This window comes from Perognathus longimembris, chromosome 4 (assembly GCF_023159225.1).
Source record: "Perognathus longimembris pacificus isolate PPM17 chromosome 4, ASM2315922v1, whole genome shotgun sequence".
In the NCBI taxonomy this organism is placed as follows: Eukaryota; Metazoa; Chordata; class Mammalia; order Rodentia; family Heteromyidae; genus Perognathus; species Perognathus longimembris.
The window spans coordinates 2,031,895-2,288,785 of record NC_063164.1 but is presented as its reverse complement, the minus strand read 5'-3'; the positions used below and the strand labels follow the sequence as shown (position 1 = coordinate 2,288,785).

The window sequence follows — 256,891 nt, the reverse complement described above, 5'->3', positions numbered from 1 at the left end:
CTCCCTCATTTTTCTCCCACTTTCCCTCCCCACAATACACCCCCAAGTTGTACAGTTAATTTCAAACATACCGAATTGTGAATTTCACTATTGCATTGCTTCACCCTTTGACTTTGTCTCACCATTTTGATTCTTCCCTAATTCAGATAAACATATATACAATATTCAGGGTACTAAAATTAAATACAGGGGATAAACTATAGGAAAGAAAAACAAAGGAAATAATTTTACTTGGCACATTAAAAATAACAACAACAATGAAAAACCTCCTTTTTTCATATCTTGGAGTTCATTTCACTTAGGATCATCTTATATGATCATATATACATAGCTATTGAGCTATTGTAATCCTCTGTTGGGACTATCCTAGACATGTACTAATTATTACTAATGAGGTAAACCATAGTGTTAGGTTTTATATTTTTTTCCATTTTGGAACTCCAGAAATGTATTATCTGTCATATGTTTATAATTCAATTTGAATTTTGCTCTAGGATTTCCAGGAATTAAAAGCATCTGATGTACTAGACTTAAAGAAGCATCCTGAAAGGTAGGCCAAATAATATAGAGGCTTACAGATGAATATGGGAAAATCTCAAAGTAGAAATTCTCCTTAGTGTAGCCTGCTTAGCCATGTAAAATTACAGATAAAAAGGACTTTTAAGAAATTGCCTGGGGGGCTGAGGATATGGCCTAGTGGCAAGAGTGCTTGCCTTGTATACATGAGGCCCTGGGTTCGATTCCCCAGCACCACATATACAGAAAATGGGCAGAAGTGGTGCTGTGGCTCAAGTGGCAGAGTGCTAGCCTTGAGCAAGAATAAGCCAGGGACAGTGCTCAGGCCCTGAGTCCAAGCCCCAAGACTGGCCAAAAAAAAAAAAAGAAATTGCCTGGGCTGGGGATATGGCCTAGTGGCAAGAGTGCTTGTCTCATATACATGAAGCCCTGGGTTCAGTTCCCCAGCACCCCATATACAGAAAACCACCAGAAGTGGCACTGTGGCTCGAGTGGCAGAGTGCTAGCCTTGAGCAAAAAGAAGCCAGGGACAGTGCTCAGGCCCTGAGTCCAAGCTCCAGGACTGCCCCCCCGCCAAAAGAAAGAAATGGTCTGCTTTATTCACTTGCCTTCTAACATAAATCAAAACAGTATATAGGCCTTACTGAGATGTTAGTCTCAATTTCTTCATACGCATGTCATCTTTTATTTATTGCAACCAAACCTACACTGATTTAATTGTCCATTTCCTTTCAAGTCACCTACAGCTCAGAACAAAAGAGCACCTATGGGCAAATGTTATATGCTTGAAGAAGTAAATAGGCACATTCCCTGAAGCACTTTAATCTTAGTTACAATGCGTTGTTTTATGTACTTTGCATCTGCTGCTAATAATTAAAGAATAGTGGAGACCCAAGAAGTGAGAGGAGAAAAAAAAAAACTAAATTAGTTACTAGCTCTGTAATCTTTTTTTTCCCCTTGATTCCCTTGATTTTATTTTTTTCCCTTGATTTTTCCAATTATTTCATCTGGTATCTCAATAGTTAAATAGAAAATTGGATTTTCCAAAATAGCTGAAAGTAGCAACTATGTGAACAAGGAAAATCTTCCAGAACTGTTAACCCTCAAGAAAATGTAATAACTTGGGCTTTTGAAACATTACCACAGGGGCTGGGGATATGGCCTAGTGGCAAGAGTGCTTGCCTCGAATACATGAGGCCCTGGGTTCAATTCCCCAGCACCACATATACAGAAAATGGCCAGAAGCGGCGCTGTGGCTCAAGTGGCAGAGTGCTAGCCTTGAGCAAAAAGAAGCCAGGGACAGTGCTCAGGCCCTGAGTCCAAGCCCCAGGACTGGCCAAAAAAAAAAAGAAACATTACCACAAAATATTTGCTTATATTAATGAATCTTAATTACTAAGAATATGTAACTTATGTCTTTCTTTTAAAGTCGTACATTTTAGAACAATTTCAACCTTAAAAATGCTTATAACTGTAAAAAGGTCTTGCTGGAAGTGTAATTCAACTGGTAGAACACCTGTAGTAAGTATAAGGCCTTGAATACTGCCCCCAAAATGAGTTTTATCAAGCACAATTGGCTCACATCAATAACCTTAGCTACTTGAGAGGCTGAGATCAAGAGGCTTGATCTCAGATCAAGACCAACCTGGCAAAAAGTTCACAGGACCCCATCTCAGCCAGTAAAAAACTGGATAAGGTGTTAGCTACACGGGAATCATAAATAGGATCTAAATGACAGAATTATGGTCCAGCCAACCTGGCAGAAGATAAAATCCTATTCAAAATTTAAAAAGCAAAAAGGTTTGGGGGTGTAGCTCAAATGGTAGGGCACCTGCCTAACAAGCACAAGGCTCTGAGTTCAAACCCTTAGTACTATTGCGGGGGGGGGAATTTGACGGCACATGCATTTAAAAATTGCAGACAAGGGAACATCTTGTTCATTGACTAGATAGTTCATTTATTCTCAGGATAAATGAAAGCAGTTCCTTTGGGTTGAATTCTTTTTCAGTAAAAAAAAAAGTATGAATTGTCAAATTACTTACTTGATTCTTAAAATATATTTTAGCTGATTCTTGATGTCCTTGTTTTCTGAAACAGATGTGCCTGTATTCTCTCTCTTTAGTAAGAATCCACTTGAACTTGACAAGAGAAATGAAAGAAACTTAAAATCGTTCTACAGTCATGTCAGTATCATTGGAAAATGCTTGGAACCTTACTAGTCCTATTTTTTATTTTAAAGGGAATTTCAACTTTGTAAAGAGATTGAGAAGAATTTGCCATCCAGATGCTGTCAGAAAATAATGCAGAGAGCTATAAAGGCTGAGATGCACCTTTTAAATGTTCACTATGAGATATGCCATCGCCACTGTTGTGATATCTACAAACTTGTAATGGAAAATAGGCCAGGAGTATATAGGTGTTTATTAACTGTGTAATTTGTCGCTAACTTAAAGTTCAGTGTAGAAAATTTTTAATTTCCATTTTTTCAGAGCAAAATAAGGGATGGGTTATAAGTGGAAGACTTGTTAGCTGTCTTAAGGGGAATAGACTTTAACAAGTAACATTTCTGACTTTCAGAGAGAGGCAGAAGTGTATGGTTGGAAAGCTGTTCAGTGAGAAAATAGCTATGTGGTTTCTTTATAATGTCCAAGTAAGCATAGCCAGCAAGAGGCTCTTGCATGGTTATTCTACCACATTCTCTGTGGCTTATCTGTTGAGGGTTGCTTGTACTGTGACAAGGAAACATCTACCATGGGTTTGTTGTGTGTTTTTTTAACTTTGATAGAATTAGAACTAAGTAAATAATATACTATTATTAAATGGGTGACTTGGACCCAAATAACTAAGTTTTAACTTTGAACAGGAACTTATCAAGTCATTCTGCTAAGAAGGAATTAGGATCAGCACTACTTTCAGTTTGGGGAGATTTAAAAGTTAAATACATGAATTTGAAAGAAAAAATCCACCAGGGCATACAACTGGAAGAGCTGCCCCCACTGTCAGTAGAGTCGAAATTGTTGTCTACCTTCTCTACTTTTGCTTACAGGGTATGTATATGTTCTAACAATCGAATGTTTGCTTCATTTAGACAGAAAGCATTTTAAACATGTTTTTCCCCCTTTTTTCTGTTTCCAGCTAATGAAAGAAGACTCACATAAGTAAGTTATATATTCATCTAATTTAAAACTTCTTTCATCTAAAAATACGACTGAAGTCAATTAGCATTAAGTCTTGGTTCATTCGGAATACTGATAAATCTAATGAAATGTCTTCTGTTCAGCTTTTCAGGAGCGGATTCTGAACTAGATAACCAAAACCCACTTGACAGTGACATGTTTCCAGGTCTAAAAAAGGCACACACAGAAGTGAGGTGTTGTTTTTTTTAATTTCATCAGTATAAGTGTATAACTTTATGGCTTTTTAGGAAATGATTAACTTTCAGTAATCCTCACTTCCTCCATTTCATTCAAGTGGCTTTTGTTGTATAGCACTCTCAAAGGATATAAGAGAGTAGGGAACATGATGATATATTCAGATTCCATCCCATTCAAACAGTTGTCAACAATACGTGGGTGAGGTTTTGTGGCCATATAATTTATTATCAAGCCAGGAGACTTCTGAGAGTGCACAGAAGTAGTACAGTTTAATAATTGCTTCACTATGATAGTAGATTAAAAACTTATACTGCCCCAGGCAAACACTGATCTACTATTACCATCTTGTTGAGTCAGAATGGTTCAGACTACTATTTTGTTCCTTCATCTCATGAGGTAAAATAACACTTCATTCATTTTGGACACAAATGTTTCATTTCCCCATTACAAAATTTTTTCTTATTTCTCTTAGTTTCCTAAGGAAATATTTGTTGGTAACTGAGAAAGATGGTTTAACTGGTGTAAGAACACACTGCAAATTGTGAAGTGACAAAGAAACATAAGTTATAATCCAGGGGCTGGGAATATGGCCTAGTGGCAAGAGTGCTTGCCTCCTACACATGAGGCTCTCGGTTCGATTCCCCAGCACCACATATATGGAAAACGGCCAGAAGGGGCGCTGTGGCTCAGGTGGCAGAGTGCTAGCCTTGAGCGGGAAGAAGCCAGGGATGGTGCTCAGTCCCGGAGTTCAAGGCCCAGGACTGGCCAAAAAAAAAAAAAAAAGTTATAATCCAGTACGGAAGGAGGAAGCAGGGGCGCCTGGGATAGGAACACTAGAGTTTGCATACCCTTTTCTAAAGTAGCCCTCAGATGAGTTCCAAAGCCAAAGTGAAATGCTTCATGGAAGTAGATTTCTTTCTCCTAAGAGAAAGCACATGGTCAAATCATTTCATTGTCGGGCTGGGAATGTGGCTTAGTGGTAGAGTGCTTGCTAGCATGCATGAAGCCCTGGGTTCAATTCCTCAGCACCACATAATCAGGAAAGGCCAGAAGTGGACTGTGGTGCAAGTGGTAGAGTGCTAGCCTTGAGCAAAAAGAAGCCAGGGACAGTGCTCAGACTCTGAGTTCAAGCACCAGGACAGCAAAAAAAATTATTCCAGGGAGGGAGGACAGTTCTTCATAAAGACTTAACTGGACCAAAACCTGATTTTTCTTTAAAGTGCTTACCTAGCATGCACAAGGCCCTACGTCCTATCTCAGTGCCAAAATCAAACAAAAAATAAGAGTACAACATACAGATGTATACTATTTATAATCTTCGTTTTCGTTTGATTTCGTTCGATACTTTTAATATCTATCTCATTAAACTAACTGGTCATTAGTGAAAGCTGCCACAGTGTAGTATTTCCAAATTTCTGTTGTTGATGTACCATCTCTTCACAGTTTACCATAGCCATGTATAACCTGTGCTGTTACTTTTTTTCTTTAAATTACTCGTTTTTCTTTCATTGTTCCAGTATGTCACACGTGGTAGATAAGCACTCTACCATAAACTACAACTCCACCCCATAAACTGCTCTCTATTTAAAATAAATGTATACACAAAGAACAACTTAATATTATATTCAGAAAAGGGATTTTACTTTTAATGGATAAAAGATATACACTAAATAAAATATATAAGAAAATAATAAAATATTTTATATAAACTTCAGAAATTCTCTTAAACCCTTACAGTGTATGTATGCCACAACTTGTCAAATAATAGTACTATTTGCACATTGTTCCTGCAGACAGACTAAGTTCAAATACTAACTCTCATTAACTGAGACTCAGTATTGTCTCATGTAAAGCCAGCTTGGTATGATTTTGTTCATAATCTTCATTACTGGGATGGCTAAATAAGGCCAGTGAAAAGTTTTTATACTAGGAATGCATTAATTCTTAATCCTTATTATTTTTTGTTTTATTATTATATTTATTCTCAGATGTCTTTATTGCCTGATAATAGTCACCCTAAACAAGATATATCACCTAAGAAAGATAGTTTGGAGAATGATGGTATAAATGTAGACTTTAGTCAACTGAAACTTGATGATGATAAAGGTCAGTATAAAATATTTTGTTTTATATCGTTGCCAGAAAACATAGTAATATATTCCTAGTATTCATTATTTTTTTATCTACAAGGTTATGATCATTGAAAGTGGAGCTGTGGCTCATAGTAGTAGAGCTCTAGCCCTGAGCGAAAGAGCTAGGGTCCATGCCAGGCCCTGAGTTCAAGCTCCACAACCAACAAAATAAATAAAATTAAATTTTTATTTATTTATTTATTTTGCCAGTCCTGGAGCTTGGACTCAGGGCCTGAGCACTGTCCCTGGTTTCTTTTTGCTCAAGGCTAGCTACTCTGCCACTTGAGCCACTTCTGGCCATTTTCTCTATACGTGGTGCTGAGGATTCAAACCCAGGGCTTCATGTTTATGAGGCAAGCACTCTTGCCACTAGGCCATATTCCCAGCCCCAATAAATTTAAATTTTTTAAAGATTATGATCATTCCAAAAAGATCATTCCATAAAAGATCATTACTTTTAATGAAATAGAATACAATACTGTTTAATCCCTTCAAAATGTTCTATTGCTGTTGTTCTATTGCAGAAAGACAAGTCTTTCTACCAATAAAGGACAACTCAGAATAATAAGGCTTTACAAGCTTGCAATGAGTGTTAAGTAAAACTAGGAAGCAGATCACTCAGACTAAAAAGAACTTGATGTGCATGACTACCAAATCCCTTCTCATAAAATCTGTAGTCTTGGTTCTCTTATTGTACATTTATATGTAAAACTCTAGCAGTCATGTTTTCAGCCAGGTACCAATGACTTACCCTTCTAATCTTAGCAGCTCAGCACACTGGATCTTAGTTCAAAGCTAGCCCAGGCAGAAAAGTCCTCCAGACTCCCTATTTTCAAAAATAACCACCAGCTAGGGCCTGGAGCATGGCTCAAACTTTAGAGTGCCAGCCAGGAAAGCATGAGTTCCCAAAAATGGCAATTAAAATGCTTTCGGGGGGTTAAATATTATACATAACTCAGCTACCTTGTATATGGCTCTTTTTTTCCTCATAGAGTACAGAAATTACCATGAAAGAAGTGAAGACTGGTTTGATGCTACAGAAAACCTAACAGGAGTAAACTTCTCGGGAATACAAGAAAATCAGATCGAAAATGACAAAGAGAATCTGAAGTTTCCATTAGGTTGGTCCTTAAGAATTTATTGAAGAATTCTAGGGGGCTGGGATGTGGCCTAGTGGCAAGAGTGCTTGCCTCTTATACATGAGGCCCTGGGTTCAATTCCCCAGCACTACATATACAGAAAATGGCCAGAAGTGGCGCTGTGGCTCAAGTGGCAGAGTGCTAGCCTTGAGCAAAAAGAAGCCAGGGACAGTGCTCAGGCCCTGAGTCCAAGCCCCAGGACTGGCCAAAAAAAAAAAAAAAGCTAAGCAAGAGTGTCATGTCCCTACTTCAGGCCCCAGTACTCACACTTGGACACATGGGGACACACACACACACACGAAGGAAGGAAGGAAGGAAAGAATTAAGGAAGGCTGGAAGAAAGGTTCCTAAAGTTGAAATGGAGATTTAGTTGGCAGATAGATGCTGCCATTCTGCCCCTCCTAGCAGGGGTCAGCACAATACTCCTTCAGGACATCCTTTGCTCCCGGAGTTCAACAAGCATTTTCCAGGGTTAAGGCTCTTAAAAAGCAAGCCACTGTCCTGTTTCCAACAGGTGGCCAGTGTTCACTTAGCAGATTAGTGATAAGACTTTAAAACCATTTGCTATCCTTGCTTTAAGAATGTTATATATACCCTCATGTTTAAGGAATTTTTTGTTCTTAATTTTTGTTTTGTTTTTTTTCAGGGTACTAGGTTTGAACTCAGCCTTCATGCTTGTTAAGCAGGCACTCTACCATTCAAACTATGAACCTAACCTTTTTTTCTTCCAGCTATTTTTGGTATAGGGTTAGACAAAAGCCTTGGACTGGTGGCCTTGGACAGTAATCCTTCCACCTATGACTCCCATGTAGCTGGTATTAGGCAAGAACTACCATATACAGTTTGTTGGTTGAGATGGGCTCTTAATAACTTTTTTGCCCTAGCTGGCCTCAAATGTGGATCCTCTTAATCACCACTTACTAATTAGTTAAGATTATAGGTATGTACCACCATGCCCAGCCTTAACTGCTTTTAATAAAATTCTCTTTAGGTATCTATGATTAGTATTAGTAATTGGTAATGGTATTTATGTTATCTTTTATTTTTCCTATCTGGTGGGTTTTTCTTTTGTTTTCTATGGTAAGTAAAATAATAAAATGTATTTTACATTGTATTTTTCCTGCTTGTAGAAACAAATGCTTATAAAGATCTTAAAAATACAAAAGTGTAAGAAAATTGAAATTACTTGAAGTTGTACAACATAATAACCATTGACTAGTGACTATTTTATGGATATGTTTAATGCATATGTGCAATCATATTATCTAGTTTTATTGTAACCACTTTTTCTTTGTTTGTATTATTTTCTCCATGACACTAACCCACACCATGTATTGCACTTAACTTCCTTCCTGCACTCAAGTTTGTGTGCTCAGCCAGAAGAGGGATTTCTGTGGTTTGTTGGCTGCCTACGCATGTCCACGGCCAGGCTCAGCGTGAAGGGCACGGGCTCCTCACTAGGTGGAGGGAGAGATGGAAAGTTCTGAATCTTCACTGTTCTTTTTTTTGCTACACTGTCACTCTTTCCTCCTTCCTTTTTCCAACTGTAAAGAAAATAGTTTCATAGTTTCCTTTTTTTAAAAACAGACCTGATTCACGTTGTTATTCTTGTATAAAAATCATATGTTGGCTGGGAATGTGGCTTAGTGGTAGAGTGCTTGCTAGCATGCATGAAGCCCTGGGTTCAGTTCTTCAGCACCACATAAACAGAAAAAGCCAGAAGTGGCGCTGTTGCTCAAGAGGTAGAGTGGTAGCCTTGAGCAAAAGGAAGCCAGAGACAGTGCTCAGGCCCTGAGTCCAAGCCCGAAGACTGGCCAAAAAAAAAAAAAAAAAAAAAAAAATCCTATGTTGTAGCCACAGCCAGAGCCTGGGTCATCTGCACAGAGACTATGCTGTGGGTTTTCACAAGATGGCCAGTGAATTCCTGATAAGGAGATTTGGTGAGCATGGTCTTCCAGAGGTCAGGGATCAAATAACTGTAGGTCTTCGAGATGACATCAAATGTGGCCTTGGTAGCAGTACTTTTTAGGATACATTGTTAACTAAGTTCTTGCAGTGGGGCCTGAGCCAAGGGGCCTGCCTGAGGCCACCTGGCCACATACAGCTTTGTGACCTCTGCAGACTCATCTTGAAACAAAATGATGGAAATCAATACAGGCAGTTGTTGGGAGAAGGGTGTACATAGCAGGTGACTAGGTAATTATCTAGAACATAGGAAGTGTGCAATAAAGGCTAAACTGCTGTCATTTATATTTAATGAATGAAGTTTACAAACCTCCCATTCCATGTAAATTAACAAAACAAAGCTAAAAATCCATTATGTATTTGTTGTACCCTCTGTGCCAGATAGAGGATTTAATGGCAACCTCAGTATGAATTCAGTGAATCTTTTTTACTACAGAGTTCTCTTTCATTACCAAGTTCTCTTTATAGTAGAGAACACAAAAATACAATTGATGAATTTCAAGTATTATTGTCAAATGGATGAACTGTCTATAATCCTAGTTATGTGATATCTGAACTCATGGAAACTTAGTATCTCTCCATTTTCCTATATGTCCTTCAAGTATCACAAGCTGACACCTTCTGATTGCATGTGTAAATTTATCTTGGGCTGGGAATGTGGCTTAGTGGTAGAGTGCTTGCCTAGCATGCATGAAGCCTTGGGTTCCATTCCTCACAGAAAGATCCAGAAGTGGCGCTGTGGCTCAAGTGGCAGAGCACTAGCCTTGAGCACAAAGAAGCTCAGAGAGATAATATCCCAGCCCTGAGTTCAGGCCCCAGGACTGGCCAAAAGAAAAAGGGTTTTTCTTGTTATGCTGTGGCCCAGCAAAGGACTGGATGTGAAGAGTTGTTTCAGATCACTGGCTCTTGTCGTCAGCCTTGGCTCTAGGGAATTACAGCAAGTCTGAGTCAGAGGAGAGTGTCATTGTTTCTTAGCCACCATGGCATTAATGCATCTTAAGCTCTAGGGGGTGTACTAATAACTAAGCCTCCTCCTTTTTAAGATGATGATTTGAGCCCAGAAGTCTAAAGCCATACTCCAGGCTGTTGTCTTCAGTCTAGTGCTGATATTTGCTGGTAACTTTTAAATGAACTTTGTAATTAGAAAATATCACATGCTTTATTAAAAATTATCAATGATGGATATTTGTGGTTATGTTTTTTTGTAAGCAGAAATGAAGAATACTGAACTACTACAAAGAGATAAAGGTTTTTTAATCCATGTTGGTGGTCTCTGCTCTTCGGTATCTGAGGTATGATAGAATTAAGGGGTTTCTTTTCAAACTTATTAAAAATTCATGTTGCAATTATTTAAAGGCTTTTTTTCCTTATCATTCACAAACTTTTCTTTTCTTTCAGGCTGATTTAAGGTCTCATTTCCAGAAATACCAAGTTTCTGAAATTTCAATTTATGATTCTACAAATTACAGGTTTGTTTCCCAAATTCAATAAGTGCACATTCCTATCTGTGCACTGTACGTTGATCTCTGCCCTATTCACTAGCCCCGGTAGCAACACCCCATGTCCAGCCCTGCAGGGATTCCCAAGTGAAGAGAGGGAGACAAAGAACTAAAAGTATTCATTGGTGCTCTTCTGTATAGATGGGTTTTGGGGTTTTTCCCATTTTTGAAGACAGGATTCTAGACTGGAGGACATGGCTCAGTGGTAAGCAACCAGCCTAGCAAGCATCAAGCACTATTTTTAAACCTAAGTTTAAAAAAAAAAAGAAAGAAAATGAGATAGAATCTATAGAGCCCAGGTTGGACAAGAGCTTGAAATCTTCCTTCTTTAGTACTGAGGTTATCGGTGTGAGCTACATCTGGCTTGAGGTTATGGGTGTGAGCTACACCTAACTTGTTTATGGCATTTGTGTGTGTAGCATATTTTTTATGTGTACTTCATCTTATTCCATTTCATGCATTAGCTACAAAAGCTCTAGAAATAGTTGGCTTAGATTCAGCTTTGGTTCCATTGGTGACTTCATGAATTGGTTTGGACAAGTTACCTAACCTCAGCTTCTCTGTAAAGTGAAGTTAGAGAATATGGCATTGATATGAAGCTGTTGAGTTAAACTATGTAGAATGCCAGGAGAAAACCATGCAGTAGGTGCTCAAAAACAGTATTTAATTTTATTCATTCTGATTTTATTTACTTTTTAGTTGATATTTTTAAATTTTTTAGAAGATGGATGTTTCCTGTATAGATGGTTACATCGTATATGTGTGTTTCTACTCTCTGTGGCAGAGTGTCAAATAACAGTAATGATGGCATAATGAAAATACTTTTCATTATTTTGTCACAAAAATGATGACAGTTTGGATAGGAAAACATCAATTAAAGAACTGTTGTTGCTAGAGTTGAAATTTGTTGAAAAAAAAAGTATCTAAAATGGGATCATTTGAGATGTTTTTGTTTGACCTGTTTTATAATGCTATTTATACATTTCATTATGTCATAATCCTTATGAGTGTTACTTGGTATCATTCTTTTGTGTGTATTTAAAAAAGAAGAAAAGAGTGGGCTACCAGTGGTTCACACCTGCAGCCCTAGCTAGTCAAGAGGCAGAAATCTAGAAGATTATGATTCGGAGCCAGCCAGGGCAGAAAAGTCCTCAAGATTCCATCTCTAAGTGTAACCAGCAAAAAGCAAGGCTAGAGGTATGGCTCAAGTGATAGAGATCAGCCAGGAAAGCAAGCTTGAGGCCCTACGTTCAAACCCTAGTACCAGCAGTGGGGAGAAAAACTTTGTGGGTATTTTTTTCTTATTTGAAGTATTATAGATCGTATTGAGATTCAGAAAACATAATTACATAGCACAGTACAGGGAATCCCATAATTCGAGAATAACTACTCTTTAGTTCCACATACATTGTCTAGGGGCTGTTCCTTTAATAAGAACGAGCATTTGCCCAACGTTCTCAAGTTATGTAATTAAACTTCTGATCTTAACTCCTAACTCTGTCTATTCTCTTAGTACAGGTTATGACATTTTCTTCTATATTCTGCTAAATGTTTTTAACTTTGCCTTTTACATTTAAGCCTTCAAGCCAAGTGGAGTTTGTGTTTATATGTAAAAATTAACCTTGCAAGGTGCTGGTAGCCCATGTTTGTAATAATCCTAACTACTGAGGAGGCTGAGATCCGAGGATCATGATTCAAAGCCAGCCCAGGTAGGAAAGTCTGTGAGACTCATATCTCCAACTAACCACTAGAATACTGGCAGTGGCACTGTGGCTCAAAGTAGTAGAGTGCTAGCCTTGGATCAGAAGAGCTCAGGGACAGTATCCAGACCCTGAGTTCAAGCCCTATGACCAATTGGAAAAAAAAAATGAACCTTAATTTTTTTAATGGATAACCACTGTCCCCAGACCACACATATGTATATACTACCAAATATTAGTTTGCCACTTTTAAAATATTAAATATTGCCAGGTTTTGGTAGCTCACACCTGTAATCCTAGCTATTCAAGAGAATGAGATCTGAGGGTTGTGGTTCAAAGCCAGCCCGGGTAGGAAAGTCCATGAGACTCTTATCTACAATAAACTACCAGAAAACTGGAAGTGGCACTGTGGCCCAAAGTGGTAGAACACTCACTAGCCTTGAGCAAAAGAGCTCAGGGACGGTGTCCTGAGATCAAGTCCATGACAAAAAAGAAAAGAAAGAAATGTTAATATAAAATTGATAAGTGATAGTTCATTAACTATTTTATTTCTCATTTTAATCATTTGTTTTATATTTAGTTATCCTAAACAAATACCTTTTTTATTCCAAAGTAAGTTAAGGTCCACCCTCGGAAGGGCTCCATGCAGATACCCCCCACCTGTTCGTCTGCGCCCAGTACCTGCGATACCTATGTAACTGGCTCACCTGGAGGCGGTTATCTCCTACTTCTCTGAGGTCACATCCAGTCCACCTGGCCACACCTTCCACTTTTTCCTAAACAATCTGGTTCAACACAGTCCCCGCTCTCTTTCCTTTTCTCTCTTCCTCTCTCTTGCTCTTTTCTCTCCTTTTCCCTTCTTCCTCCCCCTCTGTGTCCCCATGCCTCCATCTTGTGTGGTCTGGCAGTTTGCTTTCCCCCCAATAAACTCCTGAACCATGTGGTGGCTTTCCTTTCTGGCGAACCTTACAGTAACCCCTTTATTGTTAAAAGTAGTTAGGCTTGTGAAAGATGCATTTCAACAAAATTAAATTTGAGCTAATTTAAAGTCATTAACAAGAGCCTTTTCATCTTCTGCTTTTGTCTTTTAGATATGCATCCCTTGCTTTCAAAAAACACACTGATGCAAAGATGGCTGTAAAAGAAATGAATGGGATAGAAATAAATGGCAAATCAGCAAATGTGCGGCTTGTTAAAACTCCTGGGGAGTACATGTCGCCACTAATCCCCAAAAGTGGGAGTAGAGTTAGTTCCAACCATGTGGAGAAAAACACCAGCAAAGAGGTCAGTCCAACCTCCTCTGTTTGTAGATGTCCCAAAGCTAGACTGAGGCAGCTGGGATCTGAGCAAGACAGTGAGTTCTCCGCTCTGGACCAGAAGGTTAGTTTTTCTTAGTTGATCCCGTAAGTAGTTTTCTAATGCCGTACTGCTGGAAGTGCCTGCCTTGGAGAGTGCGTGACTCCAGTGCCTCCCATCTCCACCCTAATCTCATCTTGTACAATTCTAGTTGCTCTTAGGAAAGAAATCTCCCTCTTGCTTTCTTTAACTGGATTTTTTTCAGTATCCCTTTCTCTTTATTCCTGGACCCTCTAAGTAACTAATAATACTGTCATCATTGTTGTGTTTTGTTTTCCCCAGAGTTGCCTTACAAGGTTTTTGGTGGGGATGGGGAACAGCAATATTAGGGTTTGAACTGGGCTTCTCTCCAAGAAACTTAACATCAGCCCTTTTGCTTTAGGTTATTTTTCTACTAGGGTTGGGCCTTGCTTTTCTTAGAGCCAGTGGACCATGATTCTCCTGCCTATTTCCCCAGTAACTGGGATAACAGGTGTGTGTCACCATATCCAGCTAGTAAGTTGAAATGAGGTCTTGCTGACTTTCTGTCCCAGGCTGGCTTCCAACCATGATCCTCCTTTGAGCTCCACTTCCTAGGTTTCTGGAGCTAAAGGCATAAACCATCTCACTCCGCTTTAACTCATAATTCTTAAAACCATAACATGTAGTTATTTTATTTCAGTGTTCTCATCTTTTTCTCACTGAGGTCTTAAATACCACTTTGAAACAGTGGCAGACTTTGCCTTGTACATTCATCCCCCTCTACTGCTCAAAATGCCTGTGTCTCATTGTCATTCCCAAGATTCTTCTTTTACCTAAAGTAAATTAACTTTCAATAAGTGTGTGTGGGCAAGTATCCACTCCTGAAATCAAAATAAAGAACAGTTCCAGCATTCCAGAAGAATTTCATGGTACTCTGATCCATTCCTTCTGTTTGTGTCTTTATCTGTTTCTTTCCTACTTCCTAGTTATGCCATTCTTTTTCTCAGCCATTAGTGACTCCTCTTCCACACAGACCTTCCTTTCTCTGCTCACAGTCTTCTGTAGCCTTTGCTCATGCTGATAGGATTGCCCTTGACTTTGTCTTCCTTTGCATTTTTTTTTTTTTTTGCCAGTCCTGGGCCTTGGACTCAGGGCCTGAGCACTGTCCCTGGCTTCTTCCCGCTCAAGGCTAGCACTCTGCCACTTGAGCTACAGCGCCGCTTCTGGCCGTTTTCTGTATATGTGGTGCTGGGGAATCGAACCTAGGGCCTCGTGTATCCGAGGCAGGCACTCTTGCCACTAGGCCATATCCCCAGCCCCCTTCTTTTGCATTTTTTATTTTTTCTGTGTCTTCATTGCCAGACTTCTCAGTGAGGTAAATATCCAGTCTCTGATTGCTTCTCTCCTTTTGTCCTAATATTCTGACTTAGTCTCTAAAAATTTTACTTCAGCTGTTCTATCCACTGTCACTAGAGGCCTTTTTAATTGGTTTTGGACCTTTTGATATTGACTATCCCTTTTCAAAGCTGGTTTCCTTTCATTTCACTAGCTCTTCATATTTTGAGTGATTTCACTTGGACATAAGTTTGAATTCACTGCACAGAAAAAGGAAATACAGTATGGGCTGGAGGTTTTCCAGCATGGCGCCTCTGACCTTTAATGCGTGCACACAACTGTTTCACCTACCCTCTGTGCTTCTGCTTCTCTGCAGGCCGCTTCTCTCTGCTCCTGAATGCTCCCCACTCTGGCTTCTTGACTTAATTCTGTTGCCACAGTATTTTCAGTACAGGCCCTGGGATCCTTTGGCTAATTCCTTTGTCCCCTGTGCCAGTTCCCCAGTGACAGGAAGTCTAGTTGCTCCCCCCTGTGGTTCTGGTGCTCAGTTTAGGAAACAACATTCTTATTCCATCCAGCCATGGCTGTGGGCCATGAAGTTAGCTTAGAGGAAGTATCCAATGGCCTTGGAGCCTCTGAGCCTCTGGGTGGCATTGCATCCATAGAGAAACAGTCCTTCTCCCTTTTGTCTTTTTCTTATATTCTCAACACTTACTCCTTCATTTAGGGTATCAAGAAGAATTGTAAACAGATTGAGTCTGCTCACTTACTATCTGAGACACCTGTTCATTTCATACCTCCAAATACACTGAACCTTCGTAGCTTCACCAAGATCATGAAGAGACTGACTGAGCTGCATCCAGAAGTCAGCAGGTCATAACTAAAGTTGTATTGAAACTAATTTTCAACTTATTGTAGTTTTTTTCAGCACTGGGGTTTGAACTCAGGGCCTTACACATGCTGGTTTGGTACTCTATTATTAGAGTCATGCCCTTAGTATCTAATTTTAAACCACTAATATATAATTATAGATTAGTATAGCCAGGTACCAGTGGCTCATGCCTATATAATCCTAGCTACTCAGGAGGCTAGGATTTCTGAGGACTGTGGTTCAAAGCCAACCTAGGCAGGAAAGTCTGTGAGATCATACCTCTAATTAACCACCAAAAAAGCCAGAAATGGAGCTGTAGCTCAAGTGGAAGAGTGCTAGCCTTGAGCAAGAAGGCTCTGGACAGCATCTAGGCCCTGATTTTAAGCCCCTTTACTAGCACAAAGATGATGGATGGATGCATGCATGCATGGATGCATGGATAGTTGGATAGGATAGGATAGGATAGGATAGGGTAAATAGATGGAATAGATAGATAGGATAGATAACTCAGCCATGTCAGAACCTGTTACTGTGGAAAGAGAAAATATTTATATATTTTTTTTCCTTTTACACAGAGACCATATTATTGATGCACTTCAGGAGGTGAGAATGAATCATAAAGGTTTTCTCAATGGCTTATCTATTAATACTATTGTGGAAATGACATCATCGATTCTGAAAAACTCTGCTTCTAGTTAGGATAAGTGAAACAATAAAGAGGTAAAGTGATCATATGCTTTTTATTTAAATGTTATTTAAATATTGAAGCTGTTGACTTTATTTTTGCATGAAGAATAATTTTAAATTTAAGTGGTGCTATAACAAAATTTCCAAACATACTGTAGTAATTAACTATAAATGCAAAGCCAGTTACTCCCAGATTGGCATAAACAACATTTATCGTTTCACAGTGTGTAGATCAGGATTCAAAAGTGGTTTTAGCTCAGGATCTGAGGATGTTGCAGCCAAGATACTGGCCAGACTGTGGTAATGTGGGAGCCTGTCTGAAACCACAGGTGCTGCTTCTAAATCATGCTCATCCTCTTGGCTGTAACAAGAAGACTCAGTTCCTTGCCACATGGGTCTTTCTTTCAGTAAGGCTCCTGGGTATCTTTATATTATGGCAACTGCCTTCCTATGATTAAGAGAGAGCAAGATAGAAGCTGCACTGTCTTTATGACTCACCTCCTACAATGACATCTCACATCTTCCAAACCATTAGATGAGAGTTACTATACTCAAACCCCCACACAGGTTTGGAGGAGGGGGACTGTGAGCTCCACTTCCCAAAGAAAAGTTTAGTAAACAACTTTTTATATGTGTAAAAAGTGAGCAGGGTGGGGCTGGGGATATAGCCTAGTGGCAAGAGTGCCTGCCTCAGTATACCCGAGGCCCTAGGTTCGATTCCCCAGCACCACATATACAGAAAACGGCCAGAAGCGGCGCTGTGGCTCAAGTGGCAGAGTGCTAGCCTTGAGCGGGAAGAAGCCAGGGACAGTGCTTAGGCCCTGAGTCCAAGGCCCAGGACTGGCCAAAAAAAAAAAAAAAAAAAAAGTGAGCAGGGTACTGATGGCTCATTTTCCTAGCTACTCGGGATTAACTAATCCTAGCTATTCAAGAGGCTGAAATCTAAGGATCATGATTCAAAGCCAGCCTGGACAGGAAAGTCCATGAGACTCTTATCTCCAATAAGCTACTCCGAAAAAGCCAGAAGCAGCCCACAGCTTAAGTGGTAGAGTACTAGCCTTTAAGCTCAGGTACAGTGCCCAGGCTCTGAGTTCTAGCAGGACTGGCACCAAAGACAAAGAATAGTTATGTGGAATATGTCAATACTGACCCTGTGAGACAAGTATAATGGTCTTCTGAGAGCTGATAGTTTGGAATGAGGGTAAAATATCCTTGGGGGATTACCAAGACTACCTCTTAGCTCGGTGTTTTACTAGAAAGACTCACCTGACTTAGTATAAATGGTACTCATGGGTATGACTTACTTCAACAGTGAAACAGAAGTCAGCAAGGGCAAAAGGCATGTGGGGTGTCATGTGTAAGACAGCAGTGACCTCCAGTGCACTCTCCCCACCGTTAAAGTGATGAGCTGGGGCCCCTTCTTTGTAATGTCTTCCATCCAGGAAGCTCAACAGAAGCTCAGTACCTAAGGTTTTCTTGGGTTCCAGTGTAATTTGGTTTTCCTGTTAAAATCTGAAACGTTCCCTGTGTGTATAATATCAATGTAATACATTCTACTATACTGTAATTACTGCAATTACTACTATTACTGCAATATAGCTTAGTGATATGATTAATGGAGAAAGTTCAATTGTAAATTAGTACGTATGATATTTATGTATTTATGAATGAGTTATAAAATGGTTTAGTAGTAAATATGGTAACTAGTTATATACCTTTTTGGAATATTGGATTTAGCATAATTCGTGTTTTCTTATTATTGACTTTCTCCCTTCTGTTCTCAATCCTATAGAACATCCTTGGAAAGCCATTGAGTGCTCTTCAGCAGAGAACATTTTAGAGGATGTGGGAACAAGCAAGATTGATATGATTAGATAGCCTAGATCTAACTGTTTAACGTGCTACTTTATAGCCTCCCTTAAAATGTAAAAACAGTTGCCTGTAATATTAAGATTGTCTATGTAAAATTAAAATACAGCTTTAACTTGTTTATCACTTGATTCCAAACTTGTTACTTCGAGACTTCACATTGTATATTTTGGATCAGAAGAAAAAATGGGCATTTAAAAAACTTTTGTTAAGTCAACTTTAAAAAATACTGACCAGGGCTGGGGATATGGCCTAGTGGCAAGAGAGCTTGCCTTGTATACATGAGGCTCTGGGTTCGATTCCCCAGCACCACATATACAGAAAAGGGCCAGAAGTGGCGCTGTGGCTCAAGTGGCAGAGTGCTAGCCTTGAGCGGGAAGAAGCCAGGGACAGTGCTCAGGCCCTGAGTCCAAGGCCCAGGACTGGCCAAAAAAAACAAAACAAAACAGAAAATACTGACCAGGGCTGGGGATATGGCCTAGTGGCAAGAGTGCTTGCCTTTTATACATGAGGCCCTGGGTTCAATTCCCCAGCACCACATATACAGAGAATGGCCAGAAGTGGCGCTGTGGCTCAAGGGGCAGAGTGCTAGCCTTGAGCAAAAAGAAGCCAGGGACAGTGCTCAGGCCCTGAGTCCAAGCCCCAGGACTGGCCAAAAAATAAATAAATAAATAAATAAAATAAAAAATACTGACCAACAGAATCTATGTTGGTCATTTCAGTTTTCATTTCAGATTCCACACATTAAAAAATGGAAATCCAAAGCTTACATGTTACTTCCAGTTTTTATTTGTTTAAGGCTCTTACACTGAGTGGTAAACCCCACGATATGTTGGAATATGAGCTTTTTTTTTTTTTTTTGCCAGTCCTGGGCCTTGGACTCGGGGCCTGAGCACTGTCCCTGGCTTCTTCCCGCTCAAGGCTAGCACTCTGCCACTTGAGCCACAGCACCGCTTCTGGCCGTTTTCTGTATATGTGGTGCTGGGGAATCGAACCGAGAGCCTCATGTGTAGGAGGCAAGCACTCTTGCCACTAGGCCATATCCCCAGCCCAGGAATATGAGCATTTTAAGTTTCAAAGTTAAGTCAGTTACTGCCATGATACAGTTAATGCATTTTGTGACCTACACAACATTCACACATATTTTTCCCAGGAGAGAATCCATGTGTGCTCTGGTAGAGTATTGAAAGTTAAATGGTGACCATAGTTCTTGCTTTGGTTTTGTGATAAGTTCTATTCTGTTAGGTTATATAGTGTTAGTTGGAGCAGTTTCCAAAGGGCAATTGTTACCTTTTGTGAAATTAGTATAGAATATAGAAACTTCTCTAATTCTCACATTTTTATACTACTTAAAGTTGTGCTTTTACTAATAATAAGATTAACATTTAAGTATGCTTTTTTTTTTTTTTTTTTTTTTTTTTTGGCCAGTCCTGGGGCCTTGGACTCAGGGCCTGAGCACTGTCCCTGGCTTCTTCTTGCTCAAGGCTAGCACTCTGCCACTTGAGCCACAGCGCCACTTCTGGCCATTTTCTGTGTATGTGGTGCTGGGGAATCGAACCCAGGGCCTCATGTATATGAGGCAAGCTCTCTCGCCACTAGGCCATATCCCCAGCTCCTAAGTATGCTTTTTAAAAATGTTTACACTAGGCGCTGTGGCTCAAGTGGCGGAGTGCTAGCCTTGAGCGGGAAGAAGCCAGGGACAGTGCTCAGGCCCTGAGTCCAAGGCCCAGGACTGGCCAAAAAAAAAAAAAAATGTTTACACTGTTTTGTGTATCCAGTATTTAATTGATGTCATTTGCTTAATATGTACCCATTTAGCATTTATTTTTAATGAACTTATATTTAATAAAGACAACAATCTGAACTTCCAGGTTATACAAGGACAAGGAGATTTTTCTAAGTGAAACTAACCTACAATATTTATGTAGAATACATAAGAGTAATAATGCCATATAGAAAACTACTGAATTTCTAAGTTTTGCAGATATATAAATATATGTATATATGTATATTCAAAAGGACCATAGTAAAATAAAATGAGAATAATTAGGGTTTTTTCTAAACATCAAATTAGTTAAATCTAAGAATTACAAGATTTTTTTAATATGGCTGAGTTCAGTAGCTCACACCTATAATCCTAGCTACTCAGGGAACTGAGATCTGAGGTTCATGATTTGAAGCCCGTCCAGGCAGTAAAGTCCCTGAGACTCTTATCTTCAGTAAAGCACCAGAAAACTGGAAGTAGAGCTGTGGCCTAAAGTTGTAAAATGCTAGCCTAGAGTAGGAAAAGATCAGGAACAGTGCCCTGGTCCCTGAGTTCAAGCACCATGAACAACAGAAAGAAAAAAAGATCATTATATGTTACCTTAAACAACTAGGTCCAGAGTTCTGAATAATGTTGCAATATGAAATAGATATTTTCAATATAATAGGAGAAATAAGAAGCATACTTTTAATCACTTATTTCTAGAAGGCATGATAATTTTTCTAGAATACAAAAACAAAATTTCTAATTTGATTTTGGGGAAAATGAACAAAAGGTTATTTACATTTTTTCAGGGTATTTAAAATAAACAAGTCCTCTCCAGTAACTGACAGACCAAACAACTTATGTAAACCAAAGAACTTTTCATTGTGTCTAATAAATAACTTACAGTATTTCGCAAGATAAATTTAGAAATCCATATTATCATTTATAAATATTTTGGAACTTCAAGTTAAAAAACCCTGTTGACTTTCCCTCTAAAGTTTCTGCTTGATACTCTATAATTACTTAACATTTTGTCAAATATTAAAATACTGGTCAGATTGTCCAGGTTTTCAAATACCTTCAGGAACAAAATTTCAGACAATTTTTAGGTGTTACTCATAACTTTTTTTTTTTTTTGGTCGGTCCTAGGTGCTGTCCCTGAACTCTTAAGCTCAAGGCTGGCGCTCTACCACTTGAACCAACTGCCACTTCTGGTTTTCTTGGTAGTCAATTGGAAATAAGACTCTCACAACTTTCTTGCCCAGGCTGGCCTTGAACTTCAGTCCTCAAGATCTCAGGTTCCTGAGTGTAAGGTTCACCAGAAAGGAAACCCACCATATGGTTCAGGCAGAAAGGAGTTTATTGGTGGGATAACAAACTGCCAGCCCATACAAGATGGAGGCGTGGGGAGACAGAGGGGAAGGAGGAAGGGAAAAGAGAGAAAAGAGCAAGAGAGAGTAAGTGAAAAAAGGAAAGAGAGCGGGGACTCATGCTGAGCCGGACTATGTAGGGAAAGGGGAGATATGGCCAGGTGGATTGGATGTGACCTCAGAGAAGGGGGAGGTAACTGCTTCCAGGTGTGCCAGTTACACAGCTACTGGACACAGGCTTAAACAGGTGCAGGGAGCCCTCCCAGGGGTGGACCTTAACACTGAGTGGATAGGATTACAGACGTGAGCCACCAGTGCCTGGTTTTCATAACTTATTTTATTTTTATTTTTCTGCCAGTCCTGGGGCTTGAACTCGGCTGGAGTACTGTCCCTGAGCTGCTTTTTTTCACAAGGCTCTCTACCGCTTGAGCCACAGTGCCACTTCTGGCCTTTTCTGTTTATGTGGTGCTGAGGAATTGAACCCAGGGGCTTCATGCATGCTAGGCAAGCACTCTACCACTAAGCCACATTCCCTGCCTTTAACCTTTTTTTTTATACCATAGTATTAGAATACCAAAAAGCACTTGCTACATCAATTAAAATGAATAGATAAGCCCAGCAGCAATGGCTTTTGCCTATAATTCTAGGAGGCTAAGATCTGAGGGTTCTGGTCAGAAAAGCCAGCCTCAGCAAGACTCTTATCTCCATAGGACTTACCTCTGTGAGACTCTTATCTCCAATTAATCACAAAATAAAAACCAACAAGTGGCAGTGGAGCTGTGGCTCAAGTGGTAGAGCGATGGCCTTGAGTATGAGTTCAGAGACAGCACCCAGGCAGGCCCTGAGTCCTAGCTCCAGGACTAGCACAAAGTAAATAAAAACTCACATTTTATTTGTAATGGTAAAAGTGTTAAAAATGCCATATCAAGACTATATTACGACGTGTAATAAAATTATTTTTGCCTACAATACACTATTAACATGCTAATAATTTCCATTAGCATGAAGAGTTTAAGTGGGTACAGTTTTGATTGTCCAGACAAAAAAACACTGAGAACCTGCTTTTCTGCAATGGCTCTCATAGCACTAACTTTTCTCCTGTGTCTTTATGGTGGTGTGGTAGGATTCTGTTTCCATTTCTAGAGTGTTAGGACATAGCCTCTGGTTTAAGTGACTGTCTCTCTGATACCAGTTTTTCTTAATCTACTCTTACTATCCACTCAGCCTTTAGCTGGCTGATGGTAGGGTAAAAGTCTGAGGCTGTGGTGACCTAAGGTTTAGTGGGGGTTTCCTCATTTATCCAGTTCTAAAAGTCTCCCAAGCAGTATGGAACAAATGATTTCTCTGTCACATTTATTTTCACTTCTTAGGATTTTTGTTTTCATTCAGGGAGTAATACGATATAATCCGCTGGCTGTCTCCTCGGCCGCTTGTCAGTCCTCAGTGTTTGGGGTTTACAAGCAGACTTCTGGGAGGTTTGGAAAGCTGGTGCTTGATGAAACAGTGTCCCCAAGATACTGCTGTTTTGTTAGTGTTCGACAGTCTACTGCCTAAAAACCTCACAGGACTTAGTTGTTACTACTTATAAGCATGCTGTCTCTGGAATCAGGAGTGAGGTCTCCAGCCAGTCTCCCCTTCTGCACTAGCACATGATTGGAGAACTGCCTTGTTCCTGCTGTCATGAAAGTAATCCATTCTTGCTGGTTTGTGTTGTTTTCTAGGGCGCCCCCGTCTCCCTCCTCTGTGTTCTGTACATACGTCTTTTTCCTCTGGCTGCTGTTAAGGTTTTCTCATCTTTACCCATGTTAAGAAATGCATTGGGATAGGCCTTCGTGCATTTTTATTCTTGACTCTCAAGGGTTTGTTGATACTTTTGGATCTGTAGGTGTGTTGAAAATGTTCTGCAGAATAGTTCATATAATTCCCACTCCCCTCTTCCTCCAAGACTTATTACACATAATAGGTGACTTAAAGTGGGCTTGTAGGGGTTTTTTTGGTGTTTCATTCTATCTCGTCTGTTTGATCTTGCAAAACTAGACGTTGAATCCTAGGCCTCACCTAGGACAGGCAACTGCTTTACCACTGAGCCACCTCTCCACCCTTTTCTTTTTTTAGGTCTATTCTGGGATGCTCTTGTGCTCTGTCCAGTTTGTCGGCTGGCTTCACGTTAGCCTTTATGCTCTTTCCCAGTTACTGAGGCACTGTTCTTACTGTCCCTCCCGCATTCTGCGTGGTTGTAGGCTTCCCCACCAGCCAGGGCTGGGTGCGAGCACTTGGAGGTTCTTTGCCTCGACTCGGGTAATGTTTAGTGTGCTGACTCGAGAGGACTCTGGGTCTCCCAGGCTTTCTTTCCTTTGCCTAGTCCATTCTTGTGGCCCATCTTCCCTAGACTGACCTTCTCCCTACCACGGTACAAAAACGAGGCTGTGTGCAGTCGGATTCCCCGCCCTCGGGGCTCCTCCGCGATCCGTGGTCCAGTGTAATCATTGTTCATAGACGGGGCAAAGTCCTGCCTCTATCCACTGACCTTTCAGTGGTGTTGGCCGTGTCCTGTTGACCTGCGGTGCCATGTGCACACTTTAGTTCGCGTCCCTCCAGAAGGCAGGGCCCTAGGAGGAAGGCGGCGGCCTGCTTTCTGCCCATCAGCAGGGTCTGTCGGTGAAGCTGGTCACATGCGGCCGGGCCTGCAGGACCCGCTGGGGAACGGCCGTCACGGCAGGTGTGGAAGGAACGGCTCTTGGTAAATGTAGGTTCACTCGGTGGGGGAGGAAATCCCCCCGGGGCCTCACCACCGAAGGGCGGGGCCGGGTGAGCGGGCCTTCTGCCCTGGGGCTCCGGGGACGCGCGCCCGGCCCGTGCGGAGGCGGCGGCCGGCAGGTGGCAGCAGCCTCCCGAGGGCCACCTCGCGCGCCCTGGGGTGTCCTCCCCCTCTCCTGAGGGGACGCTCCCTGCGGGGAGCACGGCGGGGCCGGCACGCGCGCTCGACACCCAGCCGCCGGGGGAACGCCCAAGGTGTGGCCGGGGGAGCCCGCCGCCCCCGCGCCCCGCAGGGCCACCCGGGAGCCCGCCGGCTGCCCTCGAGGCGGGCGGCCTGCCCGGCCCCGGGCCCCGGGCCCCGAGCCCCGTGCGGTCACCTGGCCGGGCCCCGGACATGGGGCCGGGGAGGCGGCGGGAGGGAGCCGCGGAGCCGGCCGCCCACCGGGCGTGGCAGGTGCGCGCCGCAGCCCCAGCCGCATTGCGGCACGCCGCCCGCCCGAGCGCGCGCGCCCTCCTCGCCCCCCCTCCCTCCTCTCTCCCTCCCTCCTCCCTCCCTCCGTCCTCGCTCGCTCCCTCCCTCCCTCCCTCGCGAGCTCCCAGGCGGCGCCGTGCGTTCTCTTCCGCAGCGGCACCATGGCCGGGGACCTGCGCGGGCTCCTGCGCCGGGGCCTCTGGCTGCTGCTCCTGGGTGAGTCGGGGGCGGACGCCCGCCCTGCCGCCCCGCGGGGGACCGCGCAGGGCGGCGGCGGCGGGAGGGTGGTGTTCGGGGAGGGACAGCCAGGTGCAGGGGGTCCCCGGACGCACGCTTGGCCGGCGCTCCGAGGCAGGGGCCCGAGGTGTGCACCCGCAGCCCCGGGGCAGCCCCGTCCCCGCGCTGCCCGCCAGAACCGGGCAGGTGATGGTGCCCGGCCCGGAGGCGGCCGCCGCTCCGCCCAGGGCGCTCCCTCCCTCCCTCCCTCCCTCCCGGCATTCGCCGAGCCTCCTGGGCCTCCCGCTGGCAGAGAGGATGCGGCCCGAGCCCAGCCAGATATCCCCCGTTCACTTCCCTTGCCCCTCGTGACCTCCTGCGCGTGCCAGGGTCCAGCCTGCCCGGCCTTCTTTGTGTGCTGGGGTGGGGGCGCCAGCCACGGTGCCATCTTGTTCTCGCCGTCTTCCCAGATCGGGGCTGTTGGCGGGTCAGAGGCGCCTGTTGCGCGGGCCCTGCCGGGACTGTAGAGGTATCCACCGATGCTGGTGTTGTAGCCAAGAAAGCAGCTCAGGACAGTGTGGCCCGTCCGTCCCTAGAGGGCAGGGGCACGGGGCACAGGAAGGACCGGGGTCCTCGGAGGAGTCCCGTGGCTCCCATCCCCGTGTGCCAGCCTCCCGAAGCCTCAGACCCCTACAGCACCCCAAGCCTGCCTCCCTGTCGCCACACGCCTTGAAGATGCGAAGGGATTTTGGCGAGTGATGAAAAGAAAAAGCTAACAATATTGTTCTCTTGTGTTAGGATCTGTTAGGCTTGACATGGAAATTGAGTTTTATTTTCGTAAGAAACAAATATTTCTCTGTTAAGAGAGTTGGGTTTTGTAAAAAAAAAAAATTTTAACCTAAATAAGCTTATAAATAAATGTCCCTCTGTGTGTTGCTACCCAGAAGCTGCACTCTAAAAAGCCCGCCTAAATAAAACACAAGAGTCACGGAACACACAAAGATCTTCCTTGTTTACCAAGATTCACCCTCTGCTGAGAGTCTCAAGTCCTGGAATCTTCCCGTTATTCTCAGTGGTCTGGCTAATGTTATATCTTGGAAGAACAAACACAACTTGATGAGGTTATCGGTGAATTAACGTTCCCAGAGCCCAGCTGGGAAGGACAGTCACTGAGCACACGCTCTTTTTTTCCCAGACAGAGCCCTAGCCAGATCTCCTTGGTGATGACGAGTTTGCTACCCAGAATGGCAACGCGGAAGGGTTTTGTCTTTACGGCAGTATTGGGGTTTGATCTTAGCGCCTCTCACGTGCTAGGCAGACACTCTGCCACTGGAACCAGTCTGCCAGCCCCTTTTGCATTTGTTATCTGTGTGCGTGCTCACACACATGCAAACACATGTACACACACTCCCCAGTACGGGGGTTCAACTAGGGGCCTGGGCCCTGTCCCTGCGCGTTGTTGCATTATTAATTAGAGATAAGAGTCTCACAGACATTCCTGCCCGCGCTGGCTTTGAACCTTGATCCTCAGATCTGTCTACTGAATTGCTAAGTTAACAGACATAAGCCACTAGCACCCAGCGCTACTGGTTATTTTTAAGTCTTGCTTTTTTTTTTTTTTTTTTATGCTCCCGTTGGCCTGGACTACATCCTCCTATTTGTGTTTTCCCACATACCCAGCATGACCGATGTGTGCAATCACACTCAGCCTCTGGGTTTCTTTTTTTTTTGGCCAGTCCTGGAGCTTGGACTCAGGGCCTGAGCACTGTCCCTGGCTTCTTTTTACTCAAGGCTAGCACTCTGCCACTTGAGCCACAGCGCCACTTCTGGCTTTTTCTGTGTATGTGGTGCTGGGGACTTCATGCATGCTAGGTGAGCACTCTACCACTAAGCCACATTCCCAGCCCCTCTGTAATCATTTTACAGTCAAGCTATTTTACTTATTCACTTATTACCTGCTGGTTTTGCATTGGCAGTTATTAAAATCTCACTACTCATTGCTGAGTTCCCTCTATTCTGTTTCAGAAGGCTCTCATAAATAGCTGTGCAATTAAAAATGTCATGTAGAGCCAGGCACCAGTGGCTCATGCTTATAATCCTAGCTACTCAGGAGGCTACATCTGAGGGTCCGAGTTCAAAGCTAGCCCAGCCAGGGATGTCCATGAGACTCTTATCTCTAATTAACCAGCAAAAAGTCAGAAATAAAGCTAGGGCTCAAGTGGTAGAGCTCTAGCCTTGAGTAAAAAAGCTAAGGGACAGCACCTAGGTGTTAAGTTCAAGCCCAGTACCAGCGCACACACACAAACTGTCATAGAGCCACCAGGAAGTTTTTCATTAGCGAGAAATGAAGGAAATTTCCCGATAAGTCAAGGTTGTTGGGACAGCCTCTATCATTGCAGGCTTTCCTTGGCTGCCATTCTGAGGGCCCAGACGTTTTTATTTTGTGAGCGACCGCATTGTTTAGTGTCATGAGCGAGGTTCCATAGCTACGAGTAGGATTGGAAGCACACTATACGCGAGAAGGCTGTTTTGAGTCAGGGCATGATTCCAATCCGGAGTCCTGATCCGAAGGGCTCCCTTGCTCGCGTCCTCGGTGTGCTCCCTGGCGGTTCCCATGCTCAGCCGCAGGGAGAGGTCTGCGTTCCTGTCCTCTCTTCCTGGGGCATGCCAGTCCGCGCGTGTACTTGCCAGTTCAGGCCGAAGCAGGGAGAAGCATTTCCTCCCGCCGCGGAGCCGTGGCCTGCAGCAACATGGGGAAACGGTTTAGCTGGAATCCTTAGCTAAGGCAAAGAGCATGTCGGAAACATCTCCTCTGCTTCTTTTCCCCCAGAATGAACCAATTTCCTAGCTTCTGATCAGTGAAAACTGGCATCTGGCGGACCGACTCGGGTGCCTCACGCATGCGGCCTGCATTCCAGTGGAAAGTCTGACAGGAGAGGCTCCCGGGGGCTCGCTCCAGCGCCCCTCCCGCAGCCCGGGCCTGAGGCGGGGGCACGCTCCCCGGCGGGACGGGAAGCCCCGGGCCTGGGCTGCCGGGGTGCAGCTCTTGTGTCCATGAGACCGACGGACAGTGCTGCTGACCCCAGGAGTCCGCCCCTGGGCTGGGACACTTCCTGGGTGTGGCAAGGCTCGGGACACTCTAGCCAGGGTGTACTGAGGGGTGGGGGAGCCCAGCCAGGATCCTCACACCCTGCTGGGGACCCAGAGTGACCCCCTGAAAGAGGACAGGTAGAAGGGAAGTAGAGGAGGGGAGACCTGGCCCCGGGCCACTGACCTTGGCCATGAGGAAGGTCACGTGGACCCATTGCAGCAGGCGGCCCCAGCCCTGAAGAGACGGCGCCCGGTTCCCTTGGTGCTGCCCTTGGGATTGTTTCCGGGCCTTGTGCAGCGTTAGGGCGTCGCCCTCCGGGTGGGCGGGGTGCAGGTGCCGCACCCAGCGAAGCGTTCCTCTCTGCCGTGTCCCCCGGCCCCGGCTCTGGATTTGGACTCTGGAGTTTCTTTTTTTTTTTTTTTTTGGCCAGTCCTGGGCCTTGGACTCAGGGCCTGAGCACCGTCCCTGGCTTCTTCCAGCTCAAGGCTAGCACTCTGCCACTTGAGCCACAGCGCCGCTTCTGGCCGTTTTCTGTATATGTGGTGCTGGGGAATCGAACCTAGGGCCTCGTGTATCCGAGGCAGGCACTCTTGCCACTAGGCCACATCCCCAGCCCTGGACTCTGGAGTTTCTTGTTCCTCTCTAGTAGACAGTCCGTTTTTAGTTAACTTTTTATTTTGTTTTATGACCTTAAAAAACACATTTCCTGGCTTATGGAGTTCAGAAATGACGCCTGGAATGGCGCGTGCATACCTGTAACCCGGGAAGGCCGCAGTTCCAGGCTAGCCTGGACTCTACAGAATGCTATCTAAGAAGCCACCACAAAACCAGCACACGAGGGGCTGGGGATATAGCCTAGTGGCAAGAGTGCCTGCCTCGGATACACGAGGCCCTAGGTTCGATTCCCCAGCACCACATATACAGAAAACGGCCAGAAGCGGCGCTGTGGCTCAAGTGGCAGAGTGCTAGCCTTGAGCGGGAAGAAGCCAGGGACAGTGCTCAGGCCCTGAGTCCAAGGCCCAGGACTGGCCAAAAAACAAACAAACAAACAAAAAAAAAAAACCAGCACACGAAACGCTGGTGCGCGTGCAGTGCGTGGCAGCTGGAGGGGCCGCGGGTAGACTCGCTGAGCGGCCGTAAGGGGCAGGACCGAGGCTGGGACGCCGTGAAGACGCGGCCGGTGCTCTTCCGGCAGGAGTGAACGGACAAGGACACATGAAATGCTCGAGGAGCTATTCCCAGAGCCCCCAGAACAGCACAGAGCGGGCACCTCAGGGGAGAGGGAAAGCGGCGTCGCTGGGAGCAAGCCGCGGGCCAGAGGGCCGGGAGCTGGCGGGCCTGCCGTCCGCAGTCTGGCCAGGAGGATCACGCCGCATGGCGGGGAGAGGATCTCCTTGCGTGGCCTCGGGCGGTCCCTCCTCCCTCCGCTGCCCTCACCAGGCTGCCGGGAGGAGGACACAGTTGCCGCATCATGGACGGTTCTTGCTGGGGGACAGAGAGCCTCCTATCCTATGCCGGGAGCAGTTGCTAGAGCTTGCTTTGTCGTTTTGTTTATTGATGCCGGTCCTGGGGCTTGAACTCAAGACCACCGCCTGGGCGCTGTCCCTGAGCTTTTCTGCGCAAGGCTAGCGCTCTGCCACTTGAGCCACAGCTCCACTTCCAGCTTTTTGGTAGTTCATTGGAGAACTACCAAAGTTAGTCTCAGGGACTTTCCTTCCATGGCTGGCTTTGAACAGGGATCCTCAGATCTCAGCCGCCTGAGTGGCTAGGATTATAGGCTTGAGCCAGCAGCCCTCAATTCTATTTTATTTTATTTTATTTAGCCAGCCCTGGGGACTGAACTCAGGGCCTGTGCACTGTCCCTGGCTTCTTTTTGCTCAAGGCTAGCACTCTGCCACTTGAGCCACAGCGCCACTTCTGGCTTTTTATATATGCGGTGCTGAGGAATTGAACCTGGGGCTTCGTGAATGCAAAGCAAGCCCTCTACCACTAGGCCATATTCCCAACCCTCAGTTTTGTTTTGTTTTTAACTACAATATTGCCTTTCCCTTCAATGAAAAATGAGTAAGTTGGGCCCCATTAAGAAAGCAGTGGGGTTGCCTGGGGCTCAGATCTCAGCCTCCTGAGTGGCTTGGATTGTACACTGAGCTACTAGGCCATCATTTCATTGTTTCTTAAAACTACAGTGTTGCTTTTCCCTTCAGTGAAAAATGAGTAAATTAGGCCCCATTAAGAAAGATGTGAGCGGCTGGGAATATGCCCTAGTGGTAAAGTGTTCGCCTCGTATACATGAAGCCCTGGGTTCGATTCCTCAGCACCACATATATAGAAAAGGCCAGAAGTGGCGTTGTGGCTCAAGTGGCAGAGTGCTAGCCTTGAGCAAAAAGAAGCCAGGGACAGTGCTCGGGCTCTGAGTCCAAGGCCCAGGACTGGCAGAAAAAAAGAAAAAGAAAGATGTGAGGCAGGATTCTAGACCCTCACAGTGAGACCAAAAGAGGATCGTCTTAGGAGAAAATCCCAAGCGTGTCTTCATGTGTCTATAAAATAATACACATGCTGAAGCAAGCTTCAAAGATATGGAAACAAGGGGCCTTTTCATTTGTTTCCTTGTTTTCTGGTGACTAATATTCTTTGCCTCATCTATGGTGTATTCACTTGCGCATCTGAGGGAAGGTGGGGGAGGGCACGGAATCAGTGGAAATGGGTGCAGAAGTGGAGCCTGCTGGCTGCACTAGGTGTTGATGAACGTGAACCATGCAACCTGTGGGCAGAGGGGAGAGGGGGAGAATGTGAGAAAACGAGGGAACGGATGAACTCTGCAAAAGGAAGGAAATGTACTTATTACCTGATGTATAGAAAGGTAACCTTACTGTATATCACCTCTAAAACAGCAATAAAGCTAAAGACAAAAACAAACAAACAAAAAACCAGGATATGAAGACCAAGTGCCGGAGGCTCACATCTATAATCCTAGCTACTCAGAAGGCTGAGATCTGAGGATCACGGTTCAAAGCCAGCCTCGGCAGAAAAGTTGCCCTGAGACTCTTAACCTCCAATTAACCACTCGAAAATCAAAATTGGTGGTGCTGGGGCTCAAAGTGGTAGAGTGGTAACCTTGAGCAAAAAAGCTCAAGGATAGCAGCGCCCAGGCCCTGAGTTCAAGCCCCACCACCAACAGCAAAAGAAAGCGGTGACGTTCCCTGGTGCTCAGATGCCAGCCTCCTGAGTCGCTAGGATTCTAGGCTTGAGCCACCTGCCCCAAATTTCATTGCTTTTTAGAACTGCTTTCCCTCCAGGGAAACAATGAGCAAATCGGGCGTCATTAAGAAAGATGGGAGTTTGCCCGGTGCCAGTGGCTTAAACCTAGAATCCTAGCTGCTCAGGAGACTGAGATCCGGATCACAGTTCCAAGCCAGCCCGGGCAGAAAAGACAGAAACGTCTACGAGACTCCTATCTCTAATAAACTACTTAGAAAAAGCCAGAGGGGGCATCCTGACTCGAGTAGTCGAGTGCTCGCCTTGAGCACAAAGAAGCCCTGAGTTCGAGCCTCGGGACTGGCAAAAAAGAAGGAAGGGAAAAACGTGAGGGCTGGAGATGGGACTCAAAGTAGCAGAGCCATCCGCCTAGCGGGCATGAAGCTCCGAGTTCAAAACCCGGTGATGCCAAAAGGAGAAGGGGGGTGGGGGGAACAGCATCCAGTGCTGTTTGCCAGCCTGGTGTGAGGAGTGGGTGTCCCCACACGCAAGTGCTCGGGGACCCCAGAGATGGGCGGCGCCCCGCAGCCCCCCCCCCCCCCGTGCCGGCCCTCCCTCCCCCAGGGAACCACCCGGTGGCACGGGGCACCGGTGCCCAGACGGCCACACACCTGAGTCTGGCCCCAGCTCGCTTTTCCCGCCGCCTGGGTTTCCCCGCGTGTAAGGTGGAGGCGCTGGGCGTGAGGCTGTGTCCCCTCGAACTCGGGACGCGCCGCGCTTGAGGGCCGCAGGCTGGGCCTTTGAAGGTCAGGGGGCAGCCTAGGAGGGATGGAGCCGAGGACGCCTGCCCTCGGGGGGCCGGGCCAGGCTGGGGGAGCTTTGGGGACCCGGGGCCGGGGAAGGCTTTGGGGAGGTGACATCCTGACGCCCTCTGTTGCAGCCCCCCACCTCCTCCTGGCCAGCGCCTCCCAGGAGACTGACTATGGCACCCTCATCCATCAGCAGTGCCTGAGCCGCTTCAAGGAGAACATGGAGGCTGTCGGGAGGACTCTGTGGTGTGACTGGGGGAAGACCATCGGGTGAGTCCAGGGAGGGGCGTGCATGGGCGGCGGGCGTGCATGGGCGGTGGGCGGGCGTACACGGGTAACGTTACGCTGGCGGACCTGTGGCCCACCCGGGTCTCCGGCAGGTGGGGCACCTGAGCCAGTTCAGTGGCAGGTAGGAGCCGGCGGCGGCGTGCGTCTCCCCAGGAGCCGGGCTGGGCCTCTGCTCGGGCCCCGCGGTCCTGCCACCCGCCCGTCCCGCCCGATCGAGCGCCACGCCAGCCGATCGAGCTCCAGAGCCCCGGGGACACCCCCTCCCCAGCAGGCTTGAGGTCCTGCTCAGCCAGGCCGGGCACCCCCGCAGGAGCAGGCCTGAGGACGCAGAGTGTCCACGACCCGTGGCCACGGCTTGGCTTCTGCTGCAGTGCGCGCGCTCTGGGGGCTGCAGGGCAGGGGCGGGTGTCGGGGGATCTGCTGTCCCGGCGCCAAGAGCTGACCACCGGGAAAGGCCCCAAGCCGTGGCCAGGGCCTGGTGAAGGGATCTTCCTCCACAGACGGGGGTCTGTGCGACACGGACAGGAGCGGCCGCCCAGGAGGATGCCGGGCCCGGTGTTTCCCGGTGGGATCCCCTAGGGGTGAGCAGCCTCCGTCGCTCTTCCTCCTCTCCTGCTCCGCTGTCTCCGGTCCCGGTGGCTGCTCGGGTGGTCAGCCCTGCAGGGAGAGCAAACCGAGGAGGAGTAGGCCGAGGCACCCTGGCATTGTGGCTCGGGACAAAGCGTTTCCCCAGGGATCCACACCTCTGCGTGCAGTCTCCCAACTCTGGAGACTGTTTGGGCAGAGGGTCCCGGGGTCCTGGAAGAGGGGACCCATCCGGCAAGGGCGGTGTCTGCAGCAAAGCCAGTAGGGAACCCGGAGCCTGTTGCCTGACTGTGTGTCTCCCAAACTGAGTTCCCTTTTAAGTCAGCTCAGAGCCGCTTTGCGTTTGCCGGTAGCAGCGTGGCGAGGGGCCTGCGTGCTATTCTGACCCCTGGGTGGACTCCGGGGCCTCCGGGGGGCCCTTCGTGCCACGAGGTTTCCCTGGACACTCAAGTCATGATGTGCAGCGCACCGTAGGCGTGCAGTCCCGGTCCACACCCAGAACAGAGGTCTTGCCTCCCACGCCTGAGGCCTGAGCAAGAAGACAGAGAGCCTGGGGGCTGGTAGGTGGAGGACAAGGAGGGGAGGCCCTGGGGAGGCCCCCCCCCAGAGGAAAGAGCCGCTGTCATTCATAGTGTCTCCTTTTGAGGGTCCCTGGCACACCCGGGCTCCTGCTGGGAGCTGGGCCACCCCTGCGGGACTCAACTCCCAGCCCCTCCTTGTGGGGTAAGGCTAGCCTGCCCCAGTCTTGAGGTGGGGGCCAGGTTGCCCCTCTGAGCCCTGGTTCAGGCCTCTCCCCAGCTACAGAGCTCACTTTGCCCACCCGGAGCTCAAGTGCCCCCCCCCCCCCGCTTGAGTGGCAGTTGCCCCGCTCTGTCTCACTGGGTCAAGGCCATGGCCAGCCATCTGGCCCTCCCCTCCCGTCAGCCTCCGCTCTGCGGGATTCAGCGCACCGGCCGCGCAGAGCCGGAAGTGAAGCCCAGCTGGGATTTGAGGCTGCAGATCACGGTCCACACTCTGCAAGCCCCAGGTGGACAGCTGCCCCGCGCGGCCCGGGGCGTGGCGCCCCACGCGGCTCTGCGGGGCGTGGCCGGGTAACCCCAGCCAGATCCGCGGCGCTTCTCGTCCCGTTTGCTGAGCTGAGGAATGGATCCGGAGCTGGAAAGGGAGAAAGGAGACACGGTGACCAGTGACCGGCAGCCTGTTCTCCGGGCTGGCTGGCCTTCTGCCTCCGCTGAGCAGTTTGCATTTTAAATGAGAGTTGCATTTATTAGGCCCCGCGGACAGTGCTGCCGGGAAGCGTGAGCGGCTGACGCTGCCCAGCCACCCCTGACTTGTGCAGATTGCTGGCAGGCGGAGGCAGGTGGAGGCGGGCCGGGCTGGGGCGGGGCGGGCAGTGCCCCGGTGTTCTGGCCGTGGCTGCCTTTCCTGTCCACCTGGAGTCCCGCGTGCTGCTTTCCAGGGGGGAGTGCGAACGGGGAGGATTCCCGCGCAGGCCAAAGAGAGCTCACTGGCTTTGGAGCCCTGTAGGGCTGGACTAGAAGGGGGGGTTGCTAGGAAATTTCTTCTCTACAGGCTGGGTTTGTGGCCCAAGTGGCATAGCACCCGCATAGTAAGCATCAGGTCCTGAGTTCAAACCCCAGCACAGCTTATGCATGGGGACGAGCCAGCCCGGGTGAGCCGGGCCTCGGGAGAATCCCACAGTGGGGAGCCAGCTAGGCAGCGTGCTACGGCATGGTGGAGTTAGGCTAACTAATGGCGCTGTCACCAAGACTTACCGGGGGAGGTAAGAGCCCTCGCCAAGCCCTGTGCCACTTTCTGAAAAGTAACTGAACTTTCCGGAACTCTGCCACTAGACTCGCCCGCCTCTAGCTCATGTCGCAGCCCCTGGCCACCAGCCTGCGCGCACCCCCGGCCTCCAGCCCCCCATAACCGCGCCCCCACCCTAACTTGTGTGAGGTCAGTGTCTTCTCGCCCACGTGGGGCCATGCGGAACGGGTGCCTTGGTGACTGAGGTGCTTCAGCCTCACGTGCGACCCGGTTCTGTCCACGCTGTCCAAGGTGACACAAAGTAGACCTTGAAACACTATTTGCCTCCTGATTGGCGAAGCCGGGCGCTGCGCGCCTGTCATCCTTAGCTGCTCAGGAGGCTGAGATCTGAGAATTGAGGTTTGAAACCAGCCCAGCACCAAAGTCCCCATGAGACTCTTACCTCCGATTTGCCACTTCAAAGCCAGAAGTGGATCTGTGGCTCAAGTGGCAGAGCACTAGCTTTGAGCAAAACACAGGAGCAGTGCTCAAGCCCTGAGTTCAAGCCCCAGACTGTCACCTGACAAAAAAATATGTATTGGCGGCAAGAGGTATCGCTCAGTGGCAGAGCCGCTGGCTTGCGGTGAACGGGCCCCAGGTTCAATTCCCATCACTGAAGGAAAGAACATGTCATTTTAAATTTCCTTCTTTACAGCGTTACCCGCAACACCTTCCCGTATACATTAGAATTTATTTTGGGGTTTTCTCTCCCTAGTATTTTGGGACTGTGTCACACCATTTTTTCCAGTTTAGAAGGCTATGGCACGTGCAACTTTTGTATTATGTCCTACTATTGTGGGCGATTTTCCTGCCTGTTTTTCTAAAAGAACCATCACTTTGCCAGTTTTCTGTAAAACGCCACTGAGATTCTAACCGGGACGGCCAGTCACCGCTCACCAGCTGGGGGTGCACAGGCTTCCTGGAGCTCTTCACCGGAAGCCGGGGAGCCCCGTCTATCCTGAGGGTGGAGGCGGGCCTCAACCAACCTTTAGGCTGAGCAGTCTCTGAAAGACAAGGTTGATTGAGGCCTTGGCAGATGCCGCTGGTATCTGCCAGGAAAGGTGGGTTTGGAGACAGGTTCCCCACCCCCAGCTTCTGGCCTGGCCACTCTTGAACCGTGAACCTCCCATCCTGCGTCCCCAATAGCTAGGATTACAGGCTAAGTTTCTAAACTAGTTCATTAGCATCCATTGTTTACACAGGGGGCTCGGGGCTAGAGTGTATCTTAACTAGCCTGACTCCTCCATCTCTCCCTCATCCCTTCCCCGCTTCCTAAAACAGTCTCCACGGGTCTCAGCGTTCCGCTTTCACACGTGAGTGTAAATGCTTCTTCCACCTTCACCCATGCTTGTCATTCAGCATCTTCCTGTTTAAAATGGAGAAAAAAAAAATCTGTTCTGATTTTCTCTTTTGCAAGCAGCTTTTTGCCAGATTTTATTTGTTCCACCAGACAATGACAAGCTGTTTAACAGTGGAGTAATGTCTTACTTGATTTTGCGTTGAATCCATAGGCACTCTGGCTTTTGTCTTTCTGATTTTTATCTTTTTTATGCTATATTTTCATTCTTTTACTTTGCTCCCTGTTATCTTTGAAGTGTGACTGAAATATTAGCAAGTTCTTTGTCATCCGATTAGCAATGCAGGGTGAAACAAATGTATTCTTCCACCTGGGTTTATGTTCTTGCCAAACCACACACTTTGGCCCCTTTCTATGAGAAAGCTGGAGGCTCTGGGCACCGGACAACTCCTCCTCCTCCTTTCCGCACTCTCTCTCATCCTCATCTTCCTTCCCTTCTGTCACTCTGTGTGCGCATCTGCATCTGTCTCTTTCCCTCTCCTCCTGCTGCTCTTGCTCTTGCTCTTGCTTTCTCTCTCTCTTCCTCTCCCTCCCCCTCTGCCTCTCCTCCCTCTCCTTCTCCTTGTCTCTCCCTCTGTCTCACTCCCTGTTCCTCTCCCTCTCCCTCTCTGCCTCCCCTCCCCCTCTCTCCCCCTCCCCCCCTCCTCCTACCCCCTCCCTGTTCCTCTCCCCCCCTCCCTCTTCCTCTCTGGCTCTACCAGGGCCTTCCTGTACTGTTCTTCACGAATAGCTTGTTAATTCCAGTGAGTCTTCTTCTTTTCCACACCCTCTTTCTCTCTCGCACGTATGTATCTTCCCAGTTCAGACCATTACCCGACAGTAAGCCATGGGGTGAGTTGAAATTCTCTAAGGAGCTTCTGCTGCCTTTGTGTGAGTGACAGCTTCACACACACACACACACACACGCACACACGCACACACACACACACACACACACGGCGTAGCGCTGGCATCCTCTCTGGGTTTCCTGCCAGCAAAGCTTGAGAGGTGATTTTAATGAGTGTGTATTTCCCTCCTTTCTGGCGCGGTGGCTTGCCGCATGGCTCCTAGCTGATGAGACCTCGCCGGGACAGAGAGAAGCGGGGGAAGGGGAGAGACGGGGAGATACGGCTCTGTGGCCCCCCCCAGGCGTGGTCCTCCACGGTGACCGAGCCTTGGCCAGTGCAGGGCGTGGCTCTGGACGGCCGTGAGGCCCCAAGGGCAGCTGGGAGCGCCTCGCTGGGACGCCGTGGCTCCTGTGGTGCACACGTGTCGGGACACCGAGTGGGCAGCCACGCTTCCACGCACAGAGCCAGGCCGGCTTGGCGGGGGGAGGGGAGGCGCCGCCGGGCAGGCGGGGGGCCATTCCCTCCGGGTGCCGCGGGTCCCCCAACAGGTCAGGCCAGGGCCTCCGGTCCTCCTCCAGGACACAGCCACCCGCTGGGAGGGAGGGCAGCCCCGGAGGGCGCTCCGAAGGAGGCCGCGCGGGCGCAGGGTGGCACGGGGCCCCCCCGGCGGGGTGAGGCGGGGTGGGCCGGGCTGGGGGGCGCAGCGGCGCGTGTTCCCGCCCCGCGAAGCGTCCCCGGGAGCCTGCCGTCTCTGGAGACAGGGTTTCCGGAGCATGGGAGGGGACAGTCAAGCGTGGGGACATCTGTCCTGGTGCTGGGTGGCGCTGAGGGCGGACAGGAAGCAGGCCCAGCCCTTGGAGCTGCCGGGCTTGCCTCACGCGGACTGTGTCCCCAAAGGGCCCCGTCCAAATATAGCAGCCCGGCTGTCTCTCCTAACCCAGGGCCACCACGGGTCACACCGTGTCCCAGGAGTGTGGGGGCGTCGGGGCCACCCCACCGGGCGACACCGCTGGGCTCCGAGGCCAGCTGCTCCTCCCCACGCCAGGGAACCGCACGGGGGGGGGGGGTTCTCCCGGGGCCCCCGGGAGTCACGCATGCCTGGTTGTGCGTGTCACCAGCCTGCGCCCCCCCGGGACAGCGTGCGGCTTCACGCGCGCACCTCCCGCTCACAGCCCGGGCGCCGGGGGCCCGCCGGGGCCTGTCCCCGGGACTGGCATGGTGCCCACCTTCCGGGGGGCCCTCCGGGGGGAGCCAGCCCAGCAGCTCCGGCCGCGTCTGGGCCCGAGCGGGGCGCGCGGAGCCTGCGATGGGTTGAGAAGCCAGAGGCAGAGATGGGGCTGGCGCTGGCCCGGGGCCTGGGGGCCGGCGTGACGCCTGGGGGGGGGGGGGGGCGGCAGAGAGCCAGGGGCAGTTGCCGAGGGCTGGGATGCCCCTGCTGTCTGAAGGAGGGTGTCCCCTCCCCATTCCACGCCCACACCCCGCAGGCCCCGCCTCTGAGGTCTCCAGTCTGCTCCTGCCCTGTGGGGTGGAGGGGCGGGGGTGGGGGCAGCAGGGAGCTGGCATAGGTCTGGGCCTTACTCGGGAAAGGCGCCTGTGTTGGGGAGCTCAGGGCTCCCCACTGCAGCCCTGAGGTCCACATAGAAGCCTCAGCCGTCCCCAGGGTCTTGTGTCCGGGGCACCTTCCCCTCCCCCTCAAACACTCAGCTTGGGAGCAGGCCCCGAAGGGCGCCCTCTGGTGGACGCTGGTGGCGCAAGGTCCCGCTGCCCGCGGTGAGCATGTGAGGGTGGAGATGGGCGGAGCAGCCGGGTCGGGCCCGGGAGCCGCAGGGAGGGCGGGGAGGGCGGCTCCTGTGTGCAGGCCTGTCCGGGCGGGTTCTCTCAGCTGGAGAGCAGCCAGGCCAGGCTCCCAAGAGCCGGGGACTGGGGACTGGGAGGCCCGAAGGAGAGGCGGCACTGAGCCGGTGGCTCACACCTATGGTCCGGGTAGCTACTCAGGAGGCTGCGATCTAGAGCATCTCGGAGGCTGGGATCTAGAGCATCTCGGAGGCTGGGATCTAGAGCATCTCGGAGGCTGCGATCTAGAGCATCTCGGAGGCTGGGATCTAGAGCATCTCGGAGGCTGGGATCTAGAGGATCTCGGAGGCTGGGATCTAGAGCATCTCGGAGGCTGCGATCTAGAGGATCTCAGTGTCTCCAAAAGAGGGAACAAGAAGCAAGCATGGCGCGCGGCTGGGGTGGCTCTGCTGGCATGCACGCCAGACGTGCGTGCTCTACAACGGGAGCTGACTGACGGCCAGGAACCCCGGCCGCTTGCTGTGCGCATGTGCGTGCCGCCTGCGGCTTTCCGCAAACGGGAAGTGGGCAGAAAGGCCCGCGGCGACGATCTTTGCCATCTTGGGTGCGGCCCTGACATCAAAGACAGAAACTGCCAGCGAGGAGTCAGGCACGAGGGCCTGGGCCACAGCCGCCACCAGCACTCACGCCGGCCCGGGCCCGCCGGCCAGGAAACCCTGTGCTTTGCACACCTGGCGGCTTTTAAAGCAGAAAGAAATGCTCGATTCCTTCCAGTCTTTCTCCTGTGATAGGCCGGCGTGTGACTTTCTGGAACGAGCCAGAAGCATTCCTGAAAGAAGCCATCTTTACCCTGTTCTCTGTAGCTAGGGGGAGTCTGGTGGCATTGAAGCTTGAAGTCCTTTTCTGTGATCTTAAAAACTTGTAGGCCAGGCATGGTAGCCCATGCCTGTAGTCCCTACAGCTACTCAGGAGGCAGATATCACCAGGAGGATCGGAGTTCAAGGCCAGCCTGGCTGAAAAGTTTAAAAGACCCCCATTTCAACAAACAAGCTGGCAGTGGTGCCTGTCAGTAAACCAGCTGTGCGGGAGGCCAGCTGTGCGGGAGGCGTAGGTTGGAGGACTGCCAGCCAGCTGTGCGGGAGGCCAGCTGTGCGGGAGGCGTAGGTTGGAGGGTTGCAGACTGAGAGCAGCCCCCGGGGAGAAAAGTACCTAAAGCGCAAAAGGACGGGGTGCGGCTCGGGTGGGGGGCGCCGGCCCCCTCCTCGCAGGATTCGGCTGCATGGCGTGCTTTCCTCTGCTTCTTTAAAGAAATGCATCCGTTTCGTGGTTCTGTTTTTCTTGAGAACCATCTATTGAATGTATTCATCTTATTTCCTTTTAAATATCTCAGTACATACTAGTTTTTTTAATGTTTATAATAGATTTGAATTACTTGCCCTTTTGAGAGGTTCATTATTCTATATGCTTGTAAAAAGTCTTCAGTTGGATACTTACTTTCATCCCTGTGTTTCACCATCTTAAGATCATTTATAGCGAGCTTTTTCAGAATTCAGTTCGGGGCTTGTTCTGTGAGTTTTACAAGCAGTGCTGCTTTTCTTGTTTCCAATTGCCTATCATTGACATTTTGAACCCTTGGGTGACGTGAAGACCATACGCGAGCTTTTATTTCTAGGGGTTGGGCTCCTGTTGTTTTAGTCTGACGTCTTGTCGTGGAGGCGTGCTCCTGACCCGCGCTTGTGCTCTGGGAAATCCTCGGCTCTGCGGCTTCTCTGCGGTTCCTTTTCCTGTCACGTCCCACTTACTCCACCGTCCCGGCGCTCAAGTCCCAGAGGCAGCTCCGTCTGTCCGTCCGTCTGTCTGTCCTGGGCGGCCCTCACCCATGGGGTCACCGGGCCCCATGGTTCCCAGCTGCCTCTGGGATCTTCTCCCTCTCCCGGCATCCAAGGCCCCCCGGCATGCGGGGGGAGGGGGCGAGGTGGACCTGACCCTCCCCCTCACTGCTCCCCCTGACCCCCGTTCCCCCTGACCCCCCCTGCTCCCCATGACCCCCCCACTCCCCCTGCCCCTGCCCCGGCTGTTCCCCCTCCCTGTGGTGGGCCCTCAGGCTCTGTCCAGTCAGGACTTGGGCTCCAAGTGGAAAAAGCCACAGGCCGATGGCGCAGGCCGGCCCCGTGGTGAGGAGGAAAGGAACCCGTGACCCCAGCAAGCACGCGGCGGGCCCAGCGCTGTTGTTGAAAACCAAAGTCACCTCTAAGCCAGTGCTGGTCACCGCGGGCAGATTCTGACCACCCGGAGAATGGCTGCCTTCTCCCCCTCACCCCCCCACCCCCGCCCCTGACCACACAGTGAATGGCTGCCTTCTCCCACCCCACCCCCCCACCCCCCACCCCCCCACCCCTGACCACACGGGGAATGGCTGCCTTCTCCCCCCCACCCCCCCACCCCTCGCCCCTGACCACCCGGGGAATGGCTGCCTTCTCCCCCCCCACCCCCGCCCCCCGCCCTCCCCCCTCGCCTCCTGGGAGCTTTGGGCACAGAGGATCCAGCGGTCCCGTCTTCCCCCTGAGCGGCACAGGCGCCCGGGACATCTGGGGCAGGAAGGGCCGCCCCGGGCTGGCTGCCCACAGACCAAGGGCCCCCGGGCCGCAGACTATTCCGGGCCCAGCCTCTCCTCCACGCCTCCCTGCGCATGGAGGCCACCCTCCGCTAAAAATACCCCAGAATGCCCCGCGTGGGGACAGCCGCCGGCTGCACCCTGTGCATTCCTACAGAAATGACAGCTGAGCGCCTCGGAAACTCCAGGAGACCCAGGAGACCCAGGACGCCCTGGGGAGGGAGGGGAGGGGGAGGGGAAGAGGGGGAGGGAGGGCAGGAAGGGGGGGCGGAAGGGGGAGCCGAAGAGGAAGAGAAGGGGGGATGAAAGAAGGGGAGAGAGGCAGGGAGAAAGAAGGGGAGGGAGGGAGGGAGGGAGGGAGGGAGGGAGGGAGGGAGGGAGGGAGCGTGCATTCCTGTGCTGCAGAAGGCAGGCACTCGCTGAAGGGCCCAAAATAGCCCTGCGGGGCCGCGCTCTGGCTCCAGCCCTCTGGCGCTCAGTTCTCAGGGAGCATGGAAGATCGCCCCTTTGGGGCGTCAGCTTTCTATTCTGGGCGGAGGCGGGGCGGCGCCGGGAGGACGCCTCTCGCTCCTCCCCGCGGGGTCCACGCTCCCGTCCTGTGGCAAGCCTGGGTGCCCGCGGGGAGCCCCAGGCTCCGGGGACGGCCAGGGTGCGGCTGGCCCCCCATCACACCGTACCAGCCCTGCTGCGAAGGGCCTGGCCCCTGGCCCCCACCCCCTGGCTCTAAGCCCAAGTCCTGCTTCCTACCCTGCGTGCCCCTGGAGCCGCAGCTCACCGGCTCCTGCCCTAGGCTCCTCCCCTTAAAGGGCAAGGGGCAGAATGAATGCGGGGTGGGGAGGCCTGGCCAGGTGGGGGCCCAGTAGCCCGGTGTGATACCCTTGCCTGTCACCGCCCCCCCCCCCTTCCTGGACAGCTGGTTGGAGCTTCCCAACGTGCTCACCTCATCCTGGAAACTGCGGACAAGGCTGGCCAGGCTCCGAGCCTGAACCCACACCAGACCTCGAAGAAGCAGCCGCGGGGTCGAGCTCACCACCCCTGGCCGGGCGGTGGCCAGCCTGGTCATCCCAGTTCCCGGCGGCTCCCAGTACCGAGGCCGGGGAGGGGCACTGCCTGGCACCCCGCCAGTCAGCCCCGGGGGTGGGGGACCAGGTCCAAATGGCCCACCGAGGCGGCATGAGGCGTGTGGCTAGCCGCTCCCGCACGCGGGATGACGGCTGACCGCTGAGCCCCGCAATGGGGAGATGAGAGCGGCGCTGGGTGCGCAGCCGGGGAGCGCCAGACCCCACCGCGGGGAGAGCAGCCCCGTGCCGGAGTAGCCTGGGGTTGACCCACGGGCTCCCTTCCTGAGAACCGCTCTCGGTGACAAATGACAGAGGATTCAGGGGCTGGGGATAATATGGCCTAATGGCTAGAGAGCTTGCCTCGTATTCATGAGGCCCTGGGTTCGATTCCCCAGCACCACATACACAGAAAACGGCCAAAGTGGTGCTGTGGCTCAAGTGGCAGAGTGCTAGCCTTGAGCAAAAAAGAAGCCAGGGACAGTGCTCAGGCCCTGAGTCCAAGGCCCAGGACTGGCCAAAAAAAGAAAGACAGACAGAGGATACAGAGGCGTTCTTCCCGTGCGTGAAAAGCAGTGGGGCTCCAGGATGCAGCTACAGAGACGGTACGTTGCAAGAATCTCAAGATGGCGCCCGTGACAGCTGTTCAACGGCCTCTGGTGTCCTGGGTCTCGGCGCAGGCCAGGCGCACCGAGGGCCCTGTGGCCGGGGCTCTGCCCGCCGGCCTCCGCAAGCTTCCTATCGAAGTGCTCGAGTGTGCATCACTTCTCATTTGTGTGTGCACGCCTCCAGTGCCCGAGTGTTGGTCATTTCCATAGTTCTACAGAAAGCCTGCTTTGGGGGAAGCGCCACCGCAGGCCCGGCGCCCGAGGGCTGAGGTCACGGCGTCTGCCCAGCTCTGGGGAGTCGCAGACACTCATCGGTCCCATCCCTGCTTCCCAGAGACCCCCAAGGCAGCCTCCTGTGTGGAGTGGGGTCTCCCACTCCTCTCAGCGCCCCAGGGGAAAGGCTAGGCCCTCCCCAGGGACTGCCCTCCTCCCCCTCCCCCCCAGGAGAGGTGGGCACGCACACTGTGCAGGCTGCTGGTCCGGCTGGCTCCGAGGGGCAGCGGTGACTCCCGCCCCAGCCGGGCCTTGGCCCTGTCCACTTGGGGTCCAGGCGCTGAAAGCCTGACCTTGTGTTTCCTGCCTCTTCTCTCTGGTCCCCGCCCCCCCGGGGCGCCTCTGCCCTGCGCCCAGCAGGAGGCAGAAGCAGAGCTTACCCCGGGCTTGGCTGTGCGGGGCAGGTCTGGGCAGGTGCGCGCCGCACTGCCCACGGGGACGGCAGGGAGCCCGAGCCGCCTGCTCTCTCAGCTCACTCTCTCCCGCCCGTGCTCCGCCGTCTAGAGCTTGGTGGCTCACTCGAGATGAGCGTGTCACAGACTTTTCTGCCCCACTGGCTTCTCCCCGTGATCCTCAGATCCCAGCGTCTGAGCAGCTGCATTGCAGCCGGGAGCCACCGCCGCCCGCCGCCCGCTGCCCGCTGATGTGTTTGGGGGCCGAAGAGCACGCTTCACGTTTCTTGCCAGCACGGGGCTACTGGCGAGGAACTACCCTGGGGAGCTGCCCCGTCCCTGCCCCGTCCCCTCTCCCGTTCCTGAGCGCTGTGTGCTGGGTACGGGCAGGACTGCGGCCGCCCAGGGCGCACCTGTCCCGCGAGGATCCGGTGACGGCCCGTGTGGCTGTCCCTCCCCGTGGCTCTTTTCCTCTCTGAACGGTTTCAAGGTCACCGTCTTTAGCCTTCAGGGCTGAGCTGTGTGTGTTGCCGCCGCGGCTCTGGTTCGGGCCCGTAAAGGGCTTTCTCGGCTTCCTGGACGTGTCCTTTCGCGTCTCGTTATCGGGGGGAACCTCTGCGGCTCCCTCCCCCGGCCCCGTCTGGGGGGCACCAGTTGGCGTTGAGATGGTTCGCGGTGGCGTCGCCCCTCTTCTGTGCCGACCGGGGCCACTCCTTCCTCGCCCAGCCCCCGGCACGGCTGCTTTTCCTGCAGACGAGGCGGGCTTCCGCGTGACCCCCGAAGGGCCGCCTGCCAGGGGCCGCCCCGCCTCGTGGCCCCCCCCCCCCCCGTGGCGGCCGTGCAGAGGTGAAGGACCCCTGGTCCTGGAGCCTTGAGGGACCGGGCGGAGGACAGGTGCCGGACGTGGCGTTGGATGCGGACGAGGAGGTGTCCAGGCTGTGCTGCTGGGATTCCTGAAGCCAGATGGGGACCAGGAGGCGGAGGGGCCTGCGGCCGCCTGTTCCTCTCCCACCCAGCACCCCAGCACCCCTCCCTGCCATCATACCACCTGACACCACACCATGTGACATCCTACCAGGTGACATCAGAACACCTGACGCCACGCGTGTGACATCAGAACACCTGACGCCACGCGTGTGACATCAGAACACCTGATGCCACGCGTGTGACATCAGAAACACCTGACGCCACGCCACGTGACATCATCGCGCCCAAAGTAGCCGGCACCGACAGCGGGGTCGTGCGCACACGCACACTGGCCTTCCCCGCGGGCTGGCGGGGCCGTGCGTGGGCACAGGCATGGTGGCCGTGGCTCTGGAGTCACACACGGCCACGTAGGATCACACACAGACAATGATGCTCACACACCACACGTGCGGGGACACGGGGTCCCATGGGGAATAATGCCGTCTCACACGGTCACACGGGGTCACACACACCGGGTCGCAGACAGGTGCACATGGAGAAGAAACAGTCTCACTCACAGGCGCAGGCTTATACGCAGGAGAACGCTTTCACACGCTCGCAGACAGCCCTGGAAGCGCAGCCTTGGCCTCGCCCGGGCCAGTGTCCCGGGGACTCCCCTGGGCCCGAGCCTCTGCCCCTCTGCGGGTCCTCTCTGGAGCCCTGGCACGCCTGGGCGCAGCCCGGCCCCCTGGCCGCCCGTGGTTTTGCTCCGATCTGGGCTCCTGGCCTTCCACGTTCCCACGGTGACTCTCTGGGGACCTGGTAGGGACAGCCAGCTCACGGTTCCCCTCGGCAGGCGGGCGAGCAGCCCGGAGGACCCTGGGCGCGGTGGGGGGCCCTCCCGGCAGAGCTCCGGGCTCCCCGCCCACTGAGGGTAGCCGTCATCGCTGGGGACGGGACTCTGGGAAAGCCCACAGGAGCCGTCAAGACCTCCACCTCTAGTTGGGGCCCAGCGCCTCGGGGCCTGGCCTTCAGGGGGCTGAGGAGCCCAGCCGGCCTTGTGACCGTCTCCCTTTGCGCCCGCAGGAGCTACGGGGACCTCACCGACTGCACCAGGACCGTGGCGGACAAACTGGGGCGCTTCTGGCCCAACGCAGAAGTGGACAAGTTTTTCATCGCCATCCACCAGCGCTACTTCAGCAGCTGTCCCGTCTCGGGCAGGATCGTCCGGGACCCCCCCAACACCGTCCTCTGCCCCTTCATCGTGGTCCCCGTCACCGTGACCCTGCTCATGACCATGATCGTGGTCTGGAGGAGCAAGCGCACCGAGAGCATGGTGTAGGTGGCCCGGGCAGGCGCCAGCCTGGGCCACCCGGGGGGGGGGGGCGGGGGGAGGCCGGAGGGCTGTGGACCCCAGATGGCAGACCAGGCACGAACTCGGACGCGCCCTGGCCGGAGGGATAGCAGAGCCCTGACTCGCCTCCCTCCAGGGGTGTGCTCCGCTCTGGGTCTTCGGTGTGCTTGTAACCGCCATGGGTGTTCTGACCTCCAGCCCCGGCTACTTACCCACTAGAAGTGTTTGTGAATCGTAGGTTGTGATTAAAACGTTGTGCTTGAACTTGGGATATGTTCTTCTCTGGGGGGAGAAATAATCCGTCACTGGGAGAATGGGAAAAATACCCCCCTACACACACACACACACACACACACACACCCATCTCCTCTGGTGGAAGGTGTCCCGGCAGAAACCTCTGCCTTGGGCTGTGTCATTGAGGTCTCTGGTGACAGCGAGGGTCCCTGTGTACATTGAAATGTTCAGGCCTGATTGCTCTCCCCTACCACACTGGCCCTGTTTGTTTGTTTGTTTGTCTGTTGTGCCAGTCCTTGGCCTGGACGCTGTCCTGCAGCTCTTTCCCGCTCAAGGCTAGCTAGCACTCCATCACTTGAGCCATAGCACCACTTCCGGTCTCCCAATTAGCCGCTTCCGGTGGAGATTGGAGGCAAGAATCTCACAGACGTTCCTGCCTGGCTGGCTTCAAACCACAGTCTTCAGATCTCAGCCTCAGAAGTAGCTAGGCTTGCAGGCGTGAGCTGCCGGTGCCCAGCCGTCCCTGCTTTTGACACCTGGAAATGATAGTTAAATATAAGAATTGCAGAGGTGTTTGCCATGATCCAGCCCTGCATCAAATCACGTTAGTAAGAGGCAGAGTCCCCTACACAAGCACGCCACCGGCTCCATCTTACAGAAGAAGAGGAGTTTCCTAAGCCATCCTCTGGTCAAGCACAATTCCTCCCGATCAGCCAGACAGAGGAGGGCCGTAAGGGTCTCAAAGAGAGGAGGGGTGTCTGGTCCCGGGTCCTCCACCCTACCCCCCATAAAACCAGAAGCTAGGCAAAGCAATGATAAAGGTTATTTGAGGGGGGAAAAAAAAAGAAGACTGAGCTTATTATTTGTGTCCTAAATTGAAGACACGGCCTCTTTTCCAGCGCTTTGTCATGGAAATCTCAGGGGGGGGGGGAGAGGTTATGAAAGAATCCCAAACAGCAAAAGAATGAGGGAGTTTGGCTTGGCCCATGGGTCAGCCATCGCCGAGTATGCTGTTATTCCCAAGTTGCTCCCATTAAAGAGTTCCCTGGACGACACTGCTCTGAGACAAGGGTTCCCGGGAGCCAAGAATCTGCTCTGGATGGAGCTCGTCTTCAAAGCCAGGCTGATCCCTGGCCGCAGCCTGGGGACGGGGCTGGCCAGGGGCCGAGCCAGGCGGTTTCCTTCCTCTGGGGAAGCAGCCCTGGCTCCCCAGATGTGGCGTCCGCCTCTTCTTTCCCCCAAAAGATGCCTCGCTGGAGGACAGGGCAGACGCCGTCTCCTTCCCTTCTGGGGATCTGTCCCGCGGGGGCAGAGGTGCAGGGGCCCGGGGTCTGCTCTGCGCACAGGGCAGAGGCAAGAAGGTGCCGCGCGGCCCCCGCCCGACGGCTCCCGCAGGCTACGCCAGGGGACGCACGACATTTCCGGAAAGGAACAAGTCGTGGCGTCCGCAGAGGGCAAGGGTGACTTCTAGTCCAGGTCCCCGGGAGAGGCAGATTTGGGATCGGGAAGGGGGGACGATCAGACGTCACTGGGTGCCAGCCCGGGTCCCCAGCGACGTCACCGCGTGACGCGGGGGACGTCTCATGACCCCTCCTCCTCCTCCTCGGGGTAGCGCGTGCCCCGTGTGCAGCCAGCAGCCACGTTCCAGCGGCCGGCGGCAGGTCCTGGTGGCACGGTCAGCATCCCTGTGCTCCCGGCGTGGCCTGGGACCCCTGCCTCGTCCCCGGCCCGGCCCGACGACCTCGAGCACCTCCTTCGTCGCTGGTGACTGTGACAGAGCCGGGGCTGCACGGTCCGCCCTGCCCCAGGGATGGGGTGTGTGTGTGTGTGTGTGTGCGTGTGCGAGCACGCGCGCCACACTGAGGCTTGAACTCAGGGCCTGGGTGCTGTCCCTTATTCGCTCAAAGCTAGCGCGCTATCTCCGGCCTCTTGCACTGTGGTCCTCGGGGCCCAGCCTCCCGTGTGGCTGGGGTTACAGGTGTGAGCCACTGGCGCCCGGGGCCCCTGGGACTCTCGTAAAGGACAGTGGTCACAGTGGCCCAGGCCGCCCGTGAGCTCCCCTCCCCTCCTCAGGAGCCCCCCTCCCAGCGGCCTTCTGAGGTCCCAGGGCTCAGGGGCTCTCGGTGCAGGCGCAGCAAGAGCCCACCTCCCCCGCCCCCGGCTCCCTCCCCGCCCAGCCCGAGCTCGGGAGCCCAGCGTGGCCACTCCTGAGACCCGGGGGGACCAGGCCTCGGCTGGAAGCTCCGGAGATGTCGTGACACCGGGAGCCTGCTTCTCACCAGAGCCTCCCATGTCCACTCGTGTTCCTGCTGCCTCCGGTGGGGGCGGGGGCGGTGGGCAGTGGCATTCCCGCTGGGGGCAGCTGGCTCTGGTGGGAGGGGGGCAGCTGGCTTCGGTGAGAGGGGGGGCAGCTGGCTCCGGGGGGCGGGGAGGCAGGTGGCTCTGGTGGGAGGGGGGGCAGCTGGCTCCGGGGGGCGGGGGGGCAGCTGGCTCAGGTGGGAGGGGGGACAGGTGACTCCGGTGGGAAGGGGGGCAGCTGGCTCCGGGGGACGGGGGGGCAGCTGGCTCCGGTGGGAGGGGGGGCAGCTGGCTCCGGTGGGAAGGGGGGCAGCTGGCTCCAGGGGGAGGGGGGACAGGTGGCCCCGGTGGGAGGGGGGCAGCTGGTTCCAGGGGGAGGGGGGACAGGTGACTCCGGTGGGAGGGGGGCAGCTGGCTCCGGGGGGAGGGGGGGCAGCTGGCTCTGGTGGGGGGGCGGTGGGCAGTCTCGGGGATGTGTCAGGCCTCCCAGAATTCCAGAGCCTGGGCTCCTGCGTTCATCTCGTGTGGTTTTCAGGGAAAGCACGCAGCTCTCCTCTCCCAGTGCCCCCCCCCCCTCTCTCTCTCTCTCTCTCTCTCTCTCTCTCTCTCTCTCTCGGGAACGGTATTTCTTCACGCACACCCCTGCCCCCACATGGGTTTAGAAAAGGGAAAGAGAAATGACTGAGTGAAGAAGTGGACCTTTCTAGAGTGAATCGCATCAGCCCTCAGGGGGAACCGGAAGAAAGGAAGAACGTTCAGGAGCAGAAGCGAGGGCTGCAGAGAGAGCCAGTAGTGAGCGGTGGCCGCGGCGGCAGGAGGGGAAGGCAGGCTCGGGTCCCACCTGCTCCCCACACGGAGCTGCCCACAGCCAGCCACCCACGGCAGGCCGGCGGGGGGGAGGGGGAGCCACCCATGGCAGGCCGGCGGGGGGGGGGAGGGGGAGCCACCCACGGCAGGCCGGCGGGGAGGGGGGGGCGGGGGAGGGAGTGAGAGCCACCCGTAGCAGGCATGGGGGAGGGGGAGGAGGGAGGGGGGAGGCGGGAAGGGGGAGAGGCACCCACAGGGCAGAGGATCCGCAGCCACCACAAGGAGCTGGTACACCTCACCTACCCCCGCCCCCCCCCCAGCCCTGCCGACCGGGCTGTCCTGTCTGCTTTGCAGGTGGGGAGACTGGGGCATGGAGAGGTGACAGCATGCCCCAGGTGTCCCCAAGCAGGGGTGCTGGACGCAGAACTCGAATCGAGGTCTCTCCTGCATCCGTGCTGTCTCCTGTGAAACGGGACGGCGGAAAGCCATCCGGAATTGCGGGTTTCCGAACACGGTGCCGGCAGAACCAGGGATGCTTGATGGAAGGTGTGGGGAGCGCGCCTACCTCACGCTTTCCTTGTCGTCTTCAGCGGCGACGCCTGCTCTCCGGCGGGGCGGCCAGTCCCGCGTCCCATGAGAATGACAATGACTCTCCCGGTCCGGGGCCACGGGGGCCCCCCCGCTGCCCCGTTGCATTGTGGGACACCGGGCTGCAGAGGCGGCTCAGAGACCCAGGAGCTCAAGCTGGCTCAGTAGGGAACCTCGGGGCCCAGCATGCGAGGACACTGCAGTGAGTGGAGGAGGAGGACACCGTGCAGGACACGCGCTGTCCTCTAGGGGCGCTGGGGAGTCAGCATGCGAGGACACTGCAGTGAGTGGAGGAGGAGGACACCGTGCAGGACACGCGCTGTCCTCTAGGGGCGCTGGGGAGTCAGCATGTCAGAACACTGCAGTGAATGGAGGAGGAGGACACCGTGCAGGACACGCGCTGTCCTCTAGGGGCGCTGGGGAGTCAGCATGCGAGGACACTGCAGTGAGTGGAGGAGGAGGACACCGTGCAGGACACGCGCTGTCCTCTAGGGGCGCTGGGGAGTCAGCATGCGAGGACACTGCAGTGAGTGGAGGAGGAGGACACCGTGCAGGACACGCGCTGTCCAATAGGGGCGCTGGGGAGTCAGCATGTCAGAACACTGCAGTGAGTGGAGGAGGAGGACACCGTGCAGGACACGCGCTGTCCTCTAGGGGCGCTGGGGAGTCAGCATGCGAGGACACTGCAGTGAGTGGAGGAGGACACCATGCAGGACACGCGCTGTCCTCTAGGGGCGCTGGGGAGTCAGCATGCGAGGACACTGCAGTGAGTGGAGGAGGAGGACACCGTGCAGGACACGTGCTGTCCTCTAGGGGCGCTGGGGAGTCAGCATGTCAGAACACTTCAGTGAGTGGAGGAGGAGGACACCGTGCAGGACACGCGCTGTCCTCTAGGGGCGCTGGGGAGTCAGCATGTCAGGACACTGCAGTGAATGGAGGAGGACACCGTGCAGGACACACGCTGTCCTCTAGGGGCGCTGGGGAGTCAGCATGCGAGGACACTGCAGTGAGTGGAGGAGGAGGACACCGTGCAGGACACGCGCTGTCCTCTAGGGGCGCTGGGGAGTCAGCATGTCAGAACACTGCAGTGAGTGGAGGAGGAGGACACCGTGCAGGACACGCGCTGTCCTCTAGGGGCGCTGGGGAGTCAGCATGCGAGGACACTGCAGTGAGTGGAGGAGGACACCATGCAGGACACGCGCTGTCCTCTAGGGGCGCTGGGGAGTCAGCATGCGAGGACACTGCAGTGAGTGGAGGAGGAGGACACCGTGCAGGACACACGCTGTCCTCTAGGGGCGCTGGGGAGTCAGCATGTCAGAACACTGCAGTGAGTGGAGGAGGAGGACACCGTGCAGGACACGCGCTGTCCTCTAGGGGCGCTGGGGAGTCAGCATGTCAGGACACTGCAGTGAATGGAGGAGGACACCGTGCAGGACACGCGCTGTCCTCTAGGGGCGCTGGGGAGTCAGCATGTCAGAACACTGCAGTGAGTGGAGGAGGACACCATGCAGGACACACGCTGTCCTCTAGGGGCGCTGGGGAGTCGGGAGGCCGCCAGATCCCAGGCCCACTGTGGCCCGGCCGGCACAGTCTGACTTCCTCTTGTCTTTTCTTTCTCCTCTTTCCTTTTTCTCCTTTCTTCCCCCTTTCTCACTGAGGCCATGTCCCCACGGGCCACACGGATGACCCAAGCTGCGCCCAGTGCTGGAAACCCAGAGGTACCGAGCGGGTCCTCGTTCACGGCAATTCGCCATGCGCAACTCACCACTTGACCGGCAACTCCTCCGTGGCTAAGCAGTTAACTGCTTTTGATCCCTTTGGGTACTGGGTTTGAACTCAGGGCCTCATGCATGCTAGGCAGGTGCTTTACTGCCAAACCAGCCCTCCAGCCCCCCTGTGCCGTAGTTATTTTTTGAGTTGGGGTCTTGTTTCCTGCTCTGGGCATGCCGGGGCCTCGGCTCCCCGACACCGCTGGGGTGAAGCCGTGTGCCGCCTTGCCTGGCCATGGGTTTGAGGGACTCTCCCCCATTCTTCTGCCTGGGCTGGCCTGGAGCCACAGCCTCCCCTTCTCAGCTTCCCAAGCAGCTGAGATGACACCACATCTGGCCACCACATCGGGCCCGGACGTTGCTCTTCCAGGAAGAAGCCTAACCTACATAAATGATTGTGAAGTCTGGGTGTGCAGCTCAAGTGGTAGAGCGCTCGTCTAGCAAGCACCAGGCCCCGAGTTCAAACCCCAGGGCCACAGTAAGAAAAACAGGCACACGGCGGTGAAAAATCAGTCCCGCGGTGTTCATCTATAGCATGGATGGGAAGGGAAGAAAATCTGGAAGTAACCCAGAATTGCATCTGTTTCTTCTTTCAAGTTGTCCTGTAACAACCTACTTAAAAACAACTGCTGTTACTCTAGAAATATCTTGTAGCAAAAACACAGGTTGAAAATGCCTTAATTCCTACTACTCAGATAATTTTGAACACCCGTTTTGCCACATTGTCTTCCAGACTTTAATTTGCATTTTGGTCCATGGACAGTAGGTAGGTAGACAGGCACATGGGTCCATGAAAGAGAAAAGTGGCTTGTGTTGGTGGTAAATGATTGCTTCAATGAAAACTGTGGTCATTTTGCAAAAAAAATAACCACAGTTTTTTATAAGCTCCGGAGAGAAGGGGTTGCCTGTTTTGCTTATCATAACTTATAAACAACACTGCTGGAGGGGACAGGGCACGACCTGACTTTCTGTCTTAAAACAAATATTTACAAATGCAATTCTGGATCAAGGGCCCCTTCAGCTTTGTATAAATAGCTCCAGATCTGTTACACGTGTTTGTGTCATCCCACTACCAACAACAGTGTCAATAAACATTTCCACTTACACCCTTGCCAAAATGGAGTATCATTTCTCCTCTGAAAACAAAATTCATTCATTTAATTAAAATTAAAGCTAAATTAAGCTGGACACTGGGGGCTCACGCCTGGCATCCTAGCCACTCAGGAGGCTGAGATCTGAGGATCGAAGTTCAAAGACAGCCCAGGCAGGAAAGTCTGTGAGACTCTTATCTCCAATGAACCAGCCAAAAGCCAGAAGGGGAGCTGTGGCTCAGGTGGTAGAGCGCTAGCCATGAGCAAAAAAGCCCAGGGCCAGCGCCCAGGCCTTGGGTTTAAACGTCAGTACTAGTAGAACAAACAAACCAAAAGCAGTTGGAGAAAAACAGATGCTCTTCGTGGCTGATCTCCGTGGCTGTTTGCCATGGCAGTTCTTTGTGGTGGTTCTCCGTGGCGGTTCTCCGTGGCCCGTGATGCTGAGGGGCCAGCCCTTCTCTCAGGGACATTGCTATAGGAAGCCCGTGAGCCAATCACAGCCCACATTCTTCATCCATTCGTAGATGGTTACACTCTTCAGCTTCAGACCGCACTGGGCTCATACAGATCGACTGTGTACCTTTTACACACAAAATGCCGATTCTATTGCTCATCCGTGTGCACCAGCAGTGAGTCTGTTGTGTGGGTGGAAGGGTCTCTTTTTATCAAGATTTTTCGAGGTATCTGGTTGGTGTCGTTTAGTAAAATGAGTTAGAAAGTTTCCACCTGTGTCCTGGACTAGCTATGGGGCATAAGCAAGAAAAGTGGACGTGTGAAAATATGGCCTGCCCCCCCCCAGGGGCCTAGGAGTGCCAACCACAACAATGAGACGTCATTTGCACGTGTGCTTGTGTGTATCGGGTGAGAGTATGCACGTGCATGTGAGCACTGGAACTAGGGCTCATGCTCTGGCACAGCCTCTGCCACTTGAGCCACAGCTCTACTTTCGGCTTTTTGTTGGTTAATTGGAGATAAAAGTCTCACAGACTTTCTGTCTGGGCTGGCTTTAAATCTGCTTTTTAGTTCGTTCATTTTTCCTTCTTTTCTTGTTCTTTTTTTTTTCCGTCCACGTTTCCTTCTTCCTTACTCTCTCTTCATAGTTGCAACTACAATAATTTTGTATTCTTAATTTGAAAATTATGAGCTGCATCTAGCAACGATCACTACAAGGCTAAACTTTAAAAAAAAATATTACCCACGTTTTCTTTTTAATGATCTTTTTCCCAGCCAAGTCAATGTTGTCTCGATCACGGTTTCTATTTTAGCAATCTGCAGCCCACAGATAGACATCATCCTGTCCAAGTGGCTCCCCTGCAGCCCTGAGCTAGCCTGGTTGTTTACAAAGGGATAAAGCAAGCGAGGGAGGCGGCTCAGGCTCGTAATCCCGTAATCCCGGCTACAGGATGCTGAGCTCTGCAGGGGCCTCATTGTTCTCTAGGTCATGTTAGTAAATTTCTTGTTTTGTGCCAGTTCTTGGTCTTGAACTCTGGGCCTCACGTTTTCACTGGGCCTTTTCCTCAAGGCGGGTGCTCTGCCACTTGAACCGCACCTTCAGGTGTGGCTCAGGTGTGGCTGTGTGCTGGTTCATTGGAGACAGCGGCGGTGTCTTGGTGTGTCGGCCTGGGACGGCAGCCCATCCTCAGAGCTCCTCACAGAAACAAAACAAAGTTGGAAAACAGGAGGAAGAGGGAAATTCCCTCTCATCCCGCTGCCCAGGCACTAAAGACGACTCCCTTCCAGGCCCTGCTCGTGTGTGTGTCTTGCTCGGAGCTGCGGTCACGAAGCCGGCGCTGCCGGTGGTGCGCGTGTAGTTGGCACGTTTAACTGTGCCAACTCGGGAGACGGCATGCTGCGGGCGCTTCCTGCCGTCGGACGGGGGGGGGGGGGGAGGCGGGGAGAAGGTTCTTGAGACTTTCATTGCTTTCTGGATGTGGTTAGGATCTGAAATGCCTGCCCCCCCCCGCCCCCCAAAGCTTGAAGGATTGGCCCTCAATCTATCCAGCAGTGGGGCTCGGGAGGTGATTAGGCCACGAGGGCTCTGTCCTCACCATCTGATGAACCCACGGGTGGATTCCTAGACTCATGGGCTACCGGGAAGGAGTGGGAACTTCAGGAGACGAGGCTGAGTTAAAGTGTGGGGGGGGGGAGAGCAGGGTACTCTTGAAGCTCGCCCTTGTGTCCTTGCCCCTGCCCCCCCACCCCCGCGTTGCTTCCTGGCTGCTCCGGGGAGCACAGCGCCACCTAGTGATGCCCACGTGCCCCTCTGCCTGACCACCAGCCAGAGCCGGGGGCCCAAGTGACAGGCCTGAAAGCTCCAAGGCCCAGAGCCAAGCGAAACCCCTTTGCTCTCCAGTATTTCTCTCAGCCCTGGGGAGCTGATGGGTGCCAACATGGTTCCTGCTCTTTGCACACAGCACCGTTACCACTTCAAGACCCTGCCTCAAAGTCACACTTAAGAACTAGGGTTAGGCCTGTGATCCCCAGCTACTCGGGAGACTGAGATCTGAGGACCAGGGTTTGAAGCCCACCAGGCAGGAAAGTCTGTGAGATTCTTTTCCCTGATGAACCACCAGAAAGCCAGGAGTGGAGTGGCGGCTCAAGCCTTGAGGAGAAAAGCTCAGGACGGTGCCCAGACCCCGAGCGCCAGGGCTAGTACCAGCACAGAGAACTAGCACTGAGAACTGGGAGTCAAAGGGAGCCGGGGCCGAGCTCCCGCTGAGGCCTGGGGGGGCCGGGGGGGCTGGGGGGTGATACCCTCGGCCCTTCTCAGCTTCTAGAGGAGACCTGCGTTCAACAGCGCACATCCCGCCCGTGCCTCCTCCTCGTCTCCCGGGGCGCGCCGACCCCGCCGCCTGCCTTTCTCTGGGCCGTGGAGAATGCTGCCCCCACCTGGACGGTCCAGGAGGACTCCATCGCAAAAGCCTTCGCGTGCTCGCGCCGGCGAGGCTGCCGTGTCTGCCCAAGTAAACGAGGACGGCGCCTTCGTCCTGGGTCAGCCCCGCCCTCCCCACCTTTCTCCTGCGGGAAAGCAAGTAAGTGTTTTCCGTGCTGGCTGGGGCGGGGGGGGGGGTGTGGAGGGCTTATCTCGGGGCCTGACAGGACAGGCGGAGCTCACTATCTTAAACACCCTGTGGCGCCGGGCCTTCTCCAAGCAAGCCACGGCAGCCCGCTTGGCTATTCTGTGAAAGAACACACGGAAGGGGCGGCGGGGTGGCCAGAGGTGGATTACAGCGCTACGTCATCGGAAGCGACGCTCGCTGGAGTCTGACAGCCGCTGTCTGGGCAGCCCCCCCCCCCACCCACACCTAAGGACCACGAGGATGACAATTTGAGCCCATCCGGTCCAAGCGCAGGAGGAAGCCCACCTCCCACCTCAGTGGGCAAACGGGGTCCCAACAGTGAGTCTTGGGTCACCATTTCGTTCCTGTCCCTGCCCCCCCAAGAACTCACAGTCCCTGTTACCTAATGATCTTCCCCTCCCTGGGAGGTTAGGCCTTGGGACGCTGCATTCTTGGCTTTTAGCAACGGCGGGCGCCAGTGCAACGCTTGTGCTGTTGTGAAGACCAGGCCGTGCATGTGGTCTAGGATCCTCCTGCGTGCTGGGACTATAGGCGTTTACCACCACTCCTGGCTGGAAACTTAGATTTCTGACCCTTGTTTGTAGCCTTCCCAGTTGGATCCTAAGGTGAAGATGTGGTTAGCATCTCTGCACAGGACAAGGCCTGCTCTGCAGAGTCCTGAGCCCCACTTCACAGGAACGTTGTGCCAGGCTAATGGGCAGGTGTAAGTCTTAGAACAATCCTGAACAACCCAGATTGTTCCTTCCCACATTGACTTCACATCCAGCCTTCTGGGCTGTTCCTAGGCCATGAAATAAGGGTTGCTTTAGGAATAATGCTACGGTCCTGTTGGGAGGGGAGGTAGCAGCGGACCTCATGTCCAGAAGGAAAAGCCCAGCAGGTCCGGTGGGCCTGGCTTGCTGCCAGTGCCCTTAGATTGCAGGTTCCACAGCCTGAAGCAGAGCCCTGGGCATACAGGCACTGGCTTCCCAACTGAGGACCCAGCACTACAGCCCTGCCCAGTCTACAGCGAGCTGGGGAGGCGGGGGAGGGAGGCTGGGCATGCAGGTCCCTCATGGCTTTCCATAGGTAAGTAGTAGTCACACCCAGAACCAAGAATAATGGAAGAACATATTTCACTTGCCTAAAGGACTTATTGCTTTGTTTACCAGAGTCTAAGGAATTATAATTGCTGTTTGTAATCACCGACTGCCAATTCTGCTTCTGTACCTCTGCTTGCTTTGTCTAACTTGCCTGACTAGCTTCTTGCTGTATGTGGCCACCTGCATGAGGTACATGTGATTTATACCTTTAAAACCCCAGCCCTACTGAGGCCCAGCTGTGTACAGCTAAATAAAGACTCCTACTCCTAGCCGGGCTGACTGAGCGCTGGTCACTTTATTGGGGGCGAGGCGTTTCGAGGCCCACCTGTGTGTCTGGTATACACCAGCGAAGTGGGGTTGGGAGAGGACTGAAACGAGAGCTGTAGCTCCAGTGGTAGACTGCTAGCCTTGAGTAAAATGGCAGAGACAGTAGTCAGACCCTGAGTTCAAGGCCCGGTATGGCGAGTAGCACGTGGACATGTGCTCAGAACATCCCAGGCCTTAGTCAGGGAAACAGGCAATAACAACCTAGCATCAGGAGAGGGAACCACCGGGCCCACAGGGCCCAAGGGAGGCATGGGAGATGCCAGGGCCCCCCCCGCTCACCTCCTGGCTTTTGAGGCCCCTCTGAGAACAGTGTCTGTGCTTAGTAAACTTAGGCATCAAAGGGGACAGAAATGATCCCAAAGAGAAGGAATAAAAGGAGTTGTGACTTGTGAGGCCCATCCTGGGAGGGTGCCATGCAGATGCCCCCCCCCCCACACCTGGTTAAATCTCCACCCAGTTACCTGGGTGACCCGCACACTCCGGATCCACCTGGCCCTAGATAAGGCGGGGCCCGATAGGAGCTGCCCCTTCTCTGCAGCCAGGCGCAATTGGGTAATACACTTTCTCTCCTGTCTGAATACTGTAATGGGGACCCCCAAGGGAGGGGCCCACAATGTAACGGGGTCCGAGGGTGGGGGAAATCCCCCATCCCTCCAAGAGTCCACCACTCAGAGACAGTCTCAAGTAAAAAGATGGATTTATTGGGTTAGTAAAAAGTATACTGACCGGCCAGGGCCGCGGCCCAGACTCCGGGAGCTGGTGGCCACACTCAGGGTGGGGTTATAAAGGCAAACACCACACGGTCAAGCCTGCCACACTCAGGTGGCCAATGAGGTTACAACACTCACAGAGCATGCCAGGTGTGTGACCAATGGAGTTACAGTCTGTCTCAGTATCTATTTGAACCAGCCTATCATTCTAGTTAGAGTTGGCACATGGATTTGGCGGGGCTCACATGATGCAGGTGGATTGCCTACTCAAGGGAGGGCACAGGTTTAACCTTGAACTTTCCACACCTCAGGTGGTCAAGCAGTTTACACAATCTCATCACGGCGAAGGGGAGCTTCCCTGGATAGGGTGGGGGAGAGCTTAGTGAAGATGGAGTTGGCTTCTGCTCTAATCTGACCCGGAGTCAATCCGCCGCCCCTCCACAGTTAATGATGGCGCTGGCCAGATCTGACCTCCCTATTACAAATACCAGTTACCTACTTTAAGAACCTGACATCACCAAGGGTTCTCCCGGCTCTTCTGGGCCGGGCCCACTCTTGGCCAGCTCACCCATTGGTTTGAAAGCCTAGGATCTGGAGACAGCACGCGGCTCGGTGGTGGTTAGCCCGGGCTTTGCAGGGGCAAGGTCTGGGTTCGACCGCCCGGCACCCTCAACGTCAACATCGACAACCACGAGGGCGAGCTGGGCGGCCTCGCTCCCAGTGGAGGTCTCCCAGAGCGCTGGGGGCGCGGCGGCCACGTGGGAGCACCAGCCCGGCAAGCCCCGGGCCCCGAGGGCCCGCCCGCCGCCCACCGCGCCGGGTGGCGGGGCCCTGCGCGGCTGCGGCTCGTCCGGGCGCCCCGCCCCGCGCCCCGCCCTCCCAGGTGGCCCGTACGGCGACACCGGGCTGGGCTCACGGGGCGCCCCACCCACGGCCACGAGGGGGCCAGGCCCGCGCCCGGAGACCCCCGCCCACCCCCGCCCGGCGCGCGGCCCCGACTGCGCGCCGAGCTCCCGTGCCCCAGCGCGCCGGCTCCGCAGCCCGCGGGAGGCCCCGCCCCGCCCGGCTCCGGCCAATCCCCGAGGGCGCCGCGTCCGGCCCGCCCCCGGGCCGCGCCCCGAGCCAATGGGCGAGGGCGAGGGGCGGAGCCGCGCCGGGCCCCGCCCCCTCCGCCGCACGCCGCTGTCCGCACGTCCGGACGCGAATAAAGTTCTCGGCGGCTTTGAATGTGGTGTTTTTTTTTTTCCTTTAAAGCGCCCGCCGTCTTCGCGGCCGCCGCGGGCGGGAGCGGCGGAGTCTCCGCCCCGCCACTTCCGGTCCCGCCGCCGGGAGCCGGTGCGGCTGTTAGGCCCGCGTCTCCCGCCGCCGCCGGCCGGGCATGGTGTTGGGCGCCGGCCCGCCTCGCCTGTCTCGGGGTGCCCAGGTGAGGACTCCGCGCGCCCGGGGGGGAGGGGGGGCGTCCGGGGGGAGGGGGCCGCGCGCGGGGCGTCGCGGCGGGGGCCCCGGCCCGCCCCGCCTAGGCCGCCGGCTCCTCCGCCCGACGCGGGCCCGGGGCTCCCGCGGCCGCCGAGGGCCGGGCCGGGGCGCCGGGCAAGGTCACCGCGCCGACGGCCCCGGGGCGGCGGGCGGCGGGCGGGGGAGGGCGGGCGGCTCGGGCCCCGGGCCCCGCCGGGCGGCCGGCGATCGCGGGTGGCTGCCCCCTCCCCGGACTCGGTTTCCCCGCGCTCCCGCCGGCGGGGGCGCCGAGGAGGGGACGCGGGACCCCGCTCGCCGCCGCGGGGAAGGGGAAGGGGCCGGGGCCGGGGCCGGGCCTGCCCGTCCGATGGCTCCGGAGCTCCCGTCGTGGAGCCGGGAGGGAGGGAGGCCGGCGAGGCCGCGCCGGCCCGGGGCACCGCGGAGAGATCCACCGCCGGGCCCGGAGGCCCGGGGTCCGCGTGGGGCCGGGCCGGGGGTGCGGGGGAGCTGGCGGAGGCAGAAAAGACAGCCCCCCCCCCGAAGGCGGCGGGCGGGCTGGGGTTCCCGGAGCCCGGGAGCGGGGGTGCGGGCCCTGTGTCCCGACCTGGGCCCCCTTGGGCTGGGGGAGGCGAAGCCGCCCCCGTGACCCACCGTGCCACGTTTCCCGTGGAGACAGCGGGGGGGGGCGACCCCCCCCCCGGCTCCCGCACAGGTGACACGCCGCCGGATTCCGCCACCCCACCCAGGAATGCTGAGTAAACATCCCTCCCCCCAGAACCCTCTTCCTGCCGGGTCCGGGCCCCGGGCGGGAGGAAGTTAACCGGGCCCATGGCAACTTGTAGAATTTAGAGACGGGGCGTGCAGTTCGGAAGAGCTGATCTGCCCCCCCCCCCCCAATACTGCCTTGCCCAGAGTGTCATTTCTGAGAAAGGGGAAGTTTGGTTCCAGACCAGATTTCGAAGTGGTGCAACGTCTGGAAGAAGGATGAGAATACTGAAGCAGCTGCTCACTCAGCCCACCATCCCGAGAGTTTCGGGCATTTATCTCGGTTGAAATCCTTGTGTACAGCTTTATTTTTCCAGTCCGACCCTGGTTTGTCCCTAAAGGGACGGGTGACAGACAATTCAGGTGACAGAGTAGCAGGTGACCGCTCTGGTTTTCAGTTCGAATATTAGGAAATGGAGGTTGGTATTTTTCATAGAAGGCAAAGCACCAGTGTTTTCTTTCTTATTTTATTTTTTTTTAATATATACCTTGGCAGCCATAGCCGATGTGTTTAGTAAGGAGCACAGATCTACTGGAGCCAGCCAGGGATCCGCCATCCGCAGCACTGAGTTTGGCTTCATTGAGTAGGGGCATCGCCGCCCTGCCCAAGGTCAGACCGTGGCAGGCAAGCGCTGCACAAGAGTCTTTGTCGGCGGTGCCCCTTTTTCTAAGCAGGTCCCCTCCCCCCCATGCAGGACTTCCGAAGCTGGATGTGCCACAGCAGTGGCTTAGCATCAAAATGCAAGTTCTCTGTGTGACATGCGATCATCTCGTTTTAGATCATTTCCTCCTGAAAAATGATCAGAGTGGTATCGAGAGGAAATGACATTGGGGAGTGAAGGTTCCCAAGATAAAAGGCTCCTACGAAAAGGATGATACGAAAATAAGAAAGGAATTGCCTTATGCAAGGATTGAGCTAGTGTGGTGAAGTGTGGTCAAGTCAGAGTATCCAGTCTGCAGTTTATGTCCAAACTCAGGTTAGAACTGGCTACATGCTAATAATAAAGTGTCTCCTGGTTTCTAGGTGACAACATTGTGTACACTTAGGTTGCTCAGGGGGAATAAATGACCCCTCTGATGGGAGGGGGGTGCTGGGAATGAGACAGGGGCAGAGCGGCCCAGGCAGCTCTGAAGTCTTTAACAAAGGGTCAGTGGCAATTTTTTGTCTCTTCTTGTGGGTAGTTGGGTTATCTCCTGTGTTTGGCCTTTGCCTTTCTTCCAGGGGAGTTTTTAGTGAGAACTTGAGTCACACAAGCCGGAAACAGCCTGTGGAGAGAATTTAGCTAGGGACATTAATTATATTCTACTCATTATTGTTGCTGTTGCACAAAATGTAAGTAACAACTGGACTCTGATGGTTCCTGCCTTCATCCTAGCTAATCAGGAGGCTGAGATCTGAGTATCACTGTTTGAAGCCACTCCGGGCAGGAAAGTCCATGAAAATCTCATCTCCATAAAACTGTAAAAACAAAAGTCCAAAGTGGTGCTGTGGCTCAAGTGGTAGAGTGCTAGCCCTGCCTGAGCAAAAAAAAACAACAACTTAGGGACAGTGCCCAGGCCCTGAGTTCAAGCCCAAGACTGGCACCAGAAAAAGTGGTGTAACTAAGTACAGCATAGACAAATGCAAAAAGGTTCTTTGAAGGCTCTGTGGGCCTCTGTTAAGGACAGAAGGAAAGCCAGGAATCGCCATGTCTTCCTGCCCAAGAGGCTGCCTCTGTGTCTTCCTCCTGAGTGGGGCTCCCAGGTCGCGGCTGGGTCCCCTTCATGGTCCAGTTGTAGCCTGGCCCCCTAGACCACACGCTCCACAAAACCCCGGGCAGGACACCCAGTGGGTGTGCAGTGAGCATTAGGCTCATGCCTCTCCCTTTTCAAATCCCTACTTAGGTTAGAGAGCTTGCCCAAATGTGTGCACGCTTTTCTATAACCATTGATTCTACCAATGAACCAATGATTTTGGAGAATTCAGAACTAACGCTCGCCCTGCCCTTGCCCCTGTCTTCCAGAGTAAAGGCAGCAGTAATGCTAACGTTGGCAAGCAAACTAAAGCGAGATGATGGTCTCAAAGGGCCCCGGACAGCTGCTGCTGCGTCTGACTCCACGAGGAGAGTTTCCGTGAGAGACAAGTTACTTGTTAAAGGTAACCCTCCCTTCAGTGCCTCAAGGCTCTTTGGGGTACAGAGCAGCTCCTCCCTGAATGGAAACCTTTACGTGAAGTCACCTGCAGTGGAGGAACTTGTGCTGTACAGCCAGGTGGGGGCGCTGTTGGGAACTGCTGAGGTGCCTTTGGGAAGCCAGTAGTGGCCTCCCCGAGGCTGGTCGGCCTGGTTATCTTCCTTCGCCTCCCTCTCCTTCAGGAAGCAGGTCAGCACCGTCTGGACAGGAGGGTGTGGGGTTGGGCCTGTCTTTCCTTGTGCCTTCCTGTTGCGTTCAGGACGCAGCCCCGGAGGCCCTATCACAGAATTAGGAAGTGACTTCCCGGGCTGCAGTCCATCCTCTGGCTGTGCTGGTCATCTCTGGGAAAGGTGGCCGAATGAGTGTGTATGTGTGTGTGCAAGACATGCGCTCACGCGAGTGTTCTCCCTGAGCAAACCTGTGTAGATGCAGAGCCACTTCTCTTAGGGCTTTGAGAACTACACAAATGAAGCGGCAGTGCTCCCTTTGCGGAGCTCGTAATTTGTAGCATTTAAAAATGTTTTGGCGGGCTGGGAATATGGCCTAGTGGCAAGAGAGCTTGCCTCGTATACATGAGGCCCTGGGTTCGATTCCCCAGCACCACATATACAGAAAACAGCCAGAAGTGGCGCTGTGGCTCAAGTGGCAGAGTGCTAGCCTTGAGCAAAAAGAAGCCAGGGACAGTGCTCAGGCCCTAAGTCCAAACCCAGGACTGGCAAAAAAAAAAAAAAAATTTTTTTTGGCGTGTTACTTTTTTGTGGGGCACTGGGGCTTGAACTCAGGGCCTCATATTCTTTTATTTTTTATTTTTATTTTTTTTTTTTGGCCAGTCCTGGGCCTTGAACTCAGGGCCTGAGCACTGTCCCTGGCTTCTTTTTGCTCAAGGCTAGCACTCTGCCACTTGAGCCACAGCGCCACTTCTGGCTGTTTTCTGTATATGTGGTGCTGGGGAATCGAACCCAGGGCCTCATGTATACGAGGCAAGCACTCTTGCCACTAGGCCATATCCCCAGCCCCAGGGCCTCATATTCTTGTGTGGCTTTTTCACTCAGGATTAAAACTGTCACTTAAGCTACAACTCCACTTGTGGCTTTTTGCTCCTTAATTGGAAATTAAGAGTCTCATGGACTTTTCTGTCTCAGCTGGCTTCAAACCTCGGTCCTCAGATCTCGGACTCCTGAGTAGCTGGGATTGCAGGCACGAGTCACCAGTGCCTAGGTGTTTTTTTGAAGTAGGGTCTTGCTATATAGCCAAGGCTGACCTCTAGCTCACGCTCCTATCTCAACTTCCCATATGCACGTATTACTATTTGCTTTTTTTGCATGTATACTTATTAGTTAGGCTGCAAAGAAGGGTTGAGTAGTGCAAGCATTGCCTGATTCCTGCTGTACGTCATTCAGGCTGATGGTGATTGACAGGAGAATAAAGATAGTGGTTTGAAGCCAATCTGGGCAGAAAAGTCCCCGTGAGATTCTTAGCTCTACTTAACCACTCAAAAACCAGAAGTGGAGCTGTCACTCAAAGTGGTAGAGTAATAGCCTTCAACAAAAAGTGCTCAAGGACAGCTCCCAGGCCCTGAGTTCAAGCCTCACAAATCACAGTTCCTATCTGGTCCTTAACCTGCCAAGTCGATGGTGTCGAGAGTCCATGACAGTGGGAGGGGCCTGCAGGGGGGGTCAGGGAGCGGGGCCTGGGCTGGAGCACCTTGCTTGCGTGTGCTTGAGGACTTGAGGCTCTTTCTCCGATCCTGGCCTTTGGCTCCATTTGCAGAGGAAGCCAGCAGGCCGCTAGCCTGGCATAGGGGTCCAGGGAGGTTGTCTCAGTAGCTGGAGTACGGGGTGCTTTAGCGCAGGACGCAGGCCCTGGGTGTCAGCTGGGGAGGAGGTGGCCCGTCCTCCCACCGCGGTCTCCATGGTTAGTAGGTTAGTAAGTAGCTCTGGATCATTGAGCACTGAGTGCCCGGCCATTTGTGCTACTGTAACAAAGAACGCCGGCAGGGTGATGTATAAACCACGTTTCTCACGATTCTGGAGTCTGGAAAGTCCAAGATTAAGGCACTGGGATTGCTTGTGGTGGGGCCCGCTTCTGTTTCTAAGATGCTCATTTGCTGTATCCTTCCAAGGGGAGGAGTGCTGTGTTCTTCTTGGTGGCAGAAGAAGGAAAGGAAGGAGAATTAGGGCTAGCTTCCTCTGTTCTTTTTTGGGCACTAATTCATGAGGTGCTCAGGACTTACATAAATCCCCTACCTAAGGTCTCCTGTTAATACCCCTAGAATGGGGATTGAGTTTCAGCATGAATTTTGGGCACCTTCTGAACATAGCCAGCACTTGAGGGGTGATTCTCATTTGACTTCTGCTGAGCCCTGCTAGGTCTGTGCTCACGCTAAAGCTGAAGAACTCAACCTTGCTTGTGACTGTGTTGTGTCATGACCCATTCTGGGATGGGAGCTGAGTCTTGAGGGGCAGGCTCAGGTAGCAGAAGCATGAGTTTACAGACGAGGGTGGGTGACCCCTGCTCTTCCCCGGGACTCACCTGGGACTTTTTTCTTTTCTTTTCTTTTCTTTTTTGTACCATCCGGGGGTTTGAACTCATGGTCTGGGCACTGTCTCTAGCACTCTGCTACTTGAGCCACAGCGCCACTTCTGGCTTTTTCTATATATGTGGTGCTGAGGAATCGAACCTAGGGCTTCCCACATGCTAGGCAAGCACTGTAGCCAGCCCCTGGCTTTTGGATCGTTTGTTGGACATAAGAATCTCGCAGACTTTTCTGCTCAGGCTGGCTTTGAACTGGGATCCTCAGGTCTCAGCTTCTTGCATAGCTAGGATGACAGGTGTGAGCCGCCAGTGCCCAGTTAACCTGGGACCTTTTAAAGGGCTCCAGGACCGTGCAGAGCCCAGGGAACCCACTGAGTCCTAGTGCCGAACTCCCGGGGTCTCTGGAGCAAATGCCTTTGACCCTGCTGGAGTCGTTTGCCCTCCCGTGACCCGCCGAGGGGTGCGGAGCCTCTGTCTGCCTCTTCCTGGGTACTGATGCGCTCTCAATAGCACGCCGGAGCTCCGCCCATCCGCCTGAGGCCACGCCCATCCGCCTGGGGCCACGCCCATCCGCCCGAGGCCACGCCCATCCTCCACGGCAGATCTCTGGACACCCTTGGTCCGCCCCAGCGTGGCTGGCCGCAGTCTCTGCCGCCCGGGCGGGCCCCAGCCAGGCGCTGGCAGCAGCCGCCGTTCCTGGAGAGGGGTCTCCCCCAGTCCCGCCTGGTTGCTGGGAGCTGGGTCGCCGGAAGAGCATCGCCTCGGCGTGTCAGCTCCTGCCTGGGCCAGTCCTAGCTGCCTGGCTGCTTTCTGGTCATCACACTTGGGACGAGCTGGCTCCCTCGTCCCCAGGAAGATCTAGCTGCTTCCTCTCGGTGTGAAGTTGTCGTGTGACAGCTGGATGTCTGTCCGCCTGTTCTTAGTCTTACCCAACAGACAGTGACCCCAGAAGACCCCAGGAAGTGCAGGCGGGCTGGCGGGAGCCCTAGAGGTGTGGAATGGAGCTCAAGCACCGTGAGGGCCAGGGAGAAGGCAGCTAGGGATGGGGCGAGCGGGCGGGCCCTGCCTCTGTCCCTGGCAGCCTGGGTCGGCTGGTGGGGGTGTGGTGGTTGGCAGTGCTCACTGTGAGCTCACTCGCAGCCTCCTGGGTCGCCCCAGAGCCTGGTGCCGGGCACCGCACCCCCCTCACCTTCTGCGAGGTCTGCCATGCACTGCCATTCCAGTGAGGCTTCTAGAAGGGGAGAGGGCATGTCAGCCCTCACTCCAGCCAACCCCTGCTCCCCGCCTCCAGGGTGAATTGGTTTGGCTGGCCCCATTGTCACATTGTTGCAGCATTTTGGCAACAGGTGAAGCATGCTGTGCTATTCATTTTGCAGAGTGAAACCGCGGCCCTGGGGAAGGAAGGGGATGTGGCATTAAGGACGCTCGCCACAAGGCCAGGCCGTGCACACCCTCCCGCTCTAGGGGGTGCCCAAGGGCCAGTGCCTAGTGAGGAGCCCCTCCGCTTATAGAATAGATGATTGCCTCTGTGTTGTGTCGTACAGCGTTAAGGTGGGGGGGGTCGGTATCTGGTCCTCTCCCTTCCCCCCCTACTTCCCCCTCCCTCCCAGTCCAGGGGCTGTCACTCAGATCCTGGCACTGTCCATGAGCTTTTGTGCTCAAGGCTGGCACTCTCCCAGTTGAGCCCCAGCTACATTTCCGGTGTTTTTTGAGATAAACAGAGATAAGGGTGTCATGGATTTCCCTACCTAGGCTGGCTTTGAACCTCAATCCTTAGATCTCAGTCTCCTCAGTAGCTAGGATGACAGGCATGAGCCACCAGTGCCTGGCTTTCCTTTTCTCTTAAGGACACGAGTCCCATCATGGAGGCTCTACCCTGGTGACCTCATCTCAGCCTAGTCACCTCTGAAGGCCCCCCCCCCCAAAGCCTGTCCCCCTGGGGTGAAGGAGGCCCTGCCCTCGGCATGCTTCCAGTGAGGGGACAACAGGCTCCGGGCTCCTCCTGCCCTCACAGCAGGCCCTTGGCCCCCATGCAGTGTGTCCCCGGTTCCTGTGTAACCCAGTGCCGGGAGCTGGGCTGGGGGCAGGGCACGCTGTAGACTCCCTCCAGGAAGACGGCAGGAGGGGTGTGAGGTGAGGGCTGGGGCGGGGGTCATCATCCGCTATCGAGGTGCAGGCTGCTTCAAGTGGGTGTGGTGGTTTGATCATTAGTGAGAAGGAAAAGGAGTCTTGATTTCTCAGAAGGAAACTGTGTAGCCACCAAATCGTGCAAGGTGCGGGTGCCTCTCAGGAGTGTTGGGGGCGCTGAGCGGATTGGAGGCTGAGCAGCAGGTGTGTCGGTGAGTTGGCACGGAGGCTGAGCAGCAGGTGTGTCGGTGAGTTGGCACGGAGGCTGAGCAGCAGGTGTGTCGGTGAGTTGGAAAGGAGGCTGAGCAGCAGGTGTGTCGGTGAGTTGGCACGGAGGCTGAGCAGCAGGTGTGTCGGTGAGTTGGCACGGAGGCTGAGCAGCAGGTGTGTCGGTGAGCTGGCACGGAGGCTGAGCAGCAGGTGTGTCGGTGAGTTGGCACGGAGGCTGAGCAGCAGGTATGTCGGTGAGTTGGCACGGAGGCTGAGCAGCAGGTGTGTCGGTGAGTTGGCACGGAGGCTGAGCAGCAGGTGTGTCGGTGAGCTGGCACGGAGGCTGAGCAGCAGAGGCATCAGTGCATGGGAATGGTGGAGATCTGGACCAGCTGGAAGTGTGGCCGCTCCGGGGGGCCTGGGGGGGGAGGTCCCTTGGGTGGCGGGTTGTGCTGTGCAGGGACGGGCCGGCTCCGGCCTTGCAAGGAGACCTCCAGGCTTCAGAAGCAGTCGTCTGGCTTGCTTCTTTGGCCTGGTCCCCTTTGTGTTGCCCTAAGGTGATCATGATTGGTTGTTTGCCACCATTTGAAGCCTGAAGACTTGTCATTTGTGACAGCTCCCAGACAGGAGTGTGCCAGCTTGGTGTGTATTCTGCTACGGGCCTGGCTAAAATGCCCGGCCTTGTTATTGAAGTCCCAAGTCCTTGCCTGCATTGGCTCTTGGGCCGGAAGCCTGCCAGGGCCCTGGCTGGCACGAGTCACCCACCAGTAGGCTGGGCCTACGGCTTTCCTCAGCGCTGTCCTGCTCCGCGAGTTTCCATTAGTGACTAGAGTGTGAAGTTATTCTCTATTCCATAGAGAAGCGCTTACGTGCCTTTATGTCGTATAATGCTACTTGAACATACTTCTGCATGGCAAAATGTGTTCCATCTGAGGCTGTGGTCCAAAATTTGTAGGTTGGAACCTGATCAGCAGTGGAGGATGTCAGGAGGCCGGGCACTTGGAAAGAGAAAGTTCCAGCAGGTGGAGTTCTCATGGGTGGGAGTAGGGCCCTGTATGAGTGCACAGGAAGAAGTCCCTGTCTGTGAGCGTCCCAGACCTTCACTGGACACAGAACCTGCCACTGCCTTGATCTGGGGTGTGTAGGGTTTGTCTGCCTCTAGAATTGTGAGTGAGAAGGGTATGTTAGATATTTTCATTATAAAAGGCTACACAGACTGAGAAAGCTGAGGAGAATAAGGTAACTTAGAGGCCTAGAGCATTCCTAGACACATGGATCCCGTTTAGGGGTGACAGGACAGCGGGACTTTTATACCACTGGATTGTTGTGATAGGTACACACCCCAACATTCACAAGGAACCACTGATTTTATTTTTGTTTAAAGTGGCTCCATTTCATAGTGTTGGATTATTCCTTACAAAGCTGTTGAGCAAAATCTAACCAGCAAGGTACTCCCAAGTGAAGGCGCGGCCAGCCGGGTCTCGATCTGCATACTCTCACTGGACCTCCACACCTGAAATTTTTTGCTCACGACCTAGTGCTCTACCACTTGAACCATAGCTGCCTTTTTGGGTGGTTGATTGGAAATAAGACTTTCCTGCCTGGACTTTGAACCTTGGTCCTCAGAGTTCATTCAGCCTCTTGAGTAGCTAGGATTATGGGAATGAGCCACTGGTGCCCAGCTTACTTTTTGTTGTTGTTGTTATTCAGGTCCTGGGGCTTAAACTCAGGGCCTTGGGTGCTGTCTTTGAGATTTTTTTTTTCCCCCTCAAGGTTAGTGCTCTACCACTTGAGCCACAGCTCCACTTCCAGCTTCTTGGGGGTTTAATTGGATATGAGTCTCACGGACTTTTCTTGCCTGGACTGGCATCAGACCACAGTCCTTAGATCTCAGCCTCCTGAGTAGCTAGGATTACTGTCAGGTGGCCAGCTTACTGTTTCTTTTTTGAACAAATGGTTGTTTTTTTCGTCAGTCCTGGGGCTTGGGACTCAGGGCCTGAGCACTGTGCCTGGCTTCTTTTTGCTCAGCGCGTGGCTTCTTTTTGCTCAACGCTAGCACTCTACCTCTTGAGCCACAGCGCCACTTCTGGCTTTTTCTGTGTATGTGGTGCTGAGGAATTGAACCTAGGGCTTCATGTCTATGCTAGGCAAGCACTCTACCACTAAGCCACATTCCCAGCCCTAAATAAATGGTTCTTTATATATTGGTTTTGTGTGCTGCAACTTTACTGAATTTATTAGTTCTGGCGGTTGTGGGTTGTTTTCATTGTGTGTGTGTGTGTCAGTCAGTCCTGGGGCTTGACCTTCTGGCTTTGTCTTCGCTTTTTTGCTTAAGGTTGCCATTCTAGCACTTGAGCTGCTCTCCTTCCATGTTGTTTTGTTTTTTGGGGTCTTCAGGTCATCCACGGGATCTTGTCTGCAGATGAAGGTTATTTCCCTCCTCTCTTGATTGGAGCCCGCTTGTTCTTGCTCCTCCTCCTGCCGCTGCTTTGAATGCCGGTGGAGAGGGTGTCCGCCGGGCCATATTGGGAAGGTGCTGCAGCTCTTTCTTGCCAAAGGGTTCTGGGGTTCAATACCTGACAAATGATGGATAACAGAAGAACTGGGTGCTTTGAGGCCTAAAACAGAGGACTCTGGTCAAGGAATGTAACTTGAGGCCGTGTCTGGGAAAAGACGTAGATGCTTGGTATCTGTAAATCACGGTGTGTGTGTGTGTGTGTGTGTGTGTGTGTGTGTGTGTGTGTTGCATTTAATGGACATCAGAGAGAATATTAATTTTATTGACTGTAGCTAATCTCCTTCATCTTTATTGTAAATCAGATTTTAGAGTAGTCCTCTACTTCTGATTGTTCCCATGGATAATTTCTGTTAATTTAAAATGATTATGAAAGGCAGGTTTCAAGAATCTTTGGCTACATTTGGCTAAATGGTTTAAAATCTAGATTAGATTTCAGTTCATCTAGTTTATTATTTTCTTCTATATTCCAGAGGAAATTGCTAATTTACAGCTAGCAACATTATGAAGACCTAAAAATACTAACCATACTCTCTTTGTTTCTACAGAGGTTGCAGAACTTGAAGCTAATTTACCTTGTAAGTATAGCTTCCTCAGTCAAATTAGTGCTTTGAATGAATTGCATGAGAAAAGCATTTATGTATTAGTGACCTATTTTTTCATGTATGTTGGGAGTGAATTTTGGTTTTGTGCAGAAAGGTGAATTTTTCTTTTTTTTTTTTAGAGGATCTGAGATCCTGTAGTCTTTCTAAGTGGAGCATAACGTGGTGGGGTCTGGTGAGGGCTGGGACCTCCTCCCGCCTTCCGTCCATGTTCTCAGCGCGTGGAGAGACACATAGCAATACCAGACAGACAGCACTGTTCCTGTTAGTGGTCATGTCCACTGCCATGTAACGTGGGAAACAGTGACGGGCGCAGCCTGGAGTAGTTTTGAAATTAGTTGGTAACGGTAAGCGTAAGTTGTTTTTTTTTTTTTTTTTTTTTTTTTTTTTTGGCCAGTCCTGGGCCTTGGACTCAGGGCCTGAGCACTGTCCCTGGCTTCTTCCCGCTCAAGGCTAGCACTCTGCCGCTTGAGCCACAGCGCCGCTTCTGGCCGTTTTCTGTATATGTGGTGCTGGGGAATCGAACCTAGGGCCTCGTGTATCCGAGGCAGGCACTCTTGCCACTAGGCTATATCCCCAGCCCCCCGTAAGTTGTTTTTTGAAATTTATATTTATTTTATTTATTTTGCCAGTCCCGGGGCTTGGACTCAGGGTCTGAGCACTGTCCCTGGCTTCCTTTTGCTCAAGGCTAGCACTCTGCCACTTGAGCCACAGCGCCACTTCTGGCCGTTTTCTGTATATGTGGTGCTGAGGAATCGAACCCAGGGCTTCATGCATGCTAAGGCAAGCACTCCACCACTAGGCCATTTTCCCCGCCCCTGAAATTTATTTATTTATTTATTTTGCCAGTTATGGGCCTTGGACTCAGGGCCTGAGCACTGTCCCTGGCTTCTGTTTGCTCAAGGCTAGCACTCTGCCACTTGAGCCACAGCGCCACTTCTGGCCATTTTCTATATATGTGGTGCTGGGCAATTGAACCCCAGGGCTTCATGTATGCAAGGCAAGCACTCTTGCCCCTAGCCATATCCCCGCCCCTGAAATTTATTTTTGATGTATAATGTTTATTTGTAGGAAGACTAGATTGTTATGAACTGTATTCTTAGTCAAAATGTCTTCAGAATTCCTGGATTGACTATCAGACCTTTAAAGAAGAGCTAACACACACAGGTATGGTGGTTCATGACTGTAATGCATGAACAGGACATAACAAAAAAAGAAAAACTATAGAGCAATTTTCTTGATATAGAACATTTCTTCTTTTTTGGGGGGTGGGGGTGGAGTAGGGGGAAATGGATAAGAACTCAAAAAATTAAACACCAAAAGAACAAATAGCCCTATCAGTGGATAAGAAAATGAATTGAACAGTTCTCAAGAGACATATAAATGGCCAATAAAACATGTGGGAAAAAAAGACATTCAATTCCTTAGCCATAAAGGAAATGCAGGTCAGAGCTGCTTTGAAGTTCCGGTCACTCCCGGCAGAATGGCCGTCATCTAGGAAACAGGAACACGAGCGCTGGCGAGGAGACAGGAGAGAGCCCTCCCCCACTCGATGGGCGTAGGAATCAGTGCCGCCAGCGCGGCGGTCCCGCAGCTACAAGTGGAACCGTTGTACGACCTGAGAGTGCACTGAATGCATAGATTGAATTATCATTAACTCTAAACAGAAACCCATCTGGAGTCCCGTCGTCGTGGGACTGAATGTAGCACTTTACAAAGCACAGTCCGCGTCAGCCACGCCTGCCCCGCCCCCCCTTGAGATGGGGCCTGGCTGCCTTTCCCCAGTGGCAGGGCGCGCTCCCCCAGGAGACTCCGTGCCCTGATCCGGGCCACTTCCGGCTGGGGGCGAGGCGACCCGAGCACGCCACCTGAGTTGCCCTCATTCCTCCAGCAAAGCATGGGGCGTTCGTTGCCCGTGAGGCCGCGGAGACTTGGGGCGCCTCGGGCACCAGCCACGTGCCAGCATCTGTGGTCTCTTCGCGGAGTGTAGACTGATCTTTCCCCGTTAAGTTGCCTCTACCAATGTATATTTGTTGCCCTGAGGTTTGCTTTCTTCCTTCCCAAGTAAACAACATAATTCGTGAAATGAATGAAAAGGCCCATTTTTAGTGACCATTAGATGGTTGAAAGCAAATATCTGCATCTGGAATTATAAATTACAAGTGTAAGGTTCACCAGAAAGGAAGCCCGCCACATGGATCAGGCAGAAAGGAGTTTATTGGGGGGAAAGCTAACTGCCGGTCCACACAAGATGGAGGCGTGGGGAGACGGGAAGGAAGAAGGCAGAAAGAGAAAGGAAAGGGGATCGTGCTGAGCCGGATTATATAGGGAAAGGGGAGGTATGGCCAGGTGGATTGGATGTGACCGCAGAGGAGGAGGAGGTAGCCACCTCCAGGTGAGCCAGTTACCTAGGTAACGCAGGTGCTGGGCGCAGACTGAAACAGGTGGGGGCATCTGCATGGAGCCCTCCCACGGGTGGACCTTACAGTAAGGAGAAAACCAAATGGGAAAGCCTGGTTTGCCCTTTGAGCCTTATTGGTGTGATCAGTCACAAGCACTGTGTGTGTGGTGCGGGTGTAAGCCCTCTCTGAGGGCGTCAGCGTGGTCCGGCTGAGCTTGCCCGCCTGCCCACCGAGGTGCGGCCGCTCTGCCCGCCACCCCTTCCTGAGTGCCTTTTTCTTTGCAGGTACCTGCAGAGTGCACTTTCCTGATCCAAACAAGCTTCACTGCTTTCAGCTGACTGTAATCCCAGGTAATAAATCCCCTCGCGTATGTGTCCGCGTGATTTCCAAGCAGCCAGTCCTCTCATTTATTCTGTAGCTTCGTCGTTCAGAGGAGTTTGTTGTGATATTTCCATGCATGCATTTACTATACTTGGACCAAATTGACCCCCTCGTGACTCTTTCTTAGCTTCTCTCCCTCTTCCCCTTTGGTGGGTCTCCTTATGTTAGTCATATATGTGGTATAGCTTGGTTATGCCCATCCCTGGCTCCCTCTACACCCCCTGACCCCCTGGCGCCCCCCCCCCCCCCTGCTAGTTTCCCCTTTCACGGTCCTGCCCTTATTTCTTTTGGTGGCAGGGCTTGAACCCGGCCTGGGAACTACCTCTGGTCTTTTGTGCTCAAGGCTAGTACTCTATCACTTGAGTCACGGAAAGCTTCACTTTCTGCTTTTTTTTGGTAGTTAACCGGAGATAAGAATCTCAGGGGCCTTTCTGCCTGAGCTGGCTTCTGACCACAATCCTCAGGTCTCAGCCTTCTGAGTAGCTCGTATTACAGGCCTGAGCCACGGGCAACTGGCTTCGTGTCATTGTTTCAAACAACGAATTTTGAGGTCTGCTCAGATCTATCTTCTCTGCCTTGATTTGCCCTCTGACCCTCGTAGTAACATTCCGCGTGGAGTGGCTGCGTACCTCGTAGGAAGTCGGCTTGCGGCATTCCGTGCTCGCTGCAGTCTCTGCGCGATGGCACCCGTGCACGTACAACACGGTGGAGACTGGGCTCCAAGGAGCAGTGGGTCCAGTCACCCCTGCTTGGGGCGGCGCGGCCTTGAGAGTTGCCGAGGAGCTCGGCCAGCCCCCTCTTAGAGCAAACTGAAGGGGCCCCGACTCCCAGGACAGCTGTGGGCTGAGTGGACGGTGCGGCTGGGCACTGGCGCCTGGCGCCGGCCGTGCTCGGAGGCCCCGCCCACTTCTAGGCGGCCCTGGGGGGCACCCGTCGGGAGGATGTGGCCTTTCAAGGGGAGACACAGTTCTGGGCGTGGTGGGCTCCTTCCTTCCTGGCAGGTGCAGATGGAGGGGAGAGGGAATTAGCCAGAGGGCGTCTCAGAATTCCAAGCTCTAAATTCTTAGAGTTCCCGAAGGGAATTCTTAGGATGCTCTGAGGAAAGCCTGTAAAGAGGCCCCAGAGAGGGAGAGTCACTAGCCTGGGTCCGCTTTCATTCACATTTTCTGTTCAAAACCTGGAGTGTTAAGACATCCACAGGAGATGATTTAAGTAAATAATGCCTGTCGGTGTCTTTCCAAATGTGAAAAATACTCAGAGGATTATGATAGAGAAGGGAAGGGGTGTTGCGGCTTGAACCGGTTCTAACAGGTGCCAAGGTTAGGCCCCCAGCGCCTATTTTAGAGGCTGTGAGTCCCCAGATGTTTCTGCTATCGGTTGACAGATGTAAAGGTCAGGTTGCTACTTAGAGCTGACAGAGGCAGAAAAGGACAATAGGAAGGAAGGACTCACTGCAGTGGAATGTAGGTGGGCACGAAGGGCGTGACAGACTGGGAGTGGGGAGTCACCACCTAATTACAAAGTGGAGGAGATAGAGATTGCTTTAAGGTGATAATGAGCCATGAATAAACTATGGCCTCTTTTCCCCATAGGTAGGATGGGTTAATTTTTGTGGGAAATATTTAATAATAAGATCTCAATTTCAGAATGTGCTTGATGACTTGATGATTCCAATTTGTCAGCCAGGCATGGTAATACCTGTAGTCCTGGCTGGGGCTGGGGCTGGGAGGCTGGGAGGCTGGGGCAGCAGGATCTGGAGCTCCAAGCCAAGTGCATCTGTCTCAAAACCAGCAAACAAAACTTCATGCAGAGGGGCTGGGAACGTGGCCTAGCGGTGGAGTGCTCACCTAGCATGCGTGAAGCCCTGGGTTCGATTCCTCAGCACCACATAAACAGGAAAGGCCGGAAGTGGCGCTGTGGCTCGAGTGGCAGAGTGCTAGCCTTGAGCAAAAAGAAGCCAGGGACAGTGCTCAGGCCCTGAGTCCAAGCCCCAGGACTGGCAAAAAACCACAAAACAGTGTGCAAAGGCCCTAAGACATTTAACACGTATAAACCTGGCCTGGCAGCAGCGGCTTGGAGCTGAGGGGCGCGCCTGGCTGTGGTTGAGGCCAGGCCCCTCCTTAGCAGGGATCCATCCCGGGCCCGGACACGAGAAGTGGGAGGCGGTAAAGCTGTGTCCTCTGCCGCTTCCCGAGCCACACCCTCTCTTCCGGGTTCCACAGGAGCTTTGTGCACACGCACGTTCTCGGTGACTTGCTCGCTAGGGAGCATGCTCACCGTGCTGTTAGGTAATGTAGGGTATTCTCAGAAATTGGTGTCGTAGTTAAAATTACCTCACTTCCTAAGTGACCTTAGACTCGTGTGTGTCTAGCAGGTGTTCTCTGTCTCCCAGAGCACGCTCCGCCTGCCGGCGTCCTGCCGCGGCCCAGGCCTGGGGGTCTGCTGGCCGCTGGGCTCTCGTGGACACATGGTGGCTTTTCCAGGCTCGCTCCTGTCGTGTGCTTGGATTTCTGTCCAGTGTCACCTCTCAGGAAGTGGTTCTTCCCTTCTCGCTGTACCGGGGTCCCATGAGTGTTGTAATGTTGAGATCATATATACAACAGCACCGTGGATGTTCTTAGAGTTGATCTCGAGAATGGAGCATGGTCGTTTCTTTCTGGTTTGGTACTTCCCATTCCATCAGGTAAGAATGCCCGGTAAAGCCAGGTGCCGTGGCTACGCAGAAGGCAGAGATCTGAGGACGGTGGTCAGAGCCAGCCTGAGCACGAAAATCCACCAGACTCCCACCCCCGATTAACCACCCAAAAAGCTGGGAGTGGGGTTGTAGCTCCAGTGGTCGAGTGCAAGCATTGAGAAAAAAAAAACTGAATGTGCCCAGCCCCTGAGTTCAAGCCCCAAGAATGGCAGCCCCACCTACAAAAAGCCTGGTGAACACTGACCCCGCAGCACCGAGCCTGGGGGCAAGCCCCTGGGGACATTTGTCCCGTGTGCTCAGCACGCACAGGCGTTAGCCGGGAATCGGAGAGTCGAGGTGCAGGAGCCCTTGGTTGTGAAGGCCGCTTGTGGCAGAGATCCGTCTGCTCTAACCATTTGCCAAAGGTCATGGTGTGTAAACGGACTTTTTGAAGTCACACTAATAGTGAAACAAGTGATCAGCATGGCGCCTGAGCAGTGCAGAGCAGACGGCCCGAGCCTGGGTACCGTGCAGGGCAGAGGCTGCAGGTAGAGGCAAGGACTGGGCTGTAGGGGGCCGAAGGTGTTAGGGAGGTGGTGGTGGAGGTGTTACGGCTGGCTCCGGCCCGCACCTGCCTGCACCTTCGCTTCTGGAACGTTCTCTAATGTTTGGAAGTAAATGTGCACTCTCCAGATTAAAGGCAGCTGGGGGATGGAGGAAGACAGACCTAGCATTCAGGGAGGGAAATGTTTCCCTGTGAGCGCACAAAACAAGAGAGAACACTAGTAAGCGTGCCAGTGGAACGAGATGACACAAACCAGAGTCTGCCCTTAATGCCCCCGGGACCCCTGCCAGCCCCCCCGCGGACGGGGCCCCCAACCAGGGACTTTACCAGTGACACCTGGCTTTTGAAACCAGCAGCTTACTGAAGGGTCTACCTGCCCACCAGCTGCATGGCCTCGCCGCCCTTCCCCTGAGCTGCCCCTCCACCCCCAGAACAACTTCCCCACGTTCTTACCCCGGGCGGGCGCTGTGTGTGGACCGCCACCGGCGTTCTCGCACAAGCTTGTGCTTTGCTTCCTTCCCAGCGCCCCCGGCTCTGCGCCGATTTCCACACTGAGGCCGCTCGTTTTTAGTCTCGGCAGTGGGGGTCCTCCCCCCACATGCTTGTGGCCTTTGCTGCTGTTGTCTTCTTGCTGATGACCATTCTGACTGGAGTGAGATGGAATCTCGGTGGTATTTTGACTCGCGTTTCCTTTATGGCATTTCTTCGTGTATTTGTACTACTTCTTGTTTTGCTTTTTGCCAGTCCCAGGCCTTGAACTCGGGGCCTGAGCACTGTCCCTGGCTTCCTTTTGCTCAAGGCTAGCACTCTGCCACTTGAGCCACAGCGCCACCTCTGGCTGTTTTCTATATATGTGGTGCTGGGGAATTGAACCCTGGGCTTCATGTATACGAGGCGAGCACTCTTGCCTCTAGGCCATACCCCAGCCCCTTTGTACTATTTCTTTAGAAAAGTGTCCGCTCAGTTCATCTTCCCATTTATTAACTGGGCTGCCAGTTGTTTGGATTCTGTATGTATAAATTCCTTGGATATCCTGGTTATTACTCCTAGTCAGGGCCATAGCTGCCAGAGATTTTCTCCCATTCCAGGTTGTCTTTTCAGCCTAGTGGGGACGTCTTCTGTAAGGCAGAAGCCCTTTAGCTCGCTGTAATCTCATTCATCATTCCTCACTCCTACTTGCTGAGCTACCGGAGTTCATTTTAGGAAGTTATTGTCTGTGCCAGTAAGTTCTAGTGTTTTCCCCATTCTTTCCTGTAATAATGTCACAGTTTCGGGCTTTGCATGAAGATCTTTGATCTGCTTCGAGTTGGCCTTAGTACAGGGAGGGGGAGGGGGTCCAGCTCAGTCTTGTGCCTGTGGACAGCCACTTTCCCAGCACCATTAGTTTAGAGACGTGTGTGTGTGTTTGTGAACACACACGTGCTTGCGCGCCAGTCCTGGCGCTTGAGCTCAGGGCCTGGGTTCTGTCTCTGAGCTTTCTGTGCTCGAGGCTATTGCTCTACCTCTTGTAGCCGCAGCCTCACTTCGGGCCTTTTGGTGGTGAATGAGAGGCAAGGGGCTCCTGTACCTTCCTGTGGGGGCTAACAGTCCTCAGATCTCAGCCGCCTGGGTAGCCATTGAGCAGGTTTTGCCTGTTACCCTGGCTTGAAGCCAGCCTAGGGGAAAGAGTGAGCAAGGACCTGTCTCAACATCTGTAATGTGGGGTCTGAGGCTCGCCCCGGGCGAAAATGCAAAACCCTGATCAAGAAATGCCTAGATGGGGCTGGGGATATAGCCTAGTGGCAAGAGTGCCTGCCTCGGATACACGAGGCCCTAGGTTCGATTCCCCATTCCCCAGCACCACATATGCAGAAAACGGCCAGAAGCGGTGCTGTGGCTCAAGTGGCAGAGTGCTAGCCTTGAGCAAAAAGAAGCCAGGGACAGTGCTCAGGCCCTGAGTCCAAGGCCCAGGACTGGCAAAAAAAAAAAAAGAAAGAAATGCCTGGAGTAGCCGGTTGCCGGCGGCCCAGTCCTGTAATCCCGGCGGCTCAAGAAGCTGAAACCTAAGGGTCTTCTTCTGAAGCCAGTCCAGACAGGAAAGTCCTAGAGACTCTTGCCTCAAATAACCACCAAAACCCAAAACACTCCAGAAAACAAAAGTCACAAGTGAAGCCACGGCTCAAGTGATAGATACACACACACACACACACACACACACACACGCAAAATAAGTGCTAGGGACACAGCTAAAGTGGCACAGCATCCACCTACGGAGCGCAAGGCCCTGATTTCAAACCCAAGTGTAGCCAAAAAGAAAATGATTTTTTTCAGATTTTTCAGTCCTTTGTTGGCTCTGTGAGATGTGGCTGTTTGTTCCTGTTCCTTAAGTTTTCTGCTCATTTTTTTAATGTTACCTTTTCTTGAGGTTTTAATTTTACTGAAGTACAATTTATCAAACATTTAAGTGGTTTATGCTTTTTTGTGTCCTGTCCCAAGACATTTCTGCTTACTCCAGGGTTGCAAATGTATTGTTTTCCTGAAACAAGCTATTTAGAAAACCAAGCCTGCTCCTCTGCCCGCCCCAATGGTTCTCCCTCTCTACTCTACCACGCGAGCCACTAACTCCACCAGCAGTTAATCAGCAGGAGTCATAAAGCACCCCAGCAAAGACCTGCGCGCTGGGGCCCGGGCCGCGGGTGATTCACAGCTTTAAGGATAAGGCCTCACCTGGAAGCAGCACAAAGATTTCCCAGGTTGGGGTGAACGGGGCAGCAGGCCTCCCGGCTGCCAGGCATGCCCCTCGGCACGCGCACAGAATCAACACGGGCAAAGCAGCCACGTAAAGAAATAATTCATCTCAATCAGCAGTGCTTTTTAAAACACTTGAAAAAAAAACAACGCCGACACTGGTGGTTCACACCTGTAATTCTAGCTACTCAGGAGGCTAAGATCTAAAGATCAAGATTCAAAGCCAACCTGGATAGGGAAGACCATGAGACTCTTCAATTAACTGCCAAAAAAAGCTCCAAGTGAGGCTGTGGCTCAAGGATAGAGCACTAGCCTTGAACAAAAAAAGCTTAGGACAACCAGCACCCAGGCCCTGAGTTCAAGCCCCAGGACTAACCCCCCCCCCAAAAAAAAAAAATAAATCAGGCTACATAGTGTGGTACGCACATGTAATTTTGGCTGCTTGGGAGACAGGTCAGGAAGACTGGTTCAGAACTAGCCCAGGTAAAAAGTTAATGAGGCCCCTTTCTCCACTAATGAGAAGCTGGGAGGGGGCCGTGCACTTGGCCATACCAGCCGTGCACACAAAGTGTAAATAGGAGGATAGCTGTCCAGACCAGGCATAAACGCTAGACCCTGTCTCAAAATGAACTAAAGCAAAGAGGATGGGAGGTGTGACTCAAGTAAGTGGTAGGACACCGACCTGGCAAAGTATAAGGCTCTGAATTCCAACGCTAGTACCACCAAAATAAAACAAAAACAACCAAAAAGTTATGGCCATACTTTTTCCCCTTCTACTTGTTTGAATCTGCTGTTTCCTCAAACCTTGTCTCCAATCCCTAATGCGCTTTCTTCTACTTGATCTGGTCTGTTGGAGATGCTTAGTGTTGGTCTTTCATTTCTAGATGTCCCTTGTGTTTTTCTCTGGAGCTCAGTGTCCCTGCTGAATTCCTTATCCATGTTATTGACTTGAGTATCCAGAACTGGAATTGACTTCTTCGTCTGCTCCGAGTCCTCTTTGGGTCATTGATCATTGATGAACTTTTGAATTCTTTGTCATTTCGGTATTGAGGGATTGTGAGCTTTTGAAGGAGGCGTAGTGTCACTTTTCTGTATTTCTTGTTTTCCACATTGAGGTTTGCACACCACACAGAGTTCAGGGCAGACACTGCAGCTTCCTCTGTTCAGCAATCCCCGTTCTCACAGGCTCCTCCCCTCCTCCTGCCTCGCCCTCCCACCCCCCCCCCCCTTCTCCTCACCCAGCCGTCCTGTCTGGAAGGCTCTGGAAGGCTCTTCACCCCGGAACCTCCTCCCAGGGCCTGCTCTCTCCCATGACTCTGTAAAATGCAACCACTCTGCCTCCCTACTCCTGTGCCATTAGCCTGCTGGTCTGTCGTTTCCCACTGGAGTGGACGCCACCCAAGGCAGGACTGTCTCTTGTGCTGTGTCCACACTGGCACGACGCTCGTCCAGGACGTGCCGACCACGTGGCGAGTTTAGGCAGCAGGGTGTAAGCTTTGATACGGTAGCGTTTCCTCTGCAGTGTGTGTCTGAGAATGATGGTACTTACTATTGCCGTTTTCCCTTACGGAAGATGGTACTTGTGAGTGATTATCACTTTATGCCAGGAAAAAAGTGTTCAGTGCTAACACTCAGAACTGTTGTTCACAGAAACGAGTTGGCTGGCAGGAAAGTGTTTTGTTACAGGTATGTCTTTTGTCTTGAGATTTGAAATCACCAGTGAGAGAACGTTTTCGTGGTTTTTCAGCCGATTGCCGGACAGGGCGTCCTCTGGCGCCTGTGTCCACGGGGAGGCGTGTGGCTCCCGGGGGCCGTGCTCCCTCGGGGGGGCTCCCTCGAGGGGGGCGGCCCCTCAGCCAGCGCCGGCCCACATCCCCGCAGGAGCCCGCAGCCGGCCCTGCCACTCTTCCTCCCGGAGGTCCTGCCTTATCCTAGGAACGCAGAGTCGAGGAAACTACACGATTAACCAATACTGAAGACAGTCCTAGCGCTTGCTTTCCAGTTTCACCCAGAGGCTGGAACTGCAGGTTCATCACACTCCGTCGATGAGAAAGCACCAGCACGCGGGCTCATTGTCACGGTTGTTGGGGTTCTGGACACCCCCTTTCTCCCCCCCACGGGGAGAATGGTAACCACAAACTCTATGAAAGAGCACTCAGCCTGGCCCTCCGCCAGCGGAAGGCCAAAGGCGTGCTCACATGGGCAAACGCTAAGTTGAGGACGGGTTGCTGAAGCTTCCCCTCCCCCCAGTCCCCCCACGTTACCGAGGGCGGAGGCGAAAAGGAAGGCATCAGGGACACGCTGCGGTGGTGGAATGCGTCTCAAAGACTTTAATATGGAAGGGCACTTATATAGAAGTAATGGCGGGAAAGAAAGGGGGCTGGCCAAAGGGTCAGTCATAGGCTAGGGGTCACGTTCATCAAGTGACATCACGAAACTTCCCTTTGTGGGCGGGACAACCCCATCATGGTGGCACGCACGTGTTCACCTCCCAAGGGGTGGAGGCCAGGTGGGAGGGACTTCTATTGTCCCAAGGCTGGTGGAAGGGCAGTCTTTCCCAGGCCATAATGATCCCCAACAACGGTGGCCAGCCACGTGCGGGCTCGTTGTCACGGTGGCCAGCCACGTGCTGCGTTTCAAAGTCCTGCTTCCATGTGTCTGAGGCCAGCCCTCTTGCCCCGAGGTGGGGCGTTGGCATGGAGCCCGGCCCCGGCAGAAGGAGCCATTGCGGTTGTTCCTGGCACCCTCTGCTTGCTTCTCGGGGGTGTGAGGCGTTCTTCCACAGAGGTCTAGAGATCAGAGGTCATAAAGGAGTTCCCCAGGCCCCCCTGCTGCGGAAGCGCGGTGTCTGAGCTCAAGGCCTTCCTAGGTGAGGTGCGTCTTGTAGGCACGGTGCCCTGCGCTGCCTTCCTCCCACAGGGTGAGGCAGGGAAAGCACCGGGGCCTGGGCGGTGAGCGGTGAGCGGCTCAGGTCCTGTGCCTTCTGGAGAAGTTCCGCACCTAGAGGCAGGGCGGCCTCTGTTTAAACGTGGGAGAAAGGCCGGGGTGCTGGGTGGGGAGACCAGTAGGCCCCAAGCGCATGCTGGCAGGCTGTTCCCGCATGGAGGGTGCCGTGTAGAAATGGGTCCTGCCCAGCGGTCATGTGCACATGCCCCTTGAAGGTTTTGCTCTTACACCTGGTCCCCCTGGCACCGAGTCCTAGCTGGCCGGGAAGCCAGGTGGGCCTCGCCCGGCAGCCTCGGCCGGGAACCTGGCCCGGGTGCTGGGAGCGGTGTGGGCCTCTGCTCCCCGCTGCGCCATGGCTTCCACGGTGAGGTTTCTGGGTAGATTCAGCATTGCGTAGGCAACCCAGGTCAGGTCAGCTCTGCGGCTTCAAGGAGAGATGCGCTGACTGAGAAGCAAGCGGAATTCCCAGAGAGGTGGTCGCGTGAAAGAAGAAAAAGAGAAGTGAAGAGACTCCTCTGTTGTCAAAGAAGAGTTAAGAGACGTCATTCTAAACAAATGCCGGTGGTACTCAGTGGATGCTTTGTTGAAAAGGAACTGTCCAGCTTGTGGGTGGGGATGGGAGACACTGGGCGAGAGCAAGGAAGGGGTGACGCTGTCCAAAAAGACGTGTGCCCGTTCACCTACCTCTATAGCCGTGACCCCTCTGTACATCACCTTTATAGTATGAAAAAAAGATGTGATCCTAAGGATCAGATGATGGCATGAGGGGCAGAGTGAACAGACCAGATTGCTGCCGTCTCCATTCACCTTTATGTTCCTCACTGTGTTAGTGCGCGCGCGGCCAGAACTTACCAGGATTTGCTGTATATCACATGGGGGGGAAATCTATGGATACTGCAAAAGTAAGACTTTACAGACACAGTTCCGACTGAGTGACAGCAGAGAGAACGGTCTGGCATCTTTGGAACTAGTAGGCAGCAGAATTGGAACTTACTTCTAGAGTAAAATGGAAAGCAACCAGAGAGGAATCCAAGGAGGAAGGATGGAAGGTTCTGGAGCAGAGCAGCCCTATAATAGATAGGCCAGTGTCTTCTGTGGGCAGCAGTCCTTCCTGGAAGGACAGAGCCTGGGCCTGGCGATGGACTGTGGTGTCTGACAGGGAAGACGGTCTCCCCTGGGGAGGAGCGCAGAGCAGGCCCGGCCGTGGCCCCCGCCGCGGTGGTGGCCGTTCAGAGGGGACTTCATGGTCAGCAACATTACGAAGCCTCATGGTGACTTTCTGTGCCTCAGCGTCCAAGTCAGCTTGAGGAGACCGCCCCACAGCCACGCCACGCGCTCTGGGTTGCTCATCTGCCTTTGTCAGCTGTCTCTGGTGTGGAAAAGCTTTTATATTTGAAGCTAAATAAATATTTTCCCAGAATCTTTCCCAAAGACTGTCAGTCACCAATCCAGGTGCATTTGTAAAAGGTAGATGTGATGGTGTTCGGAACTCCGTGGGGTAGGGGAGATTCACTCTGCGCATGGCTGGAGGCTTCAGTGTGGGGGGGGCTGGGGGGGCGTGGGGGAGCCGCTCCCCTCATGGCAGACAGGAAGGGCCCGGGGCAAGGTCCAGCCCAGGACACACCCCATTGCCCAGCCCCCCCCCCCTCCCAGGGCTGCCCCAGGTGCAGCCAGGGAGGGCTGGGCCCTGCTCCGAATTAATTCCCTTTGTTTGCCAAACCCTAACTTAGTGTTTTCCTTCTGTCGTGTTCTTGTCTATTTATTTAAAGGCTTTTTTGTTTTGTGTTTTTAATAGATGAGGGTTACTACCAGGGTGGAAAATTTCAGTTTGAAACTGAAGTTCCTGACGCGTACAACATGGTGGTGAGTAGCCTGCGTCTGAGCCTTGTCTCCCCCAGCCCAGGTGGGGTCCCCGCCCCGGGGCCGGGCTCCCTCGGGGACCGGGCGCGGAGTCCCCGGCGCTCCTCCTCAGCAGCTGGGGCTTCCGCACAGAACGTCGCTTGCCCAGCAAGTCCCCACGGGTGCTCTGTGCCACGTGGGTCTGCCCCCCCCCCCCCCCCCGCACGCAGCCGCCTTCGCTAAGGACGGGGGCCCTCGGTGCCAGGGTGTCACGTCTCACGGGATAGTGCCCGACGTTTAGAGCGCCACAGCGTGTGTGCGGTGGAACTTGAGAGCACAAGGACACGTGTCGAGCGGCAGGGCTCCGTGTTCGCGCGGTGCCGTCGAGGCGGGCGAGGGGAGGGTGGAGGAGCGGGCTGGCAGACGGCCCGAAGCTAGCGGACTCCTGGGGTCACGTTTGGAAAGACGTCAAGACCAGTCCAGCTTTCGAGGAGAAGTCGCACCGGCTCCCACCCTGGGCCGAGGGTAGTGCTCGAGGTGACCCAGGCTGTGTGGAGCCGTGGTCACGGGCGTGGGACTTGCCACCCGTGGAGGACAGAGGATGGGGCGTGGGAAAGGCCGCTCAGGTCTGTGGGTTCTGTTACGCATGTCCGACCTGGTCCTGAGCGTCCGCCGCCGGCGGCTTGCAGCACCGTGCTCCCCCGCGCCGTGGCCGCACGTGGGCCCTGGTTCTCACTGGGGTGTGTATTCCGTGAGGGGGGTGTGTGAGGGTGTGCGAGGGACAGAGCCAGGCTCCTGGTGTTTCCTCACCCGCCCAGCCTGCCAAGTACAACCGGGAGAAAGCATAGGGCCTGAGGACGCCCTGCGGCCCAGGTCTCGCCCCCACGCCCCCCACGCCCGGTGCGGCCCAGTCACCGCAGCGCTTGTTGTTTTTTGTTTGTTTCTGTTTGGGGTTTGTTGTTGTTTTTTTTTTTTTGCCAGTCCTGGGGCTTGAACTCGGGGCCTGAGCACTGTCCCTGAGCTTCTTTTGCTCAAGGCTAGCACTCTGCCACTTAAGCCATGACACCACTTCCAGCTTTTCCTGTATATGTGGTGCTGGGGGATCAAACCCAGGGCTTCCTGCATGAGAGGGGAGCACTCTACCACCAGGCCACATTCCCAGCCCCACAAGTCTTTAAAGCCAGATCTCTCCCTCTCTCCCTCACACCTTCTCTCTCTCTCTTTTTGTGTCTCTCTTTCTCCCCTCTCTCCTCTCTCTCCTCTTCCCCTCTCTCTCCCCTTCTCTTTCCCCCTCTCTCTCCCCTTCTCTCTCCCCCCTCCCCCCCTCCCCCCCCTCCCCTCTCTCCCCCTCTCTCCCCTCCCTCCCCCTCTCTCCCCTCTCTCTCTGGTAGTACTGGGGTTTGGATTCCAGGCCTTCCACTTGCAAGGCAGGCGCTTGACCACTAACCCACGCCTCCACCTTTTCACGGTGGTGGTTTTGAGATGTGCTCTGGCCTTTTGCCAGGCCCCGTGCCTGACTGCGGTCTGCCACCTGTTGTGGGCTTCCTGCTGTGACCCCCGCAGCTAGCTTCTTCTCCTTGAGAGGGAGTCTTGAGGACTTCTTTTGCCTGGGCTTGCTTGCCTGCAGCCATGATCTCACGCTCCTACTCCCGGTGACAGGCTCCTGCCACGGTCCCCAGCTGTAGGTGGAAGAGGGCTGGCCCTGAACTCCAATCCTCAGAACTCCCAAGTAGCCGAGGTCACAGGTTTGAGACACCAGTGCCCAGCCTAAGCCAAATCTTGAGCTATGGAATTGATTGTTATTGGGCTACCATACGAAAAGTTCTTTTCAGAGGTGAGGAATTGTTGACGATGCAAGGAGAAGGAAAGAATGGTTTCAATAAAGACAAGAAAGTACACACCTCAGGTGTCTGTCCAGCCAGCTGGCCACTTAACCCTGAGACTTTACATCCTCCCCAGATGGCAAGCCAAGACGCCGCATAGAGGCAGCTGGAAAGGTTGGTTTAAGGTTCAGATGAAGAACTGGGGGGCAGAATGGGGTTGTTTTGGTTTCTGGAAGCCACTAGGCAAGTTCCAGGCTAGCTGAGTATCTGAGCGTGCGCACCCTTGTGCATCGTGCTGAAGGCGGCAGGGGCAGGGAAACTTCTCTGCCCAGGGCCATTTGGCCATTTTAACATCGTTTATGGAGCGTACAAAATTACCAGATGGCCTGGGGCTGCTGAGGCAAAGCAGCAGGAAGTGGCGCCCGCCGAGCCGTGCGCGCCCGTACCCTGAAGCATGCTGAGCTTGTGACGGTCCCTTCGGTAGCCTGGGGTGGAGCGGAGCGCGGGCCGATGGCATCTCCCCGAGGCGTGGGGATCTCGGGGCCTGTGGGCTGCTGCACGCAGCCGTGCCATGGCCGTTCCGAAGGCCACCTGCACCGTCAGCCAGGGTCTCCGGCCACCCTTGTCTTTGGGGGCCTGCCTCCGGCGATGGGGGGCGGGCGCATGGCCGTGGCAGGGTGTGGAGGAGACGTGGGGCAGCCTGGGTGTTGGAGCGTGGAGTCTGTGGAGCCGTCTGAGATGATGAGCGTGTACACACAGCACACACACACACACACACACCCCCGCAAGGGCCGGCCCTGCCTAGGAGAGAGCACACGGCAGGTCAGCCGGCCGTCGGGGCACGTCTGCATGGATTGGGATGGCATGCTGTGTCCAGATGCTTACGGGGACAGCAAAGACTCATTTCTGTGTGTGCCTATGTATGTTACCTGCAGCTATGCATCGTTATGAAGTTACACTATTCCCTGTTGTTTTATATAATTATAAATAAGTGTATTTTCTTTCACTCTTGTTGCCTCCCTAAAAGAGTATGGATTACTAATCTTTTTTATTTTGAGAAGTATCGGGTTGAACTCAGCCTAGCCTTTCCTTTATCATGTTAACTTTATAATAGGATCTGTAGTCAGGTGTCTGCTTTCTGTGTGCGAGCCGAGCCGGGCAGGGCCAGCTCTGAACACCGCAGCAGAAGTGTGTCAGCCAGGGAGGGGACAGGCTCTGTCCTACATCCCCAGTGCGGCCTTTCACGCTCCCCTCCCGAGCAGCGCGTGCGGAGACGCTAGTGGTCAGCGAGGTGCAGTGGCTCTTGATGCAAAGCTGTCTGGTTGGAGTTGGTGGCTGGGGGCCTCTTAGGAGGCCTTGCTGGCTCCCCCTCCTCCTCCCAGCCTGTGGCCGGGCCCCGTCCGTGTCCCTGTCACTCGCGGACGCAGCTTCGCGGTGGTGCAGTTACCATGTGTGTACAGGTGTGGTGTGCACGTGCTCTGCACAGGTGGTGACCAGCTGGGAGATGGAGAGTCGTGCGCGTGCGTGCGTGTGCGTGCGTGTGCGCGTTCGTAGTGTGGAGGCCCCGCCTCGCAGGCACTCTGTGCCCTATCCTCATCCCGACCTCTCTCTGTTGCAGCCTCCCAAGGTGAAATGTCTGACCAAGATCTGGCACCCTAACATCACAGAGACGGGGGAAATATGTCTAAGGTGAGTGTCCCTCCCTCCCTCCCTCCCTCCGGTGCTCGTGAGCACCGTGGGTGGGCGTGGCCACCGCGGGGAACTGTCTGGGCTAAGCTAGGTGGTCTAGAACTCTGCTTCTCCTGGAGTCGCAGCTTCTGGGCTCTGCCTGCGGAGCCGGAGCCGCACCCGCCGCTCCCAAGCTGTGCGTTCATCTGCGTACCTTTGCCCTTTTGGGGTTTTCCCCCTCTCCCCTCTTTTTTTTTTTTTTCTCCACTAGGACTCTTAGCTTTGGGGCCCCTGGCTCTAGTTGAGCCATACCTCCGCTTGTGGCTTTTTTTGCTGGTTAATGGAGCAAATCTCTCAGATTTGTCTGCCTGGGTCTTGAACCGTGATCCTCAGATCTCCGCCTTGTGAGCAGCTGGGACCCTAGGCGGGAGCCACCAGGTCCCCAGCTCCTCTTGAGTTGTTTCATTTTGGTAACTATTATTTTACATGACCAGAGGCGTGGGGGCATGGCAGCCTCGTGCTCCTCCCCTTTGTCTTGAGTCTGAGAAACCAGGCGTTGAAATGAACAAGGAGCTGTCACAAACCCTGTCAGCCATGGCTCAGGAGGCTCCCGGTGAGCGTCTGAGGTGTGCGCACGCCAGGCTTCCTCCCTCCCCACTTCTCTGTGACCCTGGGCAGTGGCGGCACCGCCTTTGGGGCTTTCTGTGGGCATCAAGTGAGTGTCACGAGCGGCACAGCCCCAGGACAAGCCTGACGTGCGTGGCAAGCTCCAAGCCCCAACCGTGCTCTTGTCATTTCCGCTGCTGCCATCATTTCCCGAGGCCTGACTTGACGGCACGCTTGTCCCCTGCTTAAAATGCCCACCTCCCAATGAAGGGGCCCTGCACAACCGACAGACAGAACAACGCAAGCCATCCCCCAGGCAGGGAACCGTGGAGATGGGGAAGGCCGCCTTCAAGCAGACAGGAAACCAACACCAAAGCAAAGTCCCCTCAGAACTGCGTAGCAGCAAAGCCCACGGAGCCCCCTGCAGGGGCTCGCGTGCGCCCGGTGCACACTGGCCGCGGCAGCGCCGACCCCTGCGCTCTGTGTCTGTTTCAGTTTGCTGAGAGAGCATTCTATCGATGGCACCGGCTGGGCCCCCACCAGAACGTTGAAGGTAAGCGGCACCTCCCGTACCGCGTCCTCCCCTGCCCAGGCGAGCCGACGGGGAGGGCAGCGTGCCACGAACCAGGCGGCCACGCACACGCGCGCACTCGCACGCAGCCCCTTTGCCCTCCCCAGCACCTGGGGCCGCTCAGCTGAGCTAGACACCGTTCAGCGCGTCGGGCTGGGGCGGGACTCCCCGTGGGAAGGACCGGTCGCTGAGCCGGCGCCTGGCATGTCGGGAGAGCCGAGCCGGAAGCCTTGGGGCTTCCTGTGTCCAGGATCCGAGGATGCGCTGGCCTCGGGAAGACCTCCCTCTGAGCGCGGCCCCTCCCCAGCCCTCCTCCAGCTCTCCGGCATCCACAGTAATGGCTGCGGCCATCTGCCGACCCCTCCGGCAAGCTGAGCCCGGTGGATGGACGGACAGACGGACACTGGCAGTGGGGCGGGAGGACCGGCCGCAGCTGGACAGGGCAGGAAGGGGTCCGCGGCTGAGGCGCAGCCTGCGAGTCTGTAGATGGAGTGGCATGCTCTGCTTTATTTTACCGACGTTTCCAGACCTGGAAATGGTGGCATGCCTTGATTTTTGAGGTATCTAGAGCAAAATTAGAAGATGCAGGGTGGGGGGAAGCTAGCTTATCTACAGCCCCCCAAATGCAGTTTGACATTAAAAACCCAGCAAGTTTGGGGTTGTTGTTTTTAATTTTTTGTACCCACCCTGGGGCTTGAGCTTACGTTTCTGAGCTTTTGCTCAAGGCTAGCACCCAGCTTGAGCCACACAGCTCTGGCTTTTTAGTTTTTTGTTTTCTTTTTTGATAGATAATTAGAAATAAGAGTCTTGTGTTCTGGACTGTTCTGCCTGGGGCTGGTTTTGAACCGCAGTCCTGGGTCTCAGCCTGTTGAGTGGCTGGGACACGGACGTGAACAGTCAGCGCCAGCCGGCGGGTTCTGTTTGCAAGGTGCTTGTCCTCCCTGGTGGGGGGGGGGGCTTGCAGTGCCGGCCCCTCCCCCGCAGGACCGGAGGGCTCGCCCAGGGTCTCCCATCTGTTGGAGTTTCCCGGTTGTGGTCCCTGAAGGACAGCTCTTCCCGTTTCCTGCACGCTGAGGACGAGTCTGAAGCTGGGAGATGTCCAGATTTTGGTCATGGACTTGGTCCACAGGAAGCTGAAAATTGTTTTCTTTCTTATTTCAGGATGTTGTTTGGGGATTAAACTCTTTATTTACTGTAAGTATATTGACTAAAATCCCAAGGTTTTCTCGATTTTCCTTGGCTCATGGTTTGAATATCGTCTTCGGTATCAAAAGGGGCTAAGCCGTCTTTACAGTCAGAGCACCGTGCATGGGGACTCGGATGATGGGGGGGCGGTATTGGGAAGGAGGGGCCCAGAGCCCCACTTGTGCCCTGCCAGCTGGCTGCCGGGGCTCCCTGGCCTGTGGGGCGACCCCCCACCCCCCGCCAGGCGTCCTTCTGAATGGAGGGGGGACATCTCCAGCCAGGAAGGCTTTTCAGGAACCCACAGCCTCAGAATTGGGCAGGAAAGGGCTAGAAGGACAGAGAGCTAAAGCTGTTACTTTGGTGGGAAGTTTGGTGGTGTTTGTTTTGTTTTTGGGTTTTGGTTTGAGCGATTTTGGGTGCTGATTTGAGCCACAGCTCTTCTTCTGGCTTTATGGTGGTTCCTGGGAAATGAGGCTCACCGGCTTGGCTGCCTGGGCTGACTTGAAACCACGAGCCTCCTGTCTCAGCCCGTTGAGCAGCTAGGGTGACAGGTGCGAGCCACTGGCCCCAGCTAAGAGTTGTTTAAGAATTCAGCTTTGGGGGGGGGGGGGCTGTCTGAATAGGAAAGCCTTCCTTGTGGTGGAGCTTACGGCCTTCAGGAGCACATCTCAGCCAGTCTGCCAAGGCGCCCCGGGGGTCACTGGAGGCCCCGTGGTTACTCCGAGGAACACACCTCAAGGCAGTCTGCTTTGGACTCTCTGAATCTCCCTCCCCGCCCCCCCCCCCCCCCCCCCCCGCTTGGGGCTGGACCTGGTTGGTGTGGCCTGGCCTCTGCCACCCAGGCAAAGCGTGGAGGGTTTTTTTTGGTTTGTTGTGGGCCTGGGCTGCAGTGACGCTTTCGTCTGGATTCTCAAAGGCAGAGCCTCATTTGAAGTCTGCGGGCAGCTGGGCTGCTCTGCCCGGCCAAGCCCGTGTGGCTTCAGTTTGTCCGTGAGAGCCAGCTGGCCTCCGCCATGGCGGGGCCCTCCCGAGCCCGGCCCGCGTGCCCAGCTTCCTCCATAGCCAGGCGTGGGCTTCGACCGTGCCCTGCTGTCGTGAGCTACTGGGAGCCGCGACGCGGGCCGCTTGGGTTTGGTTTCATTTGGGGATGTCTGGCGCAGCTTACCACTCCCCAAGGGCACGTCAGAAGCTCAAATCTGTAATGGTTATTGCAATCCATGTGTTCATTTTAGGACAGGCATATGGTAAAGAAAATAAGGAGTGTAGAGTCGTGTTTACTCTGCTAGGTATTGCACTTAGTATGATGCGTATGTATTGAGAAGAGTGCTGGTACTGGGACTAGAACGCAGGGCTTGTCAGCCTCTGGTCAGGGCTGGCGCTCTACCACATGAGCCACACCTCCAGTCCAGCATTTTGTTGGTTGATGGGAGGGTCTTGAAACGAATGGCGTGGTCCTCCGGGTCTCAGCCTGCTGGTGCCTGGGCTACAGGTGTGAGCTGTAGAGCGGTGCTCGCGGTGGTTGCCGCTTTCTGAGTGGGACCGTGAGCTGTGTGGTGGGTCCTGGCAGTGTGTGTGACGGCCGTCCCACCTGTGCGTCCCCCAGCGTCTGTGCTTCCTGCAGAGGAGCCTGCGGTCACAAGCAGCGGGCGGGCAGGCGGCCTCCCCGGCGGCTCTCGGGAGGAGAACCCGGGCCGGGCCCGTGGTGGGGTCTGCGCACCTCCCGAGGCTCCGGAGGCCGGCCCTGCGGCGCTGCCCCGGGTCTGGTCAGACCCAGACGGGTCCCCTGCGAGCGATGTCTGTGAAGGGGAGTCGGGAGGTAGCGACGCCAGGCAGGATCGGACGAGACAGCAGGTGCCCAGCAGCAAAGCTGTGGAGTAGTAACGAGAGAGAAAGGGGAAAGCTCTTTAAAATGAGACTTGGATTTGAAAGTACTCTTAGTGGAGTGGGTCCTCCTTCTGCAAGTGTCAACGGTGGCATCAAATCAGGGTCAGTACCATTTTGTCCATCTCTACAGAATTGTGATAGGGACTTGTAAAACATTCCCGGCTTTTCCTAGTCATCGCTCTCCAGCCCCAGCCGCCATTGGTGCTCTTGCTTATGCCAAAGGAACTTAAGTTCCGAGAGGAACTACAGTTTCTGTGGCTGCCCGTTGCACAGTGAAGACGTAGCGGGATGTGGCGTTCCTCCCGTGCTTACCCGGGTTTCTCTTCTTAAAGGATCTCTTGAACTTTGACGACCCACTGAACATCGAAGCTGCAGAGCACCACCTGCGAGACAAGGTGAGCTGGCAGCGCCCCTACAGGGGAGGCTGTGCGTGGCGAAGCCCGGGCTTGCCTGAGAGAGACAGGTGTGGCGGGATACGCCGCCCGGAACCCCGCCGTGCGGGATCGTGTGTGATCTGAACAAAGTCACAGTCAGAGAGCCGCTTCTCACCGCGAGTAATCAAAGCCAGGCAGTTAGTTACCCCATCGCCTCCTAAGCCGTAGCAGAGGGCTGGCCGCGCAGCTCAAGGCTACGGCGCTCCCTCCCCAGGCGCTCCCTCCCCAGGCGCTCCCTCCCCAGCCGTGCCCCCCACAGCCAGCCCCCCACAGCGAGGGGAAGTGTAGATCCCGCTCCGGCCTCTCAGTCCTCCGTTCCTTTTCTTCAGTACTATCACTGACTTTCCTCCAGAGTCAGTGCGCGAGCGGTTCCCTACCCATAAGCCCCTCTCTTGTTGGTGAGCAGGTTTTCTCAGAGGACGACTTCCAGCTACAAAGAGTAATTGAGCAAATTAATACCTCTTGTGTCCTGGTGCATTTGTTCTCAAGCGCCCCACCCCCCACCCCGGTCAGAGAGGAGGGGAGCTGCTTTGAGTAGCTTTGGCGGGTGTTTTCTCTGGAGGGCCCTCCCCGGGACAGAAACCAGTGCTCTGCTTTGGGAATCGCTGCAAAGACTGTGGGCCGTTATTCAGGTCCGCATTAGCTGTCTGTAACTCTCGGTTCCTTGCTCTTTAATTTTCGAGCCATTCTCATATTGGAGCGCTTGGATTTTATGTGAATACTGAGAGTGTGTTAAGGGTATGGACCTTTGCACGCGCTGGGGGGGAGAGGCAGAGCTCTGTCCTGCTAACTTCAGTGAGCGGGAGGGATCTCCAGTTCTTCATGTTTGAAGAAGACAAACAGGTGCCAATGGCTCCTCCCTGGAATGCTAACTACTCAGGAAGCTGAGATCTAGAAGATGGAGGTTTGAAACCAACCCAGGCAGAAAAGTCCACAGGACTACATCTCTAAAAAATCAGCAAAAAGCAGAGCAGGCAGCATGGCTCAAGTGGTAGAGTGCCAGTGAAACAAGCGTGCCACACAAACCCAAGGCCCTAATTCAAATACCAACACTGGCAAAATAAGACAAACAGTAGCCAGGTACCATTGGTTCACACCGGTAATGCTAGCTACTCGGGTGGCTGAGACGTGAAGGACCATTGTTCAAGACCAGCCTGGACAAAGAAGTCTGAGACTGCATCCCCAACATAGCCAGCACAAAGAGCAGCTGGAAGCACGGCTTACCTGGTAGAGTGCCAGCCTCGCAAGCACAAGGCCCTGGGTTCAAACACCAGTGCCAACAACGCGGGAGAAAAAGACGAGGAGAAGGAAAACGATGGAGGAGCCGTGTGGCCCTGGCGGAGCGTGGGGCAGGGGCGGGGGGGCCCGGAGCGCGCGTGGCCCGTGGCCCCCGAGTGGGCTGAGCACAGAGGGGGGCAGCGCCGCGCAGGCGACCTCTCCTGGCCTCCAGGCTCTCCAGACCTGCGCCTCGCGCTCTGAGTGGCCGTGGTCGCTGAGGGTGACAGCGCTGCCCGACGGGAGGGTGTGGGGTCACCTGGGGGACGTTTTTGCTGTATGTAGGCCAGTCAGGTTCCCTCAAGCCCTTCCCCTGTCCAGCGCACGCGCGCGCAGGTGAGCAGCTTGTGTGGGAGCGGGGAAGGTGGGCAGCTGCAGATGGGCGGGGTGCGGGCAGGGCCCGGGGGAGCCATTCCGGGAAGAGGCAGCAGCCTGCCTCACGCCCACCGTGGTCACGCTCACCCTGTCGCAGGGGTTCCTTTGCACATGCCGCACGCGGAAGGAGATGTGGTGCTGAAGGGGCCTCCGCTCCGGCCACACGCCGTGGGGATGTGACACGGGACCCAGATGCCTCCATGGGGAGGCACCAGTCCCCCCCCCCCCCCGCCAGCCCTCACTCCCTCTCCCCCCACAGGAGGACTTCCGGAGCAAAGTGGACGACTACATCAAGCGATACGCCAGATGATAGGAGGAGCGGACGGCGGGCCCGTGGACCGCGGACCAGCACGGGGCGGCCCCGCTCCCCGGCCTCACACCCCCTCGGCCCGCGGGATCGCCCCCGGCCCGTGACTGACCGCGCCACCCTGAAGAAGACCGTCCTCCTGACCGCCCGCTGTCGCTGGCGGACGACCACAGTGTCGGGGCCTCCGAAGAGCTGTCTGCTGCCCTTGCCACGGTCGCTCCTGAGACTGTGCCGTCTAGGCCGCCCACGAGGCTTCCCCGCAGTGGTCCTGAGCTCACCCCCAGGCTCGCGCTTGCTCCCCCCCCAGCCGAATCGGTGTCCCGCACACGTGATGTAATGATGCGTTCAGTGTAACTCGCAGATTGGCAATAAGAAACCCACTGCAAACTGAGATCGGATGCGCGTTCTCTTAGCTTCTTCCGTGAATGTCAGCCCTGCCCAGATGTGAAGCTTCCCAGAATGCATTGCCACTCACTGTAGATCCCACTGAAATGCGTATTTTACTTAATGTAAGTATATTTTGGAACAGATTTGTAATTTGTACAATTGAATGCTTTAATTATTTTTTTCTAACCTCATTTAGTTTGTATTTTCATTGAATAGAGCAGACACAAAGATGTCGGGTCAAGCAACTCTTGAAGAGAGACACAAAGAAACTGAAAGACACGTTAGCCAGTCTCTCAGAGCGCAGCGGAAGGCAGCGCCCTAAACGGCTGCTGCTCTCGTGTCCAGATGTGGCGAGGATGTTCTGGAGCCCTTCGAAGCCAGATCTGGATGATAAAAATAAGCAGAAAGCCGGGGCTTGGGCTCAGACCAGCCAGGGTTGGTGGGCCTGGGCCTGCGGCCCCGTGTCAGCCCAGCCTGGGAGGGAAGGTGGGGGGGGGGGGGAGCCACCCAGTGTCCTGTGCCGCCGAGACTGCCGTGGCCATCTTCTCAGCTGGCTGGGTGTCAGGCCCTGGCGGGGGCGAGCCCCTCCGTCCCCCACCCCCAAGCCATGAGGGCCCGGCGCCAGCGTAGGCCGCGCACGGCCAGGTTCATGCACTTCGGTAGGAGAGCCTTGAAGAGAGCAAGCGGATCATTCTGGCATTTATAGACATTTGAGCCAGTGAAATCAAATGCAAAATAAACGTCTGGTTTCATCCGCTGCCTGCCTAACTCAGACGTCACTGCCAGTTTCCCTGCAGCGCTGCGGTCTCCCGCGTCTGCCTGCCACCGCGTCTGCCTTGCTTTTTTTCTCGGTTCACAGTCTCTGGCTCCGGGCTGTGAGACTGACCCGATCTGGGGACTCGGCAGGTAAGGAGGGCAGACCGTGCCTTCCCAGTTGGCACGAGGGATCGTGTGCATTGGACTTGAGGGTGACCCGCCGACAGGCCGAGCACCTGGGCTCTCGGGGTGGCGTCTCCGTCGGCATGTGTCTTCCCGCCCCTCGTTGGTGTCATTTAGAACTCACCAGCCAGGCTCCTGGGCGGCCTTCGCTAGGTAGCCGGGAGCCTGCGGCTGCGCCGGCGCGGGCCCTGCCTAGCCGCCGGGCTGCGAGCTGGGTGTGGATGGACAGGCAGAGGGTCCCGCGCGCCGCCCCAGCCGCAGTGTGCGAGGACCCCAGCCACGGCCTGCGCCGCGGGAAGACCTTGTCAGAGACTGCGCCCTCCTGTACACGTGACGTTCCCGAGAGAGCCTCCCACCCTGCGCGTGCAGACCTTCAGAGCGCGCCCAGCCCGCGGCCCCGCGGGCGGGATCTTCAGGCCTCTCGGCGGGGTTGCCGGTGCCTCCCCACCCACCCTCGGGCCTCGGGCCTGCATGATCTCAGAAATGCAGCTTGGACTCACGGCCCGTTTCTGTTTGCTTTGCCGCTGGTACTAGGCATGAACGTGGGCCTTGGGTGCCATCCCTGAGGTTTTTTGCTCAGGGCTGGCGCTCTACCACTTGATCCACAGCTCCACTTGTGGCTTTTGGTGGTTAGTTGGAGATGAGAGTTGGCCCGTGGGCTGGGGATATGGCTTAGTGGCAAGAGTGCTTGCCTCCTATACATGAGGCCCTGGGTTCAATTCCCCAGCACCACATATATACAGAAAATGGCCAGAAGGGGCGCTGTGGCTCAAGTGGCAGAGTGCTAGCCTTGAGCAAAAAGAAGCCAGGGACAGTGCTCAGGCCCTGAGTTCAAGACCCAGGACTGGCCAAAAAAAAAAAAAAAGAACTTTAAAAAAGGGCTGGGGATATGGCCTAGTGGCAAGAGTGCTTGCCTCCAACACATGAAGCTCTCGGTTCAATTCCCCAGCACCACATATATAGAAAATGGCCAGAGGGGGCGCTGTGGCTCAGGTGGCAGAGTGCTAGCCTTGAGCGGGAAGAAGCCAGGGACAGTGCTCAGGCCCTGAGTCCCAGCCCCAGGACTGGCAAAAAAAAGAAAAAATGAAAGAGTTGACCCGCGGTCCTCACATGTCAGCCTCCCGAGCAGCTGGAGTTACAGGCGCGAACCCTCGGCAGCCCGGTGGGCGCACGGATCTGCCATCGGGCTCGCTCAGCCAGAGTCCCCCCAGCGAGCCCCCTGGTTTTTAGCCTGTATCGGGGCTGCTGCAGCCTGGGGGAGACCCAGGGCCTCGTGTGGCCCGTGGGGCTGTGCGCGCGCCGCCTTGGCCCCTCGGGGCTGTGGGTGGCGTCAGGTGAGGCCTTTCCTGGCCTCGTCCCCACGTATGACGTCGACAGATCGCTGGCTGTCACGCCAGCCGTTTCTATTGTCACACGTCTCACACGGTCCCGGGCCTCGCGGAGTGCCTGTCCCCATTGCCCAGGGGTGGGGGGCACTTGAAGGGGGAACACGGGCAGGGCCCCGTGACTCGAACGCGCTGCTCTGGCCGTGTGCTCTGCAGGACTGAGCCGCGGCCTGTGGCGGGGCTGCCGCAGAGGAGGACGAGTCCCCCGCACACGAGCAGTCAAGGCGCGGGAGAAGCCCACATATCCGTCATCAGCGGGTTGCTGCTGTTCGGCAGTACTGGGGTTTGAACCCGGGGTCTATCACTGTTCTGCCCCTATTCTAACAGGTGCTGTGTAGTAATGCCCAGGCCCACCTGCACCATGGCCTCTTACGTGCCCTGTGTGGCCGGAGTGACAGGCATGCACTACTAGCCCAGCTTTGATTGCCCAACTTGGGTTTGCATGAACTTTTTGCACCGATTGACCTTAAACTTTGGCCTTCCTGATCTTTCCCTCCCGGGTAACGAGGATTGCGGGCAGGAGCCACTGTGCCTAGCCATTTTTTTCCCCATGGGTATCAAGATAGGCAAGGGAAACAAATGTCTTTTCAGCAGATGTTGCTGGGATGTCCTGAATTTGGACTCCTGATTCACGCAGTGTCCAAAACTTAAGTCAGACTGCCGGTCATCCTAGCTATTCAGGAGGCTGAGATCGGAGGATCATGGTTCAGAGCCATCCCGGACAGGAAAGTCTGTGGGACTCATCCAATTAACCACCAGAAAACCAGAAGTGGTGCTGTGGCTCAAGTGGCAGAGTGCTGGCCTTGAGCTGAAGAGCCCAGGACAGTGGCACCCAGGCCCAGAGTTCAAGCCCTGAAACCGACCAAAAAAAAAGAAAAAGTCAGCTTAGTAAAGACCTATGTGTAGTAGCAGCAAGTACAAAACTGAGGAAACCATAGGAACCAAGTCTCTGGTCATGGGTTAGGTAAAATACTTTTAGATATGATAGCACAATGCAGACAAAGCATTAACAAATCCTGGACTACAACAAAATTTGCAATTATGTGCTTTAGAGGATACCAGCAAGAAGGTGAAAAGACAACAGGGACACCATGCACATTACATCTGATGCGGGTCCAGTGAGTGCCCAGGGCACATAAAATGTTATTAGAGGGGCTGGGAGTGTGGCCTAGTTAGTGGCAAGAGTGCTTGCTTGCCTTGTATACTACATGAACCCTGGGTTCAATTCCTCAGCACCACATATCTAGGAAAGGCCAGGAGTGGCGCTGTGGCTCAAGTTGGCAGAGTGCTAGCCTTGAGCAGAAAGAAGCCAGGGACAGTGATCAGGCCCTGAGTCCAAGCCCCAGGACTGGCAGACAAACATGTTCTTATAACCAGGTGCTGGTGGCTCACACCTGTAATCCTAGCTGCTCAGGAGGCTAAGATCTGATTATCATAGTCCAAAGTTAGCCAACACAGGACAGTTCATGGGATTCTTACCTCCAATTAAATACCAGAAAAGCCATAAGTAGAAATGTGGCTCCAGTGGTAGAGTGCCAGCTTTGAGCAAAACATGGGAACACCACCCAAGCCTTGTGTGCAAGGCTGGCACCAAAATAAGGTTCTTATATCAATTAAAGACAATGAACTAGATATGTTTGCCGTAGTGCCTGGGCCAGACCCCAGGGGCCTCAGCTGCTAGGCAGAAGCTCTGTCACTGAGCCACCTGCAGCCCAGATAATCTAGTTTCTAAATGGTTTCTTTTTGAGTTGGAGTCTCCCTGTGTTGCCCAGACAAGCCTCAAAGTCCTGGCCGCAGGTGAGCCTCCCAGAGGTTGGGCCTGTAGCCACATATCACTGCATTCAGCCAGCACAAAGTCTGCACAGACGCTCCTGCAATGAAGAACGGTAAATGGCCAATCTGTACGCGTCAGGATGTTCCGTATGATGGGGAATATACCTCAAGGCACTCGCACCCACTAGGATGGCTATCAGGGGTCCTTAAAAGATATTAACAAGCGGGGCTGGGGATATGGCCTAGTGGCAAGAGCGCTTGCCTCATATACATGAAGCCCTCGGTTCGATTCCCCAGCACCACATATACAGAAAACGGCCAGAAGTGGCGCTGTGGCTCAGGTGGCAGAGTAAAAAAAGGAAGCCAGGGACAGTGCTCAGACCCTGAGTCCAAGGCCCAGGACTGGCAAAAAAAAAAAAAAAAAAAAAAAAAAAAATTAACAAGCATCACCAGGTTAGCATTGGAATATAAAATGTTGCAGTCATTTGAAAACCTATTGGAAGTTCCCTCACAAACACAGCAGCATATTAGTGAGGACTTAGTCCTAGGAACTGCTCAACGGACCTGGGGGCAGCGGAGGGGGCCGGGGGACTGGTGTTCATACACGGAAGCGAGAGAGACAGACCAGCCTGGGTGAGCCTTGCAAACACTCTTATCAATAACTGCACAGCCTTGTGGATATATTACAATCCATTGAATTGTATGCTCAAAGTGAATTTTATGTCAGTTTTTGAAGGTGGTACACAGAAACCAAGATAGAGTTGTTCAAGTAAAGCTAAAAACTGTTCAGGCAACCCACGGGAAGGCAAGCAAAGAGCGTTCCTGTCTCAAAAGAACAAAATGAAGTCCTTAATATCAAATGAGCTAAGTATACCAAAGTGAAACCTGTCAGCATTAAAAGGCATAATGACATGCTGCCTAGATGGGGACCTCCAAGCCCAAGGACATTCGTAGATGGGAACATGGAGAAGAAATTTGTGCACACTTGTCGAAAAACCAACTCAGTGACCAATGACATCGGATCATTTAGTCTTCTGAACAGAGCAAACTCGAGACAGAAGGATATTACATAACAAGAGGTTGTACCAAGAAAGCAGTCTTAAATGTGCATGCACCGAACTACAGACTTCAACGCAGGGAGCAAAAACTGACAGAACTGGGAGGAGAGACAGACAGCAGAGCCACAGTCAGGCTGAGGTATCCATTCCTAGCCACTTGTCCCAGAGAACCCAAAATTTGGTTCGCCTTTCACCAGTGTTCGTGACAGCCTTATTCCTCACGGCTGTAGACAAGGCAGCCTGCTGCCCTGCAGTTTGTGTATTGTTAGTGTAACTGTACTGCAATGCAGCTGTGCCTGTTAAGGATCTTTAAAAATACCGGCTTTATAAATTGACTTTTGGTTCATGTCAAAGTTTTGCTTTGTTTTTTGCCAGTCCTGGGGCTTGAGCTCAGGGCCTGAGCACTGCCCCTTCCTTCTAAAAAGAAGTGCTTGAGGCTAGCACTCTACCACTTGAGCCACAGCACCACTTCCAGCTTTTTCTATATGTGTGGTGCTGAGCAATCAAACCCAGGGCTTTGTGTACATGAGGCAAGCACTCTACCACCAGGCCACAGTCCCAGCCCCATCAGCCAAGTTGTGTAGTTAACTGTGTACTTACCTGCATACATGGACTAGCCCCTCACTGTTACATCTGCAGTGCGACATGGCTGAGCCCACCCGGAGTTGTCACTTCGTCTACCTGGACACACCGCGTGGGTGCGGAACACGTGAGGCGACTTGCTCAGCTGCCCTTGAGCTCCATGGAGGACAGTGGAGCTGCCCCACCCAATGACCCCCGCTTTGTCTCCAGGACGGGGGAGGGGTGTCTCCTTTCTTGTCCCCCATTTCCTTGTAAAAGTGCTTCAGACAACACACACTGCCAACCCTGGTCCCCGCATCTTGCACACCTTGCTGGCTTCTTGGCCCTGTCAGAACTGGTTGCATCCTCCATTCTCTGCCATGTGTGCACATGCCAGGACTGGGGTTCGAACCCCGGACCCGGCCACTGCCCCTCAGCTCTTCTGCTCAAGGCTAGCACTTGACTACGTGAGCCACACAAAAAGGCCAGGAGTGGCTTTTTATTCTCAGTAACCACTGAGAACAAGAGCCTCACAGACGTCCCTGCTCGGCTGGCTTCGGGCTTGGCATCTTGAGTAGCTAGGATTACAAGCGTGGGCACCGGCCCCCCAGTCCCTCAGCCTCTGCTGGGCCCTCCCTTCCCCGGGGCTCCCAGTGGGGCTCCTCTGCCTTCCTTAGGGGTCCCAGTCTTCCTTGGACCATGGTCTTCTGTGCCCTTTCTTAGACATTGCTGGGCCTTCCGCTGGATTTGACTAAGGGACTGGCTTTACGGGTGAAATGGAAATGAGTCCGGACCACCAAGGCTCGCCACACCGGGGAAGCGAGCAGGGTAAACTGCTGTAGCTGCTGGAATATGAAACTGAAAAGCCCCGGGGAAATCCAGCCTCCTAGCTGGATGCCGGGGCTTCCCACCTGCCATCCCAGCTACGCAGCAAGCCCGAGTCTGGAGATCTCAGTTCAAGGCCAGCCCGGGCAGCAAAGCCCCCGAGATTCATGTCCCCCCGCCCCCCCAAGTGGGAAGGCCAGGGGCAGCACCCAGGCCCTGGGTTCAAGGCGCTTAGCCCCGGGGCCAGAAGCACTCCGGAACTCAGATCCCGATTCCGCTCCTCCCTAGGCGGCGTGGGCCGGTTCCCTCCGCGGCCCCACGGCTCGGGACGGGGGGGACGGGGACGGGGACGGCGGGCCCCGCCGGGCCGGACGGCTGCCACGCGGTCCGTGCGCGGGTGACGGCGCGGGCTGCGCCCCGCCGGGCTCGGGAGGAGCCGGGCGCCTGGCCTGGCGCTGGGGCTTCCCGGAGCCCTCGCCACCCCGCGGCGCCCCGCGCCTCCCGCCGGACCCCACGGCCCGAACCCGCTCCCGGAGGGAGGAGGCCCCCGCGGGCGGGAGGGCGCGGCCGCCGCCCGGCGCCACCTGACCCCGCGCGGCCAATCGCGTCCCGGGGCGCGCACGGCAGCCAATCGCGGCGCGCTGCGGCCCCGCGGCCCCGCCCCGTGTCCGCCCCGCCCCCTGTCCGCACGGCCGCTCTCCGGAGCTGGCGGATTGGCCGGGGCGCGCACGGCAGCCAATCGCGACGCGCTGCGGCCCCGCGGCCCCGCCCCGCCCCCTGTCCGCACGGCCGCTCTCCGGAGCTGGCGGATTGGCCGGGGCGCTCACGGCAGCCAATCGCGACGCGCTGCGGCCCCGCCCCTCCCCTTGTCCGCCCCGCCCCCTGTCCGCCCCGCCCCCTGTCGGCACGGCAGCTCTGCGGAGCTGGCGGATTGGCCGGGGCGCGCACGGCAGCCAATCGCGACGCGCTGCGGCCCCGCGGCCCCGCCCCGCCCCGGTCCGCCCCGCCCCGTGTCCGCGGGGCCCGGCGGGTACGGCGGCGTCGGTCTCCAGGATCCCGCCCGGGTCCGGCGCGGGGCCGGGATGGACGGGGCGGCGGCGCCGCCGAGGAGCCCGCCGGAGAGGTGCGCCGGGCGGGCGGGCGGGCGGGCGGGCGGGCGGCCTCCTCCGGGAAGCCCTCGGGGCGTTCCGGGGCGGAGGCCGGGGGGGGACCCCGCAGCCCGGGACCGCGGGCAGCTGCGGTGCGCGCTCCGAGCCGCGCTCCCGGCGGAGCCTCGCGCCGGCCTGTGGCCCCCGCGGTGACCGCTCCGGAGGGGGCGCGGGGCGGGGCGGGGGCGCGGGCGGCTCGGCCACGCTGCCCGCCGGCCCGCCCTCCCGGCGCTGAGCCCTGGGCGGAGGCCCCGCGGTGACCCCCGGCCTGGGTAGAGCAGCACCGCGGATGGAAACGCAGACGCGCCGGGCCGGGGCTCTGGGGGACCGTTACCGCGCCCGGGACGGGCCCCGCGGCTTCGGGATCGCCCGGGGACCCCGGCACCGCCCCAGGCTGAGCCCCAGGCCCCAGGCTGTTGCCCGGCGTCCCCGCGGGGTTGTCGGACACTCGTGCGCCAGTAATCGGGCAGGGTCACCGGTGGCATACACTTCCGGAAGTTCTTCACTGCTTTTTAATTTCCAGTCCTGGGCCTTGGACTCAGGGCCTGAGCACTGTCCCTGGCTTCTCTTTGCTCAAGGCTAGCACTCTGCCACTTGAGCCACAGCGCCACTTCTGGCTTTTTTTTATGTATGTGGCACTGGAGAATCGAACCCAGGGCCTCATGTATGCGAGGCAAGCACTCTTGCCACTAGGCCGTATTCCCAGCCCTGATGCTGTTTTTTTTGTTTGTTTGTTTGTTTTTAAGGACAGGTAGACACACTGCACTTAGCAGAAGCTTGCCTGGGGATCCTTAGTTTCTGTGGCAGATGCTCTGCCGTCTCATAAACTGGGCCCCAGCAGCATAGCACCTATTATCACTGGGATTGGCGGTGGAGCAGGACAGACAACGTTTACAGCTTCCAGAGCTGCTCTTGTACTACGGCTCTGTGGAGGGAGAAAGGGAAGGGGAAAGAATGGAAAGGAAAAGGAGAGGAAATCATGTTTTGAGGGTAGGTTGGGGCTGCAGAGGACAAGGAGGAGCAAAAACCAAAAAAAAAAAAATTAAGATGGGGGGGCAGGACTGTTCTAAGCAAATGCGAATAGTAGCCTATGCTTTTAATTCAGCACTGGGGAGTTGGAGCAGAAGGATTCTGAGTTCCAGGCTGGCCTGCGCTACAACGGTCAGGGCTGAAATCCTCCTCCGGGAGGGAGGAGAGCAGAAAATGCACCGGCCTCTCCTGGAGCCATCCTGGAAACCAGGAAAGGCGCCCAAGGGGTTAAGACCCGTGTGACCGGCCGTCCTGCAGGAACACGGGGCTCGGGGAGGCCCTGCCTGCAGACCCCTCCCTCAGAGGGGGAGCGGCAGCAGGCCACACCACAGGAGTTGTGTAACCCAGGCCCTCCAACCTTTGCCCCTCCTGGGCGGGAGTCCAGGGTGGCCAGATGGCAAGAGGAGAGAGAAACGGCTGAGCCCCTGGCTGCAGGACCGGTGTCAGTTCTGGGAAGTGGCGGCGAGGGCTTCGCGGAGGGCGGGGCGGGCCTGGTGGCGGTGCGTGGCCCCGCCCGCCTGGCGCGGGCCTCTTGTGAGGTGTGCCCGTCCCGGCCGCCCTTCCTTCCCCAGCGCTTCTCCTCCTCTCCCCCAGGAAGGTTTACATGGACTGCAACGCCACCACCCCCCTGGAGCCCGAGGTCATCCAGGCTGTGACGGAGGCCATGCGGGAGGCCTGGGGCAACCCCAGCAGCCCCTACACCGCCGGTACGCCCACGGGGAGACGCGGCCGTGGCCCTGGGGCACAGGCCCCGGGAAAGCCCAGGCGTAGCTTTCTCTGGGGAGTTCTTGGGCCACGATCCTGTGTCGCTATAATCTCTACCCTGTAATTAAAGCCAAATCTTCAACCAGCTGTCATACTTCCCTTCCCCAACTGAGAAAAGTCACTCCTTAGGAATTGTGGGTAGCCCAGGGCCTGTAGCTCCCGCCTGTCATCCTTGCTACTCAGGAGGCTGAGATCTGAGGATCACTGTTTGAAGCCAGCCGGGGCGGGAAAGTCTGTGCGACTCTTATCTCCAATTAACAACCAGAAAACCGGAAGTGACTCTGTGGCTCAAAGTGGTAGAGCACCAGCCTTGAGTGAAAAAGCTCAGAACAGCACGGGGGGGGGGGGGGGGGGCGGTGGTGGCGGGGGGGGGGGGGGAGGGAGAGGGGGGAAGTCATTTGTGAATCCAGGACCTCTTTAAGTCTTTACAGAGCTGGAAGAATTGATCTTCACAAATAGGTCTTTGTGTCACTAGCATTACTGGTGGAATGCTGGCCTCCTGACACGGAAGGAAGGGAAAGGGGAAGGAGAAGTTACTTTTAGATTTATTAGTTATAACTACCAGTGTCCTTAGTACTTTTTGGCTTATCCTGGTAGTATAGAGCTTTAAATTGGAGATTTGGGAAAACAAATCAGGTCAGTAGTTAGGCGTTTATGTTACACTGTTATTTAATGGTCGTTAGGAATAACTAGGTTAACTGTTGCTTACGGTAACCTAAAATATCTTCCAGACCGAGTATTGGCCAGCTCTATGGCGTACGTGGGCGCGGCCTGACAGGCTTTCACGTTTTGTGGCTGGCCCGGGGGGTTCTGGGGTTTTCCTGCCACCACCACTCCCTGCCAGCACCCATGGCAGGAGGGGAAGGCGCGGAGCTCCTCCCCGACGCCGCGGCTGGTGATGGGGCCAGCCGGGCCCGGGGCCGCGCCTGGGGGGGCGGGGGGAGGCTGGGGGAAGCCCCCAGCACTGCCAGCCGTCCTCCCCTCCGGAGTGCCTCGCTCTGTGCACGCACGCAAAGCATCCTGGGAACTGGTTACCGCTGTCTCAGCTTTCCACAGCTCTGTCTTAGGATGTTCTACAATACATTTTTTTTTTTTTAAACAAGATCGGACAGTTAAAGAACTTCCGAGGCTACTCGCCTCTTTGTCTAAGAACGGCCAGTGACGTTTCTTTCTGTGCCCCGGGGGGCCTGGCTCTGCCTCCCCCCCAATCCGTGGTGTTCTGAGAGGGACTGCGATGGAGGGCCGCGCTGGCCCTGTGTGCGGGTGCGGGGACCGTGGTGGCTACAGTGCCATTCTGCACATCCCCCACTTCCTGTCCGGAAGCCTCCCTTCCCCCCACCCCCCAGCGCCCGGGAGAGGAAAGCCCGTCCCAGGGGCCCTTGGGGATGTGTTTCTGGCGCACACTGAGTTCCTGGCTAGCTAATGTCCCACTGCTGCCCCTCTGCCAAGGCGCGTGCGGGGTGGATTTCACGTGCTCCCGGGGTGGGGCCGGGCACCCTGCCCTTCGCCCTGGCATGGGGCGTGTGCCAGTTCTGTGTCGCTGGACTCCGGGGAGCAGTGCTAATGAGCCTCTTTGGTCTCTCAAGGAAAGAAAGCCAAGGACATCATAAATGGGGCACGGGAGGCCCTGGCCAGAATGATTGGAGGCAAATCCCAGGACCTCATCTTCACCTCCGGGGGCACCGAGGTACAGAGCTCTTGGTATCGGAATTTCTTTTAAAGAAAGAACAGTGCTTGGTTTTACTATACTGCAAATTATTACCCTGATATAATTAGTACTTAGCCTGTGAGAAGATTTTCGTAGCATAGGTGTACCACCCTGCATAAAGTCACTTGCTTTGCTGGGCTGTGGTAGGAAAAAGAATTCCCACTTCATATTCCCCGAGAATCGCTCCTTGAATTCAGACCAAGGGGCTCTCCCGCATCCGCCTGGGGTGGGCTCCGGAAGCCTCCGGTCAGTACCACTGGCCATCACGCTTCCCCACAAGCATTCAAAGCCTGGGACATCCACGGCTTGCTACAGCTCCTTACAGCTTGTTGCAGTTTACTACAGTTTGTTAGTGCTTTCTATAGTTTGCTACAGTTTATTAGGGCTTTCTACAGTTTGCTACAGTTGTTGGAGCTTGCTACAGTTTGTTAAAGCTTGCTACAGTTTGCTACAGTTTGTTAAAGCTTGCTACAGTTTGTTAAAGCTTGCTACAGTTTGCTACAGTTTGTTAAAGTTTGCCACAGTTTGAGAGCTTGCTACAGTTTGCTAGTTTGTTAGAGCTTGCTACACTTTGTTACAGCTTATAGCAAAGCTAAATTTTGTAGCAGTACTGGATTTTTGACAAGCATGTACCACCACCTATTGGTTGAGATGGTCTCATAAACTGTTCTTCTCCGGGCTGGCCCTGAATATCGACCCTCCTGATCCCCACCTCCCAAGGAGCTAGAATAATAAAGCTGCCAGTAACTGGAATCCTTACTGTCTGGTTGTAGCAAAGCTGTAGATAGAAAAAAAAATGACAAGCTAGTAACAGACAGTATTAAACAGATTATCAAAGATGCCAAGTGCTTAGGAGGTAAAGCTAGTAAAAGAAAGACTGTAAGACCTCCCAGAAGGAAAGTTGGACATACCCCAGAGAGCCCTCGGGGCAGCGCCGGGCCCTGGACCGCCTCCGGCTCCACGCCGGAAGGCTGGGTTCCGTGAACACTGCATTCCCTCCACACTCACCTGCCAGTGCAGTGCCGCCTCTCCACAAAGGCCGTACGCTAGACTTCTGAAAGGGCACGGCGAGCGGCCGGGCTGCACGGAGGTCAAGTCTGTAAAAGCTCATGGCGGAGGCGGGTGGTTTCCTGGCAGGGACTCGGTCGATCAGAAACCGCATGTGTTGGGGGCATTGGCTGCCCTCGGGGGTGAGCCGGTGTCCCGCTGTCCCTGGCACAAGGCAGCGGTGCCCTGTTGCTCTTGACTTGTGTGGTAAGGTCTGTGGCTGTTTCATATGATGGAGGGAAGAAGGCAGCAGCAGGACAGGAAGGACGTCTGACCTGTTCGGAACACGGGGTCCACACACCACAGACGCGCGTGGGGAAGCTCATCAGTCCTCTGCTCCCCGGAGGCCAGGTGCCACAGGAGCAGAGTGCGGGAAGGAGCATGCTTCTCATAGACGTATAACTGTCTAAGTGCAAGCCTGCTCCCGTCCTGGCGGGCTGGAGAGTGACGGATTGCTCAGTCAGTCACGCTAAGAACATCTTCAAGGGAAAACATTCTCCCGGGGCTGGAGTGGGCAGAGTGTGGATCTGAGGCCGGCCAGGCCGAGGGAGGCCCGGGAGAAGACGCTGCGCTCTTTCATGTGCTCACTGGGGCACACCTGGGCGACAGTGGGCCGGTGTCTGCTACCCAAGCTGCCCGAGGGCACAGGCAGCTCACTGGCAGTGGGCCAGGCCAGGCGCCAGGCGCCAGGGGCCCACGCCCGGCATCCTAGCCACTCAGAAGGCAGAGAGCTGAGGGTCGCTTTTTGAAGCCAGTCCTGGCGGTGTGCAAGACCCGTACCTCCAATTCACCAGCAGAAAGCTCCAGGCAGAGGTGAGGCTCAAGTTGTGGAGCACCAGCCTTGGGTGAAAAATATAAAAGTATGGGCTGGGGATACGGCCTAGTGGTAGAGTGCTTGCCTTGTATACATGAAGCCCTGGGTTCAATTCCCCACCACCACATACATAGAAAATGGCCAGAAGTGGTGCTGTGGCTCAAGTGGCAGAGTGCTAGCCTTGAGCAAAAAGAAGCCAGGGACAGTGCTCAGGCCCTGAGCCCAAGGCCCGGGACTGGCAAGAATTAAATAAATAAAAATAAATAAAATAGAAGTGTGAGACCCTAAGTTTGAGCCCCATTACCATCACAAAGAAAAAGAAAAAATGGTCCAGAAACTTGAAAACACCTTGTCAGCAGCATGGCGCTGCCCCGTGGCTCTGGGGCTTGAGCTCCTGGGCGGCTTTGCTCCCTGGGGGGACCTCAGAGGGAGGAGAGCAGGGAGCTTGTCCCCGCGTCCTCTCGGACACCCGTAAGCCTCTCTCCGCTGTGTCCCTGCAGTCCAATAACTTAGTGATCCAGTCCGTGGTGAGACACTTCCGTGAAAGCCAGCCCTCCGCGGGGACCCTGCCGGAGCAGCCCGGCCCCGCCCAGGGCGCCCAGCCCCACGTCGTCACGTGCACCGTGGAACACGACTCCATCCGCCTGCCCCTGGAGCACCTGGCGGACAGGCAAGAGGCCGGTAAGCTAGCGCAGACCCGCGGCCAGGCCCGTGGCAGGGCCGCCCGCTCCCGCCGGCTTGTGGCTGGACCGCATGGTACCAACCCACGCTTCATTGGACGGACCTCAGGCTGCCTCCGTCCAGGCTGTTGTGAACACTGCTCCACTCGGGGCATACTGTCACGAGTACCATTGTGTACAAGTTTGTACACGGACGTTTCGTTTCTCTTGGGCTTGTTCCTGGAAACGGCATTGCTGCCCATACACCGTGCCTGGCACATTCTGAGCTACTCGGGAGCCTGAGATAGGAGGATTGTGATTCTAAGCCAGCTTGGGCCAGAAAGTCCATGAGAGTCCATTAATTTTTTCCAATTAACCACCCCCAAATCAGAAGTGAAGCTGTGGTTCCAGTGGGGGAGCACTGGCCCTGAGCAGAAGAGCTCAGGGACAGTGTCAAGGCCCTGAGTTCAAGCACCAGGACTATCAACAAAAAAGACTTGCTTGTCTTGCCCGTGCCTGGGAGGCATCTGACCGCGCGGCTCCGTTTGCGGCTTTGAGCTGAGGCGGCCGGGCGGGCGGGAGGGTGCCGGGCACGACTGGCCCTGTTCCTGTGCCAGGTGCCCACCTGCCTCCGGCCACTGCACTAGCGCCACTGACTGGGGGCCCGTTGCTTCGGTCCGGGTTTTGTTATTTTTCTTTTTTGGTTTTGGTGTGTGGTTTTTAGTGTTGGTGGTGATGGGATTTGAACTCATGTTTCCTGGGCAGGCACGTTACCCCTGGAGTGTCCCTCCCGCCCTTGTTTGTTGGGTTGGACAATGCCGTCGGGCTAGCTTGTTCCACGGTACCATCCGCTTGGATCTGGGGGGTCTCTGCGGTGTTTCTTTGTGGAAGCGTTTGCATCTGTTCTGGCCCGGGGGCGGTGCCCTGGGTTTTGCCCGTCTCCCGGGGGGTGGGGGTCCCCCAGCCTGCTTGCGGGGGGCACCCAGGCCACTGCTGTTTTGAGAGCAACCCCGGGCCACAGCGGCCCCACAGCGGCCGGTGCCTTGGGCCTTCTTCCTTCTGCCCGGACCTCTGGCAGTGCGTGGCTGGTGTAACTGCGGGCACCTGCGTGTGGAGCCAGTGTCTGTGCGTGGCCTTAACACGCGTGTCTGTGTCCCAGAGGTGACCTTTGTCCCCGTGTCCACCGTGAGCGGCCAGGTGGAGGCTGAGGACGTCCTCGCGGCCGTCCGCCCCACCACGTGCCTCGTGACCGTCATGCTGGCCAATAACGAGACGGGCGTCATCATGGTGCGTCAGCCGCTTCCGTGACATCCCCGGGGCTCGTGGGAAGGAGACGCTGGGCGACGGGGCACCCTCACTCCATCTTTACCCCGGCCAAGCGACCGAGCAAGCTCTCTCTCTTCTCCACTCCAGCCTGTCCCTGAGATCAGCCAGCGCGTCAGAGCGCTGAACCAGAGGCGGGCAGCCTGCGGTCTGCCTCGGGTGCTCGTGCACACGGACGCCGCACAGGCGTTGGGGAAAAGGCGCGTGGACGTGGAGGACCTGGGCGTGGACTTCCTCACCATCGTGGGCCACAAGGTACGTCTGCAGAGGCCGCCCGGCCCTCGGCACCGCCGGCAGGTGCGGCTCAGCCAGCCGGCGCCAGGGCCTGGGGACCCGCTGGCCACGCGTGGGCTGCGTCCTCGGGAGCTTCGAGGTGGAGGGTCACTGTCCCGATGGAGACCACAGGACCCCCGCCCCGCCCTGTCCCCCCAGAGCAGCGGCGGAGCCTGGGGCTCTGCGCGGCTGTGAGAGTTGCCTGCAGGGATCACAACAGCCCACAGGGGCCCCGAAAGTCGCTGCTGACTCCAACAGTTAAGATGCGCTTCTCAGGGCGACCTCCAGTTCAGCAGCTCTCATCCCCGCACGCACCGGCCAGGGCTCTGGTCTTTCTCACCGCTGAGCAGCTGCTGAAACGCTAAGCTCTCTGCTTCGGCAGTCCTGGGGATGGAACTCGTGGTTTTGCACGCGTTAGGCAAGTGCCGGCTTGCCTGCGCCAGGCCCCAGGGCCCTGGTGAGTGGAGTGGGATCCCCTGACCCCCCGCCGGCTCCCGCAGCACCGCCCTGGGCTCCAGGAAGCAGCCGTGGCACGCTCTTGTTCTGGCTTGCACAACGTGTCCTTTCACACGTTCCCTGCCCCCACGCGGGAGAATGAGCACCCAGCACCCGCCCCGCAGGCTCTGGGACCCCCCGCCCCTCAGAAGCCGGGTGGACACGCAGCGGAGGCCAAGCCAGCATGAGGACTGTGCACACAACACCTCCGAGTGCTAGCTCAGCAGTAAGTCGGTCCCCACCGTTGACAGTGAATAAATGGCTGACTTTCCCTTCCAGTTCTATGGCCCCAGGATTGGCGCGCTCTATGTTCGAGGGCTCGGTAAACTCACCCCCCTGCACCCCATGCTGTTTGGAGGTGGACAAGAGCGGAATTTCAGGCCAGGGTAAGGTAGGAAGTTAACCACGCCTCTGACCGACGGGGCCCGCGGCTGCCGTAGAGCAGTGCGGTCCACTGGGGTCTGTCTGTCTCTGGGAAGCCCGGGCCACACCGGTTCCTCATCCGAACGGGACGGCCGCACCTGGCACCCCAGCACAGGAAGAAAGCTCTCGTAACCGCTTCAAGCCATTCGGACTTCTTGTTGTTTTGACCCAGCCACTCCCGAGGTGCCGCTGGGCCCCGCGTGGCTGAGGGGGGCTTCCGCTCTCTTCACCACAGGGTCCAGCGGCTGCAAAGCACCCTCTCCGGCTGTGGCCAGGTGTGTCAGAGATGGCCCAGGAGGGAGCTGAACCCTCCAGCCACGAACCCTCCACACTCACACACACACACGCACACACACACACTCGCACATCGAGGGCCAGGGCTGCCGACAATGCCAGCACAGGCAGGCGAAGGCCCCGGGCCCGAACCCACGGCCTCCTGGCAACGGTGAGATGCCACGCCTCTCCTCCCAGCAAAAACAAGCACCAAACAAAACCGGACTCGCGTGACCTAAGGCGAAAGTGGAAATCGTTCATCACGCCACAGAAGCTCTCAGAGGGGATGGGAAGGACGATGGACAGATGCCGGTACGAGACGACAAGGGCGTCAAGGTCATCTACCGATCTACAGCAGACACGATAGAGATGCTTCCGCGAGGAATAATGCACGAGCCAGCCCGGGATCGTGAAGTGCAAAGAAAAACCAAACGGAAATTTTAGAACTAAAACCACGATAACCCAAATAGAAAAGTCAGTGAACGGGAGAGGGATTACCTGCCTGAAAGACAGAATAACAGAAATAAAAACATCCAAGAGGAAATGGGGGCTGGGAATATGGCCTATAGTGGTAGAGTGCTTGCCTCGTATACATGAAGCCCTGGGTTCGATTCCTCAGCACCACATATATAGAAAAAAGCCGGAAGTGGCACTGTGGCTCAAGAGGCAGAGTGCTAGCCTTGAGCAAAAAGAAGCTAGGGACAGTGCTCAGGCCTTGAGTCCACGCCCCAGGACTGGAAACAAAAACAAAACAAAACAAAAGGGCTGGGGATATGGCCTAGTGGCAAGAGTGCTTGTCTCGTATACATGAGGCCCTGGGTTCAATTCCCCAGCACCACATATACAGAAAACGGCCAGAAGTGGCGCTGTGGCTCAGGTGGCAGAGTGCTAGCCTTGAGCAAAAGGAAGCCAGGGACAGTGCTCAGGCCCGGAGTCCAAGGCCGAGGACTGGCCAAAAAAAAAAACACAAAAAAAAAACCAAGAGGAAATGGACTGTGAGAAAAAACTTGCAGACATGTAAGTTTGCAGCAAATGGTGCGGTGTCTACTTCACTGACGTCCACCAGGGTCTGAGGAGAGGCCGCAGGGCTGGGAAAGCCTTGGGAAGAAATAATGACTGCCTCCCCCCCTTCCTTCCCCCCCTGCCAGGGAGACTTGGTCTGCGGGCACCACCATGATGGAGCGCTGGTATGTTTCCTCCCTTTGTGTTACTATTGCAACCAAGAAAGGCTGTCCACAGAAGGAAGGAAGGAAGGAAGGAGAGAGAGAGAGAGAGACCCTTCTCCAGTTCATCAGCGTGATGATTGGGTTCTCACGCACGTGCTTGCGTGACATGTGCCTCCCTCCAAACCTTGTTACAACGGGCACATTAGTCATCCGACGTGAAAAGGAAAACAACAAAAAAAAGAATGACTGACTGGCTTCTACATTTAGCAGGAGACAACCATGGATTCAGGAAACAGGAAGAGTAGGATAAGACAAAGATATTCGTGCTAAGCATATAATGGAACTTCTAAATATGAAAGTCAGAGAAAATCAGCTTGAGAGCAATCAGAGAAATGTGCACTTTGTTGATTGACAGTGAGCTTCTTCTCATCAGAAGCCGTGGAGACCGGAAGAAAATTGCATAAAACTTTTAAGATGCTCAAAGAAAACCCAGTGCAGAATCCCGTTCTTGGTATTGTACCCTTCCTCCATGAAGGGAAAATGGAAACGTTGTCAGATAAAGAAAAACAAAGAGAAGTTGTCACTAAATACAAGAGTCAGTCTTTCTCCTTTTGAATTTTCTAAATTCTGTTTGCTGGCAAAAGCAAAAGTTGTAACAATTTTGGATGTGGTTGTAAATATATTTATGAAAATATTTAAGATGATTATATGAGGACTGAAGTAAAGCTTCAGAAAGGTAAATAACAATTCTCCACTTCATTTGAAGCAGAGAATACAATTAAAGCAATGGACTATTGAAAGCTTTAATATTAGATCAAAGAGCTGAAAACATTACAAAGATATATACCTAAAATCTTCATATATAAGTCAAATTCTGAAAAATGTTCAGTATCCCCCAGAAAGACAATAAAAAGAAACTAAATTAAAGGAATGAATGGGAAGGGAATGGGCAGGTGGCTGAATGGTTCTGTGCTTAGCAGCATAAGGCCAGACAGCCTGTCAATCAATCAATATAAATTAATTAAATACAATGGTGGGCCTAAGCTCTCCATTTCAGTAATTATGTATGTTTAGGTAGACTCTCTACCACTGGAGACTCACCCCAATCCTGTGAACATTTAGATACACCAATTCAAAGAAATGTCAAAGAATAGAGGCAGACTGAAATTAAAGGCTGCAAACCAAGACTTTATAAAAAGAAAAACTGGCAAGTGCTCAGTTGCAGTTGGACACTTTATCACCCCTCTCTCAACAGTGGTTTGATTAGCTAGACAGAAAACCAAGGACCTGATCAAACATCTAGCACTCCACCCAGCAGTAGCAACATGCCATCCAGTATCTGCTGTCATCATGCCCTGTACCACCAAAACAACTCAATAACTTCAGAGTAATTGAAATTATATAGCTTTCGCTCTCTAATGGCAGTGGAATCAAACTCAGGAGGAGATAATGGATAATAGGAAAATTTGTAAGCAGTTGGAAGCAAACAACATTTCTAAACTATGAGTTAAAGATGATGTCTTTGTTTTGTTTTTTGTTTTTTTTTTTGGCCAGTCCTGGGCCTTGGACTCGGGGCCTGAGCACTGTCCCTGGCTTCTTCCCGCTCAAGGCTAGCACTCTGCCACCTGAGCCACAGCGCCCCTTCTGGCCGTTTTCCATATATGTGGTGCTGGGGAATTGAACCGAGAGCTTCATGTGTAGGAGGCAAGCACTCTTGCCACTAGGCCATATTCCCAGCCCCTAAAGATGATGTCTTAAAGAAAATTAAATATATCGAACTAAATGAAAATACAACCTTTCAAAACTATGGGATGCAGCTAAACCAGTGCTAAGAGGGAAATTTATAGCACTAAAAATGAATATTTTAAAAAGGAAAAGACTCAAAATAATAGGCTCTCACCTGGAAAACTAGAAAAGGAACAGAATAAACCCACTGCAAATAGGCAACAGGAAATACAAGTAAGAGCAGAAGTTAGTGAAATCAAAGTCATAAAGACAAGAAAACAAATCATTGAGAAAGAAACAGGAGCTGACCCTCTAGAAAATAAATAAATAAATAAATAAATAATAAATGCAACTGACAAACTTGTAGAACACCTGATAAATAAAAGAAGAAATTACCATGTCGGGAATGACATAGGGTCAGCACAGCTAACCCTGTAGTCATCAGAAAGATAATAAAAAGTACTACAAACCGCATTTATTTGAAAATCTCTGTAACTATTTGGAAGTTGACTTGGCAGCTTTAAAACTCCCCCAAAAGAAATCTCCCGAAATTGAATGTGGTAACACAGGCACATAGTCAAGCACCCAGGAGGCGAGGGCAAACAGCATCACGAGTTGAAGGTCTCCGCGGTCCAGAGAGCACATTTCAGCTGCACAACGAGACCCTGTCTCAAATCAAACCCATTTCCAAGCCCAAGTGGTTTCTCCAGGGGCTTCTACCACTGCTTAAAAAGAACGCCATTTCTACTCATGGTTTCCCAGAAAGTAAGACGAAGGGACAGTGGTAGCAATTTTTTTTTGGTCAGCACTGGGTTTTGAACCCAGGGCTCTGGGCGGTCTAGGCCAGCACTCTCCCCCTGAGCCGCTCCAGTTCATTTTATGAAGCTAACACGACCCTGACAACACAATCAGAGACTGAAGGTGCAAACCACCGGACGATGTCCTCTGTGAACCGAGATGCAGCCACCCATCTTTAAGCAAGGGTCCGCACACAGAATTCAGCGGTGCGTAAGGAGCAGCCCGCGTCACGCTGAGAGCTGATGCGCGCGTGCGGGGGGCGCGTGCGGGGGGCGCATGCGGGGCCCCGTGCCTGGAAGCGGCCAGCGGCCCCGCAGGCCACCTGGCTGCCTGGAGACCCCACGGCGGGTGCTGGAGGACTCTCAGGACTCACAGTGACTATAGCGAGGTCACAGGACTCGCAACGAGTATGTCGAAGTTGTTGTATTTCAGCGTCCAGATAGACCGCCACGTTTGACACATAATGCACAATGAAAGCGCTCCGCTGTATATGTAACTGCTCTCACACCGACCTTCTCCCTTCCCACGTTGCACCGGGGCTGGGGGGGCCCCGGTCTGGGCCGGGGACCCCAGAGGCACGCGGGAGGAAGCGCGGCTGGGTCTGTGGCCAGGTCCACGGCGGCCGTGTGCTCTGGGGGGGGCCGTGCGCGCTCTGAGGGGGGCCATGCGCACTCTGGGGGGGGCCGTGTGCTCTGAGGGGGGCCGTGTGCTCTGGGGGGGGGCCGTGTGTGCTCTGAGGGGGGCCGTGTGCTCTGGGGGGGGGCCGTGTGTGCTCTGAGGGGGGGCCGTGTGTGCTCTGAGGGGGGCCGTGCGCGCTCTGAGGGGGGCCGTGCGCGCTCTGGGGGGGGCCGTGCGCGCTCTGAGGGGGGGGCCGTGTGCTCTGAGGGGGGCTGTGTGCTCTGAGGGGTCTGTGCACGCTCTGGGGGGGGCCGTGTGTGCTCTGGGGGGGGCCGTGTGCTCTGAGGGGGGCCGTGTGTGCTCTGGGGGGGGGCCGTGTGCTCTGAGGGGGGCCGTGTGTGCTCTGAGGGGGGGCCGTGTGTTCTGAGGGGGGCCGTGTGCTCTGAGGGGGGCTGTGCGCGCTCTGGGGGGGGCCGTGGGCACGGTGGCCGGGCCCGGGGCACCCGGGCAGCTCCGGGTGGCGGCCGTGGAGTGTCGCGAGGCGCGTGTGTGTGTGTGTGTGTGTGTGTGTGTGTGTGTGTGGACGCCGACTTCCGCGGGGCTTCCTCCTGCACGCCGGTTCACGCCGCGTGGCCCCCTGTCTCCTGCAGGACGGAGAACACCCCCATGATCGCCGGCCTCGGGAAGGTAAGCGGGGCGGCCTCCGTCAGCGGGCGGTGCGAGGAGGGGGTCGCATTGCAGGGGTGACGGCTGCCGAGAAGCCCAGGACGCCCCCGACGGGCCTGAGAGCCGCCCGCGGACAGCTGCCGAGAGTTAAAGCGGAAAGGCTCTGTGCACTCCTTGCGCACGCGCGCGTGCCAGCCAGTCCTAAGCGGGAGCGGGAGCTCAGGCACGGCCCCTGAGCCTCCGTGCGCCAGGCCCGCGCTCCGACCCGGGAGCCGCAGCTCCACGGCGGGCTTTGCGGTGGTTCACGGGGGATGAGAGCCTCACGGACGGGGCTGCCTGGGCTGGCCTTGAACCGCCGTCGTAAGCAGCTGGGGTCACACGTGTGAGCCACCGGGCCTGACCTGCTTTCCAACCAGAGAGGTCGACGTGACACCCGCGGGGCCCTCAGGCGCCCCCACGGCCCGCACGTCTGGCCCAGTCCCGGGGGCCCTGCTTCCCCGGGGGCCCGGGCTCCTCGGGGGTTTGTGGCGGGAAAGAGGGGCGCCGGCCACACCGGCAACTGCCGTCTCGGGGCTGCTTGCTCCCCCTCCGCCTGCCCTCCCTGCCTCAGTGTCCCGGGAGGGAAGCAGCCGGGAGGAAGCGGGAACGCATGTTCTTTTCTCTGCGCTCCTGGGGATCGAACCCGGGGCCCCAGCGGGCCAGGACGGCGCGGTCCATGGGGCTGCAGGCCCGGCCCCGCCTTAGCTCTCTCTCCACCAAAGCGCCCCGCCTCCCATCGCGAGCAGGCCCGAGGCCCACGGGCTCCGTGCCCTGGGTGGGGGGCTGTGCCCGCTCCGCGCCCTGGGGTCACACCACTGCAAGACGAGGAGTGCGGGGGGGGGCAGCACCCAAGGATAAGCCCTGGTGCTGCCCTCGGGAGTGGGTGCTCCTTGGGGCCCGGGGACCCCCGGGGCTCGTGTGCTGGGGTGTCCTGTGCGCGGTGCCCTCGGGCGGGGCTGGGGACCCCGCGGCACACGGAAGGCGGCCAGGGCGGCCCTGCGGCGGGAGAGGAGCCCGCGGGCTGAGGGGCCACCCTGCCCGCCCCCCCCCCCCGCCCTGCCCGCCGCCCTGCCCGCCCCCCCCCCCGCCCTGCCCGCTCCCCCCACCCCCCGGCCCGGCCGCAGCCGTCTCTCCCGCGTCCCAGGCCGCCGAGCTGGTGAGCGAGCACGGGGAGGCCTACGAGGCGCACATGAGGGAGGTCCGCGACTACCTGGAGGACAGGCTGCAGGTGAGCCGCCCCGCCCCCCGCGGAGGGGGTGCCGGGCGGGGGGGGGGGGAGCGGGCCCGGAACCCACAGGGCGCCCTGGACCAGGCCGGCCGTCTGCTCCCGCACGTGAGCAAACCTGCCAACGCCGAGGCAGTGCGCGCGCGTGCCAGAGTGCGTGCGGCACGCCGGCTCTTCCACGCCTTCCCTCGCGGCCTCGGCGGGCACGCGCTGCGGATCGGGGGACACTGTCACAGGGACGTGGCTTCCCCGGGATCGGCGCCGTCTAGCGCGCAGCTGCTGGACCCGGGCGGTGTCTTTGAAGCTCTCGTGACATCGTTGTTTGTTTTCAGGCGGAATTTGGCAAGAGAATCCATCTGAACAGCCGGTTTCCGGGGACGGAGCGGCTGCCCAACACCTGTAACTTCTCCATCCGGGGACCCCAGCTTCAAGGTAGCCGCCCGCCTCCCCCGCGCTGCCCCTGTGGCGTGGGCTCCGGGGCACGGTTCCGTGTCTGGGCCGGCAGCTGTCCAGAGCACAGCACTGCGCATGTTCTTAGCCAGGTGGGGGGGGGCGGGGGCTCAGCGTGCTCGCTGTCTTCGCAGGCTGCATGGTGCTTGCCCAGTGCCGGACGCTGCTGGCCAGCGTCGGGGCCTCGTGCCACTCAGACCAAGGGGACCAGTGAGTACTCGGGGCCCGGCCGGCTCCGGGGCATCAGAGCGTCAGGCCCGCCGTGGGGTGGGGTGCCGTCGGGGGGGGGGGGCGTGGATCCAGAACAACTGACGGGACTCCAGGGAGAGCCAGGGGCCGCCGAGGTCCAGATCGGGGAGGGCCGCCCGGGCCAGGGGCCCAGCACGCGGTCGCCGCGGCCCCCCGGGAGCAGGAAAGCCCAGGCCAGCCGGCATGGGGGGGGAGCGGGGGCGAGGGGTGCGGCAGTCACCAAGGGAGAGCGGAGGGAGCACTCACCGAGACCCCCCACGGGCAGACCCGTTTCTCAGACGGGGAGACTGAGGCGGGCGCGGGGCCCGGGGCTCTGCCCTCTGGTGGCTCCCGGGTCCTCCTGTCACAGGAGGGACAGCGACGGGGGGCGGCGCACCGGGCGCACCCCGCCCCACGGGCAGCCCCCCCCCGGCAGCGGCTGACCGTGTCCCCCCCGCCCCCCCCCCGGCAGCGGCTGATCGTGTCCCCCCCGTCCCCCCCCCCCCCGCAGGCCGTCCCCCGTGCTGCTGAGCTGCGGCATCCCCTTCGACGTGGCCAGGAACGCGCTCCGGCTCAGCGTGGGCCGCGCCACCACCAAGGCCGAGGTGGACCTGGTCGTGCAGGACCTGAAGCAGGCCGTGGCCCGGCTGGAGGGCCAGGCCTAGGCCGCGCGGGGCGGGGCGGGGGCGGGGCCGCGCGCTGTGGGGAGCCTCCGGGTCTCCATCCTGCCCTGGCGGCTGCGGGGGGGGGGGGCACCTGTGCGCCGTGTCCCCCCCCCAGACGGCGCTCTGCCCGCCACGCAGACCCTGCGCTCCCGCGGGCCCGGCGCCGGCGCCCACCCACGAGCCGGCCCCGGGCCTCGCGGGAGCGGGAGCAGGTGCTGGGCCGCCTCTCCCCGGGAGATGAAATCCAGATCTTCAGAACTCATCGCCATGAACTCGCTGCTGTCGCGACATAGGAAGCCGCGTCTGCGTGGCGCAGAGGCCCCGGTGCACAGCCGTCTCCCCGGGGCCCATCTGAACCCGTCTCCCCTCCCCGGGGCAGCGACGCCTCCGCCTGCTTCCCAGCTGCTGCCCCCCCCCCCCCCCGGCCTCCCGATGATCCCCCTCAGCCCGCCTGCCCGCCCTCGGTGCCCCGGCCCGGCCCCCGCCCCACCCCCGCCTCCATCTCCCTGCAATGGGACGGCACATGGATACGCTGCTGATGCGCACACAGGAAGGACTGTCGGGGAATAACGCGCTCAACGTGCTCTTTAAGGTACAGGAAGTAAGAGCACAATGGCGCTGAGGAAAACAAATAATTGCCAGAAATCAAGTAAACCAGTTACAGATTTCCACACCTGCTTGGATGTCTTGGCTTTTCCCCGGCGGCTGCGGCAGGCCCTCCAGGCTGGTGTGCGCCTGTGTGTGTGTGCACGTGTGCGTGCGTGTGTGTGCGTGTGCGCGTGTCTGTGTGTCACATCTGAGCCTGCGTGGGGGCGGGGGCTGTAACACTGAGAGGGCCCTGTGTGTGCGTGCGTGTGTGTGTGCATGTGTGTGTGAGTCACCTGAGCCTGCGTGGGGGCGGGGGCTGTAGCACTGAGAGAGCCCTGCGTGTGTGTGTGTGTGCATGTGTGTGTGTGCGTGTGTGAGACACCTGAGCCTGCGTGGGGGCGGGGGCTGTAGCACTGAGAGCCCTGGGCAGCAGAACAGATGCCGCGCACTGTGGAGGCACAGGGGGCGCCAGAGAGCAGGCCCAGGGCGACTTCCTCCACCAAAACCCACGCGGGACCTGGGAAGGGGGGTTGTGAGGAGAGGGAGGGCGGCGGAGGGGTGCAGGGGGGCGTGAGGAGAGGGAGGGCGGCGGAGGGGTGCAGGGGGGCGTGAGGAGAGGGAGGGCGGCAGAGGGGTGCAGGGGGTTGTGAGGAGAGGGAGGGCGGCGGAGGAGTGCAGGGGGGCATGAGGAGAGGGAGAGGGACGGAGGGGTGCAGGGGGGCGTGAGGAGAGGGAGGGCGGCAGAGGGGTGTGCAGGGGGGCGTGAGGAGAGGGAGAGGGACGGAGGGGTGCAGGGGGGCGTGAGGAGAGGGAGGGCGGCGGAGGGGTGTGCAGGGGGGCGTGAGGAGAGGGAGAGGGACGGAGGGGTGCAGGGGGGCGTGAGGAGAGGGAGGGCGGCGGAGGGGTGACGGTGACGGTAAAGGCAGTGCAGTGGATGAAAAACAAACACGTCAGCCAATTAAGGCTAAAAAGAACCTGTAACGGACAGTGACGAGAACAATCTAGAAAGAGATTCTGCGGCCAGCACGAGGGGCCATGCCGGATAACCTCGGGCTCACTTTGGAGGCCCCCTGTCCAGCAACCCCTGGACCTGCCCAGTGTTGGGTTCAAGAGCAGCCAAGAGCCAAGATCCAGATGTCTAGACTCCAGGGAGCAGGAGGCCTCCCGTGGGTGATGTCCCCAGGGGCAGGAGGCCCCCCGTGGGTGATGTCCCCAGGGGCAGGAGGCCCCCCGTGGGAGATGTCCCCAGGGGCAGGAGGCCCCCCGTGGGTGATGTCCCCAGGGGCAGGAGGCCCCCCGTGGGAGATGTCCCCAGGGGCAGGAGGCCCCCCGTGGGTGATGTCCCCAGGGGCAGGAGGCCCCCCGTGGGAGATGCCAGCTGACGTTTGGACCCTAACAGTACCAGCTCTCGCAGTCACAGTCACGCCGCGAGTGAACCCCTTCTTTGGTGAGAGCTGAGAAGACTTCCGGTGCCCTTGGGGCTGTGCCCACCCGGCGCGGGGCATGCGGGCTCAGGACGGTAGTCGCGGCACAGACCCTGCCCCGGCCAAGAGCATGGTGCTGCGTGCTGCTGCCCTGTGCTGCTGCCCCGCTCTGCGCTGACAGGGACGCGGCCGGAAGAGGCGTTTCCGGCTCCGGCGGCCTGGGCGGCCACGCTGGCTCCCGTCTGCCGGCCTAACCGTGGTCCTTTCCCAGCACCTGCCCATTCCGTGCTCTACAGCCCGGGCGCCCAGCCCCCCAGGAGTGGCTTGGGCAGGGCCGGTCCCCAGGGCCTGTCCCCCCCCGCCCGGTGACTGCCTCCCATCTGCCCTGCGCACTGTTATCAGGTAACCAGAGATGGCTGCCGCGTCCACGCCTGAAACAGGAAGCCCTGCGGGGCTCCGCACGGCCGCGCGCCAGGAGCCGGCGCCGGGATGGAGGGGCGGCAGGCGCTGGCGGCCTGCGAGGACGGGGACCTGGCCGCCTTGGAGCGGCTGCTGGAGGCCGGGGCCCTGGGCCCGGGCACCGCCGACGCCCTGGGGGCCGGCCTGGTGCACCACGCCGCCCGCGCCGGGCGCCTGGACTGCGTCAAGTTCCTGGTAGAGCGGGCCAAGCTGCCGGGCAACCGGCGGGCCCACAACGGGGCCACGCCGGCCCACGACGCGGCCGCCACGGGCCACCTGGCCGAGCTGGGCTGGCTGGTCCGCCACGGGGGCTGCGGGCTGCAGGTGAGCGGAGCGGGGGGCCCTGCGGGCGGGCTGGGGTGCAACGGGGGACGGCGAGCCCGGGTCTGGCCCTGGGCCCGTGGCTCCGGGCTGTTTTCCTCAGCAGTAGCTCTGCCTCCCACCCTCCCCTGCACCCACACAGGGCCCCACGGCCGGCATGGATGCCCAGGGGCTCGGGGCGGGGGGAGAGGCCCGAGAGGGTGGATGCCCAAGGCCCGGCCCTGGCCCAGCCCCCCTCTTCTCTAGCATGGTACCCCAGGCGCACCCCGGAGAGCAGCTTGGGCAGCTGGTTCTGGCCACACCGCCGGCTGGGCTGGGTCCAGGCGGCCACCAGCTCCCCGCCCCGCCCCTCCCGTGCAGGACCAAGATGTCTCGGGAGTGTCCCCACTGCACCTGGCCGCCCGCTTCGGGCACCCCGCGGTGGTGGAGTGGCTGCTGCGGGAGGGCCACGCGGCCGCCCTGGAGACCCGGGAGGGGGCCCTGCCGCTGCACCACGCCGCCGTCAGCGGGGACCTGACGTGCCTGAAGCTCCTGGTGGCGGCGCACGGCAGGTGAGAGCACCGGCCCGGGGAGGGTAGGCCACGGAGGCACGGGCCACGGGGCCACGGAGGCACGGGCCACGGAGCCCAGGGGCGTGGCCGGAGGCAGCCCTGCGAGTCTGGAGCTGGAGGGTGATAAGCAAGCAGGGGTGAGGGGAGGCGGGTGGGGGGGCGCGGCGTGGGGGAGGGAGCGAGGGCAGGGGGGCGTCGAGGCGAGGCAGGTAGGTGGGACTGGCTTGATCGTGGCGGAGCCGGCGTGCGCGCGTGTACAGGGACAGAGCTGGGACACGCGTCATGGGGAAAGCCCCCGGGCCCGGGTGCACGCCGGCTTCCTCTGTGGATGGTCAAGTGGACCTCGGTGGGCTTGCGGGCCGGCCCCAGGCAGGTCGGCCCGGATCCCCGGTCCTCACCCCACCCCCTACCCCCGCCCCGGTGTTCCTTGGACTGGGAACCCTCGCTGGGGTGAGCTGCTCCGTCTCCAGCCCCGCGCCATCCCCGGCCCGGCGGGGGGTGAGCCAGAGCCAGGCCTGGGCCGCGGGGTTCGGCGTCTCCCCGCCCCAGCTCCACCCCTCGCCCCCCACGAGGCTCGCCCTGCTGGGAGCAGAGGATAAAAGCCGACCGACAGACTGTGGAGACCGGAAATCCAAACCCTGGCCCCCAGGGCAACTCGTTCCGCTCTCGGCCTCTGCTCTCCCGGCTTCCCGCCGCCCAGACTCCCTGCCCCCCTCAGGGCACAGTGGAGGTGTCCCCCGTCTCCGGGGCAGGTCCCCGCTGGCGCACACTCCTTCGTGGAGGCGGGGAGGGGGTCCTGGGCCTCTCGCGAGAGCTTGCCGTGACTCGCCAGCCCCCTCGTGAGCGGCGCTCAGCTCCAGGCCCAGCGGCGGAGGGTGTGGGCCCAGCCGGGGGCTCGGGCCGCCCCTGAGCCCAAGGACGCCCAGCCTGGAGCGCTGCGCCCTCGGGGCTCCTCCCCTCCCGGAGCTTTGCGAGCCCGGCACCTCGCGGGGCAGCAGAGGCACCCGGAGACCGCGGGGACCCCGAGGGAGGGTCAGCGCTGCGGCTCCAGGGGGACGCGATGGTGGCCCTCCCTAGTGACCTACGTGGGTAACCTGAGCCCAGCAAAGGAAAGGAGCCCCCGTGGGGGGCCCCCAGCCCTGGACAGCAGCTGGAAGGAGTTGGGAAAGTCGGGGTGTGATGGCCAGAGGTCAGGGGTCACACCCAGAAGGTGAGGTCGGCCGTGGGGAGGGGACTGCCCTCCCCGCAGCTGGCCACAGGGGTCTCGGGGCACACGGGGCCGGCAGCCGCTCACCCGCCCCCCCCCCCCCGGCTGGCACGACCCTGGGCCCCGGCCCCCCGACCCTGTTCCCCTGCAGCGGCGTGAACCGGCGGACCCGCAGCGGCGCGAGCCCCCTCTACCTGGCCTGCCAGGAGGGCCACCTGCACCTGGCGCAGTTCCTGGTGAAGGACTGCGGCGCGGACGTGGGCCTGCGCGCCCTGGACGGCATGAGCGCGCTGCACGCCGCCGCCGCCCGCGGCCACTACTCGCTGGTCGTCTGGCTGGTGAGGGTCGCGGGGGTCGGGTCAACGCAGCGGGTCAAAGCCCTGCCGGGAGCGGCCCGGGGCTCCGCCGGGAGCCAGGTCCCTCGGGGGCGGGGGGCGGGGGGCGGGGGTCGTCGGGAGTCCCCAGGGTCCTCTGGGGTGGGTGAGGGGAGCGCTTAGGAGGGTCGGGGGGTCACTGCGGACCCCAAAGCCCCAGGGCCGCGCGGGGCCGGTTTCCAGTGGTTTAACGTTTGGAACTGCGCCGTCTCCGCGCTGCTCCTCCCGGCTACGGGGCACCGGGGAGCAACCTGCTGGGGCCCCCGGCTCCTAGGGAGGGTGCCCCCGCCCTGAAGACGCCCCCCGCCGTGCCCGGGTCCCCCGGGCTCCTCCCCGGGCGAGGGCAGCCTGCGCACACGGGCCGTCTCCTCTTTCCAGGCCACGTTCACCGACGTCAGCCTGGCGGCCCGGGATCACGAGGGGGCCACAGCCCTGCACTTCGCAGCCCGGGGGGGCCACACGCCCATTCTGGACCGGCTACTGCTGCTGGGTGCTCCCGTCATGAGAGACTCGTGGGGTGGGACCCCCCTCCACGATGCAGCGGAAAACGGACAGTTGGAGGTACGCCGGCTGGGGGTTGCTGGGCCGGGCCACCGAGAGCCGTCGCGAGACTCGCCCGGGCCGAGCCTTCGAGGCAGCCCTCTCAAAGAGACGTTACTTCTGCCCTGTCGTACGCGGGTAAACTGAGGCACAGGGCCGGGGAGACCCCGACTCGGTGCATGTCGGCGGCCAGAGCCTCTGTCTCCCCCCCGACGCCAGTCCCCGCCCCCAGCCTCCTCCCTCCCTCCTGTCATTCTCCAGCTCCACACAGGAAGTGCGCTGGGGTCTTCGTCACAGGCAAGGTCGGAGAGGGAGGCTTCTGGGTACTCTCCATCCCGTGTCCTCGGGAATCCTCTCTGTCCTGCCAGGGGGAGGGAGGGGAAGGGGGAGGTGCAGGGGGCGAGGATGCTCCTGCCTGACTCAGGTATGGCCCCAACGGGCAGCTGGTGGCAAGAGGGTCCCGCAGCTGCTCCTGAGAAGGTGGCCTAGGCACAAAGTTGTCCCCAAGCAGCCGGATCCTTACCCAAGTGAGGCCCCTCGGGAGGGGTCCCCAGCTCCTCTGAGTGAAGAGGACCCCGGTAGCCCCCGCCCCAGGGCAGCCCCGCCACGCCCAAGTCCCCCACCCCCCACTGACAGAGCAAATCAAGGCTGGGCTAGCTCAGGGGTAGAGAGAGAGCCTGCCTGGCGTGCAAAAATCCTGGCTTCATCCCCAACAACCGGCAACCCCCTCGCCCCCCCCCCAAAAAAAAGAATCCGTTTATCTGAGGGAAATCAGAGACCTCACAGTATCTGATCTATAAATATTTTAGCAAACATCTTACAGAGGTGCACACACTTCTTTAAAGTCACACCTCAAGCCGTGATCACACCTACACAATAACCCACAATAATTCCTTAGGATTATCTGGTATTCAGTCTGACATCTGACGGCGGTAAGGTTCTCGCGTGGACTCATCCGGCAAATTTCCATCCACTCCTCCCCTCCCCTCCCCTCCCCTCCCCTCCCCTCCCCTCCCCTCTTCAGCATTGCAGGAAGTTGAGAGTGCAGTGCACTGCCCAGGACCTCCATCCAGCTATTACTAACACTGACACCATGTTACACACAGCCTGTGCTTGTCTGCCTGCCTGTCTGTCTGTCTGTCTGTCGTCTGTCCAGGCGCCCAGCCAAGGCAGGGCACAGCCTCCAGGTCCGCTCGGGCTCCTCTTGGTGCCTACAGCTGTTTCCTCATTTTAAAAACAAAACGCCAGCCCGGCGTGGCAGTGCCCACCTATAACCCCAGCACTCAGGGGGCTGAGCAATCTCACTTTCCAAGCCAACCCGGGCCACATGGCGAGACCTTGCCTCAAAGAACCAAAACAGAAAACGAGCACAGAGCTGGCGCTCCCTTAGGCTCGGAAGGAGCTGGAATGACCTCCGTGCTTCACTGTACCACCTTTGGTACCAGTACCTCAATACCTGTGTAAGCATCTTAATTGTCGCTTAAGCACATAACGCTTGCCAGCTCCTTACACGAGCCCCTGAGCCGGGTGAGGGCGTCCACGTTGCTGTGCGGCTGATCCGTGCTCTCACACAGCCGCCACTCCCCGGTCTCCCTGCCCAGCCCCTGGCGACCCGGGCTCTGGGTAGCCCACACAGGATGGAGGGCACCGTCCTTGTCCTTCCACTCAGCCCAGCCTCCCTCCTCCAGGCTCCCCCCTGTGTTAGTATAGGTGCAGGTTCAAGACCAGGCAGTATTTCACTGTCTGGCTATTTTCCTCTTCATCATGCATCTCTGAGTGGACACCTCGTGCTCTCACCCTGTGGCCGGTGTCAGCGGTTCTGCTCGGCACCCTGGATGTACAGCCAGGTTCCAATTGCTGGACCTGCACTGATCACTTAGTGTGAAACCAACCTTGCATTCTTGGAATAAATGCAACTTGATCCTGGTAGTTTTTTTTTGTTTTGTTTTGTTTTGTTTTTGCCAGTCCTGAGCCTTCGACTCAGGGCCTGAGCACTGTCCCTGGCTTCTCTTTGCTCAAGGCTAGCACTCTGTCACTTGAGCCACAGCGCCACTTCTGGCCTTTTCTATATATGTGGTGCTGGGGAATCGAACCCAGAGCTTCATGTATACGAGGCAAGCACTCTTGACACTAGGCCATATTCCCAGCCCTCCTGGTAGCTTTTTATATGCAGTTAAGTTGTTAACATTTTGTCTAGTATTTGGGCTCCATATTTGTGTGTGTGTGTGTGTGTGTGTGCGTGCGCTTTATGTGTGTGCACATCAGTCCTGAGGCTTGAACTCAGGGTCTGGGTGCTGTCCCTAAACTCAAGGCTGACGCTCCAGCACTTGAACTACAGCTCCACTTCTGGCTTCTTGCTGGTTAATTGGAAATGTGAATCTCATGGACTTTCCTTCATGGGCTGGCTTTGGACTGTGACCCTTGGATCACAGCCTCTTGAGTAGCTAGGATTATAGACATAAGCTCCTAGCATAAAGCATTTGTTGAGTTTTTTTTGGGTTTTTTTTTTTTTTTTTTGGCCAGTCCTGGGGCTTGGACTCAGGGCCTGAGCACTGTCCCTGGCTTCTTTTTGCTCAAGGCTAGCACTCTGCCACTTGAGCCACAGTGCCACTTCTGGCCATTTTCTGTATATGTAGTGCTGGGGAATTGAACCCAGGGCCTCATGTATAAGAGGCAAGCACTCTTGCCACTAGGCCATATCCCCAGCCCATTTGTTGAGTTTTTGAGAGGGGTGTTTCCCCATTCATTTCTGGCCTGTTTCCTTTTCCTTCTGTTGCTAAGCTGTGTCCTAGAGTTTTGTAATTCATCAGCTAAAACAGTTTCTAGTTTCTGTTTTTTATTCTTCCTTGCCCCTGGACTTACTTGAAAATGCTTATTAATTTTTAAACATGATGGTTCAGAAATTAAGTCTACTATTGATTTCTCTTGGCTTGCTCTGTAGTCAGAAAATACTCTGATAATTTCAACTATTTGATCTCTGTTATTAGCTACTTTGTAAGTGTGCATATGGATGATTTTTGTAAATAGTGTATATAAGAAGACAAGTTATTTTCTATGTGTTGGTTGTATGTGTTTGTCAATGGTATTGTTCATACTTATGTGCATACAGAGTTTTGTGTTTTATCTCAGACTGCTTGAGTCAGTCAGTGTGCTGACGTCTCAGACCGCTGCGTCAGGGCGCTGATGTTTGTCTGTGACGGGGTTGCTTGTGTGTCCCTGTGATCCCGCACTGTTGTATCTGTCCTAAATCCCATCCTAGTCTCTACCTGAATGAAGTGTTACTGTAGATCTGTATTTCTATAAACCTACAGTACCATAAACCTGTAGTACCATACATCTATAGTACTGTAGTGCCATAGACCTGTCGTACTGCAGACATGTGGTTCTGTACACCTATAGTACCATAGATTTGTAGTACTATAGAACCTGTGGTTCTGTCGACCTGCAGTACTGTAGATATATAGTACTTCACACCTGTGGTTCTGTAGACCTGTGGTCCTGTAGACATTTGATTCTGTAGACCTGTGGTTGTGCAGACCTGTGTTGCTATGGACCTGTAGTACAGCAGACCTGTAGTTCTGTAGACCTGTGATTCTATAGACCTGTGGTTCTGTAGACCTGTGATTCTATAGACCTGTGGTTCTGTAGACCTATAGTACTGTAGACCTGTGGTTCAGTAGACCTGTGGCTCTGTAGACCTGTGGTTCTGTAGACCTGTGGTTCTGTAGACTTGTAGTTCTGTAGACCTGTGGTTCTGTAGACCTGTGGTTCTGTAGACCTGTGGCTCTGTAGACCTGTGGTTCTGTAGACCTGTGGTTCTGTAGACCTGTGGTTCTATAGACCTGTGGTTCTGTAGACCTGTGGTTCAGTAGACCTGTGGCTCTGTAGACCTGTGGTTCTGTAGACCTGTGGTTCTGTAGACCTGTGGTTCTATAGACCTGTAGTGCTGCAGATCTTTCCCATTACTTATTGGCATTGTAGATCTTGTTCCATCTTTTACTTCCTGAAATCTGAACCCTTATATTTTCTTTTTTTAAATGTTTAATATCTACATCTCTGCTAGTTACAAGCAGTCAGATCAAATATTTTCATTGTTCTGGCATCTTTCTATTGGTTCATTTGGTCTACTAATAGCTGGTGCACTTACTTATATTTAGGTGCTTCTTTTGTCCTTCCTTTCTAAGCCTTTCATCCATCATTTCTAACGTATGTTGCTTGCCTCTCTCTTCCTATCTCCTGGCAGACATTTGTAATAGTACAGGGAATGTTTTGTGGCAGTTTTGTTTGTAGGTAATAGAAGTGTGGTCTCAGCCTTTTGTCCACCTATTAAGATCTTTTGTGTGTGTATGCCAGTCCTGGGGCTTGAACATAAGGCCTGAGTGCTGTCCCTAAGCTTTTTGTTCAAGGCTAGCACTCTACCACTTGAGCCACGGCTCAATTTCTGGCTTTTTGGTGGTTAATTGGAGATAAGAGTCTCCAGACTTACCTGCTTGGGCTGGCATTTGCAATCCTCATATCTCAGCCTTCTGAGTAGCTAGGATTACAGGCATGAGTCACCAGCACCCTGCTGGATGTTCTAACTCAACAGCAGCTCTCTGCTTCTCTAATTCAAAGAGGAACCATGTGTTGTTTTTTTATGTACCATGGTGTATATTGAGAGAAAATAGTATTTTGTTTCATTTACCTCTTTGAAAACAACTAAGCCAATGTTTGAGCCTTCAGTTCTGGTTGTTGAATCTGCAGTGATTCTCATACAGTATTTGAGGGGGTCATTGCTAAAGCCACTGGTAATCATGACTCAACTACAGGTGAGCTGTGGCAAAGATTGCTCTTAAACTCATCAATTAATGAGGAGCTAGTAATCCGAAGTGGCTCTGTCTTGCACAGATAAGGAATGCTGACTTCACAGCTGGGCACAGAGATGCGGGTCATTGGTCACAGCCACCTCGGCCCTCCAGGCCTACTCTCTTGCCTTCCTGTGACACGAGCCCTGCACAGATAAGGTTTCACGTGCCTGCAACTCAATGGTGGTAGACAGAGCCCAGCAGAACACGGGGGTCTGTTTGCCTGCTTCTCTGCCTCCCTCTGCGGTTCCCTGCCCAGCCACGTGACCTGTAATTGCCCACGAGGATGTGCCTGGGCAGTGTTGCCACCCACCTAGGCCCTGTTAGAATGGTACTGGGGTCTTCCTAACACGGAGCCATCCTCAGGGATCCCAAGACCCCCTTGTGCAGTGTGCCATGGAGGGCCCGGCCTCCAGGAGCCGTGGGTGTGGGCCGAGCTGGGCTGCTTCCTCACTCTGACTTCTGGGAGCATACACGTGCTTCCTGGTGCTCACCTCCTGGTTCATTCACCTGTGCAGTGTTGACTTCCTGAGAGTCCATCTGCACCGCAGCCTGGCGACAGCAAGGCTCAGGAAGGTCTCATGGAGATCCCAGTCAGACACGCTCCAGGCCTGGGGACACAGTGGTCCCGCAGCCCCCCTGGGGCTTTGCCTTTTCCACACAGAGCCACAGGTGGGCAAGGTGGAGGTGGGTGGCATAGGGCCTGGGCTAGGCTGTCTTCCATTAGTTGTTTGTGAATAAAAGGCTTTGATTTAGCCACAAAGGAACCACTGTCCTCTTCCTCCCTCCTTCTTGGAGCTCAGGCTTTCCAAGTGGCTCACTTTCCCAAGACTCATGCAGAGGCTGCCGGGAAGGTGCTGCTTCTGTTCTGTTGGCTCTCCGTGCCCTCATTCTGTCTTCAGTGCTGAAGAACGTTTGTGCTGGGAATAGAATGTAGCCTGGGCATTTCCAATCACTCTTTCAGTGCTTGGGAAATAATGTTCAGGCCAGGTACCTGTGGCCCACGCCTGTAATCCTAGTTACTCAGAAGTCTAAGAGCTGAGGATTGCAATTCAAAGTCAGCACAAGCAGAAAAGTTTGTGAGACTCTTATCTCCAGCTAACCACCAAAAATCCAGAAGCAGAAGTGTAGCTCAAATGGTAGAACACCAACCCTGAGTGAAAAGCTCAGGGATAGTGCCCAGGCCCAGAGTTCAAGCCCCAGGACCCCCCTCACCCCCCATCCCACACACACAGAAGAGTTTTTCATTGCCTCTGGCCTCTGCTGGCTGCTAGTGTCTTGTATTCTGTCTTTCACTGAGAGACCCAGAGGTGGTGCTCTGTGTGTATCCTACACGGGGCTCGTTGGAATTCTTGGGTTTGTGCTCTGGTGTTTGCTGGTTGCTTTTGGAAGATTCTCAGCCATAGTCTCTGAGCTCCTCTCTGCTCCCTCTCTGTCTTCCCTCTTCTGAGATTCATACGTAGCGCGTGTACCTCAGACCTCCCTGTGCCACGCCCTCAGCCCCCCTCCACTGCGGTGACGCACACATGAGCTTGTCGCAGCTTGCAGGGAGGAAAGGTTTGCTTTCATTCCTCTTCTGAGCTTGTCCGTGGTGGTTTGGTCCTGTGGCTTTGGGCTTGGCCACACGGCACATGGTGGCGGAGCACATGGTGCTGAGCTCTGTCTCCCTCCGTGTCCCTCAGCTCCCTTCCCCTCATGGTACCTGGGAGGCAGCAGAGGCAGGGGCCAGGGTCCCGCGGCATCCGCTCTATGGGCCCGCCCTGTGACCGCCCTTCCTCCCACCAGGCCCACCTCCAGCCCACCACAGGAATCGCCCACTTTCCTGACTCCATCGTCTGCTTGGCTCTTTCTGCTGTATCTGGGTTGCTTCTTCTGACCAGTTTTCTGTGTACTAATTATCAGCAAAAGCTGTGGTTTGTTTTTATCCTATGGTGGGGTTTGTCAGAACTTCAAATTTGCTAGACAAGCAAGCACTCTACCATGGAGCCATGCCTTCAAGCCCTTTTTTGTACTATTTTTGAAATATGCTTCAAAATCTCACTCGTTTATGCCCGGATGCGCACCTGCCCATCTGCCTATGTTAGACTTCCCATCGCTGCGGGAAGGCAAGCCCTTCCCACCATGCCAAGCATGTTCTGCTGAGGTAGAGACTTGGATTTCTCTGCCTGGCCTGGCCCCCAAATCCTTCCAATCTCAGCTCCCGAGTGGCTAGGAGGACAGATGTGAGGCTCTGTGAGCGGCCAGTACCACTTTTTATAGTCTGTGATTTCATGCCTACAACTTCAAGTCTGGATTTCATTTCTTTGAATGTCATAAGCACAGTGGCTTCACGGTCTGTCATTTCTTGTTTTTGTGGAGTAAGTCTATTTCTCAGTGTTTTATTTCCTCGTGTCCTAGATTTTTATTGATTAGATGCCAAGCATTTTAACTGAAAACGGCCTGTAGGTGAGGTTGGAGGCTTGCGTGATTTCTGACTTGTTCGGCCGAGCTCATGTGGGAGACACAGTCACGGGCATCTGCCAGGCTGGGGACAGGCCGAATCCTGCCGCCACGCGGACTGAAAAGTAGTTCTCACGTTGTGATGTACTTCTTTCCTCTCCGGGTATACGTGGGTGGGGGCACACGCGTGTGTGCGTGCACACGTGCCTGTGTGGCGGTGGTGATAGTAATGGTGGTAGGTTTGTGTTTTCCTTTGTGTGTCGCTGTGTAGCCCAGGCCAGCCTTGAACTCTGGTTTCTTCCGGGCGATACTGGGGTTTGACCCAAGGGTCTGTGCTTGCTACCACGCGAGCCAGGCCTCCCGCCCCCTCACCTGGACGTCTAAGTCCTCATGCCTCAGCCTCCCGCGTGCTTTGGCTACAGACGCCCACCATCCTGCCTGGCTTTGTGCTCTCATCTTTACACAGCTGGAGAAGGAACAAAGACGAGCCACCTGGTTACCATCTCTGTCTCAGCCGGCACAGCAGTGCTCAGGCTTCCGTATCCAGCCAGGCTGCTCCTGCCCCGGGCTTCGCCCTCAGCCTCATCGGGTGCCCAGAGAGCCCCAGGACCCCCACCTGGAGGAGCTGTGGCCCGGGGCTGGGGTGGGGCCGCAGGGAGAGCTGGACCCTGAGGGAGGCCCCTCCCTTAGCCGCAAGGCTCAGTCTGGTCCCACGCAGGGGCTGCCGAGGGGCTAAGTGCACTCCACACCCAGGGAGACCGCACAGATGAAACCCAGGCTGCACGCCACCCACGGAGCTCCCAGCCGTGCGGGCCCTGGTGGGGTTCCAGCTGCACCGCCTGCTGCCCCCTTCCCAGGGGGCCTGGCACCCGCACACCCCCGACGCCCCTCCCCCCGGCCAGGGCCCTCTGTGCCCTCTGTGGCCTACGTCGTAGCCTTGGTTCCCTCGTGGGTCAGGGCAGCGGTGGGATGAGACTTGGGGGCTCCAGGCAGGTCTTCCGAGTCCCATGGCCCAGATTCCAGCCCCTCCCCTATGCCAGGCAGCCTCAGTTTCCCCCCCCCCGTGCCGCGGAGCCGGGAAAGCTCCCTGCGTCGGCCCTCTGGGCCGCTGGGGTGACCGTGGCCCCCTCCTCCCCCACAGTGCTGCCAGACGCTGCTGTCCCACCGCGTGGACCCCTCCCTGCGGGACGACGATGGCTACACCGCGGCTGACCTGGCGGAGTACCACGGACACCAGGAGTGCGCCCGGTACCTGCGGGACAGGGCTCGGCCGGTAAGGCCTCGGGGGCGCCGTCGTTCCGGGGCGGGCTTGGGCGCGGCCAGCACGCCGCGGCGGCAGCAGGGTTAGTTGGGGCGTTTGCGGCGCCCGTCTCTCACACCGAGCGCCGTCGGGCAAGAGCCTGGGTCCACGCAGCGTCCTACTGGCCAGGGCGCGCCGGGGCCGCGCGGAGGGACCCTGCTGTCAGGGGCTGGGAGGGCGGCCGTCCCTGGACCTGGGAGGAAACCTGGCCCAGTCGGGGTGCTGCGTGGGGTGGGCCACAGAGGAAGCCAGGCCTGTGACTCGGGTGGGGATAGGCCCGGTGCCTGCTGCAGTGGGCTCTGAGGACCCCAGGGCGGCCTGCCGCAGCGGGGAGACCAAGTGCCGCCCAGCCCGATCCGCAGGGCCGGGGTTCTCGGCCGTCCTGCCCCCCCCCCCCCCCCCGCCCGGCCCATGGCACGGCTTAGCGGCTATGAAGGAGCGAGGGCAGCGACGAGTGAACTCCCAGAGGAGCGGATGGGTGGGTGAGGCGGACAGCGGGGTGGAGGGCAGAGATGAGGGAGGCCGAGGAGAGGAGGGCAGAGGGGCAGTGGAAGGTGCTACCCCAGCTCTTCCCCGGCCCCCTGCTGGCCCCCGCCCATCCTGTCCAGCCCAAGGCAGGGACGCCATACAGCCAGCCTGGACTGGCAGCTTTGCCTCTTTTCTCCAATGCTGTCTCTGCACTGAGACCCACGAGCGACGGTCCCCGGCCCCAGATGCGTCTATGCCTCTTCCCTCTCAAGGCATCCCCTCAGAGCCTCTGGGACCAACTGAGGCAGAGTCCTTCCCGTCCCCCACCGGGCCTGCCGCAGGGTCCGCACGCAGCCATAGCCGAGTCCCACGGCCTAACCCTGCGCCAGGCCCCCGGCGGCTCAGCTGGCCCACGGGGCTCCGGGACGGGGGCCCTGCCGGGGCCCTGAGCGCCATCCCTGCTCGTCTTTCCGTGACTGGGGTTGCTGTCTGGTGCGGGGTCTTGCTTTCTGGACGGGGCTGCCTGTCCGAGGCCCAGCGACGCGGAGCCACGGGCTGCCCGACGCCTGCGTCCTCCCCGCCCCGCCCCGCCCCGCCCCGGGTGGAGGTGGGGATGGGGACGCAGGGCCCCTCCACAGCGCCGGCTGCTGGCGAGCAGGGCGGGCCTGGGCTCCTGGGGCCCCTGCCTCGTCCCCCACGCAGGCCTGGCCCGCTGTCACAGGAGGTCCGGCCACCCAGTCCCATCCGGCTCTGGCCAGCCCGGCCCAGCCAGGCCTTGCCCTTCCTCCTAGGCTTCCTGGGGTTCTCCTGGGTGTCACCACGATTCGCGGGGTGTCCCGCACGCCACCCTGACCTCCGGGGCTGCCGCTTGCTGCCCTCAGCAGCCCTTCCTGCGGAACCCCGCGAGCCCGAGCCCTTGGCCTCGGCACGGGCCTGGCTGGGAGCCATCCGGGCCTCCGCGTCAGGGCTGCACCGCGGCGCCGTTCTCCCCCAGACCTGCGCCGCAGCCACCAGGGGCACCGGGCTCTGCCCCCGCCTGGGGCTGCCCCCCCACCCCGCCCTGCCTCTGCTCACGGGGGGTGGGGGTGGGGAGCGGGGTGCGGGCTGGCAGCTGCAGGCCGGCAGGACAGCGCGCAGAGCTGTGCCTGCTGCAATATTGATGGAAACGCGATACACACAGGTCGCCCGCACCCGTCCCCGTCCCAAAGCAGAGCCTGCTCCCATCTCCTCCCTTCAGTCGGCCGACGGCCATTCTGCCCGGCAGGCAGCCCTGGACATCCATGGCATTCCATGCCTGTGGAACAGGGGCCCCGCACCCCAGCTTGTACTTACTCCCACAGGGATGGAGCCTGCTGGGCCCGTGGGCTCCGCTCGGCGGCTCTGAGCCTCCGCCCCTCATGGGTGGCACGGGACTGAAGCTTGTCCCCGGCAAGCTGGGCAGCGGAGGCCTGGGCACAGGCTTGTCACCTCCCTCCCTGCCCCAGGGGGGAAGGAGCCCAGGCCTCTGCTCTGGACAGATGGGGCACACGGGGCCCAGAGAAAGCAAGGGGCTCCCCCGGGCAGTGTCCGGCTCCGGGGAGCCGTGGGGCCGGGCTGCTCAGCAGTAATCCAATCTCAGCCGTGGTGACGGCGTCCAGACCCGGCTTCGGGTCATGATTTTCTTGGCCCGGGTGGCGTTACAGGCTGTAACCCGGCTCGCCACAGCCGCCCTCCATGTATAATGCATGGCGGCCGGCCACGCTCAGATCTCACCAAAAACAAGCGGCGAGGAGGCAGACCTGGGGGGCCCGGGCTGGGAGGCGGGCGGCTCAGTGTCCCCCGTGAGGAGTCAAAGATGGACTGATACGGGTCCTCCTTCCGGTCCTGAGGACTCAACGTCCCGGACCCCAAGAGTGGCCTGAGGCGCCCAGGCCACGGGGACCGCGCTGAGAGTCCATTTCCCCTGCCCAGGCCGCCCTCCTGCCTCCGCTGTCCTGCCAGCCTGCGGCGGGCACCGCCGGCCCAGCCGAGCCCCTTGTTCTCCTGCAGGTAAGGCAAGGAGGGGGCGTCCTGTCCCTTCCTGCGCAGCGGCCCCGACGGGGGCGAGAGAGGGGACCGAGACCCCAGGCGGGCTCCTCCTCCTCCTCCTCCTCCTCCCAGCCCCGGGCAATTCAAGCTGCGTCCGAGGGGCTGCTGGGCCCCGCAGCCCAGGAGCAGCAGTCGGCGGGCCTGCTCCTGTCTCGTGGCCCGCCCTGCAGACGTCCCTGGGGAGGGCCCGGGGCGGCGGCCGGGCTGGGCACTCGAGGTGGGCACGCACAGCCCCCCGGCGCCCTCTCTTCCACACTGGTGTCCCCGGATGACGGACCCCACTGGGGGCCTTGGTCCTGCCAAAGCAAAGGCTGCTGGGCGCAGCAGAGCCCCGGCCCAGCTCTGCCTCCCCAGCGCAGGCCTGTGCAGAAGCCGTGCACCCCTCCCGAGCCTCACTGTCCCCGCCCCAGGGCTTGCTGGGTGGCTCGCAGAGGGTCCGCCGGCCCTGGGCGCCCCGGGTGGGGGGGAGGGCTAAGGTGCTGTGGTAAGGGATCGCGTAGGCAGCCCCAGCCCGCCTTGCCACCCGACACCTCAGCCTTCAAATATTAATGGACACCTCCTCTCCTGGGGGCCACAGCCCGGACGCCCCGGCATGGCCACGGCTCCCGCGCTCCGCGGCCCAGAGCCCGCGTCCGCCGGTCTCCTGGGGTGGGCGGGACAGAGGCCCCGGCCCGGGCCCCGGGCTGCTGCCGGTCCCTGGAAGGAGGTGCGTGGGCCCGGGCAGGTGGGGGCCAGGCCGCACCCCCGCCCCTGGTGGGCTGGGGGCTGTGGGGGGCGTGTGATGGGGCGGCGCTGGGGTGCCTCGCCGGGGCGGCTGAGTCACTGGGTCGGAGCTTTCCTCTGAGTCCCCGGCTCAGGATTGGGCCCGCGGCCCCCGCCCCGCGTCTGGAATCGGTGTCCGCTCGAGCCGGGTCCGGGGCTGTTCCCAGCGCCACACCTGGAACCCTGATTTCCAAGTCCCACTGTCTTCTGGGGTGCCCCGGGCTAGGGGGTCCCGTCCGACGGTTGGAGGACGCCGAGGGGGAGCGGGGCAGGGCAGGGCAGGCATGGCAGGGCAGGGCAGGGCAGGGCAGGGCAGGGCAGGGCAGGGCAGGGCAGGGCAGGGCAGGCATGGCAGGGCAGGGCAGGGCAGGCATGGCAGGGCAGGGCAGGGCAGGGCAGGCAGGGCAGGCAGGGGAGCAGGCTGGCGCTCCATGGAGATGGCCGGGCGGCTCCTCCCTCGCCTGTGAGGACCGGGTGGGGAGGCGGGGCAGGCTCGGCGGCCGCCGGACCACCGGGGACAGGAGCCTTAGCGCCTCTCGGTCAGGTGACAGGGCTGCGCAGGTGGCACCTTGAGTCGAGGGCTCTGTCAATGTGGGGGGACGGCAGAGCCCGCCGCAAGCCCCCCGGCCGGCCCCGCAGCTCCAGGCTCCCCGGGCTGGCCCGGGTGGCCCTGCTTGCAGGCGGGTGGGGAGAGGCCCCCCCCTCCCGGGGCCCAGGCTCGGTCTCTGTCCGGCGGGCGTGGAGGGGCAGCGGGGCACGGGAGAGGCCGTGCATGGCAGAGGCGGGCGAGGCCCTTCCACCAGAGTCTGGGCACTTTGGGGGGCGGGGGGTGGGGAGACAGGACAGCCCAACTCCTAGGCTGGGCTCCTGAGAAAGCAGCGAGGCCTCGGACGAGCGCGGGGGGTGGCGGGCAGGCCCCCTCGCTTGCATGGGGTTGGCCAGGATCCCGTGGCACCCCAGCCGTCACGGAGGCTCCACCCTGGACCACCGGCAGGCCCACATCACGGGGGGGGGCGGCAGGGCCTGAGCCCCCCCGGAGGGCACCTGTCCCAGGCTACCGGGGCCTCTGCCCACCAGACCTGTGCCCCCAGGTGCCGGTCCCGATGACACCCCCGCCGCCGCCCTTCCCGCCCCCGCCACTGTGCACAGCAAGACTCCCCGTGGAGGAGGGCAGAGGAGGGGGCACACAGCCCAGGAGCCCCCCGGGTGAGTGCTCCGCCTTGCGCAGGACTGGGGGGCCCCTCGGCCTCCCTCTGGGGACCCCCTGTGCGGCTCCGCCACTCCCTACCCCTTCCAGCCTTCTATCATCGTGGCTATTTTTTTTAATTATTATGATTTTTCTTGCCAGTCCTGGGCCTTGGACTCAGGGCCTGAGCACTGTCCCTGGCTTCTTCTTGCTCAAGGCTAGCACTCTGCCACTTGAGCCACAGCGCCCCTTCTGGCCGTTTTCTGTATATGTGGTGCTGAGGAATCGAACCCAGGGCTTCGTGCGTGGTAGGCGAGCACTCTTGCCACTAGGCCACATTCCCAGCCCTGGGTTTTTGTTTTTGTTGTTGTTGTTGTTTCTTAGATTTTTAGTTTTTTGGGTTTTTTTGTTCTGGTCCTGGGTCTTGAAATCAGGGGCTCTGCCCTTGAGCTTTTGAGTTCAGGGTTAGAGCCACAGCTCCACTTCCAGGATGTGTGTGTGTGTGTGTGTGTGTGTGTTTAAATGGAGATAAGAGTCCCACAGACTTTCCGGCCGGGCATGGCTTCAAACCATGGTCCTCAGACTCGGCCTCCCGGGCAGCTTTTGAGGTGGGAGCCCCCGCTGTCCAGCTTGGTTGCTTTTTAAAGCACCGCCCCAGGGTGACTTGTGTGGAAGGGGATCCAGCAGGCTGAGCTGGCCTCGGGGTGCTCCGAGATCCTAGCGGGGTCAGCAGGGTGTGGGAAGCGCCGGCCCCCTGTGGGTCACCGCCCGCCACAGACCAGTGACCGGCACTTACCGGAATGAATCAGGGTGGCCAGACAAGTGGCAGGTGCTACATGCAGGGCGGTTTGCCCCCGTCCACGGGCACGTGGCAGCCACGTGATCACACGGGGGTGCCTTGCCTGCGCGTGTCTGTGGGCTTGTGTCGGTACGTGTGTGTGGTCTGTGTATGCCTACACACGTGTTTCTCTGTGTGTCTCTGGTCCGTTGGCGCGTGCGTCCGTGTGTCTCTGTATGTTCTGTATGTTTGTGTGTCTGCATGCCTGGGCTGTGTGCCTCCTTGTGTGTCTAGATGCGGCGTGCGTGTCTTGGTGCGCATGCGTGTGCCCAGGCGTGGTGTACACGTGCTTCTCTCGGGCTGTAGCCCTGCTGTGTGTGTCGCTGTGGCCCCAGCATCGAGGGCGGTGCTAGGATCGCGCTGGGGTCTGACACGGCCGCCGCAGGTCCCTCGGCCTCCGGGCCTCACGACCTTCCCGGCTGCAGGACGCGTGGGGGGCAGGGAGTCAGGGGGTCAACTGCAGCAGCCGTATGGCCAGGCCCGGGCCAGGCCCTGTGACGCCCCGGCAGGAAGCTGAGGAAGGTGGGGCGTACAGAGCCCCGGCTTGGGGGGCCCCCAGGGGCTCGGCAAGGTGTCAGGTCTGAGGCTGGGCGTCTCTGCCCCCCCCCCAAGGCCTCTAAGGCTGGGCCTCTGTGCCGCCCCAGGCCCTGCCCTTCCCTTGCCCCCCCACCCCCCCCCCCAACTCCAGCTCCCCTTCTTGCCAGCAGCCGTGACTCTCAGCCCAGCCTGGCCTGGCCAGCCTGTCCCGAGGGAGCCACTGGACTGCACAGACCCCCCGAGGGTCACCACCAGCGCCCCTGCTGCCGCCGAGGTGCGTCTCCCGCCCCCCCCCGCCCCCCAGCCAATCCCAAAGCCCAGGCCCCTCCTCCCCGACGGACTCCAGCTCTCACGGGGGCAGCGGTGGCCGGCTCTGGACGCCTCCGGTTCTGGGCGGATGGCATTCAGGAGCCATCGCAAAAAAACATGTGGCCCTTCTCCATCCCCCCGAGAGTCCCATGCCGGGCACCTCACCCCGATCCCGAGCCCAGGGGCTCTCGGTGCCCTCCTCAGGAGCTATCCGCAGGCAGGCCGGCCCGCGCCCACTGCCTCCTGGCTCCCAACCGGTCTGCTCCCCTCTCCCGCCCCGCTCCTCCGGCTCACCAAATGGGTCTTACGGGAGCTTGAGAAGTGCCACGTGGTGCTGGCCTCAGAGAGGAGCCACGGTGGCTTAAAGGTTCTGACAAGCCCCGCGGTACCGACCAGTGGCCAGAGCGTGGCCTGTCCCTGCGGCCGTATCCAGACGGCGTCTGCCCTTCCCCACGACATACTCTTCCGGGCCACGGAGGAGAGGCTGCTTCCTCCCGCACCCATCTGGGCCCCCCACGGACGGGTCCCTGTCCCCAGGGGTCTTACCCTGGGGGGGGGGTGGGGGACGAGGAGCAGGGGGTCGTGCTGCCTGCAGCCCCTCCCCCTCCGGCCCAAGGATGTCCCGTGCTTGCTCACCAGCGGCCGACCCCGCCGGGTCTGTCGTGCGCAGGGGACGGAGATGGCAGCGGGGGACGCCCCGGAGGGCCTGGCGGCCCTGCAGCTGGACGGGCTGCCCGCGGGGGACCTGGACGGGCTGGTGCCCACCCAGGATGAGCACGGCCGGCCCATCCCCGAGTGGAAGCGGCAGGTGATGGTGCGGAAGCTGCAGGCCCGCCTGGGCGCAGGCCCGGTTCCCGAGGCCCAGGTGCGGTGGGCGGGGCGGAGGGGGGGAGGGGGGAGGGCGGGGGGGAGGCGGCTCCAGGAGGCACACGTGTGCCCCGGGGTAGTGCCCCGGAACAGGCCTGGAGCCCCACACCCAGGGGGGTGCCCCCTCCCCGTCGTCCGGGGCCCCGGCGGGGCGGTCGGCCGGGCCAGCGCTGTGCCAGGCGGTGGCCCTGGGTAGGGGGGAGGCCAGCGGTGGAGGGAGTGAGTGAGGAGGGTGTGGGGACTTGCCCCGGGCTCCTCCCGGCAGAGGGCACCGCAGAGGCGCAGTGGCCGTGACCCGCTCCGCGAGGGGACCGGAAGGAGCCGTCCGCGGCCCGAGCGAGGCGTCCAGGAGATGGCGCCACGCCAGGGCCGGGGGGGGGGGGGCTCAGGGAGCCCGTGGGACCCGAGCGGGGAAGAGGCTGTGACCCGACCTGGGCTCTCACGGGCCCCCAGCTGCCGTGCGTGAGGCCGCGTTCTAGAATCTTCCGCTAGAGGCCTGTGGTTGGCGCAGCGATCCCAGTGCCAGCGGCTAAGGTGGTGAAAACGCAGTCACGCTAACGACGGGGCTCTCCTCCGCCCCCGCCACACCCACTTCCACACGGAGGCCACCGACGGCACCGTGACACAGCCACGTGCCTGCCCCAGCCGCGGGCGGGGGCGGGGGCCCCGGGCCAGGGTCGGGGGGGGCCCCTTTGAGCCCATCGACCTATAAGGATGCTGAGAGCTCGGGGACACGGAGGGCGGGCGGGCGGGCAGCTCTGGGTGGCCGGCTGAGCCCGCAGCAGAACGACGGGCGCCCAGCGGAGCCTCGGGCTTCCAGCCAGACAGAGCTGCAGGGTCCTCGGGGGTCTGACGGACCGAGCAGAGGCGCCTCCGCCTCTCCTGAGGGGGAGCACGCACCCCCTCCACGCTCAGATCCTAACTGTCCAGGCGCACATTCACAGCGCAGCCTGAGATCAAAAGAACACGTCGCCCAGACGAGCTGGAGGCCTCTAGGCTAAGCTTCTAGAACCGTGGCCGCAGCAGCCGGCGTGGCCCTGTGAGACCCCGGGTCGGATCCGTGGCCCTGGTCTACCTTCGGGGCGCAGGGCAGGGCCCGCCGGCGTCCGGCAGGCCGGGGTCCCCACGGAGCCGGCGTCGGGCAGGACCTCGCTTCCTCCTGCCTCACGCGCCCCCCTCCCCCTCCCTGTGCCCAGGACGCCGGCGGGGAGCCGGGCCCCGGGGGGCGGGCCGCCTGGCGGTACTCGCAGACCCACCGGGCCATCCTGGGCCCCTTCGGGGAGCTGCTGACGGAGGACGACCTGGTGTACCTGGAGAAGCAGATCGCAGACCTGCAGCTGCGGCGCCGCTGCCAGGAGTACGAGAGCGAGCTGGGCCGGCTGGCGGCCGAGCTGCAGGCGCTGCTGCCCGAGCCCCTGGTCCGGATCACCGTCCGCGGCCACTTCCTGCCGCGGCCGCCCGGCCCGGAGGACGAGGAGGCCCCGGGCCCGGCCGCGGAGCCGGAGGGCGCGGCGGGCGCCGAGCCCCGGCCGGGCGGGCAGCCCCTGCCGTTCTGGTGCGGCCACATCGCCCGCCTGGTGCGCAGCCTGTCCCTGCTGCTGAGCGGGGTGAACGGGCTGGCGCGGGGCGAGGCGGGGGCGGCGGCCCCGGGGCCCCCGGACGCCGGCAGGGGGGCCCCGGCCGCGCCCCCGCCCAGCGAGGCCCAGCAGGAGATCCAGGGGTGCGGCGTGTCGGTGCGGACGCTCCGCGGCAACTTCGAGTCGGGCTCCGGCCTGCCCCGCGCGCCGGCGCCCCAGCCCCGGCCGTGCCCGGGGGGCTGCGGCGGCCCGGCCGGAGGGGAGCCCGGGGGGCCGGGCGACGCCGGGGAAGCCGGCATGAGCGGCGAGGAGGCCCCGTCGGAGGCGGGCGCCGACCCGGGCAGCCTGCGCAAGGAGCGCATCGTCACGCTCTTCCTCCGCCACTGGAAGAAGTCGGCCTACACGCCCGCCCCGGGCCCGGCCGCCCGCCCCCGCACCCGCCCCGGGGGCCCGCCCCCGCCCCCGCCCCCGCCCCCGGCCCCGCCCGGCCAGGGCCCCCGGCTCGGCCACCTGTGGCAGCAGCGGGGCCTCATCGCCCACCTGCTGGGCAACTGGAAGGCCATCCTGGCGCACGTGCCGGCCCGGCAGCTGCGGCGGCTGGGCCGGCGCCCCCGGGGCCCCCTGTCCCCCGAGCAGTTCCTGCCCCACGTGGACGGGGCCCCCGTGCCCTACGACAGCCTCTCGCTGGACCTCTTCATGCTGGGCTACTTCCAGCTGCTGGAGTGCGAGCTGCCGGCCGAGGAGCGCCGGGCGCGCCACCTGCTCTGCTTCGAGGTGTTCGAGCACCTGGGGGCCCACGGCTGGGAGGCCGCGCGCGCCTTCCACAGGGCCGCGACCGACGAGGTGGCCGCCGGCCGCCGCGCCTGGACCGACGGCTTCGACGACCTCAAGGCGCGCTTCTTCGGCGCCGCGGAGCCCGGGCCCACCCCGCCGGGGCCCCCGCCGCCGGCCGCCCCCCCGGGCGGCGGCCCCCAGCCCGGCCCGGCCCCGCGGCGGGAGGCCGGCGCCCGGCGAGGCGGCTTCGACGGCGAGGACATCTGCGGCTACATCGACCGCAGCTTCGCCTTCTGGAAGGAGAAGGAGGCCGAGCTGTTCCGCTTCGGGGAGTGAGGGGCCGGCGGCCCTCCCAGCGGGGCTCCGGGCGGGTTCGGGGTCTGTCTTCTCCCCCTTCTCCAGCCCCCCCCACCCCGGGGGCCGGGCGGGGCCTCGGTGCCCGTCCGTCCCTGAGCGGTGACTTGGCATCGGAGGACCTCCCCCTCCCCCGGGCCTTGTCACGCGTGCGAGTGGCGTCACCACGCGGGACCACTTCCTGAAACGCACCGGCTCTGCCCCCGGGGACTTGGGTGCGGCGGGCCGGCAGGCGCCCGGGGCTGAGGAGGACGCCCTGGCCGGGGGCCGTGGCTGGTCCCCGCTCCCAGGGCAGCCGGGAGAGGGCCCCCCCCCAGGCTGTGGCAGGGCTCTGGGCTGCGTGTGATGACCCCAGCCGGTCGTGGGGGTCAGGAATCCCGCACTGGCCACCACCCGACGCAGCCAGGCCCCTCGGGGTCCCTTGCAAAGTCCCCACCATGGCGCTGGGAGGCAGGGAACCCTCAAAGGGCTTGGGGTGGGGCAGAGGCGGAGCCGGGGGCCGCTGGGGCTCCTGGGGTGGGGACGACCCAGGAGCAGAGACACCGCCGGCCTGGGAGGGAGGGCGCCGGGAGGGGCAGCACCCCCACCCCGCCCCAGCTGCCTCCAGTCGCTGTCCCCCGAGGTGCTTTGGCGCAGGCCCCCCTGTACCGCGGAAGACCTTCCCCCCCCCCCCCCCCCCGGTGCCGGAGCAACTCTCCCCGCCAAGCTAAGCCGCTGCTCTCGGCCGACCGCCACGCACCCACCGTCCACCGGCCCGAGAGAGCCCCAGATCCCGGCCCCGGGGGGACTCCCGTACCCCGGCCTCAGCTAAGCCGCAGCACCAGAGCCCCCTCAGTCCCTGGGGCCCCGCTTCTCACCTGCGCCTCCGTCCCCAGGGGACCGTGAAGGTCACGGCCAGGAGGGCACTGCCAGGGGCCACGGTGCCCTCACCCCTTGCCAGCCTGTGAGCAGCCCTTCGGAGTGGGTTGGGGTGCGGCTGGGCAGGCCGCCCCAGGGTTCTTTCCTGGTCAGGAAGGCCCCGTGTCGGCCCCACAGCTGTAGCCAGGGCTGGGCCAGGGCTGGCGGGGGGGTGGGGGGGGAGGACGGGTCTGGGGGCGCCCATCAGGAGAAACAAGGCCGGGAGGCAGGAGGCGGAGTTCTGGGATAAACCGTGTGAACGGCCAGCTTTGTTGGGTGCGCGGGGAATGTCCAGCCCGCGGGGTGCAGGGCCCCCCGCGTCACATAAGGCTGAGGTGACACCTGTGCCTTCCGCGAGCTCCGCGTCGGCTGCCAGCGGCGATGGTTTTGTTTGTATTTAGGACGATGTCACAAACATGCAAACGGTCCTCGGCACAAACGAGGCTCCGGCCCTGCTGGGTTGAACAGGGGTGGGCTTCGTCACACGACTCCTCTTTGAATGGGGTGTTCAAGGGAGACAGACATGCGTGTTCAGGTGACCCAAATTCAGTACGCTGGCTGGGTGTAAGCACGCTGGGCCCGGTGGCGAATGTCTCCACAGCGTGGAGCCGAAATGATCAAATGCACCGGGGGACCGGAACGAGCCGGAGGCGAATTCAAACCGAGCCAGCCACCTGTCAGCGTCAGTGCCCCTGTAGCCAGAGCAGCCGGTGCCCCCGTTACCAGGCCTGCCCGCCCCGTGTCTGGGGAGGGGGTACCGGGCGAGCCTGAGCCCTGGCTGGGTGTGGGGTTCTGTCTTCTGCTTTGCTTCACTAATAAACTTTCTTGCCGTCTACCTTGACGTCTCCTAAAATTCTTCTTTGTCACACAAATCTGGGGCCCGAGGGCAAGGCTGTGGCCTCCTCCTTTCACGCCACCCCCCCCCCAGCCGCACCCGCTTCTAGGAAGTTTGGATCTCCCAGAATCTCCCGGTCCCCTCGGGGCCTCCAGCGGGCCCGTGTCCCCGCCTCGAGTCAGCGTGACAGCTGGGACGCCACACAAGCCACAGCACTTCCCGCCGCCGCCTCCAGCGCTGTGGCTCCGGCCCCACGGCGCCTTCGTTTTTCTTTTTTGCCAATTCTGGGGCTTGGAGCCCAGGCCAGGCGCCGTCCCTGAGCTCTTTTGCTCCAGGCCAGCACTCTACCACCTGAGCCACAGCTCCACCGTAGAGTGATTAACTGGAGATAAGAGTCTCTTGGACTCCTTCCTGCCTGAGCTGGCCTCAAGCCATAATCCTCAGGTCTCAGCCTCCTGAGCAGCTAGGATGACAGGTGTGAGCCACCAGTACCCAGCCCCTTCGCTCTTTCTATACCTCAAGAAAACCACTCTCTTGTGGGGAAGAGCCCTGTTCAGCCCCGGGGGGCAGATGCGAGCCCCCGCATAGCCCCTGCGGCTTCTACCTTGTGTTAGCTGACTGCCAGTGGGCTGGCCCCTCCGTGTGGCCCAATGAGGCCTTCCGAAAGGACCATGGCAAAGGGGAACTGACGTGATGCTTGAGACGCTGGGTTGGGGAAACGTGTTACACACCAACAGCTGACAAATACAACAGGAGAGCACCGAGGAGGTGCTTGCTTCTGACCTGAAGACGTTACAGAGTGCAGGGGTCCCTGCACCCCGGGAGCTCTCCCAACCAGCGGAAGAGGCAAGGAAGCGCACCCCGCTGAGTGCGAACCCAGAATAGGTCACGAGCCGCGAGTCGCCCGCACCCAGCCCAACCCAACCTTTCGCCGGCAGTTGGACAATCAGTCGACTCGGGAGAGGTTCAAGACTGCTCTCAGCTTTAGTGGGGCGGACCCGATCTTAAGTAGGGGCAATGGCAGCAGGAAGAGGAGGGTGTCACATACCTAGCCAGGGCGATGATTGGCGGTCTGAGCTGTCAGTCAAGGGTGGAAGGCCATGGGACCTCCCTAAGGGGCAGTCTAAGTACGAGCAGGACCGCCCCCAGGTTAGTGCCGGCAGCCATCTTGCTGCACAGGGTCTTCAGGCTGGGAGGCGTGGCCAGCTAGAGCCGCCTTTCCTGTTCTGGACCGGAAGGCAGGCGGGGCTAACCGGGATCCCTCTTCCGGGAGGCGGTGCAAGCAAGCACGCCCCCAGGGACCAAGGCAGGCGGGGCTCTTCAGGGCCTCACTCCCGGGGCGCAACAGCCACACACCTCCGGGGCGGACAGGCGGGGCCAGTCGGTGCGCCCCACACAGAGGGTGGTACGTCAGACAGGGTGGCACCAGCCCCACGTGAGAACAGACGTCGGAGAGAAGCCACCGCAGTTCTCAGCTGAGAGCTGATTTTCTGTCGAAAGAGCAAGAAGGACCACGGCACCCTGTGCCCCAAGTCAACTCCCGCGGAAAGTCACTGTAAACCCCTGGAGGCTGGCTCAGCCCTGGGGACCTGCCCCGTGGGCCTCCGCGCCAGCGTGGACGGGAGAGCCAGCTCCTTCCTGAGCCGGGCTCTCTGCTCTGCACAGGTTGGGAAGATGACCACATTCCCGTGTGTGCGCCGCCCCGGGGCTTGAACTCCACCCTGGGAGCCGTCCCCAAGCTTTGCTCTTGCTCACAGCTAGCGCTCTACCGCTTGGCCCACACTGGCCACGGCACTGCCGAGTGGCTCACCGCTGGCCAGCCTCCTTGTCGTCTCGTACCTACGAAGGGTGCGAGGCCTGGACACCCAGAGAAGGGCCTGCAGCGGGGACACAGCCAGCCACCGAGCCCCACGCAGACACACCCGTGTACATGTGCGTGTACATGTGCGGAGGCCTGCCCGGCCCACATGTGGGCACTGGCGGGTGACAGGGTAGGTGGCCTAGGTACAGCGAGCAGCCAGGGGCAGCCTGGGAACCACAAGGCTGAATACTTTGGACAAAGCCCTCTGTCTAGGCCAAGCCTAGGGCGGGGCTGGGGCAGCGTGCACGGTCAGTCTTCTGTTTGCCTGTTTTTGTTTGCTGATTAGTTGGAGATGATGTCCTGTGGGAACTCAGTCACGAGGAAACAGGTCAAATCGGGAGTCTTGATTGCAGAGTCGGTGACTGCAAGGTGCACTCGGGTCTCAAAGACCTGCAGTCTATACTGGAGCCGGAACCCAGCTTCTAAAGACATGTTTGGGGTGGAGATTTAAACCCAACAGAAATAGACCACATGCATCTACAGAGAACTCAAAAAACTAAGCCCCTCCCAGCCCAATAAACCAATTAGGAAATGGGCAAAGGAGCTAAAGAGAGACTTCACAAGAGAAGAGATAAAAATGGCAAAGAAACATATGAGGAAATGCTCAACATCCCTGGTAGTAAAGGAAATGCAAATAAAAACAACCCTGAGATACCACCTCACTCCAGTTAGAATGGCCTATACTCTGAACTCAGGCAACAACAAATGCTGGAGGGGGTGCGGGGAGAGAGGAACCCTTCTCCATTGCTGGTGGGAGTGCAAATTAGTACAACCACTTTGGAGAACAGTATGGAGGTTTCTCAAAAAGCTCAATATAGACCTACCCTATGACCCAGCCATACCACTCCTAGGCATCTATCCTAAACAGCAAAACCAAGATATCAAAAAGACATTTGTACTTCCATGTTTATTGCGGCACAATTCACAATAGCCAAAATATGGAAACAACCCAGATGCCCATCCACAGACGAATGGATCCAAAAAATATGGTACCTATACACAATGGAATACTACATAGCGATTAGGAATGGTGAAATATTGTTATTCGCAGGGAAATGGTCAGAACTTGAACAAATAATGTTGAGTGAGACAAGCCTAGAACACAGAAAACAAAGGGGCATGATCTCCCTGACATATGACTGTTAAGATGGGGTGACGGAGAGACAGTAGAGACCAGGTCTGTGAAACCAAAAACTGCTTGTCAAATGGTATTTCCCACAGGATTGGGGCAGCGACCCAACACTATGTAACTAAAACCAAACAGTTACTCAACATATAAAGGTCAAAAATTGACCTGTCAGGGAAATACAATAGCTCAAAGCTACGTATGTACGTTCATATAAGACTACTGTCGACATATGGTCTAATATCGACATTACATTTAAAGCCCTAGGCGAACTTTCTTGGGCACGGCCACGTGGCTACTGTATATGTTCTTGATACATCGTATATTGTATATATGTCTACCTGACCTAGGGAAGGGAAAGAAAAACAGGGTGTAAGATATCACAAGAAATGTACACACTGCCCTACTATGTAACTGTACCCTTTTTGCACAACACCTTGTCAAAAAATTTGTGTTCAATTAATAAATAAATTAAATAAAAAAAGAAATAGACCACATGGGGCTCAGGGGTCCGCTTAACCCTCACATACAAGGGGTCTATGCCTCCAGTTTGCCATTCATGGAGATGGTGGGAGGCAAGCAAATCAGAGCGTGTGGGGCCAAGCGAAGGCCAGCCTGCTGTGCAGCACACGCTGTCCCAGGGCTGAGCAGCACGGCCGCTGCGCGTTCTCGGGAGCGGAGCTGAGCATCTGCATGGCCTCGCTCACCTCTGGGCTTTCAGAGCCGGTGGAAAGCCCTTCCGCCAGCACGGCACCGGGATGGCGGGGAGCACAAGCCATGCTCATAGACCCCGTTTCCTCGCTTCCGGGAGAGGCTCACGCGCTTTCCTGCCGGGCTGGCTCGCGCCTCAGTGCTCAGCTCTCAGCCTCCCGAGCCGCTGGGGCCACCGGCGCGGGCTCCTACTCGGTGGCTTTGTGCTCGGGTTCCGTCCTGGGGGGCGAATGGCCAGGCTGAAGCCAGCGCCCTCTCCCTCAGAGCTGGCCAAGCTGGGAAACAAGCCCGGCATTCCCCACCAGGAGGGACGGGTCACTTCCAACCGGAGACAGCGAGGCGCCACCCGCCCAGAGGACAGCGACACCGTAGCCAGCGCCCTGGGGGCCTGTCATCAGTGTCCCCGCCCCCACCTCCCCCAGGCTGAGCAGGGGGCCAGTGGCCCTCATACTCCGTCCACGAGCGGGCAGGGCCCGTCCTCCCGCTGGGGGGGGGTGGGCGTCCACGGAGGCGGGTGTGGAGCCCTGGGCGTCCTGCGCCCACCGGCCCCGTCCCTGCCCCCGCGGCCGTGCCGGCCAGGCAGGCGTGTGGGTTCCCCGGCTGGCGGTCAGGACCCCGAAACACCTCTAAGAAATTGCCTAGCTCTCCAGAAGCGTCGTCCTCGCGGCCACGCGAGCCCCTGTGACTGTAGGAAGCTCGGTGTGTCCCCCGTGGACGGGGGGCCCCGTGGGGCTGCTGCCCCCGCCTCCTGTCCCGGCCACCCCGGGGGAGGGGAGGCGCCTCGCCCGCGTCCTGCGGTGCGGGGCTGGGAAGCGTGGCTCTGGCCAGCGGCGTGGCCGGGTCTGCGACCCCGCGTCAGCTCCCAGCCCCCCCCTGACCGCGCTCAACCCCCCAAGCCTCGTGCGGGCATGGCCGGGCATGGCGATGGCTGCTTTATTTTTAGATGACCCCATTTTCTTGGCTGCCGCGGGCACTCGGGATGAATGGAGACGTCGGCGTAGCCCAGAGCCAAGGCCAGCGCTCTGCGTCAGGAGGCCTTGGTGTCCCCCACCCTGCCCGGCGTGGGGGTTCTGAGGAGTCTTCACACAGCCCCCCACCCTGAGAGGGGTGCAGATCCCCCCCCCCTTGCCTTCTCCCCCATCCTCACCGGCATGGCTGCCCAGATGCGACAACAGCTCTGGTGTGTCCCCGCAGCCCCTGGAAGACCCTCAGGCCACCCAGAGGCCCAGACCCTTACACGAAACGTGGACAGTGTGAGCGTCCACAGCTGACAGTCGGCCCGGAGCCGCCACCCGGCTCCTCCCTCGGTGCCCTCCCTCCCGCGCAGACAAAGGCTAAAAATACCCCCGGCCCCCACGTGGCTGCCGGGGCGGCCCAGCCCGGCCCAGCCCGGCCCAGCGCAGAGTGCACGGCCGCCACGCTCTTCACCGCAGCTGACTTCCGTCCTCAGGGCTCTGATCTCAGCGCGAGGCCCCGAGTCCACGCAGAGGTAGGGCCCGGGGGCCTCTGGGTAGGGCGGGTGACAAGGCAGGTGGCCTTGGTAGAGGGCACAGCCCGGAGGAGCCGCAGGGCTGAATACCTGGCACAAAGCCGCCTGTCGGGGCCGAGCCTCGGGCGGGGCTGGGGGCGCGCGCACGCAGGATCACACCCGGCTGGGCTGAGGCTCCTCGCTGGCCTTCCCGGCCACCCCCACCTCCGAGGCAGCCCAGGGAGGGGCGCCGAGACCCCTGCAGCCTCCTCCCCGCACTGGGACCACGGGCAGCGGGGAGCAGGGAGCGGCGGAGAGGCCTCAGGGAGTGCTGGGCTCTTTCCACTGGCAGCCGCCAGGCCGGAGGACCGCAAAGACGACGGTGGAAGGTGGGGTCTGTGGCGGTGGCGGGGAGCAAGGCCCCCCCCGGCCTACAGGGCCCTGGATAATCTACCAGCCCCTAGGGCAGACAGATGGACAGGTGGACGGCCTCCGACCCTGTCCTGGGTGGGCGAGCGCCCAGGCCGCTCCCGGGAGGCCTAAGTCAGCCCCGGGGCATTTCCTGGCTCTGGGAGCAGGCAAGTCCCAGGGAGCCGGGCTTCCGCGCCACCCCCCCCCACCCTCCCCCCATCCCTACCCGCAGGCCTCAGCCGGGACTGAGCCATTTGACACCACTCAGTCCTTGGCATTCCACCCATTGCCAGGGGCTGCGGCCTCTGCCTGCGCGGTGGGGCGCCCCCTGGGGGCCCCGCCTTCGTAGAGGGCGTCTTTGGGGGAAATACCCCGAAGCACGTATTAATGACAGCATTTACCCAGCGGGGCGGTCACAGGACTTGGCGGTCAGTGCCGGGGGGAGAGGCCTGGTAGGCGGGGAGCACGATTTATGTGCAAGGGGCTTCCAGGGAAGCAGGGTGACGGAGGCCCCTTGGCCCTCAGCCCCCTCCTCAGAGAGGGGCCTGCGTGGCTTGCTCAAGGTCACCCAGCAAGGTCACCTCGGCAGGCAGAGACACCAGTGGAAACGTCCCCCTGGGCTGCCTGGCGATGCTGGTCCGGCACCGGGGCGGCCTCCCGCCCGCCGGGGCCCCGCGCGCCCTGTGCTCCGGGCCTGAGCCGCGTCGCTCGGCCCTGCGGAGGAGCCGCCCACGGGGGGCCCCCCGGCTGGCCCTGTTCTGCCCGCCTACCTGGCCGTGGCGGCGGCTCTGCCTCCTCTGAGCCTCAGTTTCCTCCCCGAACAACGGAGCAGGGCCCGGGCCGGGGTTAAGGCGACGTTCCACGTGGCCAGCACCGCTGGTGGGAATGGGCGAGGCGGGCCGCTCAGAGGACAGGCCCCCGGGGACTGACGCCGCCGTCCTCCCCCCCCCCCCCCCCCCCAGGCGCTCCGAGAGGCTCCAGGCGCGGGCTGAGGACAGACAGTGACCCCGCACCCCCCCCCCCCGCCCGTTCCCCATCGCACCATGGTGCAGAGCATGGACGACCTGGACTTCCGGCTGCCCTCCCACGCCCAGGACATGCTGGACGGGCTGCGGCGGCTGCGGGCCCTGCCCAAGCTGGCGGACGTCACGCTGCTGGTGGGCGGCCGGGAGCTGCGCTGCCACCGCGGCCTGCTGGCCCTGAGCAGCCCCTACTTCCACGCCATGTTCGCGGGCGACTTCGCCGAGAGCCTGTCGGCGCGCGTGGAGCTGCGGGACGTGGATCCCGACGTGGTGGAGCAGCTGGTGGACTTCGCGTACACGGGCCGGCTGAGGGTGACGCGGGGCACGGCGGAGGGCCTGGCGCGCGGGGCGTCGCGGCTGCACTTCCCCGCCGTGCAGAAGGTGTGCGGCCGCTACCTGCAGCAGCAGCTCGACGCCGCCAACTGCCTGGGCCTCTGCGAGTTCGGGGAGCGGCAGGGGCTGCCGGGCGTGGCCGCCAAGGCCCGGGCCTTCCTGCGGGAGAACTTCGAGGCGGTGGCGCGGGGGGACGAGTTCCTGCGGCTCCCCCCCGAGCGGCTGGCCGCCTGCCTGGCGGGCGAGCTGCTGCAGGCGCGGCCGGGGCAGAGCCGGCTGGCGGCGCTGCTGCGCTGGGCGCGCCACGACCCCCGCGCCCGCGCCGCCCACCTGCCCGGGCTGCTCCGCCTGCTGCCCCCCGACGCGGTGCCCGGGCCCTGCGTGCGGCGGCTGCTGGCCACGGAGCCCCTCATCCGGGGCTCGGAGGCGTGCCGGGAGGCCCTGGCTCGGGGCCGGAGCGCGGTGAGCGACTCGGGGCAGGGGCTGGGGGGGGGGGGGAGAGGGAGGGGGGCAGGTCCTGCGAAACGAGAGGCTCGGGGGTGGCCAGGTGGAGGCGGCCGCGGGGGGCAGAGGCCAGCGGCCCACGCGGTGTCCGCGGGGCGTGGGGATGGGGCGTGTGTGCCTGTGTGCGCGTGTGCGTGTGCATGCGTGTGCGTGTGCAGGCCTTCCCCGCCCCCGTGCGGGCACTGGCCGCTCCCCCACGGCCGCTCTGACCTGGGCCCCGCCCGCAGGTGCCGCCTGGCCTGCCGCAGGAGCTGCAGGAGGTGCTGGTGGTGGTGGGCGGGCAGGCGCTGGAGGAGGAGGATGAGGGCGGCGGAGAGCCCGCCGCCCCCCTCGGGAACTTTGCCTTCTACAACACCAAGACCAGTGAGTATCCACGCACCGCCCTGGACGCCGGGCCCGCGGGGAGCCACGCCTGCCGGTGGGCGGAGCCACGGGGGACCCGCCCCAGCCCCTGCCCTGGGGTGGTCTTCACGGGGCTTGGTGGGAGACCGAGGGCTGGGGAGGCCCTGACTCGCTGGGCCTGGGCCGGGATGTGAGCTGCTGCTCCCCTTCGGGTGTCTGGACGGGGGAGGGGCAGGCCTGCTCCAGGGCACCCCCAGGGGCCTTCTGTCTCATCCCCCCCCCCCCACTGGGGAAAGGACCGTGGGGCTGGTGGTGTCCCGGGGCACCTAGCGGCACGAGGCAGGCGAGGTGGCCATCTAGGTCAGGGCTGACGTCAGGGGAAGGTCACGGGTGACACAGAGCCGAGTCAGGCTCTGCTCACCGGGAGGCCTGCCATTCCACACGTCCTGAAAAGGGTCAGAAACGGCTGGACGTGCCGGGACTTCCCACGCCTCCCACGTGGCCATCTTCCCACGTGTGTGCCTATCCCTCGCCTCGGTTTACCCTGGGAGCAGCAGGAAGGCAGCTCCCCCTTGGCCCAGCATGGCCGCAGGCCACCCCCTTCAGCCCCCACCCGTTGTGACCGAGGGGGCCTGGTCCCGGCTGAACCGTCTGCCCCGGGCCAGGGCGGCCTGCCCAGCCGGGAGCCGTCCTCTGTCCAGTCTGCATCTGAGGAAGGCGGGGCCCAGCGGAGCCCCAGGGCGGCCCGGGCCCCTCCCCCAGGCCATGCCCTCCCCCGGGCGGCCCCTCCCCCGCCCCGCCCACTGGCGAGCCCCCCTGACCCGCCCCTTCCCCCTGCAGGGAGGTGGATGGCGCTCCCCGACTTCCCCGACTACCACAAGTGGGGCTTCTCGCTGGCGGCGCTCAACAACGACGTCTACGTCACAGGTGGGTCGGCCGGCGGCCGGGGGGCTGCCGCCAGGACGCCTGGCCAGCCAGTGCCCCCCAGCGGAGCCCCCCGACACCGATGCTCCCCACTCCGCGGGACCCCCGACCAGCCAGCCAAGACCCCGGACCTCCCTCCCTGCATGAGGTCCGGGAGGCGTCGACCCAGCATGGACCGGTGGGCGCCCGGGATCTGAAGGCCCAGGCCGGCTCTGCGGGGCCCCGCGGCCCCGCCTCCCAGGGAGAAGGGGGAAGGGGGGCTCCCTCTGCCCCTCCATATTGAGGAGTTAAGGGTCCCTGTCGGATTTGGTTGTGGGAGGAAGTTTCCCCGGATGGAGTGGAAGCGCTTGTCTCTTGGGGGGGGGGGGCAGGGGTCCCCTGGCTAGACCGCCACCCACAGTGTCGCCCTGGCAGGTGGCTCACGGGGCACCAAGACGGACACCTGGTCGACCACGCAGGCCTGGTGCTTCCTGCTGAAGGAGGCAGCGTGGAAGCCCGTGGCCCCCATGCCGAAGGCCCGCACCAACCACGCCAGCACCGCGCTCAACGGCGAGATCTACGTCATCGGGGGTGAGGCCGGCTCCCCGCTGCTCGGTCCTAGGGGCCTCTCGTTCCTGCAGCACGGGTCTGTCCCTTCATCCCCCCCCGGGGCTGCCCTGGGGGGGGGGCCAGTGAGCCCCACACTAGGGCCCCCTACGGGGTCTTAGATTCCACGGGGAGGGCAGGCTAGGTAGCCAGCTCCGGTGCTCCCTCCCGAGGCCTTGGGACAGAGCGATCAGGACAGGATGTGGCCTCCAGAAGCTTCAAGCCCCTGGCTGGGAGGACCAGGCCTTCCCTGGAAGTTAGCCTTGGGCCTTAGCCCAGAGCCAGCAGGGTGTGCCCTGGGGTGGGGCGCTCTGGGGGGCCTTCCGGCCGCGTCTCGCGTGCTGCCTGCCCTGGCTGACCCCTGTGCGCTCCGTGGCCGCCGAGTTCTGGGGCCCAGATGAGATCGCACACACCGTCCCCGAACCCCGGCACCCCAGGGCCCCCGGGGACCCCCAGGGGCTGATGTCAGGCCCCAGGAGAGCGGGCGTGCCTGCCCACTCCAGCCCTCTCCTGACGCCACGAGGACTGGGGACGCCCACGGCTCAGGGGCCGTCCAGCCAGCGGGCCGGAGAAGACCCTCAGGACCACCGGGTCCTCGACAGGCAGCGTGGACACTCCTCAGTGGTGTCTGCACGTACTGATAACCTTGTATGGCCCATAAATATTATGAATATCCAAATGGCCTTCAGCAGAAAAAGGCTCCTCAGGCCGTGCACAGGACTCCAGGCAGACCCCCCGGTTCCAAGTGCCCGGTCCCCCCACCTCTTGGCAACATGGCCTTCCACAGCCCCAACTTTACTTCCTCTTGAGGCCACACCCTCCTGGCTGCCCTGATGCAGCTAGGACTCCCTACCCGCCCACTCCCCCAGGTACCACCCTGGACGTGGTGGAGATGGAGAGCTACGACCCCTACACAGACAGCTGGACCGTGCTCAGCCCCGCCCTCAAGTATGTGAGCAACTTCTCGGCGGCCAGCTGCCAGGGCCGGCTCTACCTGGTGGGTTCCAGTGCCTGCAAGTACAACGCCCTGGCCCTGCAGTGCTACAACCCCGTGACAGGTGGGCAGGCTGGGAGCTGCCCCTACCCCACCCGGGGCCTGTGCCCAACGGGGGAGCCACAGGCCCCCCCGAAAGACCTGAGGACTGAAGTTAGAGCCAGCCTCAGAGGAGCTCAGCGGCGCTTCCTCTGATTAACCACCAAAAACAAAACAAAACAAAAAACGGAAGTGGAGCTGTGGCTCAAGAAATAAGAGTGCCAGGGTCCAGCTCAGGGACAGCGCCTAGGCCTGAGTTCAAGACCCAATACTGTTTCAAGAGAGGGAGAGGCGGGCGGGCAGGGCTGCGCGGCCGGGAGCAGCCGGCCTGGCGCCTCCTACAAGGGCCTCGTCCAGCGGCTGGGAGAGGCCAGGGCCAGGAAACCGGGGAGTCGCCTCCCAGTGAGGGGCGGCGAATGGTCTGAGCCGCAGGCTCCACTCTGGGTGACACGGAGCGGGAGCTGCCAGGGCAGCAGCCCTGCAGGAGACCAAGGTCGGGCGGGGTGGAGGCAGAGCCCAGGCAGCGGAGCCCGGGGCGTCTGCAGTGCGTCGGGATGGGAAAGTTCCCAGGCCGCCGTCCCTCCCGAGGATGAAACCCCTGAGCCCCGAAACCCCTCCTGCCAGGCAGGGCTCAGTGAGAGCCAGGTGTGGGCCGGAGCGCGCGGCCCCAGACGCCCAGCCCCCCCCCCCCCGGGGACGCCCTGGGCCTCCTTGGTGAAGGCACCTGTGCCCCACAGATGTGTGGAACGTGATCACCTCGCCCTTCCTGCCCAAGTACCTGTCCTCCCCCCGCTGTGCCTCCCTGAAGGGGGCGCTCTACCTCATCGGGGACAACACCAAGAAGATGTACGTCTACGACCCCGGGGCCAACCTATGGCAAAAGGTGGGTACCTGGCTCCCCCGGCCCCCAGAGACCCGCCTCTCCCTCCCCCCTCCAGCCCGGGGGGGGGCAGGGACGGGGGCTTTCTCCTCCCGTGGGTCTGTGCCTGATCCGCTCACCTTCGGGGAAAGGCCGCCGTCCTTCCTGCAGCCTCCGCTTGCCTGGGGGCCGCGGGGCCGGTGCCCTCCCCCCCCCCCCCGCTGCCCCTGGGCTCCAAGGCTCTACTGACGGAGGGGAGGTGGGTGACCGGTGACCCGGGGGTCCCAGGCCCCCGCCACGGGCTGGGCTGGGGGTTCCCGCAGCGCGGGGCCGCGCTTCGCCCTCGCTGGGCGTGGGGACGGGAGGCCACGCACACCGTTCATTCCCCACCACCCCGGCTCCCCCCGCGATGCCATCGCTACGTGGCCTCCGCACGCACCCCGGGCTCAGCCGGGCGCGGGGCCTGGTCGAGAGGTCTGGTGGGGGCTCGGCCCTCGCCCTGGGTGTCTGCTGGGGCGGAGCCACACCTGTCCCCACGTCCCCTCCGAGGGCCGTCCAGGGGGCTCCGGGAGGTCTGGGTGGGGCCCTGCTGAAGGGAGCCTCGGGAAGCGGGGGGGGGGCTCCCCAGGGGCCGAGTGGCTGGCCCACTCCCCACGGCTCAGCCCCTCCCCCGGCCCCCTCCCCCCCACGCCCCGGGCTCCGCTCAGACGCCCACCCGGCCTCCGGCAGGTGCAGTCCCAGCACAGCCTGCACGAGAACGGGGGCCTGGTGGCGCTGGGGGACGCGCTGTACGTGACGGGCGGCCGCTGGCAGGACATGGGCGTCGTCTACCGCGTGGAGATGGAGGCCTACGACACGGTGCGCGACGCCTGGGCGCGCCACGGCGCCCTGCCCCGCCTCTGGCTCTACCACGGGGCCGCCGCCATCTTCCTGGACCTCTCCACGTGGACGCGGCGCTTCCCATCCTCCTGGGAGCGCTGAGACGGGGTGCCGGCCCCCCCACCTTCCCCCCCCCCCCCGCCTCACCCTCGGTGCCCCCCGCCGCCACCAGGGGGCGCCACGGAGACGCCCTGCCGGGAAGGCACCGGACCAGGAGCAAGGCTCCGGGGAATCGGCCCTCTCCCGCCCTCTCTTCTGCACCCAGACCCAGATGGGCTGCGGGTTCGGGGCCTTGCTCCCGGCAGGTTCCCGGGAGGAGGGTGACAGGCGCTGGCTGTCTGCCAGCTTCGCCTGCCAGCCACGGTGAATTGGGGGCACTCGGGGCTGCCCGCGGTTTTGGGGTGCAGGAAGGAGCGCGTGGCGCCCGGCCCGCCCTCGTCTGCGCAGCACAGCTGCCCGCCCCGGCGATGTTCGCCTCGGGCGCGGTGAGGCCGTCCCAAGCCGAGGGCAGGACCCGCGGGGGGGGGTCCCCAGCACCCCAGCCTCAGGGCGGGGAGGGAAGCGGGGCTGTGCACCCCCTCAGGGGCCCCCCGGGGCTGGGGCGCCGGGAAGCGAGGGCGCCCACCGTCACCGTGTACACAGACGGTGCCTCGTGTTAACGGTTGTGACCACAGGATAGCTCGAGACCCTGTTTTCTGCCTGAACCTGTGCCCCCCCATACTGAAATAAATAACCCGCCTCCTTGCTCAGACCCCCTAAAAGCCTAACTCCCAACCCACCTCCCCGCACGACCCCCAACCCCGCGGGAAGGCCGCGGCCCCTCGCTGTGCTTCAGTAACCGTTGAGACCCAGCCAGCCTGTGATTCTCCTCCAGTCCTCACAAAGGGGACCATGACAAGAGCCGCGGGGTTGCTGCCCGCACCCCCCCCCCCCCGGGGCTCACGCCTGCCGTCCTAGCTACTCGGGAGGCTGAGCTCAGAAGACCATGGTTCAGAGCCAGCCCAGGGGGGGAAAGCCCATGACACGCTTCTCTCCAATGAACCACCAAAAGGCTGACGTGGAGCTGTGGCTCAGGCGGGAGAGCGCCAACCTTGAGGAAAAAAAGCGAAGGGACAGCAACCAGGCCTCGAATTCAAACCCCAGGCCCCAGCATGCACGCACACATGCGCGCACATACACACGCACACACGCGCACACACGTGCACACACACGCGCACACACACGCACACATACACACGCACACACACGCACACACATGCACACATACACACGCACACACACGCACACACAGTATTCTGGGGCTACAAGGAGAAGGAAGTCCTGTTTGGAGCCGGTGTGACCGCCTCCTCTGTCGTGAAGGCACGTGGGGCGGCCCTGCTTCATCCTGCCTGGAAGTCGTGAGTCTCCAGAGACCCCCGCTCCTGCCCGTCCCCTGGCGCTCTGTGGGCTTCCTGGAGATGCCCTGCCCTCCTGCGACAAAGCCGCTGCGAGGCTCCAGCTGGGCTGAGTCTTCCGCCAGAGGCCATGCCAGCACCGCGACTGATCGCATCCGGGCCTTTGGACAGAGCCCAGGCCACGGGGGCCCAGAGCCCAGGCCACGGGAGCCCAGATCCCAGGCCACGGGGGCCCAGAGCCCGGGCCACAGGAGCCCAGGCCACGGGGGCCCAGAGCCCAGGCCACGGGGGCCCAGAGCCCAGGCCATGGGGGCCCAGAGCCCAGGCCACGGGAGCCCAGAGCCCAGGCCACGGGGGCCCAGAGCCCGGCCACAGGAGCCCAGGCCACGGGGGCCCAGAGCCCAGGCCATGGGAGCCCAGAGCCCAGGCCACGGGAGCCCAGAGCCCAGGCCATGGGGGCCCAGGCCACGGGGGCCCAGAGCCCAGGCCACGGGAGCCCAGGCCACGGGGGCCCAGAGCCCAGGCCACGGGAGCCCAGGCACGGGGGCCCAGAGCCCAGGCCACGGGAGCCCAGAGCCCAGGCCACGGGAGCCCAGGCCACGGGGGCCCAGAGCCAGGCCACGGGAGCCCAGGCACGGGGCCCAGAGCCCAGGCCACGGGAGCCCAGAGCCCAGGCCACGGGAGCCCACTCCTCACAGAAGCCGGGGACATGTTTCTCTCCATCAACAAACTCACGGGGAACTCAGCCTTCACACAACAGAGCAGGCGTGCCCCGACGGGAAGCCCACAGCTGCGAGACGTGGCCGCCCGGCGGGCACGAGGGCCCTTCCGCCGCCCGGGGGCTGTGGGTCCCCAGGCCAGCCAGCCACCTCCCCGGGCTGCTGGGCCGAGGCTGGGAAGCCGAGCGCTGCGTGCGTGCTCAGGTGTTCCAGAAGTGAGGGGTGCTGGTGAAGAACTGCATCCTGGGCCGGGAGCGGCTCCCCAGCCCTGCGGGGTCACGGAGAGCCCCCCGCACTCGCTGCCGGTGCCCCCGTTTCCCTGGATAAGGGGACACCTGCCGAGCTCCTCAGCCAACGGAGCCGGGGGGGGGGGGGAGGCCACAGCCGAGCCCTCCCTTCCTGAAGCGAAGTGTGGCTATCCTGTTGCGCCCGTCAGCATCTTCAGGTCCATCGCCACAGACCTGTGATTCCCGGCGGAATCGACCTTGCTTTCATCCCCATAGTGGTCTCGCTGTTCTAGGTTGTTCTAAGCCGCAGGCTGGTGCTTGAGCATGCGGTTTGCGGTCCTACCTTGCCAGAAGGAAGTCTCAGGGACTTACAGTCTCGGGGTGACAAGCTGGGGCTGAACATTCTCAGTTTGAGCACTCCCACAGACCCCTACCACCCTGCGACCTCCAGGAAGGGGCACTGGCATGGGGCACACGTCCCAGCTGGCCCAGCTGGCGGGGCGGGCCTGGCTCACCGGAGAGAAGCCCCCTGGAGCCGGGCACTGCCGCTCACGCCTGCAATTTCAGCCACTCGGGAGGCTGAGATCTGAGGATCATGGTTCAAAGGCAGCCCAGGCAGCAAAGTCTGTGAGCTATGAATCTCCAATTCACCAAATAAAATAAAAAGCTGAAAACAGAGCTGTGGCTCAAGTGGTGAAGCACTAACTTTGGGCAGCAAAGCTCAGAGACAGTGCCCAGGCCCAGAGTTCAAGCCCCAGTACCAGCCCGAACAGGAGAGGAGAGGGGAGGGGATTTGGAGAAGAAAGGGAAAGGGAGGGAGGGAGAAAGAGGGAGAGGGGGAAGGAGAGGGAGAGAGAGGGGAAGGGAGTAAGGGGGGGGAGAGAGAGAGAGAGAGAGAGGAGAGGGAGGTGGGGGGGGATTGGAGGCCCCTTCTCCCTGGTCAGGCCTGCTGCCCTGCCCTGGGGATTTACCGTGGGGGGGGGGGTGACGGGGGAGGACGGTGTGGCGGGCCGAGGGCACAGGGCAGCCTCATCCGCCCGCCTGCCCCGCGGGGCACCGTGGCCGCCAGTCGGCCCAGCCCAGGCCCCGGGGAGGCCGGGAGCGCTGGGGCCCCGGAGGTGCAGCTTGTGGGGAAGAACCGGGACGCGCCCGCCGGCCTCGGGCAGCAGGGGCGGAGGCGGCGATCTCCAAGTGGCCGCGCGGGGCCCAAGGGGGACCGTGAGGGCCGGGGCCTGGCGGAGGACGCGCGGGGCAGCGGAGGGCAGGGGTGCGGCGGGCCGGCGAAAGGCGCGGGGCGTGGAGACGGGGCCCGGGGTCCGCGCGCAGGGCACCAGGAGGGCTGGGCGGGGAGGTGCGGGGCGCGCGCCCTCGCCCCCCTTCTCCACGTGCGCCGGGAGGGGGCGCCCTCGCCGGGTCCCCCCTTCTCCACGTGCGCCGGGAGGGGGCGCCCTCGCCGGGTCCCCCCCCTTCTCCACGTGCGCCGGGAGGGGGCGCCCTCGCCGGGTACCCCCCTTCTCCACGTGCGCGGGAGGGGGCGCCCTCGCCGGGCCCCGCCGCCTCCCCCACGTGCGCGGCGCGCGGCCGCCGGGAGGGGGCGCGGGCGGGCGGGCGGGCGGGCGGGCGCGCGGGGGATTCAAGCGCGCTCTAAGGCGCGGAGCCAGGGCGGCGAGGCCTCAGCCCCGGTGGCCCCGGAAGCCGCCGCCCGCATGGCCCCGGCCCGCCGTCCCGCCGGAGCGCGGCTGCTGCTGGCCTGCGCGGCTCTGCTGGCCGCCGCCGCGGGCCTCGGCTCCCCGGAGCCCCACTCGCCCGCCCGGAGCCGCGCGCGCCGGGAGCCGCCCGCCCGCCCCGACGCCGACGCCGAGAGCCCGCGGGTAAGACGCGGCCGCCCGGCCCGGCGCCGCGGGTCCCCGAGGGCTGGCGGCCGGCGGCGGGGCGGGGGTGGGGGGGATGGGGAGCGGAGGGTCACCGCAGGGGCGCAGGGCCGGGCGGGGCCGGGTCACCGGGTCACCGCAGGGGCGCAGGGGCCGGGTCCCCCGCAGCCCGGCCGAGGCGAGGACCGGGGTCCGGCGCAGAGGACGCAGGCGTGAAGGAGGAGTTGGAAAGGCAGCCGTCCGGGGGGACCCCGTCCAGGGACCCCCAGATCGCAGCCTCCCACCCCTGCCTGCCGTGCCCAGCGGCTTCCCTGCGGCCGAGCGAGTCCGCCGGACGGCAGCACGCGGTCTCGGGCAGGCAGGGGCTGGGCCCGGGGTGGGGCTTGGGCCGTGGGCCCCGGTGGGTGACCGAAGTGGCCCCCCAGGCCCCGGGGCTCCCGAGCAGCCACGGTAGCCCCGAGGTCCTGGGGCGTGGCCACTAGAGCCGGCCCGCATCCCAGCCCCCGAGGGCTGCTTCCTCCACCCCCGCCGGCCGCCCTGCCCCGCACAGGCCGCCCCGGGACAGCGTTCCCACCCCCCTCACTCCTCTGAGAAGCCTGCGTGGAGGCCCACGAGCGGGCATTTCTGGAAACGTCTGGCTCAGGCCGGTGTCCCAGGAGGCTGAGGAGGACGGGCGTCCATGCAGAGGCCTGGAGTCCCGGCACCTCCCCAGCTCGCCTGGCCTCCATCCCACCGGGCCCCGGGCCCCGCATGGCCCTGGCGGGGCTGCCCCCCTGAAACTTGTGCTGGGGGTGTGTGCCAGGAGTCAGAGTTCCCCACAACCAGAGCTCTGCGGTCACTGTCAGGGCAGGACCGGCAAACCAGCTCATCTCGGGGAAGGACCGGAGGAGCCCCGCGCCGGCCCGGGCCACAGCCTCCATCCTCCTCCCCAGGCCCCGGGCCTGCCGGTCCTGGGAGCTCGGAGGCCAGGCCCCGGTGTGGCAGGGGGGAGGGACAGCCCCTCCAGGGCCCCCTCCGGTGAAGCACGTCCCAGGGGTACCGGCAGGGGGACATGATGGGGGCTGCTGTGTTCCAGGAGGCCGCTCCGGAGCCAGCGCACGGTGTCGACCCCCGGGACGCCTGGATGCTGTTTGTCAGGCAGAGCGACAAGGGCGCCAACGGCCCGCGGAGGAGCCGGGGCAAGGCCCGGAGGCTGGAGGTGAGCGCCGCCCTCTGCCCTTGGCTCCTTATCGCCCGCGTGGAGCCATCTCCGCGCGCAGAGCAGGGGAGCCCGGGCGGCCCGGGGCCTGGGCGGGGGCCCTGCCTCGGCCATCCTCCCCACACCCCAGAATGCCAGTGCGCGGAGGAGGAGCCCGCAGGTGGGCTGAAGGGATGGGGCGTGGGCAGCCGGGCGCTGGGTCTGATGGCTGCCTCCAGAAAGGAAGCACGTGCCGTCCACCAGGGGCTGCGGGCGGATCCCAGCTGAGCTCCCATCCTGGGTGCTGGCTCTGTCCGGAGGCCCAGCCTGGCCTGCGCCGGGTCCCACACACTCAGGGATGCTGTGTGTGTGTGTGTGTGTGTGTGTGTGTGCGCGCGCGCGCGCGCGCGCGCACTGCTTCCCTTCTCTGCTGGGTTTGCCCAGCCTAGTGTGAGCACCCCAAGGAGCCCAACTCCCCCAATGCCAGGCTTGGTGTGCCTCGGGGCGGCAGAGAGACCTGAGGGGCCCCCTCACGGAGGGCGGAGGCCCTGCCTGTCCCCGGCAGCCGGACCCAGAGGAGTGGCCGTCCATGCCCTCCGGCCCCCTGGGCTGTCTTCAAAGCCATTTTTTTGTCCTCTAGCTTGGCCTGCCAGGGCCCCCCGGCCCCCCAGGGCCACGAGGACCTCCCGGCTCCACCATGGCACCCGACGTGCTGCTGAAGGAGTTCTGCCTGCTGCTGAAAGGTAAGGGAGGGTGCCGCCCTCCGACGTGGGCTCCTGAGGGGGTGGGCAGGGCGGTGGGGCGGACCTCGGTGCTCAGCAAGCACCCAGGACGGCCACTGGCCAGCCCCCGCTGTGGGTGGGGGTGGGGGGCCTCCCGGGGAGAGGAGGAGGAACGGGGACTGTCACTTGCTGGCCCTGTGAGTGCCCAAGGCTGACCCCCGTGCCCCGTGGGGGGCCATGGGTCCCCCCCCCCACTGTGGCCGCACAGCCCACATGACCTGGACTAGACCGCGTTCGTGGAGCGCCACCGAGGGCCACTGCCCTCCCGTCCGTCACTCAGGGGCGTCCCTGGTGGGGGGGGGGGGCTGGTCTTCTCCTGTGTGCTCGTTGTGAGTGCGCGCTGGGGCTGCAGCTGGGGCGCTCGCGGCCCCTTAGCGGTTTTGCTCAGGGTTCACCCCGCTTGGGAGTGAGAGGTCCCCGCGAGGCGGGCTTCACACCGCCGCGTGCGGGGCAGCTGGGATGGCAGGTGCCCCGGGCATCCACCTCCCCGGCCGCCCTCGCCGAGGAGGGACCGCAACCTTTGAGTACCGAGGTCGTGGGTGCGGGGTCCTGTGGGCCCCGGGGGTGGGGTGGGGGGGCGACCTCGCGTGCCCACTGCTGCTCTGTGCCAGGCGCCGAGCTCTGCCCGCGGGGCACCCCCCAGCCCGCCTCCGGGAGCCCGGCCCCCGCCCGGGCCCACGCGGGGCGGGACGGCGCGGGTGCGGGGCCCCTGCTGGCCGCGCTCCTGGCCCCGGGCCCGCGGGCGCCCCGCGTGGAGGCCGCGTTCCACTGCCGCCTGCGCCAGGACGCGCCCGTGGAGCGGCGCACGCTGCGGGAGCTGGGCGCCTACCACCTGGTGAGTCGGGGCGGGGCCGGAGGGGCGGGGCCGGAGGGGCGGGGCCGGAGGGGCGGGGCCGGAGGGCCTGCCAGGGGCCCGCGGGGCGTGGTCTCCTGGTGGGGCGGGGACGGAGGGGCGTGGTCTTCCCGGAGGGGCGGGGCCAGAGGGTCTGCCGGGGCCACGGGGCGTGGTCTTTCCGGGTGGGCGTGGTCTCCCGGTGGGCGTGGTCTCCCGGTGGGACCAGGCCCCCGGTGACCTTCCCTGTGCCCCTCAGCCCGCCGAGGGCGCCTTCTGCCGGGGCCTGGGCCTGAACCTGACCAGCGGCCAGTACACGGCGCCAGCGGCCGGCTTGTACCTGCTCTCCGCCACACTGCACGTGGGTGAGGCCCGGGGCGTGGGGGGCCCGCCCGCCTCACCGCCCCTCCGCGCAGCCTCAGTGACCCTGACCCGCCTTCCCACAGCCCTGGCGGCGGAGCCCAGGCGGGGCCCGCCGCGCCCCCGGGACCGGCTGCGCTTGCTCGTCTGCATCCAGTCCCAGTGCCAGCGCCACCCGTGAGTGCCCCCCGCGGCCCGCCCCCGAGGGAGGGAGGCGCGCTCCCCGGCCCGGGAAGCCCCGGCGGAGGCTGCCCCCCGACGCCGCGCCCGGCCACACTGCCCTCTTGTGCAGGCCCTCCTGCCTCCTCCCTCCCGGGCCCCCTGACCCCGGGGCGCTCCTCTGGGGACCCCACGCAGGCGCCCTGGGGCCTCCCGGAGCCCCCGCCGGTCCCCCGCCTGCATACCCGCCGCCTCCCCTGCTCCCTGCCCCGGCCGGGGAGGCCGCGCGGGTCCCGGGCCTGTGTCCCGCTGGGAGAAGCGCGGGTGCACGGGCACCCCGAGGCGCTTCCCATCTGCTGCCGGCCTCCCGCTGCCCACCCGAGCCCGGGCTCACGGCGGCCTCGCTTTCCTGGCGCTGACAGGCGCCTTGGGCCCCGCGTCGTTCACCCTCCGGGGACCCAGTCCCCACACGACCTGGCACCTCACGGTGGCCAGGGCCAGGCGCCTTGCAGGACACAGCGTGGGTCCCCACAGGCTTTTGAGAGTAGTGGTGACGCTGGGGGGCTCCCGGCGCCCGCTGACCCCTTCTGTCGTGACTGCAGCTCCCTGGAGACCATGGTGGGCCTGGACGGCAGCAGCGAGCTCTTCACCGTGTCTGTCCACGGCGTCCTGTACCTGCAGGTGCGTGGGGCTGGGCCAGGGGGCTGATGGCGCGGGCTCGGGGCCCCTGGGCGCAGCCGTGAGACTCCAGGCGCGGCCGTGCTGCCGCCCAGACAGAGCGGGCCGCAGCCCCAGGCCCCAGGCGCCGGCCTCCACATTGCAGGCTTCCTGAGAGGCCCATACTGTGGGGGCCCATGGGGCTGAGGGGAGACCCCGCAGCCGTGGCGGCCTGAGGCGTAAGCGACAGGCACTCCCGCGCTCTGAGGATTTGGCAGTGGTAGGGTTGTCCGTGTAACGGAGGCTGCGCAGGGGTGCGGGGGTCAGCTGAGGTGGGCGCCCCAGCCCTGCGTCCCGACAGCAGGCCCGTGGCAGTGCTGCCTCGCAGCCCACACTCGGCCCGAGTGTCCCTCACGGCTCTGACTCCGGGCAGGCCTGAGACCCGCCCTGCAGCAGGGAAACTGAGGCTCGCTCACAGCCCCCCCCACGCCAAAGCAAACAAAGCGCTGCAGGAGGAGGACGGCCAGCACCGAGGCCCTGCTTGTGTCCGGCCGCCCAGGCCCTTGCCTGACCCCGGCCCAGGCCTCTCCCGCGTGGGGCAGAGCGGGCGGGGGTGGGGGGGCGGGCTGCGGTGGGCCGGCCGGTGCTGACGGCGCCCCCCCCCCCCCCCTGCAGACGGGGCAGTACGTGTCTGTCTTCCTGGACAACGCCAGCGGCTCCTCCCTCACGGCGCGCGGCGGCTCCTCGTTCAGCGCCGTCCTCCTGGGCGCGTGAGCAGCTGCCCAGCAGGCGGATGGGGCGGGACCCAGATGCCTACGGAGCGTGGGGGGGCGGCAGGAGGAAGCCTGCCTGGAGCCCGCCGCGGAGACGACACCGCCGCAAGCCCCGGCCCCAGGGACCCCGGGACGCCGTGCGAGCGGCTGTCGGGAAATGCCCGCAGCCTGGCCGCACCTGGTGTCCCCACTGCAGACCTGGCTTCCTGCAGCCTCAGTCTTTCCTTGTCCTGGTGCAGCCTTCTCCGGATGGTTTAACGCACTCAAAGGCTGCAGGGAGCCCCGACCTGGGAGGTGACCCCCTGCTCATAGGGGCCCAGGCCACCTTGCCGACCGCAGTCACGTGACCGCTCCCCGTCTATCCAGGCAGCTCCTCTCCTGTGCCCCTCCCCAGCCATGCTCTGCTTCTGGTGGACCTCCACACCGCCAACTCAAGCAGACACACTGTGGACCCTTGGCCCAGCAGGACAGGGGCTTTGCAGGGGGCAGTGCACCTCTACCTGCCAAATGTGTGCAAGATGAACCCCAAGTCCCACCCAGCCTTCGGGAGGGATGCCCTCCCCTCCCCAGCACAGACAGGGCTGCAGACTGGCCACCACCCAGGCGCTCTCCCCGTCCTGCTGCTAGGACAGTTTCCCGGTAAAAGGCGGATGGACACGCTTCATCCGTGGAGGCGGCTTCCCCCAGGGTGCCGGCCCCGCTGCCGAGACCCCTCAGGGTGGCCCTTCCCATCTGAGTGGCAGGGGGCGCTGGCCACCCTGGTGGTGGAGGCAGTTTCCAGGAGAGGCAACGAAGCCCCCCCCCCCCCTTCCCCAGTGCAGGACTGGCCCCTGGAGCCGGCAGTGAGGACGGCAAGGCCCTCAGCGACACCCTCGGGGGCCCAATGCCTGCTGGGAAGACTCCTCAACCTCAACACATGCACAGGCCGGGGGCCCCCCAGGTGTCCAGCTGGCCTGGCAAGAGCTGAAATCTGGGAGACAAGGGGACAATGGCCACAGTCCTGGAACCTTCCAGCTGCCTCCAGAACGAGGCGGCCTCGGGCAGGCTGACCCAGCCAGCTGCTCCGTCCACACACTGAAGTCGGGCCGAGGCTGAAAGCTGGGCACAGCCGACACCCCATGTGCCCCATCAGCAAGCAGGCCCGATTCCCAGTAGGGCGCAGACCCACCCTACCAGGAAGCACCCACACGCCGATAAGGGGGTGGCGCGGCCCCACCCTCCTCAGGATTCCACCGTGTATCCGGTGGGCACAGACACTCCAGAGACGTTATCTTCTCCCCTTGAGAAGGCCACATGGACACATATCTCACTTTCCCCACCTAAGAGTGTTGCGCGTGTCACTTCAGTGTCTATTGTGTATCACGGGGTGGGATGTATTTCTGTAACTTTGATGAGTTGTGTGAACACAAAGCTGTGGAAATAAAGGGCAGACTTGGGACTCACCGTCTTCGTGTTTCAGGTCAGGCTCTCACCAAAGGCAGGGAGGAGCAAATTGAAAGGCCAGGCAGGCAGCGTCTGGCCTGGGGGCGGGGCTGCCCTGGAGGGCAGAGCCCTAGCACGGAGCGGGGCGGCCCCGAGGCAGTGGAGGCAGGGCCGGGGCACGGGGGACTCGGGCCTGCTGTGGGGAGTTCCCTGGCAGACGCTGAGGTCCAGTCCCCGCAAGGACGTGGGAAAGGTACCTGGTCCTTGACGCTCCTGGGAAGGGCACCTCGTCCTTCACCTTCGGCCGAGGCTTCATGTGACAGACTTCCGGAAGTCACCTCAGGTTTGCACAAAGCATTCCCAAGTGTAGCCTCCACGGCAAATCGCCTCTCTGGGCGATGACAGGTGTGTCCATGCGTGTGCGGCCAGTATCACCAGGCAGGTTGTAGAAACGCAGTTTAGCCTCTTAGGACACCCAGAGCCAAGCGCTGAGCAGGGAGTCACAGTGCTCTTGTGAGACGTCTCATCTTGCCCGGGGGGACCCCTGGTGGGGGGGGGGTGGCGTCTGCCTCAGGCCGGCACAGCCAGCCTGAGATGCCACAGTCCAGTTCAGAGGTCCCGACAGAGGTGACCCGCCAAGGCAGCCGGGCCACGCGGCGCTGCGGGCGCCAGCCTCATCTCTCGCAGGGCGCCGGCGGGGGACACACCTCAGGTGCGTGTGGGCCGAGTCTCTGGCCCAGCCTGAGCTCCTGCCGTCGGTGTGAACACTGCTTCTGAGGGTTTCTGCTCCCAGGCTTGGTGTGAACAGCCCCCACGTCAGTGTCCCCCCCTGCGCCGCCTCCATTCCCCAGGGGCGTTGTCGGGAAGGTGAGACAGCTCAGCACACGCCAGGAGCGGTGGGAAGATGCGCACGGCGGCCGCCCACCAGGCCCACGCCCGAGACCAACCCACGCCCACGGTCCAGCTGCCCAGCGCAACAAAGGAGCGCACAAGACTAGGAAAAAAGGAAGCTTTATTTACAACGGCGGCGTCCCACAGGCCACGGAACGGGGAGAGTGCACGGGGCCTGGGCGCCAGCCCCGCCCCGCCCGCCCCTCAGTGGCCGATCTGCACCACCATGACCGTGACGTTGTCTGCGGAGCCGCGCTGCACCGCCTTGGTGGCCAGCCTGTTGCAGGCCGCCTCGTAGCGCGCCTCCAGGGCAGGCTTCCCGTCCCGGGACTGGATCTTTTCATCCTACCAGGGGCCAACAGGACCTAAGTCAGCCAGGCCCCCCACTGCCCGTCCACTTCAGACCCCATCCCCGTGAGTCCCCGAGCAGAGGACACACCAAAGAGCACGGGGCAGCCCGACTCCCCAGACTCTGACTTCTCACCTCCAGGCAGGACAGGATGAAGTTCACCGCTTCTTCTGGGGTAAAGACTTTGAAAAGCCCATCACAGGCCAGCAAGATAAACCTACAGTGCCAGGAAGAGCAAGCGGGTTTTAGCAGCGAGCTTCATCCATACAGAGGTGAGTGAGGATGAAGCAAGCATTTGTCCAATCCCTCGGTGGCAGGGCAATCTTTAAGACGATAACTAGTGTAAGAGCAAGGCCAAAGCTCCTTACAAAGTGGTGGGTAGGTGGGCGGGTGGTGCACATTCTAAGTGGGTTGCCATTTTCCCCTGTGGAAGCAAAGCATGAATGCCCTGACACTAGGTGCTGAGCTCAGGCAAACAAGGAAAAGCTCCTATGGCACCGGGCTGGGTGAGGGGGCAAACACACCTACGCTCCACCCTGCAGGCCTGGCACCTGCCCATGAGCTCCGAGAGAAACATCTTTGGGTAGAGGAGCAATGAGGGGCTGGTCCCACCCTCAGGACCGCTCCCGGAGGCTGCGGCGGGGCACCCCGGGCGTGGTGCGACTGCACTTGCTTCCTTTCCTAGCTACGCCCGGGTCTGTCTGTTTTCTTCTCTGAGCGAGCAGGCCTTCCTCGGCCCGTACTTCTGAGCACATGGCCTGTGAGACAGTGGGGACAAGTCCAAGCAGGCGCCTGCTCCTTCCGTGTCCAGTCAGACCCCAAATCCTCAGTCACACAGACCTCTGACGGTAGTGCCACAAATAAGAGCAGCTGCGAGGCAGATGGCAGCACTATGCAATGAGCTGGAGCTAGGGTGGGGAGGATCGGTATTGTCTAGAAAACCAGGAGGGGTTGCGGGAAACATGTTCCAGGGTGCCAGGGTGGGGGACAACACGCACACAACACAGGTATGGAGGGTGGGAGGAGAGGCTTAAGGGGGCCCAGGGTCAGGCGTGGGCTCTTCCTCCGCAGCTCTGGGGCACGGAGGCCGCCCACTCTCAGGCCCCATCCTGCGAGCCCCATTTCCTGTTCCCTCCTCGCTCCCTCCAGCGACTAGCTTAGTGCCGCCACTGTATCAGTTCCTGACAGCTCCAGGACCCGGTCTTTACTGATTTCTTGAGGGGCCCCTCTGCTAGGCACGTGCTTTGCCTTCGTGCACCTGGAACAGAAGAGCCTGTGGACACACCTGTGCAGCTCAGTCCATTTGGCTCTGCTTCTCCACAAACTATAAACTGAAATTCAAATGCCTCAGCAGAAATGAGGACCCCGTACAGCTGGTCACCAAAATACTGTCACCCGCCCACCACCACCAAAGCCCCCCAGAGCAGACCACACTCCTCGGACTCTGGACTGAACTGTCCACCCCAGCGTGTGGACACTCTGAGGCCAAGTTCTCCATCTCTGCACAGCGCCTAGAACACTGTTCACACATACACAGCCAGCAAGGGCTACAGACAACTGGAAAGGCCAGGAAGAGAGACAACTCTGAATACACACACTTGTACCCCTGGCGAGGTGACCGTACCTGTCATTGGGGGTCAGCTGGCAGCGTCGGATGTCAGGCACAGACGTGACCCCGCAGCGCTTGTACTGCCCATCCCCGATGGAGCGGGACACCTCAAGCACGCCCAAGACGCGCCCATCCCTAAAACGACAACACATTTTCAGGTTCCACCTACCTGACCGATCGGGGCCGCAGGGCCCGAACCCTATCCCACGGCAGAAACCGGAGCAGACGCCTAGGACGCAGGGTCCGCATTGGCCGGCAGAGAGGACACGGGCTCAGTTCAGCCACCAGACAGGGCTAGGTTCCGATGTACACCATGTGTGGGGGAGGGTGTGCTAAGGACAGCACCCAGGGTCTCACACACACCAGGCAAGCTCTGCGCTGAGCGACCCCCGAGCCCTGAGCACCCTTGCATCACTATGACTGAATGTTAACATGAACAGTATTCTGCACATCCTATTTTAGGATGAGAGGGGAGTAAATCGGAAGAGACAGCGAAGGCAGATTACTCCAGGAGAGCTCTGGTCCAGGCTTCACAGGTTCTTCAACTATAAACTAGGCTAGCCACACACACCCATCCGTGAGTGAGCTTTATGGTTCAGCACCCAAGCTTTGGAGATGTGCTATAGAGGGGGCGGGCATGGCAGGAACATCCCCTGGGCCTGGACCAATGTCCTGGTCCTGCACTGAATCCTAGTCACCCAGGTGTTGGGGTCAGCTGTGCCTTAAAGAGGCCACAGCTGACCTTGGCCTGTCCCTCCCCTTCCTGCCTTTAACAGGAAGAGAAGCCATGCTCCTGGGGCGAGCACGTGTGTAATGGAGGGGTACCCCAGGGGCCCATCCTTGGGGGGCTGGGCGCCCCCGAGAGAGGTCCCCTGACATCACTTGATGGGCACCCCTCGGGGCCAATCCTTTCTCCCCTTCCCTGTGCCCGCCTCTGGGGTATATCTTTGTGGTTTCTCATCTGAATAAAGGAGTACCGTCCCAGAGACGTCTCCGAGATCTCACGCGCCCGTGTCTTCCTTGGGTTGGCGAGTATGGAGGTCTCGCACCCGCACACAACCCGAGGCTAAACCCGGGACCCCACTCCCGCGTCGATACCCTACCGGCCAGGGGGGTGGGGATGGGGTGGGGTGGGTGGGAGGGGGCGTGAGAGAGTATGGATCCCCTGCAGAGGATATAGATAAGCCCAGGATCTCTCCCCACGTGTTGGGGAGGGACAGAGCTAAGCCCGGCAATTTACAGCCCAACACCCAGGGAGGGGCTCAGTCATCTTCAACCAAAACTTCTTTGCGCCTCAGCACTAAGCAACCTCCTGGGTCCTCAAGCATGAACCAGCGAGAGGAGCACGTGGCTAGAGGAACACCAAGTGCACAGGAGCGAAGCTGACGGGGAAGATGGGAGTGGAGCTATGCAGCCTGAGATCAGACAGTTCCAGAAGCTGCTCCAGGCTTTTAAGGCCCAGGAGAAGGCCACCAGGTGCCTCTCTGGGGGCCCAGTGACCAGTGCCTGGTATGGTTCCCCTCCTCAGTGACACATTTCTGTCAACCCCAGTAAGAATGCAAGGACAACCTCTATAACAGAGGGTCTAGGAGGCCGGTTACCACAGCAACCACACCTCTCATTCCTGTTGGTGATCGAGGCCCAGTTTGTGGTTGTTTTTTTTTAGCCAGTCCTGAGCCTTGAACTCAGGGCCTGAGCACTGTCCCTGGCTTCTTTTTGCTCAAGGCTAGCACTCTGCCACTTGAGCCACAGCGCCCCTTCTGGTCTTTTCTATATATGTGGTACTGGGGAATGGAACCCAGGGCTTCATGTATACGAGGCAAGCACTCTACCCACTAGGCCACATTCCCAGCCCCTGCCCCCGCAGGAAGAATCTTAACCCGAGGGAGCTGCTGGAGAACAGAAGCAACCCTGCACTATGGGTACACGAAAAGCCACTTCCAGGAACCTGCTGATCCAAGGCACGGTCTCCCCAACAAACTGCTGAAATTTCACTCGCCCTGTCCTGCTTTCCCTTTCCCGTTGCCCTCCAGTTACAATGCTTCTAGGAAGTGGGTTTTCACATCTCAGCCTATCGGGCCCACTGAGAGGTAGGCCAGCACCACCCCCAGGGCCGACTGTCTGCACTTACACACCCCCAACCCATTCATGCAGCTCCCTTCTCCTTGGCTTTTCCATCTGCCGGTCAAGCAGACAAACGTTTTCCCGGTGGGGGCATGCCAGTCAACACGGCCCTCGGGTCTCAGCCTCCTGACCCAGGTCTTTCTCCACAGTAGGAAACAAGAGGCTAAGGCTTTCACTCCTCGGGGATTCTCGGTACCTCTGGCTGCTAAAGCCAACTGGAGACCGCTCTGATTTCCCTCCTCTAGCTCATGAGCCCAGAGGGACCCTCAGTCCCAATCACTGTCAGTGACTGTGATGTGCAGCCAGGGCTGGGAGAGGAAGGACGCGCTCTCCAGGCCAATTAGGAACGTGGCGTGCACTATGAAGACAAGTGAAGCTCTGGTTCTGGAAACGACCGTCTCATCAGATCAAGCACTGACTCGGCTCTAGGCATACAGTATCGACAGATCAGGTCTCGTCTTCAGACAACCACCTTACTGTCCTTCACCTTCTCAGAGCAATTACCTGCCGCATGCTGCCTTCAGTGTAAACAAGGGAAAAAAACACACAAGCAGATTTGATACTATTTCAGAATAACCAGAAGAAAAAAATCAGGAAATGGGATCAAGGGGCAGAAAAAGCATGAAAGGATAACTTCCATAAATGTTATTTTACTCAATGTAGATTTTGAGCCCTATACTAAAGGGCTTTTCATTTTGTGCTGGGGTGAAATACACAATTGACCATACTAGCCATTTTAATAGCGCAGTACTAAAGCATTCAGTACATTCATGTCACTACAATCGTCACCACTGTGACACTTTCTCATCTTTCCAAGTGAACCTGCCCCAGTAAGCCCTAGCTCCCGATCTCTACGCAGCCGCCCAGCACTCCCATTTCCCGATGTCTCTAGGCGTCGGCCCCTCCGGGGACTTCACGGCAGGCTCAGGAAGCTCCGGTGCGTGCTCCATTCCCTCTGAACACCCAAGGATAACCTTGGTTACGTAATGACCTTGCTCATCTAGTCTTGTCAATGAGTGTGTAGACAGCGCCCCTGGTGGCCGTCGTGAGCACTGCCGCTGTGGGCAGGGCTGTAACAATATAGGCAAGCCCTTTCCATTCTTCTACTGTGGAGTCTGGGGACCCCATGGTAATGGTACACCTAGCCATTTAGGAACTGCCTCCAGTAACACATCCATTTGTGTTCCCGCCAGTGATACAAGCTTCAAGAATTCTATGCACTTATAAAGGGTAAATATTAAAAACTGACACTAATAATCCCAATCACCAGGACAGAAACAAAATGATAAGAAAACAGTTACCAGAACCCAACAAGTGTATCCTTGGTGAGGGACGTTCTGAGGACCAGAATAGCAGGGAACTCCAACTTCTCTCACTGACACTATGCGTTTGAAGCTATGTTGACAAATGTATATACTGATGCTGTTAGGAAACAAGATTCTCATCCTATGAGAGTCTCGTATATACCAAAGTTCAGAGAAAATCTATAATGCTAAATGTCAGTAATAAATTGCAACTTAGGCTTGCTATTTTAAATGTGTTGTATTCCCTAGTTGTATCAATCCTCGAATGGACTTAGCAGCGATGATACCTCATTGAAGCAAATACCTCCAGCCCATGGACTTAGGTCTTAAAGATTACAGCAAGTATGCGCAAAGGCCACAGCCAGCCTGCAGGAGCTCCCCCGGGGGCAGTGACAGGAGCAGCAGGAAACGGCCGCTGGTGCAGGATCAGGCGAACACCGCCAACAGCACGTGGCACACAGATTCCCAGGGCAAGGTGAAGAGAGTGGAGTGAAAGACAACACGCAGGCCGCTAGCAGAAGGAATGCACTGGCATGCCCTCCACTTTCCAGAGGACACTTTTCTCCGGTGCCTGCACGTAACACGGATGAGGCGTCACGGGATGGAAAGGGAGGTCATCTCCATCCCTACCGAACTGCCCCATGCAAGGGTCACGAAGGGATGCCAAGGCCATCGGGGAAAGGCTGACAGGAAGGAGTGCTCTGCAGGAGCCGGTGTGACCGTTCGGGGACCACGGCTGTGCGCATCAGCCTCACTGGTGGCCGTCAGGGCCTCTGACACGAAGGGCTGTCCAGCAGACAGCGTGCCCGGTGAGGCTTTCCTCTGTGGTGCTGGGGACTGACCCCATGGCCTTGGGCATGTACTTAGGTCCACATCAAAGCTTTCTTGTGTGCCAAGGCTTAAGCTCAGGGCCTCAAGCTCTCGCTTGGCTTTTTTGCTTACAGCTGGTGCTCTACCACTTGACCTATACCTCTCGTCCAGCGATTTTTTCTTTTGCTAATTAATTGAAAATTTTTCTGCCTGTGCTAGTTCTGAACACCACAATCCTCAGATCTCAAAATTCCTAAGTGGCTAGGAGTGTGGATGTGAGCCACCAGCAACCAGCTAAAGATATACCTCTGTTAAAAACACTTATCTGAATCTCAAGAAGCCTTTCCACCTAAGTTCTGCTTTAGAGGAAGTACTTGGGAAAGACAAACATTCAGCATGTTGGCGAGTCCATTTACCATGGTTCATAGCCTAGTAAGAAACCCAGGTCCAAGGTAAATAGGCACACTGGTTAGATCCTAGTGGAAACAAAGTGTGGGGTCATCAAGGGCAGTGTGAGCACAGACAGGGCTTCGGTAACGGAGGGAGTATTGTGTCTTAGGTGTAGAAATGGTCCCTATGTCCAGAATGACCTCATCTTCAGGAGATACATCCTCAGGAGTTTAGGGTGCTAAAATCATGTCTAGGTGGGAGCGGTGGCACATGCCTAGCACTCGTGAGGATCACAGTTCAAGACTAGCCTGGACAACATAATGAGAAAAAAGAAAATCACGTCTATACAAACCTCCCACAGAGAACAAAAGCACGACAAAATACTAACTGCTGAATACCTGCAGCAGACATTAACATGTGTTTTGCCTAAGGCTTTTTTTTTCTGCACGTTTGAACGTCTTAATAAACTCTGCAGAGGTGGGGGAAGGTGCAGCGGGGCCTGCCTGCCCCTCTGGGAGAGCAACGATCCACAGTGGAGCTCTACAAATGGTAGACAGGCAGCCACTGTCCCGCTCTGGCCTCCCCTCCACAGCCCTGCAAGGAAGGGTTCACCCCAGAGGCTCCACACAGCTCTGAATTTGGGGGCAGGGATGGGAGGTAACTCAGCCCCAGGAAGGCCACTCTGGAAGTCTTCAGGAGCTTTAGGGAAGGGCAGAGGTGATACAACAGGACCAGTGTCCTCAGGCACTAACTCGGTCCCACACAGCAGAAACCAGGACTGCGGTCATGTGCAACACACAGCTCTGCCTCAAAACCAGGCTCAGGGGAATCTCAGCTGTGACTGCCACCGCCACTCCCTGATCAGCAGCCGTGCGATGCTGAGGGCCCATACCCCAGGCTAAGCTCGGCCTGGGGCAATGAACAGAAAGGAGACCACACCTGGAAGGACACAATCTGCAGCTGCACACTGATACTCTGTTTCCAACAGGGAATGGAATTTTAGGGGTCGGAACTGTACAAGGGACGGGAGGACATTCGTGGTCACAGTCGTGATGCAGCGTCCTTGAAGCAGAATTTTTGTCAAGACCAAAGCCCTCTGTCGCCACCTGGGGCGGTACTGGTAGAGCACCGACGCACCTGATGCAGGGGACAGACCAGAGTGTCACATGGCCTCCCAAGACAGGAGGTGGAATGGACTTGCTGGAGGCAGAGCAGGTGAGAGACCACCTTCAATGCCAGACCACACTCTGTGAAGATAACCCTATCTTTTTAAAAAACATCCAAACTGACCTGAACTCCTGCACTCAAATGATCCTCCTGCCTCAGCCTCCAAGTGGCTGGGACTACAGGCGCACGCTATCATGCCTGGCTCTGACTTCATCCTGTCTTAACCACTTCAGATTTTCTCTCTGGAGGACTCACCTAAAGCTGCAATTTAATTAGTGTGATAAAGGACAGTATTTAAGAGGCTTTCTGGGCACAGAGAAAACGCTGCCAATGGTAAACACGAATCTGAGATGAGTTCTGCTGTGTTGCACACAGAGATACGTTTCTTGCACACCTTCCCCCCCGCCCCCGCTGAGATGTAAGTGAAATCCTACAGAAGGGTCTCAGCCTGCTGACCCTGCGCACGACGGGGAAATCTACACACACCGCTGTGGATGTGTCTTGGGCATTGCCCCCCCCCCAGCTCCCGCCAGCACAGCAGCGCCCCTGCGCGCCCACCGCCCCGTCACCTGACGTTTCCTCCAGCTTTCTGTATCCTCATGCGCTCTTCATACTGGGTTGGGTTGTGCTCTTTGCTGAGACTTAAGGCTGCGTGCTTCTGACTCTCCTCATTATACCGACAAAGGATTGCCTGCGAAGATGGAGATGACAAGCTATGAAACTCCACACAGTAAACCAGTATGGAAAGCCACCAGCTGCTGGGGAAGGCTAACAGTGAAGCTCCATATTGACCAACATGTGTAGAAAACCAAGCATCGAGTAGGCAATCAAGCAGTAAATCCCAGTGGGGATGAGCAGGCCCTGGATTTGGACAGCCACAGCCAATCACCCGTGTCACAGGTGAAAGGGAACAGCCCCCGAGGAGCGCGCTGTGCCTCCATGAACTCTCAACCATGCAGGTAAGCGATAGACCTCCAATCAGGCACAAAAACGGAGGCAACGTGGGCCTGAAAAGTATTTGGGGGTCAATTTTCTTCCTGCTCTCTTTAGAGTCACGAAGCCTACACACATCTACACCACAGCCATTCTACCAGAGAGTCAAAGCAAAAGCTAGGTTGGAGCTGCCATCTCTCATTTCACCACTGCACCACTAGGGCTAACAACGTGGCCCAACCAGGCAGGCAAGTGCGGGCAGCATGACTGAGACTGAAGGAGCCCGGCTGGTTGAGGAGGTGGCAACACTGTTCACTCGTTGCTACAAGAAACACCACTCTGGGCTTATTCACTTGGCCCAGAAGCCTGGACCTACTCTCTGGAGAACACCATCTCAGACTTTCTAGCTGCAATGTTCAAGGCTGCAGGCCCCCGGAAAGGGGCCTAGAGTCGGGTTAGCTGTTACTACTTGTTCCAGGCTGGGAGGTGGGAGAAAGAGTGAAGCCAGTTGCACACGGACTCCCTGACTGAATCCAGGCCCCCATCACTCAGGTGGAGCACAGGGAGAACCCCTGGAACTGGTGAGAAAGAGGAGGGGAGCCCAGTGTCACAGCGAACTGCAGCCGGTGACCGGGGCAGGGCTCACTCGGAGGTGGACCCCTTCTTGGGGTCACCGCCCAGAACCCCACAGCAACCCCATCACAAGCGTTACACATACTGTCACCTCAGCGGGTGGCTGAGAGCCACCTACCCGGCTGTCTCCAAGGTTGGCAATATACAGGATGTTGTCCACAGCCAGGACACAAGTGGCAGTGGAGCCGTCCTTCCAGGCAGGCTTCCTGGGGAAACACACAGAGACGGAGTCATCACCACGGGCCAGGCCTGGAGACGGAGCATTTCCTTCCCACTAAGGCACGGTTTGAATAAGGCTCATGTCCCCAAATGACCACGTGTTCCAGGCTTGCTTCCCAGAGTGGTATTGCCGGGAGACCCTAGGTCACAGCAGTTCCCCAAAGGAGACGGTGGGACCTCACTATGGTGAACGAGGGACTACGGGCCCCCACCAGTTCACCTTCTCCATGCTTTCTGGGCCAAGGCTTGAGCTCTCATGAAGATGTATGCCCCCACTGGATGCCAAATCATCAAATGCCTTCAAGTCCGAATGGTGAGCCATGCTAGCCTGGGTCAGGTGGTTCACAGGATGGCTCAGAGCTGATAAGCATTGTCTCTGGTTTACGTTTAGGTGATTATGAGTACTTTCTGGGCCCCTGCCTTCTGCATGGAGTCTTACTCACTGGCTCGATGCCTGTTTAAGGAACTCCTCGTCGGTATGCTTGAAAGTGTCCAACAGGCATCTCTTCACGGTTTTCTCTACACTGATCACATCTCCTGTCAGAGAAGGGTCAAGGAAAGTGATCTCTCAGGGAACCGAGACTGTCCTTCTTCCACTGGTTTCAGTGTCTATCTTTCTGCACAAAAACTGACATCTAAGTTGGAGCAAGAACAATCTCCCTTTCGTCACCTACAAGCCAGGGCCAGGAGAAATGGTCTCCTTAACTTCCCAAGATACAGGCAGCCAAAATCCCACCCACACACAGTGCACAAGGAGAGAAATGCAGTGCCCTCCCCCACCAAGGAGCCTCCTGGCAGCCCCCCCCCAAAACCCACCCATGGATCTGCAAAGCAGCCACAGCTGACTCGGCCACCCAGGAGCAAAGCCACGATCAACAGTCACCAGTGTGCTCCGTCTCACCTTTAGGAAATTTTCTGATTAAGTTCTGATGTAAATTCTGTGCAGCAAATTTTGAAGCTCGAATTCCTCCATGTCCATCAAAAACAGCAAAATAGGAAACCCGAGTACTAGAAGAAAGAATTGTGAATCACCCAATTCTCACAGCAAAGATAATACGAAAGCTTTAAATCTCATTAAGCTTTTACATTTCATCTCAAACCATGAGCATTAATAACAGTAGTCAATGGTTGGGCTGGACAGCAGTCATACCACAAACTGGTGAAAAGGGTGACACAGCAACAAGACAGGTAACTTCAGCCACATCTTAATCAAATGATAAAAACAGACTTGTTCAAAAACCAACATGTACTCTGATTTTTTTCACTGATGAAACTATAATCCAGAATTAGTTTTCCCTATTTAAATCAAATAATAGCAGAAAAAATGGTGAGACCCAAGGCAATTAAAAAGGGCTCTAAGAGCCGGCACCAGTGGCCGTGATCCTAGCTACTTAGGAGGCTGAGATCTAAGGATCATGATTCAAAGCCAGCCTGGGCAGGAAAGTCCGTGAGACTCTTATCTCCAATTAACCAGAAAACCAGAAGTGGCTGGAGAGGGGGGAGATGGGGGGGGGAATGAGGGAGGAGGTGACAAGTTTGATAAGAAATGTACTTGCCTTACACATGAAACTGTAACCCCTCTGTACTTCACTTTGACAATAAAGAAAAATAAATATCCCAATGACTACAAAAAAACCCAAAAACAAAAACCAGAAGTGGCTCAAAGTAGTAGAGCGCTAGCCTTGAGGGACAGTGCTCAGGGACAGTGCCCAGGCCCTGAGTTCAAGCCCCACAACCAACCAAAAAAAAGGTCTATAAGAAAGCCAGGAGCTGGTGGCTCAGGCTCATGCCTGCAATCCCAGTGACTCAAGAGGCTGAGATCTGAGGATTAGGTTTGAAACCAGCTTGGGCAGAATGTCGTCCATGAGACTCTTATCTCCAATTGACCAGCAAAAAGCGGAAGTGGAGCTATAGCTCAACGAGTGTCAGCCATTAGCAAAAAAGCTCAGGGACAACACCCAGTTCCAAGTGCAAGCCCCAGGACCAGCATACATACACACAAATGTCTATAAGAGCAAGGAGACGTTCTGGAATTCCTACTTAAATTTTGTTAATTTTTTTTTCATGTCTTTATTGTCTATGTACAGAGGGGTTACAGTTTCATACATAAGGTAGTGAGTGCATTTCTTATCCAACTTGTTACCTCCTCCCTCACTTTCCCCCTGCTTCCCCCCGATTAGTATTTTTCAAGGCCTGTCTTCCCAGTCTTATTCCTATTTCCGAAGTTTTTCCCAGAAGACCCCCATAGATGGAATAATAGACATCCAATCCCAAGTATCTTGGCTGGGCACAGGGGTGCAGGGTTGCAGTCCCAGCTGCTCAGGAAGCAGGCCCCTAAGACTCAGGCTTAAGGCTACCCAGGCACCCCAACACTGGGCATGGTGGTGGCTCTCTGTAGTCCATCTATTCAGAAGGCAGAGGTAAGAGAACTGTGATGTGAGGCTAGTGGAGCAAAAGGGAGAACTCATTTGAAAAATAATCTAAAAAGCAGTAAGAGCTATGGGAAGAGAACTTGCCTCGTCAAACCCTAACAATACTTATGAGGGGGAAAAAAATGTCAAATCCCAAACATTAGGTGATTCCTTTTCCACTTCGGGCAATGTGAACTACGAGAGAACCCCGTTTGGGTTTGTGACTGCCACTGTGCAGCCTGGTATTTTCTAGGGACAGCAGTGATTTGAAGTCTGCCGCAGTTCTCCCTAGGGGGTTAGGCAGGCTCCACCCACGCCTGGCTGACTCAGTCAGCAGCAGCTCCAGGACACAGAATAAGGTTACCGGAGGGAGTCGCCCAGCACACAATAACTCCCACACAACTCCACTGCAGCCCTGACCACGACGGGGCTTGGCCATTCCTTACGGGGATTCTGCCCCAGGATTCCAACACATGGGGATGCATCCTGACGCCTCTCCCACCAGATGACAGTCGCAGCTTCCTCTCCCAATTGTGGCAACAAAAATGGCCCCAGGAAAACATGCCCTAGGAACCCAAATGCCACAATGGCTGAGAGCCACTGAGGCGGAAGCAAGCAACTCAAGCCGCGCGCGTGCGTGCGTGCGTGCGTGCATGTGTGCGTGTCAACTTTTCTAGTAAAGACAAAACAAATGGGGAGAATTCAATCCCGCCCAGGCTTGCTAGTGTGCGCGCACTCACATGAGTGACGATGGGGGTCTGCACTCCTCAGTGATGTCATTCAGGATGACGTGGGCATCCTGCATCTCCTCCCGCTCACCTTTCCTCTCAGCCACATAGCCTTTCAGGCCGAAGATCACCGAAGAGGCTAAAAGGAGACAAGAAAAAGCCAATACAAAACTGTGCCCTGCCCTCCAGACGCCCTACTCCCAGAGCAAACGAGAGCAACAGCCGCTGTCTTCAGCAGCCGTGTCTAATGGGGCTAACAGGCGCTCAGCATCCCTCAGAGCCTCTATCTCCCCAGCTGCAAATCTGCAGTGGGAATTACGAATGGGGCTTGGGGCTGCGCCAGGACAGACCCACGGGAGGACAATGAGCAGTGAGCCAGCACCTGAAAAGAAATGCTACCACGCTCAGAGGTGGGACCGGACCACAGGGAAAGAATCCTGGGCAAATCTAGTCCCGTGATGAGTTAACAAGGACAGGAAAATTCCTAGACCTGAGAAATGCAAGTCAGCAGTCTGTCCCAAATGTCCTGTTTGCTAAGACTCTGAAGTTATAGATTTTCACACTTGAGGCTGGTGAGGATTGTCACCAAACAGTAAGCAAGCTGCTTTTTACTTCAAGGCAGAGAAAGGAACTTGAGTTTCAGATGCTATCATATTTAAAGGCAAGCTAAATTAAGCCCATTTTCTGACACCTGGGGCCACGTAACTACTAAACAAATGCTTTTAGGAGAGTTGAAATAATAGGCCAAGCTAAAGCCTAACAGAGCTGCAAGCAGCTCATATCCCCCACATCCACTTGTGCTACAGTTGTCATTGAGGCAAACCGTGGCAAGGTCAAAGCAGTCAGTACAGGCAATGAAGTCTTGGACATTTCTCCTCAGGAGATGCCCATCAAAAGGGCTTAAAGGCTGGGAGTCCGAGTGGCTATGCAGACCATAAACTAACCATTCACAGAAAGAAGAAAAAAAAAAAACCTGTGCTTAACTCTCAAGGAACAAATAGTTTCCCACCTGATTTAAGTTAGGGTCAATAGGTACAACAAAGAGAAAAAGTAAAGGTAGTCTTGGAAAACATTTGCAAAAAAAGGAACCCTACCAATTTCTTAAATTCACACATAAAAGGAAGGACTACAACTAGAAAGATCAAGACTGGTTTTGCTCTGGGTTATTTTTTAAACTATAGAGTCTAATACATTTGTTTTCAAACTGTCTGAAAACCTTTACAAACTTTCTTTTCCACAAGCTCTTCACCGCCATTCTCCTCTTCCTCGGAGGTTTTCCTCTTTGCTCCTTTCCCTTCATTCTTCACCTGGGGAACTGACGTGGCCAGAGAACCTAGAAATAGAGAGCCAAGACACACACAGCTCTAGACCACAGGAAAAAGTCACCAGAGGGAGAACAAGGCTCCAGCCAGCCTCAGACAGAGCAAGCATTGTTCCAGCCAAGGCCTGGCAAACAAAGGCAGAGTGGGCGGGGCGGCTGAGGAGCCCAGCTGGAAAAGCACAGGGCAGTGATGCCCACCCCAGGAGTAGGAACGACTTGTGCATCATTTTGACCCGGAGTCATGGTGTTTCACACTCACAGAGTTTAGTGATAAACAAGGAGCCTTCCAAAATTTGTATCCACACTGGCATATCCTGAACAAGTTCAAAAGTAAAAAGTGCCCAGGAAGGCTCAAACTAAGGAAAAATGCCCTGCATGGCACAGGACAGACTGTTAGAGCAGCCGTCAGGAGTGTTTCCAAGCTCTCCACTAGCACTGACTGCTCACTTGTTGGTTCTAGTTTCCCAGTGTGTGGGTGAAAGTGCTTCTTGTGAATTTTACACCAGACCAAGTCTCCAGCTCTGTTGCTGGCTCCTCAGCCCGTCAACTGGAGACAGGGAATGGGATCCATGTGGAGGACACTCTAGTCTGACTTGAGGACGCACCCGCTACACAGGCAACCTCACAAATGGTAAAAAACTGCCGGTGGGGCAATGTGTGGTTTTCTCAAAATATCCAAGATTTTATATCTGTCCTCCTTCTCCCCAAAATCGTGTCCTAACAGTGCTATTTAAATCTTCTAAATCATTACTACTTTACTGTCTTTAAACTGCAAATAAGTGAAATACAGCCAAGTTGAGTCTTCATTTCTTTTTGTTTTTCCTGTGCCCAGTATTGGGGCTTTAACTCCAGGCCTTGAGTTCTTGGCTCCGTTTTTGTTTTTGCTCAAAGCTGGTGCTCTACTGCTTAAGCCACAGCTCCACTTTCAGCATTTTGGCAGGAAATTTTCAGCATTCTGGCAGGAAATAAGAGTCATACATACAGGTTTTCCTGAGATGCCCAGATCCTGCAGCTTGCTGAGTAGCTAGGATTACAGACATGAGTACATGGTACCTGATTTGAATCTCCATTTCTTTTGTTAAACCCATGATCTGCCTTACCACATATACTAACAATCACTGGAACTAAAGTCCTGTCCTCACTGGAGAGATCTCAGGCTGTAATTTCACACCAAAAGTTTGGGCCTTATGCTTACTAGACCAGTGCCCTACCACCTGAGAGCCTCCTCCAGCCCAGAGAATGCTTACGTGAGATGACCCTACTACTTTTCCTAACTGATCCCACCGACAGTAGAAACACAAGAAACCCATTTGGAAAGGTAGTGAATATTACAGAAGTGAAGTTTTACACAAGCAACTACATACCAAAAAGGTCTGTCTGAACCCTCACTTCCCTCCACCCACCAGACAAGTCCAAGTGAGACATTCTCAGTGAGATGCAGCAATGTCTATAAGACAACAAAATGAAATCTACTCAATTCTTTCCTCTCTTTCACAGGGACAAGAGTCAATGCTGAAGGCTGGATACATCTGGGTCTGTCAGGAATATAATGGGTCAAACCAGAACAATAGGCTCAAAAAAATTTTTTTTAAGGTGTAGGGGCTCATACTTGTAATCCCAACTACTCAGGAGGCTGAGATTGAGAGGACCCAAACCAGAGGATCAAAACCAGCTGGTGCAAAAAACTAGCAAGACCCCATCTCAACAAACAAGTGAGGGCGTGTTAGTATATACCTGTGATTCCAGACAGGCAGGAGGCAGAGGTAGAAGCATCAAGGCTGAAGGCCCCCATGGAGTAAACATTCAAAAATAACTAAAGCAGGCTTAGCGGTAAAGTGCTTGCCTACTAGCATGCATGAAGCCGTGGGTTCAATTCCTCAGTACCACATAAACAGAGAAAGCCAGAAGTGGCACTGTGGCTCAAGTGGTAGAGTGCTAGACTTGAGCAAAAGCTCAGGGACAGTGCCCTGGCCCCGAGTTCAAACCCAGGACTGGCAAAAGATAAATAAATAAAATAACTAAAGCAAAAAATAGGTTGAGAGTTGGGCACCAGTGGCTCATGCCTGTAATCCTACCTAGCTACTCAGAAGGCTCAGATCTGAGGATTGCGGTCTGAAACCAGACCAGGCAGACAAATCTATGAGACTCTCATCTCCAATTTAACCACCAAAAAGCCAGAAGTAGAGCTGTGGCTCAAGTGGTAGAGTGCCATACTTGAGCGAGAAAGCTCAGGGACACCACCTAGGCCCCGACTTCACACCAAAGTATTGGCCGTCACATAAAAAAAAAAAAAAAAGCCCTACCCAGGCTTTCGAGTAAAGCACTAAAGTGCTATTCCTGGCTGCACCTTACCTGGATCACTGCTGCTGGCAGGTGGGAGGTCGTCAAAGAGCAAAGGTCCCCCTGGTCCTGAAACAAGCAGAACACATGGTAAGCCAAGAAAAAGAACAGGAGGTCGTCTCAGATCCCATCCCACCAGGACACCTATGTGGGTTTTGAAACCAATTCAGAGTTCGTGTCAATCCAGAAGCAACTTACACTGGAATGAATAATATCTTGAACCTATTTTAAAGCCCTATCATTGCAAAGGAAATAAAATTCTGCCTTCAAAAGCTGCATTTTATTTCAGCTAGCAAAATTTTCAATGAACCAGAGAAGACTGCTCAACATGTTTATGCAGTACTTCTCAGGGCTAGTGACTAGCAAGTTTTTTCTGCCTTACCTGAGGCCATGTGTTCAAAACTTAAGACAGCCAACACCTAAAACATCTGTGTGTTGAAAATGGGGGAAAGGGAAAAAGATTGAGACAACTACAATCCCAGGATGAGTAGAGACGTTGACACACACCTGGGAGAGCCTGAAGACTGTACCTGAGTCAGCACTGCTGGCTGGAGGCAGGTCATCAAAGAGCAGAGGTCCTTCCTGAGCATCGTTCCCTAAAAGAAAAAAAATGTTAAGGAGTGGCTCTCAAAGGGCAAGAGATTACGGTCTTCCCTGTTTGGAGACAGGTTTGCTAGCAGGTAAAATATTCTTCTTTCTACTGGACAAAACTTCCTTTAAAAAATAATCCCTAGCTGGGCACCAGTGGCTCACACCTGCAGTCCTAGCTACTCAGGAGACTGAGATCTGAGGATTGCAGTTCAAAGCCAGCCTGGGCAGAAAAGTCCAGGAGATTCTTATCGCCAACACACTACTCAGAAAAAGCCAGAGTGGCACTGTGGCTCAAGGGGTTGAGCACTAGCCTTGAGCACCAAGAGGCTCAGGGATAGCGCCCAATCTGAGTTCAGGCCCCAGGATGGAAGGGGGTGAGGGGTGTTTCCTAGCTGGGCACCAGTGGCTCATGCCTATAATCCTAGCTACTCGGGAGGCTGAGATCTGAGGATCGAGGTTTGAAGCCAGCTTGGACAGGAAAGCAGTGAGACTCTTATCTCTAACTACCAAAAAAGTCAAAGTGGACCTGTGGCTCAAGTGACAGAGGGTTAGCCTTGGGCAAAAAAGCTTGGGGACAGTGCCCAGGCACTGACTTGAAACCCTAGGACCAGCACAAACACACACAGAAATTCCTAGGCAGCTATTTAATATGGGCCATTTCTTTCCAACAGTTATAGTCAACATAAAAGCAAAGAACAATGTCCCAACAAGCATTTTAAGGGCCACTGGGTATTTCAAAAATACATACTTGGCGATTTCATCAAAGATCTTAGCTACTAAGGAGTAATGAACTTCTATAAGAGGTCACTTTAAAAGCTGCTTTGACAACTGCACATCCATGTTTATCACTGCACAGTTCACAATAGCCAAAATATGGAAACAACCCATATGCCCAACTACAGATGAATGGACCCCCAAAATATGGCACCTGTACACAATGGAATACTACATAGCGATTAGAAACGTTAAAATAATGGCATTCGCAGAGGAATGGTCAGATCTTGAACAAATAATGTTGAGCGAGACAAGCCTAGAACACAGAGAACAACGGCGCATGGTCTCCCTGATAGGTGGTTGTTGGGGGGGGGGGGGGGAGAACAGTAGAGATCATGTCTGTAAAGCAACAGACTTCTTTCCAAATGGTATTTCCACATTTTGGTTAGCGACTTTATATTATGTCTCTAAAACCAAGCAACTACTAAATAAACATAAAAAGGTCTAGGATACACCTATCAGAGGATCACAATAACTCACAGCTATGTACACGTGATTATATAAGATGAGGCTAAGCAAAATGAACTCCAAGAGATGGAGACAGGAGGACTTTGTTGTTGTCGTTGTTTGATGTTCTAGGTGAATTGCCTTTGACGTACCCCCTGGGGTCACTGTATATAGTTTGGTACACTGGATATTGCATATACGCTTATCTGAACTAGGGAAAGAAAAATGAGGGAGGGTGTAACAAATATGACAAGAAATGTACTCCCTACCTTATTATGAAACTGTACCCCCTCTGTATATCACCTTGTCAATAAAATTTAACTAAAAAATTAATAAATAAAAGCTGCTTTTGCTGAGTTTGTGTATTGACTAAAAACTGGGAACCTAGCCTGATAATCTGCCTTATCTGAGCCACTGTCTCCCGCAGTCACTTTACAATCACCTGAGACTCCAGAAAGAACAGGATTCACCCATAAGCATCTTGTGACAAAAGGCATGTTTCTTTCTTATCATCTTGAACAGCAGAAAGCTACAGACCACCCACGAGGCCTTTGCAATAAAAGACCAAAGCATATACTATAAACAGAGCTATACTTGTGTGTTGTGAATATTTTAACTACACATACTTTCCTCAGCCCCAAGTCTCCCTATTCAACCCCTGGCTAATGTCTGCTTCCCAGAAGATTTCGGCTGAAGATGTACTCAAGTGCTGTCTTCACGTGCCTATACTTCATCGTGTTTCTTTGTGTGGCATATGGGGCAAGTGGTCAGATGTGGGACTCCTGGAGTTTTGCCCTTGGGTCTAAAAAAAAGCCAGCCCTGGCAGAGAGACTCTATCTCCAGTCAACCAGCAAAAGGCCAGGCTGGAGGTGTGGCTCAGGTAGTACAGCACTAGCCTTGAGCAGGAAAGCCCAGAGCATGTAGCCAAGCTCAGACCCCAGCAAAAAAAAAGGAAAAGAAATACAGTGCATTGTGAAATTGCTCTACTGTTAATCTCCCATTATGCCTAATAAATCAGGCCTTATCATAAGTACCTACACAGAGGGAGTAGACCTCCAGTGCTTGCTTATACTGACTACTGACTTGTATCTATAAAGCATTATGTGCTCCCCTGCACAGGCCATGCATGCCGGTGCACAGGAGGACAGCAAACAAGTCAGTCACCTATTCTGCAGATGTGGCCATGAGCCTACCTTACAGAAAGCAGCACAAACAAGTGAAGACATAGATTCAAACCAGTCTGGTTATATTTCTCACACAACTTTAAGATCTTTTATTGTTCCCTTTGTAACTTAGCAGTCTGTAGCACTAGCATTTCATGGTGGAACTCACTTTAGCAGTCCATATGATTCAATGAAATACAGTATGCAAGTTACTCTTTAAAAGAATCAGTGCTAAGAAAAAAAAATCAGTGCTTCCGAAAAGTGTGAAATTTGATTTTCTTCAAACAATATTTTAATTTCTTATTGGTTTTTTGTTTGTTTTCAGACATGGTCACAATGTTTGCCCTGGGTAGCTACAAACTGATGATTCTCTTGCCTCCACTTCCCAAGTGCTGGAATTACAGGAACGAACTACCATGCAGTAGTTCATCTTGTTGGTTTTAACCAACTACTTATCCTATTAAGTTTGAATCCCAGTTTTTCCACTCACTACTGTGCGTCTCTCCCTCTCAGCTTCCTGAAAGCATTGTATTCTTGCACTTGGCTTTATATGGTTTATTTGTTTTTGCTTTCGTTTTTTAGGATTTGGCACTGTCAGTTTTCCCTCAAGGCTGGTGCTCCACCACTTGAGCCACACCTCCACTTCTGGCTTTTGCTAATTGGAGATAAGAGTCTCTTGGAGAGCTGGGTGCCCCTGGCTCATGCCTGTGATTCTAGCTACTCAGGAGGCTGAGATCTGATGATCACAGCTCAAAGGCAGCCTAGGCAGGAAGTCCGTGAGACTTATCACTGATTGGCCACCAGTAAACCCGAAGTGGCACTGTGGCTCAAAGTGGTAGAGCCCTAGCCTTGACTGCAGAGCTCAGGGACAGCACCCAGGCCCAGAGTTCAAGTCTCACCAACGACCAATAAAACAAAAATGTGTCTCTTGGATTTGTCTTCCCAAGTGGCTTTGAATCAAGAGATTTAGATCTGACTCCTGAGTAGGCAGGATCACAGAACCACCAGAACCTGGCCTTGTGCTTCTTTTAAAGTATAGATTCTTTACAACGCTATTTTTAAAAAGTACAAGATGACGGTGTCAGTGTCCTAACGCACTCACAGGGGACAAGGTGCTGATGAAGCCCAAGCAGCCCCTCAGCCGCCCAGGCGGCCAGAGCGGGAAGCTACTTCTGGAAAAAAGTAACAGGATGGGCCCTCCAGAGTACCGGGAGACGGGCCACTAAGTACCAACTTGTATGGACTGGTCAGTGTTAGGTCCTCTCCCTGAGGGCTCCAAGTAGATGCCCCCACCTCATTAAGTCTCCACCCAGTTACCTGGGTAACCTGCAGACCTGGAGGCAGTGACCTCCCCTTTCCCTGAGGTCACATCCTAATCCACCTGGCCACACCCCTGGCCCCTGCCCTAGATATAAGGCAGGGCTGGGTGGGGTCACCCTCTCTCTAACTTCTCTCTGGCCATGGGTCACCTTGGCCACAGGCCAGCAGTTCGTCCCAATGGCCCTTTTTCCGCGAACTGAACTGCTGCCAGTCGCCACGCGGCACATTTCACTAATACCATTGCTGGCCTCCATCTCCACCTCCACACCACTTGTCTGCCCCGGTGAGTGAAACTGCTGCTGCTCCGGTTCTCTGCCGCTCCGTCCGCCGCTTCTGCCACTTCTGCCCTGTAAGCTTATCCACTCACCAGGCGCCTCCCTCCCGTGCTTTTTGGGTTTTGCATCACAGTCACACCCGAGCCGGGACACTGCTAGCATGCCTCGACAGTGCAATGAGGCCTGCTCGAAATACTCACTCCGATAGTTTTTGCCACTGCAATGGTAAATGGTCAGAAGTCACTTATATTCAGGTTGTCTCTCTCTTTCTCTTTTCCTCTCTTCCTTTTTCTCCCTCATCTGCCTGCTTACTTGCTTCCTTTGAAACTCCAAGTTGTACCATCCTGGTAATGTGCCTTGCTCACAAAGCTGCCTCTTTTCACAGACCTCCGAAACTGAGGCTTGTCCACCAATGTGCTTTGTCAGCAAAGATATCTAAAAGTTCTTTTCTCTAGCATTGACCACATGGTGGATATTGGGTTTAACAGGCACCAGCAAGCCATGCCACGCGTTGTTAGTGTGTGTCCTCCTGCCACCCCCCTCAACATGGCACCCCACTGGAGTTTATCAAAATATGGTTTCTCCATTTTATAATCTGAAAATTGTTGTTTGCTAGTAAAATTGTTTTTCTAACCGACCACGTGGTTCTAAAATATTGGGCAAAAAAATGTCATTTACTATTGGAATTCCAAAAGAGTCTACTGCTGCATTTGTTAGTATGTCCATATAGCTATATATCTGTGCTAAAACTCATCACATCTACTGAGTTTTTGTCATAGCAGAATTCTGGCAAGTATTTGGTCAGTTCTTGACAAGGTACAGGTAAGCTCTAGTCCCCTTGGTCTCCTTGTTTTAATTGGAAATAAAAAAGGGCTTTTGTGGCAAAGACGCCTTGGATTGCAGTTCAAAGTCAGCCCGGGCAGAAAAATCTCTCAAACTCCATCTCACAACTAACCAGCGAAGAGCCAGGCTGGAAGCATGGCTGAAGAGACTTATCTCTTACCAGCCAAATGCTAGAAGTGGAGCTCAAGTGGTAGAGTACTAGCCTCGAGCAGAAGTGCTCAGGGACAGTGCCCAGGCCTTGAGTTCAAATCCTGTGAATGCCAACCGGGGCAAGCCATGCCAGCAACAAGCACCTAGACCACTGGGACTCAGCCAGTTCCAGGAACAAGTATCATCGAGTGGAGTAAGAGGAAAATGATCACATCCAAAATGGAGTCACTTTGTCTCGCCCTTTCAAAATTAATCAGAGCCTGGGGATCAAGAGATAGTAGCTTGTCCATCTAATGTCCATACCTGAATATAAGAACTAGCCAAGTCATCCGGTTTTTAATTTTGTGCCCTAAACCCTTCCTTTTGCCTTAATATTTTTTTGTCATGAGACTTCTTCCAGGCTTCATTCAAGGACTGGCATCTACCACCAAGGGACCCTGCTGCTCGCCTTCTCCAGGAGGGGCCACATTTCTGCCTTTTACCCCTAATGCTGACGCCCCTTGCCAGCAGGAAGCAGCCAGAGAGAGTCTTCGCCCTTTTTCATAACTATTAAAAGGCTGGAATGTTAGGTCCTCTCCCTGAGGGCTCCAAGTAGATGCCCCCACCTCATTAAGTCTCCACCCAGTTACCTGCAGACCTGGAGGCAGTGACCTCCCCTTTCCCTGAGGTCACATCCTAATCCACCTGGCCACACCCCTTGCCCCTGTCCTAGATATAAGGCAGGGCTGGGGGGGGGGGGTCCTCTCTCTCTCTCCCTTCTCTCTGGCCATAGATCATCTTGGCCACAGGCCAGCAGTTCGGTAATAAACTTTCTCTCCTGCCTGAATACCATGTGGCGTTCTCCTTTACCGGCTACCTACTTTAAAAACCTAACATATATTGTGCCATGACTCTAAAACCTAACAGTCAGGTTCCGTGTCCTGTTACGGGAGCCTTCCTGAGGGCAGACCCAAATCAATGTCAGGTAAATGTATATACATACTTGCACACATGCACACACACGACTTCTGGCACAGGTGGGAATCCAGATCCTTCCTCAAGCACATTCACACGCAGGTTACCAGCCCAGGACAGACGACGCTAACTGCTCGCAGCTGTAACCGGTCCTCTCGAAAAAGAACCGTGGACCGCCAGCTCGGGGCCCGGTTGTGCGGACGCCCGGTACCGTTAGGACGGCCAACGAACGGGAGAAGGGGGAAGACAGACACGACTGCAAGAGGGATAGACGGCAGCGCGGGGGTGAAAGCCAAGCCGCAGGGGCGGGCGGGAGGGAGGGAGGACTTCCCTTCCTTTCCCAGGCTCCAGGCCCCTCTCCTCCCCGCGGGCAGGGGCAGAGGGCCCGGCGCGCGTCTCCCGCCCGCCCCCGGCCCCCCGGGTCCTCACGCGGCCGCACGGCCTCCGGCTCGGAAGACCCCGACCTGTCCCCCCCCTCCCCCCGGCTTCGCGGGCCCCTGGTGGGCAAGGTCGGCTCGAGAGCCCGGCGCGGGACGACGGCGTCGGGCCGGGCCCGCTCGCGCGAGGGCGGCCGCTCAGCGCCCCAGCGCGGGCTCGAGGGCCCCGGGAGGCCGCCCGCCCCGCGAAGCCGGCGCCGGCTGCGGGCCGGAGACGGCGCTCTGGGGCCGCGCGGGCCGCGCAGGCCGGGGCGGCGGCGCTTCCTGCGTGCGCGGCGAAGATGGCGGCGCGGGCGGGCGGGCGGCGGGAGCAGGCCCCGGGGGAAAGGCCCCGCGCGGCCGCCCGCCCCGCCCCGCGCCGCGGCCCCGGCCGCCGCCCTCCTCCTCCGCCTCCTCCCCCTCGGCCGCGCCGCTTACCGGCGGCCGCGCGCGGCGCCCGCTCGGGCTCGGGCAGGTCCCCGAACAGGTCCATGGCCGAGGCTGGGCGGCGGCGGCCCCGCTCCACACTCCGGCCCCCGCGGCGCCGTCCGTCACCGGGACGCCTCCAATCGGCGAGCGGCGTGCCCGACGCCCCCAGAGGGCCGCGCGCGAGGGGGCGGGCCCGGGGGCGGGGCTCCGCGGTGCGCCTGCGCCCGAGGGCCGGCCGCGGCGTGACGTGCGCGTCGGGACCCCGCGGCCCTTCGGCTTCCCCGGGTGGTGGGCCGTGGCTCGCGGCTCGACGGGCTCCGGGCGTGCCGGTCCTCTGGACCGACGGAGACACCGGGGCTCGCGGGGAGCGGCCGCACGGGGCCCGCCCGGCCTGCCCGCCCCGTTCTGCCCGCGGGCGCCGAGGCGAGCTGTGTCCGGAGCCCAGAAATGACCCGGTGCCCCTCGTTGCGGCCAGTCGATGAGCGCGACTGCGCGTGCGCGTGCTGGGGCCCGACCTCTGGGGCCGTCGCTCCGTCGCTTTTGCCGGTTAGCGTGTGTCCTTCACTTACAGATCGATGGATCACCTCATCTCCCACGGGGACGTGTGCTGTGGGAAGTTAAGATCCGTGTCCCCCAGCGCCAGGCCCCGCATGGGTGCTCAACGTGGGTGTGGCTGGGGAAAAGCCACAGCCAGCTTCTTGCACTAAATCACATGCAGTGAAGTCTCCCCCCCCCCACCCCATGTCGTTACATAACACCAATTTCTTTTTTAGTACTGAATAATATTCCATTACCTGGTCGTAAAAAAGTGAGCTTATTTGATTCCGGGTGTGGGTAATTGTGATGTCTATGACTGCCAGATACATCCATGTGTGGATTAGGGTTTTTTCTAGTGCTGTAGATCAAACCCAGGCCCCGTGCCTGTTGGGCTAATACTCAGCCACTGAGTACATCACTAGCCCCCAAGTGTAGATATTTTTAAAATTTCCAGTTGTAGGGCTTGAAACTCAGGGCCTGAGCACTGTCCCTGAGCACTTCCGCTTGAATCTAGTCCTCTACCGGTTTGAGCCACAGTGCCACTTCCCCCTTTTTCGTGGTTCATTGGAGATGAGAGTCTCATTACTTTGCTGCCCAGACTGGTTTTGAACCACAGTCCTCAGGTCTCAGCCTCCTGAGTAGCGAGGATGACAGGTGCCAGCCACCAGGGCCTGGTGAAGTACAGATTTCTATGCAGAGGTGTTTTCTTTTCTCTGGGTAAATACCAAGGAATATATTTGTTGGACTTATTGTGAGCATGTGTTTAATGTTGGGAGAAGTCACCAAACCATGTACCGAAAGAGTTGCAACATGTTGCTTTGCTAGCAGCAGTGAAGGGGGGGGCGGGGTTCCTGTTGCTCTTCACCCTCACCCCACTTGGTGTGGTATGGGAGTGTGGCCATTCTAATTTGTGTAGACTTTGTGTCAAAACGGCACCCCCCTTCCGAGCCCTTGAGCTTACTGGCATTTCTTCTGGTGTGGAGACATGCCGGCCATATCACAAGCTCGCCAGTCCCCTCTCATGACAGCATAAGCTTGAGCAGGGGCATTGTTTTAGCTCCAGCAGGTAGAATAGTACCTGGCAGGAATAGACATCCAGCACTTACGGAATTAGCAACACTTAGAGTATGCCAAGAGGGAAGTGCACCTTGGGAACTACACACGCGGGGCGGTGGGGGAGACTGAAAAGAGGGAAAACCAGGGAAGATTTCCCACAGCATGTGCTCTCTGCGCCAGCCTTGACATGCAGCCGAGAAGAGCAGAGAAAGCAGGAGAACACAATACAGTAAAGCAGAAGGCCTGTTGCGGGGAGAGCACCAGGTGAGGAGGGATTCAGAGGCGACGCTCAGTCGAGTTGGGGCTGGGAAGGCGGCTTAGCAGCAGAGGGCTCGCCTAGCGTGCGTGAGACCCTGGTTCCATCCCTCAGCCCCGCATCCACAGAAAAAGCCAGAAGGGGGCGCTGTGGCTCAAGTGGCAGAGTGCTAGCCTTGAGCAAAATGAAGCCAGGGATGGTGCTCAGGCCCCGAGTTCAAGCCCCAGGACTGGCAAAAAAAAAAAAAAAAAAGTTCTGAGTTTTTCCACAGGAGACCTGGGCCTTCTGTGATTTGTAAGGAGTAGGGTGTGTGTGTGTGCCTCCTATACTTTGTAAGGGAGTGGGGTGGGGGGAGGTACATGTGCGTGCATATGAGCACACCAATACTTGACCTTGAACCCAGGCCCTTAGCATTGCCCCTTAGCTTTTTCCACTCAAGGCTGGAGCTTGAGCCACAGCTCCACTTCTGGCTTTTGAGTGGTTACAGCAGTCTGCGGCCCATCTCAGTCCATACTTGGACATGGCGGCAAATGCTTGTCGTCCTAATCTGAGTGGGAAGCTGAGATTGGGAGGATCAGAGTGCTAGGCCGGCCCTAGCTTAAAACCCCAGGACATTCCGTCTCCGTGGAAGGAACCTGGGCATGGTTGGCAGGAAGCAAGAGCCGGTCTCAGAATAATCATTGCAAGTGAAGGGGGGGTGCCGGAGGTGTGGGTGCCTAGAAAGCTCCCACTTCCCCACAAGGGCACACTTCTCTGGACCGTTAGGCCCGGAATTTCACATGCAACCAGGAGTACTCGGATAAAGTCAACGAGAGCGAGCGGATTTTGAGTCATCAACCGAAGAGAAGAAGCCACAGAGATGAGGTTACCGGGTAGAGGGCCTGGGCCGGTGCAGCAGAGAAGAGCTCCGCGAGGATGAGGATGGTCCGGGGACCCGGAGCGCGGACAGGCCGGACAGGCCGAGGCCCGCGCCCCGCGCCCCGTGCTGCGGGGAACCGCCGGGCCCGCCGGGCCCACTGGGCGGGCGCCGTCCGCAGGACCCCATGGCAGGAATCGCGGCCCTGCTGAGACTCGGAGGTGCGTGATCGGGGGGGGGGGGGGGGGTGAGGACATTAAAACGATCCGAACGGGGTGTGAGGTCCCCCCGCGGGGGCTCCGCGCCGATGCACCCCACCCGCCTCGCCTGTACCCGGTACCCGTGTGGGGCACCCGGGGCGGCGGCCAGCCCACCTCCTGAGGTCGCGTCCGCGCCTCCCGGCCGCCCAGCCTCCCGCCTTACCCCCCCCCCCCCCCGGTCTCCCCAGGCCTCCTTCTCGTGTGGCCCGGTAGTTTGCGCTTCCCTGCCCGAGTCAGGCGGGAGACCTTACACAGACGCGGAGTGCAAGGCTCGGGACCCGGGACGGTCACCGGGGGGCCCGGGGGTGGCGGGTGGGGGGCCCGGCCCGGCCGCCTGCCTCCCTCCGGGGCCCCTACGCCGGACGGCGGCGGCGAAGGCGACCCTCGGGCCCGCCCACCTCCAGGCGCGCGCGAGAACTACATCTCCCAGAAGGCCTCGCGGCCCCCCGCTGGGCGTGGCCGGGGCGTGGCCTCGGAGCGCGGAGGCGCCCGGGGGCGTGGCCGGCCGCGCGGCGCGGGTCACAGCGAGCGAGCGGGAGGCGAGCGCGGCTCGCCCTCCGGCGTCGGGCGCTCCGGGGGCTGAGGTCCGGGACGGAGGTTCGGAGCCACCCCGGGCGGGAAAGCCCCGGAGGCGCTCATCCGCCATAGACTGCTCAGGCGGGGCGCGCCGCGGCTCAGGTGGGGGAGGGCTGGCGGGGAGCAGGGGGAGGTTCAGGGACCGCGCTCAGGCCCCGAGTTCAAGACCCAGGACAACACCCCCCCCCAAAAAAAAATAAAATAAAAAAAGTTGTGCTCCAGGGTTGGATTGACCGCAAGTGACGGGACAGGAAGAAAGCGAGGGTGGCTTCCAGGTGGGCTGTGCGCCATCTACAGGGAGTCACGAGTGGCGGGGCCCGCGGGGGGGGGGGGTGAGAACCAGGCTGTGGACAGACACCAAGTGGACCAGAGGCCGAAGAGCGAGGCATGCACCGCATGGAATGGAGGGATGGGGTTACTGAGCTGGGGGGGGGGCGACTGGGAAGATGGAGCCAGAGCCCCAGGACTAACTGCGTGCACTGCGCTGAGCTGAGAAGAGTAGCCAGCAAGGCGGGACCACGGGGAGCGTGTGCCCCCAAGGGTAGAGAAGTTTCCAGACGGGCACGTGTGAGCACCTGCGTGCACGCGGAAGGTAACTCGGGACGGATGGCTGAGGAGGTCACACGTAGAGCTCTTCCCTTCCCCCTCCTCTTTCTCCTCTTTCCTTTGTGAGACTCGGTCTCACGACCTCGCCACGCTGGCTTCCCATGCGTGATGACCCCGTGGTGACTCCCAAGGGCCGGCGTGACAGGTGTCGACCCCCAAGCCCAGCTTCTGCCACTGCTGGGAGAGTGGCTGACTGGACAGGAACGGACAGTGAGGGGCAGGCGGGCTTTGCTTTCGCGGAACTTTGCTCTGGAATGGAGGACACGGGCTGACTGGAAACCTCGGGTCTATGGCGTTTTCTCTTTCTCCCAGATGGAAGTTTTCCAGCTGTTTGTAGGTTGACAGAAAGACGTTAGTGCCGTGGAGAGAGCAGCCGCTTAGCACGAGCTCCGGTGTGGCCGTGGGAAGCTGGCACCTCAGGGTGGAAGGCAGAGGCGCCTGGTCCTAGGTCATCCCCGCCCCTGTCCAGAGCCTGACCCCCAGAGCCTGTGAACAGATGGCTTTCTGTGGCAAGCAGGACTGCCCATGTGATCAGTAACAAACACCTTGACGTCAGGGAGAGCACCCCGGTTTTCCAGGCAGGCCGAATCCTCACGAGTAGAATACCACTGCGAGGAGGGAGAGCAGTGGAGGCCGAACCAGATCCCGGTACACTGAGAGCAAGTACAGGTATGTCAAAGTGAGACGCCATTGCACAACTAGGTGTCATAAAGGGGGCCTAGCTTGGAAGAAGAGACGATGGAGGGATGGACGGACAGACGCAACACATGCTGACTCTGAAGACAGGGGCCCTCAAGAAAGTGGAGGACCCTTAAGCTTCCAGAAAGTAATGCAGCCCGGCCTGCCAACATGCTGATTGGAGACCGTTGGGCCCTTGGTGGGACCTGTAATCTGTGGAACTGGCCGATAATAAACAGGCACTGCTTGAGGCCACTGTGCTCACTGTCTTTTATTGTGGCTGCCTTGGGAAATTACTACAATGGACCAGGGATTTGGCAATTCCTTTTGGTTTGGGTCGTGTTGGGGTTTGAACTCAGGGCAAGTCCCAAAACAACCCAATCACCAAGACACACCCCGATCCCCTGGGGGGTGGGGGTGGGGCCCAGGGAGAGCAGGCCAGGAATCCAGTACCTCCCATCTTGGAAGTCTGCACCCACTCACTTGGCTGCCAAAGACTAGAGTTCTGAAGACATTCAACAGTGTCAGATGGGAAAATGTGCTTTAGTTAGCACCTTTGACACAGTAACCACAGACGTCAGGGGTAGCTATTCATTGAAACAATTGTTGGCAGCAAAATAGGCAAGACTCAAATGTGCTGCGAACGAGGTGTGGAGCATAGCTCCGAGGTCCAGGGCAGAACACGCCGGGCTCCACCTCTCGTGACTGAAGAAGAGGCACACTCAAGCCCGAGTCCCTGCCTGGGACTCCTGTGTTCAGGTCCTGAGAAGCTCAGCACCACGCTGCCCCCTCTACCCTCCAGGGCCCGCGGAGGGCCTGGGAAGGCTGGACCAGTGAGTGGAAAGCCCTGGCGCTGTAGGGGCTCCTACTCCCTGCTCCCGGGAGCTCCCCTCCCCCATGGAGCTGTCGGGTCTAAGGAAGGGACACCCTGAAGAAACAGGGCCTGACTGGGCTGGCCGTCCACTGGAGCAGGACGGCAGGGCAGACATGGGACATGTGTTGGGGCCTACTCCACCACATCTGAACCCCAGAGGAAGCTCGGGAAGGCCAGGCCCACCTCCGCAGGTCCCTGGCTAGGAAGGTCACCAAGGCCTCCAGACACTCTGGGCCCTTCGTGCTGCAGTCAGGCTGCCCAAGGCTGTGGGCACCAAGTCTAGAGCCTCGATAGGTGCCCGGCTTAGTTCAGCCTCGGAGACCTCCTCCAGGTTGGAGCACAGCTCGTCCCCGGGACATGGTGGGCTGGACAGTGGGGATCCCGGGGCCCCTCCCGCGGGCCAGCCGCATGGCCCGGCGGCTCCCGGTGGCCCGGCTATGGCGTCCCCGAGCAGATTCCGGAAGCTGCTGCCCTCGCGCAGCGGCATGGACTCCAGCAGGTGGTTCAGGAGCTCGGCCGAGACGGTGGCGTCGATGGCCTGGCACGTGGACACGAACGTGTGCACCTCGTGCATGCACTGGATGTAGCCCGCCGCGAAGCGCTCGCTCGCCTCTGCCTGCAGCTGCTCGCGCTCTGCGCTCCGGGGTGAGGGGAGAGAGCCGCGCCCGGCACCGTGAGCGAGGGCCGCCCGGCCCGCGGGTTAGGGCTGGCCTGGGACCCAACCCGCCGATGGACGCCCCGAGCCCCGGCCACGGGCTCCGCCGCCACTCACCGCGCGCCCGGCCCCGCAGAGCGCCCTGCACGCGCCGCACAGTCAGCTCCAGCACCTCAGCGTTCTCCAGCTTGGCCTGCACCTTCTCCGGGGAGAGGGGGGTGAGCACCCACACGGTGCATGGTCCCCGGGGCGCCCGCCGTCCCCGGGGGGCCCCGCCGTGCGCGCGGCCCTCGGGGCGCCCGCCGTCCCCGGGGCGCCCCGCCGTGCGCGCGGCCCTCGGGGCGCCCGCCGTCCCCGGGGCGCCCCGCCGTGCGCGCGGTCCTCGGGGTGCCCGCCGTCCCCGGGACGCCCCGCCGTGCGCGCGGTCCTCGGGGTGCCCGCCGTCCCCGGGGCGCCCCGCAGTCCTCGGGGTGCCCGCCGACCCCGGGGCGCCCCGCCGTGCGCACGGCCCTCGGGGTGCCCGCCCGGTGCACAGTCTCCGACGCCCGCCCTCCCGGCCCCCGCGCACCTCGGCGCCCGCCAGCAGCAGCCGCAGTTCCCGCAGGCTCCCGTTGATCCGCGCGCGCCGCTTCTTCTCCACCAGGGGCTTCCGGGCCTGTGGGAAGCGGGCCACTGAGCCCCGGCCCCGCGCGGCCTCCCGTCCGCCCGTCCGCCCGCGACCCCGACCCGCACCTTGCGGTTTCCCAGCGCCTCCCAGCCTTGCTCGGCTTCGCGGCCCGCACGGTCCCGGCCGGGCGCCCGAGACGGAGCCATGGTCCGTGCGCCCCGGAGCGCGGCCGGCCCGCCACCCCGCGCGCCCGCCGCCCCGCGGATCGCGGCCCGCGGCGCCCCGCCCCTCTTATAGCAGCTCATTTGCATCTCCATGCGCCGATTGGGCGGGAGGGCCCGGCCGCCCGCGAGCTGCGGCCAATGGGAGCGGAGCGCTTTGTCCAGCTCCGCCGCCCCGAGGACGGGCAGCTGGCGGGGCGGGGCCTCCGCTCGGGGGCGGCGCCTGGGCACCGGCCGGGGGGTTCCGACCCGCGGGGCCCGAGCGCGCTGCGCTCGCCGCGCCCACCGCGCCCACCGCGGGGCCGGCGGGGGGGGGGGGGGCTGCGGGCCCCCTGCGAGCACGCGCCGGCCCTTCCCGGGGATCCCCGAGGAGGATCGCCGCAGCTCCCGTCCCCAGGGCCGGCTCCCCCTGAAGCGCAGCGCCGGGGCCCCGCCAGGGAGGCACAGGGTCCCGGGGTGGGGGGCCCCCGGACCTTCCCCCGCACCCAGCCCCCCTGCCCGAACCCCACTCCCTGCAGGCGCTCACCCACCGCCCCCTCCGGGACACACACACCGCCCGACCTTCCCCGGGCGCCCTCCCTCACCACCCGATGCCCGTCTTCCTCGGCCCCTCCCGGGTGCCCCTCCCGCGCCCCTCGTGTCCCCTCCGCCCTCGCCCTGGTCTCGCCCCCATCCTTCTCAGACCGCCGCTCTTCCACGTCCGCTCCAGCCCCCCCTCCCCTCCGCCGGCGGCCCTCCCCGCGCCCCCTCCGCCCCGCCCGCCCGCCCGCCCGCCGGGCCGCCGTCTGGCCCGGGTAACTTGATGCCCGTGACAGTTGGCAGCTGCAGCCGCGCGGCCGCCAAGAGCGACAGGTGTTGGCCGCGCCTTTGTCCCCGGCTTTGTCCGCGGGCGGCGGCGCGCGGTGTCGCCGGGACGCCCCGCCGCCCCTCGCCGCCATCTGCCGGCCCCGCCTCCCGCGCCCTCGGCCGCGCCCGCCCGGGGACCCCGCCGGTCCCGCTCTCCGCGGGCCTGGCCTCCGACCGCGGCCCCCAGCCCCGCACGGCTGGGGTGGAGAGGCCGGGACCCGGGCCGACCCCGCACCACCGCGGGCGTCCAAGGGTAGAGCCGGCCCGGCACGGCTTCCAAGGCTCTGCCTGGAGTGCGTGTGTCCTGGAGTGCGTGTGTCCTCCTGGAGTGCGTGTGTCCTCCTGGAGTGCGTGTGTCCTGGAGTGCGTGTGTCCTCCTGGAGTGCGTGTGTCCCGCCACACACTGCGGTGTGCACCAGCCCCACGACTGTCCCCTGGATGGGCGCCTACCCACTGCCACATGCCCCACGTGTCCTCGCTGGGCTCCTCCGCGGGCTTCAAGGCTGCCTCCCTCCCCTCCTCCGCCTCCCTCCCCTCCTCCGCCCCCCCCTGCTCTCTGGGGGGAGTCCGAGGTCTCAGCCCCCCGGCTGGCTTGACTTTGTCACTTGCACCTGGTTCTGGGGAAGGCGGCTCTCGCTTCACTACTGCGAGGCTGGGAAAAACAAGCCCTGTAATAGTTCTTGCACGCCCAAGCTTGCACGCTGTCTCCTACTTCTGTTATCCAAGTGGTGAAGAAGGCCAAACACGTCCAACGCCCTTCATGGAACGCAGTCCCTGTAGTTGCAGCGTGAAAGGCGTCCGGGAAGGGACGGACAGCACGCTTTCTCGGCTGGGGAAGTAGATGGCGGGAGGGTCGGAAAGAGGGACTTGATAAGGCAATCGGTGCAAGTAAAAAAAAAAAAGAAAGAAAGCGGGGGGAGGCAATGAGGAACCCCAGGAAAAACAGAGGTTTCCCCTTCCCCCCAAAAACGCATAGTTAGCACTTTACGTTTGTCTCTGAATCTAATAATGAACACTGCACAGTTTCAAGCTTTAGAATCAATCTATAGAGACGCGAAGGGAAGTCATAGAGAACCGTACAATGATTTATATAAAAACCCAGACAAATAACAGGAACTGGGAGAGGGAACTTTGCTGAGGCAGGGAGAAGAACCTCAAAAGCCCGTGGGACACCGTGACCCAGGACGAGGTAGGTCGGGGTGGAGGGCGGAATGCCACCCCGCACTGAAGGAAAAAAGAACCCCCCTGTGGAACGTGCTTGCGCTGCGTTACCAGGCATCCTTGAGAGGAGGAAGCACGGGGACAGAGCAGGTGTAAACCAGGACATCTCTTCTTGCACAGACTCCATGAAAGTTGCCCGAGATTCCACCTGCACCATCAGCATCCATTTCCTTTAGTGGGTTCATCAGTCATATTGGTGGCTTAGACTCTGGTTCCCCAAAGTCTAGTTTCCCCTTATTGAGACCCAGCCCTTCCTCTCTCCTTTCCACCTCGCTTAGCCTACCCACTTCCTGCCATTTGCTCCTCGAATAGGACGACATTGTCTGGACGCAGACTTCCTGAGCATTTGGGACCTTTGACTCCTCCTCCCCCCCCACCCCAACCCCAGCCAGGAACAGAGAGGACACAAGAGGTTGGACAGGGCCAGAGTGGCCACAGGGGACCTGTTAGCAGCAGTGGAAGGCCGTAAATCCCCAAGGAAACAAAGGCAGTAGCCATCTGCTGACATCCAGGCCCCTTGAGGGCAATCTGCCCAGAGAGCCTAGAGAATCAATCTCCTTCCGGTTTGGAGGTAAGGCAGAGAGTCCCCCCCAATGGCACCCAGAAGTTCACTGGAACAGCCAGCATTCCACCTCAGGTCGTCCCCTCCTCGGTGCTTGAAGTCCAGCAGCTAGGTGGGCAACTTCCTAGGGGCCGGGCATCGGGCGAGCCTCCCTCCAGCCCTTTCTCTATTCCAGCTGCAAGGGCCCTGCTTTGGAGGGTGAGAGGGAGGGGAGCAGACCTCTCCCCCAAGGCAGGTCTCATCAGACTTGTGTGTGCTTGCCTGTCTCCATCAAGGACATGGCTTTTTTTCTTGTTTTCCTTCTGACAGTCCTGGGGCTTGAACTCAGGGCCTGGGTGCTGTCCCTGAGCTTTTATTTTGCTCAAGGTTAGCGCTCTACCACATGAGCCACAGCGCTACTTCTGTCTTTTTTGGTCTTTCAATTGGAGATAAGAGACTCAGGGCTGGCTTTGAATTGTGATCGTCACATCTCAGCCTCCAGAGTAGCTCGGATTACACAAGCGCCTGGCTCCATCTGACTTCTCTGCCTTCAGTCCTGTGACCAGCCCGGGCAGGGGTAAAGGCAGAATTGGGCGCCTGAATCAAGGGAGTGGGGGATGGGGTCTGGGTGGAGCCAAGCAGCTCCAGCTCTGCATTTGCAAGTGAAAAGACACGTGAAAAATGAAAAGCATGTATGGCTGGATCCTCACGACAGAGCTCAGTCCTGTGGACTGCTATAAACTGGACTGGGGGCGTGTGTGTGTGTGTGTGTCTCTCTCTCTCTCTCTCTCTCTCTCACACATACACACACACACACAGAGCAATGAACAGCGAAAAGGAAACTTTGCAAGGGAACTTGAGGGTTCTGTAAAAAGTCCTTCGATAATCTCATCTCTCTCCAGCGTTTGGTCTGTGTTATGTTAAGAGGTTAGCTCTATGGGCAGAGCACATACCTAAAAGTGCACGACGCCCTGGGGGGGCGGGGCGCGAGGATGCAGAGAACAGAACATACAATGGAAAATAAAAATATACTTGCTTTATTTATCAATTTTCTAAAAGGCAAAAAGTCATAAAAAGACACAAGCAGTCACACAAATATATTGCACTGAGTGAAGAAAAGTTTGGTTTGCCCAGGAGCAAACCACTTGTCCGGCAAGGCTCAGAAAATCACCACATACACTCCGGGAGCTTATGTACATATCTTCTCAGGAACAGATTAAAAAAGAAGGCTCAGTTTAAAATAGAGAAAAAGCTCTAGGACACCCGTGTAAGCACACACACTAAAGAACAGGCCAGGATGCTTGTCAGCATGTAAACAGAGTCACAAGATTATCCTAGAAAGTCAGTGTCTTAGCACATATTAAACAAGGAGATAATGCTGGCAGCAGACATTCATAACAGTAGAGAGAATGGTTTTTGGCAGTTTTGTGTGTAGGTAATGGAAGTATCGCCTTAGGCCTTCACTACCCATGAAGAGCTTCGTTGTCATAAACACATGGGCTACAACCTTACCTCGAGTCTCCACACATGACCTGACTTGGCAAAAATGTTTCAGGGCCTTGTGTCTGAGAAGAACAGGATTACCATTCAGAGAGATGGTTTGCTACGAAAACCAGTGCAGAGCCCAAGTCTCCTGCCTCTTGGCTGCCCAGTCAGAGCGGGGAAGCCCGGCTTCCCGCGGCCTGGCTCTGATTTTAAGGCAGCTGGTGTGTCAGCAGTGACTTCTCGTTCGTGCCAGGTGCCCGGATGGTGGAGCCTTTGCTGTCTTTGGGTTTCGGGTGCAGCGGGAGATTTTGTAAGGACCAGGTGTCTCCATCTCCCCACGGCCCCCGGCTCTTCTGCTCTGAAAGTTCCAGCAGCCCCGGTGAGTGTCAGCCAGAGCCTCCAGACACTTCACGGGGGCTGTGGGGACAGGGAGCCCCCCGCCCCCCTTGGGTGGGGGACGTGTCCGCTTTGGCTGGGGGCTGGGGCCTGGGACGCTCCAACCAAAAACCTTCCAGGGCCAGTGGCAGCGCGGGCCTGCGCTGAGGGGGTACACGCGGGGCGGGGCCGGCCACGGGGGGCCGTGGTGCTCAGGAACCCCAGAAAGACACAGACACGGACCAAGTGTCTGGTAGGCATCGATCAGGGGGTGCGAGACCCCGAGAGAGCAGCATTCAGCTCTATTCACTGCAAGCAAAAGACACGCCAGCCGCCGCGTTCACCGCCACGGTGCCCTAAGCCGGCGCGGCGATGGTCGACGGTGCTTCCCACAAGGACGGCGGAGGCTCCTCTCCGCGCCGCCGCGCAGCCGCTGAACGCAGCCATCTTGTGGGCAGAAAGCAGTCCCCAGGAGAGGACGGGGTGTGCGTGAGCTTCCGAAAGCCGCGGCCCCCACTCGGGGCCACAGGTGGCTTCCTGGATGTTTGTCACGGCCACGTGCGACCTCGCAGGACGACCAAAGGCCGGCGGATGCCAGTGCGCTGGGCAGAGGTCTCCTCAAGGTCAAGGGACTCGGGAGGGCACTGCGGCAGCTTCCCTGACAGAGGGTCACGGTCTCAGGTTCAAAACCCCACTCTTCCCCCATTCCGCAAACTCCCGACTGAAAATACAAAAACGTATTTCTTCTTGAACCTCCCTCATCCACCACAGTCAAGCCACCCCTCAGGAGACTGTGTTCTGTTTTTTCTAAAACAAAAAAAGCAACATAAATATATACGCTCATTTCCTTAGAAACAAATGTGAAGCTCTTCTCTCTTCCAAGCACCGTCTAACGTGGATCGCTGCCCGTCGGGGGGTTATGTCTGCTCCTGCCCGGGGCTCGGGGGGCGGCCGCGCTGCTCCTCTTTGGTGTCTGAGGTGTCGCCGAGTCCCAGGGAAGGAAGGCCTTCCTCGTAGGGCGCACACGCGTGCTCCTTCTCCCCACTTTCACAGTACACGCATTCCTGCGAAGCAACAGAGGCCACGGGTGAGACGCAGGCGCGCGGAGGTGGGGCGGCGGCTCGACCGCGCAGGCTCAGGCTCTGCGGGCAGGAGGCGGATCGGCCCACGCGGCTCCCCGCCGGGGTGCTGCCCCCGGGAAGGGCTGGGGCCCCGGGCCCAGGGGCGGGGCCACTGCTGGCCTGCGGCTGAGGCTGGACGGAGGCACCGTGTGACTTCTGAGACCAGCTCTCGCCTAGCTGAGGAAGCTCTTGGGCCGTTTCTAGCATCTTCCACATAACAGGATCACTACAGGGAAGTGTGGGCAGCCGGCAAAGAGCCTATGTGTCAGTCCTGTTACGTTCTGAATGATTCTGCCAGGTTACACGGCCCCCCCGACACGCCCCGCCCCCGGAAGGTACCCGGGCTTCCTCGTCATACGCGCACAACCCCGTGGCCAGGGCCCGAGCCCCGGGCCCGCCACGGCAGGCACCGCAGGCCCGCTCCTCCTCTTGGGAGAAGGCCTTCAGCCTTCAGTGGATGGGCGCCTCCACCAAATCCTACCTCACAAGAGACCTAGAGCCAGAAGCACCCGCTAAGCTACACCCAAGTTCCTAACCAAGACAGCAGGCCGGGCCACGCGTGGACCCCGCCGAGGCCCTGAGCCGGGCTCTGAGCTCTCAGCCGCAGATCGTCCGTGTGGAGGCCTGGGCGGCAAGCCCCTGCCCTCTGAGGAAGCAGGGTGCGCCGCAGAGGGGAGGGCAGGGGCACAGACCCCGTGGTCAGTGCCTGCCAGGTTAGCCAAGAGCGGGCAAACAGGAGGCGAGGCAGGAGGTGGGGGCAGATTTGTGGGGCTGTGCACACACTTAGGATGGGGCGTGGCTGAAAGGGAACCTAGCTGAGTGAGGGTGGGGGACACAGAGGTGCGGCCAGCATAGTTGGGGGCCCCTAGGACACGTAGGATCCCAGGGGTAGGGTCTGAGGACAACCAGGGGCCTGGTTTGGACACACCGAATTCCACAGAGGCCCGGGCGCTGGTGGCTCACGCCTGGTATCCTGGCTACTCAGGAGGCTGCGATCGGAGGATCGCAGTCCAAAGCCAGCCCAGGCGGGAAAGGCCACGAGGCTCTGATCTCCAACTCCCAGAAAACGGAAGAGCTGCCGTGGCTTGAAGGCGTGGAGCGCTGGCCTTGAGTGAAAGAGTTCAGGGACAGCGCCCAGGCCCCGCGCTCAAGCCCCACAACTGCCAGAGAAGGCTGGACTGAGATGGATACCACAGAACCCCCCCCCACACGCACGCGCACACAAGGCTGGACTGAGATGGATACCACAGAACCCCCCCCCACACGCACGCGCACACAAGGCTGGACTGAGATGGATACCACAGAACCCCGCCCCCCCCCCACGCACGCGCACACAAGGCTGGACTGAGATGGATACCACAGAACCCCGCCCCCCCCCCACGCGCACACACATGCTTGTTCTATTCGAGGGCGAGGAGGTGGGTCTGGAGAGAGGGCTGGCACCGGCTGAGGTGGGACGCCAGAGGAGAAGCCAAGCACCAGGGACGTGGCGGCGGGCAGAGCACGTGCCAATGACAGCACTGCTGCTCCAGGGCCTGGTACCCAGAGGGGCAGCGTGCGGGGCGGGGCGGGGCGGGGCGGGGCAGCCGATGGGCCCCGCGTCCACACGTGCCCGTGCTCGCACGGCCTTGAAATGCTCAGAGCCAGGGACCCTTAGAGGGAGGATTCCGCTCACAGCGCCAGAAGTATCTTGTTTTGCTAAACAGAAAACACGAGTGAAGAAAGGGGGGAAAGTCCTGCTTCAGCAGACCATTAAGACGAGGTAGCCACTAGAAGGGACTTCCTCAAAGTCTCGGCACCATGTCAGAATCTCGGCCGGTCTCTCTTCTTCTTTTCCTTTCTCTTCAGAAGAGGGTGTCTCTAGGTAGGCCAGGGTGGCCCTGAGCTCGTGACCCTCCCGTCTCTCCCCCCTTAGTGTGCTGGGATTCTAGGCCCTGCCATGAGCGGCCCTGAGGCCTAGGTGTGCGGGCTGCTGGGGAGGCTGTGATGGCGGCGCGGGAGCTCCCCGCCGCGACCCTGGGGTTTCACGGCAGAGGGCGGGTGCCAGCTTACCGTCACGTTGATGGCGGAGGGCAGGCTGCCCATCTGGACCCACGGGTGGACCTCCAGCAGCTCCCGCCTCTGGCTGGCTGTGAACCGGGGCTGGGACCTCTGCAGCGCCTTCAGCCGCTCTCGGTCCTCCTTCAGCACCGCTTCCAGGTCCCTGCGCAGGGAGGCAGACACAGGCCAGCGTCACGTGGCTGACGGCTTAGCTTTCTTTGTTGTTTCTTAAAAGAAAACACTCACAGGGTCGGGAATGTGGCTTGGTGCTGGAGTGCTTGCCTAGCATGCGTGAAGCCCTACTAAGTTCCGTTCCCTGGTACCACATAAACAAAAAAAACCCTTAAATTAAAAAAAAGAAAACACTCATATCCTATGAACTCTTTCAATACTCATAACGTACTTTTAAATGGCTAACTGGTTTTGCTTAGTGCAAATTTGCTTTTATTTAAGATAAATTACCTTGTCTCTCATTCTCTCTCTCACCCTCCCTCTCTCTCTCTCCTCTCTCTTTTGTGCTGGTTCTAAGGCTTTGAACGCAGGGCTTGGGTGCGGTCCCTAGTTTTAATGCTCGGGGCTAGCACCCTACACATGAGCCACGCCCTCACTCTCCCACCTTTTCGGTGGTTCACTGGAGATAAGGGTGTCATGGACTTTCCTGCCTGGGCCGGCTTTGAACTGCAGTTCTCAGATCTCAGCCTCCCGAGTAGCTAGGATGACAGGCGCGAGCCGGCCACCTGGGTGAAGGTTCCGGTTTTACTTTGAGCTGGGCATGGGAGCCAGCCGCCTGTGGTCTGTGGGTCCCCACCGCCTCCCCTGCTCTTACCCACTGGATGACGAGGAGCACGGCCCCCACCCCCCTCCCCACTGATCCTGGCCAGCACTGGCCTGGACCACAAGGGCTCTGGAACCCCTCCCCCGTCTCCCACTCCCCATTCAGAGGCTGAGCTGTCTGCTCAGGGTTGGAGTCCCTGCCTGCCTCCCTCGCCCCCAGCTTCCCCTCCCCAGGCAGGAACCACGTCAGCTCCACAGGGCAGCCCAAACCCAGACTGGAAGGCTAGACATAGACCCAGGGTCGCCACAGCTTTTGGGGTGTTCATCCACCTTGACCCTATCTTCTTCAACTGCCAGACAGACACCCCCTCTCCCCCGGCAGCTGACAGCACACGGGTGTGGTCAAAGCCCAGCCTGGCACCCTGCGGGAGGCGGCTCCCGAGCCCCAGCCGCCTCGGCCGTTCTGCAGGGCTCCTCCGGTCACTCGGCAGGGCCACGCAGACGGGCGCTGCGCTCTCTGCCACACCGGCTCATCGGGGGCAGGCCTCTGGATGGGTGTCTCACCCTGTCTGGGCACGCCTCAACCCCCCCCCTTCCCGGGGGCCCAGGGAAAGGTCCCTGTGGTTACCGGGAGGGCAGCTGGTAGGTCATCATGACACTGTCGTCGGTGTCTGCCATCAGTAGCCAGATGGGGTCCTGCAGAACGTACTTAATGAAATGCTCACTTTCTTCCATGTCTGCAGTCAGCTTAGCCTTGTGGTTATTCTCTGAAGAGTCAATGCTTCCAAAGTATTTGCTGGTATGACTTGTGTCACTACTGCCTTTAGGAACATGAAAGAAACAGGACACGTCAACATCCTGAAATGCAAACGCTATACCTTTCCGTAACGTGCTTATGGAAAGTCGTATCCGTTCTGGAGTGCCGGAGTTATGTTAGGCAAGACAACTGGCGGTGCTGGTGGACTTCCCAGTGGTCAAATAATCTGCGTGGTCAGAACATGGAATGTCTGTCTGCTAGCCCCACGGAGGTGGTTCTGGCTTGGAGAGTCTTTCACTTAGGCAGACCCAAGTAGAATCTTGACCTTGGCCCAGGTTCCGATTCACTGCTGACTGAAAACTGGCAGAGAAGCATCCTAAGAGCGGAGGAGCTGGACTGTGGCCCCCTTAGCTAGCACCACTGGGCACAGAGGCCTAGAGTCCAGCTGAGGGGGCTAAAGCTCACCGGGGCCGGAGGGGATTGGACCTTGAAGGTAGTGAATGGTCCTGGTCAGAACAGGCTCGGAGCTGGTGCACTTCTGCGCAGAGTGCAACCAACACCGCCACCCCTCAGTACAACCAGCTCAGGAGGCAAACCTCTATCCCCCTGCGCAGCAACCCAGAGAGTAAACCGCTGGCCTAGGGAGTCTGGGGAATGGCCCAAGAAGGCACGGACGGGGCATGAGGCCTGCAGGGACTCTAAACTCGGAAGCCAACACAGAGAACTTTGATCACCAGGACGGAGGGCAGGAGGAGCACCATCTGTATGCAGACTGCGTGGCGCTGAGGGCTGTAGGGAGCACGACCGGGGAACGCCAACCCCGAGCGCAAGTGCTGGTCTCCCATTCTGGGACGGACCATCCTGTGAGAACCTTCCAGAGGCATCACGCCACACCCACATGCTGAACGCGTGCCCACGGCCCGGGAGCGGCCTACCTGCCCCGCTTCGGGATACGCCGCCGCCCAGTGAGCTGGAACCCAGAGACTCGGAGGTGGCCGAGGCCCCGCTCCCGGACGGCGCGGAGCCTGTGGCCGAGCAGAGGTCCTCGCTCAGGAGGAGGTTGAGCAGGTCGCTGGACGTGGAGAGGGCGTCGCTGTTCAGGGGGTCGGAGGGCTCCTTGTGCTGGGGACGAGAGGAGACACCACGGCTCACACGCGCGAAGACACGGACGCCGGCGCCTGGCGTCGCCGGCATCTCAAGGCTTCTGAGGACGGACGCCAGGCCGCACCCGCTTCCTGGGGAGAAGGCAGGCACCCCGCGCCCACCCCACCCTCCTCTGCCAAGGGTCCCGTGCCCACTGGCCAGGCTCTCCGCCCTCCCGAGCCCGGGGCCTCGTGTTTCACCCGCCTGGTTATCCTTTAGTGCCGTTTAAGACGCCCCAGGCCCGTGACTACTCATTCTCCCACGAGCCGCACGCTGCGCCGAGGACCTGCGTGTGCTGCCACCTGTCATCCTTCCCTCGGAGTCGGGACGGGGAAGGGCCGCCAGGGAAGCTCTCTGATGGGAGGGTTGGGACCAGGCAGCCCGGCTTGCGCCGAGGCAGGGCCCCGGTGGCCTGGCCCGCGGCCCGCTCTGGGAAGGGCATCAGGGGCTGCTTACCGCTGGAGGTGCCTTTGGCTGCCGGTCCTGAGACGTGCCGGGCGTGCCGTCCGGTCCCGCGGCCCCCGCGGCCCCGGCGCTGCCCTCGGGCGCCTCCTCCAGCTGCAGCAGGTTGAGCTGCAGGGGCGAGCTCCCTCGGGACTGGAAGAGCGGCGGGGAGGCCCTGCCCGTGGCGGCCGTGGCCGCCGGCGGAGGGGTGGCCGGGGTGGCCGGGCAGGTGCAGGGCTGTCTGAGCAGTGAGGTCTGCAGGGGGAACCCCGGCTGCGAGGCGGGGGTCATGTCGGGGGTGAGCATGGGGTGGCCTGGAAAGTGGGGCTGGTTGGGAAAGAAGGCCTGGGGTAGACTTGGGGTCACGGGTGGGAAAGGATAGCTGGGTAGCATCAAGGCCACGACGGGCGCCAAGGGCGCCGTGAACGGCAGCGGCTGGCCCGCAAACTCGTGCTGGGCGTCCACGGGCACCACGAAGCCGGCCGGGGGAGCCGAAGGCGGCGCCGCCACCGTCCCGGGCACCGGGAACACGGGCAGGGGGTACGCCGGCACGGGGGCGGGGAACGGCACCGCGGAGCAGCTGGACTGGGAGGTGTCCGAAGGGGACCAGGCCGTGGCGTTCAGGCCCACAAGGGGGGGCCGGTGGGGCAAGGGTCCCCCAGAACCCGTGCTATCAGAGGAGTCCTGAGGCTTGGCCCGCTTGGACTTTAGCTTTCTGTTCTTCCCAGCTTTTTTCCAAGATGACTCAACTCCAGAACTATTTCTTGGTCCAGGAGCAGCTAAAATATAGAAAAGTAACCAGGGTTGGAATTTTGACATGCGTATGACTCCCGTTAGGTTAGCTCCCACAGACGTGCCGAATCTCAGAGACCAGAGAGCTCCTCCCCATGCAACAGTCTCGGCAGTGCCAGCCTTCTGGCTCCACAACCGCGTTTCCCTCATCCCTGGCAAAGAGAGAGAAACCAAGGTGACACCTTAGGTTTTCCAGAAAGCCAAATTCCACCAGGTCAAAGGACGCCCTCTAATTACAAGATCACAGTCCTTCCTTCTCATATTTCTACATCTTCGCTCTTACAGTAACTGGCATTAAAAGGTGCATTGGAAGCTGGGCTCCGGTGGCTTCACGCCTGCCATCCTAGCTGCTCAGGAGGCTGAGATCTGAGGATCATGGTTCAAAGCCAGCACAGGCAGTAAAGTCACTTGTTTCAGGGTTCCATCTGATGGGGAGGGGATGGCGGGGTCCTCGGCCACACAGTTACCCGGCAAGCAGCAGGGCTAGAACCCTAACTCCACGTTCAAATGGTCTAGCCTAGGACCGTACGGCTACTTATCATGCTCTTCCCTTGGCAACACAGGTTACTTCCTGGAAAAGACCCCCGGCTGCCAAATTCGGCAGACACGGGCCCCGTCACCAGGAGCGCTCCATGCCTGTCTTACGTGTGCACGCTTCTGGAGGGGACCTATCCCACATTCTTTTTTTTTTTTTTTTTTTTTGGCCAGTCCTGGGCCTTGGACTCAGGGCCTAAGCACTGTCCCTGGCTTCTTCCCGCTCAAGGCTAGCACTCTGCCACTTGAGCCACAGCGCCGCTTCTGGCCGTTTTCTGTATATGTGGTACTGGGGAATCGAACCTAGGGCCTCGGGTATACCGAGGCAGGCACTCTTGCCACTAGGCTATATCCCCAGCCCCTATCCCACATTCTTAACAAAACTTCTGAACTACTTATTTCTGGAATTTTCCATGGGATCTTTTCAGACCATGGTGAGCAAGGATGACTGAAGCCACAGAAGATGAAGCTAGACCAGGAAGACGTCAGTCTTGGTGTTTACCTTCAACTGCGCCCTCTCACCTGAAACGTGGCACTGGGTGGAAATCAGCACTGGGTTCGATATCAACGAGACATTCAGTGCCCATCACACACTCTTTAAAACGCGTGTGGACTCAGGCCTCACACTTACCTCGCTCACCGGACTGGGCCCGGGCCCTCTCCTGCAGGTAGTACTGGCAGTGGGCCTGGAGCGCTCCCAGCCGCCTCGCCTCCCTGAACCTCTGCAGGAAGCCCTGCTCCTCCCTCTGCGTGTGGGCCGCCAGCACCTCCTTGGTGAGGCCCAGCGTCGGCAGCGGCCCTTTTTCCTGGGTCAGGACTCCGGGCAGGCTGTCCAAGGACTCGGCCCCGCTGGCAGCATCTTCTACCATCTCTGTAACCAGAAGCAGGTTTTGGTCCGCCTCGGCCCACGCTTGTACGCGTGGACGGCGCAGACTGCTCACGTGCGGGCCTTGTCACGCAGATGGCTCGAGAGTGAGGGTCCCCACAGTCCATCCTCAGCTTTAGAGACGGCGCAAGCCAAAGGCCAAAAGTAGTAACCAGCCGGACATGGGTGGAGGGGGCTCAGAAGTCAGGCTTCGAAGCAAACGAAGCGGGGACTTGGGCATTGACCCTGCTGTTGACGTTGTGAGGGTGATCACAGGTGGTAGAACATAACCATCAAGGCTGAGTGCCCCATTTCTCTAGGCTCAAGCCAGGCACCGAGGTGATCACAGGTGGTAGAACATAACCATCAAGGCTGAGTGCCCCATTTCTCTAGGCTCAAGCCAGGCACCGAGGCACCTGTGACCGTGTGGCCCACGGGGGCAGACAGCATGGGGCAGGCAGGCTGGGCACTCGGGGACCCATTCCGAGCAGGAACTGCGCTTCCTAGTAAACAGGGCCATGGCTCTAAGTCTTGTCACGACCTATACAGGTTCTTGTCCGTACACAGCAAGTGCTACGGGCCTTTGGCTGTGAGCAAAGTAAGATGGAGAAAAGGCCCTCAAGCTCTGTAGGAAAGCAAGGGGGTAAAGCCTCATTCCCAGGGGCATCCTGCCACCTGATAAGGGACATACCTGCATCTTCCTTGTTTACAACCGAGCACAGAGTCACCACAAGGTGGTGCCAAAGAGCAACAGGGCAGGTATAGGGCTTGGGCAAAGGCGGACAACCCACGCTTGCATGGTGTGCAACTGGAATGCCCCTCAATGAGCAATATAGGTGTGTGTGTGTGTGTGTGTCTGTGTGCACGTGTGCATGCACTGCTACTGAGGCTTGAACTCGGGGCCTGGGCTGGGACCCTGAGCCTTTTTGCTCCACTTCTAGCTTTTTCTATGTGTATGATTATTTGGAGATAAGCGTCTCATGGACTTTCCTGCCTAGGATGGCTCCCACCTTCCATCCTCAGACTGTAGGCATGAGCCAGCGGCACCCAGCTCTGCAGATCATTTTAGCCCGGCAGTCGGGCTCGTTTCGAAGGTCAGTAAGAGAGCCCGTCCGCGTACCTGATTCGGGCTGCGGCTTTTTGTCCCCCACGTGGACGATGGTGCTGCTGTAGCTGCACTGGCTGGTGAGGGAGACCACGCTCTCGGCCTTGCCAGGCAGGGCCAGTGAGGTCAGGCGCGCGCTCACGTCTGCGTGGCTGTTCACCTTGCAGGGCGGAGCTGCCTCTGCCATTTGTGAGAGAAAACAGAAGCAAACACACACGCATGATCAAAATGAACGGCAGGCCCCAGGCCAGCTGCACGCACGGGCACACGCGCACACGCACACGACCTCACAGACACTGGCGGCCTGTCCTCAGGCAGGAGCAAGGTGGAGAGGAATGGGCTTTCTGGGGGCCTGCGGGGAGGGGCGTCTCCGGTATGCAGGAGGCAGCAATAGCCTTGGTAAAGCAGACAGTTCACCCCCGTGTGAGTGAGGGCCCCCTCTTCACGGGGCCGTCCTGCTTCTCATCCTGCCCACGACCACCAGCAACACAAGCGCTTAAGCAGCCTGAGCTTCTCGTGACGCTGGGGTCACTGCAAGGGCCAGGGGCCCCCCGAGACCTAGTGGGAAGGAGCCCCTAGAATGAGGAGACCAGCACGAAGCGGGAGCAGGAACCGGGGGCGTTCCCATGCTCCCAGCAGTCCTCACAGGGTCCTGTTCTCAAAGACCGGGGTTCCAAGCCCGGAGTCACCATCTAGTGGTGTGTAAGAAGGCGGAGGGCCCGAGCTACCTTCCTCACAGGGGACCCCTGAGGGGACTCGGCGGGTCCGGGAGCGAAGAGGGGCGCCACGGGCCAGGATGACTTCCGAGGGCACTGCAAGCACTCCCAGGGACGGGGTACCTCCGGAATGCAGCCCGGGGCTGACCGTGGCCTTCCGCGACGCGATGTGCGCCGGGAACTCGCATTTCCTCTTCAGGGTGGAGGCCTCGCCGCAGCTCTCCAGGTACCTGCACGGGGGGCGGAGGACTGTGGGTGGGGGGAGGGAGGGCCCGGCACCAGGGGAGCAGGGAGGGCCCCGGGGCCCCGCGTACCTGATGACGCCGTCCAGGCAGCTGATCTGCTGGTAGGAGCAGGGGGGCTGGTTCTTGCAGGCCAGCTCCTCGGGGAAGCAGGCCTTGGGGGAGCTCACCCTGGAGCTCTCCTTCTCGGTGGCCGGAGCAGCTTTCACCTGAGCAGCCGCGGGGCTGCTCTGCATTTCTGCAAAGAGGACAACCTTGTGTTTTTCGCTGAGTACTTTCCCCCTAAAGGACGCACTAGATGTAGGAAGCATCTGGTTCTACCCAAAGTCAGCATGGGGGGCTCAGACTATGTTTCACAGGCAAGGAGACGGAGCGAGAGCGCGCGATACCCCAGGGCCGCCCCGGTGAGACCCGGGGGGCACTGAGCCCGCCCTGCCCGGGGCTTCGCTCAGGGCTGCGCGCCAGTGCTCCAGAGGTCGAGGGCGTCCCTGCTCTCTGCTCCTGCGCAGGGCTGCGCGCGGCAGGAAGAGCCCACAGGGAGGGCTGCCTGGGCAACGAGCCGGGGCCCCTGCGGCACTCGCCCCAGCGGCCCGTGCCCACCCCCTCCGGGCCCACCCGTGTCCCCAGACCCAGCCCTGCACGTCGCACTGTACACAGGTCTGCTTTTGAGAGGTGCAGATTCCAAGGAAGCCGTGTCCGTGTGCATGAGTGTGTGTGTGTGCGCGCACGTGCAGGCTAGTGTGTATGCCGTGTCACACGTGAGCACATGGCTGCACAGCCAGTCGGCAGAGTAACATGAGCAAGCCGCCATGTCTCCCAGCATGCCCAGAGGGCAGGGCGCTGGAAACAGGTATACCCCCGCCTTGCCCCCCCCCCCCCCGCCGTGCCAGGCCAGCAAGGCCACAGGTGCCGGCTCAGGTGTCAGTGTCCTGCGCGTGGGGCGCACAGACGCAAGCTCTCGGCCCATCCCGGGTGAGCCCTGAACCCGGGCGCCCGCCACTCTGCCGGGCCCACATGATATTAACAGGATGGAGGATTTCTTTTCACCTGGAATGGATGTTTTCCTTTGTGCTCCGGATTCCTGAGAAAAATGGCTTTTGGTTTTGCTCTTGCTACCATTTTTAGAAATTTCCTTGAAGAAAAACAAGAGGAACACATGATTCACTCTAGGAGGCCCGGAATTCCGCCCGCCCGGTGAGAACGGGCCACACTGGCTTCTGTCGCTGTCGGGAGCTCTTCTCCGCCCTGCCCCCCAGCTTTCCAGACGCGGGCACGCGCATTCTCCTCGGAAGCCCAGGGGAGCACGTACGGGTCTCCTCCGGAGAGACTCCTCGTGGCCGTTGCTGTCACTGGATGAGGTCTGGCTCATGAGGTGTTCGTGGGACCCATTGCTGCCCAGGCTGCCGTAGCCACTGGAGCCGCTGTGGGGGATGGGCTGTGGGGGACAACGGAGAGAGCCTTGGGGACGCGGCGGAGGGGTGCGGTGGAGGGTGGCATTGGCGATGCTCACGGCGGGGGCGGGAGCCCGCCCCAGGTCATGGGAGAGGACAAGGGGAGGGGTGGGGTTTGAACCCCAGGGTCAGGCGCCCCCAGACCAGGCATGCTGTGGCTGAGAGGGAGCCCACTGACGGGGACTGGCCCAGCCTCATCGTGACCACACAGCCGCCGCCGCCGCGGGACTTCTCAAGAGAGCTGAGGGCAGAATCCCTGCGGGTGCGCTCGGGACACCATGGCCTGGAACTGAGAAGCAGAGGCCTGCCCTGGCGTGGGAACGGCTGCGGCTGCCCCAGCTTTCCAGGGGTGCTGACGCCCAGGCGGGTGCGAGCGCTGGGCCGCGGAGGTCACGTGGGGGCTAGGTGCCAGGCCACAGGGTCTGGGTATCCTTCAACCGCTTGTTCAAGGTCACAGCTTAGACTCCTCGGTGCCCAAGCTGTGACCCTAAACGAGCACTTCCAGGGTACGTGGGAGCACCTCAGATCGGCCCCTTGGGGCCCGGCCCGGCCCAGGGCGGGGGTGCACCAGGAGGGCTGAGGGCGCAGGCACAGCACCCACCTGCAGCAGCAGCCGGTGGATCTGCTCCGTGAGCTCCTGAATGCTGGGGTGCGGGGCCTTCTCCTCCGCTCCCGGGGGGGCTGCGAACACATCCTCATTCAAGGGGCCCCTGTGTAGTTTTCACGGACCCCGTTAGGAGGGCCGCTCGAGGGCTTCTGGCCTACGCGTACGGCACCCAGGCCGCATGGCAGGCGGGGCCCCCGGCCTTCTCCCTGTGATCCCGGACACCCCTGCCCGCTCCCCACTCGACCTGAGTGAGGTCCCCCCACCTGGCCAGGCCACCCCTCACCCGCCCACCTGGCTGGGGCTCCCCCACAGGTAGGTGGCAGGAGGTGACTCTGGTCCCGGTCTCTGGGCCCCGTCTACGCCACCTGCTGGTGGGAAGAGAGGACAGGCCAGGATCCCCGAGAGCCCTGGGGCGGGAGCCCTGGTTGCACTCACACCCTGACTTTGTGCCGCCCGATGATGAAGGAGATTTTCCTGCTCCACGGGTTGATGAAGCTGGACCAGCTGGTGTCTAGCGTGATGTACTCGCCATTCTGGGCGCGGAACCGAATGGGAGAATAGTCGAAAGGCTGCCCTCCGGACTGTAGGACTAGGCGGAGAGAAGCAGCCTTCAGGGTGGGGGGACCGTGTGGGTGCAGAGCACGGACACATGGCGTGTGCCTGCCCGGGTCACTGGCACTCTCGGGGGACACAGACACCTTCAACACCTGCTTTCAACCCCATGTTTGCTTCAAGTTGCCCCAAGGGGTGGCTTTATCGCCCATCAGGACCTGCGTCTCTGCCGGTGCGTTACTCGGCTACACAGAACCGTCCTGGCTGGGGTGTGTGTGTGTGTGTGTGTCCCCGTCCTGTCTGCAATGGAAGCCCATGGTACAAATGAGGTGCAGACGCAGGCCGCAGCTCGTACAGGACCCCACGTGGGCTTCCATCCTCCCCCTCCCAGGCTGGCAGCCCAGGACGGAGGAGCAAGGTGGCCACCCTTCCTTGGCCTCGGCCCCACCCCCTGGGGGTCGGGTGACAGAGCACCTACTCTTTTTGTGGATGGCGAGCATCAGGGGCCGGTCGCTGGGGTGGATCTGCACGAGCAGGGGCGTCTCGATCAGGTCCTGAGGTAGATAGCCCAGGAGGGGGACTGCCCTGCAAGGCAGAAGGACACAGAGCCTCAGCGCAGGGCGCGGTCTGGAGCAGAGGCGGCTGGCGAGGGCGGGTCAGGCGGGATGGGAACCGCGTCGCTCCCGGGGAGAGGCGGCAGGCAGCCAATCCGCAGGGGCTGCCCTGGGGAGCTGGGCTCACGGCCTGCTGGCGTTCAGCCGGAGAGGGTCCCGGCCACCGTGAGTAACAAGACTATCGGCTTGGGCCTCGCCTCGCCCGAGCACTGTCCTCTCTCCACACAAAGGCAATGCTCCTTTCGGCGTCCGCTCTCACGGTGGCTGGAGGAACAGAGCTTCTTCAGTGCTCGGCTGTTTGCTGCAGGACTGGAGGCCACCAGCGTCCCCTCCCACCCGAGGATGATGTCGTCTCAAGCTATTTTCCTGAGGACATCCTGCCTCTGTCTCTCAATGGATGTGTCCCCTCTCCTGGGCCTGGAGTCACCTCTGACTTTGTCCTCCTCTAAGGCGCTCTCCTGCTTCCCCGGGACAGAATGTCCCTGGAGCCCTGCCAGAGGCAGGCCTGGCTGGAGGAGCGAGAGCAGGAGGAAGAGGAGAGAGCCCTGCCTCCGGCCTGGACCGCCTGGGCGGACTGGCGGCCTGCAGGCTGCGCAGACCTGCTCTCCACACCCCACCCCGCCTGCCTGCTCCCTGCTCTGTGCCGGGAAGGGGAGGCTGCGAGCCTGGTGCTCCCTCGGAGGCGGTGAAGCCCCTGGGCTGGTTCCACTCGCAGCTCCGAGGCCCCAAGTCCAGGACCCCAGGCAGCCGGACAGGCTGTGACCCAGGAACTCGCATCTAGAAAGTGTCCTGGGATGATTCTGTCACAGGGGCCGGTGGCGGAGGGCGGGGGTCCCCAGCTAGCCCTCCCCCCCGCCCCCCCGCCGGGGGAAGCCTGTGCATGCAGCCCGGAAGACGGCTTCTGCTGAGGTCCTGCCTACAGTCCCTCTGTGTCCAGGTTTGGTTTTGTGGTTTTGTCTTCATTTTCCTTTGAGGCAGTGTCTCACTAAGTAGTCCAGGTTGCCTTGAGCTCTTGACCCCCCTCCCCAACCTCCCGAGTGCTGGGATTAGAGGCGTGGACCCCCCCACCTGGCTCTGAAGACATTTTTTTGTATACTTGCGAAATAATTGCCGTTATTTTACCTGTCATGTGTTGCTTAACCATGGGGACTGGGCTAGGAAGTGAACCATTAGGCAACCCCATTGAGCAGACAGCATTAGGCAAAGTACACCACCCTAGAGGGCATAGGTCATCCGCTAGACAGGGCTGCTTGGTGCGGTCAAGCCGCGCACCGAGGCGGAGGGATCAAGACTGCTGCGAGTAACAGCAGACTGGAGTAAGAAACAGAGGAGTGGTAGGACTATGCAGAGCGGCACGGCCCCGTCACCACCGCCCCCGTGACGTCGCGATGCTACGGCGTCACGACAGCTCCAGCACAAGGGGCTGGCGGGTCACTGCACCTCTGGAGCCCGCCCGGGCCCCGTCACCGGGCCCCAGGGGCCACGCGGATCTGAGCGTGAGCTGATGGTCGCGTTGGTGGGCGGAACATGCAGCCCCGGCGCCAGCCGCGTGGCTCCGAGGCCACGGTGAGGGCAGATTCGCTCCCCGTCCCCTTGGGCTGTCCCCACTAGCCGCCCAGGTGACCCAACAGGAAGCACCTTTCAGGAACGCGAGGGAGGAGGACTGCAGGACGGATCCGCGGCAGGCCACCGCGGCGGGCTGCGCACAGACACCGCGGGACGCCACTCACCTTTCGTCCACATCCTGGAACAGGCAGTTGGGTGTATGGGTCGTCGTGAAGATTCTCTTCTCGGGAGGAATCCGGGGGGCTGAAAGAACAGGATTTTGCACAATTTCCCCAATGATAAGAAATATCTGTTTCGTGTAGCTGTAACACAACTACTATAAGATAGCATGTCTGTTCAGAGTAAGGGGAAGAGCTAATGAAAATCAAAACACGGGGTCTGAGCCACAGAGCCCACCGCTCAGAGAGGCGGCAGGACCTGGGCCGGTGTACGGCCGCCAGCCTCCCCGACGTCTCTGCCTGAAGCAGGAGCTGCCCCGCTACCCGAGCCACAGGGAGCCCGGGCAGGCTTCTCACAACCGCGTGGGAGGCCATCTTTGGTGTCTGGGTTTTGTTGCTGTTGTTGTGACTCATGGGGCTTGAACTCAGGGCCTGGGCACTGCCCCTGAGCTTTTTTTTCTCAAGGTTAGCACTCTACCACTTTGAGCCACTGCTCCAATGCTGGTTTTCTGGTGGGTAACTGAAGATGAGAGTCTCACAGAGTTTTCTGCCCAGTTAGCTTGGAACTGTGATGCTCAGATCTCAGCCTCCTGAGTAGCTAGATCACAGGTCTGAGCCATGAGTGCCCAGCTATCTTTGTTTTTTTTTAAGATAAAACTGAACTGATTTTCTTTAGGAAACTTATATATACTTGGACTTAAAATTCTCAGCATATTGTATTGGAAAAGTTTATAGTTTCTAAAGGTGAGTCTAAATATTAGAGTAATTTCCATAATGGAGTTACATAACTAACGTTTTCTTCAACTCTCAAATTATAAAAGCTTTTGTTCTTCAAGAAGACTGATACTTTGGGGAAACAGCGTCTTGAAGTCTAAGTACCCACCTAAATCCTAGATGAATACTGAGAACGTTCTCTGCAGGGACGCAGAGACTGTTGAAAAACATGTTCAAGTCACACATGAGAGCACGTTTTGATCTCTTTGAGAAGTGCCTTGTTAAAAAAGCCATCATTCATCAATGAGAGCAAACTAGAGTCCCGAGCAACCAGGCTACATTGGGCTGTCGGGGCCCAGTCCTTACAGCAGCCCGGTTCTTAGGAAATCTGGAACGCAGGGCTTGGGAATTGCCACAAAGACCGCTCCTAATCAGGCACTGCAGTGGGTAGGACGGCAGTGTCACTTCAGAGGCGTCACAAAGACACGAGCAGTGTGGCAATGCCCGAGTTCCTTGGGTCTTCCGAGGCAGAACCTCGATTGTCTGGGGCAGGGCAGCAGCAGGGCTGCTGGAAGGCCACAGGCCGAGCTGAGGGGAGGGCCGGGCAGAGAGGACGCATGGGGTCCAGGAGCCTGTCAGAGAACGGGACTCCTCTGCACGAGGCAGAGTGGCCTGGGGGGAAGGCAAGCCGAAGTGGCAGTCAGGATGGAGAGGCAGGAGGGACGGACGCCCAGCACTTCTTGCTGGCTGAGGGACGATTTGGTCTTCTGGACAGACATGGCATGAGGCCAAGGCAGGGCAAGGGACAAGGATGAGAAGGAAGGCAGGATCCTAGACTTGCAGTGCCCGTTTCTCTGTGGATGAAAGGCAGGGAGGCTAGAGGATGGGGGGAGGCGTGGCAATGGACTAGACATGGGTGAGAGATGCCAGTGTCCAGGTGCCTTCGGCTGCCATGGGGAGGGCCAGATGACACACCGGTTTGAGCTGAATCCTGGGGAAGATGGAGACTGTCCAGAGTTGGGGGAGGGGCGAAGGCAGAAAACCGGCAGGGAGCCCCTCATACAGACGTGCTGTCTGGACCACAGCGCAACCCGAGTGCTCCGGGGTGGGCCCGCCGTACCTTCATAGCCTGAGTGCACCCTCTCTGCCAGCAGCAGACAGCAGAGCTGGCTCTCGGGTGCCCGCTGCTCCTGCACCTTGGCCAGGTAGGGCGTCATGCGGAAGGGCTGGTAGTGGATGCCATGCTCGTGGCGCTTCCCGACACTGGGGAGGAGAGCGATGTCAGGGCCTGGATTCCTGACCCGGAGGCGGCCTTCACACACACACGCACGCACACGCACGCGCACGCACACACCCGCCGCCCCCCACCCCCCACTCGCCAGCCCCTCGCCAGCTGCCCGAGGGCCTCGGCAGCCCTTTTGTGTGTCCTGGCAGAGGTCCAGGAGGAGAGCCCGCTGCCACACCGACTCCTCCTGAGGGCAGCAGGCACCCTCGCCCACACCTGCCTGTGCCCCTGCTGTCAGGCAGCACGGAGGAGGCGGTGGGCAGAGCCTGCACCCCAGGCAGTGGCAGCTCTTCCTGCTCGGGGACAATTTGTGCTTCGCTCAGGGCATGCGGAGCAAGGCGACTGCGTCCTCGGCGGGTCCCGGGCCCAGCTCCCCGCCAACACTCTAGTTTGGATCAAGAGCATGCTGAGAAAACTGTGGCTCTGACCCCCGATGTGCCCACAGTCTAAGAGCTTCCGGGGTCTCTGTGGGTCCTAGGGATGACCTTCCTGTGCCACCGATGGCCAAGTTGCTTTGGGCATAGTCAACTCACCCCGCGGCTGGCCGTGCCCTGCTAGCCTCGGTGTACAATGGACTTACTGGATGTTGTCATACAGGCAGAGCTGCAGGGCTGAGCTCCATCCAACGCACCCCCAGGCACCCAGGGGGGCAGGGACCGCTGAAGTTGTATAAGCTAGGAACACTGAGAACCGGGCTCACCTGACACGGCAAAAGAAGGATTTCTCCTCCATGCACTCCCGAGAGAAGGAATCTGCAAGAAAAAGCCCAGAGTCATTCATCCACTCAAACAACTGAACACAGACAACACGTGTCATTTTTCATAGACTGATGAGAAGCTACAAGGAGACTCACAGTGGACACTGAAGCTTTACTGTGTCCTTTCTCTTAAGCATTTCTAATACAGATAGATCTCCAAAGTGATTTTGGGATGGTACGCAATGCTGCTATGACGACACCAATTAACAAGTATGCTGGGAGACCTACTATGTGCAGAATACAAGTCCTCAATGTTTCAAACACACACTCGCCCCAGCACCTGCATTTCTACTAGAACAACATCCGTTAGCTTCCGTCAATATTCTGTACAATACTGACTTACTTTAAAAGTTAAAATGTCCAGTGGAAACATGAGATCAACTGGGACAGCTCATTAGAAATGAGAGGTTGTTTCTAGAGTGGTTTTGGGGAATTAAAATTAAAGAAAGAGAACTCAGATGTAATCTTTCACCTGAACGTTTCCTCCATTCAAAAGCAATGACAACTGGACGGTTACTAGCCATGGAAAAAGACAAAGCGTTACTAGCCTGGGAAGCCTGTGAGGAGTCACCGTGTTTCCTTTTTATTCAGACCATTACTCGGCAGCCACTGTCTTGGGGAGGCAGCCAGGCCCCAGGGTGCTTGTTTCCCGGCCGGGCCGGGCCGGGCCAGCCCCAATGGGTCCTCATAATGCATGCTGCCCACTCTGGGGGTCTGGCCTGACAGTCGTGGGGCTGGATTTGGGGAGGAAGCAGCCCCCAGGTGAGCGCGTGCCCAGGCGGCCCGCTGCCCGGAGCAGGGTGAGGAGGCAGGGAGGTGAAGCAGTGTTCACCCTCCATGCCAGCCCAGCGGGAGGTCCTCGGGCCTGTGGCCACCCCCGAGCAGGGTCGGGGAGGGCTGCGGAGATGACACTGCAGGTGGCGCTTGGTGAGCAGGTGAGGGCGGGAGCTGGGTCAAGATTGACTGGGCCAACTCTGGCCCTGTCCACTTCCTTTTCGTCTCTCTGGGTCCTCAGAGGCTCCTGCATTTTAGTCCAGGGTGTTCAGCCCTGCGCAGGAAGAGCCCACGAGGGGCCGAGGGGTGCAGGGGACCAGATGCTGTCGGATGCGCACTTCACGGGGGGCTGGGCTGGGCTGCCCTGGCCGGTGCGTGTGTGGAGGCGTCAGGAAAGGTGGAAGTAGCTGCTGAGCCTCGCCTGTCTCGGGATTCCGCCAGGCCCCTGCTGCTCTGCCAGCCTGTTCTCAGCACCCACGTCCAAAGGCCGTGCTGTTGCCACCAAAGCCGTGCAGCTCTTCCAGACTCAGGCTTGCCAACCAAGTCGGAGAGGCAGGACAAAGACATGGAGTTCAGTGGCAACTGCCCTGAGGCCAGGAGGCAGGAGAGGGGAGCTATCCACGCAGTAGTCAGCGACAGGATGGAGGTAAGACCAGTCCTAACCAGTCCAGCTCGGAAGTACCACCATACCAGACTTAGATTGCCTCAGTGCCTTTTCTGTTCCTTAATAAATGGCCTGAGACTGGAGGTCTTATTTAAAAAAATACCATTTACATACTTGATCACAGTTCTAGAGGCTGGGAAGTCCAAGGGCACCAGGCCAGTGGTGGGGAGGGCTTCTGTGCTGTTATCTCATGGTAGAAAAGGGAAAGGGCAAGCGTGTATGCGCGCGCGCGCGCGTGTGTGTGTGTGTGTGTGTGTGTGTGTGTGTGTGTGAAGAGGGAGGCAAAGACACAGAACACCAGTAGCCCACTACAACCATCGGCTCTCAATACCTGATTCAGTCCCAAGAGGGCAAGCTCTCCCTCTCTTCCTCGTACCTCACACCACCTGACTGCTCTTACAAGTTGGTCCCCATGGCCCAGCCCTGCCTCTGTGGCAAATTTCAGCATGAGATCTGAAGGGACTAACCAGATTCAAACTATTGCATTCCTAGTCTGCCGAAACTCATGTCACCACAGTGCAAAACACGGCCACCCCATCCCCCATCCCCAAAGTTTCCACTTGCTCCAGAACGAACTCAAAAGTCCAAAATCCAGCTGAGACTTGTGAGGTGAAAACAAGCACCGAGTTCTAAAGTGCAAAGGCAGGATCCTCTCTTACGCCACACACCAGAAGTCCGGGCAGGCTGGGCTCCGCTGGCCGTGCCCCGCTGGCTGTGCCGGGCTCTGTCCACCCAGCACTGGCTCCCAGGGGTGGAGTGGCATGCTGCTAGCTGCAGTCTTCCTCAGGTGGCATGCGGCGCGTAGCCTGAGCCCCTCTGGAGGCTCCACAAGGCAGTCTGGAGCCGGTAGCAGCTCTGCCAGTATAGCGGATGTCTGCCTGGGCTGAGGGCTTTCTGTGATTCCCTTTGAAATCCAGGCAAAGGAAGCCATGCCCAATTGCTCTTACACTTTGCACACCTGCAGGATTAGTAGCCTGCAGACACTGCCGAAGTATATGGCTTCTACGCTCGGGCACAGGGGCTGTAATGCACCCTTCAGAGTCACGCTTAGAGTTGCAAAGAGCTCAGAGGGAGGCAGACAGCACCTGCCCAAGACGGCCCTCATGCTGACATTCAGAGCCTGTGCTGAGGGCCGGGCTCTCAGGTCTCTGGGGGCCTCTAGGACCTTGCTCCCTTGTCCTAATGAACGGTACCCACCGCCCCCTAGCCGCCGAATCTTGGCAGTGTCTGGTTGCAGTCTCCATGAACAGCTAGCTTTTCACTGTTTATGTGGCAGGTGAAAGCTTCCCGTTCTGCTTCCTGTTTACTTGCACCTTCCACACTGCAGTGATTCCACTCTCTTGCCCTACTGCAGGCAGTTAAAGCCTCAGGTGGCCATGACGCTCCCCGAGTGCCTTGCTGCTTAGACAGTTCGTCCACCAGATAGGGCTCAGTACTGTGAAGCTCTGCCTTCCAGCTCCTAGGTGTGACCAGAAGCGTAACAAGTTCCCCGCCATTTTTATAGCAGCAGTGGCCTTTATTCTATCTCCCAATAAGACACGAAGACCTCGTTCCATGAGGCCACAGGACAGACCTTGTCATGCACGTTTCCATCAGCACAGGGCGGTGCAGGCCACTGCTGAGAAGCCCCAAGCTCTCTCTGTCGTCCTGTCTTCTTCTGAGCCTACAGCACAGCACCCGAGTGCTCAGCTCCCTGCCCTCCAGCTGCCCAGCCCCCCTCACCCCCCCCCCCCCCACCGCCCAGCTCTAACGCTGCCTCCACATTACACTAACACCCACTTCATGGCACCAATCTTCTGTCTTAGTCTTTTGTTTCTGTTTTTCTGAGGCAGTCTTGCCAGGTAGCTCACACTGGTCTCGAGCTCTTGGTCTTCGTGCTTTAGACTTCTTGGTGCTGGGACTATGGGGCTGAGTCACCACACATGGCCTTCATGTGTTTTCTGCTGCTATGACAAGCTGCGGGAGAGTAGGTGGCTCATACGGAGCAGAGAGGGTCGTTCAGCGCATGGTTCTGAAGCCCAGGACATCCGGCAGCACGGGGCTAGCATCTGCTCTGGGGCTGGTGAGGCCACCTGCGGTGTCACCCCATGGCGGGAAGTGAAGGAGGAGAGGGGACACGTGGAAGAGAGGGAGCCCTGGAGACAGCCTGCTTGATCACTAAGCCTCTCCTGCAGTCGCAGTCCCCCTGAGAAGGGAGCCCTTGCTTCCCAGGGAAGGCACAACCTTTCAAGATGGGGTTTAGAGAGGCAAGTCAAGCAGAGCACAGCGGGTGGGGCAGGAAGGAGAGGGACGGGGAGGGCTCGGGACAGCGGGCGGGCTCAGACCTCACACCCAAAGCAGCTTGCAGACACAGGAACACACTGTCCTGGGTGGCAGCCCTGCTGGGAAGCCCGGGCATGAGGCAGACAGCACGGTGGACCCGCGTGCAGGCTGCGCGGCTGAGGCCGCCGCTGGCAACCGTGCAGCGCTGGCCAGCGGGACGGGACGAGCTGAGCTGCGTGCTTCCCAGCCGTGTGCAGGAGCGGCCTCTGCCGCCGTGAAGGGCCTGGAGGAGCCCCCGTGAAGGGCCTGGAGGAGCCCCCGTGAAGGGCCTGGAGGAGCCCTCGTGAAGGGCCTGGGGGAGCCCCCGTGAAGGGCCTGGAGGAGCCCCCGTGAAGGGCCTGGAGGAGCCCCCGTGAAGGGCCTGGAGGAGCCCCCGTGAAGGGCCTGGAGGAGCCCCCGTGAAGGGCCTGGGGGAGCCCCCGTGAAGGGCCTGGAGGAGCCCCCGTGAAGGGCCTGGGGGAGCCCCCGTGAAGGGCCTGGGGGAGCCCCCGTGAAGGGCCTGGAGGAGCCCTCGTGAAGGGCCTGGAGGAGCCCCCGTGAAGGGCCTGGAGGAGCCCCCGTGAAGGGCCTGGAGGAGCCCTTTTGGAGCTGCGGGGGGGGGGGGGCAGCACCTCGTTCAGCCTCAGCCACTTCCTGGGGTACCGCCCGGTGTCCCACAGAGCAGTCAAGTCAGGAACAATGCTTATTCTTCCCAACTTTACTTCGAAAATACCTAGTATCTTACAAAAAATAATCTCTGAAATGTACAAAAAGGCTCTTTTTTCCTAACTGTAATCACAGATCCATGTCTGTTTAGCTTTGGCGGCGAGCGGGGCGGCAGGGGTCTGGCAGCCCTCCAGGCGGGCTCCGGCCCCCACCGGCGTCCCCTCCCCTCTGCACAAGGACCCCGGGCCTCACCTCCGGCCCCACGCACGCTCCACGACGGGAGCCTGGAAGGGCTGGTGGAGCTGTGGAACACGCTGACGTCGTGCGGAGCCAGGAACTCCACGAACTTGGTGTCGCGGAAGGCCTCTCTCTTGCAGTGAAACAGGGAGGCCACTTGGCTGGAGATGTACAGGATTTTCCCGGTGGCCAGGGACACCGCCACAGCAAACATGTCCTGGGGAGGCAGAGCGGGACCAGGTGGTTACACGTAGGACCGGACGGCAGGGTGGACCTGGGGCAGGGTGTGGGCTGCTGGCAGGGTCAGGCGGGGTCTCTGGGCCCTGGCCTCAGTCCTGAGCAGCGCCTCTCCACTCACCCGTTCTAACAGCCCACCTTCCCGCTCACCTCATCCGTCACAGGGCCCTCTGCCAGCCCCTTCTCTCCCAGGGCTCTGGGGACTGCGGGGAGGGGGCTGTCTGGTCATCTGAGCTGCCGGGGATTAGGCTGGAGGACGGATTAGGGAAGGGCCAGCGAGCCTGCGCTGAGCCAGCCTCCCCGTGGCTGCTGCCACCCTGGGCCCCACGGGCCAGGTGGTCTCACTGACGGAGAACTCAGGGTGGGGTGCTCCTTCCCAAGAGTCCCTGGTCCCAGCCCTAGGGTGACTGACTGTCTCGCCCTGCGGCCCAGACAGACTGCAGCAGGAGCTAAGGACGGCGTGGACCAGGGAGGAGGGCAGTGTCCAGGAAGGAGGTGGGGTTTGTGTGGACCAGGGAAGAGGGCAGTGTCCAGGAAGGAGGTGGGGTTTGTGCTCTGCAATCACCAGCTCCCGCTCTGGTTTTCGGAGGGCAGCCAGTAGCCACGGGATCCAGCTAGGGATCCAGCTAGGTGGCCCAAGGCCAGCCTGCGTCCCCGAGAGGCTCACCGCGTTCTGCATGATGTACTCGGAGGTGGTGCCCTCCACCTGCTCGGCAGTGTAGGAGGGCACGTCCACGCTGAAGGGCTGGCTCTCGCTGGACATCAGCAGCTGGTAGTACTCCTCGTTAGCTGGGGGAGGAACAGCGTTTGGGCTGAGCCAGGGAAAGCCAGCAGCAGCGTGCGCTGCCACAGGACCTGCCCTCCTCAACGGGCAAGTGGGAGGCACACAGAACACAAGAAGGCACAGAAAGGGCAGAACACCGGCTCTTGGTGACAGAGTGCCGAGTTCTGCGTCCAGAGGGCCATGGAGTCGGGATGGGACCCGGCAATGAGGTTTCTTCCTGGCAGCTTGCACCTGACCCCTGGGTGACCCCTCAGCCTCTGGGCCGGGTGAAATCCACTGCTTAAGAGAGCAGCAGACTCCAGAAGCTACACGTGGAAGAAAGGGTTGCTATCGGACTGCAGGTCCCGGCTGCTGAGCCCCCACCACCCCCCAGGTCTGGGGTGACTGAGCCCCTCCTTGGGTGGCACTGTGGAGGACCTGAGCAGCTCCCTGGCAGATGGGCACACCGGAGCTGGCTCTGCCCCCAGAGCTTGGCTGGATGGCGCCCAAGGCGACATTCCATCTTGGGACTGGGATCCTGCCAAGGGTGAGCTTCCTACAGCATGGCGGTGAGGCTTTTGGATCCAGACCTGGGTCCCATCTGATTTGATTTCTCCGCCTTCAGAAATGGGTAGGCTTCTGAGTGTGCCCTCAAATCAACCGTGAACCGCTGGGCAGCACAGGAAGCGCCTTGATTGGCGGAGCTCCCAAGTTCTGAAGCTGCTGCAGCGGCCAAGCAGCGCTACCCTGGTTGGCACCGTATGCTAAAGGCAGGGTCCCGGCCGGCCCGCACGGGCTTCCCTCCGGCTGCTCCTCCCCGCGGCAGCTCGCTCCAGGCACGCGCCTCAGAGCTGTGCCCTCCAGCTGAGACCAGGCCCCCGGGGCCCCGGGCCCCCTGTGGTATCATGGGCCTTACCAGCAGCAGGGGCAATGTTCTGACCCCATCAGACCTCATAAAACCGACAGCAGGTGAGAAAAGAGTAGCTGACACATGAGCACAAGCCAGCACACCACAGTCCCCCTTCCCCACTGGCTCCGGGGAGCCCAGAGACCGGCACTGGCATAAACGCTGGCATCAAGCACCCAAAGGCTGAGGTGTGGCTCCTTCCCCCGGCTAGTAAGACAAGGCTGGCTCCCTGTGCGCGCCTCGCAGCCACGCAGGGCATGGAGTCGCTGCTCTGCCGCGTCACAGCCTCAGACTCTGTCTTGACGCATGGCTTTTCTGCACGTTTTCCTTTTGAGGTGCTGAGAACCGATCTCAGGGCCTCGCACTTGGTAGGCAAGTGCTTGTCCCTTGAGCTTGGCCCCGGGAGGCACTGGACTGCCTGCTCAGCACAAGGCCGTAAGCTGGAGAATTTCCCCATGATCAGAGCTGCGAAGAGAAGGGAGACGCATGCGTGCACAGTGCTGGCAGGGCCGAGATGTGTGAGAGGACACTTCCTCCCCATTCCGGAAGGCCGTGCCCGGCCACACACCCGAGGAAAAGCACATCCCTGTGCCCAGCAGCCCCCTGCAGGCTTCCAGATCAACAGCCCGCCCAGGGGCCTTGGGTCTGAACTCCAGGGATGGGCTGCGGGCTGTCAGCCTGCCGTCCTCTAGCTGTGCCCTGCCTCTTCCTCCCTGTCCTGGAGACAGGGCTGCCTACAGCCACTGAGGACAGGAGATGAGGAACCTGCCCTGCAAAGGACCAAGCTCCCCTGAGGGACTCAGGGGCCTGGCGTGCAGGGAACAGGATGCCCCTTAGGTCTGGGGACCAGCACTGTGCTTGTGGACCCCTGAACTGGTGTTTGGAGAGGTCCATACAAGCTCACAGGAAAACCTCAGTCTTAGCTCTCACCAGCCAGCTCGAAAAGCTCTTGTACATTCTGCCTCTTGCTCTAAAGTCCAAACACACAGGAACTGCAGAATGTACACTTCGGAGGCCCCATTCATGATGGAGAACAGTGCTCTGATAGCCTCCTTCCTTCCTGGTTGAAGTGGTCACCAGGCAGAAAACAATTTTTAGGTAAACATATTTAGATAAACAAGAACTGAGGCTCTGGAGTTTGTGAATTAAGAAGTCCTGAGGTTTGACCTTGCCTGCTTTCATGTGTCCCTTCTCATTATATGTTACAGGGAAACAAGCTCACAGGTAAATACTGAGGGTTCTTTTGTGCTGTTTTAAAAATTATTGTTGTTATGCCTTGAGCCACATGCCCAGCCCTTTATTTTTATTTTTAAGATAGGGCCTTACTAACTTTGCCTGGGCAGACTGAGAACTCAGGATCTTCCTGGCTCTACCTTCTAAGTATCTGGGACTACAGGTAAGCACCACCCTTAGCACTCCCAGGAGTGTTGTGTTTTACTTCTACTCTGAACTGGCATCATTCATAAGCAATGTGTGACAATCATCACAAACACCAATCTCCCAGCAGAACTTTTTTTTTTTTTTTTTTTTTTGGCCAGTCCTGGGCCTTGGACTCAGGGCCTGAGCACTGTCCCTGGCTTCTTCCCGCTCAAGGCTAGCACTCTGCCACTTGAGCCACAGCGCCGCTTCTGGCCGTTTTCTGTATATGTGGTGCTGGGGAATCGAACCTAGGGCCTCGTGTATCCGAGGCAGGCACTCTTGCCACTAGGCTATATCCCCAGCCCCCCAGCAGAACTTTTAAGATGGTGGGCTTTCCTGAACATGAACTGATCCAGCCCAGAGCACAATAGGTTTATATAGTTAATATTTCTTTTATCCACTAGCTTTTCTTCTAAAGTTCAGTGCAACAGAAAATTTCCAATGGACTGTAGTTTCTAATCAGCTGTGGTGACCTCTGCTATTTCAGGAGTGCATTATAGTCAACACAATTTAAGCTGGAGGCCGGGAATGAGGCTTAGCAGTAGAGTGCTCGCCTAGCATGCACAGAGCCCTGGGTTCGATTCCTCAGCACCACATAAACAGAAAAGGCTGGGAGTGGCTCTGTGGCTCAAGAGGTAGAGCGCTAGCCTTGAGCAAAAAGGAAACCAGGGACAGTGCTCAGGTCCTGAGTCCAAGCCCCAGGACTAAGGGGAAAAAAAAACAAAACCAAAAACAATGTAAGCTGTAGTTTAGGGGATCTGAACCTTGTCTCTGCAGGTGTCAACAAGCGTGAAGTAGACATACCTTTTACTTGCTTCACACTCCTCAGGGCGTACTTCAAGGTCGCCAGTGTGCTGGCCTTGCCTTTTGCCTTCTTGTCTGCAGGGAGGTGGACTTTCAGCTCCCTCAGTGTTCTTATCAGCTCCTTGTGTGTATCTGCCTTGGAAGACTGCTCGCTGCTGTGGAGTTCAAGGAGATGATCAACGTTAGTGTCTTCGCTATCCTGCGTGGTCTCGTAGGGAGCTCTTCACGGGGGGCTGCGGGGTGTTAGCTATCCTGCATGGTCTCGTAGGGAGCTCTTCACGGGGGGCTGCGGGGTGTTAGCTATCCCGCGTGGTCTCGTAGGGAGCTCTTCACAGTGGCCTCCATGGCCTCACCCACTGGGGACCAGCAGCACCCTTGCTGGTGGTAGTCACCAACAAAGTCTGCAGACACGGCCACATGTCTTGGTCCAGGAGACCAGAGCTCCTGGGATAGTTGCTGCTCTCAGGAGGAGAGTGCTGCTGGAGAAGCTAGCATTCCAGCAGGACCCTTCCCCAAAGAGTGAGGAAAGGGCTCAGTCAGGCGGCCCTGGAGGAGAGCTGCGAGGGCCTCCAGACGAGGGGAGCCACAGAGACAGGGGGAGCTCAGGGCACCGCCAGTCACACCGGCCCAACTGTGCGACAAGCAAGGTAGTCACGCCCCTCTGAAGCTGACCTCCCCGTCTTCCCGTCCCCGAAGGGACCTGCAGACAGTTGTGGTGGGCCTCACCTGCAGCCACTGGTAGATGCGGACGGGTTGTGCTCAGTCTCTGCCATCAGCAGGCTGAAGGCATCGGGACTGTGAAAACAGAGGAAAGCAAAACTCAGACATCGCTCGCCCTCCAGCCAGTGAAAACAGGCCAGGAACACCACAGTAAGAGATTCAAGAAGATGGGTGGCCAGCCCAGCTAGAATGCTTAGCATGCCCGAGGCCCTGGGCACAATCTTCAATACCACAAAAGAAAAGAGAACAAAGGGAAAAAATGAAGTTCAGATGAAACTAGAACACAAGAATGGATATCAGATCCATGAATGACTGAAATGCAGAAAGGAACAAGTTGACTTTTTTTGGTGGGGGGCATAAGAAGGTTTTGAACTCAAGGCCTCACACATGCTAAGAAGGCACTCTATCGCTTGAGCCTCTCTCCCAATGTAAGTTCACTTTCGTGTGTGTGTGTGTGTATGTGTGTGTGTTAGTACTGGAGCTTGGATTCAGGGCCTCACACTGTGTGTGTGTGTGTGTGTGTGTGTGTGTGTGTGTGTGTGCCCACTTGAACTCAAGGCCTGGGCTCCATCCCTTTTGCCCAGGGCTGGCACTGTACCACATGAGGCACAGCTCTCCTTCCAGCTATTCAGAGATGAGTCAGTCTCACAGACTTTCCTGCCTAAGCTGGCTTTGAACCTTGATCTCCAGATCTTCAGCCTCCTGAGTAGCTAGGGTTATAGGTATGAGCAACTAACACCCAGTGGGCCTCATTCTTACTTAGCTTTTTTATTTGTTGCCAGTCCTGGGCCTTGGACTCAGGGCCTGAGCACTGTCCCTGGTTTCTTTTTGCTCAAGGCCAGCACTCTGCCTCTTGAGCCACAGCGCCACTTCTGGCCTTTTCTATATATGTGGTGGTGAGGAATCGAACCCAGGCTTCATGTATGTGAGGCAAGCACTTTACCACTAGGCCACATTCCCAGCCCTAGCTTGAGCTATGCCTCTAGTTTCAGCTTTTTCCTGGTTAATTAGGGATAAGAATCTTTTGAATTTGTTTCCTCAGGCTGGCTTCGAACCACAATTTTCAGATCTCAGCCTCCTAACTAGCCGGGACTGTGAATGTCGGCCCCCAGTGCCTGGTTTACACGTCCGTCTTCTCTACACTGCCCGTGCTGCAGTGAGCACTAGCCGGGACTGTGAATGTCGGCCCCCAGTGCCTGGTTTACACGTCCGTCTTCTCTGCACTGCCCGTGCTGCAGTGAGCACTAGCCGGGACTGTGAATGTCGGCCCCCAGTGCCTGGTTTACACGTCCGTCTTCTCTACACTGCCCGTGCTGCAGTGAGCACTAGCCGGGACTGTGAATGTCGGCCCCCAGTGCCTGGTTTACACGTCCGTCTTCTCTGCACTGCCCGTGCTGCAGTGAGCACTAGCCGGGACTGTGAATGTCGGCCCCCAGTGCCTGGTTTACACGTCCGTCTTCTCTGCACTGCCCGTGCTGCAGTGAGCACTAGCCGGGACTGTGAATGTCGGCCCCCAGTGCCTGGTTTACACGTCCGTCTTCTCTGCACTGCCCGTGCTGCAGTGAGCACTAGCCGGGACTGTGAATGTCGGCCCCCAGTGCCTGGTTTACACGTCCGTCTTCTCTACACTGCCCGTGCTGCAGTGAGCACCTGCCGGCTGCCTCGGAAGAACGCTCTGAACTGGGTCTGTCTTCTGGCATCAGGCACATCAAGTATGCGGCCATGGCATGGTTGTGAGAAGTCAGACTCTAGGATGTTTTCGTTATTCTGGGTTACTAAGATTCCAGAGGTGTTGATAAACCTAGCAATTATGGTTTAAAGATGCAAACGCGATGCCGTTCCCCGGAGCGGCCCACCCACACGCCGGCCGCCCAGCGCCTGCTCGCCAGCCTACCTCTGGTGGGGGTGGGGGGGCTCCACCAGCATCCCCTGCTCCTTCCCACTGTCCTCACAGTCGCTGGCCTGGGAGCCCCGGCCAGCGGAGCCGTTGCCGGTGGCTTCGTTTCCACTCGAGCCACTGCTCATGTCCACGTCTTCCTGAAGCACAGCCCGGTCAGTCTGGGGCTCCGCGGGTGCCTTGGCAGGACTGCCGGGGCCGTGGGCAAAGTCTGCATAGCTGTTCATGTCTGGCTCTGGAAGGAAGCTGGGAAGAGAGGCCTGTGGTCGGTCACGATGGCCCGGCAGGGACAGCGCAGCACGGAGGACAGCAGGCCACACGGCTCTTCCACCCGTCCTACTGCCAAGGCAGCCGCGGGGACAAATGACGAGTGTGCTACGTGACCTGAGCCCCTCTCTGCCATGGGTGGGCCGAACCGGCAGCCTCTGCCCTGAGCGTTCTGATGGCCCCGTCCGGGGCAGCTTTGGGGAAAGTCAGAGCAGCCCTGAATGGGAGGCAGGGCGGGGAAGCTGTGTTTATAATCTTCCCACGTGATACGAGTTCAAAACAGCCGGGGGCAGGGAGCCCTGCAGCATGGCACATGCAGTGGCTGGGGGTTCCAGGGACTTGAGGTACTGCTGGTGCTGGGCTGGGGGTGGGGGGTGGGAGAAGGGGCCCTCGCCTAGCCTAAGTCTGAGGAGTCATCGAGGCGTCTGAGCATTAGCCGCAGCACTGGTTCACATTTGGGCAGGTCACCGTGGCTGAGTGCTTCGGGGCAGGTGGGGAGAAGGGCTGAGGTCAGAGCACCAGCGGGCTTCCACCATGATTCTGGAGACCATCCAGGTGGCAGGCGAGTATTAGAAAGATGGGGCCGCCCGCCCGTGCCCAGGAGAGGAAGATCCAGGACGGGACCCTGCGTCCAGCAGGGCCTTGGCAGAAAGCCGATGCCCAAACAAGGCCAGGGGAGCATCCGAGGGATGGGGCTTAAGGAAACAACCAACGCCGGAGGCCTCGCCTCTGGGGGTTGGGAGGAGGCCGGAGGGGAAGAGGAAGGAGCCACGGGATGCAGACCACAGAGGCCTGGGCACTAAACACCCCACTTCTCTTCCCCTGACTCCCCCTCTGTCAAGGAAGAGGCAGAGGACAAAGGACACACCCACTCTGACTTGGAGGCCGGGCGGCAGCCACGCCTCGCCACGCGAGACCCAGAAGACGGACCGTCTCCTGGCTTCCTCGTGTTCGTGGAAACCGAGCAAAGTGGAGGGAGCACGCACACACCACGTCTGGGTCACCCCACCACCACGGCGTCTGCCGTGCAGCAGTCCAGCTGCGGTGAGCCACGGGCAGCCACACAAGCCTTCGCGACTGAGGGGGAGACTCCACACCCCCACCCAGAGGGTTTTGTGGGGCCTTCGGTCCCTGTCCAGGGGCTTCTCTGGGCAGATCAGAGTGATGGTGCCCTCTTTAGGGTGTCTGTGCGAGCTTTCCCAGGGAGGAACACTCTAGGACCCGGGGAACTGGCCGCAGATTACAAGACTGCAAAGGAGAGAGTCTCAGCGACCTGGGGAATCTCAAAGGGTCCCAATCATGTGCCACCAAACAAAGGTGCTCTGTCATCTCTAGCTCAGGTTGAAGTGGATGGGAGCCGAGCGTGGCTCTAGGGTCTTATTCCCCTGAGGAAGCTGCGTGGGCCAGAGCCACCAGGAACACGCTAGCACTAACTGTGGGGCAGGACAGACATTCAGAAAAGAAAACGGGGGGGGGGGGCGGGGGAGGGAGGATGTGGAACCCCTGCCCCTGCCCTGCCCCTGCCCACGGGGCAGGGCCACTAAGGAAGAGGTCACTCCCTCTCTCCCAAGCCTGCCAGGCCACACAGCAGGGACTTTGCCCAGCACCTCCCCACTCTTGCCCACTGAGAGCTGGATGAGTGGAAATGGGCCTGCAAGAAGCCACTGTACCACTGCGGTCACCAGCGGGCCGACCAGGCCGCGTCTCATCCACGTCCACAGTCAATATGGATCCTGAGATGATGCTAGCAAGCAGCAACGCAACCTCACAACACAGCGAAGGCACTCAGAGCAGGGCCTGCCTTTCCTCGGGGGAAGACGGAGTTAGTGAAACAGGCAAGGGAGGCTGAGATGAAGATGCCGTGCTAGCAGCACCTTAGGAAGGGCAAAGCTGAGTCGAGAGGGGAGGAGACGGCTTCAGTGAGGGAAGATGCGTGAGGAAGCCTTTTTGTTTTCTGAGACCAAGTCTCATTCTATAGCCTGCTGGGATGGCCGGTGTATGCCATCCTGCTCTGCTGTTCTGCCATACCTAAGTGCTGGATTCAAGATCATGCAAAAGTCTGAACTTGTAAAATGAGAAAATGAGCACTGATGGTTACTAAATAAAGTACATGGTGTGTGTGTGTGTGTGTGTGTGTGTGTGTGTGTGTGTGTGTATGTTGTTTTTGCTGGTCCCAGGGCTTGAACACAGGGCCTGGGCTCTGTCCCTGAGCCTCTCTGTGCTAAAAGCTAGCACTATACCATATGAGCCACAGCACCACTTCTAGCTTTTTCTGAATAGTTTATTGGAGATAAGAGTCTCATGGACTTCTCTACCCGGGCTGGCTTTGAACCAAGATCCTCAGATAGCAGCCTCCCAAGTAGCTAGGATGACAGGCATGAGCCACCAGCACCCAGCTTGTGTATATTTTTTACTGAACCATTCAGTTGTGGACCAAATAAGAGGAAACAAATGCTTACTTGGCTGAGAACTCAGTAGACAGATATGAGGCCTGAAGTGTGAGACAGGACACTGATAGTAGAATATGAAGAACCAGGAGTCTTCCTAGCCGGTAAAGTGAGTACAACAGTCTCCTGGGGAAGGCGTGCTTTCCTATCTAAGCAAACAGTGCCCTGTGCTTTTTTTCATTTTCTACCTTTACTCCTCATGCCTCTTACTCTACTTAGTTTCCATCTCTTTCCACTTCCTTCCTTTCCTTTCCCTTCCCTCCCTTCTTCTGGTCCTTTCTCCAATCTCTTTCTTTCTTTCCTTCCTTCCTTCTCTCTCTCTCTCTCTCTCTCTCTCTCTCTCTCTCTCTCTCTCTCTCTCTCTCTCTCTTTTTATTTTTGAGACAGGTTTTATATCTATATCTATATGTCTATATATCTCCCAGATTGGCTTCAAAATCTTGATCCTCCTGTCTCAGCCTCCTGAGTGTTGAGAACACAGGCATGCAAACACCATGCCTAGCTGACAAAGTTGATTTAATGCAAAGGATGGGAAATGGCCTACTTAGTTAGAAGAAGGAGAGAGATGTGGAAGAAACCTGCAGTTTTGCTTGTAGACAAAAGCTCTTTCTGAAAAACTCAGAGCACTGAGCAGAAAGCATAATGAAGATACACATGAAACTGAAGGCAAGGTTGACCCTGTCCATAGGTAGACACCCTAAGTACCAGGCAAAATGGCAGAAAGAGTCTGATGGCTAGTGATATCCCAATGAAAATCATACCAAATTCCTAGAACAAAGGAAATCCTACCAGCGTTCACACTGCACAAACAAACAGATAAACTACAAAAGAGGAAGAGCCCTATCAGCCCAGGACATCCCTTCTCAGAAGTTCCTGTTCACAGAGCTTCAGTGAAGGGAACCGCAGCAAGGACACTTACTTGTTCTGGTGCAGAGAGCTGGAGTTTGTCAATAACCTAAAATGCCAGCATCGTTCCAGTTTGGCAAGTCCAGTGTTCTGGCCTTCTTGAGCACTGTGGTAGAAGTTCTGTCTGATTCAATGAGAGTAAAGAGGGAGGTGATCAGAGCAGCAGCCGAGTGGCTGCTTAACAGGCCCAGGAGGGCCAGGACTGTAGTTGGGCCCCACCATTTCCTGGCTGTGTCATCCTGGAAAATTCCTTAACCTCTCTGTGCTGTGTTGCTTCATCTCAAAGGTGGCATAAGAACAGGTGCTGCCTCCTTCTGGAAGTGTCTCAGAGGTTTAGAGGACATAACTCACAAGAAGTGTCCGGAACGAATGTCGTAAGTACCTCAGGAATATCAGTTTGCATTATCAGAAGTAATCGCTACAGGAAAGCAGACTGGGCTGCACGAGTGATTTGAGGGAGTGAAGGCAGAGTAGTCACTGCCCTGGGAGCTGGGTCAGGGTTGTACACAAAGAACTAAAAGCTCAGGCCTCTATGTGGCCTGGGCCCGCATGGAGCCTGGGGGTCCTCGTTTGCACCCTGTGGGTTCCAGCCCCCAGGAGGCTGTTTGAATAGGATTCACGGTGGCCCAAAAATTACCTGCCAGAGAAGATGAACCTTTTTGCAAAGAGGGTCTAGCTAGCACGTCAAACGACAAAGTAAGCCAAATCCTCAGAAACCTTACCATGCCAGAAAATGTGCCGCCTGGCAGCAGCTGCTCTAATGGACCAACCTCATTCTGCCAAGTTGGCAGACCTGACCACAGTAAAAGCAGACTTTGCCTCCTGCACTCAGACACAGACCCAGAACCACTGGATGGCAGCCAGGAGTTCCTGGAGACCTGGTTCTACAAGGGTGGGGTGGGGATGGTAAGGGGCCAGGCCAGGAGGACCTCTGGCCTGGACGTCTGTGAGAGCCTGCCTCCTTTTAAATGACTGCTCACTGGCTTTGCCCCAGGTCGGATCTAGGACATGCGAGAGGCAGGTTGAGACCCAGGCAGGGGCCCCTGGCCACCTCTGCGGTGGTCTCAGCACACAGGCACTGAGAGAGTGCGATGGGGGGGATGAGACTGTGGCCTTTGATTGAAGGAAGGGCTGCCTGGTGGGAGCTGGACTCGCTGCCCTGCACTCTCTGCTTCCACAGCTAGCCGCTCTTCATCGATAGTTTTTTATTTTGTTTTATTTTATTTTAAAAGCGAACGGTAGCCCAGTCTGGGCCTCAGCTCTAACCTCCACAGCTAGCCTATGGGAGAGTCTCAGGCTCTTACTTCCTCCTGCCTCTTCTGAGGAAAACCAGAAAAGGGTTCCGTCATTTGTGGGGCTCATTTCTCTGACACGGACGCATAGGCATGAACATCTTATAGTGACAGCTGGATGTATTTCCCCAAATGAACACCCTGGGACGGACGGCCCGCCCTCCCAGGGTCTCCCCGAGCCCTGCTCCTCACAGCCTGGCTCACTCTGCCTGCTTTCCACTTTACGTAACAGGGAGCAGACGGCCCTCCAGTGCGTCTGCAAGCCCTGCGGTATTTTACAACCCCGAACATGATAACATGTTTTCTACTTCCTGGTAGGAGCCAACTCCCTGGGGCCTGCCTGCTGTAATCCCCAGAAAATGTTTGTCCTGCTAAATAAACAGCCACGCTCTCCATGGCGACGGTTGGGTAAGCAAGGAAAATGTGGCAGGGCTGTCCAAATATGGAGGGGAAGGAGGCCTGCGGGTGAGGCGGGTCCTAGCCTCACCAGCACTCACCTACATGCCTCTCCGCCCTGAAGGGCAAAATAATGTAAAGATGGTGGCCAGGCCTCCGCATTCAGGGTCAGAGCTGTCCTGCATGCAAGTTTATTCGAGGAGGCCCAGCATTCTTCTCTAATGAGCCTGCGCTGTTCTTATTTTATGCAGCGTCCAAGCAAGTGGTCCTGATTTTCGACACTGCCCACTCTGCCAGGGGCACCAGCCTCCGACCACCAAGCCAAGCGGCCACTGCCTGTCCCTGGCTGCACTGCTCACCTGCTGCTTCTCATTTGCTGTTGACCTGGAAATGCCGTGAGCACCCCAGACTGCACATCATAGGCAGAAAGACTTGAGATGCAGACCAGCTCTCCGGAGGGCAGTGCTGGCCCCAGGGAAAGGCAGCAGGGGCCCCGGGCTATGTACATGCTAGTTGCCTCCTGGATGAGCAGATGGGCAGTGTCCCAAGAGCACAGGACACAGGGCTATCTATAAAACTGCTTATCCAAAAGTGGTTAGTCCTGTATTTAAAAATGGCTGGCTACGTGTTCACTTTGGCCGAATGTGTGGTTTTCCCCCCTGTGCAACCCACACGCAGAGTGTGGCTCTTCCTTGCACTCCACTCTGGCCACTCATTGACTTTCCAGAGTTGGAGCCTGTGGTCTGTGGAGGCCTAGGGAAGTTACATCATCATTTTAAAAACAGGCATGTGCACCTCCCAGTGTTTTCCAGAAAGTTCCGTGTGTGAGAGAAGCAGTACTGTGGCAAACACACTTCCTGTTTCCTTCTAGGCACACAGACATGTCTCGCAGGGTGACATTATGTGACCCTCAAGACAGGAGTGCACCAGAAACCTCTCTACCTCCTGAACAGGTGCCCGGGACTACAAACCCTAGGGTTGAAGCAGACCCGGGAGAGGGCCCAGAGCATAGATGAGTCACTCCGCAGCAGCCAGCTGGCTGGCGCAGACCTCCTCTCCATGGAAAGCCGGGAATGTGCCAGCTCTGTGCCATTGAATCACGCCAAGATGACAGTGACAGATAACTGCAAACACCCACAGTGCCATCCCTGGGTTGGCACACCACATAGCTACCACTTAAATACAAGGAGACACTTGTTTCATTATACACATACAACTTAAGTGAGGAGCCTTATATTAAAATCTTTTTCAGTTAAAACTTTCAGACACAACTATTCTCTCTTCTCAGCCATACCCAGTCTGAGGTGGGGAACCTGCGGGGGCTCCTCCCATAGGTCAGGCCAGTGGCTCTGCTGTGCCAGACACAGGAGGGGAGAGGAGCCGCCCAGGGACTCCTGCCAAGGTGCTGTGGATCTAAGCATTTGGGGCACCCGAGGCCCCTCCTCCTGAAAGCCAGCAAGCTCAGAAGCAGCCCCCAGTCGTAGCCACCAACCCCCCTGCGGCTCTGAAGCTCATGCAGAGCTCCGGGCCGGGAACACCTTGGCTGGCCATGGTGTGTACTCTCCCAGTACTTGCACCTCTTCATCGGTTCAGCCTAAGGGTCACCCTGGACGGTTTCCAGGGAGTCTTGCGGCTCCTTTGTTCCGAGTGTGAATCAGCTCACCCAGCAGCCTTCCTCTGTATAGGTTACAGAAACCTTGGTAACCAAGCTGTCATCCCTACCTACCCTGGCCTTCGGGGAGGGAGAAGCAGGTCACCACCCACCACCTGGTCTATGTCCGTGCCAGGCAGCCAAAGGCCACCTGGGAAGGATGATGTGGCTGTTCATCAATGGAGCCCCCAGTCCACCTGGGGAGAGGGATTAAACACCGGACAAGAGGCAGGAAGGGGGAGAGAGCATCAGGTGGTCCCCTGCCCTCAGGCCTCCCAGACCTGGCTTGGCACAGGGACTTACTTGTCAGGCTAAAGTCCCGGGCCGGCGCCTATTCGTGGGAATCCCCCGGCCCGAACTCAGCTCTGACCCCGGGGCCTCTCCGACGACCCTCGGGGGTGGGAAAGGCGAATGTGGTGGGGGTGGGGGGGAGGCTGGTGTAAAGAGACGTGGAGAGCGGGACCGGCCGTCGGGAGCTCTGCCCGGGGCGCGCCCCTTAGTCCCTCCGGGCAGGGCTGCAGGCCCGTCCGCGGGACCCCGGCCCGCCCTCCCGAGGCCCGCCCGGCCCGGGCGGTTACGTAAGCGGCGCGCCCGACCCGAGGTCCGCCCGGGTCACTCACCGCCCCGCCGCGCGCACGTCCGCCCGCCCGTGAGTCGGTCCCGTCGGTGCGTCCGTCCGTCCGTCCGCCCGACCCGCGCCGGAGGCCGCCGAGAGCCGCGAGTCCCCGCCAAGCCGCGGTCGCCGCCGCCTGGACCGCCGCTGTCACATAGTGGAAAACGTGACCGCGCGCGCCGCGCCCGCCCCCCGCGCCAGCCATTGGCCGCCACGTCGCCTCATTTGCATACCAGGGGGGCCGGGCCTGCGAGTCCCGCGCTCCCATTGGTGTCGGGGCCTGCCGCTCTCTTTACATAAGATGCACATGGAACTCCATGTTCACCTCTCCCGGTTCCTCAATGAAGACGCGGCGCACTCGTGCTCCCCCCCCCCCCCGCCGTCCTCCCCAGTGGTCTCTTCCACTTCCGGCCTGGAAGCCTTCCATTCACGACGCCCGGGGGCCGCGGCCTCACCGAGCGCGGAGTGGCGCGTACCACTGCGGGGCGGGGGCCCGGCACCTGCGGCGGGCACCTGCCGGCCGGCTCCCGCGCAGGTGATGCCCAGCGGCGGCCCAGGCCGGGATGCCGTCCACCGCAGGCGGGGAGGGCCCGGGGCGCGCAGCCAGGGCCCCGGGGGCCCCCTGCGGAGCCTTCCATTCACTCCTTCCCGTTCATTCAGCGCCCCACTCTCCCATTCATTCTTTGCTGGGCGCCGGCCCGGCCTGCGGGCCGAGCCTGGGCGGCCGGCGGGGGAGCTCGGGAGCGGGCGCGCCCCAGGCCGTCGGCTGACCCGGGTGGCCCGGTCGGTGGCGAGGCAGCCAGCTGCCGGGTGGCCTTTCCTAGGGGTTGCAATTTTTTTGTTGTTGTTGTTTAGCATATCGAGTCATTGATGCTGCAAAGAGATCGGGAAGAAGCAAAGGACGTAGTCCCTGCCTCCAAGCACACTCTTAGAAAGGGCTGCTTAAAAAACAAACAAGAAGTGGGGGGATTTAACTAAATGATCAACCATGGCTAGCAGGGGGCAGCACCCCCCCCCCCGAGGGGCATGGGCATTTGGAGAAGGGGCTGTTCAGAAGGTGCCGGCCACCAAGGTGAATAGATCCCAGCCCTTTGGCTGAAGCTAATAGTCTTTCAGTAAGCATGACTTGTAAGCATGTTAAGTCCTCAGCCCCCAGTCCAAAGCGTCAGAGGAGAAAGTAGAATCCCAGACTCAGCCAGGGGCTCTGTTACAGGTCAGATCGGAGGTAACACTACTCAGTGTAAATGTAGGCTGGCTGACAAGAGTTTACATGTGCGCTCTCTCTCTCTCTCTCTCTCTCTCTCTCTCTCTCTCTCTCTCTCCTCTCTCTCTCTCTTCCCCTTCCCTCTCCCTCTCCCTTTCTTTATCCTGACTCAGCAGGAGTAGCATCCAGGACTTGACACAATCCTAGAGGTTCAACCTCTGCAACTGTAACCTCTGTTGGAGCTAGGGTGGGGCTTGCAGTGTATCCCTCCCCTAGGCATTCCTGGAGACCTGGGGAGCAGAGATGGAAGGGAAGAGAGTAAGTAACAAAGCAGATCTACAAACTGAGCTGCGGGTATTCAAAGCCAAGGTAGCCTACATTCAGAATGCCTGTCAGTCACTGTCTTTCCCTCTACCTGTCAAGGTGTTCATGTAAACCCTCAGATTATCAGACGGGGCCAAACACCAAGTTCATCTCAATGACCCTCCCCACAGAAGCCCTGGGGAATCTATTGGTATTGGTTCACACTGCAGTGGCTAAGTGGCCTGTCCCATTTCTCTGACATTTGATACGTCACCAAAATTCACCCTGCGCCTCTCTCTCTCTCTCTCTCTCTCTCACACACACACACACACACACACACACACACACACACACACACACAGGCCAAGCAGAGCCAGGCCCAGCTGTACCCTGTACACGCCCTAAGGCCCTTTTGTTTCTTCTCCTACATTGACGTCAATGGTGGCTGCATTGTTCTGGAAACAAGAGAACACAGACAGCTCATCCACACCTCACAGAGATTCTCCCGCACGCTCAACTTCTTGGTCTTGCTCCACATTCAGCCTGCAATGTATTGTCACATTCTCTCCTTAAATTTAGCCTTTTTCTTTTGCCTCCAATAAGTCTGGAAGAAAAGACATTGAAAGCAATTCTGTTTTAGAAATTCTATATGCCCTGGGCCTCTAGAACTCTCCGGAATCTAGTTTATTTTCCTCATTACTCAGCTGGTTTCATCTTTCTTGTAATTGGAAACTCATTCACTCCACAAATATTTGTTAACACCTAGTATGGGGCTTGCAGGAACACATCTTCACTGGAACCTTGCTTGAAAGGAGGGAACAACGTGACGTGGGAAACAAGGAGACAAGCTGGAAAGCCATCTGGCTTAAGATGGAGTGTAAATCCCAAGAGAACTGGACAGGCTCAGGCAGAGCCCCACCCCCACCCTAGTCCAACAGTTTACAGTTGCAGAGTTTGAACCTTTAGGATTGTGTCAAGTCCTGGATGCTACTCCTGCTGAGTCAGGATAAAGAAAAGGAGAGGGAGAGGGAAGGGGGGGGGGGAGAGAAAGGGGGAAGGAGGAAGAGAGGGAGGGAGGGAACATGTAAACTCTTTTCAGCCAGCCTACATTGAGTAGTGTGACCTCCAATATAGACCTCTTGACCAGGCAAATTGCCATTGTGCATTGGGAAGCAGCTGGCTTGAAGAAAGCAAGGGAGCCAGGTGCTGGTGACTCACACTTGTAATCCTAACTACTCAGGAAGCTGAGAACCGAGGATCATGGTTCGAAGACAGCCCATGCAGGAAAGTCTATGAGTCCCTTATTTACAATTAATCACCAAAAAGCCACAAGTAGAGTTGTGGCTCAAGTGGTAGAATGCCAGCCTTGAGGAAAAAAATTGCTAAGGGACCTCAGTCCTGTGTTAAAGCCCCAGTACTGGCCCCAGAAAGGAAGATGAAAAAGAGGAGGAGGACAAGGAGGAAGATGAAAGGGGAAGAGGAGGAGGAAGGCTTTCCATTGGCAGTGGACTGGGGTATTGGGACAGAGCCTGTTTCCTTCCCTGGCCTCCATTTTCCTAACATATGGTGCAGAAACCAGAGAGAAGAAAAGTGCCAGGGTTAACTGGGTCCCCTCTGCTGGGGCACCCCCCACCTCCTAGCCACTTCTCATCAAGGCTTTGGCTATCCTCCCTCTTTTTCCAAGGCCTCTCTCCGCCAGGAGCACAGGCCTCTTCTGCTTACTATTTACTCCCTCTCCTCCGTCCCCAGACTCTTGTTCTCTGGACGGGAGGCCCTTTGCCACTTGCCTTCATCTACGCCCTGAAGCCTTCAGGATGAGGTCACCAAGGACACCAGCCCTGGTCTGTGGTGGAGGCACACCAACATGGAGTGTTCCTCACTCCCTGTCTGTGGGGTGTCCAGAGACTTGAGGAGTCTCTCGTGCTTTGTTGACCCCCCCCATACCCTTTAATTGGGACTTTGAAGGTGCCCTCTCCCAGTTATTGGATCTGTCCATAGACCCTGGAGACTGACACCTAGGAGGAGACTAAGGCCACCAGGTGGGTCTTCAGGCAACCCCACTCTCCCACCAAGCTCACTGGTCTTCACTCCTCTAAGTGTTCAAAGGTCAATTCATATGCTAATATACCTCATCACCAACATTGTCTTAAACATCTTTGCTCTTGTCGTCAATGTTCATTTAAGCATGGGGATTCTGTTAAATTCTGTTTTTGTTGTTGGCAGAGTTTTGCCTCTTGAGTTTTGCCTCCTATTTTGTTTAGTGTTGCCTGTTTTTCCAACTCTGACCATACATGGTCCTATCATATAATGGGCCAACATGTCTTCTGTCATTGGAATTCTAAAACGCTTATGGGCAATTTTCATTTTCTAAAAACCGAATGTCGCCTTAAAACTTTTGTGAACAAGTATGTGTGTTTGTGAACACGTTCAAAATAACCTCATTTTAATACATAAAAACTGTCACCATGGTGTGAGAAAAAGTCTTTTCTGGGGCTGGGAATATGGCCTAGTGGCAAGAGTGCTTGCCTCATATACATGAGGCCCTGGGTTCGATTCCTCAGCACCACATATACAGAAAATGGCCAGAAGTGGTGCTGTGGCTCAAGTGGCAGAGTGCTAGTCTTGAGCAAAAAAGAAGCCAGGGACAGTGCTCAGGCCCTGAGTTCACAGCCTAGGGCTGGCCAAAAAAAAAGAAAAAGTCTTTTCTATTAAACTAAAGTGCTTCTGCCTTGAATATTGATATTTTTGGTACTGATATTTCCTAAAATTATTTGCCTTTTGGCTGCAATTGTAACTAATACCTATAGAGAAGAACCAGTAAGAAAATTAGAAAATATAAAGAAGAGGAAAGTTAGTAAAGAAATTCTTGGGAAAGGAGTTGAGGAAACAAAAAATGGTTTCTTTTGGATAAGAAAGGATTTGAAGAGTGAGAATTGTCTTAAATATTTGTTCCAAAATGGAAAAAGGGAGAAATTGAGACAAAGCCCAGAAGGTTTGAGCAGGTAGCAGATATGAATATGTTGCTTATCAGTAAAGTTATTATGTAATTAAGTTGGCTATGATTTAAATAAGGTCAAGATTAATGCACAGATATAAAACCAGCATCTCATTCTTTATGTCCACTTATAAAAGTATTTGTTTATGTAAACCAAAGTTCAATTGAGTGTTTGTTTATGTCAAGGTCCTTCAAATGAACAGCTTCTAACTCGAACATCATTTTTTCCTGTCTAATGTCTGTTTCTCAAGTATGTAAACCATCTTAGATGCAAAGCTGACAGTGGTTTCAATCTTAATTATTATCCTAAAGTGCTATGTTCAGGTAAAAACTAGATTGTTGAATCAATTGCTGTTTCAAAACTGTCATTTTTATAGATTTTATCCTCTGCATCATTGAATCAGACCCATAGAGGGATAAATAACTTCTATTCTTAACAAGTTCCAGGTAATGCCTGCTTTAAAAACTATTTCTATTCATCTCCATATTGTTTCAATTGGAGTAAAGGGGCTTTTGACAAAGACTCATTTGATCTGAGGATTGTGGTTCAAAGCCAGCCTGGACAGAAAAATCCCTGTGAGATGAGGCTCTTGTCTCTAATTAACCAGCAAAATGCTGGAGGTGGCACTGTGGCTCAAAGTGGTCAAGTATTAGTCTGGAGCAAAAGAGCTCAAGGACAGTGCCTAGGCCCTGGGTTCAAAGCCTTGTGACTCACAAAGGGGATCCCAGCAAGAAGCAGACACCTCCAGAACACAGCTTGTCCTGGCGATGAGACACCATTCCCAGGCAGATAAGACGCGATGGTGTCACGTCCTAAATGGAGTCACTTTGTGCTTGTCCTTTCAAAATTAAATGGAGCTGGGAGATCAAAAGCAAATCGTTCATAAGCATGCCTATCTGGTGTCCATCCCTGTCTACCTTCTAACTGGACAGGAACTTACATTCTTGCCTTTGTTACCTGCTATTTCCAGTTATAGTAAATCTTGGACTCTGAATAGTTTATCCCGGCACTTTCCCAGGTCTCCCATCCATACTATATAGTCCCGACATCTACAGCCCATACCTCTATAGTCCAGCTACAGGAAATGATCAAGGCCTCTCACTGGGCCCTTAGCCACTCCGATCCAGCCCTAGATTTTAACTGGTTCTTCTTAACTAATCTAACAAGCTGTCCCCTACCCAATCACCAGAAACCCTAGACACTTCCCTCCTGCCCCTGTCCAGTTACATGGAAGTTCTTCTGTGTAATAGGCCACAACTGGGTTTGTCCTCCAAACAAAACTTTTCTGGCCTGTGGCCAAGGTGTGTTCTCCCGTGTCATTCATGTTAAGTGGTCCTTCCACCTTGTCAGCCCTTTGCCTGATCTCAACTTAATTGCAGGAACATTTCAATAGGTTCTGGGAATCAATCCAAAGGACATCCTGCTGGGATTCCCCTTCACCATGGTCCCCCTTGCTGGCCCTTCTGTTGGGCTCATTAACAGTCATCCTTCCACTCTTCCTTCTTAGACTGTATTGTCAACATTTTTGAAAAGTTTCTCTTTAAGAGGATAACGGCCCTCACTCAGGACACTATCTGGGAGCAAGTCAAGGCCATCCTATTACTGAAGGCAACTAGAGGCCTTGCTTACACTGACTTGCCCTGCCCTACCCAGCACAGACCTGGACCCTGAAGATCCCAGCCCGTGACTACTTGACACCTCCACGTCAGCAGGAAGCAGCCAGAATAGATCACGACATCCCTAAACTTGTTATGCCCCTTCAGGGTTTCAAATGTTGGGAATCTGCTTTGTTCTCATAACTCCATGTTGTTCCCATGGCCCACTGATAACCCTCCCCCAGGGACCCCTCCTGGTTCTCAGGAAAACTTCACCCTTGACCTTAGGTGAGAGCACAGGACAGGTCTTATCTGAAAGTGTAGGACCGCCAGCATTAGGACGATACCTCTACCATAAAACCCCAAACGGGACTGTTTGCACAATAAATCCCCAACAGGACCGGACGAAGAATTTCCAAAGAAAGGTCTGACCTCTTTCTCATCTCCTCTTCCAGCCCAATATTTTTTGTTGTTGTTGGTGATCACGGGGCTTGAACTCTGGGGCTGGGCACTGTCCTGAGCTAAAGAGCTCAAGGATGGCGCTGTACCACTTGAGCCACAGAATCACTTCCCAGGCCAATCTTTTTTTTTTTTTTAATTAATTGGACATAAATTTTTTTACAAAGTGATGTGCAAAGAGGGTGATGGTGCAGTTACATAGTAGGGCAGTGTGTACATTTCTTATGATATCTTACAACCTGTTTTTCTATCCCTTGTCTAGGTCAGGTTGACATATATGCAATATACAATGTATCAAGAACATATACAGTATTCACAGACTTGGTCTCTACTGTCTCTCCGTCTCCCTTTGTTAACAGTCATATATCAGGGAGATCATGCCCCTTTGTTTTCTGTGTTCTAGGCTTGTCTCACTCAACATTATTTGTTCGAGTTCCGACCATTTCCCTGCAAATAACAATATTTCACCATTCCTAATCGCTATGTAGTATTCCATTGTGTATAGGTACCATATTTTTTGGATCCATTCGTCTGTGGAGGGGCATCTGGGTTGTTTCCATATTTTAGCTATTGTGAATTGTGCCGCGATAAACATGGTAGTACAAATGCCTTTTTGATATCTTGGATTTTGCTGTTTAGGATAGATGCCTAGGAGTGGTATGGCTGGGTCATAGGGTAGGTCTATATTGAGCTTTTTGAGAAACCTCCATACTGTTCTCCAAAGTGGTTGTACTAATTTGCACTCCCACCAACAGCCCCTCCAGCATTTGTTGTTTCCTGAGTTCAGAGTATAGGCCATTCTAACTGGGGTGAGGTGGTATCTCAGGGTTGTGTTTATTTGCATTTCCTTTACTAGCAGGGATGTTGAGCATTTCCTCATATGTTTCTTTGCCATTTTTATATCTTCTCTTGTGAAGTCTCTCTTTAGCTCTTTTGCCCATTTCCTAATGGGTTTATTGGGCTTGGAGGGGCTTAGTTTTTTGAGTTCTCTGTAGATGACCGATATCAGGCCTTTGTCTGTTGCTGTGCTGGTAAATATCCTTTCCCATATCGTTGGCTGTCTTTCTATTTTGGTGGCTATGTCCTTAGCTGTGCAGAAACTTTTTAATTTGTAGTAGTCCCATTTGTCGAGTCTTTCTCCTATTTGTTGTGCCCCTGGGACTCTATTCAGGAAGTTCCTTCCTGTGCCTATAAGTTCTAGTGTCTTTCCTACTCTGTCCTTCAGTAGTTTCAAGGATTCAGGTCTGATGTTGAGGTCCTTGATCCATTTTGAGTTGATCTTGGTGCATGGTGATAGGCTTGGGTCTACTTTGAGTTTTCTGCATATGGCTGCCCAGTTCTCCCAGCACCAGTAGTTGAAGAGGCTATGTTTATTCCATTGTATATCTTTAGCTCCTTTGTCGAATATCAGTTGGCTGTAAGAGTGCGGTTTTATTTCTGGGTCTTCAGTTCTAATCCATTGGTCTTCCGATCTGTTTTTATACCAATACCATGCTGTTTTTGTTATGATCCAGGCCAATCTTTTTATGTATCCAAAGATCCTATATGAAGGACTTGCCTCTCCTGTCTTGGCCCAATCATTTTATGTCTCCAAAGATGGAATATGAAGGATTGACCCCCACCTTCCACCCTATTTTCCCAGGTGCCTACAGACATCAGGCAAGCCACCAGATAGGCATAGAGTGCTTGATGCAGTGCAATCCACCTCAGCCTGGTTATAAGCATTCCATTGCAGGCCCAACCGAAATGCTCCCCAGCTCCCTAGACCTCAGACCTCCCTAGACCTCTGCCTCCTTGCTCAGACTCCATTAAAAACGCAACTCCTGTCCTACCTCTTGGCCCAGTCTCCAAGCCTGAGGGAGGGCTGTACCCTTTGCTGCGGTGTTTCACTGAACTGTCCTCACCTGTGGAAGATTGAGTCCAGCCTGTTTCCTTCCTTTCTCCTCCATTTTCCTAACAGTACCTACTACTCTCCAGGCCCAGTGTTGGCTTCTCTTTGTGGATGGCATGCAATAGGAAGACAAATGAGAGGGGATTAGGAAAAGAATTGCCTCTGTGAATGGAGAGGTGGGAGTGGCCAGCAGGGCCTCCTCTAAGACGAAGGGACACTGGCTCTGTGGGAACTGTCGCTTGGGTCTAGAGACCTTGGACATGGGGATCCCAACTCTCGTTCTTTCTACTCCCTCAATGCCAGTACAGGCCCGTCACTGGCCTCAGCTTGGCATATGCATTCTCTTATCAACTCTCACGCAGTACGAGGCCTGTGCTGTGTTCCTATTCCCCATCTGTAAGGCATCCTCAACCTCAGGACACAATGGGACTTGTGTCGGACGTCCTAGGGGAGGGATGACCTTTGTCTGCAGGACCTGGGAAGGAGCTGGCACACCGAGAAGGCCACAAGTCATACGCAACCGAAGGCTAGGCGCCAACGTCTCTCTCTTCCCCGGAACATTCTCCCCACGGAGAACGTCTTTGTGATGGTGCTGGCCAGATGCTGCCAGCATTATCCCAGCTCCCTTTAGCCCCATGAAGGCCGGCACCCAGCCACGCTGGGCTTGCGTACCTCTCCTTGGAGGGAGCCGGGTCCCGCCTGCGCCTCTGCTGCAGGTCCGCCTCGCGGTGAATGCTGCTCCAAGCCTGGCACGTCCTCGTTATGGTTGGTGTTTTATCCTCTCCTGCTGACTTTTCCTTGTGTCCAAGGTGGTGAAAACGTCACCATTTGTCACTGCTCGATGCTCATTGGAAGCAGCAAGTAGGCCGGGGTTATCCTCAGAAGAGCCCAAATTAACACACTGGAAACTGGAGATGGTTCTAGAAACAGACCCTGAATCAGGGTCTGCTCATAAATATTACTCAAGTCTCATTACTGCAATGAAATGCCCGAGTCTGACTATCATACAAGGGAAAGCATTTTATTTAACTCACAGTTAGCGGAAAGTCCAAGTGCAATGGCTCATTGATTTGGTCCCTGGTGAGACCTTAATGTTGATTGGCATCGTCCAAGGAGAGGTCAGAGCAACCAGGCAGGAAGCCAGGCAGGTGTTCCCGAGAAACACCTTCTCAAGGCAGTCACCTTGATGACCAAAGGACCTCCCACTCGCTCCGCCTCCTAGATGCACACAGCACCTCACAGCACCCCCAGATCGAGGATCAAGCCACGACCTTTGGAGGGTCACACACACGCAGATCCTGGCGTGGCCTGTGTCAGAGCCCCAGGGTCCCCTTTTCCAGGGGTGAGTAGAACTGTAAGGAGCCGTCTGTGAGCTAAGGGAAGGGGAGGGGCAGGGCCACGGGACTGGCCGTGGAGGTCACACAGGCCACCTTGTGTGATGAGGCCTCATCTCAGAAGCTGTTTGCTGGCCAAGTACTGACCTCTCACTTGGTGGCATTATGTGCAGCCAGTTACGATGGGAGGGGTCGGGACAAGGCCGGTGGAGAGCAAGGCATTGGAAAGTGAGTGGGATTCACTGGCTGTGGAGAAGGGCGGGGGCTGGTGGTGGTGTGTGTTGGGAAGAGGACAAGGATGGGCCTAGGGTAAGTAACTGTTAACAAAAGACCAATCCTGAAAGTCTGAGGTCTTCATGGACAGCTCTTCCACTTCTCTTAGGGGCACTGGAACTTGAAAATCAGGCCTAGAATCTGATAATACAGGTCACAGACCTACAGAGGAGACCCAAGTCACAGTGTGATGGGCCTCCTATACCAATGTCAGGATCCAGACAGGGGCCAGGCCTGCGACTGGGGATACAGACAAACAGGGAGAAGAGCCGAGACTCTCAACCCCCGCAATCCACAGACGCCACCAACCAGCAGGGGCAAGCACACCCTGCCCAGAAGGAAGGGACTGTGTTTATCAGAGCCCTCTCCTGGGGAGGCGCCCTCCCCAGTCCCTCTGAGTCAGGGCAGCCAGTTCTGGTGGGAAGCTCTCTATTCGCAAAGGGACCTGCACAGCTAGCTGACAGGTGCGGGTGGCCAGGGCCTGGAGCCAGGCACATAATGGACAGTGGACCTTCATTACGTGGTGGCAGCAGATGGAGAAGCAGGCTTGGAAGGTGCTGGAGAATTCAGTGAGAGAGACCACCCACTCACCTGTGACTTAGAACTCAGCGCCTTGGCACCAACACCAGGAACTAATTCTAATCATTTGTTGGGGGTGGTTCCAGCAGTGTGCTAGTAAATGTTTAACAACTGAGACTCCAAAAAAGAAAAAAAGGAGGAGACGGAGAAGGAAAGGAGAAGAAGGAGGCGGAGGAGGAGGAAGACCACCATAGCAGTTACAAATTTCTGCGGTATAGACAATCTCACTGTGGCTAATCCCAGGATATCACTAGGACCCCCTTGGGAAAATGCTGTTGGCACTTGATGCAGGAGGAGAAGCCCTGTCCACCTCATGCTACTTGAGACCAGCATGGCCAACCCAGGTATTTTTGTAGAAGACAGTTAGTTGGTCATGAGGCTGAGATCTGAGGATCACAGTTTGAAGCCAACTCAGTCAAGAAAGTCCATGAGACTCCTATCTACAATTAATCGCCAAAATGCCAGAAGTGGATGTGTGGCTTACATAGAGTGCCAGTCCTAAGTGAAAAAGTTAGAGTGCCGACCCTGAGTTCTAGCCCCAATTCCTGTACCAACAAAACAAAAACTCAAATGAACGCCAGAAAATGGAAACACAAGGATGTTTTCTTTATTGTTTTTTCTTTTTGTCTTGTTGTTTATCTGTCCTTTGGGAGGAGAAGGGGGACACAGAAATGGAGGGACAAAGGGTGAACAAATGCAGCTGTGGTACTCACTGGACATTATGTTGAAAATGCGCCATACAACTTGTGGGTGGACGTGGGAGGGAAAAACTGAGACAGAGAGAGTGAAGGGGTGACATCGTCCAAAAAGAAATGCATTGCCTGACTTATGAAATGGCAGCCCTTCTGTATATCACCTTTGTAACCACAACAACAACAACAAAAGCCCCACCACCAACAAAACAGAAGCTGCCCATCACGAGGAGAAATAGGTCCCCTGGAATCCAACACCTAGAGGTTATCTTCCCAAACTCTGAGACTTCAAATGGGTCTGTTGTCACTAGCGTCACCAACAGGATGTGCACTGTAAGCTGACTCTCAGAGTTACTGAGACCTCTGGCTGTCGGTTCACATGGAGGCTAGCCACCAAAATGATAATCTTGTACTTGTAACAGTTGCTGTGTGACACTGGGGCAGGGACTTGATCTTCAAGGTCGATCCACTTCTACGCTTGGTAGACATGAAGTCTACCATCAGCTCCCCGAGGCCGTTCCATCCTATTTCTACTGCTCAGGGCAGCGGCGCTCTCCTGGGCTTTGGTGAGGACGTGCATCATTAGGAAATGACTGTTAGTGTCCTGTCCATGGAAGACGTTTTACAAAGCCACCTCCTTCCACGCCGCCAGATGCTGGCTCTGCCTGAGCTTGCCGAGCTACGTGTCTGTGATGACCGCTGGCCCAGTCATTTTTGCCCCCAGCCCACTCTAGCCCCTGGAGGCTGGGCCAGGGGGAGCTGAAGAGACGGATAGCTTGTGGGCTCCTAACAGACTCCCTGTGACTGGGAGGTCAAGCATGGCGGGCCTACATGAACCCAGCCTGAAACCTTGTCCCTCGTGTTATATGTTGGGCTGAGACACATACTCTGTGTGTGTGTGTGTGTGTGTGTGTGTGTGTGTTTTGTACTGAGGCTTGAACTCAGGGCTGAGCTTTTTTGCTCAAGGCTAGTGCTCTGCCACTTGAGCCATAGCTCCACTTCCACCTTTTTGGTTGGTTAATTAAAGTTGTGTCTCACAGACTTTCCTGTCTGGGTTGGCTTCAAACTATGATCTTCAGATTTCATCCTCTTGAGTAGCTAGAATTACAGGTGTAGACTCACAGATTTTTAAAAATAGCTTATGGGTGAGGCCCCTGAACAGCCCATGTTCTTAAGGAAGTATGTTTGTGTGAGTGAACACTTGGAAGAAAAGCAGAAAGGGATGTTCAAACTGTCAGCACTTTTTCTGCTTTTCTCTTTTTTTTTTTTTTTGGCCAGTCCTGGGGCTTGGACTCAGGGCCTGAGCACTGTCCCTGGCTTCTTTTTGCTCAAGGCTAGCACTCTGCCACTTGAGCCACAGCGCCACTTCTGGCCATTTTCTGTATATGTGGTGCTGGGGAATTGAACCCAGGGCCTCATGTATATGAGGCGAGCACTCTTGCCACTAGGCCATATCCCCAGCCCTGATTTTTTTCTTTCTTATGTCTTGTAATGATCATTGACTGGAGGCCATGTAACTTTGTATATATGTGACTAATTCTCCATGTTTATATACTATAACATTCATATGATTAGAAAAGTCTGTTTTTGAAAATTAAACTAGTAATTAGGGCTGGGAATATGGCCTAGTGGTAGAGTGCTTGCCTAGCATACATGAAGCCCTGGATTCCATTCCTCAGCACCACATACACAGAAAAAGCTGGAAGTGGTGCTGTGGCTCAAGAGGTAGAGTACTAGCCTTGAGCAAAAAGAAGCTCAGGGACAGTGCTCAGACCCCGAGTTCAAGAAAAGAAAATTAAACTACTAAATCGAAATTTTTAAAAGTTGTTTTGTATTTTGGTGGACTGAGGTTTGAACACAGGGCCTTACCCTCATTGGCAATAACTAGATGACCTCTAGCTCTCTTTTTAGTTGGTTTTCAGATAGTCTTGCACTTTTGCCCAAAGCTGACCTCAAGTTGCCATGTGACCCATGACTTCTACATAACTGGAATTACGCATATGCACCACTACCCCTGCTTTTTTGTTGAGATGGGGCATCATTAACTTTTTTGCCTGAGCTAGCTTTGAACCATGATTTTTCCATCTCCATTTCCCAAGTAACTGGGATTGCAGGAGTGAGTCACTACAACTTGCCTTAGAAAAATTATTTTAAATGGATGTTTATTGTCAGCTGAAAATGGCTTGTTTTGTAACCCCTGCAGCAAAAGCAAAAGCCCAGAGTTCTTCATATCATAAAGTGATGGTTTTTTATTCAGCTTCTATTCATTCATTTCCTAGACTTAATCTTTAGCGGGTAGGCTTGGCTGTCACATGACACAAAGGGCTTTATCTGTCCCCCAACTGTCACTCTCTGCCAGTGCCTAGGCCAGTAACTTGAGTCTCACAATGGTTTCCCAATCTTTTCCCCAATTCTTACTCTTTCTCCTCCTCTTTAGCCACTTCTGAGGACTGTGAAATTCTTCTAAAACCCAGAGCTTCTCATCCAGGGGCCTCTCTTCAGCAACATTTTTTTTTTTTTTTTTTTTGGCCAGTCGTGGGCCTTGGACTCAGGGCCTGAGCACTGTCCCTGGCTTCTTCCCGCTCAAGGCTAGCACTCTGCCACTTGAGCCACAGCGCCGCTTCTGGCCGTTTTCTGTATATGTGGTGCTGGGGAATCGAACCTAGGGCCTCGTGTATCCGAGGCAGGCACTCTTGCCACTAGGCTATATCCCCAGCCCCTCTTCAGCAACTTTTAACAGCATCCTATCCCTGCACAGGATGAGGCTTTTGATCCATGGGAATGAAGTTACATTGCCTAGGGTCACTTGGGAGTCTTCTTCACATCAATTTGGAACTAATCAAAAACATCCTTTCCCAAAGGATGGGCTTCGCCCCGTCTGTATTATTCCGTTCTCTTTTACTAAAAGAAAAAAAAAGGCTTAGTCGCGTGGAAAGAAAAGTGGCCTCGCTTTTGAGACAACGGGTTCGGCAGGGGCCTGCTTGGTGGAGGATGCGAGTTTGTGGCCTTCATTCAGTGCATGTTCAACCCCTCCCCACCCCCGAGCCTCAATAAAGTGGCTTGACCCCCCCCCAAAAAAAAGAAAAGTGGCCTATTTAGCTCACAGTTCTATATTTATCTATCTATCTAAATTTATTGTAAAGGTGATGAACGGGGGGGGGGTTATACTTAAGTAAGTAAGATAATGAGTACATTTCTTTTTAAACACTGTTACCCCGTTTTCTCCTGCTTATCACTCCCCATTCTCCTACCCTCAGATCGCAAAGTGTTTTGTCCCGTAAGCGGTTGTTTCTGTTTTTTCTTCCTGTTTTAGTCTTCTGTACCCTTTGTCTTGTATATAAACTTATTTGATCTGTGGAAGGGAAAGGGAATCATGGAAGCAGCAGGACGAAGGATGAACTAATGCAACAATGATACTCACTGGACACTATGTTGGACATGAACTTAGCTCACAGTTTTAGTGTATGAAGAACCACAGACTGTGACCAGCCCTGGTGAGGCTTCCTTGGCCTGGTGGTAGTATGGCAGGCGTGCGTGTGCGTGAGAGAGAGAGAGAGAGAGAGAGAGAGAGAGAGAGAGAGAGAGAGAGAGAGAGAGGACCCGTGTGTGTGCTTGTCTGTTGCTGTGGACCCCATCCCCACTGGCATGGAAAGACTGACCCATTTTCAACCACAGTGTTTTGTGGCTGTCCGGATGGCTTTGTTGGGTTTGTATGGGAGCCCAGCAACGGGTGCCCAGCTGTGCAAGACGTGTGTTTGAGAGACGTGTGGCGTCTTGGCAGGTGGCAGGAAGGCTTCACCGGGGGCCCTCCAGTGACATCTCACCTCCTTTCTTCCTGGAAAATTGCAAAGGTTGTGCTTGCCTTGTTCTTAGTCAAAACAGAAATCTCTCTGCGGACACAAGCCCGCAGTGGACAATGGGAACACCCTGAAAGCCTGGCATCTCCCAGCCCCCCACTAGGAACTGGGGTCAGCCATGAACTCTGCCCTGGCCCTGCCCAGCCCCAACGAAGCCACCACGAAGACCCAGGCGCCAGGCCCTGTGTTCACTGCAAGTGGGAAAACCACAGAGACGCGGAATCAGCTGTGACCCCCTCCCTCCCCCCAGGCCCAGTAAGTTGAATTCTCTCTCTCTCTCTCTCTCCCCTTCTCTTCCCTTCCCCTTCTTCCCCCTCCCCCCTTCCTCCTCCTCCTTTTTCTTCTTCTCCTTCTCCTTTTTTGGTGCGGGTCCTGGGGTTTGAACTCAGGACCTGGGCGCTGTTCCTGAGCGCTTTCGCTGGAGGCTAGAGCTCTACCATTTGGACCATAGCCCCACTTCCAGCTTTTGGGTAGTTTATTGAAGATAAGAGTGTCAGGGGCTTTCCTACCCAGGCTGTCGTTGAACAGCAAGCCTCAGATCTCAGCTCTAAGTAGCCAGGATTACAAGCACGAGCCTGTAATGCCACATAGCTGTGCTTCTGCGTACTGAAGAGGCTGGAGTAGCACCACACTTGGAGGGCAGATCACATGCCATGTCCAGATCCAGCCCTTCTCCACCCTCTAAAAGGTATAATTTAAAGGTAAGTTATAAGAAAACATGAAAATCTGTACTATGGGATTCTCATGGTGCAAACTACAGAGGACATTAAATTGAAGCCAATACCCAGCTTAAATGAATTTTTTGGTCATAAATTTCATGGCACTTCACTTTTTTGGTGTGTGTGCCAGTCCTGGAGCTTGAACTCAGGGCCCGAGCACTGTCCCTGGCTTCTTTTTGCTCAAGGCTAGCAGTCTACCTCTTGAGCCACAGCGCCACTTCTGGCTTTTTCTGCGGTGCTGGGGAGTTGAACCCAGGGCTTCAAGTATACGAGGCAAGCGCTCTTGCCACTAGGCCATATCCCCAGCCCCCACTTCTGGCTTTTTCTGCGGTGCTGGGGAGTTGAACCCAGGGCTTCACACATGCTAGGCAAGCACTCTACTGCTAAGCCACCTTCCCAGTCCCCACACTTCACTCCTAAAGCGCGCACCCTCCTCCTGGCCCAGCCTCCTCTGGCTGCCTCCAGCAACAGGGCAGCTCTGCTTTCTTTTCCGCGCACGCATTATGCTTCACATCTGTCCTAAATTTATAACAATTGGGAGGCGCATACAAAATCCATCTATTTGGAGCAAACAAAGAGAATGGCCTAAATTGTTAGACAAATGTTTTCTTTCTGAGGAAACACACCCCGTCTCTGGCTCAGTAAGAGCCAGAAATGGCCGCGTTCTCCCTCCTGTGGGATCACGTAAGGAGAAGTGTTCCAGCTGGCCAGGAGTGACTTCGGGAGGCACGGTGTGGTCCTGGGAGCCCTGTCCAGCCCCATACCAACCATGCCAGGCTGGAAGAGGTCCTGAGCCTCGGTGTTCTCTTCTACAATAAGGAATTAATAATATTGTCTCTCTAGGCATTGGGTGGTTGGTTGTCTGTTAATACCGGGATTTGAACTCAGGGCCTCACATTCACCCAGCTTGCTTGTTCAGTTGTAATGTTACCATTTGAGCTATCCTTCCAGCTCTGCTTTTTGTTGATTATTTTAGAGATGAAGTCTCGTGAACTTTCCTGCCTAGGATGGATTTGATCATCAAGCCTGTAGCTCTCCGCCTCCTGAGTAGCTAGGATTACTACTATGAGCCACTGAAGCTCAGTGTGATTTTTTTTTAATTTAAAAAATTGTGAGCCTGAAGCTGTTAGCTCATCCCTATAATCCTAGCTACTAGCTACATATAAGCTGAGGTTGGGAAG

The 256,891-nt window shown here is 57.4% G+C and overlaps 10 protein-coding genes, 2 long non-coding RNA genes and 1 other non-coding gene across 20 annotated transcripts; 9 read left to right on the top strand and 4 right to left on the bottom strand.

The window, feature by feature from the left end:
* The first annotated feature begins 2,902 nt into the window (after positions 1-2,902).
* Positions 2,903-18,466, top strand: Rbm44 (RNA binding motif protein 44). Its single transcript, XM_048344138.1, has 12 exons — positions 2,903-2,932; positions 3,380-3,563; positions 3,652-3,674; positions 3,797-3,881; positions 5,879-5,996; positions 7,015-7,143; positions 10,339-10,418; positions 10,525-10,595; positions 13,417-13,609; positions 15,705-15,850; positions 16,424-16,568; positions 18,328-18,466. The coding sequence occupies exons 1-11, from the start codon at positions 2,907-2,909 to the stop codon at positions 16,545-16,547; spliced, it is 1,179 nt and encodes a 392-aa protein (XP_048200095.1). The 5' UTR covers positions 2,903-2,906; the 3' UTR covers positions 16,548-16,568; positions 18,328-18,466.
* A 6,372-nt stretch (positions 18,467-24,838) lies between these two features.
* On the top strand, positions 24,839-46,187 carry Ramp1 (receptor activity modifying protein 1). The gene is made up of 3 exons (XM_048344439.1): positions 24,839-24,969; positions 32,196-32,334; positions 45,659-46,187. Exons 1-3 carry the CDS (start codon positions 24,915-24,917, stop codon positions 45,912-45,914), a joined length of 450 nt encoding a protein of 149 aa, XP_048200396.1. The 5' UTR covers positions 24,839-24,914; the 3' UTR covers positions 45,915-46,187.
* Positions 46,188-59,203: 13,016 nt separating this feature from the next.
* Ube2f (ubiquitin conjugating enzyme E2 F (putative)) lies at positions 59,204-94,533 on the top strand. Its single transcript, XM_048344438.1, has 10 exons — positions 59,204-59,335; positions 62,136-62,269; positions 70,240-70,269; positions 72,980-73,045; positions 83,784-83,851; positions 87,269-87,339; positions 88,420-88,477; positions 89,657-89,689; positions 91,897-91,959; positions 93,908-94,533. Exons 2-10 carry the CDS (start codon positions 62,152-62,154, stop codon positions 93,956-93,958), a joined length of 558 nt encoding a protein of 185 aa, XP_048200395.1. The 5' UTR covers positions 59,204-59,335; positions 62,136-62,151; the 3' UTR covers positions 93,959-94,533.
* A 7,392-nt stretch (positions 94,534-101,925) lies between these two features.
* Positions 101,926-118,423, top strand: Scly (selenocysteine lyase). Its single transcript, XM_048344436.1, has 12 exons — positions 101,926-102,006; positions 103,655-103,767; positions 105,412-105,512; positions 107,895-108,075; positions 109,213-109,340; positions 109,467-109,631; positions 110,424-110,530; positions 115,798-115,834; positions 116,997-117,080; positions 117,410-117,509; positions 117,662-117,737; positions 118,267-118,423. The coding sequence occupies exons 1-12, from the start codon at positions 101,966-101,968 to the stop codon at positions 118,418-118,420; spliced, it is 1,287 nt and encodes a 428-aa protein (XP_048200393.1). The 5' UTR covers positions 101,926-101,965; the 3' UTR covers positions 118,421-118,423.
* On the top strand, positions 112,116-112,222 carry LOC125350970. Its single transcript, XR_007210873.1, has one exon. It is a non-coding gene; the product is annotated as a small nucleolar RNA U13 (small nucleolar RNA).
* Positions 116,406-138,600, bottom strand: LOC125350148. Its single transcript, XR_007210679.1, has 3 exons — positions 138,472-138,600; positions 133,778-133,788; positions 116,406-116,418 (listed from the first exon to the last, which is right to left on the bottom strand). It is a non-coding gene; the product is annotated as an uncharacterized LOC125350148 (long non-coding RNA).
* On the top strand, positions 120,675-142,272 carry Espnl (espin like). The gene is made up of 9 exons (XM_048344435.1): positions 120,675-121,215; positions 121,573-121,763; positions 123,122-123,308; positions 123,723-123,905; positions 132,309-132,440; positions 136,856-136,970; positions 138,496-138,599; positions 139,305-139,499; positions 140,698-142,272. Exons 1-9 carry the CDS (start codon positions 120,922-120,924, stop codon positions 142,186-142,188), a joined length of 2,892 nt encoding a protein of 963 aa, XP_048200392.1. The 5' UTR covers positions 120,675-120,921; the 3' UTR covers positions 142,189-142,272.
* Positions 142,273-149,051: 6,779 nt separating this feature from the next.
* Positions 149,052-156,920, top strand: Klhl30 (kelch like family member 30). 3 transcript variants are annotated; one of them, XM_048344135.1, is made up of 8 exons: positions 149,052-149,125; positions 150,478-151,332; positions 151,602-151,737; positions 152,557-152,818; positions 153,055-153,210; positions 154,095-154,283; positions 154,996-155,141; positions 155,847-156,920. In XM_048344135.1, exons 2-8 carry the CDS (start codon positions 150,559-150,561, stop codon positions 156,653-156,655), a joined length of 2,472 nt encoding a protein of 823 aa, XP_048200092.1. In that variant the 5' UTR covers positions 149,052-149,125; positions 150,478-150,558; the 3' UTR covers positions 156,656-156,920. The 3 variants fall into 3 exon arrangements, with proteins under 3 accessions (XP_048200092.1, XP_048200094.1, XP_048200093.1); XM_048344137.1 differs by having other exon boundaries at positions 152,557-152,643; positions 155,847-156,142; XM_048344136.1 differs by lacking the exon at positions 149,052-149,125 and adding an exon at positions 149,473-149,493.
* Positions 156,921-160,030: 3,110 nt separating this feature from the next.
* On the top strand, positions 160,031-164,982 carry Erfe (erythroferrone). Its single transcript, XM_048344329.1, has 8 exons — positions 160,031-160,207; positions 161,253-161,405; positions 162,025-162,127; positions 162,778-163,001; positions 163,258-163,363; positions 163,445-163,535; positions 164,120-164,198; positions 164,850-164,982. The coding sequence occupies exons 1-8, from the start codon at positions 160,043-160,045 to the stop codon at positions 164,946-164,948; spliced, it is 1,020 nt and encodes a 339-aa protein (XP_048200286.1). The 5' UTR covers positions 160,031-160,042; the 3' UTR covers positions 164,949-164,982.
* A 2,382-nt stretch (positions 164,983-167,364) lies between these two features.
* Positions 167,365-191,056, bottom strand: LOC125350144 (ILK associated serine/threonine phosphatase). Of its 2 annotated transcripts, XM_048344434.1 has the most exons (13): positions 190,970-191,027; positions 184,129-184,194; positions 183,981-184,026; positions 183,611-183,667; positions 181,154-181,270; positions 179,950-180,076; positions 177,700-177,806; positions 177,242-177,335; positions 176,698-176,785; positions 175,583-175,704; positions 169,234-169,353; positions 167,745-167,826; positions 167,365-167,605 (listed from the first exon to the last, which is right to left on the bottom strand). In XM_048344434.1, the coding sequence occupies exons 3-13, from the start codon at positions 183,988-183,990 to the stop codon at positions 167,465-167,467; spliced, it is 1,065 nt and encodes a 354-aa protein (XP_048200391.1). In that variant the 5' UTR covers positions 183,991-184,026; positions 184,129-184,194; positions 190,970-191,027; the 3' UTR covers positions 167,365-167,464. The 2 variants fall into 2 exon arrangements, with proteins under 2 accessions (XP_048200391.1, XP_048200390.1); XM_048344433.1 differs by lacking the exon at positions 183,981-184,026 and having other exon boundaries at positions 190,970-191,056.
* A 4,982-nt stretch (positions 191,057-196,038) lies between these two features.
* On the bottom strand, positions 196,039-198,169 carry Hes6 (hes family bHLH transcription factor 6). Of its 2 annotated transcripts, none has more exons than XM_048344133.1 (4): positions 198,047-198,169; positions 197,883-197,969; positions 197,432-197,513; positions 196,039-197,292 (listed from the first exon to the last, which is right to left on the bottom strand). In XM_048344133.1, exons 1-4 carry the CDS (start codon positions 198,125-198,127, stop codon positions 196,868-196,870), a joined length of 675 nt encoding a protein of 224 aa, XP_048200090.1. In that variant the 5' UTR covers positions 198,128-198,169; the 3' UTR covers positions 196,039-196,867. The 2 variants fall into 2 exon arrangements, with proteins under 2 accessions (XP_048200090.1, XP_048200091.1); XM_048344134.1 differs by having other exon boundaries at positions 197,164-197,292; positions 197,472-197,513.
* Positions 198,170-201,766: 3,597 nt separating this feature from the next.
* Per2 (period circadian regulator 2) lies at positions 201,767-239,946 on the bottom strand. 4 transcript variants are annotated; one of them, XM_048344430.1, is made up of 24 exons: positions 239,816-239,945; positions 235,870-235,980; positions 232,234-232,482; positions 230,346-230,414; positions 229,620-229,774; positions 226,394-226,515; positions 225,505-225,706; positions 220,791-220,842; positions 219,926-220,068; positions 218,098-218,176; positions 216,232-216,338; positions 215,637-215,790; positions 215,196-215,304; positions 214,453-214,578; positions 214,191-214,275; positions 213,216-213,381; positions 213,025-213,131; positions 212,201-212,365; positions 210,847-211,086; positions 208,902-209,668; positions 208,238-208,424; positions 207,174-207,366; positions 205,784-205,934; positions 201,767-203,674 (listed from the first exon to the last, which is right to left on the bottom strand). In XM_048344430.1, exons 3-24 carry the CDS (start codon positions 232,461-232,463, stop codon positions 203,528-203,530), a joined length of 3,756 nt encoding a protein of 1,251 aa, XP_048200387.1. In that variant the 5' UTR covers positions 232,464-232,482; positions 235,870-235,980; positions 239,816-239,945; the 3' UTR covers positions 201,767-203,527. The 4 variants fall into 4 exon arrangements, with proteins under 4 accessions (XP_048200387.1, XP_048200388.1, XP_048200385.1 ...); XM_048344431.1 differs by having other exon boundaries at positions 235,870-235,976; XM_048344428.1 differs by lacking the exon at positions 239,816-239,945 and adding an exon at positions 239,116-239,532.
* LOC125350143 lies at positions 236,920-250,095 on the top strand. The gene is made up of 3 exons (XR_007210678.1): positions 236,920-238,138; positions 244,448-244,452; positions 250,085-250,095. It is a non-coding gene; the product is annotated as an uncharacterized LOC125350143 (long non-coding RNA).
* The last annotated feature ends 6,796 nt before the right edge of the window (positions 250,096-256,891 follow it).

What these genes read in the sequence shown, in the direction of transcription:
- Erfe (XM_048344329.1), top strand. Translation starts at nt 160,043, where the DNA reads ATGGCCCCGGCCCGCCGTCCCGCCGGAGCGCGGCTGCTGCTGGCCTGC. An exon ending in CCGACGCCGAGAGCCCGCGG is followed by an intron (nt 160,208 to 161,252) that starts GTAAGACGCGGC and finishes GGGTACCGGCAG; the next exon opens with GGGGACATGATGGGGGCTGC. An exon ending in AGCTGGGCGCCTACCACCTG is followed by an intron (nt 163,002 to 163,257) that starts GTGAGTCGGGGC and finishes TGTGCCCCTCAG; the next exon opens with CCCGCCGAGGGCGCCTTCTG.
- Rbm44 (XM_048344138.1), top strand. Translation starts at nt 2,907, where the DNA reads ATGGAAAATAGGCCAGGAGTATATAG. An exon ending in TAAAAAAGGCACACACAGAA is followed by an intron (nt 3,882 to 5,878) that starts GTGAGGTGTTGT and finishes ATTTATTCTCAG; the next exon opens with ATGTCTTTATTGCCTGATAA. An exon ending in GAAACTTGATGATGATAAAG is followed by an intron (nt 5,997 to 7,014) that starts GTCAGTATAAAA and finishes TTTTCCTCATAG; the next exon opens with AGTACAGAAATTACCATGAA.
- Ube2f (XM_048344438.1), top strand. Translation starts at nt 62,152, where the DNA reads ATGCTAACGTTGGCAAGCAAACTAAAGCGAGATGATGGTCTCAAAGGG. An exon ending in AGACAAGTTACTTGTTAAAG is followed by an intron (nt 62,270 to 70,239) that starts GTAACCCTCCCT and finishes TTGTTTCTACAG; the next exon opens with AGGTTGCAGAACTTGAAGCT. An exon ending in CCCCCACCAGAACGTTGAAG is followed by an intron (nt 88,478 to 89,656) that starts GTAAGCGGCACC and finishes TTCTTATTTCAG; the next exon opens with GATGTTGTTTGGGGATTAAA.
- Scly (XM_048344436.1), top strand. Translation starts at nt 101,966, where the DNA reads ATGGACGGGGCGGCGGCGCCGCCGAGGAGCCCGCCGGAGAG. An exon ending in TCACCTCCGGGGGCACCGAG is followed by an intron (nt 105,513 to 107,894) that starts GTACAGAGCTCT and finishes GTGTCCCTGCAG; the next exon opens with TCCAATAACTTAGTGATCCA. An exon ending in ACGAGACGGGCGTCATCATG is followed by an intron (nt 109,341 to 109,466) that starts GTGCGTCAGCCG and finishes TCTCCACTCCAG; the next exon opens with CCTGTCCCTGAGATCAGCCA.
- Klhl30 (XM_048344135.1), top strand. Translation starts at nt 150,559, where the DNA reads ATGGTGCAGAGCATGGACGACCTGGACTTCCGGCTGCCCTCCCACGCC. An exon ending in CGAGATCTACGTCATCGGGG is followed by an intron (nt 153,211 to 154,094) that starts GTGAGGCCGGCT and finishes CCACTCCCCCAG; the next exon opens with GTACCACCCTGGACGTGGTG. An exon ending in GTGCTACAACCCCGTGACAG is followed by an intron (nt 154,284 to 154,995) that starts GTGGGCAGGCTG and finishes TGTGCCCCACAG; the next exon opens with ATGTGTGGAACGTGATCACC.
- LOC125350144 (XM_048344433.1), bottom strand. Translation starts at nt 191,024, where the DNA reads ATGGACCTGTTCGGGGACCTGCCCGAGCCCGAGCGGGCGCCGCGCGCG. An exon ending in TGCCAGCAGCAGTGATCCAG is followed by an intron (nt 181,271 to 183,610) that starts GTAAGGTGCAGC and finishes CTCTATTTCTAG; the next exon opens with GTTCTCTGGCCACGTCAGTT. An exon ending in GGAAAAGAAAGTTTGTAAAG is followed by an intron (nt 180,077 to 181,153) that starts GTTTTCAGACAG and finishes GTCTCCTTTTAG; the next exon opens with CCTCTTCGGTGATCTTCGGC.
- Hes6 (XM_048344133.1), bottom strand. Translation starts at nt 198,127, where the DNA reads ATGGCTCCGTCTCGGGCGCCCGGCCGGGACCGTGCGGGCCGCGAAGCC. An exon ending in TGCTGCTGGCGGGCGCCGAG is followed by an intron (nt 197,514 to 197,882) that starts GTGCGCGGGGGC and finishes TCCCCGGAGAAG; the next exon opens with GTGCAGGCCAAGCTGGAGAA. An exon ending in TCTGCGGGGCCGGGCGCGCG is followed by an intron (nt 197,293 to 197,431) that starts GTGAGTGGCGGC and finishes CCCGGAGCGCAG; the next exon opens with AGCGCGAGCAGCTGCAGGCA.
- Ramp1 (XM_048344439.1), top strand. Translation starts at nt 24,915, where the DNA reads ATGGCCGGGGACCTGCGCGGGCTCCTGCGCCGGGGCCTCTGGCTGCTG. An exon ending in CCTCTGGCTGCTGCTCCTGG is followed by an intron (nt 24,970 to 32,195) that starts GTGAGTCGGGGG and finishes CCTCTGTTGCAG; the next exon opens with CCCCCCACCTCCTCCTGGCC. An exon ending in GACTGGGGGAAGACCATCGG is followed by an intron (nt 32,335 to 45,658) that starts GTGAGTCCAGGG and finishes TTGCGCCCGCAG; the next exon opens with GAGCTACGGGGACCTCACCG.
- Per2 (XM_048344428.1), bottom strand. An exon ending in AGTACATCATGCAGAACGCG is followed by an intron (nt 225,707 to 226,393) that starts GTGAGCCTCTCG and finishes CTGCCTCCCCAG; the next exon opens with GACATGTTTGCTGTGGCGGT. An exon ending in GAGCGTGCGTGGGGCCGGAG is followed by an intron (nt 220,843 to 225,504) that starts GTGAGGCCCGGG and finishes TTTTTCTTGCAG; the next exon opens with ATTCCTTCTCTCGGGAGTGC.
- Espnl (XM_048344435.1), top strand. Translation starts at nt 120,922, where the DNA reads ATGGAGGGGCGGCAGGCGCTGGCGGCCTGCGAGGACGGGGACCTGGCC. An exon ending in CTGGTGGCGGCGCACGGCAG is followed by an intron (nt 121,764 to 123,121) that starts GTGAGAGCACCG and finishes GTTCCCCTGCAG; the next exon opens with CGGCGTGAACCGGCGGACCC. An exon ending in GCCCGGTTCCCGAGGCCCAG is followed by an intron (nt 139,500 to 140,697) that starts GTGCGGTGGGCG and finishes CCCTGTGCCCAG; the next exon opens with GACGCCGGCGGGGAGCCGGG.